This window comes from Dendrobates tinctorius, unplaced genomic scaffold (genome assembly GCF_039654945.1).
Source record: "Dendrobates tinctorius isolate UK_male_01 unplaced genomic scaffold, ASM3965494v1 ptg000059l, whole genome shotgun sequence".
Taxonomy (NCBI): domain Eukaryota; kingdom Metazoa; phylum Chordata; class Amphibia; order Anura; family Dendrobatidae; genus Dendrobates; species Dendrobates tinctorius.
In genome coordinates this window covers 21,331,457-21,619,814 of record NW_027361727.1, presented here as the reverse complement: position 1 = coordinate 21,619,814, position 288,358 = coordinate 21,331,457, and the positions used below count along the sequence as shown (strand labels likewise).

The following is a 288,358-nucleotide window of genomic DNA, read 5'->3' as shown; positions in this document are numbered from 1 at the left end:
TTTTACTTCAAAGACGTCATCCGTGCCAATTGGTGAAGGAGAGGCAGTGGAAGCTGGTTGGAACCGATTCAGAACCACAGGTTTCAGGAGCGAGACATGGAAGGCGTTAGGAACCCGGAGTAAAGCAGTCAACCTCAGTTTATAAGCCACTTGATTAATGCGTCTAATCACTTCAAAAGGCCCGATGTATCGGGGACTTAACTTGCAAGAAGGGACTTTCAGGCGGATATGTTTGGTTGAAAGCCAGACTTTGTCACCAGGATGGTACGGAGGATCATCCTTCCGTCTCTTGTCCGCATGTTTCTTAATTTGGGCACTAGCATTCTCGAGCGCCTCCCTGGTTTCCTTCCAAATTTGCGAAAATCCCTTGGCAAGAGTATCTGCTGCAGGAACTCCTGATGACGTGGAAAAGGGCAGCGGAATACCAGGATTCTGACCTGTTACCACAAAAAATGGTGATTTGGCGGTTGATTCGCTGGGATGGTTATTATGCGAAAATTCAGCCCAGGGTAGGAGAGAGACCCAATTGTCTTGATGGGCGTTGGAAAAGTGACGTAAGAAGGTAGTCAGTACTTGATTAATTCGCTCCACTTGCCTGTTGGTCTGAGGATGATATGCAGAGGAAAAATCGAGAGATGTACCCATAAGTCGACAGCCCTCCAGAATTGAGAGGTAAACTGGACCCCTCGATCCGACACGATCCGCTGAGGAAGACCATGCAGCCTGAAGATCTGGTGGATGAAGATCTCGGCCAACCTCAGGGCTGACGGCAGTCCGGGTAAGGGAATGAAATGGGCCATCTTAGAGAAGAGATCTGCTACGACTAAGATGGTGGTACATCCAGCTGAGCGGGGGAGATCAGTCACAAAATCCATAGCAATTTGCTACCAAGGAGTTTCTGGAACTGGTAATGGGTGAAGAAGTCCGGAGGGCAGAATCCTTGCAACCTTGTTCTGGGCACAGGTTGTGCACGAGGCTACATAGTCCATAACATCCTGGCGAAGGGCGGGCCACCAGTAATAGCGGGAAAGCAGCAAGAAGGTCTTCTTAGTCCCGACGTGCCCAGCAACTTTGGAGGAATGCCCCAGCGCAGCACCTCCGGACGTTTGTCTTGAGGAACGAAGGTTTTGCCTGATGGAGGAGTAGAGAAATTCACAGGAGCCACGGTGATAACTTTAGCAGGCTCGATAATATACGCCCTCGCCCTCTATGGCGACTGCAAAGACCTGGAAACTGCATCCGCTTTGATGTTCTTATTGCCAGGTCGGAAGTGAAGTTTAAAATCAAAATGGGAAAAATACAGAGCCCATCTGGCTTGCTGGGAATTGAGTCTTTGGGCGGACTGCAGGTAGGCCAAATTCTTGTGGTCCGTGAAGATGGTGAAAGGGTGAACTGCCGCTTCGAGTAAATATCGCCACTCCGCCAAGGCCATCTTAATGGCTAGCAATTCCCGGTCTCCAATGGAGTAATTGCACTCCGCAGGCGAAAAGGTTTTTGAAAAAAACCCGCAAGGCACCAGACGTCCAGATGAGGCCTGCTGGGACAGAACCGCTCCAGCTCCGGTGGAAGAGGCATCCACCTCTAAGACGAAGGGCCTGCTGGCTACCGGACGATGTAAGATTGGTGCTGATGCAAAAGAACGTTTCAGAGCAAGGAAGGCGTCTTCAGCTTCGGGAGACCAGCTGTTTGACTTTGTCCCTTTACGGGTCAGGGCCGTGATGGGTTTGGTAACTGTAGAAAAATGAGGCACAAATTGTCGGTAATAGTTAGCAAATCCGAGGAAAGGCTGGATGGCTTTTACACCGACGGGACGAGGCCACTTGAGTACTGCAGAGAGTTTCTCTGGATCCATCTTCAGGCCGGAATCTGTGACGATATATCCCAAGAAGGGTAAGTATGTTTGCTCAAAGAGGCATTTTTCAATTTTGGCGTAGAGTTGATTCTCTCGAAGACGATGCAGGACCATGCGCACGCTCCTCCGATGAGAGGGCAGATCGGGCGAGAAGACGAGAATATCATCTAAGTACACCACCACGCAGGAGTAGAGTAGATCCCGGAACACCTCGTTAACGAATTCCTGAAACACAGCTGGAGCATTGCAGAGACCAAATGGCATGACTAGATACTCATAATGCCTATCACGGGTATTGAAGGCCGTCTTCCACTCATCCCCTGCGCGGATCCGGATCAGATTGTAGGCTCCCCGCAGATCCAACTTTGTGAAGATCCGAGCCCCTCTCAAGCGGTCGAAGAGTTCTGGAATCAGTGGGAGCGGATATCGATTCTTAACGGTGATGTTGTTCAGGCCCCGGTAATCAAATGCATGGTCTCAGTGATCCATCCTTTTTCCGGACAAAGAAAAAACCCGCACCCGCAGGGGATGAGGATTTCCGAATAAACCCCTTGGCCAGGTTTTCTTGTATGTATACCGTCATAGCCGTGGTCTCTGCTGGGGAGAGAGGATACGTTCTTCCTCTGGGAGGAACAGCTCCGGGAATCAGGTCGATAGGGCAGTCATAGGACCGATGTGGTGGCAGAGCCTCTGCTTCCTTCTTGCTGAAAACATCGGCGTATGCGTGATATGGTGCAGGAAGGCCCGGGAGATCGACTGGCCTAGGCAGAGAATGAGGACGAACTAGGGCCCGCAGACAGCGTTCATGACAGGAGTGCCCCCAACGCAAGATCTCTCCAGAGCGCCAGTCGATAACTGGCTCATCCAGCCTGAGCCAGGGTAAACCTAGGAGAACAGCATGGAACAACTGAGGCAGGACGTAAAAGGCTATTCTCTCGAGGTGGAGTGCACCAATTTGCAGGTCAATTTCGTCGGTAACCGTGGTGATGAGTTCGGGTAGAGGTTTGCCATCAACGGAGGTGATTGCACGAGGATTTCTTAGGAAGACCACCGGAATCTGGAGTTTGTCAATCTCTTCTTGGCGAATGAAATTACCTGCCGCGCCCAAGTCCACATACGCCTCCACAGATCCACGCCCCCGACCTGTAATAATCAGAGCTGAAAGGGTAAGTGGTAGAGAGGAGTTATGATCACCTAGGAGGTCCTCTCTTACCTGGCCTAGGTGGAGGCGTTTCCCGGCTTCTCAGGACAGGTGCGTACGAAGTGGTTGGCTCCACCGCAGTACAAACAGAGTCCATTTGTCATCCTCTCCCTGCGCCATTGCTCGGAGAGCTTGATACGATCTATCTGCATGAGCTCGGGAGCGGAGCTAATAGGAGGTGCGGAAGAACGCGGAATAGAAGCTTGATACAACCTAAAGGGCCTTTTCTCTCTGGCCGACTCTCTGGCGCGTTCTTAAAAACGCAGATCAATACGAGTAGCCAGAGAAATGAGATCTTCCAGGGTGGTGGGAGTGTCTCGCCCGGCAAGCTCGTCCTTGATTTCACTAGAAAGGCCTCTCCAGAAGGCACCCACGAGCTTCATTATTCCACCCCAGCTCCGAAGACAGGGTCCGAAAGCGGATGGCGTATTGCCCTACCGTAAGGGATCCCTGGCAAAGGTTAAAAAGGGCCTCCGTAGTGGAAGCTAGGCGCCCGGGTTCATCAAACACCTTGCGGAATGTCTCCAAAAAAATTCTGGATACAGAAAACCACGGGATCATCCCTCTCCCATAAAGGATTCACCCAAGCCAGCGCCTCTCCCTCGAGATGGGACACTATAAACTCCACTTTGGCGCGATCTGTGGGGTATTGTTGGGGCAGAAGCTCAAAGTGCAGTCTGCAGTGGTTTAAAAAGCCCCTACATAACTTAGGGTCCCCGCTATACCTGGGAGGCTTTCCCAGGCGGGGGGGTGGAGATGAAACAGCGTCCCAGGCTTGGGTAGAAGCGGCCGCAGAGGACTGCAAAGCAAGCAGTCGATCGTCAACGGACGCCATATAACTCAAAATGTGAGATTGGGCATCGCTCTGCTGCGCGAGCTCCTGCTGGAGGCTGGCTAAGAGGGGAGCATGCCCTGGGTCAGTGGTTTGCAGGGCGGAGAGCCGGGTGTCCATGGATTTCATAAAGGACATTATCCGGGTCTGATTCTCTCGTAAGAAAAGCAGCTCCTTCTGTGTAGCAGCCGCGGCACCGGCAGGGTCCATGGCCTGGTGATACTGTGACGATTAGGAGCAGGTTACGTCTGAGAGTGGACTCTCTGGATCGCGGATCTGGAGCCCCTGGGGCGAGCACGCCAGGTGAAGACCGACCCCTATACAGGGATCGTTTGGGGCAGAACCACAGGGGACAGAAGCGCGACAGCCGGAACCAAGAGGGACGTTTCGAAGGACAGCAAGGCTATGGGAGACAGACGGAACTTAAGGAACTAGAGCAGGAGTTCCTGGGTGGGGAAGGAGGAGCAATAGTAACAGCAGGGAAAGGTACAGAGAGACTGGAGGAGAGGCACATACACAGCCAACAGACAGGGAAGACACTGGGGGAACACACGGACAGAGCAGGGCAAAGGCAGGCAAGGAGGACGGCACAGGAACAGGGACAGAGGCGGAACAAATGGGTGACAAGAAATGCACGTGAAGCGAGAACTACAGTTCAACTGTAGCGGCCAGAAAGGTGCAGGGGTACCACACGATCACCAGGCGCCCTCCTCATAGGGAGGATGCCTGAAATATCCTAGAGCCAGGAAGTACGTCCTCCAGCCCCGCCCCTCAGCGACGCCCCCCACCAGAGGAAGAGAGCGGGAGGACGCGCGCCCGCGACCTAAGGCCGGCGCGTGTGCCCGCAGCAGACCCATCATTGCCTCCAAGCCTGGCATTACCCTCCCCTGGAGGAAGGCAAAGCCACTGTGGTGACCATACCCCTGGGGGCGCCACATGTGCACACACCCTTAGTGATCCATTAGTGATCTGTGACTTCGGCGGCCGTGACCGCTGATGCCCCTTCAGCGGGCAGAGGGGGCGTGCAGGTGGACGGGGGCATGCAGGTGAGGAGACGCTGCAGCGGTCGCCGCCGCTGAAGGGGCATCGGCGGTCACGGCCGCCGATCTCACAGATCACTAATGGATCACTAAGGGTGTGTGCACATGTGGCGCCCCCAGGGGTATGGTCACCACAGTGGCTTTGCCTTCCTCCAGGGGAGGGTAATACCAGGCTTGGAGGCACTGATTGACTGCGAGAGAGACCCATCTATGCATGCAACACAGTTCCACTCCAGGCCAGCAGGTGGAACTCTGAACCGGGATTAAGGGGAGGAGTGCTCTCTGAGGGCCAAGAGGAAGGGGTGGTGAGTGAGTCTGCGGGGGGTGAAGTGTGCAGACGTGTGGAAGGAGCGCTGAGATAGAGCTGAGAGGAAGAGCTCATCTCTGGAGAAAGCGCATGAACTGGAGCCTGGTTTCCACAGTTGTACGGATACTAACGGTCCTGCAACAGACACCAGAGGAGTAGGAGGCTGTAAATGCCCTACTCCCATCTAAGACTTGAGGGCACAACAGCAACTTGGATAGTGAGCCGGGACTCCGGAGAGAGGAGTCCCCGAGATAGGCTACAGCTGTCTGCCGTGCAAGTGAGGTTCTTGAGAACATCTGAGAGGAGGAACTTCAGTGTAACTCGGTACTGGAGATCCCGCAAATAAGCGCTAGTAAGGAGACTGCACAACCCATCTGCTGAGAGAGAATCCCTGAATTGCTTCCAGGCTAGCCTGCTCCAATACCATCTGTAATCAGGACCCTGGACTGCAGTTATCAAGTAAAGGTACAGAAATTGCACCCTGCTGTGTCTTGTCTGCTTCCTACCTTTCCGGCACCATTACATCCCCGTGCCAACCACATCTACACTGCCCTGGGACTATAGCTTCACCTGTGGGGAGCTTTTACATCTTTGCTGCACCATACCATCAGTCCCAGCGGATCTGCATGCAGTGTCGGCTTAACACCTCCCTTGCCGAGCACCGCAGGTGGCGTCATGAACTATTCATCTAACTACATTCCACCATTCACATCTTCCTATTACTTGGGTGCCCAGGGCCACGGTCCGGGTCACCGTTGCTGTGACACATCCCACTGATACCGGCCCGGTACAGAGTACCCCACAGCCCTGGGAGGGAGACCCACACACGTTGCGGTTTTTGCTGCGGATCCACAGCGGATTTGGTCCTGCGGATCCACAGCAGTTTCCATGCGGTTTACAGTACCATGTAAACCTATGGAAAACCAAATCCGCTGTGCACATGCTGCGGAAAATTCCGCACAGATTTGCTGCGGTTTATTTTCCGCAGCATGTTACTTCTTTTTTGAGGAACCGCAGCTGCAGTGTACGTTCTGGGACATACAAATCAATCAATCTCTCTCATCCGCACTGCCAAACCTCACTAGAACCTGCATCAAATCCGCTGTACACATGCTAGTAATCCGCAGGAAAAATGCATGTGTTTTACCCTGCGGTTTCTGCCAAGAGATATGGATTCTCTGCAGAAAAAGCCGCAGACTAATCCGCAACGTGTGCACACACCCTAGAAGATCACCATACAGTATCATGTTATCAGCAGCACATCTACAGTTTACACCCCATAGTCCTCCATATAATATAATCTGCCCCATAGTCATCCATATAGTATAATACACTCCTCGGTCCTCCATATAATATAATACACTCCTCATAGCCCTCCATATAATAAAATACACTGCTAAGTCCTACATATAGTATAATACACTCCTCATAGTTATCCATATAGTATAATGCACCGCCATAGTCACCCATGTAGTACAATTCACTTCCCATAGCATAATGCACCCCATAGTTCTTCATATAATGTATTCCCCATAGTCCTCGATACAGTATAATGCAGCCCACATATAGTATAATGCAGCCACCCCACAGAGTATAATGCAGCCCTGCCATACAATATAATGTAACCCCCATAGAATATAATGCAGCCACCCCTTAGAGAATAATGCAGCTACCCCAGAGTATAATGCAGCCACTCCACAGAATATAATGTAACCCTCCATATATAGCAGCCCCACCCCCCATATAGTATAATGTAGCCCCTCCATAGAATATATGGCAACCCCTTCATAGGATATAATGCAGCCCCTTATATAGTATAATGTAGCCACTCATAGAATACAATGTAGCCCTCCTCATATAGTATAATGCAGCCCCCATCGAATATAATAAATATAATACAGCCCCAAATAGAATATAATACAGCCCACCTCCCCATAGAATATAATGTAGCCCCCATATTATATAACACAGCCTCCACCTATAGAATATAATTTAAAATGTACCCCCCATGGTATATAACACAGCCGCATAGTATATATAATAATAAATAATAAATTTTATTTCTATAGCGCCGACATATTCCGCAGCACTTTACATTTCAGAGGGGATTTGTACAGACAATAGACATTACAGCATAACAATAATCACATAGATTATAACAAATGCCAAGAGGAGTGAGGGCCCTGCTCGCAAGCTTACAGTCTATGAGGAAAGAGGTAGACACGAAAGGTGGGTGGTAACAGTTGCCCTGATTGTATGAACCAGCCATAATGTTAAGTGTGTGACAGTACAGACACAGAGGGCTAATGGATGCATAACGCATGTGGGAACATGATGCGGGGAATCTGGTTATGGTAAAACTTTTGGCTGTGCCACACAGGGATAGATTAGGTTAATGTGTTGAGGTGATAGGCCAGTCTGAATAAATGCGTTTTCAGGGCATGCTTAAAATTGTGGGGATTGAGGACTAATCGTATTGACCTGGGAAGTGCATTCCAAAGAATTGGCGCAGCACGTGTAAAAGCTTGTAGACGGGAGTGGGAGGTTCTGATTATTGAGGATGCTAACCTCAGGTCATCAGCAGAACAGAGAGCGCGGGTAGGGTGGTATACTGAAACAAGGGAGGAGATGTAAGGTGGTGCTGAACCATGGAGGGCTTTGTGGGTGAGGGTAATAAGTTTATACTGAATTCTGGAGTGGATGGGTAGCCAGTGTAATGACTGGCACAAGGTAGAGGCATCGGTGTAACGATTGGCGAGGAATATGATCCTGGCTGCAGCATTCAAGACAGATTGGAGAGGGGAGAGTTTGGTAAGAGGGAGACCGATTAGAAGAGAGTTACAATAGTCGAGACGAGAATGAATAAGAGAAACAGTCAGAGTTTTTGCAGAGTCAAAAGTAAGAAAAGGTCGAATTCTAGAAATGTTTTTGAGGTGCAGATGACAAGAGCGAGCCAGTGATCGAATGTGGGGGACAAAGGAAAGCTCGGAGTCAAGTATGACCCCAAGACAGCGGGCATGTTGCTGGGGAGTAATAGTGGAACCACACACAGAAATGGCAATGTCGGGTGTAGGTACATTAGTAGAGGGAGGAAACACAAGGAGTTCAGTCTTTGACAGGTTCAGTTTCAGATATAGTGAGGATATGATGTTAGACACAGTGTTTAGACAATCGCCGGTGTTTTGTAGAAAGGCTGGCGTGATGTCAAGAGGAGAAGCGTATAATTGGGTGTCATCAGCATAGAGATGGTACTGGAAACCAAATCTACTGATTGTTTGACCAATAGGGTCAGTGTACAAGGAGAAGAGGAGGGGGCCTAGGACTGATCCTTGAGGAACCCCAACAGTAAGAGGAAGATGAGAGGAGGAGGAACCGGCAAAAGATACAGTAAAGGAGCGGTCAGAGAGACAGGAGGAGAACCAGGAGAGAACGGTGTCCTTGAGGCCAATGGAACGGAGCATAGTGAGGAGGAGCTGATGACCCACAGTGTCGAATGCTGCAGAGAGATCCAAGAGAATTAGCATGGAGTAGTGACCATTAGATTTAGCTGTTAGCAGATCATTAGAGACTTTAGTGAGGGCAGTTTCAGTAGAGTGTAAAGAGCGGAAGCCGGATTGGAGAGGGTCGAGAAGAGAGTTATCAGAGAGACAGTGGATAAGACGGGAGTGGACCAGGCGTTCCAGGAGTTTAGAGATGAAGGGAAGATTAGAGACAGGTCTATAGTTAGCGGCACAGTTTTGGTCGAGGGATGGTTTTTTAAGTAGTGGATGTATGATGGCATGCTTAAATGAGGAGGGAAAGATACCAGAAGAGAGAGAGAGGTTAAATATTTTAGTTAGATGAGTGGTGACAGCAGGGGAAAGGGACAGGAGGAGATGTGACGGAAATGGGTCACTGGTGCAAATGGTTGGGCGAGAAGATGCAAGGAGCCTGCTTACTTCTTCTTCTGTGACTGGTTCAAAATCAGAGAGTGAGCTAGATGCAGTGGGGGAGGGAGGACAGTGCATGGTATGAGGTGAAATATATTGAAATATATTGGAATTATATTATCCAAATATCAATTTCATACTACCATTGCTTTTGTCTATAAGACATATCCATACATTGTGTTCTGTCTATGCTGGCATTATTATGCTGTTTTCACATGCCGCGTTATTTTTTTTTTGTTTGTTTTGTTTTTTTCACAGGCAAAAAGTTTAGAGGCCCAAAAAAAAAAAAGCATGATTTAACTTCTTTAAGGTTTTTGCACCAAAACCACAGAAAATACTGATATCTGCGCTTTTTGCACTTCCTCATTGTTTCCTATGGGTGAAAAATGCTGCAAATACTCTGAAAGAATGGATATGCTGCAGTCAGCAAAAGCGCAGCAATTTTCCAAATCAGTCAGGAAAATAAAACCAATGTGTGTGCATGAGATTTCTGAAATCTCATAGCCTTTGTTGGTACTGTAAAGAGCAGGTTAAAATTTGTATAAACAAAAAGGAGCTAAAAAACACTGCAAAAAACGCAACGTGTGAACATAACCTTAGACTGCATAGATTCAAAGGAAATCATAATAGGCCAGTGTAAAAAAAACATCTCTGTTATCCCTCCAAAAATGAGTTGTACTATATTTTTTTTATATTATCAGTGCTTGGACTGTATCTGACAGTCTTGGAATACACCACATTAATAAAATAAAAATATGTAATATCAGGGGTCTAATAATTAGCAAAATTCCAGGAAGGATAACAGAGGAATACAATCATATTAATAGTCTCTCTCCCCTCTTTCCACTACATATTTGCATTATCCATAAATCACAATTCCGAAGCTGTGTTCTAAGGAACTGTCATTCCTCTATTATTCCACCAGGAATAAATTGAGTATTGGGTGTTACCATTCTCTTTTGTTAATAAACTGTGTCCCTACAATGTCAGACACCGGCCTACCAGAGTTTACAGTGTCAGACTGTCCAGGAACACAAAATCTCCAGATGTCCATTCATGCATTTTCAGGAGGGATAACAGCAGGTTACAGAATTATATAAGGTCCCTTTTAAATGGGCATATCGATGTAAGTTGAAGCTTTCCTCACTTGTCCATAAAGGGGTATTCCTATCTCCAGGATCCTATCCCAACATGTAGTAGGTGTAATAATATTAGCAAATACCTCCAATTAGAAATTTAGTATAGTTCTTCTGATTCGCTATGTCACTTACCCCATATGCAGGGTATTGCAGTAGCTTAGGTATCCATGGTTATGACCACTCATAGGGACAACTATAGATTGAGTGGTCATAACCATGGATACCTTAGTTACTGCAATGCCCTGAACATGGGGTAAGTGACATAGAAATTTAGTATAGTTCTTCTGATTCACTATGTTACTTACCCCATGTTCAGGGCATTGCAGTAACTAAGGTATCCATGGTTATGACCACTCAATCTATGGTTGTCCCTATGAGTGGTCATAACCATGGATACCTAAGCTACTGCAATACCCTGCATATGGGGTAAGTGACATAGCAAATCAGAAGAACTATACTAAATTGCTAATTGCAGGTATTTGCTTGTTTATTATTATTACACCTACTACATATGTATTGGGATAGGATCTTGGAGATGGCAATACTCCTTTAAAGAGTTTGTCCACTACTTTAATATTGATGATGACCTATACTTAGCATAGGTCATCAATAGCTGATCGTGGGGGTGCGACTTATCTGTACATATCTGAAAAAAAAAATGTCTTTGGGACCTTCTATTAAAGGGTTTCTCCACTTCGAAAAAATGTACTTTTTGTTAAAATCTTCCCCAATAGTAAACGGATTACAGATGCTTCCTCTGATGAGGGAACCCCCCCCCCCATGACCAACTGTAAACTATGGGGGAACTCTGTAGCTACTAATTTCCCTGCAGCACCCCCGCAGGGGAAATGAGGCACTGCACTACTTCCATTAAAGTAAATGGGCTCTCTGCGTAATGTAGGTATATGCCTCAGATAAGGAAAAGCTCTGTGTGGCTGATGTCCACTTTGGTTAATAGATGAGGGTCTTGAATAGGAGACCCTCAGAATTCAGTAATGGCGTAGCTGAAAAAAAAAAAAAACAGTTTCCACACCAGATAAACCCTTTTAAGCTTTGCGCAAAAAAAAAAATCATAAGCAATTTAAGAACAAGAACATTTTTCTGTTTTTCTGTAAAATAAGGGTCACAAATAAGATTTGCTGACCCCCCCCCATACATGTGATCCTTAATACCCCTCTTTGAAATCTAATCTGGGCAGAGACAAAGCAAAGCATAGAGGAGCAGAGTACAAGATCAATGACACAGACTCATTTCATGCAGGGACAGGGGACAATTTCATGGAGTCTGCAGTTCATTAATGCAGTCGGATACGGCGGCGTGGTAATACGGTGAAATGGAGAGATGATTTACAGCCGAAAATACTGTGACATTGCCCCTGATACCAGGAGAGACCCCGGGTCACATTAGTCCGTTCAACCATTTTACTTTATCTTTATCTAACATCACCCATCTTTCCATTAAATCCTGAACGGCGTAATGTCCCCTCCCCCGATAATATTGGAAAAATTCCAATTATGGGACTCGTTCATTAAAACTGTAAATGTTGTCCAGCTCGGCCAATGAGAGCTCAGCTACCATTTTTACAGGGAAGTTTTAGAAATGAAAGCTGATCCCCATCCTTTTTTTTTCTCATAAAAGAGGCCAAAAGTCTTTTTTTATCCCTTTCCTGCCAGAACCAATTTTTTTATTATTATTTATTTTTACTTTTTTTTTTTTTTTTTTCTTTTCCATCCATTTAGTTGCAGTTTTGAATGACACCTTTCACTTTACCATATAATGTACTGAAAAAAAAAAAAAATCCAAGTGAGCTGAAAAGATAAAGAAAAAAAAAACATTTCCGCCATTGTTATTTCTGGTTTAATTTTTTTTCTGCAAAAATTGAACAGTAAAAATGATGTGATAGGAGGATTCTCCAGAGCGTTTATGGCAATACAAAACTTGTATGATTTGGGGTTTTTTAGGTAGTAAAAAAATCCACAGAACTTTGATGAAACTCTCTGACGACTTTCTTTTGTGTGCGGAGCTGTAGTTTTTGTTGGTATCATTTTGGGGTACATACAACATTTTTATTTAATTTTCGGGGAAGGTGCAGTGACTCCAATGACTGTTGTGTGGTTTTGCTTTGTTTCGCTTTGTTTCAATTATTATATATCTTGATACATTGAATTTATGCAGAAGCAACAATGCCAAGATAAAACTTTATTTTTTTTTTAACCCATTAAAAACTTTTTTTTTTTAAGGCAATTAGACAGGAGAGTCATGCTGGCTGAGCCAGGTACCGGCTGCTTCATTGCAGCCTCGTGTGTTTTGCTCCGTAATTCTGTAGCATTTCAGAGAAAACATATTTTGAGAAACTGGCCGAGGACGGTGCGTCTCTGATCATTTGAAGATCCCTTGGCTACTTCTCTCTGATCTCCATGATTGACAGGTCTGTCCCTAATGTATATAGGTAGAGACCTGTGAGCCTAGGGAAGTGGAATGGCAAGAAGTCCCCAAGGACCTGGCTTGCACACATCATCAGGTACCTAGTCCTTGTCCTACTTTTGCAGATCTTCAGAGTATAACATGCATAGCTGCAAGGTTCAGTGAAACATGAATCAATTCAGAGGTTCCCTTTAGGTTAACATTGGGTATATAAACCTATAATCGTTTCGCTGCATTACAATAGGTGGTCAGTGGGTGCTTGAATTAATGCACCCCCCGGATTGTGCCACTTAATTGCTGTTGCCTGGGATTGAAGCAGGGGGTGGTTGTATAACCCTGTTTGGAGCAAACTCTGCTCTTGTTCACCCGATATCTACCATGTACATAGGGAAATAATTAAGGGGGTGTCAGCAATTGGTAATCTTTGTCTGATACAGCCCCTCAATTCCGTAATCGTGGTTGTCACCCATTTGCCCACAAAAAGATGTGGATTGATGATTTGACAAATGAGATATGGGAGGACAGCCTCAACAAAGTAACAATGGCAGCCATAATGGTAGTCACCTAGCTTTCCCAGACATCAATATGTCCACCTCAGCAGACCTATAAGAGCGGTCCTTTAGGTTGTCATCCAGCAAAAGTTAATCACAATCAATGCAAATCTATTTGAGACTTTGCACCCCCACTATGAATTCTACTGGCACAAGGCCCTGGATGTAACTGCTACCTCGGCACCCCCTGTAGAGGGGGCTACTTACCCCTTCTAGGACTACTCCTGGACTTCTCCTGGTACAAGGTCTTGGATGTAACTGGTACCTCAGCTTCCTCTGTAGAACAGACTTCGGACCCCCCCCCGGCACAAGATCCTTGATGTAACTGCTACTTAATCTCCCCCTGTAGAGCGGACTTCGGACCCCCTCATGGACTTCCCCTGGCACATTGTGCTGGATGTAACTGGTACCTCAGCTTCCTCTGTAGAGCAGACTTCAGACCCCGTCACAAGATCCTTGATGTAACTGCTACTTAATCTCCCCCTGTAGAGCGGACTTCGGACCCCCTCATGGACTTCCCCTGGCACATTGTGCTGGATGTAACTGCTACCTCAGCTTCCTCTGTAGAGCAGACTTCAGACCCCCGTCACAAGATCCTTGATGTAACTGCTACTTAATCTCCCCCTGTAGAGCGGACTTCGGACCCCCTCATGGACTTCCCCTGGCACATTGTGCTGGATGTAACTGCTACCTCAGCTTCCTCTGTAGAGCAGACTTCAGACCCCCCCGGCACAAGATCCTTGATGTAACTGCTACTTAATCTCCCCCTGTAGAGCGGACTTCGGACCCCCTCATGGACTTCCCCTGGCACATTGTGCTGGATGTAACTGCTACCTCAGCTTCCTCTGTAGAGCAGACTTCAGACCCCTGTCACAAGATCTTTGATGTAACTGCAACTTCAGCTCCCCCTGTAGAGTGGACTTCGGACCCCCTCTTAAACTTCTACTGGCACAAGGTCCTTGGTGTAACTGCTACCTCAGCTCCCCTGTAGAGCAGACTTGGGACCCCTCTATGTCCCTTTTATGTACCTAGGCTGTGACAATAGCTGCTCCCATTGCACCTCCTGCAATGAAGGCCACATTGGTTGCCAGCTTTCCCAGACACAGATCTAACTAAATAACAGCTAAAACTAAATTTTAAAGGAGGAAATGCCCTTTTTTTTTCATCTTTTTCCTGATCCTATCAGGATTTTAAAGGGGAATTACAAACTAATAATACGCACTTCTTCAGAAGTCATCCAGGAATATCCTATGAGATTAATGGCAGCGGGGACGCTCACATATCCATCGGCCCTTATGGAGGTTAAACAAGTAAAGATGATTTTTTTTTTTTTTTCTATGTAACATAAATGGGTTTTTTGGAGACGAGTCCCCTCTACAGACACCATCCTGTGCTCTTTCTGCACTCTCTCCCAGCAGGGAAACCTGATATTCTCCATTTGGATCTGTTTTATGCGAAATGCTCCAAGCTGTTTTTGTTCAACAATTTCTGAATTTTAGGTGAAGGCCCCAAGAAGGCAGCGCAGGTCAGAGCTCTGTGACGAAGAAACTTGGCCACTTGTTCTTCTTGGGAAGGTAGGCTGACGCATCCCGCTCTTGGGTATGTTGGGTGGGGGGGGGGGGGAAGGGGGCAATCCTGCTGGCAAGAGAAATAAGAATCTGACTTCTGGAGCACAGATATATTTCATCACATGTCTGAAAGGAATGAGGTTTTTTTTTTTCCCGATGCATAAGGTTATATCTCACTCTATCTCATATCTATCTATTACCTATCTATCCATCTCAGATAATGGATAGATAAATAGATACATATATCTATCATCTATCCTATTTCATATCTATCTCAGATAATAATAGATGGACAGATCTATCCATCTCTAGTTGTCTATTTAAATGTTTGTCTATTTATCTCTCATACATATGTGTCTCTAACTCTAATCCTTCTCATATCTCATCAATCTATTTATCTATCTATGGTATCTTAGGTGACGGTCACATGGATGTGAAATTGTTTTATTGAAAATACACAAAAAATAATAAAGTGTTTTAGTTATTCATTTTATCCATTATTAAAGGCACTATTTCATAAAATTCTCCTGCTTTCCTTTTTCTACTTTTTAAGATGTCATTGTATTATTTTCAGCATGCATCAATCTATTTACAGTCCCTCTTACCTATCTACAACTGTCTGTCTATGATTAGGAACTTTGAATTTTTTTTTCTTTTTCTTTTAAATCTGCCCAAATAACTTTTAAGTTTAGAATCTTCATTCTTCTTCTTGCCGTATCATATTGCCATTTCATTACGCTGAAAACGCGGTACAATTTTTGCTTACTTTTTTCATTTCTTAGTGCTCCTTTTATTTTATTTTTTTTTTCTCCTAATCATTCTACCATTGTGAAAAAGAAAAAGCGTTCACCTTGTGTTGCGTTACTCTTTAATTTCACATTTAAACAAAACCAGTAAATATTTAACTAGAAACAAATAAAAATGCAAAACTAAATATAAAATTCCAGTCAATTTGGAAAACTAATTTTTTTTTTTTTTAACGTGATCAAAACAATAAATATAAAAGTTAACGTACAACTAACTGATTTTTATGACCTAGTGCCTTTTAGTCCTCTTCAAAGCGAAACATACACAAAAAAAACTTTAATTGTTTTTCCCATGAAACATTTATTTCATCTATGTGATCATTTGCACTTTCCTAATTAGTAGCAGTAATAATAATAATCTTTATTTTAGTAGTAGTACTAATTAGTAGGATATCGTCAATACATCTTGGTGTGCAAAAGAAAACTGTCCACTTTGTTCAAGTTTATTTGGATAATTATTTTTTTTTACAGTTTTTTTTAACCCCTTCACTACCAAGGGTGGTTTGCACGTTAACTACCGGGCCAATTTTTACAATTCTGACCACTGTACCTTTATGAGGTCATAACTCTGGAACGCTTTCATGGATCCCGGTGATTCTGACATTGTTTTCTCGTGACATATTGTACTTCATGTTAGTGGTAAAATTGCATTCAAATAACTTGCGTTTATTTGTGAAAAAAACGGAAATTTGGCGAAAATTTTGAAAATTTCGCAATTTTCCAACTTTGAATTTTTATGCCCTTAAATCACAGCGATACGGCACACAAAAAACTTAATACATAACATTTCCCACATGTTTACTTTACATCAGCACAGTTTTGGAACCAAAATTTTTTTTTGTCAGGAAGTTATAAGGGTTAAAAATTGACCAGCGATGTCTCATTTTTGCAACACCATTTTATTTTTAGGGACCACTTCACATTTGAAGCCACTTTGAGGGGTCTATATGATAGAAAATACCCAAAAGTGACATCATTCTAAAAACTGCACCCCTTAAGGTGCTTAAAACCACATTCAAGAAGTTTATTAACCCTTTAGGTGCGTCACAGGAATTTTTTGAATATTAAAAAAAAAATGAACATTTAACTTTTTTTCACAAAAAAAATACTTCAGGTTCAATTTTCTTTATTTTACCAAGGGTAACAGGAGAAATTGGACTGCAAGACTTATTGTGCAATTTGTCCTGAGTACGCTGATACCTGATATGTGGGGGGGAACCACTGTTTCGGCGCATGGCAGAGCTCAGAATGGAAGGAGCGCCGTTTGACTTTTTCAATGCAAAATTGGCTGGAATTCAGATCGGACGCCATGTCACGTTTGGCGAGCCCCTGATGTACCTAAACAGTGGAAACCCCCCCAAGTGACCCCATTTTGGAAACTAGACCCCCCAAGGAACTTATCTAGATATGTGGTGAGAACTTTGAACCCACAAGGGCTCCACAGAAGTTTATAACGTACAGCGGTACAATTAAAAAATCATATTTTTTCCACAAAAATGATCTTTTCACCCCCAATTTTTATTTTTCCAAGGGTAACAGGACCCTAAAAGTTATTGTGCAATTTGTCCTGAGTACGCTGATACCCCATATGTGTGTGTAAATGACTATTTGGGCGCATAGCAGAACTCGGAAGGGAAGCAGCGCCATTTGACGTTTTTGGCTAGAATTGAGATCGGACACCATGTCGCGATTGGAAAACCCCTGATGTACCAAAACAGTGGAAACCCCCCACAAATGACACCATTTTGGAATCTAGACCCCCCAAGGAACTTATCTAGATGTGTGGTGAGAACTTTGAACCCCCAAGGGCTTCACAGAAGTTTATAACGTACAGCAGTACAATTAAAAAATCATATTTTTTCCACAAAAATGATCTTTTCACCCTCAATTCTTATTTTTCCAAAAGTAACAGGACCCTAAAAGATATTGTGCAATTTATCCTGAGTACGCTGATACCCCACATGTGGGGGTAAACCACTATTTGGGCGTATGGCAGAGCTCGGAAGGGAAGCAGCGCCATTTGACGTTTTTGGCTGGAATTGAGATCGGACACCATGTCGCGTTAGGAAAGCCCCTGATGTACCAAAACAGTAGAAACCCCCCACAAATGACACCATTTTGGAAACTAGACCCCCCAAGGAACTTATCTAGATGTGTGGTGAGCACTTTGAACCCCCCAGTGCTTCACTGAAGTTTATAACGTCCGGGCGTGAAAATAAAAAAATCGTATTTTTTCCACAAACATGATCTTTTAGTCCCCATTTTTTTATTTTCCCAAGGGTAACAGGAGAAATTGGACCCCAAAAGTTGTTGTCCAATTTGTCCTGAGTACGCTGATACCTCATATGTGGGAGAAAACTACTGTATGGGCACACGTCGGGGCTCGGAAGGGAAGTAGTGACGTTTTGGAATGCAGACTTTGATGGAATGGTCTGCGGGTGTCATGTTGCGTTTGGAGAGCCCCTGATGTACCTAAACAGTGGAATCCCCCCACAAGTGACCCCATTTTGGAAACTAGACCCCCTAATGAACTTATTTAGATGTGTGGTGAGCACTTTGAACCCCCCAGTGCTTCACAGAAGTTTATAACGACCGGGCGTGAAAATAAAAATATCGTATTTTTTCAACAAACATCATCTTTTAGTCCCCATTTTTTTTATTTTCCCAAGGGTAACAGGAGAAATTGGACAACAAAAGTTGTTGTCCAATTTGTCCTGAGTACGCTGATACCTCATATGTGGGAGAAAACTACTGTATGGGCACACGTCGGGGCTCGGAAGGGAAGTAGTGACGTTTTGGAATGCAGACTTTGATGGATTGGTATGCGGGTGTCATATGCGTTTGGAGAGCCCCTGATGTACCTAAACTATTGAAACTCCCCACAAGTGACCCCATTTTGGAAACTAGACCCCCCACGGAGCTTATCTAGATGTGTGGAGAGCACTTTGAACCCCCAAGTGCTTCACAGAAATTTATAACGCCTGGACGTGAAAATAAAAAAAACATTTTTTTCCGCAAAATTATATTTTTGCCCCCAATTTTTTATTTTCCTAAGGGTAACAGGAGAAATTGGACCCCAAAAGTTGTTTTGTAATTTGTCCTGAGTAGGCTGATACCCTACATGTGGGGGTAAAACACTGTTTGGGCACATGGCAGAGCTTGGAAGGGAAGGAGCACCATTTGACTTTTTCAACGCAGAATTGGCTGGAATTGAGATCAGACGCCATGTTGCCTTTGGAGAGCACCTGATGTGCCCAAACAGTGGAAACCCCCAATTATAACTCCAACCCGAACCTCAACACACCCCTAACCCTAATCTGAGCCCTAGCCCTAACCCTAGCCCTAACCCTAGCCCTAACCCTAGCCCTAGCCCTAACCCTAGCCCTAACCCTAACCCTAGCCCTAACCCTACCCTAACCATAACCCTAGCGGGAAAATGGAAATAAATACATTTTCTTTTAGTTTTATTATTTTTCCCTAACTAAGGGGGTGATAACGGGGGGTTTGATTTACGATTTATGGCGGTTTTTATGTTTGGCGGCTGTCGCACGCTAAAAGACGCTTTTTATTGTAAAAATAGTTTTTGCATCACCACATATTGAGAGCTATAATTTTTCCGTATTTTGACCCACCGAGTCATGTGAGGTCTTATTTTTTGCGGGACGAGTTGACATTTTTATTGGTACCATTTTCGGGCACGTGACATTTTTTGATCGCTTTTTATTCCGATTTTTGGGACGCAGAATGAACAAAAACCAGCGTTTCATGAATTTCTTTTGGGGGGTGCGTTTACACCGTTCCGCGTGCGGTAAAATTGATAACGCGTTTTTATTCTTCGGGTCAGTACGGTTACAGCGATACCTCATTTAGGTCGTTTTTTTATGTTTTGTCGGTTTTTTGCAATGAAAACTATTTTATATAAAAAATAATTATTTTTGTATCGCTTTATTCTGCGAGCTATAACTTTTTTATTTTTTTGCGGATGATGCTGTATGGTGGATCGTTTTTTGCGGGACAAGATGACGTTTTCAGCGGTACCATGCATATTTATATGCGTCTTTTTGATCGCGCGTTATTGCACTTTTTGTTCGGTGGTATGATAATAAATCATTATTTTTTGCTTCGTTTTTTATTTTTATTTTTTAAGGGGTTCGCTAAAGGGGTTAACTAATGGGACAGTTTTATAGGGCAGGTCATTACGGACGCGGCGATACCAAATATGTGTACTTTTATTGTTTTTGTTTTTTTTTATTTTGAAAAAATGGATTTATTGGGGAATATTTTTTTTTTTTTTTACTGATTTATTTAGCGATTTTTTTTTAATTATTTTTAACACTTTTTTTTTTTTTTTTTTACTTTATTACCTTGTCCCAGGTGGGACATCACTGTCCTGTGACAGATCGCTGATCTGTCACATCACAGATCACTGTGACAGATCAGCGATCTGTCACAGGCACTGCTGCAGACTTCCTCATGCCTGCGCTTTGCAGGCAGTGAGGAAGTCAGCTCCCTGCAGGCCCCCGTCGCCATCTTGGATCCGGGGGCCTGTAGGGAAAGAGCCCCCCGCAGCAGCGCTGCACATTGCGCTGCCGTGGGGGGCTCAGGGAAGCACGGAGGGAGCCCCCTCCCTGCCGATGCTTCCCTTTAACCCCCGGTACACCGCGATCGCGTTTGATCGCGGTGTGCAAGGGGTTAACGTGTCGGGGGCGGTCCGTGACCGCCCCTGACACATTGTGCCGGGTGTCAGCTATGATAATTAGCTGACACTCGGCCGCGATCAGCGGCGCTCACCACGTGGGCGCCGCTGATCGCGATTACGTAATATTCCGTCCATGGTAATTAGGTCCATGGTCACATGGACGGAATATTACGTCAATTGTAGGTAAGGGGTTAATTCCTGGGAAAATTGTTTATATTTAAAAAAATAATAATAATAATAATAATAATAATAATAAACAATAATAGGTGGTCAGTGCATAACAATCAACAACATTTTATGTTATAAAAGTTTTACCAAAGTGAGACATTTTAATTATTTAAAAAAAACAATAATTATACATTTTATTTTTATCTTCTTATAGTTAGAGATGAGAGAACTGAATGTAAACGTGAGAGAGAGAGAATTTTTTAGCTTCAAAGTTCAAGTCCCCATTGTGGTCAATCGGGTTGGTGTTCGGGTTAACTTCTGGTACTAGAACTTAACTTTGGACTAAAGTTCAGGTCGGGTGCCAGAATTCAAACTTCCATGGGTCCGCTTATATCTAATTATAGTTTATTTTGTTCACTGTAATGTAAAAACTCACAAAGTTTAAAGTCAATAATGATTACATTTGATATAGATGAATAGATACAAGGACACAAGCAAAGATGGATAAATGGATCCCTTTATTCAAGGGATTTATTTATAGGTATTGATGGTTCTCCGATGAAAGTAGATAGTAAGTCTCTTTCAGGAATGAAGCTCCTCTACATTAACACAATTTCCTCTGTAGTTATTGGGGGGTCTTCTACTGATATTGGAGGTCCTCTGCATTCATTTAAAGCTATTTACAGACATAGGAGATTCTCTACAAGTAAAGACAATCCTATACCAGCATGAATGGTGGTCATAAGCCATGACAGGTTCTCTACATGGGGAAACCTCAATAGTCAGCAGACATTAGACATGGCGCGTTTTCTACATTAATGCAAGATTTGCTGCAGGTGAAGCTGCACTGGTGATCTACTACAGGCGTAAAAGGTCTCCTGCATTCGTTACCTGTGTATAGAAGATCTGCTACCCTTCTGTAGCATGCTGGGCGGTATAGGCGCATGCCTTATCAGCAGTGCTATTAATAGAGTCCGATGGGCCCTGATGCAAGACTTGGACCTGACTCAGCACCGCTGCATGCTGACTAGCTGCATGGACCCTTGTAGGGTTCTAAATTTACGTAAGGACATACAAGTTCAACCTCCTCCCCCCATTATGTAGTAATGTCTCCAATCTTGGGCTACTTCCTGGTATATATATCCCCCATCCGGATATGCATGTCCCTTATCCTTGGCCTGATCTTGGTATATATACACGTGGTCAAAATTGTTGGTACCCCTCAGACACTGCTTTTCAGCCATGCTTCCACAGAAATGTCTGACTTTCATTTGTTCATTTTCATAGATTTTTGATTTATTATTACTTTTGTCAGATTCAAGTTATTTCTGTGACCATTGAGGGGTTTTCTGTCATTAAAGAGGGGTACCAACAATTTTGACCACGTGTATATTTCCCTTATTCTGGTATATATGTATGTCCTCCCATCCTGGTGAATATATATATATCGCCTATCCTGGTATATGTCCCCCATTCTGCCACTGTTATTAAAGGCATCGAAAAAAATTAACGATTATTCTCTTCTTCCCTCTGCTCCCCCACCGCCTGCCGTCCTTTTCTGAAGCCGGGAGCTGACTTCAGAGTGCAAGCGGTGGGCAGCGCCTGACGTCACTGCCATGTGTCCCCAGTCACGTGCACGCTTACGTCAGATGCTGGCCACTGATTGGCCAGCAGCGTGTATTGCAATGCTGCGACGCAATACACTTCAACTGCATGCGCATCTGAGAATGCGCATCCAGTTGAAATTTGCGCTTGCATTCGGCAGATCCCTCACCTGCATTTACCCAGTCACAACCTCTGCGACCATTATCGTTACGCCCCCTAACAGTTCTTTGAAAAATTCCAAATTTTCAGCCCTTAGAGCAGTCTTTGGTGGGCAGGTGGAATATGACTTGTGATTCAGTCTTCAGTTCTTGTCATTAGATCAGACCCCATTGAACCCTGAGAGGGGAAGATAATTTTATTTTTTACCATCCCTTTTCCCTACAGGACAACTTTGGTGGTAGAAGAAGTTATCCTTACCGGCCAAACCTGCAAGATTCTGGCAAATCAAAGGTTTATTCCAACTGTAAAAGATCTAGTAGAAATTATAATCAGCTATTTTCCTTTCATCCTGCGTACTTTTGATAATTATTACACAACATATACCCAGCGACAAAAAGCTCCTACGTGTGTAACTGCATGTAGAATGCGTAATCTACTAAATTGTTCTATACAATTAAAAAAGAAGCCATACTGACTGTTTACCAGCCCAGTGAGGGGCAAAAAGCCATTTTTTGTTTAGCCTCCATTAAATGAAAGAGAGCCTATAACTATAACTGAAACGTATGCCAGGAGTTTTTCCAAGGCATGCACAAAACCGTAGGAAGATATAGGCCCTCCTGCTGTTGGTGGATCATTTTTCTGCTGGAAGAGAATATGTATATTATTACACTGATGACTATGGAGGTGTCTCATTTATAGCGACCTGCCGCTAATATCCAAAAGGCACCAGTAAGAGTGTGTGATGTACAGTGGGTACGGAAAGTATTCAGACCCCTTTACATTTTTCACTCTTTGTTTCGTTGCAGCCATTTGATAAATTCAAAAAGTTCTTTTTTTTCTCATTAATGTACACTCTGCACCCCATCTTGACTGATAAAAAAAAAACAGAAATGTAGAAATTTTTGCAAATTTATTAAAAAAGAAAAAACTGAAATATCACATGGTCATAAGTATTCAGACCCTTTGCTCAGTCAGTATGGAGGAGAAGCACCTTTTGAGCTAGTACAGCCATGAGTCTTCTTGGGATCGATGCAACAAGTTTTTGACACCTTGATTTGGGGATCCTCTCCAGTTCCATCAGATTGGATGGTGAACACTGGTGGACAGGCATTTTCAGGTCTGTGTATGTACTGTATGTGTGTGTATGTATGTGCTACAGCTGTGGCTGCACGGTCCCTGACTGTGTGTGCTGCGGTCGCCCGGTCCCCTGCTGCGAGTGCAGTGTCCATGCGGTCCCCCGCTACTCACCCTCTTCTGTTGTGAATTCTCTTTCTGGGCTCCCTCTAGTGGTTACTGAAGGTAGTGGAGCTGGTCAGATTGACAGAGGTGTTGCGAGTTTTCTTTCTGGGCTCCATCTGGTTACTGGAGGTAGTGGAGCTGGTCAAATTGACAGAGGCTTGCCACCTGATAATGATGATGACAATTGGAGATCTGGGGTTTCTGACTGGTGTATTTAAGACAGCTGGCTTCCTTCAATCCCTGCTGGTGATTTTCCTCCTGTGCCTTCTGAGGTCTGATGTCTCCTGCTCTGTTCCTGCATGGTTCAGCTAAGTGGCTCATTTGCTAATCTTTTTGCATCAGACGTGTTGGATTTTTCAGGGTTTTTGCATGATTGCAGACAGTGTCTTTCCTTTCCTATCTAGTGAGTTTGGGCCCCATCATTTGCTCGGTCTAATTTTTCTGCCTGCGTTTGTGTTTTCATCTTGTCTCACCGACAATATATGTTTGGGGGCTGTCTATTCCTTTGGGGTCTGCTCCGGGGCAGTTTAGATTTCACCTTTCTTGCTTTAGGCTGAGTTAGTTTTCCGGCTGTGCCGAAGCATCTAGGGCATCGTAGGTACGCTACATGGCTACTGCTAGTTGTGTGGATAGGATCAGGGGTCTGCAATCCGCTTAGTTACCAACCTCGCTGATTTTCTGGTGGCTTAGCCTGGTCCTGCTAGCCTCCTCGGTGACCCATTCATAACACTCTCCTGTTCGAGTCACGGCATGTTGCTCGTCGAAGCTTGCGGCGCGTCCTCTCTGCGCTGTCAGCTTCGTGCACGGCTGTGGGACTTCCTACCTCATGCATGCACCTTAGGTCCCGGCCACACACACCCTCGGTACCTTTTGCAGCTGCAGTGTCCTGACCCGGAAGCACCGCCGTGCCAATGGACCACATGCACCAGGTGTATCAGGCCACCCTCCCTTAGTGGAGGCACCTGAATATTGTGCATTTCCTTGTACCAGTACTTATGCTATCTTTTTTGTTCTCTTCCATGCCTTTGTCTAACTTGTGGTCATTAGTGTTGCTTCCCTTGTGTCTCCTACAGCCTCAGTCTCCTCCGTCCATTCCTGGTGGTTTCCTTTACCTGCTCTGTTCCTATCTTCCTCAGATCCCGTTCCTAGCATCAGCCTCTCTCCTGTCCTAGTTCCTCTGTTCCCCATTTGTGTCCCTTACCATTATCTCAGTTCCTTCCGTCCATAGTATTATTGGTTCTTGATTACTTTATTCCTTCGAGCCGCCCTCTGTTACGGCATTCATGGTATTTGAATCTCCTGGGCCTGCCCCCAACGATCCCTGTATAGGGGTTGGTTCCACCTGGTTAGCTCGCCCAGGGGTGGTTTCGGTACCATGATCCAGTGGGTCCACTCTTGGAAGCTCGCCTCTCCTTGGCGTTCCAGAAAGTATGAAAACCCAAAAGTCATTATCTCAGTAAATCAGAATACTTTATAACACCAGCCTGATAAATTATTTAAAAATCCGAAATGTTACAGAAATGTATGTTCAGTAAATGCATTCAATACTTTGTCGGGGCTTCTTTTGCATCAATTACTGCATCAATGCGGCGAGGCTTGGAGGCGATCAGCCTGTGGCACTGCTGAGGGGTTATGGAAGCCCAGGTTGCTTTGATAGCGGCCTTCAGCTCCTCTGCATTGTTGGTCAGGTGAGTTTGCTGCCAATCAAGCACAGCAATACTGTTGTTTGTAAACCAGGTATTGGTACTTTTGGCAGTGTGGACAGGGGCCAAGTCCTGCTGGAGAATGACATTTCCATCTCCAATAAGCTTGTCAGCAGAGGGAAGCATGAAATGCTCTAAAATGTCCTTGTAGATAACTGCGATGACTTTGGTCTTGATAAAACACAGTGGACCTACACCAGCAGATGACATGGCTCCCCAAACCATCACTGATTGTGGAGACTTCACACTAGACCTCCAGCAGCTTGGATTGTGGCCTCTCCACTCTTCCTCCAGACTCTGGGCCCGCGATTTCCAAATGAAATGCAAAATTTACTTTCATCTGAGAACAACACCTTGGACCACTGACAACAGTCCAGCTCTTTTTCTCCTTGGCCCTGGTAAGACGCTTCTGGGGTTTCTATTGGTCATGAGTGGGTGACACAAGGAATGTGACACTTGTAGCCCATGTCCTGGATACATCTTTGTGTGGTGGCTCTTGAAGCAATGACTCAGCAGCAGTTCACTCCTTGTGAACCTCACCCAAATTTTTGAATGGCCTTTTCTTAACAATCCTTTCAAAGCTGCGGTTATCCCTGTTGCTTGTGCACCTTTTTCTACTACACATTTTCCTTCCACTCAACTTTCCATTAATATTCTTGGATCCAGCACACTGTGAACAGTCGGCTTCTTTAGCAATGACCTTTTGTGGCTTCGCCTCCTTGTAGAGTGTGTCAGTGACTGCCTTCTGGACATCTGTCCGGTCAGCAGTCTTCCCCATGATTGTGGAGCTACTGAAAGAGTAAAAGACTTTTGTAAATGCCTAGGAAGCCTTTGCAGGTGATTTTTGTTAATTATTCTAATTTACTGAGATAATGACTTTTGGGTTTTCATTGTCTGTGTAGGGGAAGTGGACTGACCTATGGACCTGTCTGCAGTGGGAGGGTTATTGTGCAATGTGCTGGACATGGACTGCTGGATATGAAGGTGGGAGACAGATAGACAGAGGAGAAGGATGTTGTAGTACAGAGTTTTTGCCATTAGGGGGAAACCAAGGACAGCAGAAATGGAGGAAAGTGTAGTACTGCAGTTTGGCCACAAGATGGGAGCAGGGAGAGCAGGGCTTAACATCAGCTTATGGCTACGAAACTGCAAAGTCATGGGGGGGCGGGGTTACAGGAACTCTAGAGGGGAATTCCCAGGGAGGAGATATATAAGAAGGAGTAGAGAGTTCCAGAAGGTCAGTCCGGGGAGAGGAGCTCAGGAGAAGAGAAGACCAAAGGGAGAAGTGGACAGAGAAGGAGCTCCGGAAGGGACTGACAACAGAGACAATCAGGGGGTGGCCCTGACGGGAGAAGCCCCAGACGGAGAGAGCCTGGGGTACCACAAGACAGACAGACTCAGGCAGTCAAAGGGCTGTGGTGGTAGGCCTAGGGCAGCCACAGTGAAAGAGCCGTGAGGGATGTCAATCAGGAGAAGGAAGGAAGTGAAGGTACCCGAGCCTGTGTGCAGAGTCGAGCAGCTGCTGTGTGGTGCTGCGTGTCGTCGAGAGGACTGCCAATAAAAAGAACCTGTTGGACGCACTTCAGTCTTTGTCTCTGTCTGTTCGCAGCGGTAAGAGGACCCAGTCGGCTCACGTACCTACAGCTGTAAGCCATAATCATCAACATTAGCAGAAATAAACACGTGAAATAGATCACTGTTATGACTATATTATATAGGAGTTTCACTTTTTGTATTGAAGAACTGTAATAAATTAACTTTTTGATATTTAATTTTGTGAAAAGCCCCTGTGTGTGTGTCTGTGTGAGATATATATAATGTTTCACAATGAGCGTGTGCACTATTTATGGCTGGGTCATCTAGTTTTTCCAGGTTCCATGTTTCCATATCAGACCCATTACGCAGGATTTGTATTAACTTGTGGCACTTTGCATTTAGGAGCAAATGCTATTTAACATCAACAAACGTTTTGAACCTCAACTCTTGTTCTAAAAAACCTGCAAGCCACTCGACTTCTTCCTGAAGCCCATAAATTCATAGAGACCTAATCCATAGCAGCGGCATGTCACACCTCTTAGCCATCAGAAGGAGAGGTTAATTAGGAGGGTTAAGGAAGCCATTGCCCTGATTTATGGGCCTGCTGGGGACTCCTTCTATAGTTATTACTACTTAGTAAGACCTCTCCCTGTAGACTTTGGCTTTGATGATGGATCGGCCAGATCTGCTGCATCAAAAGAGGGTGAAAGTAGACCAAAGGAGATGGTGACATTGGAGAGAGCAGCAGATCAAGCACCAAAATCCAACAGGTTTATTAAAGATTTTCTCGAACAGTTTTTTGGCCTTGTTATCTGTAATTCATGAACCCTTCTCAGCCACTTGAGAAAAGCGAGGTGTCACTGATGAGAAGGCTGGACGCTCGGTCTTAGAGAGTCATTTGCTTGTGTGCTTTCCAAGGGGTTCCCAAATCTTTGTAGACAACTCTTAGGAAACTAGTTGCTTTCATACATTTGTTGCCCCCTTTCAGACAATTTTGTTCCCCAGGCTCCGTTTGCTATAGAAAAACAAACAGACTATTCTTTAGTCACCATTCCCAGGTCTAATGCTGAGTGCTGTTCCTGGTACCTGTTATTGGCTGCAGCACTGACGGCACAGCAGCCAATCACCTCTGAGAAAGGAGATCCATCCACACGGGCAAAGCCACTGCGCTCACTGTCTGTAAAGTGACATCAGCACTGTGGCCATTACCAGATACCAGGAGCAGCATCAGACACTTAGTGTTGGTGAAGTAGGGACCATTTTGGCCCAGTAATGCACAGATTACAAGAAATTCTTAATATTAATAGAATACATTTTATGTAATGAACATGGTCCTAGTGTTCCTCCATACTTCTTAGTAGTATATAATTATAGCAGATGCTCAACATCAAGGCACCATACAGTGCCTACATAATAGAGCCTGGCTGTCATCACATAGGAGAACCATACAGTGCCCACATAATAGAACCTGGCTGTCATCACACAGGAGAACCATACAGTGCCTACATAATAGAACCTGGCTGTCATCACATAGGAGAACCATACAGTGCCTACATAATAGAACCTGGCTGTCATCACATAGGAGAACCATACAGTGCCCACATAATAGAACCTGGCTGTCATCACATAGGAGAACCATACAGTGCCCACATAATAGAACCTGGCTGTCATCACACAGGAGAACCATACAGTGCCTACATAATAGAGCCTGGCTGTCATCACACAGGAGAACCATACAGTGCCTACATAATAGAACCTGGCTGTCATCACACAGGAGAACCATACAGCACCTACATAATAGAACCTGGCTGTCATCACACAGGAGAACCATACAGTGCCTACATAATAGAACCTGGCTGTCATCACATAGGAGAACCATACAGTGCCCACATAATAGAACCTGGCTGTCATCACATAGGAGAACCATACAGTGCCCACATAATAGAACCTGGCTGTCATCACACAGGAGAACCATACAGTGCCTACATAATAGAGCCTGGCTGTCATCACACCGGAGAACCATACAGTGCCCACATAATAGAGCCTGGCTGTCATCACACAGGAGAACCATACAGTGCCTACATAATAGAGCCTGGCTGTCTTCACACAGGAGAACCATACAGTGCCTACATAATAGAGCCTGGCTGTCATCACACAGGAGAACCATACAGTGCCTACATAATAGAGCCTGGCTGTCTTCACACAGGAGAACCATACAGTGCCTACATAATAGAGCCTGGCTGTCATCACACCGGAGAACCATACAGTGCCTACATAATAGAGCCTGGCTGTCTTCACACAGGAGAACCATACAGTGCCTACATAATAGAGCCTGGCTGTCATCACACAGGAGAACCATACAGCACTTATATAATAGAACCTGGCTGTCATCACATAGGAGAACCATACAGTGCCTACATAATAGAGCCTGGCTGTCATCACACAGGAGAACCATACAGCACCTATATAATAGAACCTGGCTGTCATCACATAGGAGAACCATACAGCACCTATATAATAGGACCTGGCTGTCATCACATAGGAGAACCATACAGTGCCTACATAATAGAACCTGGCTGTCATCACACAGGAGAACCATACAGTGCCTACATAATAGAGCCTGGCTGTCATCACACCGGAGAACCGTACAGTGCCTATGGGTCGCCCCGTCTCAGGCTTCACCCAGGGCTGTGGGGGGTACTCGGTACCGGGCTGGTGTCAGGGGGAGATGTGTCACAGCAGCGGTGACCCGGTCCGTGGCCCTGGGCGCCCAATATCAATGGCGGATGATGTTTGTAATGTAGTTTATATGGAAAGTTTGTGACGCCACCCGTGGTGTTTGGCAAGTAAGATGTTAAGCCAATGCTGCTTGCAGATCCACTGGGACTGATGGTATGATGCAGCAAAGATGGTGTAGCTCCCCACAGGTGGAGCTGTAGTCCCAGGGCAGTATAGGTGCAATGGATGAGGAGAGGCGCAGAAGGGTATAGATGCTGGTACCCAGATGTAGCGGTGCTGAAGGTGTTAGTGACGAATGAATGGAGGACACCAGAGCTTGCAGTTTCAAAGCTTTACTCACAGTTCGTGGTGCACACTGGTGCCTGCCTCCGTGCCGTGTCCTCCGGGGTAGAGACTCAATCAACCTCCCGGGCAAGTCAGGGCTCTCCTCTCCAACACTCCGCCAACATGTGTCTTTCCTGAATGACTCCTCTATTGCACCTTTTAGTGTGAAGAACTTCAGTACCGTAGTTCTCTGGAATTCCTCCTGTCAGATGTTCCTAACAACTCTACATGTATGACAGACAGCTGTAGCCTGCTCGGGGATGCTCTTAGATCCCGGCTCTCTATCAGTTTGCCATTGTGTCCCAAGTCTTGGATGGGAGTAGTGCAGTTACAGCCAACTACTCCACCGGTGTCTGCTGCAGAGCCATAAGTGTCCATACAACCTCGGGGACTGGGCCCCGGCCTTGCGCCGAGAACCTATAGGCAGGGTTCCTATCCAACTCACTCCTCCTCTCTGTTCTCCTACTCCTTCGTTCCGCGCTGTTCCTTCTCTCTCTTATGGAAGCTTAGGTTGCAGTCCTACATCTCTCCACCTTTCTTACTTTCCCGTGCCAGCTGGCTCAGGTCACTGAGGCAGCTGCAGCACTCCTTCCTCCATCCCTTCTTCCAGGGATCCCCACTCCTCACTGAGTGGCTTCCTACTCCGCCGACCTTCTGTCAGACTAAACTGTAATTCTAAACTTTCCCACTCTTTTATATGAATCTCAACTCCACCCACCTCCCAGCACATCTCGTGTTACGAAGCAAGGAATCACCAGAGGTGCTCTGCTACACTCTAAGCATGAGCCGTAATGTGATCAGTGCTGAACTATCCTGTGTGTGGGAGCAGGTGTTGGAGTGAGGAAAGAAGCTCCCAACTTACCAGGATGGTGGGGGACTACACCTTAGGAGAAGGTGCAGTGCCTCTGTGGCGACTGAGCCTCAGGGGCGCCACACCTACATAATAGAGCCTGCCTGTCATCACACCGGAGAACCATACATTGCCTACCTAACAGAGCCTGGCTGTCATTACACAGGAGAACCATACAGTCAGGGCCGTATTTAGAGTTGTGCTGCCCTAGGCACTTTTAGTGCTGCCTCCCCCCATTGGTGAGTATGACTAATGCAGACACTATGGTCAGTGACTTAGGCTACTGTCAAATCAACGATTTTTGCCATTCGCGGCAGATCCGGTAGTTTTCCGCATCCTATGGGACTTGCGAACGTGTGCGGCACTTGCGGTTTTGCCGACATCTGGCAAATGCTGTACTTGCAGCAACAGAAAAAAACGCTGATAGTGTTTTTTTGTTTCACTGCAAGTGCAAAACCGCAAGTGCACCACATGTTCGCAAGTCCCAAAGGGAAAGAATGAGATTGAACGATGTGTTGCTGTAAGTGATCCGTTATGTGGCAGATGCGGAAAAACTGCCGGATCGCTGCAACACCCAACGGACCGGACCGCCACAGGTGAGTATAATAAAACTCGTTTTTCTTATCTTTCAGGTTACATCGGGGGCTTATCTACAGCATTATAGAATACTGTAGATAAGCCCCTGATGGTGGTGGCCGCATCTTATAGCAGCACAACGAGGTGACAGGTTCCTTTTAATAGCGTAATATCAATGAATAAATATTATTCTTAATGTTATGTCACAATGCCAGTATCTGAGGATCTTCTGTTTCGAGGTCACGAGCTCTCTGATGCGATGTTGCTGCCTGTCTCGCTGTCTTCCTCTTTTGACACTGCAGTGTGGTGGACAAGAGCGCATTAACTGGTTAACAGCAAGAAGTCTGGTGTCTGTACTAACTGAACTATAAACTCTCCCAATACTATGTCCAGCAGACATTGTAGGATTACAATATGGATTTTATTATTCTATTACTGCCCAGTTTCTGAATAAGGCCTTATTCATACGTCCGGGTTTAAACACATACTTGAAAAAATGGTGTCTGTGCCATCGGTGTATGGTCAGTGTGGCTGATTTTACAATAAGGGTATGTGCATAGGTTGCGGAATTGCCTGTGGAATTTTCTGCACGGATTCTGCATCTCTTGACAGAAAACGCATGAGAAAATATACAGTACATGGATTTGTATGCATTTTTGTAACCTAAATAAAGATCTATTAGATATTTAACAAAACAATAATTGTGATGTCATTTCTTTGTCCAACCTCTTATTTTACATACTCCAGTGAAGAATGTTTACACAGACAGACAGATAATAGATAGATCTATAGAGAGAAAGGAAGAACAGAGAGAGAGAGGAAAGAAAGAACAGTGAGAAAGAAAGAGGGGAAGAAAGAAAGAACAGAGAGAGAGAGAAAAAGAAAGAAAGAAAGAAAGAAAGAAAGAGAAAGAAAGAGGGGAAAGAAAGAACAGAGAGAGAGAAAGAAGAACAGAGAGAGAGAAAGAAGAACAGAGAGCGAGAGAAAGAACAGTGAGAGAGAGAAAGAACAGAGAGAGAGAAAGAACAGAGAGAGAGAAAGAACAGAGAGAGAAAGAAAGATTAAAGAGGGAAAGAGAGATTAAAGAGGGAAAGAAAGAAACAGAAATAAAGATACTATAGCAGACCAGCTCCCATTGTAGTGCCCACCTGAGCCTCCAGTGCAGGACATATCATGATTCGCTCACATGGCCAACATCCCCAATTCAAAGGCGATCCCACTGTCCGTGCTGTCGGAGGACACGGTGATGGATCTGAAGCATTCCCTGAAGTGCCTCCATGGTTCCGTCACAATCTCCTCCCGAAATCACCTAATTTCCGGTCAGCTTACAGCACGTCACTTCCGATGGAACGTCACAGGTAAATTTTAAAGTGCACCTCTGGGCTCTGCCGTGTACTCCTGTGTCTGCAGGAAAAGTGAGCTCCCAGACGGGACAGCGGAGCAGGCTCTCAAAATCGGGACTGTCCCGCTGGATCCAGGACTGTTGGGAGGTATGAATGCTCCCCACCATACACCGCCGACTTTGTACATGCACGGCTCCGCACACCTCATACACACAGGGCTCCGCTTTGTATGCCTCGCACACACATGGCTCCGCTCCATTCACATCACACACACACGGTTCCACTCCATAAACCTCGTACACATGTGGCTCTGCTCCGTACACCTTCTACACACGCGGCCACGATACATACACCTCGTACACAGCCCTGGACCTAGGTCCTATGTAATGAAGGGTCCAGCAAAACATGGCCTTTGATATCACAAGAGTTAATGCCGCTTTCCCGGGGTTTTCTGCAGGGGTGCGGAGTCTGTAGCCTCATTTGGACTTTTGCCATCTACAAAAAAGGCAGAGACTGCGGGGCTTAGACCTGAGTTATTACTTGAGAGGGAAATTTATTGCACAGCCAACCTGTTTTGCCTGAAATCTCCTAATGCAGCCAGTGGGGAGGTGTGTGTTTTTTATTAAAATGTGGCAGTCAATAAATCTGGGGCCAGCGGTGAGGGACAGGTGATCGTAATCACAGGATGACAGGGTTGTCATTTTCCAGAACCTCGGAAGCTCGTCCCCAAATCAGTATTAGCACGGCCAAATTATAATGAGCTTCTATAATCAACACCTTGCAGAGCCGGGCTCACTCACAGCTCTGCAGCCAACGGGCTAAGGCCGGGAGTCGCTGCTCAGCCCTACAAAAGTCCTTGGGCTTTCCTCGCTTCATACTGGGACTGGAATGTGCATAGGGGCCGATATGCAGCATATAATACAGATTTTGTTTTTGTGCTTATTTGTCCTTCTTTGTAGCTTTATAATTACATATTTATATTAGGGTTTCTATACAGTAAGTGTCACAGGATTTTGTATCAGTGCCAGTCATACCACCCTTGATGTCTTTATAACACTGCCAATCACAAAGCCTTTAGTCTAGAGTTACTAAAGCATTGCCGTAGTGTTAGTATCCGTGCCATCTATATTACCCTGATAACACTGCCAGACATTCTGCTCCTATCCCAGAATTAATTATAACAGTTTTATTAAATGGCCCCGGTAAAAGACAGGGGTAAATGATGCACACTGAATGACCAGTAATAGGCCGTTCAGTGCCATTGTTCTCGGCAGCACGAGTCCTGTTTAAAAAGGCTGATGTGCTGTCAAAAACGATAATTTTTAAGCCTGCTTAAAAATTATCCTACCACGTTTCACTCGTTCATTTTGTGATCGGCAGACTCTTTTACACTGAAAGACTATTGAGCATTCCTAGGAATCTTTTAGTGTAAATGCATCTTAACAATGCCGCAGTATTGAGCAGCAGCGCTAACCACATTATCTTCATAAGCTGCAAAATCTCCATAACGGTGTCAGCCACAATGTCTCCAAAAACAGTGCCTTAAATGGATTGTGAAGTACTGGACAACTCCTTATTAATTAAAAAAAAAAAAATTCTATGCTTTCCTCCTGCACCGACACCACTCCTTTGCTCCAAGCCTATGCTTTCCTCCTGCACCGACACCACTCCTCTGCTCCAAGCCTATGCTTTCCTCCTGCACCGACACCACTCCTCTGCTCCAAGCCTATGCTTTCCTCCTGCACCGACACCACTCCTCTGCTCCAAGCCCATGCTTTCCTCCTGCACAGACACCACTCCTCTGCTCCAAGCCCATGCTTTCCTCCTGCACCGACACCACTCCTCTGCTCCAAGCCTATGCTTTCCTCCTGCACTGACACCACTCCTCTGCTCCAAGCCCATGCTTTCCTCCTGCACCGACACCACTCCTCTGCTCCAAGCCTATGCTTTCCTCCTGCACTGACACCACTCCTCTGCTCCAAGCCCTGTGTCCCCGGCCGGTGAACTAGAATGAACAATATGACCTGACCGCTGCTGATTGACTGAAGTGGTCACACGACGAGTGGCACAGATATGGTAGGCAAGCGTAAATTTTTTTTAATTTATGCCACACTGGGGTCATTAATAAGAGGTTGTCCAGTAGTGGACAAGCCCTTTCTTTAATGCTTCCTAGTACTGCAGAATTACGTTTTATTGCTCCGCCGGCCATAGCCATATATGATGGTGATTGCTTCAAGAATGGTCACCCTGACAATAGCGCTGATACATTATCTAATCACAACCTTAGAGCCCAAAGGAAGAACAAAAACCCTCAAAAGATATTATAAACTAATCCTACTGGACTTGGGGTCATTACAGGTCCATATGTTCTGTGATTGTGGAGCAATTACCCAACTTTAGCCTATATAAGAACTTTATGACCCATATAAAGGAGAAAAGTGATAATTTACAACTTATTTGGCTCTTATACATTTAGCTTGGGTTCTTTAGAAACATGATCTGTAGAAGGTTTCTTATAGGACGGCAGAACTGAGGTGAAGGCCAGAAAATCTGAAGGACAAGGCGGATTTCCAAGTGCCATAGGCAAAAGAGAAAAGAAACCCAAACACATACTGTTCTGTCAGACGGTGTTTTCTTACCAGGGGGCTACACTATTGACGCTGATGTGGCAGCGAGCAGATGACAGGCAGCCAACATCCATGACCTGTGAGATTCCATCGAGGATGCAGGAGGTAAGATCCTGCGCCCAGTTGAAGACATTTCACTTTTCGTCAATGAGCAGAAAGACTTTGTGTCCCGGCTTTGCCTGATTAACAGCAACATTAACACAACTGTTCTTCATGGAGAGGGTTGTGACCCAAAAATATGTCGCAAGCAGCATAGGGTGGGTAATCACAGCTTTCCTTCAAAGAAGGACACCTTCAGGCAACTTTGTCGACTAGCAATTAACTATTCATTTGCTGTTAATTCTATTCAGCCAGTTTTTGAAAAGGTTGAGACAAAGCAATATGGTGGATGTTCCTACACATCCATAAATACAGCCATGATTTTGATGCATTTCTACACTGTTAGGTACTTTTGGAGACTGGAAAAGATAGCTCACAACCTTAAAGCAGAGACGCGTCATGGGCACAAGTTGTTACTTTTTTTTGCTTTTTTTTTTTAAACTGGAAATGGACACGACAAGGGCACATTTCTTTTCTGTGTTGTCTTCTCTTTATGGCAGCTGAAAAAAATTGAGCTTTAAAGAACAGATATGTGTTTACAGGTTAAAACAGTGTAACAAAGAAAATAATAGAGTGAAGCTCCTTATCCAGAGATGAGTGAGTTACGGGGGTGCTGCATACCAACTGTGTGCATAGTGCTTAAAGGTAATTTCCCACATTACTGCCCCCTGTAGTATTTTCATCTGCTATTATATCTCATCTACTATAATTAGAAGATGAGTCTGCTGAAGCTGCCCTAGCCTACACATCCAAGCTGAGAAATGAAATGCAAATATGTTGTGAGTTCATTTTCCCCTTCACCATTGAGGTCTGATGAACTCCCTCTTCTGGTGAAGGAAGGTAGTGAGGCTGATTACCAAGCACCTGGGCAGGATGATGATGACTGGGTGACGGGAATTACTGACTGGATATAAGGCAGCCGACGCCCTTCTGTCTTGCTGGTGATCTCTCTGAGGGATTCTAGGAGACCAGTCTGATTCCTGCTCCTCAAAAGCTAAGTTTTCTGCTCCACTTTTTGCATTTGTGTTTTGGTTTTGTTTTGCATTGTTTTCCTTGATTTCTGCCATTCCCTGCTGGGGTGAGCTGAATTCCTTTTTGCTCTGTCTTCAGAAAATACCTGAGTACTGATATAGTCTTTTTGAAGCCTAGCGTCTTCAGGGCTTTTTTCCCTATCAGCTGTTGGCTCTTGTTTTGATAGGGTTTTGGCGGATTACAGACAGCAGCTTTTCTATCCTGTCCTATCTAGTTAGCTTGGGCCCCATCATTTGCTCAGCCTATCTGTGTAAGTGTTTTCATCTCGCTTCACCGTCATTATATGTGGGGGGCTGCCTATTGCTTTGGGGTCTGCTCTGGGGCAGTTTAGATTTCCCTTTCTGTCTTTAGGCTATGTAGTTCTCCGGCTGTGATCGAGGGGTCTAGGGCACCGTAGGAACCCCCCACGGCTACTGCTAGTTGTTGTTGATAGGTTCAGGGGTCTGCAATCCGATAGCTGCCAACTTCTCTGGTTTTCTGGACTTAGCTAGTATTTCTGTTTTTGCCTCCTACGGTGACTCATTCATAACACAAATATTAACATCAATTGTGACCATGACATTGTAAAAACTCTGGGGAATAGTTCATGGGGTCACCATTTTGTGATCTAGACGTTTAGGACACTAGCTGAAACCAACTTTATTATCGTCACATACCAGGAAACCGCGTCCTTGTTGCCCAAGACTAGACACGAGCAAACCCTTACCTTAAAAGTTCGGTGTTCGTACCGGACAGTTAATGTCCAGCACTAAATGCCAAACAGGGACTTCTCACAAAAGTCGTTTGTAAAGTTCGGAGTTACGGGGGGGGGGGCGTTTGAGTCCGTGAGAGAGAGACAGATTTTTTTTTTTCCCAGATCCAAAGTTCAGGTCTCATCTGGTACCTGAACTAACTTTGGACTAATGTTTGGATTGCGTACCAGAGATCAGACTTTCATGGGTTCCTTACACAAGACCGTAAAACGTCACAGTCCACACTGCCAACTAGGCTGACGGTGCCAGCTCATTAGACAGGGAGCCGTGTTATGAGTAATGCTCACCTTTTTAATAGACCTTCCTTGCCTGTTTCTAAGCAAGGCTCAACAGACAAACTGGGAGCAGAATGGTTTTCATTCTTTTTCATAAATTAAGGCCGGTTTCTCAAACTTGCAAATCACGGCACAAGTACGGACGGCAGACTATGGACCGGCCATGGGTCTCCTCGTCCAAACTCAGTATCTTGATATACATTATGTCTATAGGGCCGTCGGATTCAGGTCAGGAGACCCACGTCCGGACCATATACTCGATCCCATGATTTGCAAAGGTTTGGGACCTTTCTTACAGGAACGGACCAATTTCTCATTTCTTGTACACAGCTATGTTGTTGTCTTGTGTATCTGATCTTGCTAAATGCAAAACAAAAATGTAAAAGCCGAAAAGGAAGAAATTAACATTTGCAGTAAACGGACTGAGTCAAGGCTCACGGTGGATGGCATTAGCTGAGGGTCTGATACCAGAACAGGCTGGTATAACATAGGCATAAAAGGGAAATAACAAGGAGCTCAGTGCCCCAGGGGAAAATCCTGGAGCTGTGCGCAACCAAAGGGATGGACACATACAGTGAGGTGCATATACCTGTACATGGTATCCCAGAACCTATGTAACAATGACATACCACGCTGTCCGCCATATTGCCCTTTAACAAAGCATCTAGCGCCCCATTGCTTCATAGCAGGGCTGCTCATAGTTACCATTGACAGTCTTTGTGCCTGAGGTTGCTACTACAGAGTCAGCCTGGCACAACAGGCATCCTGAGACTTCTGCTGTTGGCACAGAAGTGTGGTACATCAGAATGCCAAGCATGCCCCAGCTCTCCTGATTCTATGAATGGAGACTCTTGGTCATGTGTAGCAGCAGCAGTGTGAACAATGCTATGCGCATACCCCAGGTGGGGAAATATCTATTGCACTTTTTATAAGGGGGTGACTTCCCTTTGCCCGGGCACCCACCTGTAGAGATGGCCTCCGTTAACATAAGAGCGATAAATGTTGCAGAGATCACAGCACTGCAATAAAGAAACTTATTATCCAGGGCTGTGAGTTGCATTAAAGGGCCGCTCTTCCGAGTCGCTGTGGCTGTCAGGCTTTACGAGGCAACAGTCTCCTCTGTCTCACTGGTAATAAGGTGGGAAGACTGGGAAATATCATGGTGTTGCATCTCCATGTGTGGACGACATGACCTGGATGTAAACCTCCCACCCTTTATATCCAGCACTGTAGAGGTTAAAAAAAAAAAAAGTTGCAAACTTTTCATTTTTGTGCACACAAAAAAAGTGCAGATATTTGCTTTTTTTACGATGCTCGCGTCACCTTGAAAAAGTTGGTGTAGAAAGAAACACTGTTAGCTACAAATCAGAATTATGAATTGCGTCTTTTTATAAAAAAAAAAAAACGCAAAAAGGCAAAATTCTAATTCAGTAGAGAAAGAGGAGTAAAAAGTGGAGAAACAGTTGTAGGTGGAAGTTTTATTTGTAAAGATGTGTCAAATGAATTAAACATTTCTGCAACAGTTTGATCAATTTTGGTGCAAATAACAACAAGGCAGCCAGAAGGAAAAGTGACTTATTAGGCGGCGCTCACATATAGTGGTCATGCACGTCGTTTAACCGTAGCAGCCCCGTGCCACTTCAGTCTTTTTACAGAGCTGCTGTGGTTAAGTAATTCGTGAATGCAACATGTGAACACAGCCTAAAAGTCTCCTCAAAATAACTTTCACTCAACAATTTAGCCCAGATGATCAGTACTGCAGACTCCAACATCTGCAAACATACTCCAAAGATACATACTTAAGTATCAAGCACAAGTGTGCTAAGTATACCCACAAAAGTAAACGCAATATAGACTCATTGACATGGAGGAAAGAGGAGGAAAACGGAGAAAAAAAAATGCTGCAAAAAGACATATCATGGGACAAGACGACTTTCATAAAATACAGTAGTCACATAGTGTACACAAGATGATGGAAAAATAATGACTATTGTCTGGAGAAAAAACGACCAGTAAAACCCTGTTGGAAAATTTGCTGGGTAAAAAGGTCTAGGGCTGGTCAGACTAAAGAAGGTTAGCGACATAAATCCTCAGTGGGAATCATTCACATGTATCGGGGAGTAACCTCCCTGCTCAAAGACATATCCACCACCATAAAAGAGCAACCAAGCCGAGCACATATAATGTTTAGCTGTTGCCCCAAAAAGGGGCATGTAAAATGGAGTACAAGAAACCCGTATTAGGAAAATTCCTTTATAAAGGAGAGGCTTAGCCACACCACCAAGGAGAAAATAACAAAAAATGGCATTAACAAGATAATAAATTACCCATTGTAGTAGCTGCGCGGGTGCACCGGCCACCCCGACGTACGTTTCACACAGGTGATATTGGCTTCCTCAGGGGGCGTGGCTAATGGGTTCAAAGAGGTCTCTTAAATATCAAGGGCCTGTGGTCACCTGACCTGAGCCGCCCTGTCAGCGAAAGGCACGGCGGCTCCTGCACAAAGTGCCCCAGGCAATGCGTCATGCCAACCAAGGTAATTGCGCAGACTCACGCGACCAAGTCGTAGGTAACGCGTACCTGTCAACCGCTCACCCACGTGACTGGCTGGCACCTGGCCGTCATCGCGGATCGCCCACATGGGGAGGGGGAGAGACAAGGAAGGAACCCAGGTGGACATTACAAAGTGCAGGCGCAGACATAGCTAACTAATAACGGAAGGTACACCAATAAAAAGAAGTACCCTGCACAGAACCAATTCAAAGAATGTTAAAGTGACCGGGTAGAACAACCGTAAAGGTGTCCTACCAGGAGGAACCCCCCCACCCCCATACAGGGAAAACCGCAATATAATGGCATGCAGTTAAGAAGTATTGCTAATAATTGCATGTTTATTCACATCCAACAATTGGATGCCATCAGACAACCCTCCCAGACACAAATAAATACACAGATTCCAACATGTCTAATCCACAGTGATATAATATTAACATCAGCATGCATGTATTGCTGCACTAAGAGATGTATATCGATCTTGTCCCATGATATGTCCTTTTGTAATCAATAAAGTTATGTTTTTTGTAGCATTTTTTGACTCAGTTTTCCTCTTCTTTTCTCAGACTCCTACATCTGTATGACCAATATTTGCCCACCTGATAAATTCTCAGAATTATAGTTTGGCCGCAATTCATTATTGCCCTGTTTTTTCTCTTGTTCTTGACGGTTTGAGCCAATTTTTTTTTTTTAATTGTGCCAAATTCTTTTCAATGTACAGTATTCCTTTTTCAAGACTCCTTTTATACGTGGTCTCCTCTTTTTGCGTTTTTCTTTTCCTATGGTCGCCATTTTTTTGGAGCGTTCTTTGTTTTCCAGATGTTTCGCAGCACATTCAAGAAATGAAACTTTCTAAAAAGTTTCAAAAAAGTTTCGTGCAAATCTACTCCCAGTCGTGTGAAGCAATTTAAAGGAAAATAAAACTTTTGCTATGAAAAGCACAAAATGAGTTAAAGGCAAAAAAAAATCTTTTTTTTTTTATTTTGCTGAAAATTCAAACTGTGTGCACCACTTTGAACAATTTGGAATGAAAACATAAGTGATGGCACAAGACAAGAAAAAATGAAAGTTGACTTAAAAAAATGTAAATGATTTCAGAACCTTTACTTGCGTTGAATAAATATATAGATCCTTGTTTGCATCCAGGGGCTGGACCGCTGCGGATTATGTCATTCACAGCTGCAGAGCTTGTTACAATGTATCAGAGCTTTCTCATGCAATGAGCCCTGTGTCTGTAGGACGGGACAAACCTTCCTCAGTTCTGATCTACAGAATGATTGTCCTAACTCAACACCAGGTCTGTAGTGCTGCTGGAGACTAGATAGGCAGGTAACACCACTGACTATAGCAGAGGAGAGAATCTGTCCACACACATTCTGCATGATTTTGATTATGAGCAGCAATGTGAGGATGGTATAGACCTTACAATAAAAAAAAAAAAATTAAAATGGGGATTTATTTTAATCCAGACAACCAATGAGGCTATGGAGGAGATCTGGAGCTTTGAATCAGAAAATAGGAATACCCATTTAAGTCTATCTCCAAGATCCTTTCCCAATATGTACTAGGTGTCATAATAATAATATTAGCAAATACCTCCAATTATAAATGTAGTATAGTTCTTCTGATCAGCTATGTCACTAACCACATGTGCGGGGCATTGTAATGACTGTTAGTTAGTTAGGTGTTAGTGGTCATCAACATGAAAATCTAAGCTACTGCAATGCCCTGCACATGGGACATGGGGTAAGAGACAGAGCTAATCAGAAGAACTATACTACATTTCTAACTGGAGGAGAATATATATATATATATTATATTATAATCTGTTTGCTCATTTTAAGGTGAAAATGCTGCACAATGAGGAGTTGATTTTTTGTCACCCGGCATTTTACAATTCCGAAAAGCTAATGGGACCAGAATTCCAAGAAGTTCATGGCACCAAAGAGTAATCCTTCTATAAAATTTCACTTTTATCCTATAGTGTTATAAAAAAAAAAATATAAGGAAGGCAAGGCAACGTTTCAGCCATATCTGGCCTTTTTGAAGCCTATAAAATATATATCAGCTGTGTTTTCTAGGCTTGGGAAAAAGGACAGATATGGCCGAAACGCTGCCTTGGCTTCCTATTGTTGTTATATTTTTTAATACTATGGAATAAAAGTCAAGCTTTATTCTATAATTACTTTTTGGTGCCTCGGACTTCTTGTAATTCTATTGCTCTTTGGATCTAGTGTTAGGTCAAACCAAGCGACTATGAAATCTATCAATGGTGCACGAGATCTGTCTACTGAACGAAGACAAAGGGACCAGTGATGCATCCACCTTCTCTGTATCACTATAGATCTAGCCAAGATTTGCATTCTGCAGCCGGAGAAAAACTCAGTTATGATGAAATGCAATTGCATCTACAGTGGGGGAAATAAGTATTGGATCCCTTGCTGATTTTGTAAGTTTGCCCACTGACATGAACCGTCTATAATTTTAAGGGGAGGTTAATTTTAACATTGAGAGATAGAATATCAAAAAATAAAATCCAGAAAATCACATTGTATAAATGATATACATTTATTTGCATTTTGCAGTGAGAAATAAGTATTTGATCCCTCTGGCAAACAAGACTTAATACTTGGTGGTAAAACCCTTGTTGGCAAGCCCAGCAGTCAGACGTTTCTTGTAGCTGATGATGAGGTTTGCGCACATGTCAGGAGGAATTTTGCTCCACTCCTCTTTGCAGATCATCTCTAAGGCTATGTGCACAAGTATGCAGAAAATTTCTGCTTCAAAACCGGACTTCTTCCCAGAAAACGCGCGTTTTATTTCCACGCATTTTCTGCGCATTTTTTATGCGTTTTTTTCCACGCATCCGACTCATAGGAAATAGCTAAAAACGCGGACTTTTCCACAAAATTAATGAGCATGCTGCGTTTTTTACCGCTAAGCGTTTTTGCACTGAAAAAAAAACGCATTAATGTGCACAAAAAGTGCGGAATTCATTTCAAATGAATGGGATGCCTCTTTTATGCATTTTTGAAGCGTTTTGGCTGGGACAAACGCTTACGTGGGCACACAGCCTAAATCATTAAGATTTTGAGGCTGTCGCTTGGCAACTCAGAGCTTCAACTCCCTCCATAAGTTTTCTATGGGATTAATGTCTGGAGACTGGCTAGGCCACTCCATGACCTTAATGTGCTGCTTTTTTAGCCACTCCTTTGTTGCCTTGGCTGTATGTTTTGGGTCATTGTCTTGCTGGAAGACCCAGCCATGACCCATTTTTAATGTCGTGGTAGAGGGAAGGAGGTTGTCACTCAGGATTTTACGGTACATGGCTCCATCCATTCTCCCAATGATGCAGTGAAATAGTCCTATGCCCTTAGCAGAGAAACACCCCCAAAACATAATGTGTGCACCTCCATGCTTGACAGTGGGGAGGGTGTTCTTTGGGTCACAGGCAGCATTTCTCTTCCTTCAAACACGGCGAGTTGAGGTAATGCCACAGCCCTTTTCCAATCACTCACAGAATCATCCAGGTGTTCATTGGCTAACTTCAGACGGGCTTGCACATGTGCCTTCTTGAGCAGGGGAACCTTGCGGGCAATGGTTTTCTTGGTGACTGTGGTTTCACCTGCTTTGAGATCATTAACAAGTTCCCTCCGTGTAGTTTTAGGCTGATCTCTCACCTTTCTCATGATCAAGGATACCCCACAACGTGAGATTTTGCATGGCGCCCCAGATCAATGTCGATTGACAGTCATTTTGTATTTTTTTTCCATTTTCTTACTATTGCACCAGCAGTTGTCTCCTCACCCAGCGTCTTACTTATGGTTTTGTAGCCCATTCCAGCTTTGTGCAGGTCTATGATCTTGTCCCGGACATGCTTAGAAAGCTCTTTGGTCTTGCCCATGTTGTAGAGGTTAGAGTCTGACTCATTAATTGAGTCTGTGGACAGGAGTCTTTTATAAAGGTGACTATGTAAGACAGCTGTCTATAATGCAGGTAACAAGTTGATTAGGAGCGTCTAGCTGGTCTGTAGGAGCCAGAACTCTTAATGGTTGGTAGGGGGATCAAATACTTATTTCTCACTGCAAAATGCAAATAAATTTATATCATTTATACAATGTGATTTTTCTGGATTTTATTTCTGATATTCTCTCAATGTTAAAATTAACCTACCCTTAAAATTATAGACTGTTCATGCCTTTGTCGGTGGGCAAACTTACAAAATCAGCAAGGGATCAAATACTGATTTCGCCCACTGTATGTTACCCAAAATAATCAAGTTGACCAAATATTTGACTGGGATATTAAGGAAGGTCTCACTGCAGCCATATTGTTTTACTCTCTACTTTGCAAGATGCAAATATCAGTTTAACCTCTAAATGAATAAAAATTGAGCCGATATAATTTTGAACACTAATTGAAAATCAATCCGACATCATAAAATAAATTTAGAGAATGCCACAGGAGGATCATGCTGAATATAAGTCTTAAGAGACCCTAAATGACAGAGATTCTCCTCTTGTAAATGACACTAAATGGCGGTAACCCAAGCCCCTCTTACATCCATCTGCTTATTCTGACTTTTCCGCAGATGGAATTCCATGTGAAATTACAGCCATAAGCTGCTATATGTTTTGGCAGTGGATAAAACCCAACTCATTTTCTCTCAACCTTATAGGAAAACACCAGGCACTTAAGATGCCCTCTAAGTACCAGGTGTTAAGAAAATAGAACTTGCTGCTTGGATTAAACTGTTTAGCGGTGGCCTCTGCTATCGTACCACAAGGCTATTAGACATATTCTGCAAATAAATAAGGCAAAATGTAGCATCACAAGTTTTATCGTGGGAAAATGAAATAATAAACAAGGTAAAAAACATAAAACAAATTATATAATAAATATAATTTAAAAGTGCTAAAAACTAAAATAATAAAATAACTGTATAGTATATAGTACTTATATACTTTAGAAAAGATAAAAAATGGCATACCGCTGGATATCTTATGATAGATTTGATTTCAATCTGAGACTGCATTTTATCATTTCATTTTATCATTTTTAAGATTATATGTTGCATATTGTTTTTTGAGTGGTCTAAAGTAACAGTACCGGTGGTCCCCTGTGTGCAGCGGAGAAGTAACATCCCATTCTCCATTATAGTCTATGAGAGATATGGAAACAGCCAAGTGAGCTTCAATATTCTTAGGCTTGGTGGGGAGCACAGTTGTTCCCACTGCTGTTCCTACATATTATAAAGCACCTGGTACAATTATTACTACTTGTAAAGGATTGAACACTAATGTTCCCACATTTTCTAAAGTGCTTCAGCGGGCATTGTAATTACTTTTTTATATAAGACAGTACAGTAATTTACCCTTTTACTTTTCTAATTCAATGAACTTGGCTCTATCCCATCTTAATGTATAGGACTGTACACTAATGTTCCCATGGCCACTCCTACATGTTATAAAGCACTGAACCTGGTACAGTCATCACTACTTATATAGGATCCAATACTAATATGCCTACATTTTCCAAAGTGCTGGACCTGGTAATGTCTCTTCATTTTATAAAATAATTTCCTTACTGTAGCCATACCTTATAATTCCATGGACCTTGCACTATCTGTTCCACATATTTCAGGCTGTACACCTATGTTCCCATTACTCATGTTATAAAACACTGAACTGGGAACTGTCTTTCCACCACTGAAAGGTTGGACACTTATGTTCCCACTGTTGGCCCAGTGCGGTCTACACATCTTATACAGGATGGTACACTACTGAGCCCATTGCGAACCCATGGACTGGTCACTGTCCTTGCTCTTTTTGTTACTTTTACATCTTCTAAAGGCCTAGACCTGATACTGCTTACTGCTATCTCTGCACATAGTGGTCTAAGAATAAATGCTCCCATCTTCTAAGGCCACAGACCTGATACTATTGTCTTGACATACACAGGACAGTACATTAATGTTCACATTGCTGCTTACAAATCTTATAAAGCCTTTGACCTGGTGCTGTCATTAATTCATATAGAGGACTGGACACTAATGTTTTCCATTATAAAGACTCCTGGATGTAGTATCATCTATTCTCCTTATAATAAGGCAAACATACACCTACAGAGATAAACACCTCCTGTCAATGACTGTACATCCCACCCTATAAAAACTGGACCTGAACACACAATGAATTTGGCCCCAGGCATGGATAATGCGGTCTACGTCACCATGTAGCATTAGTTCTGCATTCTCTACACTAGAACATTGGTTATGTATATTTATAAAGCTTTTCTGGGTGTGTATACCTTATAAGTAGCCCTGCTTTTGCGTCTTTTACCATGTTGCACTGTTTGGACAATGGTACACTGGTTTATAATATTTACTGGTTGTGTAGTAGATGGCGCTGGTTTTATATGATATTTACAATGTTGCACTAGTTGTTTCTACCACATGTTTTTTTGGGTTTTTTTAGATGTAGACGATGACCACTTTGTCACATTATAATAGTGCGTAAAACTGTGCCATAATGAATTCCACACACTGAGAACAGATTTGTGTGCCCAGTTAGACTAGGTTTATACATATAAAACTTTACAGCTCTTCTAATTGTACTTCAGATCTTGGCACTAAGATACATGAGAGGGCAGACACATTGTGGAGTGTGAGTGCCCCTCCTGCCACTGCAGGCATTGAGTGTATGGTGAATGATTTATTACAATGTTATATTGTCTGTGCGTCCCTATTATTGATACATTGTCGCTGTTTTATATATGTGTTCACAGAGCTCTGCAAAGGAATACGTGGATTTCGTCCGCACTGCCCAAATGATGAAATTCCAGAAGGTTGTTAAAGTTTGACAGTGGTTTATTCTACGCGTTTCAAGGTTTTTTGCAACCTCTTCTTCAGGAAATAACTGGTAATACTTTGGTATTTCCTGAATAAGAGGTTGCAAAAAAAAACCTTGAAACGCGTAGAATAAACCACTGTCAAACTTTATCAACCTTCTGGAATTTCATCATTTGGGCAGCGCGGACGAAATCCACGTATTCCTTTGCAGAGCTCTGTTTCAGATAGTCGGTGACCGACTTGTGGATCTGCAGCAGCCCTTATCTATACATGCTTTGAATACCTACTACCAGGTGAGCAGTTTTTTGTCAAACCGCTTACTTTTTTTGTGGGATAAGACCCTATATTGCGCTTGTGTCTCCCTCTTTCCTCACAATAGTAATATATGTGTTCACGTCATGGGACAAAATAAAGGATCAATGTCAAATATCAAGGGTCACTCAAAATAGAGGGGGGGGGAGACAGAAAAATACAAGTGTATGATTGAATGTCACAATGTGTCCAAGTGGTTGACAAGCAAATATTCTCAGATGGCAAACAAGTCAGTGTGTGTACAGTATTATATGTGTAGTGTTTGTGTGACACTGTGTTAAGAAACAACAATTGTTGGAATTTATACACATCAGGAAGATTCCACCAAAAAATATTTGATCATATATATAAGTATAGCCACATTCTGAATGTTCTAGGTCTCATTTTTTTTAATAAACATGGCTTTATTAGGTTCTATGATTGATTGATAGAAGCAGTTCTGGCATATTGGAGATTCAAACTCCAAATCAAACATCAACGAGGTCTACAATAGATAAAGTCCCCAAAAACAGAAGCACTACTCCACTAAGTGGGAAAAAATATATATATATAAAGTGCCTCTATTAGTGCATATCCAATAGCAGCATTCAGTCTCTCTAGGAATCTTTCTCAAACCTTGAGGTTCCAGGGGGAGCTGAAATGTTTCTGTTAGATATGCACTAATAAAGGCTATATATATATATATATAGATATATATAGATATAGATATTTGTATATATACACACACACACACACTGCTCAAAAAATAAAGGGAACACTTAAACAATGCAATGTACTAGGATGTGTTCCCTTTATTTTTTTGAGCAATATATATATATATATATATATATATATATATATATATATATTCACTTTGTGGAGAAGTGCTGCTGTTTTTTGTTTGGGGGGGACTTTAGACGGATTTTATATAGCACTAAAATTAAGTCCACATAAGTGTACTTTTCTAGGGTGAAAAATAGGTGAAATACAAGTGCAATGACAAAAGAAATAAGGTCATAGGATTGATGTAGCTGCACAATGGAGGTGTCACCATCTAGCAGTCCAGATTCTGTGCAAATATCATCTTGAACACAAAGATAGTTCGATAGATGAAAAAAAAAAAAAAGAAAGAAATACAGATGAAATTGTGGCTAATAATAGGTTAATAATTGACTTTAGACAGAAAGGTTATAGATAGATAGATAATAGATAGATAATAGATAATAGATAGATAATAAATAGATAGATAATAGATAATAGATAGATAATAAATACTATATAGATAGATGATAGATAGATAGATAATAGATACTATATAGATAGATGATAGATAATAGTATAGATCCCCTATAAATGCAGCATTCCACTTTATTTAAAATATTACATCACATGTGCAAAAGATGGGATCATTATTCAATGAAGGATCGACTTTCCTCCTCTCTCATCTGCAGTAATAAATCTTTTCTATCTGGTCAGCGTCTCATCTTTGCAGGAGAGACAGAACATAGAAATAATAGCGACATTGTGCTCCCGAGACGCAGTTTGCGCCATAGTTCGTCACTAATTTAATGCATAAATCTAATTATTGCGCCCAGGACGCTTCTGTATCTTCCCTCCAGCCCTGAGCTGGGAATCACCTCTCTATGTAAAGCCCGAGTCTTCCTTCAGTTCTCTCCAGTGACTGTCTGGCGCTCTCTGCCACTTTGCGCCATTTCCATCCTCCTGCCTCAATAGTGAAGCCAGAAAGCAGTGCAGGGATTGCACTAAATACTGACGCAAATGAGAAAAATGGTGCAATGAATGCACCTGGAACAGAAAAGAAGCATTCCGAAGGCGAATTCAAAGGTTCTGCTAGGATCAGTGGCTGGAATCAGTGCACTGGAGGAGTAAGCAGTCTGGTTGCTGGAGTACTTCAGAATCAGAGCCTGATGGAGGTTGTAGTTATGGGGAAAAAATCCACTGGTGAAAGTCAATAAATTCTGACACTGAGCTACCAACATGGAGAAATACAGATAGATTGCAAGCTCTGCAGTCCAGTATATAGATGGCACTGATCTATGCATATTACAGGTATAGGAGATAAGAAATAGAGGAGTGAGACTGACACCCCCTAGGTTTCTGGAGTTTTGGGGGGCTTGTTGATCGCAGCAATACTCACCCCAGAGAAGGAGATACAGGGCTGCCAGTTCTGGGTGCACCGTCTCCTTTCTTCTCTCCCTTTCACAGCAGCCTGGGAACAAGGAAACCCCATCTGATTTGGTTTTTAGGAAAACTTTGGGAGAAATGAGGATTGAATTAAGCAGCCAGTAAAGAGAATAAGACATGCAGCTCGCTGAAAAGCTGCTTTCTTTGGCTGAGCTCCTGGTCAAGGCTCTGGGACATCCCCATAAATGAAGTGTCAGCTCTTGAGGACATGGCTGACTATTTATTAGATTGGGCTCTGGTCAGTTAATAAAGTAACCAAAATTATTATTTTTTTTTTAAATTAGAACACTTCAATCATTTGTTAGGAAGAATCAGTAACTTTTAGGAAAGCTCATCTATTTATTACCTTGGAAACGAATGCTATTAATGATCTGTGGGAAAGAAAGGGTTAATGCGACTTTTTTTTTTTTTTTTTTTTTTTTTTTTTAAAAGAGGTTCTTCTGATATACTGCAGCTAGAGGGCGCTGGGGTTCCTGAAGAACTACAAGTATCAGCGCTGCTTCTGTTACTTAACAAAACTTTAAGTTACAAAAGTTAATTATAAGTTACTAAAAAGTAAATTAAAAGTCCAATAAAGTGAGTGAACAAAACGTTAAAGTAACAAAACTTTTTTTTAGATGGAGATGGAAGAAGGAGCTGCTTGGAAGTGTTCATGGATGGAGGATTATTGGCATTTATATGCTGTTATTTTTGGGGGGGGCAACCTTGTGGATCTGTCCTAAAATGTGTCTAGTGATGGGGGAAAAATTTGCTTTTAGGTTTTGATTGAAAAGAGATAATTTTACTAAGCAGATGGAAAAGTAGTAATTGTATAAAAACAACAGTATTAATAATTATTATCCTGACAGATACAAAAACAAATACTACAAGGTATAAGAAACCATGTCAAATCTATTTCCTCTGTCTTTCCATTCGATGGATGGATGCATACTATAGCTAGAAAGAGAGGTAAATGGACAAATGGATGGCTGGACATAGAGATAGTAAAGACTGATGGCACAGCAGCAGCTGCACCAATCTCTGCTACAGTGTATCACTATGAGCCTTTTTTAGATTATTTGTGGATAAATATTTGGTAGGAATATGGGTATGAAATAGATTCGGTTAATTACATCGATCATTACTGGGGGAAACTATTTATTTTAAACCTACCTGTGTAATGGGCTTTATATCTAAAACCTCCAAGATCCTAAAGTCAGGAAACTCCAATTGTAGGTATATTTTAGCATCTATAGTACATGCTAGAATTTGAAGTGAAACTATTCTAAAATATGTATACACAGTATACATATATATCCAGCTCAGGATGACAAGCCTATACAGCAGGGGTCCTGTGCTTTTTATCTAGAGTTAACCAATCCACTTCCCATAATTAGGTAGTTTAATAACTAAATCTTTATATTGTTCTACTACTTTTATTCGTATTGGATTTATACTTTTTTTGCTTTGAGGTGCTGAAAAATCTGTAAAAGATACATAAAGGTCATATGTGTGTATGTATATGCTATAGCTTATGGTAAAAAGGATATGGGAGGAGGATCATTCATTTAAAGAGACATTACCATGTCTATGGGCTGAGATATACACACCTCCTTCTGAGCAGAGGGAATCCATGGCAAATGAAGTGTGTCCAGACCCTAAACCCTTGTGCTGCTCACACAATTTCACATTCACCTCCTAATTACATTAATGTCATGTGTCCCTTCCTTTATTTTTATCTAAAAGGCTTTTTTTATGGAGAAAGTTTAATGGACCATGTACCCCCCACCTCCCCCCTGTGTCACCACCCTCTTATTAACTTGACTGAGGAGGATTGTTGGGTTTGGGGGAGAGACAGTGAGGAGCATCCTGGATCTGGACAAGGAGAAAGGTACCAAGTGCAGATCTCCAGAGAAAGGAGGAGAGAGACAAGGGGAAGAGGAAGAGCATAGGGAGTGAGGAAGAGGCAGAGGAGAAGACAACACAGAGAAGGGTGGAAGAAAGAGAGCAAGACCCAGGAGAAGGGTGGAAGAAAGAGAGCAAGACCCAGGAGAAGGGTGGAAGAAAGAGAGCAAGACCCAGGAGAAGGGGGAGAAGAAAGAGAGCAAGACCCAGGAGAAGGGGGGAAGAAAGAGAGCAAGACCCAGGAGAAGGGGGGAAGAAAGAGAGCAAGACCCAGGAGAAGGGGGGAAGAAAGAGAGCAAGACCCAGGAGAAGGGTGGAAGAAAGAGAGCAAGACCCAGGAGAAGGAAGGAGATTTACTCAAAGCAGAAGAACTTGTGAGAGAGGAAACCAGAGACCAGAGGAGAGGTAGAGGGGGAGGGAGCTAGAGGAGAAACTCCTAGTGAGCTGGTGCCCCTCCAAAAATTAAGGACACATCGGGCCTTTTATTTTAGGAATGAATGCTGATCCATGTTTGTCTTATTGTGAAGCCACTGCCATGGATTGTTACTACAGCCCGGCCACGCAAGGCAGAGAGCTCCAGAGTTCTCCTTTTAGGGCATTCCAGCCCAGTGATAAGTTTAGTCCTGCTTTCCTGGCCAGCAAAGGACAAGGCTTTGGAGACAAGTCGAGGGGCTCCTTCCAGCAGGAGTGCCAGTCTTTGGATGGCAACACCAGCGAGCAGCAGCAACAGCAGCAACAGGGCTCCTTCACCAAGTACCAGTCTCACCACAGCCAGCCCCAACAGCAGCCTCACATCTACATGCAGAACAGCTCCTGCAAGTCTCCCACAGACAGCCTGAAACTGCAGGACAGTCCTGGAGACCCCCTCATACCCTGCTACGGTAAGAGACCTCCATATCCTGGCTCAAGGGTTAGATAGAGGATGAATGGATAGGAGAGATGGATCAGTAGATGGATAGAGATAGATAGATAGATAGATAGATAGATAGATAGATAGATATGAGGGCTGGATATGTAGACAGGCAGCTACTGTAGACAGAAAAATAGCTTGGTATATATTCGAAAAATAGATAATAGACACAATACATAGATCTCCTGTAGGCAGATAAAGGCACTGGATGACAGATGGATAGAATGCATTTTATATAGTGATGTAAGGCAAGACTGTAGGGTTATGCTTTGTTAATGCAAAGAATAGAATTTTCTGTGTGAGAGCTGAATATACATTATATAAATATATATACTGCTCAAAGAAATAAAGGGAACACTATTCCATTTGCAACAGGCTGTTTGTGTTCCCTTTATTTCTTTGTGCAGTGTATATACATATAATATATTATACAAATGTGTGTGTGTATATATATATATATATATAATGGATATGTGTGTGTGTGTGTGTATATATATATAATGGATATGTATGTGTGTGTGTATGTGGATATACAGTATATATATATATATATTTTAGTGACTTTATTATTCACCTGAAATTCAGCTATAAAGCCCCACAATTCTACATCCACCAGGAGTCATTGAGGAATCATGTGAGCTAGCACGACCAAAGTGAAATAGTTGCACTTTGTTAGGGGCAGAGTTTGCTTTATTGCATTAATGAGGTTTATTATATCCATCAATGTCCGACTCCATAGAGATCTACAGCTGCCGCATTATAACCCGGTCATAAACCCCAGTGGTGACGATCGCTCTTTATTTTTAGGTATTTTTTATTCAGTCTAATAACACTACTACTCTTAATCCCCTGTGAACTTTTAATTTGTCCAAGTTACTCCGGGTACTAATTTTACACCAGCTTTCATTTTACTGCCCCTTTTATCTTGGATTAGACACATTTACAGAGTCTCTTATTGTGTCCTTAAAATTAATGAGGATTAAATGTAATTCAAGGAGCAGAGATCCCTGTAGGGTGTTTGCACTGGATGAGGCTTGTGTCTTATTGACAGAGGTCACTGGGCTGCAGAGGGGTCTATGGGGAAAGTGACTGGTGGGCATCCTGCTGCCATATGGGATTCGTTCCCCCATTCATCAGCATGATGAGGTTTCTCATGAATATATGTATCTACATCATATATCTAATATATATATATATATATTTCTGCACAATGGATCATCTACATGTCATCACTTTTTAGGATGTTGGGAAACTGCAATTTGTTGTCTACTCACTACTCCATCAGCCACTCCAAATAATGTGCACTGGGGTTTATGGATCAGTCCTCTGTAACTTGTTGCAGAACTACAGCTCTCAGCATGCCTAGGTCGGTTATAATGTCGCAACAACTGGAGAGCCAAAACTATGTAGATGACTGAATGAACAAATATAAAATACATGTGTAAAAGTTTCTATCTAGATGTTCTTCCATAGCTCCCTGCTCTGCTCACATAGGGGGGTATATAAACCTATTCCCCCCCCCTGTCCTTGGGGTCAGTAACTACTTTAGAAACCATAAACTTAAAAGCAGCCATATAATTTAGTGAGCAGTTGTGGAATTTGTGGACCCTGAATTATGGGTTAATTTTAGAGAACCGTGTTCTGTGCGAACACAGCGCAAGAAATGAAATGGCTTTATGCGCAAATATCCAGAAAAAAAAAAATATCTTCTTCTTTGCAAATCTAATATATCTATTTAATATAAGTCAATACTGCAACAAATAAGGGCCTGAATAGGATTTTCAATAAATTGCACAGAAAACCAAGGTAGTTACAGTGAATGCACATTAAACTTTCCATTAAGGCTCATTCACACGTCAGTATTTGGTCAGTATTTGGTCAGTATTTGGTCAGTATTTGGCATCAGTGTTTGTATGCCAAAGCCAGGAATGGAACTTACCAAGAAAAAAACATAATTGAAAGACTGACTCCTGTTCTTTGTTTTGGAGACATTCCTGGATTTGGCATACAAATACTGATGAAATACTGATCAAAAATACTGATGTGTGAAAGAGGCCTTAGGAGAAGGGGGCAGTAATTTGCCCAATTTTATGGCAAAATTTAGATTTGGCGCTAAGTATATGATAGGCGTCTTTACATTCATATCAAGGGGGGGAGCAAAATCGATAAAAGACCCTGAGGATGAATTCACCATAGCTCAAAAATAAGGAATAAAAAAAAAAAAGTTTTCAGACAGGTGGAAGGTGCAGACAATTTAATTGGAATATCCCAGAATCGAGTAGTGTGTCTGGTAGTAAATAAATCGCCATGAGATTATTTATTACCGAATCATATGGATATAATTACGTTTATTTTATTCCAGCATTTCTTATCCATGAAGATATTGCAAATAATTATCTGGTCTCCTATGTGTTTAGTGCCCTCCCAGCCTCATTAATGGGTCAGTGACTGACTCAGCCATAAAATAATCTCACATCATCCAAAAAAAAAAAAAGGGATGAAGCCTTAAATCTGTCCTTCAAACACTCAGATTATTTATTGGGGGCAAGAAAACTGCTTCCGATTTAACAAAGGAAAAAAAAAATATATATATATATATCCCTCTGGATTTGGATCAGACAGTTTTTATATTGCTAAAATGTGCTCCAGTCCATGCAGAAAGCCTACTACAGATTACAAAGGGTCCTAGAAGACATTGACAGGTTCACTGGGAGAAGTCTGCAGCAGTCCAGACTCAAAATGTAACAAGCATCTAGGTTTATTTCTATTTTATTCTCTTAGTGTAAAAAGTGTTTTATTAAAATTTTATTTTTCGATTTTTCTGGATAATATCCTGATAGCCAGCTTGTCATTGTTACATAAATTACTGCAGACAGGCTCAATTTAATAATAATAATATTATTATTATTTATTAAATATTTTACCCCTATGCAGTGAATATTGATTTAAAAAAAATTAATGCAAATTTTTTAAAATTATTTTACACTATATAAAAAGAAAATAATAGTCATAAACATATAATTGTTATTAATATTTAATGTCCAAAATTAGTTTTTAATGGAAAAAAAAAAAGTTGGTTGCTAACTGTTGTTAAATAAACTAAATTGTGTGAGAAATGGAATCGATAAAAATGTAAATAAGATTTGCATTTTGATCAGATGGTCAATCAAGTGATGCTCCTGTCACACCTGGTGTATTTTTTTTTTTTTCAAATTTTATTATTATTATTTATTATATTTTTATTTTATTATTTTCATTTGCCTGATCAGTTAAGAGGGGGGGGGGAGGAGATAAATACAAATAAAATTGGAAAAAAAATGTTTAAAGTAATTTCACCTATTGTCAGGTCTCCTTCATACACACATGTAAGTTTGGATTTCCATTGATCCACAGGATGAGGATCCTTTATTCTGTGCCTCAAATACTCACAACTGATGTTAAAAATGCATCGGGTCGAAAAAAAAAAACAAAAACAAAAAAAACACCACATTTTCTGATCCGGCTCCTTGAAGGGTCTAGTGCAACAACTGATCCCATAGTTTTCTTTGGAAGAACGCATCAGTTTTTAAAAGACGCTGGAGTGACAAAAAAAAAAACCCCTAAACAGTTGAATAGTACTCTTCTTGGCCTAAAAACTCTTTAAATTTCAAGTGTTAATTTAAGCAATATTTATGTTTTTTTTTCTTAAATCCTATAGAAAAGCCTTGAGAAGTTAAAAACACCATACACACTCCATGCAAGGCGCAAGCTGCGTTGTGGGAAAAAAAAGGGGGTTGCAAACCTCAAAAATGCCATAAAAATAGCAAATAACATAAAACTTTGTATATGTAGGCAATCATTTGCTTTGGGCTTGAAGTAATATCTCAGGGCAGTGATTTGTCACTATTTTCAATGGGGTCAAAAAGCTACTGAAAATGCTGCAAAACGCTGTGTGAATTCAACCTGGACGTATAAAACGCATGCATCAATCTTCTATAAAATACATCAGCTGTTTACTATCCGGGTGACATTGTATCATAATCGCAGGTCTCCCCATGTACATTTTTAGGCTGTGTGCACACGCTGCAGATTCTGCTGTGGTGTACAGTACCACAATATCCTATGGAAAAAAAAAAAACGCAGTGCAGACGGTGTGGAATTTTCCGCTCGGATTTGCTGCGGTTTCAAAACCGCAGAAAGAATTGACATGTCATTCTTTCTCCGGATTCCGCTGCGGTTTGCCATCTCCTCCATTGTGGAGATGATAAACCGTCCGCAGGGCAAAACCGCAGGTAAAACCGCAGGTCTTTTAACCTGCAGATTTACCTGCGGATTTTACAAAATCCGCGCGGCCAAATCCGCAGAGCATTCCGCAGCGTGTGCACATTCCTTTAGAACCGCTCTTTGCATAACTATACGATATTCTCACCAAAACCTATTTACCAGCATTTTTTGCTGGTATTTTCAGGCTTTCCCTCTTGATATCAGACATTGAGATGCTTAAAATCCTCCTAGACCTTTAGTGAGCTTTACTATTAGCGCCATTTCTTTTAAAAATTCCATTTCCTGACTCGATAGGTTAGAGACTTTGCTTCTATTGTATCATTTTTAATATTTCTGACTTCATTATAGAAGAGAGAGTCTTACTTCATATCAGATAAGCCCTTGATACTGATTGTTATATCACCCCCCCCCCCTTTAGCAAGGGCAAGAGGGGTCTTTTCTTATTGTTTTCTTGTTTGTTTGTTTTTCTAACAATCCCTTTTTTTTTTATTCTTTAAAAACCAAACCGATTGAAAAACCGATGTTTATCATAGAACTGAATAGAATGTTTGTTTGTTTGTTTTTTTAAATCTCAAAATTCTTTTTTTATTTTGAGTAAACTGTTTTTGGGTCTTCATCTTTACTTATATAAGTTGATTTATCAGAGACATTCCTTATTACATCCCCTTCTTCAGTCTGATCAGACTTCAAAGAACCTCTAAATTTTGATTTTTCTTTTTCTTCTTTACTTGGGTGAAACCTTCCATGATTCACAATACTTTTCATCCTGTAACAAAGTTTTCCTAATCTTATTTTCTAAGAAAAACGACAACATGCCATTTACATTAATACAAAATGATGTAGTAGTTACTTAAATATCCCCCCCCCCCCAGAAATGGAAACAAAAAAGAAAATCTTCATTAGAATAACAGTGAATCTAAACAACAGATTTTTGGAAAATGTTTTTTTTTTGCGAAATGCGTTAGTTGAAGACCCAACGTCAATCCTATAGGACAACAGCTGCCAAAGCGAATCAGTTTGCAGTCATCAAAAGACATCCTGCCGAAAGCAACACTAGCGATGTTGTGCCCTAATAAAACCCTTTTTTATATATTTAAAAAAATTGGATGAAAAATAAAATGTTTTGTCAACCCATAAAAGGTAAAAATCAATCAAAATGTTAAAAAAATAAGGACAAAAGAATCAACCTACTTTAGTTCACCGAGACTTAAAATTTATAGACCCATATTCATGTCAATTATCATAAATTATTTTTATGATCTGTCACATTACATGAAATACTGTTACATCTTTGAGTTGTAACTTGACAGCCGAAAGTGTGATGTATTAGGCTGGGTTTCCTTTAATGTCTGTCTGTAGCTTTTTCTTTTTTTTTTTTTCTTTTTTTTCAATCAAGGCTTTATTTACCTAATTTGTAATTTTTTTTTTAGACATTTTCTTACTTTTTTTTTACAGCCAATTACTTAAACATTGACACATTCTATTCATATCTATTAATGTATATAAATATTAGGAATTATGAGGAAATACAAATAAAACACAAAAATGGACTGAGACCTGCTACATATTTTCACAAATTTTCTTTTTTTTTTTTTATGTGGACCTGATGATAGGACAGAAAATGACAGCATGATCCATATACATACTGCTGTTTGTAATTGAAGATGTTGGGCAGTAGATCTAGTCCTATAGAAGTAGTAGACCTGGTCAGAAGTCTTTGTTTACAGAAAATAGCTAAATATTGCAATAAAAATCTCCAATGCTAATGCTGTTTGATTTTACAGGATCCTATAAAAAAAGAAAAGTTAATTATCATGTAAATGAAAACGTAACTTTTAAACTCCAAATTTAATGTTTTTGTATAATTTATTTTAGTTTATATATATTTTTACTTTTTTTCTGTTTTAAAGCTATGATTAAAATATTAAAAGAGAAATTCCGAAAGTAAAAACTCAAACTTTTGTTAATAGTTTTTGCATAATAAAATAAAATAAAATTAGGACCCGTGACTTTCTTCTTGAATTTGTTTTAAATTATTAAAATGTAGAGTAATGGTCTCCAACTTGTGGGGAACTATAAGCGCCTGTGGCAGTCAGGTCATGCTGAGAGTTGTAGTTTTGCAACATCTGGAGAGCCACTATTTTCTGTAATCTATTACAATTCTTTTCTTCTCATTCATTCTGGTAACTGATTCTATTATTATTATTGTTATTATTAATAATAATAATTATAATTATTATTATTATTATTGCATATCAATTAATGGAACCATGTATCATACTGATGGTGTCATAATTAGAAGTGTCAAAGAAAATTAGTTATTAAACTGATGACTTATTTCTTTAATTCAGTCATGTCTCAGAACACGTTCATTTTCTATATTTATTATATATTATTTACCATTTTCATCTATATAATTTTTGGGTCATTTTTTCTTTTAAATAATCATTATCTCCAACAAGTGTATCAGGATTTAAAGATTCATGGAAATCTTTCTAAGGCTTTATTCACACACAGCTGTTTTTTTTTTTTTTATCAGTATTTGTAAGCCAAAATCAGGAGTGTCCCCAAAGCACAGATCAGTTGTCAATCCTTCAATTCTAGTTTTACTCTGTAAGGTCCACTCCTGGTCTTGGTATATAAACACTGATGCCAAATACCGATGTGTGAATAAGCCCTAAATGTGCGTCATCTTGTAAATGTCTTCTATGAAAATGATAGTACTTGTCAGAAAGAGAAAACATTATTTGTGCTTACAAAGATGTGCAAGCAAATTATCATGAATTAAAAAGCCCCAAATAATAATAATAATCTTTGTTTTTATATAGCGCTAAGGGAGTGTGCACACGCTGCGGATTCTGCTGTGGATTTTGCAAAATCCGCAGGTAAATCCACAGGTCAAAAGACCTGCGGTTTATCACCTCTACAATGGAGATTGTAAACCGCAGCGGAATCCGCAGAAAGAATTGACATGTCAATTCTTTCTGCGGATTGAAAACCGCAGATAATCCGCGCGGAAAATTCCGCACCGTCTGCACTGCGGTTTTTGATTCCCATAGGGAATCATGGTACTGTACACCGCAGCAAAATCCGCAGCGTGTGCACACAGCCTAAGACTACTTTCACACATCAGGTTTTTTTCCGACAGGCAGGATCCGGCTATTTGATAAAAAAAAAACGGATCTAGCGTAAATTTTGTAGAACTGAAGAAATGGATCCGTTTTTCCGCCGGATCCGTCTAACAGGTTTATATGTTTCCTGGGGGCTGGCCAATTGGATCTGAGCATGCGCAGACTTTAAAAAACGGATCCGGTGGCCGGATCCGTCTTTTTCCGGATCCGGTGCATTCCGGCGCCCGTAGGCTTCCACTATAGCAAAAAAAACAGAAGCGCCGGATCCAGTGCTGTCCAGTTTTTCGCCGCAGACAAAAAAACGTTATTAGAGACGTTTTTTCCAGACGCCGGAATTAAACATTAAAACCGGAAGGCCATGCGGCACGGTCTGGTGCTAATACAATTCAATGAGAGAAAACCGGATCTGGGCAGCAGCTTTCACTGGATCCATTTTTTTTAAACAAATAGCCGGATCCTGCCTGTCGGAAAAAACCTGATGTGTGAAAGTAGCCTAATAGCGAGATTGGCACAGCTGCTGTTGCACCAGTCTTTATCTATACATCAATCTCTCCATCCATCTCTCTTTATCTAATCTATTACAAAAATTACACTAATATTAATTAATAATAAAGTACTCCAATCTAAAACCTTTGAAAGGCGCGGTCAGAAAGTTAATACCTTCAGACAAATGTTAAGATTGATCGTAACAGGTATCATAATTTAACCAATAATTAAAACTTTTTTTTTTCATATTTAAATATTATTACAAATAACATACCCTAATTATCTCTATCTAAGCAAAAAAAAAAAAAACAACGATCAGCACCTCCTAATGTGAACACGTGCAAGCTACGAAAACTGCATAATATAGACAAAAAAGAACACAGCAGCACCTGTGCGTGAATCTAGGCCATGTGAAAACACAGAAAAACATTAAAAACATTCAATTTAGATTAAACTTCTCAAAATTTTCCAAAAAATTTTAATTTTTTTTTTTTTTTTACTTAGAGTAATAGATGAAAAATAAAGGTTCTCTACAGTATAAGGCACTTAGGTGCCGTTATCAGCTCTACCTGCCCATAAATTGTAGGCTGAGCCCGGTAGTGACACATTTGTCCAAAATTGTAGGCTTTTGGCCCGGAAGTGGCTTGTAGTGTAGAGCAGGGAGGTCGCCTTGCCGTGGTTGATGGGCTTACATGAATTGGTCAATTTGTGCACTAAGAACCTTAATTTTTCATCTATTATTGTAAGAAAAACAAATTTGGGGTAAAATTTGAGAAGTTGAACCTAAATTGAATGTTTTTAATGTTTTTCGGTGTTTTCACATGGCCTAGAGTCATGCACAGTATCACATTACCTAAATGCGGACGTTCCTTGCCGAAGAGATTTCACTTATTTTTTTTCAGACTTGCAAGTTCTTTATTATTTTGCCGTCTCTTTCTCAGCCTGACTATAGTTCCTGCGTCTTATCATTGAGTAGTAACCGTTGTAATAAATAAGTGCACCCTTCCAGGGCGGATCATTGGAGCCTTTACTGCATCACTGTAATTGTAATTGTTTGCATCAAACAGAAGGATTTGAAGATCATAAACGTTAATCTTGCAACTTTTTTGCATTACAAACCACCTGTGCTCATTCACTAGCCAAAAAAAAACAAAAAACCCCCTGCGTACATCTGTATGCAACTTCCAGCCGGAGATATGTATTCCATATGCGCTCACACAAGGTATACATAAAGAGGACGTTAGGACTATGTCGGTTCATGGACAATTCAACTCAACCATACTGTATGGGCCATAATTAAAAAATGTTTTGCGTCGGACCATTTTTGCACCCCCTGAGGTCTTGGAGCATATTGAACTCAGCGGGGTAAACAATTATCATATCAGAAAGAACCAAGTCAACAGAAAAAAGGCAAACGTTTCATGAGGATACATAGAACCTGGAACGTAACAACTAAACCAAATACCAGGGGGGAAAAAAAACTAAAATATTAAAAATATGAATTTTAGAAAAATGATTTCTACATTTTTTGAGGATGAACCTTTCTCTATTTGCGTTAGGCAAGTTTTTTTGCAAAAAGAAAAAAAAATATTGAAAAATCAAAAGTAAGACATTGACGGGCTGTAAAAAGGAGATTAATAGTTTTCTGGCCTATTCCCTCTGACTAAAAATTAAAATAAGCAACATTAATTTTTCCTGAATATGTTCTCCTGCTTACAAAAGGTAAATACATTGGAGAATAGTATTATATTTTTTTTTTAATGCCAAATACTGGTGTTAAAAAGTTATAAATTATGGTGCAACTTTTTTACCTTCCTGCGGCATTTGTCTTAAGTGGGAGGAGCCTATTGGAAGGGGCGTGGTTAAACAAGGCTCGTCAAATTTACTATAATTTGTGGCTGAAATTATAGTGTAAATTTCCACCAGCTCATGGCTGCCGTAGCTTTTTCTTTCCGGCACACGCCATGCAATGCGGCTGATTTATTGAGAGGTGTTCGCTGGTCTTGTGTAGTGAGACTGTGAACATTCCGTGGGTCTTAATATCACATCATACTTGTAATAAATCCCGGTACATTGTATCCTGTGTACATTCTATACACAAAGTAGGTTTCTCTTTAGAAATGTAACTATGAGGATACATTGAAACAAGCGTATGTTTTTTACAGAAATATTTAGCTACATTATAAATTGTACATTAAATATACAGAAGACACACGACAGCCGGAATTTTCCGTTGACAGTTCTGTAAATAATATTTGGATAAACTTCACATTCCGATGTCAGAACCTGAAGAATATGTAGAAATGAGTGACAGAATATAGGCGCTGCCCAGCTCTTCTCCTCTGCCGGACTCTGATTATTATTTCCCTGTCTCTTTAAAATCCAGTGTGTTTAATAATGTTCTGCAGCAGCTGGGTCAGAACTGCAAAATAAATATTCCTCATCTGCTGCAAAACATCTCTAAATGCACCAAAGCTGCTGCAGAACATCCTAATATGCAACTCTGTAGGTGTACACCATTTGAATATTGCTCTAATTTGATATAAAACCTCATCATGCACACCTCAGCTGCTGCAGAACCTCATCATGCACACCTCAGCTGCTGCAGAACCTCATCATGCACACCTCAGCTGCTGCAGAACCTCATCATGCACACCTCAGCTGCTGCAGAACCTCATCATGCACACCTCAGCTGCTGCAGAACTCCATAACATGCAACATATTGAAATTATACATATCACCTGCTACAGAGGATCATTAATAAACACCTTAAGTGCTGTAGAAAGTTATAGCCATCTCAGCTATTGCAAAACCTGATAATACACCTCAGCTGCTGCAGAACATCATAAAACGCATCATGGCTGCTGAAAAACATCATAGTACACACCTCAGCTGTTGTAGAAAACTATTAGGGTGAGTGCACGCAGTGCGGAATCATCTGCGGATTTTTCCGCGCGGATTTGCAGGTTAAACCACAGGTAAAGTGACCTGCGGTTTTCCTGCGGATTTGCCAGCGGTTTTCCCCTGCGGTTTGACACATGGACAATGGAACAGGTGGAAAACCGTTGCGAAATCTGCAGAAAGAATTGACATGCCGCCGATTTAAAACCGTGGAAAAATCCGCAGCATGTGCACGGCGGTTTTGAAATCCCATTGATTTGCATTGTACTGTACACTGTCTGCAGAACTGCTGTGGCCAAAACCGCAGCGGATCCACAGCAAAAACCGCAGCGTGTGCACATAGCCATAGTACACACCTCAGCTGCTGTAGAAACTATTATACACAACTCAGCTGCTGCAGAACATCATAAAACACATCATGGCTGCTGAAAAACATCATAATACACATTAGCTGCTGTAGAAAACTATTATACACACCTCAGCTGCTGCAGAACATCATAGTACACACCTCAGCTGTTGTAGAAATTATTATACACACCTCAGCTGCTGCAGAACATCATAGTACACACCTCAGCTGCTGCAGAACATCATAGTTCACACCTCAGCTGCTGCAGAACATCATAGTTCACACCTCAGCTGCTGCAGAACATCATAGTACACACCTCAGCTGCTGCAGAACATGATAGTACACACCTCAGCTGTTGTAGAAATTATTATACACACCTCAGCTGCTGCAGAACATCATAGTACACACCTCAGCTGCTGCAGAACATCATAGTACACACCTCAGCTGCTGCAGAACATCATAGTACACACCTCAGCTGTTGTAGAAATTATTATACACACCTCAGCTGCTGCAGAACATCATAGTTCACACCTCAGCTGCTGCAGAACATCATAGTTCACACCTCAGCTACTGTAGATTATAACACACACCTCAGCTGCTGCAAATCATCATAAAACGCATCATGGCTGCTGAAAAACATCATAATACACCTCAGCTGCTGTAGAAAACTATTATACACACCTCAGCTGCTGCAGAACATCACAATTCAGCTTCATTTCAATTTTTATGCTTTTGAAACTATTGTTCTTCTGCTGACTTAATACTTTCTGATATCATAATTGTTCACCCTTCTAGTCAGCTGCTGCAGAACCTCATAATACAACCCACAGCTACAGCAGAAGCTTATAACGCACCTCATGTAGCCGCTGCTGTAAATTAAGGTAAGAACATGGTCGTGCAAGACTGCACTGGGCATAAAACTTTTACAGCTGAGTTTCTCAGTTTGTTACATAGGACTGCAGTTTTGATTGCTCCAAATATACTATAAGGTCTAATTCAGTTGTCACTAATATTTCATGTATATGTAAAAATACAGAAACGCGTCCTTGATCCATCAGTGTTTTTCACAATGGTTTCATCAGTTTTTGGTTGATGTCAGTTTTTATCATCCGTTTTATGAGCGATTTTCATGCATGAAAAAATAAATCCTATAAATTGACAAAGCTTCTCCTGCCTGTTTCTGGGATCCTGCGCTGACGCCATTCGTGTGCAGTCCATGATTTTCACCAGCCCATAGACTTATATGGACTCATTTTAAATCCGTGACTCCGATCAAAAACGGACATGTGAACAGAGCCATAGATTTATAATGTGCTATGTCCGGGAAAACAGACGTCTGAACGGGGCTTTAGGCTAAGGTGCTACAAAAAGTATTTGGTGCATTTCAGATTTTCTGCACCAATTGGAATTTGGGTTACTTGTGTCTTTTCATTTAGTTTTTTTGGTTTTTTTTTCCTTGCATTTTTATCGCTTTTTTTTTTCAGTTGATTTGTTTTGTCTCTTTTTTGTCTTTTAAATAACGATGAGACCAAAAAACAGAAAATGTGTTTATATAGTCTACGCCTCTAAAAACTGCTCCGCGTTACTTCTCTAGACAGATAAGCAAAACTGTGTAAATGTGCAAACATTCAAAATGATATTTTTGGGCACGCAGTCTTTAGACATTGACGCACTGCAATCTTTTTTTCCCCCTCCGGCACCACTGAAAAATGTGAATGCTTCAGCTATTGCTCTCTGTTATCAGCCAAACTCGTATTCTATAGACACATATATAAGCGTACTATTCCATGACGTTCCCCTGTCCTGCTTTCTCTCCCTCTTTTTGGATTCGGTGAAGTCATCTGTGGATTACGTGCGTTTCCTATCAGTGAATTTTCCTGTTGTCTACATAGAGAACCTTGACGTAATGCAGCGCCATGGTGACCATAGGCGCCGTATATACCCCACGCTACAAAATCATTCATGGATCATCTCGTCATCTTGAGCATCACATTTCATGAGAAATATTTCTCTCTGCGCAACCTTCTTGAAGTTTGGCACCGGGCTGGGAGCCTGCATCTTAAAGGTGATATCTGATTTAGACAACTCCTTTCGTGTTCTCTTTTAGAGCATATGGATCTAATATAGAGGGGGAGAAGCAATGGAGACCCCTCTGTAGATGTCCTGCAGCAAGGACACTGTTCCATCTGAAGGACCTGGCGCCTTAGTGCAGGATGCATTGTCCTTTACTATCCCATATGATGACATCTCCGCTAAGGATGTAGGACCCTTTTTCAGGCTATAATATTCTTATTGTTGCAATTGTATCACTTGAGAAAGGCTCCATCAATCTGAGCTGAAATGTCATCACATGCAGCGCCAAACTGGAGCACCTCGGGGCCCACTATGCAGCTACATGGAAACAAATACAAGGCCACCAATTGTGTTGTAAAACGCGGTAATATCAGGGTATAATATAAGGTAGTACACATCTTAATTATGTAGCAGGTGTTGGGGTAGCCCCCTTATAGAATATAATGCAGCCCCCCTCCATAGGGTATAATGAAGCACCCCAAAAAATATAATGCAACCCCCCCATAGAGAATAATGTAGCACCCTCATATGGTAAATGCAACCCCCTCATATAGTATAATGCAGCCCCTCCACAGAATATAATGCAACCCCCTCATAGAATATACTGTAGCCCCTTCATAGGGCATAATTCAGCCCCACTCATATAGTATGAGGTAGCGCCCCAGAATATAATGCAGCCCCCACACAGAATATAATGTTGCTCCCTCATTTTGTATAATGCAGCCCCCGTCCACCTCCATTATTGTTCTTCCCCTCCACCCCCATCATTGTCCTCATTACCATCTCCATCATTGCCCATTCCACCACCTCCATAATTGCCTCCTCTCCACCACCACCTTCATTGTCCTTTCCACCACAACCATCATTGCCTTCTCCCCCACTACCCCATCATTGCCCATTCCACCACCTCTATCATTGCTTCCTCCCCCACCACCCCATCGTCCTTTCCACCACCAATAACACTGCCTTCTCCCCCACCACCCCATCACTGCTCTCTCCATCACTCACATCATTACCAATCTCCAATACACACACAGCACCACTCTCTCTCACACACATGCATGCAGGCAGACACACACACACACAGCACCACTTACCTCTCTGCACGTTCCCCGCAGCCGCAGCACATCTCAGCAGCTTTCTCTCTGAAACAGCCATGCTGAATGATGTCATCCAGCCGCGCTGTGTCAGACAGGAAGTGCCGGGCAGGCGGGCAGCACAGCATCGGAGCCTTGCAGCTCCGCTTCCAAGCTTCAGGGATCACTCCCATCTATTGCCTTCTGGGTTATCCACCCATCAGGGGCTCACCTCCGGGGCCCCGATGCAGCCGCACCGGCTTTACGTGCGGTCAGTGTTAGCCTCAGCCTGCAGCTAATACTGCCCGCTAGTAAAGTGAAATGGTATTCACTCCTCTTCGCGCGGGGAAGCGTTAATATTCATTTCCCTTTAGCAGTGGGGACAGGCTCCTGTCTCCAGCTGCTGCTCAGCTGGCACCGGGAGGGCCCCCTGACTTTAGGGCCCCATAGCAGCTGGGTGTGCCGCTATTAGCGACACGCCACTGGCTGGGGGCCCCTGGAGCAGTGGGGGCCCTAGGCCGCTGCTGGCCAGTATGCCAAGCAGGTGTCAGTGCCTGGGCCCACCGGAGAATACTCCGTTTCTCCGGTGGGACAGTCTGACCCTGATCACATGGGATAGTTAGGCTCTGTTCACACATTGGGTTTTTGCAGTATTTTTTAATGCAAATTTTAAGCTGCACTTTACAGTACCAGCAAAGTCTGTAAGATATCAGAAATTTCATGCACACATGTTTTTTGTTTTGTTTTTTTACTGACTTGGAAAACTGCTGCATTGCTGCAGACTGCAACATGTCACTTCTTTCAGCGTTTTTCCTGCGTATTTGCAGCATTTTTTTCAGCCATAGGAAACAATGGGTAAGTGGAAAAATGCAGCAAAAAAACAAAAACACAAGTATCCTGTTATGGTGCAAAAACCTTAAGGAAGTTGCATTGTGATTTTCTTGTGGGAGGGGGAACTAAACTTTCTCAACATGCAGAAGAGACAATGAAAACAAAGCAAAAAAAAAGTGCAACAAAACCTTTTTTTTTTGTAGCAGCTTCGAGCAGGTTTTCCCTGCAGAAGAAAAAAGCAGCAAAAACACAACATGTGAACATAGCCTTAGGATCTGCACCTTTTTCATTTCATCCTGGTTGACTCCTTTATATATGCAATTCTTGGGAATATTGTGGCTTTACTTTCTTTATGATAGATAGATAATAGATAATTGATTGATAAATAATAGAAAGATAGAGAGAGGATGGATAGATAATCGATGGATAGATAGATAATAGACAGATAGATAAGTAGATGTGATGTGATTATGGGTTGCTGATGAGTTGTAATGACAGACGGAGGCCTGTAGAAGACCCCCATAGTGTCATAACGAGGGTCCTCGGAAACCTTTCCTGTGGTCGATCTTCAAAGGAGATCGCGCTTTTTACTATACGCAGTGATCCTGAGACATCGCTGCCTATAGAACAATCGATCAGACGATCAGTCACGTCTTTCCCAAAAATGGCACTAATAAAAACAACTTGTCGCCCCGCAAAAAATAAGCTCTCACACAGCTCCATTAGCCAACAAATAAGTGTTACGGGGCTCGCAAAATGGCTACACAACACCCCAATTTTTTATTTTTTTTTTGCACATTTGTATTTGGATGGACATGTTTGGTATCGCCGTAATCACATCGATGACGAGAATCGTAACCGTAAAACCAGTTCCCAAAAAAAACAATGTCAGAATTGTGTGCTTTTTTTGTTTTGTTTTTTTTTTTTTCACTTGGAATTTTCTTTGCATCTTCCAGTACACTATGTGGTAAAATGAATGGCGTCATTCTAAAGGTCAACTCGTCCCATTAAAAAAAACAAGCCATAGTACAGCTTTTTGGACAGAAAAATGGGAAAAGATATGGCTCCAGGAAAAAGGGGAGCAAAAAAACGGAAATGCAGAAACGGAAATTGTCTGCAGCATAAAGGGGTCAAGCAGAACATTGCTATACGTTTGTGCATTCCGTATAAGTCGCTGCACTATGAGTTCTGCTCCGCACCTGCTTCCCAGTCTGCTATCTGGAAATTATTTCAAAAACTTGGTGACTTTTTTTTTCTTGCTTTGTGAGAATGTAAATCCCTTGTAGCGAGCGGCCGCAGTGTTGTGGCCTCTTTCGGGCTGTGCTTAGCGGGAAGCTGCGTGTGTGAATATATATATATTTTATTACCAGTGCCCGCTGTAATTTCTCTTACCCCTTCTGGTTTGGCGTGAAGCCTGGTTACCCGCAATCTGTTTTTATTAAGGGGTGATCTGGTTTGGATATAGAGTTTCTCTGGCCTCCCTGCTCTCCATGATCCCTGGGACGGCCTTGTGTTTTAGGATTTTTACAAAAAAAAACTGGGAACCGGCTGTTCTTTCCTAGTAAGAAGGTTAAAAAAAAGATTAAAAAAAATATTTTCTTAAATTTTAATAACAAGAATTTCCTGCTTGTATAACAAGTCTAATTTATATATAATATTACAGTGATGTGAGTTACTATCAATACTCTGACTTCTGAGCCCTAGGGGGAAAAAAAAAAAAAAAAATAGAAATTTAATCTAAATTATTCTTAAATAAATTGCAAATCATGTGTTTAGATGTATTGATGGGAAACAATCAATAACTAATAGTTGTAAAATAAATGTAAAATCATAACAAGTGAAGGATATTACATTTAATCCAAGTAGTAATTAATGTAATGAAAATGTTTAATAAATGATTATACAATAAAAAGAGTAGTTAGAAAATACAAATGACCTGGGGATAAAAATGTCATGCGAAAACTAATGATATTAAATGAGATACCTATTTAAAAAATCTAATTTGCCAGAATAAATATAAAGAATGCATCTTTTATCCTGTTTATATTTGATATAATATTATTATAGCAAATAGTAATAATAAAATATGCTTTATAATATTATTATTAATAACATTTTTTACTGTTTATATTTGATATAATAATACTAATCAATATAATATGATATTATTGATTTATTTATGATAATTATGACACCTAACATCCTCATCATTGTCTAAAGGAATACATAATATAATGTAGCAATGATATCTTAATAAATCTTTATACTATTGGAGTAAGGCTCTAGTCACATTACATTTAAACATTATATTGATCGTTTGTGCTGATAAATTTCCTGATAATCATCGATTTTAAGATCCCATAGACCATACATTGATCCTTTTGGATACATTGTGTCAGCACGTGTGTGTGTGTGTGTGTGTGTGTGTATATATATATATACAGTTGTGGCCAAAAGTATTGACACCCCTGCAATTCTGTCAGATAATACTCAGTTTCTTCCTGAAAATGATTGCAAACACAAATTCTTTGGTATTATTATCTTCATTTAATTTGTCTTAAATGAAAAAAAAAACACAAAAGAGAATGAAGCAAAAAGCAAAACATTGATCATTTCACACAAAACTCCAAAAATGGGCCAGACAAAAGTATTGGCACCCTCAGCCTAATACTTGGTTGCACAACCTTTAGCCAAAATAACTGCGACCAACCGCTTCCGGTAACCATCAATGAGTTTCTTACAATGCTCTGCTGGAATTTTAGACCATTCTTCTTTGGCAAACTGCTCCAGGTCCCTGATATTAGAAGGGTGCCTTCTCCAAACTGCCATTTTTAGATCTCTCCACAGGTGTTCTATGGGATTCAGGTCTGGACTCATTGCTGGCCACCTTAGAAGTCTCCAGTGCTTTCTCTCAAACCATTTTCTAGTGCTTCTTGAAGTGTGTTTTGGGTCATTGTCCTGCTGGAAGACCCATGACCTCTGAGGGAGACCCAGCTTTCTCACACTGGGCCCTACATTATGCTGCAAAATTTGTTGGTAGTCTTCTGACTTCATAATGCCATGCACACGGTCAAGCAGTCCAGTGCCAGAGGCAGCCCCAAAACATCAGGGAACCTCCGCCATGTTTGACTGTAGGGACCGTGTTTTTTTCTTTGAATGTCTCTTTTTTTCTCCTGTAAACTCTATGTTGATGCCTTTGCCCAAACAGCTCTACTTTTGTCTCATCTGACCAGAGAACATTCTTCCAAAACGTTTTAGGCTTTTTCAGGTAAGTTTTGGCAAACTCCAGCCTGGCTTTTTTATGTCTCGGGGTAAGAAGTGGGGTCTTCCTGTGTCTCCTACCATACAGTCCCTTTTCATTCAGACGCCGACGGATAGTACGGGTTGACACCGTTGTACCCTCGGACCGCAGGGCAGCTTGAACTTGTTTGGATGTTAGTCGAGGTTCTTTATCCAACATCCGCACAATCTTGCGTTGAAATCTCTTGTCAATTGTTCTTTTCCGTCCACATCTAGGGAGGTTAGCCACAGTGCCATGGGCTTTAAACTTCATGATGACACTGCGCACGGTAGACACAGGAACATTCAGGTCTTTGGAGATGGACTTGTAGCCTTGAGATTGCTCATGCTTCCTCACAATTTGGTTTCTCAAGTCCTCAGACAGTTCTTTGGTCTTCTTTCTTTTCTCCATGCTCAATGTGGTACACACAAGGACACAGGACAGAGGTTGAGTCAACTTTAATCCATGTCAACTGGCTGCAAGTGTGATTTAGTTATTGCCAACACCTGTTAGGTGCCACAGGTAAGTTACAGGTGCTGTTAATTACACAAATTAGAGAAGCATCACATGATTTTTCAAACAGTGCCAATACTTTTGTCCACCCTCTTTTTTATGTTTGGTGTGGAATTATATCCAATTTGGCTTTAGGACAATTCTTTTTGTGTTTTTTCATTTAAGACAAATTAAGTGAAGATAATAATAACAAAGAATTTGTGTTTGCAATCATTTTCAGGAAGAAACGGAGTATTATCTGACAGAATTGCAGGGGTGTCAATACTTTTGGCCACAACTGTGTATATATATATGTATATATATTTCCTTTTTTGACAATTGTAGCCTATGTGAGATATGTATTTCTGATGGAGGAAAGATACAAGCTTAAATACAGCAGTAATGTGGCCCCCATAGAAATCTTTGCCACCCAGCTGTATATGTGAATGCTCTCAGTACCCTATAAGCAGCGCATGCGCAGGCACCGCGCGATGCGTCTACAGAAACATTAAGATACATAATATTGTATATTTTTATGCCTGAGGACAATATTGCAAAAGATAATGTCTCCACCGGTTGAAATGTCTGTAAATGTTGTAACGTTCTACCTGGGGTGACCTCTAGACAAGGAGGCGAGCGTCTCATGCAGTCTCTGTTTAGGCTTCGTTCTCATGATGAGCATTTGGTGAGTTTTTGATGTTGCAGAATTTCTGCACATGTTAAGCAGTCTTGGTCGCTTGTATTTTTTGATTGCATTTTTAGCACATTTTTTTTTTTTAGTGATGCAGAGAAAATACGCAACGTCAAAAATTCATTGTGGGCGCAGAGCCTCCCTGAAAGAACTCCTCGCACGGCGCCGTATTCCTACCGGTAACATCTCGCTGCCAGAGATCGTCGCGGTGTGAGTGTAGTTTGAAAATCGTAATTGATGGAGAACTGATATCAGGAGTGCGCTCATTCCATTTTTACCTTTTTCTTTAATTAAAAATGTGCACATTTATTATTATTATTATTACACATTTATTCCATGGCGCTTTACATGTGAATAGGGGAAATATAGACAGGTACAGTAAACGTGCAAGACAAGGGACGCACAAGAACAGAAGGAGAGAGGACCCTGCCCGCCAGGGCTCACAATCTGTAGATGATTTTATTCACACGCCTTTATTTATGTACTTACCAGGTTTTTCCGCAGTTTCAGACCCCAGAATATTCCAGTAGATCCTGATAAGTTCTATGTTCAGCCAGTGGATTCAATTTAATAACCTATAGATGGAATAGTTCACATGGGGCTTATTTGTGGTCACTTTTTCTCATATGTATTTCAGCAAAATGTATCTTTCTACAGTGTCTCTTTATCTACTGTCTATCAATCTATCTATTTTCTCTATCTATTATCTATGTATTGCTATTTATTTATCTATATCTATTTATCTATTATCTATCAATCTATCTATTAATCTGTCTATTATCTCTCTATTATCTATTATCTATGTATTTCTATTTATCTATTATCTATCAATCTATGTATTATCTATTATCTCTCTATTATCTATGTATTTCTATTTATCTATCTATTTATCTATATCTATTTATCTATTATCTATCAATCTATGTATTATCTATTATCTCTCTATTATCTATGTATTTCTATTTATTTATCTATTATCTATATCTATTTATCTATTATCTATCAATCTATGTATTATCTATTATCTCTCTATTATCTATGTATTTCTATTTATCTATTTATCTATTATCTATATCTATTTATCTATTATCTATCAATCTATGTATTATCTATTATCTCTCTTATCTATGTATTTATCTATTTATTTATCTATTATCTATATCTATTTATCTATTATCTCTCTATCTATGTATCTAAAAAAGCAAAAAAAAAAAACAATCAGCACCTCCTAGTGTGAACACGTGCAAGCTGCAAAAACTGCACAATATAGAAAAAAGAATACAGCAGCACCTGTGCATGAATCTAGGCCATGTGAAAACACAGAAAAACATTAAAACCATTCAATTTGGATAATAATCCTAAAAAATATTTTTTTTTTTCAAAAAAGTTTTTTTTTTTTTTAACTTACAGTAATAGATGAAAATGAAGGTTCTTAGTGCACAAATTAGCCAATTCATGTAAGCCCATCAACCACGGCAAGGTGACCTCCCTGCTCTACACTACAAGCCACTTCCGGGCCACCAGCCTACAATTTTATCTATATCTATTTATCTATTATCGATCTATCTGTATACAGTATCTATCATTATCTGTCTAGTATTAGGGCTTGTTCACACGCTGCATTTTTACCGCAGAAAAAAAATGCAGTATTTTAATGCATCAACAAAGTGAATGAGACTCTTGAACTTCATGCACACGCTGCTTCTTTTTAATTTGCAGATTGGAACCATCAAAAAGTTTTTTATGTGGTTTTTTTTTTTTTTCTCCAAATCTGTAGAACGTCAGTTCTTTTGGCTTTTTTTTTTGCAGTGTTTATCATCCATGGGGGGAAAAAAAACAATGCAAACCTGCAGCAAAAAAAAAAAATTACCTTATTTTAAGTAGCGTTTTTCCTGCCAAAAAAAACCATTATTTTTTGGTGCTGGAAATATTCACCGTGTTCACCAAACGCCCTTAGGTTTCCATTTCAGCTGTTGTGATACTACAAGTCCCAGCAGCGGATCCTGGCAGTACTCTTCTATGAGAGGCGCACGCTGCTTTTGCTTGTGTTACCTCCGCGGCCGTCGTTCTATCTTCACGGTATAAAGTTCCAGATCTATCTGAGCAGAACCTTTATACACAGGAAATAATCCCTGCAGGGCGCTCGCGCTCACACAGACTTTACTCAAAAGCCATTATACTCGGTTTACAACATCGTATCCGCCGATACCACTCACTTATTTATACAGATGGAAAGGCTGTTATTACCGCAAATGGGGCTGAACATTTACATTGCCTGGTGAGTGGCTTTTTTTTTTTTCTAAATCCCTTTAAAGGAAATGTATCATCAGAGGAGGACCTATTATTCAAATCAGATTTTTGTCTTCACATGTACTTTTTGAACAATTTTTTTTTTTGCAATATTTTTTTTCCATTTCCGCTTCATAGAAGATTTTTAAGACTTTAAATTGCTGCTTCATCAGTAAACAACGCATGAACATTAGCTGCGAAGAAGAAACTCTGCGCTGATCTTGTACTGAAGCATCTAATGAGCAAGTGCAAAAGTGATTGTGAAGGGAAAAAGCAGAGGTGTTATCAGTCATTGTACAGGAGGAGGAGGTGAACTGTGTCATCACCTAGTGTGAATGGTGGATCCTATGTTATCTACTGTATATAGCGGTGTTATCAGTCATTGTACAGGAGGAGGAGGTGAGCTGTGATATCTCCTATTGTGAATGGTGGATCCTGTGTTATCTACTGTATATAGAGGTGTTTTCAGTCATTGTACAGGAGGAGGAGGTGAGCTGTGTCATCACCTATTGTGAATGGTGGATCCTATGTTATCTACTGTATATAGCAGTGTTATCAGTCATTGTTCAGGAGGAGGAGGTGAGCTGTGATATCTCCTATTGTGAATGGTGGATCCTGTGTTATCTGCTGTATATAGAGGTGTTATCAGTCATTGTGCAGCAGGAGAAGGTGAGCTGTGTCATCACCTATTGTGCATAGTGGATTCTGTGTTATTTACTGGATATAGAGGTGATATCTGTCTGTTAGCACCACTCACGATGCCTGCTCTGCCAGGCAGGGTCTCCGGCGTGTCACTTCACTCACCCGTGCTGCAGTCAGTTCTTCCCTTCCCCATGCTCTGCATGCTTCCAGCTATTCCTCTAGTCATATCCTTAGGGCATGCGCGCGTGCGCTCCCGCCCTTTTAACGGGTCAACTTGTGCACTTGCTATTTCCTCCTTAGCCAATGGCTGTGGGACATTATGTATATATTGCTTCCTCCTCACTGGGAAGGTGCCTGAGCAACCTTCCTGTTTGCAGTCTATGTTGTGTAAGGTTGCATACCTGTCCTTGCTGCACTCTGGTGCAGATCCTGCTTAGGCCTGTTTCACACTTCCGTTTTTGTGTCCGCCAAACGGATCCGTTTCCGTTTTTTTGACGGAAACTGATGCAGACGGATCCGGTTTTAAAAAAACGGATCCGTTTTTTTGACGGATCCGCGGTAACCACTAATGTAAGTCTATGGGACAAAAAAAACGGATCCTGCAAAAAAATGGCGGATCCGTTTTTTTACGGAAACCAACGGATTTTGACGGATTTGAAAAAACGGAAGTGTGAAACAGGCCTTACTGTACTGTGACACAAACTCTGCTGCACTCTGATGCAGACCCTGCCTGCTGCACTCTGATTCGAACTCTTCCTTCAGCATTCTGATACAAGCTCTGCCTGCTGCTCCATCCAGTCTGTCCTTCCGGGTCCAGCTGCTGTGTGGTCTGACCTGGAGTGGCACCTGGTGTTCATCAGGAGCCAAGTCTAACCTCACCATCAGGGGCTCTAGTCAACAGTCCGGTGTTTGCTTAGTTACGCCCCCCTCCAACAGGTTCCACAAACCACATCCGTGACACTGTCATTGTACAGGAGGTGTAGGTCAGCTGTGACATCAACTATCGTGAATGGTCTATTCTGTATTATCTACTGTATATAGGGTTTTTTTCGGTCATTTGTACTGGAGGGGGAGGAGGTGAGCTGTGACATCAACTATTCTAATTGGTAAATCCTGTATTATTAGCTGTGTATAGTTGTCATTGTGTTCCTGCTGTAAACTCCTCCTCAAAGAGTAGAAAATATGAGTCTAGAATAGCCCTAGTGGCCAGTGTGAAACTACATGTACCAGAAAAGGCAACTTTTAAAATAAGTAATTTTCTGATTATACATTCCCTTTAATCTGGCATCAATTGCTGGATTATCAGACTTACCTACGTGTTGTACCCCTCAGTTGCTTGCTGTTACATTTAGTGCTATTTCTTCTGATCATCACCTATTGCAGAAAGGGTAGAGGGGAAGGGAAGCGCTCAGGTGGCGGACAGTTGCCTTGCACCAAGACCCAGGTTTGTGATATGAAGGACAAACATTGATCCATTGTAACACGCTGGATAGGAGATGGCGACATTATATACTGCTGCCTTGTATCAGATCAGTGTTTCTATTTGACGACAGCAAGAACGAGCTTTGAACACGGTGATAAATTGAAATTTAAAGAATTAGAAAGTTGCTGAACTTCTGCATATAATTGACCTTCAATTGTGAAAACCTTTTCAGATTATATTCATGTATTTAATGCTTATGGACACAGGAGGGGGAGAAGACGGGACGTTGTCTCTCTGACGAATTCCTTTTTATGGATGAGATCCCAATCTGAAAGACCTTAGTGTTTTTTCCTTGTTTTTACTATAGAACTCCTTGTACACAGACATTTGGCATAAACAAACGGACATTTATTGCTTTGGATCTAAAGAGGCAGCGCTGCATTACTGTTACTCCTCATTAGTGCAGAGCCTTATTATATCTTAAAAGGCTGGATCACCAGCATTCTGTAATCCTAAGAAAAGGTGAACAGTGCTATGATGACTCATGTAGAAAGATGATTATTCTTGTGTCTTGCACTCACAACCTATTACTGAGTTACATCCTGTATTATCCTCCAGAGCTGCACTCACTATTCTGCTGGTGCAGTCACTGTGTGCATACATTACATTACTGATCCTGAGTAACATCCTGTATTATACACCAGAGCTGCACTCACTATTCTGCTGGTGCAGTCACTGTGTACACACATTACTGATCCTGAGTTACATCCTGTATTATACCCCTGAGCTGCACTCACTATTCTGCTGGTGCAGTCACTGTGTGCATACATTACATTACTGATCCTGAGTTACGTCCTGTATTATACCCAGAGCAGCACTCACTATTCTGCTGGTGCAGTCACTATGTACATACATTACATTACTGATCCTGACTTACATCCTGTATTATACCCCAGAGCTGCACTCACTATTCTGCTGGTGGAGTCACTGTGTACTTACATTACATTACTGATCCTGGGTTACATCCTGTATTATACCCCAGAGCTGCACTCACTATTCTGCTGGTGCAGTCACTGTGTACATACATTACATTACTGATCCTGAGTTACATCCTGTATTATACTCCAGAGCTGCACTCACTATTCTGCTGGTGCAGTCACTGTGTACATACATTACATTACTGATCCTGAGTTACATCCTGTATTATACCCCAGAGCTGCACTCACTATTCTGCCGCCACCACGGCACGCACAGGACGCCTGAGCCTCTTTCTGTTTGACGCTGCCCTGTACCAGCATCAGAAAACAGTGTGCTCTCCTCATCAACCCCAGCATCCACTCCGATTCCTCAGCACCTCCGGCGCAGGCTGAACAGGACCCACCTCATCTCTTCATCCTCCCCACCCCATCTCAGGGACCTGGGTGAGTACCAAGATGAAAACTTTTTTTCATGTATATACAGCAGTTGCAATTTCATCTGTATAATAAATATAGACTGCTGTATACAATCACTCTATCACCTATATAATGTATATACATCAGTCTATATACATTATATAGGTGATACTGTGCACATACATTACATTACTTATCCTGTAACGTAATGTATGTACACAGTGACTGCACCAGCAGAATAGTGAGTGCAGCTCTGGGGTATAATACAGGAGGTAACTCAGGATCAGTAATGTAATGTATGTACACAGTGACTGCACCAGCAGAATAGTGAGTGCAGCTCTGGAGTATAATACAGGAGGTAACTCAGGATCAGTAATGTAATGTATGTACACAGTGACTGCACCAGCAGAATAGTGAGTGCAGCTCTGGAGTATAATACAGGATGTAACTCAGGATCAGTAATGTATGTACACAGTGACTGCACCAGCAGAATAGTGAGTGCAGCTCTGGGGTATAATACAGGATGTAACTCAGGATCTGTAATGTAATGTATGTACACAGTGACTGCACCAGCAGAATAGTGAGTGCAGCTCTGGAGTATAATACAGGATGTAACTCAGGATCAGTAATGTAATGTATGCACACAGTGACTGCACCAGCAGAATAGTGAGTGCAGCTCTGGAGTATAATACAGGATGTAACTCAGGATCAGTAATGTAATGTATGTACACAGTGACTGCACCTGCAGAATAGTGAGTGCAGCTCTGGGGTATAATACAGGAGGTAACTCAGGATCAGTAATGTAATGTATGTACACAGTGACTGCACCAGCAGAATAGTGAGTGCAGCTCTGGAGTATAATACAGGAGGTAACTCAGGATCAGTAATGTAATGTATGTACACAGTGACTGCACCAGCAGAATAGTGAGTGCAGCTCTGGAGTATAAAACAGGATGTAACTCAGGGTCAGTAATGTAATGTATGCACACAGTGACTGCACCAGCAGAATAGTGAGTGCAGCTCTGGGGTATAATACAGGATGTAACTCAGGATCTGTAATGTAATGTATGTACACAGTGACTGCACCAGCAGAATAGTGAGTGCAGCTCTGGAGTATAATACAGGATGTAACTCAGGATCAGTAATGTAATATATATACACAGTGACTGCACCAGCAGAATAGTGAGCGCAGCTATGGGGTATAATACAGGATGTAACTCAGGATCAGTAATGTAATATATGTACACAGTGACTGCACCAGCAGAATAGTGAGCGCAGCTCTGGGGTATAATACAGGATGTAACTCAGGATCAGTAATGTAATGTATGTACACAGTGACTGCACCAGCGAATAGTGAGTGCAGCTCTGGGGTATAATACAGGATGTAACTCAGGATCAGTAATGTAATGTATGTACACAGTGACTGCACCAGCAGAATAGTGAGTGCAGCTCTGGGGTATAATACAGGAGGTAACTCAGGATCAGTAATGTAATGTATGTACACAGTGACTGCACCAGCAGAATAGTGAGTGCAGCTCTGGGGTATAATACAGGAGGTAACTCAGGACCTGTACAGGAGGAGCTGAGCATTATATAGATACTGATGCATCCACGTTGCACTTGCCAGCCTAGTTTTTACAGGAATAAAAATGAATTTCGGTGTAACAGAGCTCTGGATAATGACTGATTAGATATTGTGGAAATGTGTTTTTTTTTCTCTGCCTTATCTTGCATTATGTCAGGTTTCTTCAGTATATTCTTACTGATAGCTTTCGTTTAAATCTCTATTTAGTGCCCAATCCCCGTGCTCTCTGCGATGCCTGAGATACAGAATTTCCTGCAGTAGTTTTGCAGGTGCCGCAGTTTAGGGTACAAGTCTGCTTTACTGGGCAGTCACCTGGACGCAGAACTCCTATTTGCTAGGGACCCCTTGAGCCCCCTTTGAATAGTCTTAGTTCACCATTGACCCCTTCATTGCCATATAACCGCATGAACCCATCACTGTTTTAAGCCAGTGATGAGAAATAGGTGGGCTCAGAACCCCCATTCTAGTCCGCAATGTGAACCCCAGCATTTATAGAAAGTCTTTTGTGGAATGGCCCCTTTAAGAGCATCCATGGGGTGGAATAATAATGTAACAAGAGGAGAAGAAATCAATTTTTTTTATTTTTTTTTTCATTGATTAGTTTCAGAGACTGTCAGGTCCGTACTGGAAATGTTCTGATAGATTTTCTCCTAATATCCCGTGACATATGACACATGGTTACAATTTGGAGCTGATGTTTTCTGAAGTCGTTCGTGTCTTTACAGCCTCAGCCGGCGGAGGTTTATGACATTTAGATGTTGTCCCTGTGATGTCACCAATTTCACTGATAAAACAGCCACTTCCACCCTGTAACACGTGTCCGAAAGCAGCCAGATACATCACCAAATGTGTTACTGCTGGCCGGGCGGACGATCTGGGACACATTCATCTTTCTTCACATCTCTGCTCAATTAAACTGAGGAGTCTTAGGAGAAAGCAATGATGTCCATTGTTTCATATCATATCATTGTTAGGTTCAATTTTTAGTGCTGTATAGTCTTTCAAGTGGCTCAATCTCTATTTTCTTGATACAGAACTCTGCAAAAAAACATAAATATAAATCTAGTTACAGGCAGTTGCCACTAGAGGGAGCTTAGGAGTTCAAGCTATAACCAGTATGCAGTAAGCTCTTGAGCTCCCTCTAGTGGTGGCTGCAGGCAGGAGAATAGCATCATTTCACTGTGCCAAAATTCCATCAGCGCAGAACTTTGGATGCATGAGCGGCCGAGCGGTGAGTGAATAGATGAGTAATGTTTATTATTATGTTAACACATTTTCCCATTTTAGCCTGTTCTTTTTTTAAAAGTTCTGGAGATCCCCTTTAAGGGCATATTTGTGGACAAGCGCCATAAGGCACTGGTCAGATGTTAGTATGTAGGAGCATTTACCGCTTTGGCGCTCTTTGTCATTTTTTGCCATTCTCTAGGATGGTAAATCGAGGACGGCATCGTTGGATCCACAGACTAAACACTGATATCAGCATCCAAAAGACTCGTCCAGAGCTGATACTTTGTTACAATTGTATCAGCATCAGTAGCACTAAGCTCCCTCCTGCCCTGATGGTTTGTTACAGTCTGGAGACAGGGATACAATGGTTAAGAATCAGGTCTGTGCAGGTTTTCTGCAGCTGGAGGAAAATAAGTATATTTCTGTTCATTGACAACAAGCGGATGTTTTGAATTTTTCTTGGTAGTTTCAAATGAAAGCTAAAGGGGTTGGTCCGGAAATCCTAAAGCCCCTTTGTGGATGGAGCAGTGATCATGTGCGACCAACGCTGCTATGAATGGAGTAATGCCCACTATCAGTGCATTCACACAAGGGAGCATCGCTGTGCAATACTACATTTCCCCTGTAGTGGCCGCTGTGTCATTGCTGCCTTAGTGCCTGTACACACGTTGTGTTTTTTGGCAGCGCAGATTTGTGACAAAACCTGAAGTTTTTCCTGATGGCAGCAAAGTGAATGAGATTCCTGAAGGCTGATGCACACATTGCTTATTTTTGACTTGTAAATTTGGTGGAGCACCAGTGATCAAGTGATCCTCGCCAAAGATCCCATATAACAAGTGGGTGGGGGACAATCGCTGCTACTAAACCATTAACAGCCGGTACTTATGGGCAGTGGCGAATATACCCGCACCTGTGTGTAGACTGCAATGTATGCCGCATGTAACGTCAAAGGCACAAGCCTGACATCAGGAGTCTGCAGTGAGCCGGAAATCAGCGCCGCGATCATGTGGGCCAAGATGTCGGCCCTTATTGTATTCCTTTATAGAATATCCGAAAGTTCAGCTCTGGAGCCAGGGACTCGCGATTGCCCTCCATTTGCTTCACATGTGTGATTGACTTTAAAGGAAAAACATTTCCCTGCCACATCTGGATCTCTAAAGGAGAGAGGGATCGGGTGGAGGTGGGGGGTGCGGAGCAGAAATCGGAACCTTTTAACATGTGGTTTCCAGTCCTCTGTATCAGTCAGCCTGAACTCTGTCCAAGACTTCAAAACAAGGAGAGACGTATAGGAGTGTGCGTATGGGTATATATCGTGTGTGTGTATAATACACTTTATATATTAGTGTGTTATATATTGTGAGTATATAGTGTGTGTGTGTGTGTAATATACACACTATATATACATACACACTAATATGCTTTATTTATTAGTGTGTGTATGTATATATATTGTGTGTGTTATATATTGTGAGTATATAGTGTGTGTGTGCACGAGTGTATATACATATATATTATGTGGCCTGAGGAGAGCGCTCTGGAGCGCGGATCAGGGGCTTTGGGCTTTTACAAATATTCAAAGTCCATTTTTGTGGTTCCCAGATTGTATAAATAAGACGCTGTGTGCGTGGGACGATGGGGCGCTGATTACAGACACAAACAAACACGATCTCCTGCTCGTCTTTCATGTTCTGTCACATCTGTACGGCTCCGCACTTTGCTGTGTACTTGAATACAATCTATTGTTTTCTGTTAGCAGCCACTGGGGAGAGGCTGACTGTAATGTTCAATGGGATGAGTGACAGGAAATCCCGAATAATGGCTGCCCCCTATGATCAGTACTGTCCCTTCTCTCCAGTGCATGGCCCCTATGATCAGTACTGTCCCTTCTCTCCACTGCTTGGCCCCTATGATCAGTACTGTCCCTTCTCTCCAGTGCATGGCCCCTATGATCAGTACTGTCCCTTCTCTCCAGTGCTTGGCCCCTATGATCAGTACTGTCCCTTCTCTCCAGTGCATGGCCCCTATGATCAGTACTGTCCCTTCTCTCCAGTGCATAGCCCCTATGATCAGTACTGTCCCTTCTCTCCAGTGCTTGGCCCCTATGATCAGTACTGTCCCTTCTCTCCAGTGCTTGGCCCCTATGATCAGTACTGTCCCTTCTTTCCAGTGCTTGACCGCTATGATCAGTACTGTCCCTTCTCTCCAGTGCTTGGCCCCTATGATCAGTACTGTCCCTTCTCTCCAGTGCATGGCCCCTATGATCAGTACTGTCCCTTCTCTCCAGTGCTTAGCCCCTGTGATCAGTACTTTCCCTTCTCCAGTGCTTGGCCCCTATGATCAGTACTGTCCCTTCTCTCCAGTGCTTGGCCCCTATGATCAGTACTGTCCCTTCTCTCCAGTGCTTGGCCCCTATGATCAGTACTGTCCCTTCTCTCCAGTGCATGTCCCCTATGATCAGTACTGTCCCTTCTCTCCAGTGCATAGCCCCTGTGATCAGTACTTTCCCTTCTCTCCAGTGCTTGGCCCCTATGATCAGTACTGTCCCTTCTCTCCAGTGCTTGGCCCCTATGATCAGTACTGTCCCTTCTTTCCAGTGCTTGACCGCTATGATCAGTACTGTCCCTTCTCTCCAGTGCTTGGCCCCTATGATCAGTACTGTCCCTTCTCTCCAGTGCTTCGCCCCTATGATCAGTACTGTCCCTTCTCTCCAGTGCTTCGCCCCTATGATCAGTACTGTCCCTTCTCTCCAGTGCTTCGCCCCTATGATCAGTACTGTCCCTTCTCTCCAGTGCTTAGCCCCTGTGATCAGTAATGTCCCTTCTCTCCAGTGCTTAGCCCCTGTGATCAGTACTGTCCCTTCTCTCCAGTGCTTAGCCCCTGTGATCAGTACTGTCCCTTCTCTCCAGTGCTTAGCCCCTATGATCAGTACTGTCCCTTCTCTCCAGTGCTTAGCCCCTGTGATCAGTACTGTCCCTTCTCTCCAGTGCTTAGCCCCTGTGATCAGTACTGTCCCTTCTCTCCAGTGCTTAGCCCCTGTGATCAGTACTGTCCCTTCTCTCCAGTGCTTAGCCCCTGTGATCAGTACTGTCCCTTCTCTCCAGTGCTTGGCTCTCCCTCTTCCATTATAAGCTGCTGTCTATTAGAAGCTTTTATATGATGCAGTTAGTAATGGCTACTGATGATGGAAGGGGGACTCCATAATTTGACTGTCGCCCTGTTCCAAGTTTTACTAGCGGGCCTATTGCTACCACGGGTGTGTGGGTTATGTGGTTTGACACAGCTGTGTGCATTATCCTTGTTCAAACATCACTGTGTATATTATCTGTGTACTGTGACATCACTGTGTGCATTACCCCTGTAGAGTGACCTGACTACTTGAATTATCTCTCAACTGTGAAATCGCTATATGCATTATTCCAGTACTGTGACATCACTGTGTGCATTATCCTTGTTCTATTACATTACTATGTTAATCATCAGAATACTGTGATATCACTGTGTGCATTGTCTCTGAACTGGGATCGCTAGATGCATTAGGGTACCGTCACACTTAGCGATGCACCAGCGATATCGACCAGCGATATGACGCGGTCAGGATCGCTGGTGCATCGCTAAGTGGTCGCTAGTGAGCTGCCACACAGGCAGATCTCACCAGCGACATCGCAGGGGTCAGGGGTCGCTACTTACCTGTCAGACGAGGCGATCCTGACGTCCTCCCGCCCGGCTCCACGCGTCGCTCGTCGGCGCCACAGGAAGCCCAGCAGGAAGCTAACGACGAGAAACGGTCCAGGACGATCAACGATAACCAGCGGGGGAGCGGTCGGAGGTAAGTATCAGACACAGCGATATCGCTGCTACGTCACAAAACCAGTGACTTTACAGCGATATTGCTAGTGATCTTGCTGTGTGTAACGGGGGCTTAACCCTTGTAGAGTGACATCACTGTGAATTCTCTCTGTACTCAGAATGCACACAGTGATAACAATCAGTACTGTGACATCACTGTATGCATTTTACTTGTGCTGAGACATCATTGTGTGTACAACATTGTACTGATATATCACTGTGTGCATTATACCTGTACTGTAACACTGTTTGTTATTCCTGTTATGTGTTATCACAATGCATATTATCTAAGTACTTTGACATCACTGTGCTCATTATCTCTGTACTGTGACATCACTGTGCTCATTATCTCTGTACTGTGACGTCACTGTGCTCATTATCTCTGTACTGTGACATCACTGTGCTCATTATCTCTGTACTGTGACGTCACTGTGCTCGTTATTTCTGTTCTGTGATGTCACTGTGTGCATTGTATTTGTGACATGACTGTGCTCACTATCTCTGTACTGTGATGTCACTGTGTGCATTGTTACTTCTCTACTGTGATGTCACACATGTAATGCACACAGTGACATCACTTTGTATTTGGGAAACCAAAATAATCTAGAGATTTTCATGTTGTGAACTTGCCTCATACGGTGGTCATGGTGGAGTGAGGCCAATTAAAAGTTTTGTTACGGGGGCCACGGTTTCTTATTATGCCGTGTGTCCAGTGATGAGCTGCTACACAGAACCTGTTTATATACTTTAGTAATTCCACTTTCCTGTGTGGACAGATAAACCAGTTGTGATTGTATGATCTGTCATTGTGTAATATAACAAAATTCCTTTTTTCTGCATACAGGTCCTATACAGGTCAATGTGTCTCCATGGTTACCCACTCTAAACGAATCCTTTGTAGTCTGATCCTGCAGACGTGTTACTCCACGACTTTTGTGTCTTCTTTCTAATATCTTACACACCGGAGACGAGGGAAAAATGGAAGGGAGTAAGACGTGACTGCAGCATCTGACTACACAGGACGTGTTTGTAGTCTGTAACCATGGAGACATATAGAACTGCATATGGGCTGAATACACACAGCTCAAGTTGTTTTTTTCTATAGAGATAATCAATAGATCGTTCAGTTAAATTTTACAGGGAGGCCAGATGCAATGTTACAAGATGGAAAAATAGATATGAGAAAGATAGTTATTAGAGAAATATTAGACACTGTAGATAGATAATAGATGGCAGCACAGTGGCTCAGTGGTTGGCACTGTACGGTGGCTCAGTGGTTGGCACTGTACGGTGGCTCAGTGGTTGGCACTGTACGGTGGCTCAGTGGTTGGCACTGTAAGGTGGCTCAGTGGTTGGCACTGTACGGTGGCTCAGTGGTTGGCACTGTACGGTGGCTCAGTGGTTGGCACTGTACGGTGGCTCAGTGGTTGGCACTGTACGGTGGCTCAGTGGTTGGCACTGTACGGTGGCTCTGTGGTTGGCACTGTAAGGTGGCTCAGTGGTTGGCACTGTACGGTGGCTCAGTGGTTGGCACTGTACGGTGGCTCAGTGGTTGGCACTGTAAGGTGGCTCAGTGGTTGGCACTGTAAGGTGGCTCAGTGGTTGGCACTGTACGGTGGCTCAGTGGTTGGCACTGTACGGTGGCTCAGTGGTTGGCACTGTACGGTGGCTCAGTGGTTGGCACTGTACGGTGGCTCAGTGAATACCACTGTACGGTGGCTCAGTGGTTGGCACTGTACGGTGGCTCAGTGGTTGGCACTGTACGGTGGCTCAGTGGTTGGCACTGTACGGTGGCTCAGTGGTTGGCACTGTACGGTGGCTCAGTGGTTAGCACTGCAGCCTTGCAGCGCTGGGGTCCTGGGTTCAAATCCCACCAAGGACAACATCTGCAAGGAGTTTGTATGTTCCCCCCGTGTTGGCGTGGGTTTCCTCTGGGTACTCCGGTTTCCTCCCTCGTTCCAAAGACATACTGATGGGGAATTTAAATTGTGAGCCCCATCGGGGACAGTGATGAAAATGTGTGTAATGTGCTGTGGAATTAATAAATACAGACTGTGAGCCCTCGCGGGCAGGGTCCTCTCTCCTCCTGTACCAGTTGTGACGTCTATCATTTAAGAATACTGTACTTGTGTGTATTATGTACACCCCTCCTTACATGTAAAGCGCCATGGAATAAATGATAGATAATATATAGATAATAGGTAAATAGATAAAATATAGATGGATGATACTGTAGATACATATTGTAGCTAGATGCATATTGTAGATACATAAAATAGACACATAATTTAGATACTGTAGATATATTGATTGATCGATAGATACTACAGGTAGATGCATATTAAAGATGCATACATATTGTAGATAGTATAGATACTGTAGATAGAAACATACTATAGATGTACCCCAGAGACCGACAGATCCTGAGCCGATATAGACTCAGTGCCCACAGTTTGGCCATCGAGGTCGGCTGACACAGGCAGAGCTACAAGCCCAGGGAGGAAAGACTGTGCCAACACTGTGACCAGGAGGCCCTGGAGGATGAGACCCACTTCCTGCTACACTGCCCCAAATACTCAGCAGTGAGGGACACTCACTTCAGGAGACTCTCACATCTCTTCCCGGATTTCATCACCATGAAGGAGGAAGAGAAAACATACATCCTGCTGGGGGAAGAAGAGAGAGCAGTGGAGATAGCAGCGCAATATGTGAGCGAATGTCATAGACTGCGAGAACGACAGCCATGATATGCCATGGACTTCTATGGCCCCCACCCTGTACCCCATCCATCGTTCCTTCAGTCCCCACCCATTATCCCCCACAGTCCATATTCCCTACTGGACACATACTTTGGCAAAACTAATGTTTATTTGGTCCTGCCAATAAAGCTTCTTTTAATTAATATTGCAGATACATATCATAGATACATAATGTAGATCTATTGATTGATAATATATAGATACTATAGGTAGATACTGTAGATACATAATATTGATATATACTGTAGATATATACTGTAGATGGATACTATAGATATATACTGTAGATTTATACTGTGGATGTATTGTTCTATACTGTAGATACATAATATTGATATATACTGTAGATGGATACTATAGATATTGTAGATGTATTGATATACACTATAGGTAGATACTGTAGATGTATTCTATACTGTAGATGGATACTATAGGTACTGTATATACTGTAGATGTATTGTTCTATACTGTAGATATATACTGTAGATGGATACTATAGGTAGATACTGTAGACAGATTGATCCAAGGTTCTTGAATTCCTTATTCTTATCTCTGGGCTAAGTCTTGCTTTGCTGGAGATCTTTTTCCTGGAGAAATGTTGTGGTCTCCATATGTCGGGGCCGTTATACAAACAGTTTGTTTTCTACATATTTTAGCTTGATTAGACTTCATTTCCAATATCTGTCACCGGAGCAGGAAGAGAATCGCCCTCCATATAGATTACATTGCTGATCCTTAACCCTATAGATGCTGGCAATTTCTCAGTTCTAGTTAATGATCATTCCGCAGTTGCTGTACTGCAGCTATTCTGAAAAAAAAGTGAAGCTGCAGGGTAAAGCATGGCAGAGGAAAGCAATCTGTCTGCACATATTACAGTGCTGAGCTATGATCAAATCCGAACAGTGCAGGACATAAAAAGACACGAGGCTGCAAAACTGGTTTTGGTGGTTTCCTTCTTCAGTAATCACCATTACTGGTTTCCAACTGGAGCTCCATAGTTAGCAAAAGTCAAATCCGGGATGGGGGTAATTCGTCCTCATGATTATTTTTGTTGCTTTCGTTTAATTTTCATTTTGTTTATGAAATAAAAAATATGTTTTGCATGAAAATTGTCAGCAAGTAGCTGATGATGGCTCTCTAATTCATACGATGTGTTTTTGATTGGCACTGTCTCATTAAAATATGATAAATTGGAGTATCCGGGATTGGAAAACCATGGCTATGACTAGCTGGATACCTAATTGCTGACAGTTTCCATGTAGTATTCCTGCTAGCCAGTTGTTAGAGATTGGTGGATCCCAGCTGTAAACTGTCAGCGGATTTGCTTGCGCAGAGGCGTGACCCGTCCCTTTAAATAAATCCCGCCATCCATATATCTTTATATCATCTGAATGTTTTCTGGACGGAGATTCGCGCTTCCATAAATGTTTGCGGACCATAAAATGCTTCCATACCATTCTAAGCTACTTCTGTTTTGCTCTGATACAAGGAATCACGTCTATTATTCCTGGGTCCCAGCCATGCACCACATCTGCACCGACGCTCTCACGTGACTGATGGTCTACTTTAACCACTTGTTTGCCTGAAATTCCCTGGCACCCCAATAGTTAACGTGTCACTTTGCATGGGGCAATTTAAAGGTGCAGTGATCTCAGTTTTCCAGTCTTATCTATGTTGGCGAAATCCAAATGTAAGACCCTGGGGAAGTGTTGGGATCGGCCAAAGAACGTCCAAGTATCAACTTTGCCAACATTTTCACTGTTTTTTTTTATTGATTCCAGAAATCTTGATAAAAGGGAGAAGGAATGAGAAAAAAAGAGAGAGCCCCATTTTATGTTTTGCAATTGCTTTAAAGGGATAGTCTGGTTTTAGACAAACTATTTTCAAAGTGGAGAGTGACTACAAAGAGCTTCTGACCATCTGCAGGACCCGACAAGTCCACTTATTACAAGTAAATAAGAACTGTGCAGTACTTCACCAGTCCTCTGGGGGCACTGCAGAAAAATTCTATACTTGCTACCAAGTTTATCTACAGAGTCCTCCAGATCGCTGGGACTTCCCGCGATCAACTTATTGTCGAGGAACGATTGCAACAGAATTGATCCAATCCCCATAATTTATGTTCCTAATATTCAAGTTTGGAGTTTACCTGGCAACTGTCTGAAAGATGCTGCACCAATAGTGTAGAGCAGCAGTTATGGAGAAAGCGTGATTTGCAATTCTTCAGAGTTCAGCAGATAACTGTTTACATTAAAGAGATTTCTTAGACTTAATGAGACTGATGTACTTTCTATGAAAATCCATGCCAGAATTGTTCAGTCCCTACTGAAAACTCAGGATCAGTACAGGATCAGTAATGTATGTACACAGTGACTGAACCAGCAGAATAGTGAGTGCAGCTCTGGAGTATAATACAGGATGTAACTCGGGATCAGTAATGTAATGTATGTACACAGTGACTGAACCAGCAGAATAGTGAGTGCAGCTCTGGAGTATAATACAGAATGTAACTCAGGATCAGTAATGTAATGTATGTACACAGTGACTGCACCAGCAGAATAGTGAGTGCAGCTCTGGGGTGTAATACAGGATGTAACTCAGGGTCAGTAATGTAATGTATGTACACAGTGACTGCACCAGCAGAATAGTGAGTGCAGCTCTGGGGTATAATACAAGATGTAACTCAGGATCAGTAATGTATGTACACAGTGACTGCACCAGCAGAATAGTGAGTGCAGCTCTGGGGTATAATACAGAATGTAACTCAGGATCAGTAATGTAATGTATGTACACAGTGACGGGACCAGCAGAATAGTGAGTGCAGCTCTGGAGTATAATACAGAATGTAACTCAGGATCAGTAATGTAATGTATGTACACAGTGACTGCACCAGCAGAATAGTGAGTGCAGCTCTGGGGTGTAATACAGGATGTAACTCAGGGTCAGTAATGTAATGTATGTACACAGTGACTGCACCAGCAGAATAGTGAGTGCAGCTCTGGGGTATAATACAGGATGTAACTCAGGATCAGTAATGTAATGTATGTACACAGTGACTGCACCAGCAGAATAGTGAGTGCAGCTCTGGAGTATAATACAGGATGTAACTCCGGATCAGTAATGTAATGTATGTACACAGTGACTGCACCAGCAGAATAGTGAGTGCAGCTCTGGGGTGTAATACAGGATGTAACTCAGGATCAGTAATGTAATGTATGTGCACAGTGACTGTACCAGCAGAATAGTGAGTGCAGCTCTGGAGTATAATACAGGATGTAACTCCGGATCAGTAATGTAATGTATGTACACAGTGACTGCACCAGCAGAATAGTGAGTGCAGCTCTGTGGAGTATAATACAGGATGTAACTTAGGATCAGTAATGTAATGTATGTACACAGTGACTGCATCAGCAGAATAGTGAGTGCAGCTCTGGAGTATAATACAGGATGTAATTTAGGATCAGTAATGTAATGTATGTATTAGTGATCTTGTAACGGGCATATAGAGAAGAATTACAATATTTGCAGATGATCCTAAACTCTGCAGGGTAATTGATACAGAGGAAGGTAATTTAATATTACAGAGGGATTGCTGTAAGCTGGAGGCTTGAGCTGAGAAATGGCAATTGAAATGTAATGTAGATAAATGTAACTGCACTTCGGCAGAGGAAATAAAATGTATAATTATGTAATAATTTGTTAAGCGCTGGGTAAAACTGTCACTATAGAAGACCTGGGTGTATGGGTGGGCGACAAACTCCACATTAACGGCCAGAGTCAGTCAGCTGCTGACAAGCAAAATAAAATGATGGCATGGATTAAAAGAAGAATGGACGCTCTTGGCGAGAACGTAGTTTTCCTCCATAGAGGTCACCAGTGCGGCCACACTTAGAATAATGTCTGCGATTTTCATCTCCGGTGTATAAGAAGGACAATACCGAACTAGGGAGGGTGCGGAGAAAAGCGAACAAGGTTATTAAGGGAATGGGGGGTCTGCAATACAAAGAAAGGTTACTGAACTTGGGTTGTTCAGTTTGGAAAAATGATGGCTTAGGGGTGATCGTATAACCATGTACAAATATATGAGGGGAGCGCACAGAGATCTGTATAATGATATTTTTACACTTAGGCCTGCGACAGGGACAAGGGGGCCATCGTCTACATCTTGAGGAAAGAAGGTTTAATCATAAACACAGGTGCAGTTTCTTTACTGTAAGAGCAGTGAGACTATGGATTCTTTACTGTAAGAGCAGTGAGACGATGGATTCTTTACTGTAAGAGCAGTGAGACTGTGGATTCTTTACTGTAAGAGCAGTGAGACTATGGATTCTTTACTGTAAGAGCAGTGAGACTGTGGATTCTTTACTGTAAGAGCAGAGATACAATGGTTTCTTTAATATAAGAATAGTGAGACTGTGGATTCTTTACTGTAAAAGCAGTGAGACAATGGTTTCTTTGAGTAGTGAGACTGCGGATTCTTTACTGAGACAATGTAACTCTCTGCCATATGATGTTGTAATGGTTGATTCACTGGTAAAATTCAAGAAGGGTCTGGCTGCCTTTCTTAATAATTATAATATTACAGGTTATTATGAGCATTAGAGTCTGTGATGGGGCGCTGATCCAGGATGTCTGGGCCATTGGGCTTTTGCCTTTCTGTGGATCAAGATGTCAGGCTATAGGTTGATCTTGTTGGAATAAGTCTACTTTCCTACCCTCAACCTTAAAACTATGAAACGATGAAACATTCCACGGAGATCTCGCCGATCGCGAGAGCAGCAGACTGAGTTTTGCCGGGAATCCATAGGACAGCAGAGATGCAGGTCTGGAACATCTTGAGGAATTAATATAAAAACAAAGGAAGGGGGCTTCACTGGCTTCCACAAAAACTGACACGTCACTTGTGCTGCTGCAAGCTGCCACCTGTCAGTAAATTTATTAACAGTAAGTAAAGAAAAATAATCCATATATCCTCCCATGAGCGAGAAGTCAGGACCTGTGCAGCGCTGCAATAATACTGAAGGCTGCTTATAGGTCTGTCTGCGCTGATAGAAGACTGACACTGAGCTTTATGTCTGGTCGGTACAATAAGGTTCTGGGAAAAAAATGATATAATTTTGGATCCAATGTTCTAGAAAATTTAAAGAGCAATCAATATCCAGTGCCTGGTGTCCATACATTTATTATATGGCCTAAAAGTCTCCTTACGCTTCCCCTATATACTTTTCATAGGCAGGCTCCCTGGGGAGCAGCTCAGAAACAGGGTGTTTAGACAGAAACTTTTGCAGATGGAAATGGTTTTCTGGAAGCCAAAAATGCATAAATGGAGAGGAGACCCATATACTCTTACCTTTCCAAAACTCAATTCATGATGTTATATTACGTGGCACAAAAATGGCAATTTAGGTCAGAAAAAATTGAATTTGCTGCAAAATTTTGTTGCAACGTTTTCAATAGAAAAGAGTAGAAGAAATAAAATCAAAAGAAAAGCTGTACTTTGTGTTCTAGATCGGCAGCGTTCCTTCATACCGGAGAAGCTCGGCTAGAAGGTGCTTTGTCATTAGGAACTTTTATTTATATACTTAGATGAAAAACAATAAAACTAAATAAACTTAATTGGCATTGTGAAATCCTAGGATGCAAAATATGACTCCGAGTGAGTTGGGTGCATAAAAAATTTAGTTTATTGCAAAGTAATTGTCTGGTGTCTGAGGAAATGATGGATATGGCAGAGATTGCCCCAGAAAGGACCATGATGCTACAGAGCCTTTCGCTCTTAGGCTGTGTTCACATGTTCCAGCCGTGTTGCAGTTTTTTTGCTGCAATTGAAGAAAAACTGCAATGTTTTTGCCACAATTTGTCTGGAAAGTTGCAGCAGGATGGGTTGCGGGAAAACAAAACAAACATTGCAGCCGCAACAAATGAACACATCCTAAAACAGAGCTGTCAATCAGGATCCCTGAGCTACTGGGCCGCCCGAGGTGAGCTGCTCAGTGTCTGCTAAGCTTTGTATCTAAGCCTATAATGTGTGATACTGTTGCTGAGCCTGTGTATCTAAGCTTATACACTGGGTACGGAAAGTATTCAGACCCCTTTAATTTTCATTCTTTGTTTCTTTGCAGCCATTTGTAAATTCAAAAAAGTTCATTTTTTTCTCATTAATGTACACTCCACACCCCATCTAGACTGATAAAAGACAGAAATGTAGACATTTTTGCAAATTTATTAAAAAAGAAAAACTGAAATATCACATGGTCATAATATTCAGACACTCATATTTAAGTCACATGCTGTTCATTTCCTTGTGATCCTCCTTGAGATGGTTCTACTCCTTCATTGGAGTCCAGCTGTGTGTAATTAAACTGATAGGACTTGATTTGTAAAGGCGCACACCTGTCTATATAAGACCTCACAGTGCATGTCAGACCAAATGAGAATCATGAGGTCAAAGGAACTGGCCAAGGAGCTCAGAGACAGAATTGTGGCAAGGCACAGATCTGGCCAAGGTTACAGAAGAATTTCTGCAGTACTCAAGGTTCTTAAGAGCACAGTGGCCTCCATAATCCTTAAATGGAAGAAGTTTGGGACCAACAGAAGTCTCCCTAGACCTGGCCGTCCAGCCAAACTGAGCAATCGTGGGAGAGGAGCCTTGGTGAGAGAGATAAAGAGCCCCAAGATCACTGTGGCTGAGCTCCACAGATGCAGTAGGGAGATGGGAGAAAGTTCTCCAAAGTCAACGATCACTGCAGCCCTCCACCAGTCAGGCCTTTATGTCAGAGTGGCCTGACGGAAGCCTCTCCTCAGTGCCAGACCTGTGAAAGCCTGCATAGAGTTTGTTAAAAAAAAACCAAAAAACATGAAGGACTCCCAGACTATGAGAATTAAGATTCTCTGGAATGATGAGACGAAAATAGAACTTTTTGGTGATCATTTTAAGCGGTTTGTGTGAAGAAAACCAGGCACTGCTCATCACCTGCCCAATACAATCCCAACAGTGAAACATGGTGGTGGCAGCATCATGCTATGGGGGTGTTTTTCAGCTGCAGGAAAAGGATGACTGGTTGCAATTGAAGGAAACATGAATGTGGCCAAGTTCAGAGATATCCTTGGTGAAAACCTCTTCCAGAGTGCTCTGGACTTCAGACTTGGCGAAAGTTCACCTTCCAACAAGAAAATGACCCTAAGCACACAGCTAAAATAACAAAGGAGTGGCTTCAGAACAACTCTGTGACCATTCCTGACTGGCCCAGCCAGAGCCCTGACCTAAACCCAATTGAGCATCTCTGGAGAGACCTGAAATTGGCTCTCCACCAACGTTCACCATCCAACCTGATGGAACTGGAGAGGATCTGCAAGGAGGAATGGCAGAGGATCCCCAAATCCAGGGGTGAAAAACTTGTGGCATCATTCCCAAGAAGACTCATGGCTGTACTAGCTCAAAAGGTGCGTCTACTCAATACTGAGCAAAGGGACTGAATACTTATGACCATGTGAGATTTCAGTTTTTCTTTTTTTTAATAAATTTGCAAAAATTTCTACATTTCTGTTTTTTTCAGTCTAGATGGGGTGCAGAGTGTACATTAGGGTGACCGCAAAAAAATCGATGTCGGAATTTTGTCCGTCTGGACCCCACAAAACGATTCCCCTTTCCAGATATTGAGAGAGCCAAAATTTGAGCTCGATCAAACGACGTTAACCCGTGCCGCTCGTCGCTCAAAGTTTGAAAAAATCCAAATTGAGGTATTTTAAGATTTAGGTATTTTGCATAGTCTGTTAGACTATAAAGAATGTGACAACAACATTGCAGAAATAGCCCTGACCACATTTTCGAACCATTTGTGGTATTTGAATGCAGAGTTGGTGGGATTATCGTTTTTTGATCCCACCATTACAGACAATGAAAAGTTGTTAATGGCTAATAAATTGGTCAGTAGCACAGATGAACCATCAGAGCACGCTAGGGTTGTAAATCCAAAAGTTAGGAAAGAAAAATTAAAAGAGGTAGGAAGTAACCGACTTTAACGACCTTCTGACAAAAGATGAGGAACAAAAGCAATATGTCCTGCAAGTTGTAAGCAAATGCCGAGCATTATATTCTGACGTTTCAAAAACTACTTTAACAAAAGCTCTAGAATAGATTAGATAACTATGTAAAATTATCAACTCATGTAGGTTAGCGTGCTCTGATGGTTCATCTGTGCTACTGAGCAATTTATTAGCCATTAACAACTTTTCATTGTCTGTAATGGTGGGATCAAAAAACGATAATCCCACCATCTCTGCATTCAAATACCACAAATGGTTCGAAAATGTGGTCAGGGCTATTTCTGCAATGTTGTTGTCACATTCTTTATAGTCTAACAGACTATGCAAAATACCTGAATCTTAAAATACCTCAATTTGGATTTTTTCAAACTTTGAGCGACGAGCGGCACGGGTTAACGTCGTTTGATCGAGCTCAAATTTTGGCTCTCTCAATATCTGGAAAGGGGAATCGTTTTGTGGGGTCCAGACGAACAAGATTCTGACATTTTTTCCCCCCCATATGAGATCCGGTCACCCTAGTGTACATTAATGAGAAAAAAATTAACTTTCTTGAATTTACCAAATGGCTGCAATGAAACAAAGAGTGAAAAATTTAAAGGGGTCTGAATACTTTCCGTACCCACTGTAATGTGTGATACTGTTGCTGACAGTTGCTTTGTATCTAGGCATATCATATGTGATGCTGTTATTTATCCCGTATGTTTATTTTCACTCATGAAAAGAGGCTTTGCGATTATTGGCTTATCCTTAAAGGTGTTGTCTAGCCTTGGGATACAAGTCTGCTGTCACTGCAGACTTTTGAATCCGCACATCGCCTGCACCACACGCTGTCAGAATTCTCCTGTGTCGGCGACGAGACCTGGCAATAATGTGTCCTTCAGTATGCGATTCGTCACATTCCCACTTGACATGTGCAGGCTCACTTACTGCAAGTGAATTGAGCAAGGCCGTGCACGTCTAGTTGGAGTGTGGCCGGAAGTATGCAAGTCCTCATACTTGAAGTCACTTGCATAGAGTGACTGCTGCCTGTCATCTCAAACCTGGACAACCCCTCTAAGGCAGGTAAGCAATCACGTTTGATCAGTAGGTTTTTGATCATCGGGAACTTGCTGATCTGCACATTTGAGGCGCTCCGGCATTCCCATAGAGAGTAAATGGAGCTGCAGTGTACATCCTCTGCCTGATAGTGCCCTGTTGTCTGGATCAGTGGTGGTCACAGTCCTTAGACCCCCAGTTATCAACTTTCCCATGGATGAACCCGTTAAGTTACAGTGCATTCTGGGCCCTTTGGTACGCCTGCAGCTGCTTTACCCATGAATTATATTTCTCCCATGCGTTGGTGCTTGTCCTGCCGGGGTTGGAGTGGTGCATTTTGCATCTTTTGCCCTTGGACTTGAAATCAGTAACATGAAGCCCACGTTTGGCATGGCGGGGGCATGGCGGTAGGGCTTGGCGGGGGGGCACGGCTGCTGGCACGCACAGAAACTTTCATAGACGCCTACAAGCCGAGCGAGGCGAGTGCTGATAAAACTGAAGTGCGGCTTTATAAACCCCGACTGCTGCGTTACCCCAAACCGCCAGGCGCTGCCAAAGAAAATAGCATGAATTTTTATTTTGCCAGAGATAAAAGGGATTTTGCTGTCACTTCTAATAGACCCGGAGCTGGATTCCTGCAGCCCACACGCTGCACACACAGGAGTCACATCATCACCTCCTCGTACTAGGAAATGGCTGCGATAATAACACTAATTTGACAAATCGGCCACTTTATAAGACTGTAATTCCCTCCACTCCTGGCTGCAAGGTGAATGTCGGCGGCTCCTGCACCGAGGACACCATTTCTTATCATTTCCAGAAAATCCATCGTGTTGGGTGCTGTATCTAAGCCAATTATTCATGATAGTCTGCTGAGCTGTGTATGCAATCCTCTGAGTGATGTACTGTCACTGAATCTGTGTATCTAAGCATGTGATACTATTGCTGAGCCTGTGTATCCAAGCGTGCGATACTATCACTGAACCTGTGTATCTAAGCTTATTGTGTGTTATACCGTCACTGAGCCTGTGTATCTAAGCCGATCATATATGATATTGTCACTGTCCAGGCAGTGCTCCCATAAGGCACTGTGTTCACACAAGCATATGCAAAATAATCCGCTCTATGTCCAGAGCACACCGACAGTTTGTCACCACACTGTCATCTTTACGCCTCCGACTGCCATCAGTGTATCCGCGTCTTTTGTCCGTGTCTGGCCATACCTGCGTGCTGTCCTCCGTTTGGCCTCAACCTTGTTACATTATTATTTGTCATATTAGTCAATGATAAATATTTTCCTTTCTCTATAATTGTACAGTTGTGCTCAAAAGTTTACCTAACCCGGCATAATTTTTGCTTTGTTGGCCTTTTTTCAGAGAATATGAATGATGGCACCAAAACTTTTTCTCCCCTCATGGTTAGTGGTTGGGTGAAGCCATTTATTGTCAAACTACTGTTTTCTCTTTTTAAATCATTATGACAACCCAAAACATCCAAATGACCCTGATCAAAAGTTTACATACCCCATTTCTTAATACTGTGTATTCCCCCCCTAACATCAATGACAGCTTGAAGTCTTTTGTGGTAGTTGTGGATGAGGTTCTTTATTTTCTCAGATGGTAAAGCTGCCCACTCTTCTTGGCAAAAAGCCTCCAGTTCCTGTAAATTCCTGGGCTGTCTATCATGAGCTGCGTGCTTGAGATCTCCCCAGAGTGGCTAAATGATATTTTGAGGTCAGGAGACTGAGATGGCCACTCCAGAACCTTCACTTGGTTCTGCTGTAGCCAATGACAGGTCGACTTGGCCTTGTGTTTTGGATCGTTGTCATGTTGGAACGTCCAAGTACGTCCAATGTGCAGCTTCTGGGCTGATGATTGCAAATTTGCCTCCAGTATTTGCTAATAACGTGCTGCATTCATCTTTTCTTCAACTTTGACCAAGTTTCCTGTGCCTTTGCAGCTCACACATCCCCCAAACATCAGCGATCCACCTCCGTGCTTTACAGTAGGAATGGTGTTCCTTTCACCATAGGCTTTGTTGACCTCTCTCCAAATGTAATGTTTATGGTTTTGGAAAAAAAAAAGTTAAATTTTGGTCTCATCACTCCAAATTACCTTGTTCCAGAAGTTTTGAGGCTTGACTCTGTGCTGTTTTGTGTATTGTAGGTGAGATACTTTGTGGCATTTGCGCAGTAATGTCTTTCTTCTGGCGACTCGACCATGCAGACCATTTTTATTCAAGGGCCTCCTTATTGTGCATCTTGAAACAGCCACACCGCTAGTTTTCAGAGAGTCCAGTATTTCAGCTGATGTTTGTGGGTTTTTCTTCGCATCCCGAAAAATTTTCCTGGCAGTTGTGGATGAAATTTTTGTTGATCTACCTGACCGTGGTTTTGTTTTTACAGAGCCCCTGATTTTCCATTTGTTAATCACAGTTTGAACGCTGCTGACTGGCATTATCAATTCCTTGGATATCTTTTTGTATTCCTTCCCTGTTTTATACAGTTCAACTACCTTTTTCCATAGATCCATTGAAAACTCTTTTGCTTTCCCCATGACTCACAATCCAGAAATGTCAGTGGCTGGATGAAAGATGCAAGAGTCTGTCTGGATCCCAGAAACTCATTCAGCGCTTATGCACACACGCTTGATTACAAGCAAACAGGTCACAGGTGAGGATGTTACCTTTAGTAGCCATTCACATCCATTTGTGTCAACTTCTGTGCATGTTATCAGGCCAAAATCACCAGGGTAAGTGAACTCTTGATCAGGGTCATTTGGATGTTTTGGGTTGTCATTATGATTTAAAATGAGAAAACACAGTAGTTTGACAATAAATGGCTTCACCCAACCACTAACCATGAGGGGAGAAAAAGTTTTGGTGTTATCATTCACATTCTCTGAAAAAAGGCCAAGAAAGGAAAAATTCTGCCGGGGGTATGTAAACTTTTGAGCACAACTGTATCTGTGCGCTCCTGGATGGGATCTTTTTTTTTTTTTTTAAATCGTCCTTTGACTTATAATGGACCCAGAATACGGACCTCAGTGTCGCACGCTGTGAATCTTACAGCCCATCGGTCCGGGTGTAAGCACCTTCATTGTCTGTGTGCTGTCTACATACTAACAATCCTGCACACAGACGTATCATGCGCTCGTATGGATGCGCCCTCACTCTTGATATTCGGCGTCTTTATACTTTTTGTAGCCATTTTCTTGTTTGTGCAGGCAGCGATCTCTTCCGTTAGCTTTCTGGTCCAATCTCATGACCTAATGAAACCTCAGTGAACAAACCTTCTTCCTCCAGCCAGTCCGGGTATTTGATGGGTTTTATCTCGTTTTATCGTGCTCACCTGGTAGAACCGATCAAGTCATTCATTAGTTACATCAGGTGCAAAATGCAAATCTGTTTTCTTATCAAGATTTTGTTCAGGGGGAGAATTATTCAGAGACTGCAGGTGTCAGAACACGGACATTTATGGGGAATGTGGAGAAGCCACTTGTTATATTAGTTGTTGTGTCAGCACTTTACATTGCAATAAACCAGTGAAACAACAACAAACAGCAGAAAGTTTCTACATTTTGCTAATAAACAGAATTTGCAAAGACATAATAATATACTACATGATACTATGCTGTATAATACTAGGCTGTGTTATACTAGGCTGTGTTATGCCAGGCTGTGTTATACTAGGCTGTGTTATGCCAGGCTGTGTTATACTGGGATGTGTTATACTAGGCTGTGTTATGCCAGGCTGTGTTATACTAGGCTGTGTTATGCCAGGCTGTGTTATACTGGGATGTGTTATACTAGGCTGTGTTATGCCAGGCTGTGTTATGCCAGGCTGTGTTATACTAGGCTGTGTTATACTAGGCTGTGTTATACTGGGATGTGTTATACTAGGCTGTGTTATGCCAGGCTGTGTTATACCAGGCTGTGTTATACTAGGCTGTGTTATACTAGGCTGTGTTATACTAGGCTGTGTTATACTAGGCTGTGTTATACTAGGCTGTGTTATACTGGGATGTGTTATACTAGGCTGTGCTGTGTTGCGCTAGGCTGTGTTATGCCAGGCTGTGTTATACTAGGCTGTGTTATGCCAGGCTATGTTATACTAGGCTATGTTATGCCAGGCTGTGTTGTGTTATGCCAGGCTGTGTTGTTATACCAGGCTGTGTTGTTATACCAGGCTGTGTTGTTATACCAGGCTGTGCTGTGTTATGCCAAGCTGTGTTATGCCAGGCTGTGTTATGCCAGGCTGTGTTATGCCAGGCTGTGTTATGCCAGGCTGTGCTGTTATACTAGGCTGTGTTATGCCAGGCTGTGCTGTGTTATGCCAGGCTGTGCTGTGTTGTACCAGGCTGTGTTGTACCAGGCTGTGTTATGCCAGGCTGTGCTATGCCAGTCTGTGCTGTTATGCCAGGCTGTGTTATACTATGCTGTTATGCCAGGCTGTGTTATGCCAGGCTGTGTTATGCTAGGCTGTGTTATACTAGGCTGTGTTATGCCAGGCTGTGCTATGCCAGGCTGTGCTATGCCAGGCTGTGCTGTTATACTAGGCTGTGTTATGCCAGGCTGTGCTGTGTTATACTAGGCTGTGTTATGCCAGGCTGTGCTGTGTTATACTAGGCTGTGTTATGCCAGGCTGTTATACTAGGCTGTGTTATGCCAGGCTGTGTTATGCCAGGCTGTGTTATACTAGGCTGTTATGCCAGGCTGTGTTATACTAGGCTGTGTTATGCCAGGCTGTGCTGTGTTATGCCAGGCTGTGTTATGCCAGGCTGTGTTATACTAGGCTGTGTTATGCCAGGCTGTGTTATAATAGGCTGTGTTATGCCAGGCTGTGTTATACTAGGCTGTGTTATGCCAGGCTGTGTTATGCCAGGCTGTGTTATGCCAGGCTGTGTTATGCCAGGCTGTGTTACACTAGGCTGTGTTATGCCAGGCTGTTATACTAGGCTGTGTTATGCCAGGCTGTGTTACACTATGCTGTGTTATGCCAGGCTGTGTTATACTAGGCTGTGTTATGCCAGGCTGTTATACTAGGCTGTGTTATGCCAGGCTGTGTTATGCCAGGCTGTGTTATACTAGGCTGTTATGCCAGGCTGTGTTATACTAGGCTGTGTTATGCCAGGCTGTGCTGTGTTATGCCAGGCTGTGTTATGCCAGGCTGTGTTATACTAGGCTGTGTTATGCCAGGCTGTGTTATAATAGGCTGTGTTATGCCAGGCTGTGTTATACTAGGCTGTGTTATGCCAGACTGTGTTATGCCAGGCTGTGTTACACTAGGCTGTGTTATGCCAGGCTGTTATACTAGGCTGTGTTATGCCAGGCTGTGTTACACTATGCTGTGTTATGCCAGGCTGTGTTATACTAGGCTGTGTTATGCCAGGCTGTGTTATACTAGGCTGTGTTATGCCAGGCTGTTATACTAGGCTGTGTTATGCCAGGCTGTGTTATACTAGGCTGTGTTATGCCAGGCTCTGTTATACTAGGCTGTGTTATGCCAGGCTGTGTTATGCTAGGCTGTGTTATGCCAGGCTGTGTTATGCCAGGCTGTGTTATGCCAGGCTGTTATGCCAGGCTGTGTTATGCCAGGCTGTGTTATGCCAGGCTGTGCTGTGTTATGCCAGGCTGTGCTGTGTTATGCCAGGCTGTGTTATACTAGGCTGTGTTATGCCAGGCTGTGTTACACTATGCTGTGTGTACTGTTGCTCTGATATACTGTAACAGATGTTATCATAATACACCACACTATACTTTATACTGTGCATTACTATACTGTATTACAAGATCTTACAGAGCTTACTGATATACTGATCATAAGAGCTTACACTCTACAGGAGAGAGAGACTTACCCAGTCATTCTGGAGATGGAAAAAGACTATGCCATACAAACTGCAGGGGATTATAGTGAAGCCCACGGGGCAACGCAAAATGACATTAGCCGCTATCTGATGTTTCTGCAGTATGGTGGGAGATGGTGATGGGGAAGTTTTTCTTTTTGGAAACTGTGAATCTCAAAATGTTTGCATTCATGTGAAACCACAAATATCAGGAAAATTGATTCAAACTTGATCCTCCGTGGATGGATCCGTCCATCTCTAATAATCTATATGATTCTATACATTATCATGATTCGTGATAGATACTATAGGCAATTTACTGTGCTGTATCTTCTAACTGATACACTCCCACAAGCTTCTGTCTTCCTCTATGCATCAGACCTTACAGACGGAGAGACCCCATGCGTCCTCACACTGCCATTACTGATTACATGAAGCCCACTATTGCAGTATACGTAAAATACGTCAGATACTCAGACCCTCCATTTATTCATTTACATCCCCATGTGCCAACCTGGCCTCTAGTAATGGAAGAGAGATGGGATTCTGCTGAGCTCTAACTAGAACCTGATTTTGTAATGTAATTTATATTCTGATTATATTATGTTTTTTTAGACCTTACAGAATAAATTTCCCATATGTGCAATATCAACCTTGAAAATGACCATAATTGCGAGTGTAGACGGAGAGTGAATACTCGGAACTAGTGATGAGCGAACTTAGGGATGAGTAGGAATTTGGGGGTGTCGGGGGCTGGAACTCTACCGTGGATTCTGCATTGGGGTACAGGATCTTCAGTTTTGTCATCGGTGCAAGAAATCCACATCTGGATCGAGCCCCCCCCAATGATACTAAGTCATCCCATGGTGCAATTTAGCAAAGACACAGATTTACCCCCGTCCTGATATTTCGGGTCTTGCACCTTTTTACATTTCTGCCTTTTCCTGCAGTCACAAGGTGCAGATCTGTCACCACCTGGGTCTTATCTGCCTTGGGATCCCTCCTTCACTGAGCTGCTTTATTGCTGGGGAGAGGGGCCTGGTGCCCCCCATTTCTGCACAGCCGCCTGTCTGTCTCTGGGTAAAATTCAAAGTCTCTGCTATCGGTCAGGAAGGGCCTCAAAGAGCAGAGTTATGGCCTAGTTGGCGGGTTATCACAGGCCGGGGCCCCTGCTTCAGCTCAATACTGTCATTTTGGCCTTTGAGGTTAATGCACTCTTATTTACAGCTGTTCTGAAGGGATCTACAGCCGATCCTTAAAGGGGTTCTTTACCTATAGAAATAAGATCTCACACTCCAGTTATCATAGCCGGAGACCTCTCCATATGTGACCCCGACACATGCTGCGCAATGGGCACTTTTCCCTATCTATAGGGTGTAAATCTTAAAAAGAAAGCTCCACGTTTTCACCCACATCTGCAGCAATAAAAGATTTAACCCAAAATGTTCCCTGATGGGGACGCTCGCTACAAAGAAGCAAAGCAATCAAGTATGGCTGTATCTAAGTCAATCTAACCCCTTCCTGACCTGGCGACTTTTTATTCTTGCGCTTTCCCTCCAGAAAAAAAAATAACTTTTTTTTTTTTTTTTATTATTTTTTTTTGCAGGGCCAGTTATAGTTCTGAATGACACCCATTCGGGTTTTCCATATCATCTACTGAAAAATGAATGAAATGGTAAAAAATAAAATGCAATTCTGTAGTCGTTTTTTTTTTTTTTTTTTTTCCTGGCGTTGATCGTGCAGCAAACATGGCTGCAGCCCGTCATTCTCCAGGTCGGTCTCCTTATGGCGACACCAAGACTTTAACATTTCTGAACAATTCTGAACTTTGTATCAAAAAGTTGGTTTGTGTCGCCATTTTCGGAGACTTGTAACTTTTTTTTTTTATTCTCGGTTCATGGATATTGGTGAGGGGATTGTCTTTTGATTTTTTCTTTTTTTTTCTTTTTCATGCTGAGCTGTAGTTTTTACGTTGCTAAAACTCAGACAAGTCGTGCTACCCAGAATATTTGTGCCACTTTTTGACTTCGCCATTTTTTTTTTTTTACAAAATTGCTGCCATAAATTGGTCGCGTAGAAGAGATTGGTCGCATGTAGCTTGCCTTGAAGTGAGTTGTGTGTGACTTGTGACCAGCGACAGAAAATCCAGTCCATCTGCGATCACAAGTGGCGGAACGACCCCGTAGGAAATCATTAGATGCAATTCCGCAATACTAGTGCTGCGTGATACGTGTCGCCTTGTAAGCCCTAGATTCATTGATTCCATTTTGTGGCACATACGACTGTTTTATCGCTTTCTATTACGTTTTTGGAGGCAGTGCAACAACTGAAAAATTGCAATTCTGGTGTTTTTCAATATTTTCCTTTTGGTATTTAACCAACAAATTAAGTAATTTTATATTTTGATGGATCGGACTTGATGATACTAAATGTGTTTTAAATTTTACAATTCTTTACATTTTTTAAATTGAGAAAATAGATGTGATTTAAAAATTATATACCGTATTTTTTGCTTTGTAAGACGCACTTTTTTTCCCCCCCAAATTTGGGGGGAAAAATAGGGGTGCGTCTTACAATGCGGATATACCTTATTTGTGCTGCCGCTGCAGGTGTCCGGTGCTTGCCGCCGCCGCGCTCTGTCCCCCAGTGCTGCCACCGCCGTGTCCTGCGCAAGCATCAGGGGATAGAGCGGGCGGCAGCACCAGGTACAGAGCGCAGCGGCAGCATCGGGGGACAGAGCGGGCGGCATCAGGGGACAGAGCGGGCAGCAGCACCAGGTACAGAGCGCGGTGGCAGCATCGGGGGACAGAGCGGGCGGCAGCATCGGGGGACAGAGTGCGCGGCAGCACCAGGTACAGAGCGCGGCGGCAGCATCGGGGGACAGAGCAGGCGGCAGCACCAGGTACAGGGCACGGCAGCAGCACCAGGTGCAGAGTGCGGCGGAAGCATCGGGGGACAGAGCGGGCGGCAGCACCAGGTACAGAGCGCGGCGGCAGCACCAGGTACAGAGCGTGGCGGCAGCACCAGGTACAGAGTGCGGCGGCAGCATCGGGGGACAGAGCGGGCGGCAGCACCAGGTACAGAGCGCGGCGGCAGCATCGGGGGACAGAGCGGGCGGCAGCACCAGGTACAGAGCGCGGCGGCAGCATCGGGGGACAGAGTGCGCGGCAGCACCAGGTACAGAGCGCGGCGGCAGCATCGGGGGACAGAGCGGGCGGCAGCACCAGGTACAGGGCACGGCAGCAGCACCAGGTGCAGAGCGCAGTGACAACAACACCCGGCAACACTGGCGACATACCACAGCGACCGCATCGGACACCCACACATCAAAACACCCCCTCAACATAGCAGCAGCAGCAGCAACCCTGGGACCCCACTTCCCTCCACCCCCAGTAGCAATAAGACGCCTGGATTATAAGAAGCACCACCATTTTATTAAAAAAAAAAAATTTTTTTCCTATTTTTCTCCTCAAAATTTGGGGTGCATCCTATAATCCGGAGCGTCTTATAAAGCGAAAAATACGGTATATAATTTTTATTAATTTCGACTTTATTTCTAGTCCAACTCCAACAACACACTATGCAGCTGCGCCATTTAAATGGTTAAACAGCGGTGATCTAAACTGGCTCCAGTCTCTGTTAGCAGCAGGTGCAACCTGTGTGACACAGCCGGCACCTGCCCAATATGAAGCCGGCTCACCTCCTGAGCCTGCTCCTATATCATCCTCTGCTAACCTACAGACAGTAGAAGAGAAGGAAGAGTCAGTAATGTGACGTATGACTGCAGGACCAGACACATAGCTCTGCATAGGAGCTGTATGCACAAACCTGTAGGAGATTCTTATTCAAGCCTCTAGGCAGAGTTGACTTGTTAGTTTTTTGTTAGTTTTTCTTTTATACCAGATACATTGATGCAAATATACAATGTAGTGACTAGAAGTAGCAATCAGTGAACAGGAACTAAATAAGAGCTAAAAGCAAATAATATTTATATAGATGAGAAAAATATTTATAAACTAAAACATAAATAGACACATAAAGAGAACGGTTGCACATTTAGATCTCAGGACTGGCAGAAAAGCTCCTAAGGTGGGTGCAGAAATTTCGGTATAATTTCTGCATCTCTTGGCAGCAAAAACGCTGCGTAAAAAAGTGCATTATTAATGCAGTTATTTCTTTTTCACATGCATAGTTGGTGCAGATTTTTCCTCGCTCATTAGCATTGGTGAAATCTGCAGAAAAAGCGCTGAGAGAATTGACATGACGCAGACTTAATTGTTATGCTTATTTGTTTTTATTCTTACATTTTTTTCTGTCTTGTGCATGCTGATCAAGTTTAGTGACCCCCAAAAAATCATGATGCAACTTCTTTAGGTTTTTGCAGAAAAACCCCTAAAATAAATGACGACACGCTGCAGTTTTTCAAATCTGGGGGGGGGAAAAAAAAGCGATGTGTGTGCATGTGACTTCTGAAATCTCATAGACTTTGCTGGTACTGTAAAATGCAGCTTAAAATTTCCATAAAAAATGCTGCGAAAATGCAACGTGTGAACATAACCTAAATCTGCAAGGAAAAAAGCAGTGTGTGCATGAGACTTCAGGGTTCTCATCCGCTTTGCTGGCATCAGGAAACCCTTCTGGTTTTGTGACTAATCTGCACAGACAAAAAAAAAACGCATGAAAAATGCTTTGCACTGATGAGGGGTAAAAACCCTGAATCACATATTTGCAAACAAAGGATCTGGTTTGGCCGTTTTATGCTAGGTCACGTGGTAAGGCACTTTTAATGGGTCATTATTGACTTCGAGGATCGCTCCTTCCCACTGGAGGACACAGACGGAAGATGCCCCTGTGCACTAACAGTATACGGGCCCTATGCAGCCTAATAACTCATTATAATGCACAATTCCATCTCCTTTGCTCTTGGGCCCCTGTGCGGTTGCACCAATTTTATGTCCACCACTGCTCCTTCCAATAGGTGGTGCTATAGTTCCTGTCCTCTCTGAAGGGGCTATTATTAATGCCCCTGTATCCCCTCTCTGAGCCTGGAGCATTCTGCCACTGTCTTGGGCATTGTGCCGGGGGGGGGGGGGGGGGGGGTATAACAAGGAGCGACTGCACCTTCCGCACGCTCCATATCTGACCCCTTTCTATGGAGCCTGAATCTGCGCTCAGACCTCACCTTCAGCAAATGACATCATAAAGTCAGAAAGATGAGTGACGGCCGATCCCCCAGCACTAAGGGGATTACAGAAATCCTCGCAGGCTCTGCACAGCCATACATCTCACTGCATTGTGGTCCATGTGGCGGTAATGAATCAGTACCACCATAGGAGCTGACGATCTAATGTGCGGCTCTTGCTGGAGGAAGATGAAATGACTTTCAGGGGTCACATAAAGTTGAGTGGTAAAATCTCCCTTCTAAATCCCAGAGCTGGGGGAGCATTTTCAATCCTCTGAACTTTGGCCTCCGGCTCATCCAACAGAAAGGATAGTGATTCAGTGACAGGACAGGAGCAGACATTGCTCCAAGGATCCTGGCGGAGGAATTTCCCTGATCACAGATTCTAGGCCTCTGAAGAATCAAATAAAAGAAGTTGTGCAATCAGATCTAAGAACAAGAATTATAACCTGCAGAAAAGCCAAAACATTATTTCATGCACTTCCCCTTTAAGAAGCATTTACCCCTTTTACATTTAGGAAACAAAAAAGTAGCTTAAAACTGAATTATAGGTGGGAAGGCTGAAAAGTGTAAACGGACGACATAACCTACCTAGCTTTCCCAGGAGCGGATAGAACGTGCGTAAAGTGAGGCAGCATTGTGTTATGGTCACGTCCAGTGGCCGGGGGATGGTGGGAGTTGTAATGCTACATATATATATATATATGGATTATATCCCTTGGTCACATTGGGAGTTGTAGTCTATGTATAGAGCTTAAAAGAATTATATTATGTTTATGTCCAGTGGTTCGGTAATGTTGGGGGCTGTAGTGTTCCATATATAGAGAATAGAATAGTGCTGTGGGCATGCTGGGAGTTGTAGTGTTCTGTGTATAGCATATAATAGAATAGTGCTGTGGGCATGCTGGGAGTTGCAGTGCTCTATGTATAGCATAGACCTTATGTTCGGGTCACGCTGGGTGCTCTGTATGGTATTATTATTTATATTGGCTTTGTGATTCCTCGGCTGCAGTTTTAGTGTCTGGGAATATGTGCAGTAGAATATAATTAACCGCACAGCAGAGCCGGCCGCTGTCGCCACAAAACCATGAAGCCCGGATTACAGTCCTCACTACCACACACCGCACGGTGCCAATGTAGAAAGAAAGACGCCATCATCCCAGAACTCATAATTTGCAATGAAGGAAAGGACAGGGTTAACCTGATGGGAAGCCGAATCTAGAAGGTGCCTCTATTAATGGATGTAACACCGGAGCCCCGGCGATGATGTCGGCGTCACATTAATTCCAGCAGGTACCATGTAGCCCTTCATTACACTCATAGGGACTCCTCATTGGGAAACCCACAACCTGATCTACCGCCACCTCTACGGACTGACGTTAGTAGTCTTAGTCACCAGTCTATTATCTGTTTCTTAAAGGAACCTAAAAACCTGTGACCGGGATTGTGAATCGTTAAAATGATACATTTAGGCTAAAGAACTGCGTTTAGAACTCTGCTAACTTCAGAGCTGAAATCTCTCATCAGCTTCACATTCAGTTTCTGTGTAGATTTTTTTCTTGCTATTTCTATTAATTAATTAATTTATTATTATTATGCTTGCAGAGCGCCATCATATTCCGTAGCACTGTACAGACATTACCATTGCTGTCCCCATCGGGGCTCCCAATCTACATTCCCTATCAGTAGGTCTTTGGAATGTGGGAGGAAACTGGAGAACCCGGAGGAAACCCACGCAAACACGGGGAGAACATACAAACTCCTTGCAGATGTTGTCTTTGGTGGAATTTGAACCAAGGACCGCAGCACTGCAGAGCAACAGTGCTGCCCACTGAACAGTGCTAACCACTGAGCCACCGTGCTGCCCACTGAGCCACCGTGCTGCCCACTGTACAGTGCTAACCACTGAGCCACCATGCTGCCTGTTGTACAGTGCTAACCACTGAGCCACCGTGCTGCCTATGGTAGTGTTAACCACTGAGCCACCGTGCTACTCATTAACAGAAGCATCATCTTGTCTCCAGGTTTTGCACTGTAATTGTAAAGTTATTTGCCCATCCTGCATTATAGACAATTAGATAAACTGTTCGGGATGTTGCAGATGACAAACTTGCTGACTGTTTCCCACTGAATTCTCACTGTAGTTTATCTCAATATTTGACCTTTTTATAATCAACTATTGAAATTATTTTATTCTCATTTTACAGGTAAAGAGACTTCTCTAACGCCAAACAGTGAACCCCCAGGAATGGACAGTGGCTACCTGAATAAGGAAGGGTCAGGGAAGGGCTCCCAGGACCGAGGCAGCGGTGACTTGCCTATGGATAAAGCCGAGTCTGAGAGCAACAAAGGAAAAAAGAGGAGGAACAGGACCACGTTTACGAGTTACCAGCTGGAGGAGCTGGAGAAAGTCTTTCAGAAGACGCACTATCCAGATGTTTACGCCCGGGAGCAGCTGGCCATGAGGACGGACCTAACGGAGGCCCGAGTGCAGGTACAGTGATTGTGCATCTGGGCAGGACGAAGCCTGTGCCGGTGTGTGCCCACGGCCTAAGACCACTGCCTGTTCCATTAAGGTCAACCTTGTTATTGGAATGTGCACGTTATAGATTCAGACTGAAGGCAGCGAAACCACGAAGGAAGGAAAGAAACCCGTGTGACACAAACCAGAGTAAATGTTACGCCTTACACTCCTCAGTGTCTCTCTTTTAGGGATCTTCCAGACACCCGTGATCATCGGCTTGATCTGGGATTGTAGTGGACGGACTGGCCGCGCGTCTCGGTCACGCTCTGGTCAGGAGTCATGCGGCCGGTCTGTGCATTGCTCTCGGAGATCGGACCGATGATCACGGGCGTCTGATAGAGGCCTTACTCCGATGTCGGCTTCCACCCCGTCGTCATTCTCTCTCCATCAGCTTCATCAGTTCGTCACATATAATGGCCTCTAATGAACCGGTCGCTCGTCCAGAGTTCACGGGTGGAATCGGAGAGTGTTTGCGCCTATCAGCCATGCTTTCCAGAGCCGGCGTTGGTGCTGCGCTCAGCCCTACTCTATAACTGTTCTAAGCCGAAATATGTCAAGACCCATCAGCCAAGTAATGCGAAACAACCATCTATCATTAGTGTAAAGTTCCACTTCAGCAATTTGCTTTTTTATCCCTTTATCAGGAATCCCGAATATGTCAATGTTATGTGTGTAGCTACACACTCCCCGGTAGCCGTCTTTACCCGTTTTCAGCCTCGCACTTGCACCTGGTTGTGAACTGCCGAATCTCACAACGGCTACTGGGGGAAGCTGAAGTCGCTTCTTAAGTTCCATAGCCTCATTCTAAATCCCATAGAACTGTATTTCGAAAAGTGACTTCTGGAACACATTGAGTTGGAAAAGTCATGACGTGGTGCCAGAGTGAGAAGAGGGCTGGAAACAGGTGAAGATGCCGACTGTTGAGTACGTAACTCCATGCATTACGCTTACATACGTGGTCACTAACAAAGGGATCGAAAAAAAAAAAACACATTGGAGTGATCCTTTAAGACTTGAAGTTTAGTTGATCTGGAAGATTGCTAGAACCTTCAAGGTATCCTCAAGTGTAGTCATGAAAACTATTAATCACTATAATGAAACTGGCTGTCATGAGGAAAAGGAGACCAAGAATGACGTGTGCTGCAGAGGATAAGTTCATGAGTCCTCACCAGTACAAACCACATATTGACAGCACCTGAGATAACACCTCCTATAAATCTCGGCGATGTGACCAAGAAGGAGAGGGATGAAGGCTGCTTCAGTTACATGGCTTCCGCAATCACTCAACCCCCAACCCAATGGTGACTGTTTGGGTTGAATTGCTCTGCAGAATGAAGGCAAAGCAGCCAACAAGTGCTCAGTCTGCCTGAGAACCCCTTTGTGACTATTGGAAGCCATTCCAGGTGACGACCTGATGAAGCTACTGGAGAGAGCATGACAAGGGAAGTAAAGAAGTCATCCATGTAAAAGGTGGCACTGTGAGTTGTAACACATACTCTGGAGTTTCGCACAGTTTTTTCCTTGTTTCCATATGTGCAACCTCTTGATTTTGCTTGCTTTGGTCTGAATCGACAATGTGCACATTCCAACAAGAACATGGAAAAGTGCTGCATGAACAAGGGTATTCAAACTTTTATCTGGTACTGTGTGTTAGTGGTAAAACATGATTCTTTCTCCATTTATGAGTGACTTCTTCCCTTCCCATGCCTCCTGAAATTTCATTCACTCTGGGGAAAAAAAAAACAGCTAAAACTTGTCCTGCTCGATCACTGAGGAATCAGATTACAACTGTTTATTAGGCCTTCGGTACGTGTGGTGACAGTTTTCACACGTACTGGAGACACGTACACATGTCAGTGTGTTTCCACGGACCGTGTGTCCATATGCAAAACACAATATGTCTGTTTTGTACTGTCAGTATGGGCCGCAAAACGTCCCGCACACGTGCACTTGGAGAACACGCATGGATGTCATCCGTGTGACACGTACCAGCATCTGAGAAGCAGCGGTACAGTAAGCGCTGTTCCCCGGCGCCGGGTGCTGAACACGGCTCATTCATCATTCTCCTCTGCTCTGCGGGTGATCGGTGTGAGCAGGGGAGAATGATGAGAGTTGTACTCAAGTCAGACAGTAGGTGGGGGCTTTTGGGACTATTACTCCCATCAGCCTACACCTGCTGCCGCTAATAACAGTGACAGCAAGAGCGGATAATAGGAGTATTCATCACCCGAAGCCTGCGCTATAAATAAATAAAACATCCAGCGTGGGTTCCCCTGTATTCTCTATAACCAGCCAGGTAAAACGGACAGCTGGAGGCTGCAACCCTCAGCTGCCAGCTTCAGCAAGGCCGGTTTATCAAAAATAGAGGGGTCCTCACACTGTTTTTTTAATTATTTAAATAATTGATATTGACCCCCCCCCAGCCTAAAAATAGCAGCCCACAGCTGCCCATAAAAGGCACTTTGCCCGGCTCTTCTTACTTGCCCCGTAGCGGTGGCAAATGGGGTTCATATTTGTGGGTTTGATGTCACCTTTGTAATATCAGGTGACATCAAGCCCACGGCTTAGTAATGGAGAAGCATCTATAAGACCCTTATCCATTACTAATCCTATAGTTGTATGGTAAATAAAGACAGAGCCAGAATAAAGTCCTTTATTAGAAATAAAACTATACACAGTGTTATTTTTTTAATTAAAAAAGTAAAAAACAGTTATACTCACCTAACGCCTAATTCCACTGAAGCCCTCGATCTCCTGTATTAAAACAAAAATAAAAAACAACAATATCCCTCACCTGTCAGTCGTTCTGTCCCACATCGTAATCCATGTCTGGGGGGATTAATAGTTTTCAATCTGGATGGTGCCAAGATGCGATCGTCCAGGCGGAGAACCACTGGTGAATGAGCTGCTGCGAGCGCAGCGTCAGTGACTGGCGGTGACGTCATCGAGGTTACCTCCGGTCACTGAGGTTCTGTTCCCAGCCGGCATAAACTGCGGTGACCTCAGCACTGTGGGATAAAGCCAGTAATGAGCTCACCACAGTTCATGCTCAGTGTCTTTACAGCAGATCACCGCGAGAATTCTTTTTGTGAAACCGGCCTTAAGGTACATGGAATGACCAGTCCTGCTGCTTTCTAGAGTGTATTTTATCTCACCTCAGAGCTGGACTCGCATCCGCACAGCTCAATACTCCTGAATCACGTCTTCCATGCTGCTGCTTCTGAACATTTGCTATATAAAGAGAGGAGAGCAGGAATCCCTCATGTCAGTGTGTGCTGTGTATGGGAGACTTCATACTATCTAGTCTTCACCAGCTCAGAGACAACTTAAAACTAGAGCTAGAGTCTGCAGAGGGGAAACCTGATGGGAAAAAAAAGAGTTCAAGTCACACAATGGCCAGAAATGGTGTTATCGCTCATGTACAAACACAAGTCTATTCTGAAAAGTCACCAGAAACTCAATAGTCACTCAGTGTGCACTTCTCACAGCTGAAGGTCTGTTACAATTGTATTAGTACAATCCTCTGTGAGTTAGTCACTCAGCAGCACAGGTCTCCCTTCCATCCTGTTCTTTTGTAACAATGTATCAGTGCAGGTACACCTGCTCAGATCTCAGACCAACTGCAACTGTAGCAAAATCTCAGCTGTGAGCAGCAATATTAGTGCCTCTATGGGTTTTCAGTTTTGGATATGAACCAGAATGTTCCTATTCATTGCAAGAAGAAGATCTTGAAAAAAATATCATAAGAACTTCAAAAGATATCACTGTGCATATAAGTAAATGCAGAAACTACTACCATGTGTTTACTTCCAAAAGATGTTCTGCAGCAGCTTGGACAATGCATCCTACATATCTAAATTGCTGCAGAAATCGGAGCGACAATTCAGTTTCAAAAAAGGAGGTTCTGCAGCAGGTTTGTATAATTAGATCTAGTCTTCTATAGAGGGGTGTGCAGGCCTGCTGTGACTTGTAGTCCCCACTCCTGGTTTTCTCCTTATGAAGCGTAGATTCATAATTCTGCATCTGTAATTCTCTGCCTGTTGATTGTGATCTATCCCTTCCCCCAGTTATCCATGGGGGGTGGTGTTAGGGGAAAAAAAACGACAGGCTACAGGAAATTAAAGACGTAATGAAAACAAGCAGAAGTTATCTGAGCCTCTCATCCCAAGCTGTTTTCCCAGGACACAATGCTGACAGTGTGCTCTGAGATGGAGGGGGCACCGGGGTGTCATCTGTAATATCACCATCTAATAGGAATCCTAATATTCCGGCCTGATGTTCACCCCACGTCTGACCGAACGCCGATCCCCCCCCAGCCTGTTCATTAGATGACCCCCGGGGACCACCATACTGTTATGATGAGATCCCTGATTCATGCCCTAGTAGGATGTTTAATACTCACAACAGCAATAAAAGTCTCCTGTAAGGGAAGGAACCATAAATCTGTCCTAATTACTCAGAAGTATGCGCTCGTCCCATAAGACGTACCGCAGCATCACCCCATAGAGTCACGGCGCTGCACCGCACCCTTTGTCCTGACAGGAGTGGGGGCGACAGAGTCAGAGCAAAGCTCCCCCCCCCTACTCTGGGGCAAAGATAGGAAATGATTTAAAGGGGGTTTTCATATTCTGTATAAATAAAGCTTAATCCTCTTATAATAAGATCTCTGCTTGCTGTCGGTAAATAAAAACCTTGTTTTCATCATTTTTCTACAACTGTATCCAGTCGGGACAGTGCGCTCAACAGCCTGATACATTGTAGCAAATTATCAGCACAACACTGACCTTACTGTTGCTGATTTCTTTATCTCACAGAGGATTGTGTACATTATTATTATTTATTCCATGGTGCTGTACATGTGAGTACATTAATCTATTCTATTATTTCTAAACACTGTTTTTCGGTGATTGCTTTGTATCCTCGTTCATAATGCACCCACACACACAAATGATACACCATTTGAAAGGTAAACTTGCCCCCTTCAGCAAGAAAATAGCCAAACAAACCACACATCCACGATTTGATCACAAAATACAGTTTAAACATTAATTTTCATAAACCTGCAGTAAGGAAAAATGACCTGCAGGTGGCACCACAGTACCCAAAAGCACACTACCACAAAGCTGCTTACAGACATCACAAACAAATCCAAACATTTGCCTTGGAGGCTTTACAGCTTGCCGAACTGCTTGCCTAGCCTATTTTAGCCAAACTGGAGGATTGCACACTTCACTGCAGGTGAGTCACTATGCAAACACATCTGTAAACATGCACTGCCTATTGAATTGCACACTTGCTCCGTTCATACTCCACCCACACAAACAAATGATACAACATTTGAAAGGTCAAATTACCTGCAGGTGGTAGCACACTACCCCAAAGCACACTACCACAAAGCTGCTTACAGACATCACAAACAAATCCAGACATTTGCCTTGGGATCTTTCCAGCTTGCTCAAGTGCTCGCCCAGCCTATTTCAGGCACACTGGAGGATTGCACACTTCACTGCAGGTGAGTCACATATGCAAACACATTTGAATACATGCACTGCTTTTTCGTTGATTACTTCGCCCCCACACACAAATGGTGAGTCACATATGCAAACATATTTGAATACATGCACTGCTTTTTCGACCCATACACACATGATACACCATTTGAAAGGTAAACTTGCTCCCTTTAGCAAGAAAACAGCCAGACAAACCACACATCCACGATTTTATCACTACATACAGCTTAAACATTAATCTTCATAAACCTGCAGAAATATATAATGACCTGCAGGTGGCACCTCAACCGTTAAACATTTTTTGGCCTCTACTTATCAAAACAGTTTAATATATTCCCAATCTACATATATAAACACCTGTCTGTGTTCATCAGCTCATGAAATACATTTACATTTGACCAGCTTCCTTTTTCTGAGATTGTCTGTCTGTGCCCCTGACGACCAATGTGTGAAAATTTCGCACGGGCCAAGCTATTATATTGTATTCACAGAATGGAGTGAAGCGCTGCTATATGGATTGTGAAGCTCTGGGTGTTAACAATTCACTGACAGCAAGCAGAAGGAATAAGAAATTCCTACACAGATTATATTTATTCCCCTTCTACTGCTAATATTGGTGAGGAGGAACCTCAGCGCTCATTGTGTGGGAGGACCGTTCTTGAGCAATGTGGACAGGTAGCGTTGGTGCTGCAGGGATAAGGTGAAGTGGGGTGCAGGATGTAACAGGCGATGCCAAACCAGTGTAGGAGAGCTGGGACAGCGATGTAGCAGAGTGGGATGACCACTAGAATAGCAGAATTGTAGCAACAGAGATGAACTGATGCAGCAGGAATGACACCTACCTGAATACTCTGGTGACATCCCGCCACCTGAGCCGGATTTAAATGACCTGGAAGGATTATGTACTGCATTAACCCTACACACAGGAAAGGAGGTATATAACTTGAAAATCCCTTTAACATTCTAGAAAGTTACAACAATAACTCTTAAAGGGGTTTTCTCATGTTCAGTGATCAGATTGACAGGTCGTAGTGCTGATGGAAAGTGCGCCCTCTCCAATGCACCATCGGAGGAGCGCGGGGGAACAGAAGCTGGCAAGATCCACTCTATAGCAAAGAGCTTGTAAGCGCTGCACTCCTTGACTAGGAGATCGGCCACTTCGGACAGTCTGCAGAGGTGGCCAACAGGAGAATTTTACCATTTAACAAGCTGGACCCAACCTCCTCCATCAGGGCATTTATGTACAGCATGGTAAATTATTACCAGAAAAGGGATGTCAAGGGGCAGCACACTATTTAAAGGGGGCAGCGCACGATTTAAAAAGATTGTACACAGAAACAGAAAAACATCATCGCTTTAAAACTGTAGGAATTTTTTTCATTAGTAAAGGGGACCCCAAGCCCCCCATATTGCCCACACATGGACTCCTCAGATGCCTGTCATGGATCTGACACCACTGGTCTCTAGTAATCACTATTCATCCATCATGTCAAATGGGAAGCAGAGGCCGGGAAGGACCCTCCTGGTACCTGACACCATGAGCTACCCTTAAACCTAGTCTCTGATTGATGACTACCCCCCCATCATGCGCTGAACGGTCTCCACAGACCAAACTCGTGCAGCGCAATGTAGGAACGTGATACTATGCTGGAGTCTGCCATGAATGATGAACAGACAATTAGGAGAATGAGCGGGGTGTCATTACTTTTGCATAAAGGTAAGGTCTACACTTATACTATGAACTTGAACATGTACAAAGGGTTAAACCTCGGCGCTGGCTGCAAATACTGATTATATCTCAGTGTTATATCTGTTTCTGGGTGATCACAATATCTGACATCGCAGCTCAGCTCCATTGAAGTGAATGGTGTAGTGGTGTAATACCACACACAACCTGAAGTCACGGGGGGGCGCTATTTCTGAAAAAAAGGCAGTTATGTTTTTCTAATCCTCTTGTCGCCTAGTTTACCCAGGAATGTTAAATAGTCTTTTTTTTTTTTTTTGCACTGAGCTCTGATGCTGTAGAGGCTCGCAGCATGGAGCCGAGCTGTTATCGCTCCACCATATGTGAAACGCTGATACATTTATCACTGAGCTCTGAACATTGTAACATTCATCACCCGAAAAATGCTGACATTACATTACATGTCAAGTACGTGATCGAGAAGAGGAGGATGGTGCCGCACGCTGACATCAAAGGGGAAAAGTCGAGAAGAAAATCTGCAACTGGGGAAAAAGGCGAAACCTTCGGCTGTAATGGCGACACATCAGCTGCGTCCAGAGATATCGGCGCCATTCATTTATGTCAATAAACTTTAATGTTAAAGGAAAAGTTCTGAAACTTTCTAATGGACTTTGGGTTGGATTCATTATTTGCATTTTTTTAAAATTTTTCTTTCTTGGCCTTTTTGTATTCGGAGATAATTTTTTTGCGCCAAATTTTTCAAAAATGACGCACGCGGTTCATGAATTTTGCTCAAAATCCATAAATGATCTATATTTTTGTCATTAAATCTGTTTTTGCTGCTTTTCAGGCCAAGAAGTCGCATGCACTGCAAAAATGTCTCAAATTCTACGCTAAAAATATGCATAAAATCACAGCATGGAAGGGACAGGAGAATGTTTACACAAGAAGATTGGCACTTTGTAAAGAGTCGCAACTGATAAACTGATCTCAACCTCAAACAATAAGGAGAACGCATATAAAATAGACTTTCAACAAAGCGTAAATTAAAAGTGTTAAAAAGAAACTAAAACACCAAAAAGTAGAAAAAAAAAAAGAAACTGCTAATGCATTAATTAATCGGGCCCTTTTTGTGTCACTTCCTCGACATTTTCAAGATCTCTGCTTGCTGTTAGACAATTAGAAAATGCTTCTTTGTATTCGGAGGTGTAAATTGTCTCTTCAGGGAGGAAGAGGTCAAGAACACTAGCGCCAGTGATCCTAAAAGTCAATGTCAACTCTTTAACGAGCCTTGCTGTATGACTTAGGATAAAAACTAAACCAGAATCTCAATTTGCAGACAGACACTGTGTTCCTGGGTTTTTTCCCTCATCAGTGCAAAGTATGAGATCTGATTTAGCTAGGTGAGAGGCAATGCACTGAGGTCTAAGGGGTAACGTTTCTCTTTGTTGAGAGTGATAAGCCAAGCCTATCATGTCAGAGTGAGGAGACTTACAAGCCATGCATGCTCCTCTGGGAAATTAAACATGAAAATTTGCCTCTTCAGACAAGAGGAGGACTGGAACACTAGCGCCACCTATTGGAAGCAGTGATGTTAAAAGTCAAGGTTGACTCTTTAACAAGCCTTGCAGTATGACTTAGAGTTGAGCAAAACAGGTTGGCCAGATTCATAAGTCGCGGACTTATGCAAAAGTCGGGTTTCGCGAAGCGAAACCCAACCACAGCGTGAAGTCGGCCATGCGGTCGTCGACCCAAGCGCCAAAGTCGGTTTTCCCAGAATGCCTGCACGTGACTTTTTTTCAGCCAATGAGCAAGGATGTACACTGTGGGCAACAAGATGACATGTGCAGCGTCCGGACAGAGAAAGAGAGAGATTTCGCCGCCTCTAGGGTTAAAATTCATGCCAGCGAAAATCTTTAAAAAAGCGGTCCGGCATGTAGGTGTGTTTCCTGTCCTCCACTCCCTGCCGACTTTGCTTCCCCATTGACTTGCATTGGGTTTCGTGTTTCAGTCGGACCCTGACTTTTCACGATAGTCGGCCGATTTCGTTCGACTCGACTTTTGAGAAAGTCGAGTTTCAAGAAACCCGACTCGACCCAAAAAAAGGCAAAGTCGCTCATCCCTACTTAGGATATAAGCTAAACCAGAATCTCAATTTGCAGACACTGTGTTTCTGGGTTTTTTTCCCTCATCAGTGCAAAGTATGAGATCTGATTTAGCTAGGTGAGAGGCAATGCACTGAGGTCTAAGGCTACTTTCACACATCAGGTTTTCGGCGTCAGGCGCGATCCGGCGTCGTGCCGGAACGCCGGATCCGGCAAATGTTTAGTAAAACCGGATGTGACGGATCCGGTTTTCTGCCGGATCCGTCTTTTTCTTGACAGACAAAACCGGATCCGTCTCATCCGGTTCATCCGTTTTTCTATCCGTTTTTCGACGGATTACGCCGGATCCGGTTTTTAAAATTGACCCTTGTGGCCTTCCGAACGGGATTGGCTACTGGAAAACTATATATAGCGTGCTCCTACAGCCCTTCTTTGACAGGTTGGAGAGGAGAAAGTGCAGGTTGGAGAGAAGAGCAAGTTACTGGCGAAGATGGATGTTGTCATTGGAAATATTTTGAAGAATTTGGCGGATTTTATAGCGGAGGAGAATCGTTTGAGGGTGATTGTTCTGGAGAAGGAGAGAGCGAGACAGCAGCGCATCAGGCATCGTAGACAACGTTTGTGGATCCACCCCATCACAGCCAAGAGAATGACGCGTGGGGTCTATTCTACACTCTGCATGGACCTTCGACGAAACCCGGAGAAATTTTTTGGATATGTTAGGATGAAAATGGAGAATTTTGATTACTTGGTGGAGCGCATTGCACACCTCATAAGAAAAGCGGACACCTATTGCCGCTTCTCCGTTTCACCCGCAGAGCGTCTGATGGTGACTTTAAGGTAAGCCACATTTATTGGATGTGATCGCATCAGAGCACACTTTCACTGCAATCTTGTTGGTGGTAGTTTGTATCTCCAAGTGTTATAGCTCAGTTTTGGTATGTAATGCTGTGATTTAAAACTAATTTATTGTTTGTTAATTCCCCACAGATTTCTTGCAACTGGAGAATCCCTTTCGTCACAGCATTTCCAGTACAGACTCGGGATTTCCACCATATCTGGAATAGTGAAGTACACATGCCGTGCACTGTGGGACTCCTTAGCTGAAGAGTTTTTACCAGAGCCCACAACAGAGAGGTGGATTGAAATTGCTGACAAGTTTCAACAGATATGTCAGTTTCCGAACTGCTTGGGCGCTGTGGACGGGAAACATATCCGCATTGTAAAGCCAGCTGGATCGGGATCGGAATATTTCAATTACAAGAAATATTTTTCAATTGTCCTCATGGCCATCGCTGACGCGGAATACAAATTTATTGCGGTTGATATTGGGGCCTATGGCCGCTCCAATGACTCTCAAGTTTTCAAACTGTCTGCCATGGGACGTAAACTGTATGGAAACACCTTCCAGTTCCCACCCCCTAGACCGCTGCCGCAAACATCTGGTCCACCTATGCCATTTGTCTGTGTAGGGGATGAAGCCTTCCAGCTGTCAGAACACCTTTTGAAACCGTACTCTAGCAGAGGATTGACAAGACCAAAACGCATTTTTAATTACCGCCTCACAAGAGCAAGAAGAATGGTTGAATGTACCTTTGGTATTCTGACAGCCAAATGGCGGGTCCTATTGACTGCGATCAACCTCAAGACAGAAACTGTGGACGAGGTGATCAAAGCGTGCGTGGTACTCCACAATTTTGTTATCTGCAAGGAACCCATTTCCATTGAGGACACCTCTGAAGAAACCACCTTGCAAGATTACCATGACATTACCACTAGAAGTTCTGTGATGGTTTCAGTAATGAGGGACAATTTTGCACTATACTTTATGTCACCTCAAGGCAGAGTACACTGGCAGGATGACAGAGTGTGAAAGATTTGTGCCCTAACCAAACTTGTGTACCTTCTGTACCAACAGTATATACCTTTGCCAACCAAAGTTGGCTATCTTGTCATGGTCTCTATTTTTACCTTTAGGCCACAGGTGTGTACCTGGTTGTGTTTTATGCAAAGTATTTCACCTTTTAACAAAAGTTGTGTACATTGTTATGAAATCACCAACAATAAACACAACTTTTTAGGTGAAATACTTTGCTTCAAACACAACCAGGAACACAACTGTGGCAAAAAGCTAAAATTTACCCACAATTATATACCTGGTTTTGAATACCATTTCACCTTTTAAATACCCTGTATTTAACCTTTTTCGCCACAGAAAGAAATGACAGACAACCAGTGTAAAATAATTTAACTTTTATTGAAAAATGTTTTTTTTAGTAAATTTTTTTAAAATTTTAATAAACATGTTTAATAAAAATTTGAAACTATAAAACTGAAACCATAAAACTGGTCATTTTTATTTAAATACACACATTATAATTCTGTGTAGTGTGTGGTGGAAATACTGCTGTAGGGGCTGCGGGACACTTCGACACTGGGAGTGTGGAGAGAGGACTGGGATCGTGGTGGGGAAGGAACAGTTAGAGGTGAAGGTGTGGAAAAAACTACAGAATGGGTGGACATGTGGGAAGCATAAGAGGTGGTGGGTGGTGGAGTGGGGGGTTGGGCAGGGACTGTAGGAGCAGATGATGTTGATGGCAAGTTGTATGGGGAAGGAGTTTGGTACGGGGCAGGTTGCTGGAAGTGGGGAGATGTCTGGTACGGGGCAGGTTGCTGGAAGTGGGGAGATGTCTGGTACGAGGCAGGTTGCTGGAAGTGGGGAGATGTCTGGTACGGGGCAGGTTGCTGGAAGTGGGGAGATGTCTGGTACGGGGCAGGTTGCTGGAAGTGGGGAGATGTCTGGTACGGGGCAGGTTGCTGGAAGTGGGGAGATGTCTGGTACGGGGCAGGTTGCTGGAAGTGGGGAGATGTCTGGTACTGGGGAGGTTGCTGGTACTGGGGAGTTTGCAGGTACTGTGGAGGTTGCTGGTACTGGTGAGGTTGCTGGTGCTGGGGAGGTTGCTGGTGCTGGGGAGGTTGCTGGTGCTGGGGAGGTGGCTGGTGCTGGGGAGGTGGCTGGTGCTGGGGAGGTGGATGGTGCTGGGGAGGTGGATGGTGCTGGGGAGGTGGATGGTGCTGGGGAGGTGGATGGTGCTGGGGAGGTGGATGGTATGTAATAGGAGGGGGAGGATGGAAAGTGGCTGGAGGTGGATGGTATGTAATAGGAGGGGGAGGATGGAAAGTGGCTGGAGGGGGTGTAGATGTAATAGAAGGGGGAGGATGGAAAGTGGCTGGAGGGGGTGTAGATGTAATAGGAGGGGGAGGATGGAAAGTGGCAGGAGGGGGTGCAGGTGGAGGAACTACTGTGGTGGGAGGAGGAGGAGGAGGTTGGGAGGTAACCTGCTGTAGAGCACCGTGGCACGAATGCTGGGTAGGAGATAGTGTTGCCATGCGCTCCACAACAGACCTGAAAAAGGTGTGGTTTGGCGAAGATCTTGCTTCTGAATGCATGGTTTGCAGAAGTGTCTTCACCTCCAGAATGCTGGAGTTGATCTGCTGATAGCCTGCGGAGATTTGCTCTGACAAGACTTTTAGACAGTTCTGGAAAGATGCATTCAGATGCAAGAACTCTGGCGCATAAGTCTTTTCCTGACCCCTCTGCCGCTGCCGCCCAGTACCCGCAGGTGTACTAGAGGCGGCATGGGCAGAAGGGTGGGGTAAAGGGAAAGCGATCTTCTCACCAGCAGCTTCATGTAATGTAGGCGGCCACGATGCTCCTGTGCTGGTGGATGGGACAGATGGGTCGAATGTGTGGGAAGGCTGTGAAGGTGCAGATGTACCGGGGCGGTCGAAGTGTCCCTCGGTGCCGGTCTCCTCAGGGATCGCCTCAGAAGGGTCCAATCGTGCCGGCTCCCGAGTGCTGCTCACCGTGCTGTGGAATAAAGAGAAAAAAAAACAATTAAAATACTGACATGGCATGGCCCTGGCTGAAAAAAAAATTTACATCTAACATTTTTTTTCACATGTGGTGTGTAATATTTACCTTCTAGTGACCATTGTCTCCCGGAGGAACGACAGGGCTTCTGCGTACTTGTACTTGCTCCTGCGTCCTCCAGATCCACTCGGGGCCCGCATCTCTTTATTGAACTCCTTCTTGAAACGATCCCTCACAGACCGCCACCGATTCACAATTCTGTTCCCTGAAACGAGAAAGGAGTGGTTAGTATACAACATCAGTGTTTCCCAAACTCCAGTCCTCATGGTCCCCAGGGGTCATGTTTTCAGGATTTCCATAGTAAATAGAAATCCTGAACACATGATCCGTGGGGACCACGAGGACTGGAGTTCGGGAAACACTGGTTTAAATCAAGCAACCGGTACTGTATATACTTACGCTCTTTAATCTGGGCCCGAGCATCGAGGTCCTCCCAGCGGCCCACAAGGAGCGAACAGATTTCCTCCCAGAGTCGTCGGGTAACGATCAGGTCAGCGTGGCGGCGGTCAGCCATATTCCAGAGATCGATGAGGTGGTCCACATCAATCCCTCCATCCTCACCGTCAGAGTCGGGAGCACGCTGTGTAGGCTGTTAAAGAAAAAGACAAAAATAACATAATTAGCCTCCACAAAAGAAATGAAATAAAAAGTGCAAAAAAACAAAGCAAAAATATTTATACTTACACGCTGGTGACCGCCGCGTTGCTGTCGCCGACGACCCTGGGAGGCACTGCGAGCACCTCTTGGCCAAGCACCAGATTGGGAAGACTAGAGAAGAAAACAAAAAATGTTATGTTTTGGATGTAGGCATTTGTTTGCTGTGTGTGGTCTGCAGAACATTGTTTTCTATGTGTTGTGTGTAGTGTGATGTTGTGTTTCTGCGTTTGATGCAAAAAACTTACCAATTGTGAGCCCACTCCAGGTGTCTGTCCACCCCTTCCTTCTTCTTCTGGGAGCTCCTCTTCAGCTTGTGATTCCTGTTTTGAAATAAAAGGCAATGAATACACATATATTACAGAGAAGATGGATTTTGGAAATAAAAACTTACCGTCAAACGCTGACGATGCGAGGAAGGGCTCCCAGAAGAAGATGTGCTGTCTTCCTGGTGGCCACACTCCATGCCTGTGGGTGGTGTTCCAGCTGCTGCCATTGCTGCTGCTGCATCTATTGGGCGGCTGTTGAATAAAGAGAAACAAAGGGCCAATGAATATCTTGATATTCCATAGCCCTAGTTTGGAGGAATGGGTGATTTGATAATTACCGTCTCTCATCTGCTGCTGGACTCCCCTCCCGTTGTTCAGCATGCTGCTCCAATTGGGGTGGTGCTGATGGTGCTGCTGCAGATGTCTCCTGCCTTCTCCTGCACCTGGTTGCTGTCTTGGGTGGCATGTTGGGTGTGGCTGTGGGTCCCACTGTCTTGCTTTTATATATGTCTTGTGGGCAGAGCTACTGAGCATGCTCAGACCAAAAAACCGGATCCGGCCGCCGGATCCGGCGCATTGCGGCGCTCATAGGCTTTCATTGTGTGAAAAAGCCGGACGCGCCGGATCCGGCGTGTCCGGCTTTTTCGCCGGAGACAAAAAACGTTACAGTAGACGTTTTTTCCAGACGCCGGATCGCGACACATTGCCGGATCCGGCGAAAACCGGATGAAACGCATGGCCATCCGGCGCGATCCGGCGCAAATGCAAGTCAATGGGGGGGAAACCGGATCCGGCATTGCATTTCGCCGGATCCGGTTTCTGTCAAAAGCGCCGGATCGCGCCTGACGGCGAAAACCTGATGTGTGAAAGAGGCCTAAGGGGTAACGTTTCTCTATGTTGAGAGTGACAAGCCAAGCCTATCATGTCAGAGTGAGGAGACTTACAAGCTGAGAAATTAAACATGAAAATTTGCCTCTTCAGACAAGAAGAGGACTAGAACACTAGCGCCACCTATTGGAAGCAGTGATGTTAAAAGTCAAGGTCGCCTCTTTAACGAGCCTTGCAGTATGAGTTAGGATAAAAGCCAAACCAGAATCTCAATATGCAGACAGTGTTTCAGGGTTTTTCCCCTCATCAGTGCAAAGTATGAGATCTGATTTGGCTAGGTGAGATGCTCTGGAGTGGAGTCTAAGGGGTAACGTTTACCCTTGTGGAGAGTGACCTGACAAGTCTGGCATGTCAGAGTGAGGAGACTTTTAAGCTATGCATGCTCCTTTGTATTCAGAGGCTAATACTTATTACAGCTGAGGGGTTGCACTTGCTACAATTAAATCTTGTCTGAACAATCTTCTATGAGCCCTGAAGTTTGTGCTCCAAGCAGATACATTTTACTGCCACTGATACAATGTAGCAATATTCTTTTCATTTACTGAGTTCCCTTTTATTATAAAGCGCCAACATGTTCTGCAGCGCAGTACACAGACGCAAGGTTGGTGGGATATGAAGTTATTTAGGAGATGGGTCTGGATTACATTCGGGGTCTGATCTTGGGTCTGAAATAATTTGCAGATCTGTTCCGAAATATGAATTTTCGGGTTTGGTCTGAGGTCTAAATGAATTTTGGAATTTTGTGGCTGAGTTTAGGTTCAGGATTAATTCTTAGCCCAGACCAGACCCCTAAATTAATGCTTGGGTCTTCTCGGGGGGGCTGGTCTAGGGTTTGAATGAATTTTGGGGTCTCCTCTGAGGTTCTGACGAATTTTCTAGGTTTTTGGGTTAGGGCGGAAGCTCATCAGCCCTCAGCTGTACCGCTGGTTATGATCCTGTATTCTTGGTGCCTTGATGGCGGCTTACTGACCTTTTTTGTAATCATTTTCTAGGTGTGGTTCCAGAACCGAAGGGCGAAGTGGAGAAAAAGGGAGAGGTTTGGACAAATGCAGCAAGTACGAACTCACTTCTCCTCAGCCTATGAGCTGCCACTACTGACACGAGCTGAGAACTATGCCCAGGTAAGCTGCATGACACTTCACTTACCCACTGAGCCACTAAGCCAGAAACATTGAATATTAGAATATATATCACTGAGGGGGATGCAAAGAACATCTATATTCTGAGCCCGAAAAAGAAGCTACTTAAAATCAACATTTGCTTGTAGATTGCAGAAAATAAACACTTTCTGACTAAGCCAGATATATTCGGCGTACATTTACTTTCCCACTGAGCCAGATATAGAGACCTACTGGAATCAAAATCAAAGAATGTCATATATCAAGATATAAAGAGAACATATACATATATATATATATATACATACATATATATATATATATATATATATATATATATATTACCTCCTTACAGAGACACACATATTGACAGTATGAAATTAACTTTCTCACTGAGCCAGCTACATAGGTACCAAAAAATGCACAAGACTAATATACCCAACATCTACATACTGAGCCAGGTACACATATATAATATTTTTGTATCTAATTTCTGAGTCAGTGCCCAAGCGATATGTGACAAACACAGATAGGAGCATGTCCAGAGCGTATGAGATAAACAGTGTGAAAACTGAAATCCACTATTGCTCACTGAGCCAGTCATATACACTTTATGAAATAAACACCTGCGAGTGCATGTTTTGATAGTTATAGGGGTGACATATTAGTGTATTGGCATGTGTGTATTTATAAAAAAAAAAGTATTTATTTTTATTTTTTGTAAGTAATCTGACATCACTATGTGCTTACTAAGCCAGTCAAACATCACAATTAGCACCTTCCCAGAGACCCATTTACAGATACATCAACTCAATACTAGAAACTAACATATTAACAGTGTCACATATACATTTACTGCATAAAACCAACACTTGATCACTGAGCCAGGTAAAGAAAAAAAAGGAAAATACACTCACTGAGCCAGTTTGGAGGCATCATACAATAAATGGCTATTTCACAGATGCCATCAAATACTCCTGTGCCTACTGAGCTGCATACTCAGACAGCACACCGTGCATAGTTGAAGTGGTTGTTTTCTCACTGAGCCTCTAAAATGCCACACAGAAAGACACCAGTAATATAAGTAACACATGGTAGGTGGAAGACCTCTTATAGATTGAGGATTGAGAGTCATGTGACATCTCGGTACATTTGCTCACTGAGCCAGGTACTGCATAACATTGATGTGGAGTGGCTTTGCATTGGAGCACTGTGCAGCAGGCACGTAGAGGGTCTGGAGGGTGTGCGGAGACTGATGGGGCAGGATGACATCTTCCTGACACTTCTGACGTCCTGGCCATTGTACATTTCATCAGCGAGCAGAGACGATTGGGGCAGATGGAGGGATGAGCAGCAGGCGGAGAGGTCAAATGCTTGATGAGCAGGAGACCTGCAGGGAGACTGCTGGAATCTGGGCTCTCCCAGCCACATCTGGAGGCTTCTCTTCTGCATTCCTTCCCACATTACTCCCCTGCCCTGACTCCTTGGGGATGACTTGAGGGGGGTGTTGAAATATGAACCATCGTTCCAGTAGACATAGGGGGCATCTGAGTGACAGAAGAAATCCCGCTGATAACCAATGATGGGAACAGTGAGCATCTCTGTACTGCACTCTGGAATATGTTGGTGCTATATAAGCAATGGGAAATAAATGATCTATTTATATAATATCAGTCACCTTGATAAACAATGGAGTTACATGGTATCAGCGCTGGTGAGGATACGTTCTATGGCTCTGATAACAATACGTAGAATATTCTAAAGGCCGTGATATGTTACATGCACCCGGTGTGTCGTGGCTGCCGGCCCAGAGCGTTGGGAACCATCCCTGATATCTCTCCTGATTAGTAGGCCTGGTGACACATCATCATTACGTTGTGCTGAACCTACAAATTGGGAGAGGCTCCAGGATGTTGCGGGACGTTCATGGTGGTCTGGACGGGCAGCCATTGGGCCACACTCCACTCCAGTTACATACAGGTGCTTCTCACTAAATTAGAACATCCTCAAAAATTTCATTTCTTCATTACAAATAATGAACCTCCTCTATTCTATAGAGTCATTACAGTGTGATCTATTCCACGTGTTTATTTCTGGTAATGTTGATGATTATGGCTTACAGCCAATGAAAACCCAAAAGTCATTATGTCAGTAAATTAGAATTAACAATAAACACCTGCAAAGGCTTCCTAAGTGTTTATAAAGGTTCCTTAGTCTGTCTCAGAAGGCTCCACAATCATGGGGAAGACTGCTGACCTGACAGATGTCCAGAAGGCAGTCACTGACACACTCCACAAGGAGAGGAAGCCACAAAAGGCCATTGGTAAAGAAGCCGGCTGTTCACAGGGTGCTGTATCCAAGCATAATAATGGAAAGTGGAGTGGAAGGAAAACGTGTGGTAGAAAAAGGTGCACAAGCAACAGGGATAACCGCAGCCTGGAAAGGATTGTTAAGAAAAGGCCATTCAGTAATGTGGGGGAGATTCACAAGGAGTGGGCTGCTGCTGGAGTCATTGCTTCACACCACACACAGACGTATCCAGGACATGGGCTACAAGTGTCACATTCCTTGTGTCAGCCGCTCATGACCAATAGACAACGCCAGAAGCGTCTTACCTGGGCCAAGGAGAAAAAGAACCGGACTGTTGTCAGTGGTCCAAGGTGTTGTTTTCAGATGAAAGTAAATTTTGCATTCCATTTGGAAATCGCGGTCCCGGAGTCTGGAGGAAGAGTGGAGAGGCCACAATCCAAGCTGCTGGAGGTCTAGTGTGAAGTGTCCACAATCAGTGATGGTTTGGGGAGCCATGTCATCTGCTGGTGTAGGTCCACTGTGTTTTATCAAGACCAAAGTCAGCGCAGCCGTCTACCAGGAAATATTAGAGCACTTCATGCTTTCCTCTGCCGACAAGGTTTTTGGAGAAGGTACTTTTGGCAGTGTGGACAGGTGCCAAGACCTGCTGGAGAATGACATTTCCAATATCTGGTGTACACACAGCAGTATCACTGTGCTTGATTGGCAGCAAACTCGCCTGACTTTAACCCCATAGAGAATCTATGGAGTATTGTCAAGAGGAAGATGAGAGACACCAGACCCAACAATGCAGACGAGATGAAGGCTGCTATCAAAGCAACCTGGGCTTCCATAACCCCTCAGCAGTGCCACAGGCTGATCGCCTCCATGCCACGCCGCATTGATGCAGTAATTGATGCAAAATGAGCCCCGACCAAGTATTGACGGCATTTACTGAACATACATTTCGGTAGGACAACATTTCAGATTTTACAATCATTTTTCAAGCTGGTGTTATAAAGTATTCTAATTTACTGAGATAATGACTTTTGGGTTTTCATTGGCTGTAAGCGATAATCATCAACACTAACAGAAATAAACACGTGGAATAGATCACTCTGTGTGTAATGACTCTATAGAATAGAGGAGAGTCACTTTTTGTATTGAAGAACTGAAATAAATTCACTTTTTGATGATATTCTAATTTTGTGAGAAGCACCTGTAGTATCAATGTTTGTAATATAACACAATGTTACAGTGCAGCTGAAGAGCCCGGCGCTGCCCGGGCATAGTAACTAACTATGATTAGTTATAACAAATTATAATGATTATATATATATATATATATATATATATATATATATATATATATATATATATAAAGCGGAGTGTAGAGCCCCACCCACTCCACATGGCCACATTCACGATAATATCCCACATCATCCCGTCAGCCTGGGGTCAGAACCAGAGCGCTGAGTGGATCTGCCCTGACTTGCATTCCGATGATCCCTTTAATAGAACCCTGGGTTCAGAATCGGAGCGCTGAGGGATTTACCCTCACTTTCATACAGGAGATCCCTTTAAGAGAGGCCTGAGGTCAGCACCAGAGCATTTGAAGGCAATTGCCCTGACTTCCATACTGGGATCCCTTTAAAAGAGGCCTGGGGTCAGAACCAGAGCGCTGAGTGGGAAAACTGTTGGTCATAGCAACCAATCACAGCTCAGCTTCTTTTGAACAGCTCCGGTGAAATGAAAGATGCTTCATGATTGGTTGGTGACACACACATTCATTTTTATATAGAGAGATTGTATTAGTGTTGATGATGATACATCACATGGTTTCTGTGTATAGTGACAATGTGACACTTGGTGTCAATGTTGATGATACAATATATATTGTATCTGTGTTGATGACATGTCACATTGTGTGCAACTTGCTGATATATTGCATGGTATCAGTGTTGGTGATGTATCACTTAGTATTAAGTTGCTACAGAAATTGTTTTATTCAGTTATATAGCATAATTTATTCCACAGCGCTTTACAGACATTATCATCACTGTCCCCACTGAGGCTTACAATCTATATTCCCTATCAGTATGTGTTTGGAAATTGGGAAGAAACCTATACAAACTTCTTACAGATGTTGTCCATAGTGGGATTTGGACCCAGGACCCCAGTGCTGCAAAGCAACAGTGCTAACCACTGAGCCACCGTACAATGCTAACCACTGAGCCACCATACAGTGCTAACCACTGAGCCACCGTACAATGCTAACCACTGAGCCACCATACAGTGCTAACCACTGAGCCACCGTACAATGCTAACCACTGAGCCACCGTACAATGCTAACCACTGAGCCACCATACAGTGCTAACCACTGAGCCACCGTACAGTGCTAACCACTGAGCCACCATGCAGTGCTAACCACTGAGCCACCGTACAATGCTAACCACTGAGCCACCATACAGTGCTAACCACTGAGCCACCGTACAATGCTAACCACTGAGCCACCATACAGTGCTAACCACTGAGCCACCGTACAATGCTAACGACTGAGCCACCGTACAGTGCTAACCACTGAGCCACCGTACAATGCTAACCACTGAGCCACCATACAGTGCTAACCACTGAGCCACCGTACAATGCTAACCACTGAGCCACCGTACAGTGCTAACCACTGAGCCACCGTACAATGCTAACCACTGAGCCACCATACATTGCTAACCACTGAGCCACCGTACAATGCTAACGACTGAGCCACCGTACAATGCTAACCACTGAGCCACCATACAGTGCTAACCACTGAGCCACCATTCTGCCCATTACATTACAGATTTGCTGCGGAAAGTTTACTGAGCAAAACTGTAGAAAGCTAATAAAGAACGCCCAGGAGAACATGCAGACATTGGTGCAGACAAATTTATGGATTTGCTATTGTGGGTCAGCTGAAGTAACGAGTCTCGTCCTACTTTGCTCTTTTCGAATTCTGCAGCAAATTCCGAGTGCATATGTGTTGTGGATATCACCTTGTACATTGCGAAGGGGAAAATCCACAATGAAAATCTGCAGAATAAATTGACATTCTGCAAAGTTTAAATTATGATCTGCAGATTAATCCCTGTGCTGATTCTTTTTTTTTCTGCAGCATCTGAATGAGAATTTGCAAAAGTTCCTCCATTTTGCTGCTACTTTAATAAGCTTTATCCAATAGAGGAAACCCACGCGAAACACGCGTTGGGGCTGCACGTTCTGACTATTTACTGGGACCGATTTGGTACTTTAATAAGCTGCAGATTTGTCTCCTGTGTGAACAGGCATTTATGTACATCTTATTTTGATGGTTTTGTATAGTCCTATCGTGCTGCTGTTTGGATGCATTTTGTCAGCACTGTCTGGCGTTATTTTGTAGAATATTTGGCATTATTACATATATATACAGTATGCGCGAATGAATATAGTTTCTCCTCGGCACGGTTATGCAGGGAGGCCATTATGTAGGTTCTGTTTGGCAGTATTATGGCACTATTATGCAGGATCTGTGCGGTACTATTATGTAGGATATGTCCTATACTATTACGCAAGTTCTCCCGGTGACTATTATGCACCTCTGCTATCAGGCAGGTTATGGCACTATTATTTCAGGTTTATGTGGGCATATTTTGTAGCGTCTGTATGGTTAGTTACTTTCTGAAAAGTCAGTCCTGTACACTTATAGCACTCTTATGTGGGCGCTGTATGGCGGTATTATGCAGGGCCTTCCTGGCACCATTGTGTAGGGAATATTATCAGGTAACTGCTGCTGCGATTAGACATATATATTAAGGAGTTGTGTGTGTCTTTCAATAATCCAAAACTATAACTTCCATCATGTCCCGAGCTCTGTAACCTCAGCATTAACGGCATTATTCCATCACAGTATTATACATTGGATTGATGCTATAGCCTCTCTTATGTGAATTTGTCGCCCAGCGCATTAAGTGTTAAGCGCAGCAGAGGTGCCTTCAGGTCAGACGGGGTTTTATTTTAATCGCGCGGTCTTTCGGGTGGGGGGTGGGGGGGGCTGGGAGCGGGGTTTCCAGTTTCAATTCTTAATGCATTCTACCATCAAAAGGAACCGAAAATCGTCTATTGGCTCTTAGATATTTTGTGGCAGCGCCTAAAGCCGGAGATAAAGATGAATTTGGCCCCAGTCACTTCCAGCAGACGCTGAACTACCATCGCCCATAAATTTACAGGATAAACCTGCGGCCGGAGGTCTCCTCCATTCACTCCACAGTTTTTATAGGGTTTTTGGGGTTCACGGGGCAATGAAACTGATTTACCGTTTGGGACGATCCATTCCAATGGGAAAAGTTCTGCAACTTTCCAGAAAAGTAAAAATGTACAAAGGATCGATAAACTATCTCTGCTTGCTGTCAGTGAAGGGATACATTCATATTTACATTAGGGGGTGGCCAAAATCATGTACAGACCTAGAGCTAATCACAGCTGAGGGTTTGTCACATTGGAATACAGTCTAGACAATCTTCTGTGCTGGTCCATTGTAACAAACTTTCAGAATAACTGAAAGAGGTGCATGCATGACTCCTCTACCTAAGAAAGAAACGCTTTGTCATAGATATAGAAATATAGATATAATTTTTTGATTAAAAAATTGTGCTGAAACCTTGCGCCATTTAGCTTTTAAAGGCTCTTTGTTTCCCTCCACCTTGATGTGGTCTGTGGTAATAAATCAGCAGAGAGGAGCTCAGAAAGAGTCATCACCTTGCTCGCTGATGGATTCTCAGTTAACTCATTCTGCAGCCAGTAATAGACAATATTAACACAGAGGCAAATGGTGTAACTTTTTTTTAATGAAAATCAATTACAAATAATGACACTGTAGCCAAAAATAAATGCAATGAAGCGAGAACAAGATGTCCTTTGACCTAAATGCATCTCTTTCCTAAGTCCGATCCTTTGTTATATTTACCTGCACTGATACATTGTTTCAGTGTAAAGCCCAGGCTGGCTAGTTCACAGAGAATTGTACAGACTGGATACGATTGTAACGAACGCTCAGCTGTGGACAGTATTAGCGCAATACATCTATTCTTTTCTGAAAATGTTTTCGTTCACTGACAGCAAAGTGGGTAAAGACATTTCTTGTTGAAGAGAAGGCTTTTTACCAGTGTCATTCCATCATTACAACTTGCAGATCAGTGAGGGTCTAACTGCTGGGACCACCATAAGGCTCTATTGGGGGGCTCTGACTTGGCGCACAGTATAGATATATTGTACTAATCACTGCTCCATCTGTCGCTTTTTTCTAGATCCAGAACCCATCGTGGATTGGGAATAACAATAGTGGCTCTCCCGTCCCGGCCTGCGTGGTCCCGTGTGACACGGTCTCGTCCTGCATGTCCCCCCACACTCATCCGCACTCCGCCGGGGGAGTCTCGGAGTTCCTCAGCGTTCCCGGTCCCGGCTCTCATGTAGGTCAAGCGCACATGAGCGGCCTCTTCGGCAGCGCGGGCATGGGACCCGGAATAAACGGTTACGACTTGAACGCTGAACCCGACCGTAAGAGTTCCAGCATCGCGGCACTCAGGATGAAAGCCAAAGAACACAGCGCGGCCATGTCGTGGGCCACATGACAGCACTACCCGCGGACACTGACACTCCAGCCGCCCCGTGGCCAAAACCCACGCCTGCAAATTCTCTTCCCCAGGAGCTTACATCCAGGAGGCGCCTGCATCAGAGGAAAGGAGGGGATTCTCTTCCTACAATTCAGGGATTTTTTTTACCATCATGACTCCAGCAACGCATTGAGGCTTCTGATGCCAAGACTGCGCCCATTTATAGCTTTCTCCAAAATCCCATCGCCCTACATTGTGGACTCTTATAAAAGCAGAAGTAACCAACATAGCAGGGGAACTTGGACTCTGCCTGGACCGCCATCATGTTCAGACAGAGCTGTCTGGTGCCTCAATTTGATATAATGTCCTGAAGAGCCTAACGGAAAGGTTTAGGTGCAGCTTTACAGATGCTTAGAACATTTGGATATTGGATAGCTTTGCTTGAGTTTTTCTTTTACTTTTAGCTCCTTTTTGTATTTCTTAGCCATAGGCCTAACATGCAATATGGCAGCCAGCTGCATACACACAGAGTCCAAAGCAAAAGTGGTCCAGATCATACAGGACGGCCCAGTAGCATCTAATAGAAGAGGGAAAAGGTCAACCTGTACTGGGAACCTTACTTTAGGTCGAGCTTTGCTCTCACCATGTCCCATCACAGGTGGGGTGGCCCTTTATCTTGGGTACCAGTGCGAATGGCATTGATATTCACAATAGTAGAGGCAACAGAGCTGGGGCCCTTTATCTTTGGCCCAAGGAACTGACACTTTATACCTATGTTATTGGCTCCACGTAAATGGTGAATAAGCCCGAGTCTAGTAAGGCCAGGATTAGGCAAGCCGGACTGTATGGAGGTGACGATGGAAGATAAAGGTGCTTAAAGTTCTAATAAAGTTGCCATGAATGTCTGAAGCAGTGCAGACCAGAGGGTTCTTTAATGTCGGGAGGCTCACAGGAGGGTCCTGTCTTCCTTATGCACCCACTAACAAAAAATGATCTAACATATTTTGATTATTGCACACACATGAGCATATTAAATTGCCAATGTTGCTTTATCCGTCGGCAGCTTTAAATGCAGATTCCTGCTCTCCGAGGGGCTCCCCGCTGCTCCCTTCAATAGAGGGACTAATAGGGCTGCCAAATCAGCCATTTGTAACTGGAACATATGAATTACACATGGCGGGCGCTCCATTTCCAGAGATCTGAGTCTAGGCCTGCACTGCAACCATTGGGGAGGACGTGTAGCTTCTATGTATCAGTTCTTTTAACTTTCAGCTATTTATTTGTAAATACTAATATAAGCGTTTGGTGGAAATATAAATGATATTGTGTAAAGCAGGGGGTCTCCAATCGGTTACTGAGTGGCAATTGTGTGACTACTTCCTTCAGCACACCCTGCCAGAGCACGCTGGGGGTTATAGTTCCACACCCGCTACGGATTGCTGACCACTGCAGTAATGCCTAACTGAATAGGATTTAGTTGCAAACTTTACCGAGAAACAGTGATCTGTCATCCATGGCTCGTGGCGCCCTCCAGTCGCTCGTGGCGCCCACCTACTGCTCCCCGGCTCGTGGCGCCCTCCAGTCGCTCCCCGGCTCGTGGCGCCCTCCAGTCGCTCCCCGGCTCGTGGCGCCCTCCAGTCGCTCCCCGGCTCGTGGCGCCCTCCAGTCGCTCCCCGGCTCGTGGCGCCCTCCAGTCGCTCCGCGGCTCGTGGCGCCCTCCAGTCGCTCCGCGTCTCGTGGCCCCCTCCAGTCGCTCCGCGTCTCGTGGCGCCCTCCAGTCGCTCCGCGTCTCGTGGCGCCCTCCAGTCGCTCCGCGTCTCGTGGCGCCCTCCAGTCGCTCCGCGTCTCGTGGCGCCCTCCAGTCGGCTCCGCGTCTCGTGGCGCCCTCCAGTCGGCTCCGCGTCTCGTGGCGCCCTCCAGTCGGCTCCGCGTCTCGTGGCGCCCTCCAGTCGGCTCCGCGTCTCGTGGCGCCCTCCAGTCGGCTCCGCGTCTCGTGGCGCCCTCCAGTCGCTCCGCGTCTCGTGGCGCCCTCCAGTCGCTCCGCGTCTCGTGGCGCCCTCCAGTCGCTCGTGGCACCCACCTACTGCTCCCCGGCTCGTGGCATCATCCTGTCGCTCCGCGGCTCGTGGCGCCCTCCTGTCCCTCCGCGGCTCGTGGTGCCCTCCTGTCGCTCCGCGGCTCGTGGTGCCCTCCTGTCGCTCCGCGTCTCGTGGCGCCCACCTACCGCTCCCCAGCTCGTGGCATCCTCCTGTCGCTCCGCGGCTCGTGGCGCCCTCCTGTCGCTCCGCGTCTCGTGGCGCCCTCCTGTCGCTCCGCGTCTCGTGGCGCCCTCCAGTCGCTCGTGGCGCCCACCTACTGCTCCCCGGCTCGTGGCGCCCTCCTGTCGCTCCGCGGCTCGTGGCGCCCTCCTGTCGCTCCGCGGCTCGTGGCGCCCTCCTGTCGCTCCGCGGCTCGTGGCGCCCTCCTGTCGCTCCGCGGCTCGTGGCGCCCTCCTGTCGCTCCGCGGCTCGTGGCGCCCTCCTGTCGCTGCGCGGCTCGTGGCGCCCTCCTGTCGCTCCGCGGCTCGTGGCGCCCTCCTGTCGCTCCGCGGCTCGTGGCGCCCACCTACCGCTCCCCGGCTCGTGGTGCCCTCCTGTCGCTCCGCGGCTCGTGGTGCCCTCCTGTCGCTCCGCAGCTCGTGACTCCCTCCTGGCGCCCTCCTATTGCTCCACTTTCCTTCATTACACCATGAAGATAGACAACACTCTGATTTGTATTTGATCATTAATAAACAAAATGATTGTGACTCTCCCAATCCCCTACCATCATCTGGGATGAGGGCCCCTTCGGCCTGGCAATGACTCTCAGATAACCCCTCACTTTCTTCCATAAGTCATTAAATTTATACTTTCAAATAACTTTTCAGAACTAACTTTTCCAGTCTATGTACACAAGAAATATTATATTGGGCTATTATATGACATATATTCTGCATTTTCACTCTGCAAATTTTATCTCTGCTTTGACTCTCAACAAAGCTTAAATCTAGGATGAGGTAAAAGACTTGTTAGAAAGATCACTACTATCTTCCTATGCGTCATTTCTCATTATGCTTCACACTTCCCCTTACCCATCGACTATAATAGAAGGTATAACCTGACACGTCACCGTGCTGGCAGTCCAATTTGTTTTGAGCAAGACAGTTGTCTTTGTCAGACTTTTTTGTGGAAGGTAAGTTTAGAAGCAAGAGAAGTGGCTCATAAAAGGAGAAATAAGCAGAATTCTCAGAGAAGATCTGTTACTAAGTTTCTGGTAATTATTTATAGCAGGGTTCCCCAACTCCAGTCCTCAAGGCCCACCAATAGGTAATGTTTTCATGATTTCCCTTGTATTGTACCGGTGATGCAATTATCACCTGTGCAATACTAAGGAAATCCTGAAAACATGACCTGTTGGTGGCCCTTGAGGACTGGAGTTGGGGAACCCTGGTTTATAGAATTAATCTGTGCCACAAATATGGAGAAGAGTTGTGGTGCCAGCCTGGCAGTTCTGATAGTCCTGGAGGGTTGGGAGTTTGCCATTAGTAGCCACACAAGAGCAACACTCACCAGATTTCACTGTACAAACTGCCTACATTATTGAATAGAACTCTTAGGCTATGTGCACACGTTGCAGAATTTCCGCGGGAAATCCATTCCGTGGGAAAAAAATAAATAAATCACGTTTTAAACTCCCGCGATTTTCCCACGGAAAAACTAGCAATTTGCAAGCGTAATTAGCTTGCAGAATGCTAGTGGTTTCCAAGCGATCTGGAGCATCGCTTGGAAAACTGATTGACAGGTTGGTCACACTCGTCATACATAGTGTTTGACTAGTGTGACCAAATTTTTACTATTGAGGCTGCCTATGTGGCATCAGTAGTAAAAGATAAAATGTAAAAAATAATAAAAAAAAACTAAAAATCGGGTTATATTCACCATCCGGCGCCCGCGCAGCGTTCCCGGGCCTCAGCGATGCTCCCATTCCCAGTAATGCCTTGCGAGACCTTTGATGATGTCGCGGTCTTGCGATGCTGTAGCGGTCTTGCGAGGAATAGGGACAGTAATCGCGAGACCGCAACATCATCAAAGGTCTTGCAAGGCATTACTGGGAATGGGAGCGTCGCTGAGGTAATGTTGGTAATGGGAAGGCTGTGCGGGACGCCGGAAGGTGAATATAACCCGATTTTTTTTTTTTTTATTATTTTTTACAGGGATATGGTACCCAGAGCCTGGAGGACAGTCTCCCCTCCTCCGGACCGTGGGTACCATCCGCAAATGTTCTGCTTACTTTTAGCAAGGTGGGCACAGCCACATGCGGAAAGTAAGCAGAACAATGCATTCCTATGTGGGTGGAATCCCCGCGATTCCGCAAAATTAATGAGCATGCTGCGTATTTTTCCGCCACGGGAAAAGCCACGGCATTAGCACAGCACTGCGGAATCCCATAGGAATGCATGGGATGCTTTGCGTTTTCGCGGCAAAAACGATCGTTAAAAACTGCCACGAAAAAACCCGCCACGTATGAACGCAGCCTTAGACCTGATGAGTTTGGTGTACTTACGTAGAAAATCCAAGTCCAAAGGACTGTAAAAACCTGATATTAAAGTTGAGCATTCTATAAGTCCAGCTCATTTCATTATCAGGCATGAAAACTTTACAAGATGATTATACAGCAATTCTGACATGGTTTTTCAAAGGAAGTACATTAGACACATCAGGTCTTTGAGATCTATTTAATAAAGAATGCAGTTTGTATTGAGAAATCTGTTGACAGGTCCAATTTAAGTATTCATATATTAAAAAAAAAAAAATTGTCCTGCAGTCCACCATAGTTCTTCCTGGCAGGAGGCAGGGTTACCATGAAAATTCTTCCCATCACCCCAAGTTTTGTAAAGGAGCCTAGTTCTTTTAGGAGCCGTAGTTTGTTTTTTTTTTAAACCTCCTTTGCAAACATATTTAAGGTCCATCTTTCTGATGACCCCGCAGATTTAGCGCAGTACTGGGGAGGGTCCCCCACATCCCCCGGATTAAGTGTTCACATCGGTTTCTGCATTAAAGGTTCTCTTGTGTTTCCAGCTATTTGGAAATCCTCCAGACAAACCATTTCTCCTCTCCTTGTCTCAGTGCAAAAAGACAGAACCGCGCTTGTAAATTTCCTCTCCGCGCGGCGCGGTGACACGCGTTGTCTCACGGGTCAGCTGAGGTTTTTTTTTTTTGAGACATTCCTACTTACGTTCTCAAAAACGGATCAGAAATAGGTGGTTACGTGGGATTTATTGCACTGGGCGCTTGCACAAAAAAGCTTTTTAGTTTAGTTTTTTTTTCTCAGAAAAGATGGAAGAATTGCTTGTTTTAGTGAAGGGATACAAAGCCGGGCACTTTATCCAGTAAACAACTCAACCAAAAAGTCAAACACAAGTTGCCTTTCTACAGTTCCTGTATGGCGCCAAAGTACGGTTAGAGATTTTTTTTTTTTTTTACCTGGCATTTAAAGGGAGTGCATTATTTTCCTCCTACAATACATTATATTATTAAGCTTTTCGTGATTAATATTACAAGGTCTCTGGCAGCTGCAGGGGATGTGTCATTTACAACTTCTCTTTCAAAAAAATCTGTTTTTTTTTTCCCCCCAACTACTTAAAGAGGTGGGGGCGCTATTGCATTGGTGTCTATGGTAGAAAATAGCAGCTAACACAGTGGTGAAAAAAGGTACTGCAAGAATAAATGAATTTGCCGCCAGGGGAGGGGGAAAGATCAATTTAATCAGCAAGACAAGTCCTGTAATGTTTAAAAAAAAAAAAAGATACAAAATTAATTTTTATACCAGATATGGCCTCTAAAGCTATTAACAGCAATAAAAGTTGTGTCTAACTTTTTTGCATATTTCCTTGTTCTGTTAGGATAGTGCGGCCCTGCAACAAATTTCCCCAATGTGATCCAGCATCAGACGAGCCCTTCTTAAAGGAACAACAGAGCAGATTACTTGCACTTTTTGGAAGTTTTCCACAAGCGGCCAATCTGTCTAGGACGGGCCCTACAAATCATTTACCCCAGGGGCCGCAGATCGAGATTATTTTGATACACGAACCCCCCCCCCCCCCCCTAAATATCGGAGAAGTGAGCGCCGTCCTATTAGTGACCGGCTGAGGTTTATAGAACTAGTATTCCCCTCATCCTGTCACTCGGAGGAGGAGTCCGATGGATCAGCTCCAGCGATAGGCAGACGTGAAAGCCGGAAACAGCAGAAATAAAACCAATCATTTCCAGAGGAGATATTACAGGGGGGGACATTAATTGTGGTAATTTGGGCTAAAAAAAAATTTTAAATTAAAATATTGAACCGTCTGCCTGCTGTAATCTGTTACCTTGTCTATTGCTGGTTACAGAATGAGTCAACTGAGAATCCTTCAGTCAGCTCGTTATGATAAGCCGGTGAAGAATTCGTCACGCATGTATCTGACTTTTTCTGAGCTCCTCTCAATCGATTTGTGGCCACTGACCACATCCAAGTCGAATGTGCAGGGAAACAAGAGAGTCTTTAATCCCTTTAAGATAAGCTATTAACATTATAACAGGCAAGTCATATCCGTAGGCACAGAGGTTAGGAAAAACAAAAGTGATGGGTTTACTCCAGAAACAGCGCCACACCTGACTATAGATTGAGTCTGGAATTGCAGCTCTATTAAATGTGTATATTGCCAATCTGCAATACCCCCAGACAACCTGTTGCTAGGTGTGGCGCTATTTCTGGAGAAAAATAAGAACGCACAAAGGGTTTTCTAATTCTGTACAAAAGAGCAATTCACTCCAATAACAAAAAAAAAAAAGCCGTTAGATAGGAGTCACAAGGGCACCAGCGCACCTAAAAAAAAAAAAAAAAAAAAAAAAAAGGAAGAAGGTGGGGGGGCAAATCAGTGTTTAGAAACGTTCTATATTTGAATCCTTCCTTCAGTCATGAAAAACGACAGACAGAGAAGCTGCTGCACGGGCTCGTAGATTTTTATCAAGGTCTGACAAGTACGAAACGGTTACTGACATTTTAGCATAATTTGTACGTCGGAACTCCAGATGGGCACCGCCCCTTTAAATACTACTGACTACTAAAAGAGCGGCTCCTCGGTGCAGGGTCAACATCTGCTGGATTGGGGGGGTGGCGAGGAGTTTAGTGTGAGCGAGGGGACGACCCCCCTCCGTTGTTGCTGTTCCTCGGTATAAAGTTTTATTTGCTTTTGTAACGATTTTGCTTTCGCCTAACCAGACTGGGATGGACACGATGTAACATGAAGATATTAATAAAAGTGAGTTGTATATAGGCTTTGTGGCCGTCTCTATGTAATATGCCGATGACTCATTAAAAATGGCGGTTCCTAAATAAATTCTCAACGTGTCATGTCCTCTAAGTCCGTGGTCTCCTATCTAATAATAAAAAGAAAAATTATCAGTCCATGCTGGAATCTGTAGTTTTGCCAACAGAGTCAGAGGTTGAAGACCACGTCTCTATGGGATGCAGCCATGAGTATACTCGGTATTGGCTGCTCTTCTCCGGTGGGCTCAGGACCCCTTTTCCTTAATATGTCATCTTGGATGTCACAAGCACTTGACCAATTCACCTTTCACTGTTAAAGGCACTCACCAAACAATAGATATACTGAATTCAGTTTAGTTCAGTTCCTCGGGGGCGGAGCATAAATCAAATTTTCTTTTTAGGACCGGCGCTAAGAATAATACAATGTATCAGAGTAAGTTTATGTCTCTGTATGAAATCAGAATCTTGCCCCTACTACTAACAAACTGAATGATTAAATTTGCTGATGACACAAAGCTAGGAGGGATAGCTAATACTAGAGAAGAGAGCGAGAGAGGATTCAAAAAGATATAAATAAACTGGAGCAGTGGGCAGCAACTAACAGAATGTTTAACAGGGAAAAATGCAAAGTACTACATCTGGGCAATAAAAATGAAAAAAGCATATACAGAATGGGAGGAATAGGGCTAAGCAACAGCACATGTGAAAAATAGATCACAGACTGAATATGAGTCAACAGTGTGATGCAGCAGCAAAAAAAGCAAATGCAATTCTAGGATGTATTAACAGAAGCATACAGTCTAGATCACGTGAAGTCATTATTTCCCTCTACTCCTCTTTGCTCAGACCTCATCTGGAATATTGTGTCCAGTTTTGGGCACCACATTTTAAAAAAGACATCAACAAACTGGAGCAAGTTCAGAAAAGAGCGACCAGAATGGTGACCGGTCTGCAAACCCTGTCTTATGAGGAAAGGTTGCAGGATTTGGGAATGTTTAGTTTGCAAAAGAGAAGACTGAGAGGAGACTTAATAGCTGTCTACAAATATCTAAAGGGCTGTCACATTGTAGAAGGATCAACTTTATTCTCATTTGCACAAGGAAAGACTAGAAGCAATGGGATGAAACTGAATGGGAGGAGACACAGATTAGATATTAGAAAAAACTTTTTGACAGAGTGATCAATGAGTGGAACAGGCTGCCACGAGAAGTGGTGAGTTCTCCTTCAATGGAAGTCTTCAAACAGAGGCTGGACAGACATCTGACTGGGATGATTTAGCGAATCCTGCTTTGAGCAGGGGGTTGGACCAGATGACCCAGGAGGTCCCTTCCAACTCTACTATTCTATGATTCTAAATGCCCCAACTGCTCCGATTCTCATGGGACTATCCCACACAGAGGTGGGGCCTATGTAAAAAAAAATAAAAAGAATTAAAAAAATGTCCTGATAATGTCCTCTGAATGGGGATTCAAGTGTTGGGAGGCAGGACTTGTGCTTATTTCATCCCGAGAGCCATATCAGGCAGGTTTCATTCAGAAGTATAGGAAAACAACACAGGGCAGAGGAAGGACAAATGTATTGATTAATGAACAATAGGTGATTGGGGTGGGGACAATGTGTATTGGACCCCCCCGATCATCAAGCAGCTGTTATCTGATCCTGCATGGGCTGGATGTAAGCAATGTATGGAGGCGCTTTGTACGGTTTAGTGGCCACTCCCGGTACTGCACATTTTCTCCCATTCAAGTGAATGCAACATAAAACCGCACATATGCGCTACCTATTGAAAACAGATGGTTCAGTGTATGCAAAATCCCGGCCTTAAAGGGAACCCATCATCAGCTCAGGCACACTACACCCAGTATATGATAGTATACGGATCCTGTATTCCGGCACAACTTGTCATTTCAGAATCTTGAAAACCCAGGGTGATGTGTGATGGCTGCAACTATGGTCATACTTGCCGCCATCCCAATTTCCTCAATACAAAACGGTGGCAAAGAAGGGACGATAACCTTTTTATTATGTATTTGATACAATTATTGGGGTCATCATTTTGATACAAATATTTCTGCAGTCCTATGTAAAACCACCGATAAGGTGTTACAAGCATGACAAACTCCGCTCTGCTACACAAGCACCTTGAATGAATTAGCAGCGACATGGGGCCAGTGGCTCCGAAGCGGAAGAGATAGAAGTAGCTGTAAAAGCCGCGCTAAGTAAACGGATTTTATGGTTGGGAAGGACACGTTTGGTTCTAGTTATGATTCCCAAGCTGTGAGTCCGGATGTGCGCGGCGCTGAGGTTTATGGACCTTTGATGAATTTCTCTTCGCAATCCGCAGGGCAGTAATCAGCCACACGGGGCTCCTCACCCGCCCCGGGCCCCTCACCCGCCAGGCCTGTGACAAACCTGTAATGGATGGAGCCAAAACCAAAAACCTCTTGGCAGAGATCTCCCAGAGTGTCCCTCCTCCGAGCCGCTGACAAGGCGCACAACAGAGAGCACAAGCAGCAGATTAAGAACAGGAGGCCGACAACCGAGGAAAGGTGGGAGCTGCCCAGAAGGTGAAGGCCCCAGAAACCATATATTCCCTTCTGGAAGGAGCGGGCGGAGGAATTTCAAAGGAAAGATGAAGGAAATCACACGCAGAACTCTCAGCGCTTCACATCTGACATCAGTTACAAGGTCTTTTTTTTTTTTTTTTTATAAGCGAAACCTCAAACATTGGACAATTACCAGACTAGCGCTTCCCAAAAATCATCCTATCATCACATTAGTGATTTTTTTTAAGCTCTTTCATACAAAATGGACCAACTAGTGAAGTTAGCAGAAATTTGGAAAATGAATTTCTGGTTTGTTTTTATCTTCCTCATATGCCCAAACTAATCACAGTCCTGATCGCTTGGTACAATTGTATCTAATTTAGCGACTGGTACATTGTAACAGTCCCTCCTCATTAATAGGGGTTTTTGTTTTCAGTCTCTGGCTGTAAAAGAATTAAAGGGGATGTCCATATCCCAGGTGTAATCCTCGACAATCGCTGCTGGTTACTGAATCCTAGCGATGTGCAATGCACCCACCGTCAGCTTTGCGACAATCGTCAAGCAACTGCGATGTGCAGACTTGCTCAGGACCCTTTTTCCCCTCATATGTCATCATGGATGACACAAGCTTTTGCCTATTTCCCCTTTCTCTTTTAAAAGAACTTCCCAAAACAATAAACAGAGTTCGGTTTAGTTCAGTTCCTCGGGGGCGGAGCTTAAATCAGATTTTTCTTTTCCTTTTAGGACTGAAACTAAGAATAACATAGTATTTTTACATTTCTGTAATGGAAAACATAATCTTGCCCCTTCTACTAGTGTCAAATAGACGCGGCTGAAATTTGGCGCACACTTGCAGTCACGGGATGACCACTGGAACCGGCAAGCAGGGCTGAATCGGAACAGTGAGCGCATTACACACCTCTAGGATTCGGTAAGCTGAAGCACTTACCGTAGATTTCAGCAGGAGTGGACAACCCCCTTTAAGATTCCATTCACTGACTTGTTTGCAGCTTTGGATGCAACTGGTGTATTAGAAAAAAAAATTGAAATTTCTTTAAAAAAAAAAAACAAAAAACAAACATCCATCACAGAAACGTCTGGTTTCACAGATGAGCATTATTGGCTGCAAACCATTTCTAGATCCTTAGAAAGTCTTCAATGCTGCAGCAAGGCATGCGTCCATTCAGGGAGGTAAATATGCCATTCAGGACCCTAGGACAGCCAAGTGATGAAGGGGAAACATCGGCCACACTGCATTATAGCTAAGTACAGGACACAATATTTAAAGTTAAAAAAAAAAAAAAAAAAAAAAAAAGAGAGACTCAAAAGGTAATAAAAGCAGGAGAGGATGCGGAGGGCATGTCATCAACAGAATGGCATTTTTAGAATTATAAACCGGATATATTATCACAGCTTCAGTCACATTTAATTGCAAAAAAAAAAAAAAAAACCCCTCTGAAAAAAGAAAAAACACAAATAAAAGGTAAAAAAAAAAAAGGTTAAAAATAAGTAAATGCTGCTGTAAACAAAAGAAATAAAAACAACAAAAAGTAACAGATGATATCCCTCATGTGGATGGAGAAGGCCACACAGTTTTTGGAGAAACGCAGCGCAGATACCAGCCATACGGTAAGGAAAGAGACTCCGATTCCACTGATGGGTCACTTACTGGGCTGCTTGCTGTAATTTTCATAAAAACCCTTGTTTTATCTGCTGCATCTCTGCTAGTCCTCACAATGATAAAATGGCAGCTTTCTGCCTATGCACAGTTTAGGCAGTTTATGTAGAAAACGGTCAATCAATGGTGGCGGGCTTATGAATATGGACAACTACACAGAAGGAGCTCAACACTGAAAGGACTAGCAGAGCTGCAGCAGATACAACTGTGTTATCAAAAGAACAGCAAGAAGCTCAGTAAATGACCCACGACTAGAATCAGTCTATGTCACTACTTTACAGCTCTGGCAAAAATTAAGAGACCACTTTTAAATGTTCAGTTTGTCTGATTTTTCTCCTTATAGGTATATTTTTGAGTAAAATGTAATTTGTTCTTTTTGTCTATAAACATCTGACAACATGTCTCCTGATTTCCAAGCAATAAATTGTTTTTGTTTTTTTACTGAAAAGGAAAGAAGGTCAAAAAACAAAACAAAAAAAAAACAGTGCTTTCAGACCTCAGATAATGCTAAGAAAACAAGTTCATAATCATTTAGAAACAACAATACTAATGTTTTAACTCAGGAAGAGTTCAGAATTCAATATTTTGTGGAATAACCATGATTGTTAATCCCAGCTTTCATGCGTCTTGGCTGCTTTCCACCAGTCTCGCACACTGCTTTTGGGTGACCTTATTGTCACTCCTGGTACAATAATGTAAGCAGTTTTTCATTGTTTGATGGCTTGTGACTATCCATCATCCTCTTGATTACATTCCAGAGGTTTTCAACGGCGTTCAGGTCTGGAGATTGGGCTGGCCATGACAGGGATTTGATGTGGTGGTCTCTTAATTTTTGCCAGAGCTGTACGCGTTTCTCAGATTGGAGCCACAAAATTCTGATGAAAGACGCTCTTGTGCTGTCCACTTCATTCCTTCTCCCACCAGCTCATATTTGTCAGGACAACACTGACCCCGAGTCGCATCTTACACATCAAGATAAACCCCCTAATGGATCTGTAAGAGAATATAACAGCGTATGATGGATTCTCACTTTTGGAAAACTCAGATTGAATTACATCCTGTATTATACTCCAGAGCTGCACTCACTATTCTGCTGGTGCAGTCACTGTGTACATACATTACAGTACTGATCCTGAGTTACATCCTGTATTATACAACAGAGCTGCACTCACTATTCTGCCGGTGCAGTCACTGTGTACATACATTACATTAGTGATCCTGAGTTACATCCTGTATTATACAACAGAGCTGCACTCACTATTCTGCTGGTGCAAACACTGTGTACATACATTACATTACTGATCCTGAGTTACCTCCTGTATTATACAACAGAGCTGCACTCACTATTCTGCTGGTGCAGTCACTGCATACATATAATATTGGGCATGATAAATAATGTAATGTCTATACAGAGTGACTGCACCAGCAGAATAGTGAGTGCAGCTCTGGGGTATAATACAGGATGTAACTCAGGATCAGTAATGTAATGTCTGTACACAGTGACTGCACCAGCAGAATAGTGAGTGCAGCTCTGGGGTATAATACAGGATGAAACTCAGGATCAGTAATGTAATGTATGTATACAGTGACTGCACCAGCAGAATAGTGAGAGCAGCTCTGGAGTATAATACAGGATGTAACTCAGGATTAGTAATGTAATGTATGCACACAGTGACTGCACCAGCAGAATAGTGAGTGCAGCTCTGGAGTATAATACAGGATGTAACTCAGGATCAGTAATGTATGTACACAGTGACTGCACCAGCAGAATAGTGAGTGCAGCTCTGGGGTATAATACAGGATGTAACTCAGGATCAGTAATGTAATGTATGTACACAGTGACTGCACCAGCAGAATAGTGAGTGCAGCTCTGGAGTATAATACAGGATGTAACTCAGGATCAGTAATGTAATGTATGTACACAGTGACTGCAACAGCAGAATAGTGAGTGCAGCTCTGGGGTATAATACAGGAGGTAACTCAGGATCAGTAATATAATGTATGTACACAGTGACTGCACCAGCAGAATAGTGAGTGCAGCTCTGGGGTATAATACAGGATGTAACTCAGGATCAGTAATGTAATGTATGTACACAGTGACTGCACCAGCAGAATAGTGAGTGCAGCTCTGGAGTATAATACAGGATGTAACTCAGGATCAGTAATGTAATGTATGTACACAGTGACTGCACCAGCAGAATAGTGAGTGCAGCTCTGGAGTATAATACAGGATGTAACTCAGGATCAGTAATGTAATGTATGTACACAGTGACTGCACCAGCAGAATAGTGAGTGCAGCTCTGGGGTATAATACAGGATGTAACGCAGGATCAGTAATGTAATGTATGTACACAGTGACTGCACTAGCAGAATAGTGAGTGCAGCTGTTGAATATAAACACGGGCTGTAATTTAGGATCAGTATACGCGTTTTAAAAAAGCGGACATCAATATTAAACTATATAGCCCTTTATCAGTCACTTGCAGATGGGCGACATCTGCAGATACCACAGAGCGACGTCAATTGCACAAGGATAAATTTTTAACACGCTCAACAATAAAATATATTTTACAAAAACAAAATGTCATCTGTAGTCGTGTGCAGCTGGTTAGTCAATTGTAAAACTTCTCATCACGTCTTCTCCAGTCACATCCAAACCTGCGTCCAAAATTCTGCTGGCGTCTGGCCGTCAGAGAGCAGTGCATTGTAGGAGCGGAGATGACAACTATATAGAGAGAACCTAGTCAGGTCACATCAGAAAGATGAGGGGAGATAAACCCCTTGTCTGCTCCAGGGGGTGGCCAGCAGAAATACGAAGGCAGCTTTGTCTGTAACTGTAGAAAAAAACAAACAAAATTAAATGAATATATTTTAGTAAGGAACATTTTCTGTTTCCCACGGAATTCAGTCACTGGTTAAGACAGCAATAGTTATAACAGCTGAAATGACGGGGTCCGGGGGCCGCGGTACGCGCTATCGGATTATATCCAATTTCTGTTGTTCGGTAATACGATCAGTCTGGATACCGATTGGCTCCCTGTTTCGATCATGGTCATCCACATGGTGAGATCCACTGATCGGCGGTCAGCGCCGGCGTTTTTCAGGTGCTGCGCCATAGTCGCACAGTCCGATTCACTGACCTTAAAGTTACGGTGCAGCATATATACACAATGTACTTTGTATTCCATCACTCCAATGTGAAACGCGTCGTAATGACGTCACAGCGGCCGGACATACACACTCTCCGCCTCGTTAAAGGCTGCCGATATTGGGGAAGCTTTTCAACTTTTCGGGGAAGTCGTCTTTGTAAAGTACGGGGTCAGCGCGATGTTCCACCACCTTGAGCGGCATTGTGCCAAATACAGTGGCAAATTTATTAATGCATTCGGACCTGTGGAAAGAGAGAAAAGAGGGTAATGCAATGCAAGCTACAGGAAAATGGAGATTCGGCCCCCCTGTGGTCTAATGCTTTCAGGGGGCAAGTTTACTGGACTGTCACATGTCATATGACGAGTTCAGGAAGGCGGCTTGTGATATTTAATGGCAGATGTCAAAAGTACAAGCACCAAACGCGTTTTTTTACCCTCCGACCCAATATCTCACCCCTGTAATCTACAGCTTTTGATTTCCCTTTTAAAGGCAACAACACAGAAAAATATTTGGGGCTGTGGTCAAGGGGTGGCGGACAAAGAAAAAAAGCGGGCACCTGTGGGATCTTAGGACAATGGTGTCATGTCCTTGAGATCGCAGGAATGCCATCACTGGAGCCTTGGGATTCGCAGCGATGCCACCATTGGAGCCGTGGGATTCGCAGCGATGCCCCCACTGGAGCCTTGGGATTTGCAGCGATGCCCCCACTGGAGCCTTGGGATTCGCAGCGATGCCACCATTGGAGCCGTGGGATTCGCAGCGATGCCACAATTGGAGCCTTTGAATTCACAGCGATTCCCCCACTGGAGCCTTGGGATTCGCAGCGATGCCACCACTGGAGCCTTGACATTCGCAGCGACGCCACCACTGGAGCCTTGGGATTCGCAGCGACGCCACCACTGGAGCCTTGGGATTCGCAGCGACGCCACCACTGGAGCCTTGGTATTCGCAGCGATGCCCCCACTGGAGCCGTGGGATTCGCAGCGATGCCACCATTGGAGCCGTGGGATTCGCAGCGATGCCACCATTGGAGCTTTTGAATTCACAGCGATTCCCCCACTGGAGCCTTGGGATTCACAGCGATGCCACCACTGGAGCCTTGAGATTCGCAGCGACGCCACCACTGGAGCCTTGAGATTCGCAGCGACGCCACCACTGGAGCCTTGAGATTCGCAGCGACGCCACCACTGGAGCCTTGAGATTCACAGCGATGCCACCACTGGAGACTTGGGATTCACAGCGATGCCACCACTGGAGACTTGGGATTCACAGCGATGCCACCACTGGAGCCTAGGGATTTGCAGCGATGCCCCCACTGGTACCTTGGGATCAAAGTGATACAACCACTGGAGCTTTGGGATCGAAGTGATGCCACAACTAGAGCCTTGGTATTCGCAGTGATGCAACCACTGGAGCCTTGGCATTCGAAGTGATGCCACCAATGGAGCCTTGACATCGAAGTGATGCCACCACTGGAGCCTTGACATCGAAGCGATGCCACCACTGGAGCCTTGGGATTTGAAGTGATGCCACCACTGGAGCCTTGGCATCGAAGTGATGCCACCACTGGAGCCTTGGCATCGAAGTGATGCCACCACTGGAGCCTTGGGATTCGCAGCGATGCCACCACTGGAGCCTTGGGATTCGCAGCGACGCCACCACTGGAGCCTTGGGATTCGCAGCGATGCCACCACTGGAGCCTTGGGATTCGCAGAGATGCCACTAGAGCCTAGGGATTTGCAGTGATGCCCCCACTGGTACCTTGGGATCAAAGTGATGCCCCCACTGGAGCCTTGGGATTCGCAGTGATACAACCACTGGAGCCTTGGGATCGAAGTGATGCCACAACTAGAGCCTTGGTATTCGCCGTGATGCAACCACTGGAGCCTTGGCATTCGAAGTGATGCCACCACTGGAGCCTTGACATCGAAGTGATGCCACCACTGGAGCCTTGACATCGAAGTGATGCCACCACTGGAGCCTTGACATCGAAGTGATGCCACCACTGAAGCCTTGGGATTCGAAGTGATGCCACCACTCTAGCCTTGGCATCGAAGTGATGCCACCACTGGAGCCTTGGCATCGAAGTGATGCCACCACTGGAGCCTTGGACTCGAAGTGATCTTAGATTTTTGTGCTCCATTCCTCAATGGCACCCTAGGCAACTGTCTACTTCACCTATCCTATCCTTGTGCTAGTGGTACTGTGACAACAGTAATGTGACTGATGGGGTCTTACAACCATGGAGCTGTATGGGTTGTGGCTTTAGGTCACCGGTCCTTCGGGGTAATGGCATGGTGACGTTGTTAAAGAGGCTGCAATAATAGGTTAATACAGGGGCGCGTTGTCTCCAGGTACAATGGTGGAGGTTGCTCCTGTAATAGTATGAGAAGAAGCTTTTACATCCTTGGTTGGTGATGTTGCATGGCTTCAGATCTTCCAACCGTTAGGGGTCTGACAACAATGGAGACTCCGCAGTTGTGAGAACATGTAGTGGCATGTTGCTGTGTATGACTGTAGACCTAAATGGCACCATCGGGCCTTAGGTCAGACTCTTTATAACCAAGACGTTCTGCATTACCCAAAAAAAGGCAGCCAGAGGCGGAGAACGCTTCCAAGAACGCAGTGCAGCAAGATCATTAATCAAGAGCCAAAACAGGCACCCTGGCAAGCATTCATGCATCCGGGCAACCCAACAAAGTTGCCGACAGAAAGATGCATACTATGAATGGATGCAGGGAGTTATATTACCGACAGCTGGAGAGCCACAATACGGAATATAAAAGGCCAGGGCATGCTGGGAGTTGTAGTATAACACTAGCTGCAATCTCAGTTTGCATGGCAATGACATCGAATATGAAGGCCTCGGACACATCCATAATATTAGCCACAGGACGCCTCAGAAACATGAGATATTGAGCCCGCTGCATTCTTCGTGGCATCCCCCTCCTCCATTCTGCTGAAGCTCTGGCTTCTCTGCTGGACGTTTATGTGTTCCTACCTGCGGGGGATCCATCTCGACTCACGTACGTGGAGCGTGAAAATCATCAGTCTACAGGTCCGACACAACTCCAGCCAACGCGCCAGTACCTATGATGACAGCAAGAATGTGCGAAACCCAAGCACCCAGCTGAGCCTGGCGGACAGCGCGCCATAAACCTACGGTGCATACAGCAGCCGCCTGGACTCTCACGCACACCGCTCCATGCAGTGAGCCACATGTCGGCCCTGTCCCATCGTTACTGAACCTTAATGAGGGTCTCCAGAAGTTACCACAGCCTGACAATGAGCATGGAGACCCCCACTGGTTCCCATTTAGCATATAGCCTAGACTCCGGGCGTTTTGGTTGCGGTCCCCATAGTCTGCAGTCTCCACCCTTGTGTGTTGTGGACGCTTTCCTAAGGCTGGATACTTTTTATTAGACCTGCTTGGTGAATATTATTAGATGGGGCATAATAAAGAACAAGAAAAATCTTAACAAGTAAAGTCACCAACTGTGCCATCTATTATAAAGGGAGCGCCAAGATGAGCCCTCGTCACTGCGGAGAAGTCTGATGTCATCCATCTTTTCCAGACATATACAGCGGACAGACTAACACCTTGATTTTTTTCCCTATACGTAAGGAATAGGTTGAGGCAGACAGCAAGAGTGCAGCATAGGGGATGCAAGCACCATCATCCCCTCCCCTGTGTCTTCCAATCCTCCCCAAATTCCTGCCATTCCTAAAGCTGTGTGCCTGACACAACATCAGGAGAGCGATCAGCCCTCCAGCCCGGCTCTAGATAAGGCCTGGACGGTGGAGGCTCAGACATATGGCCGGAGATCAGCGCCACCATAACTCACTCATTTCATCTCTTAACCCCCTCGGAGCGGGACATTTGGGGAGCACATGCTCGGCCGCAGATTCCTCAGAACGGGTGCGGGACGGAGAAAAGGTGGCAGAAAATGTATACATCTCAACATGGGGAAATGGCATACATACCAATTGCTTGATGGAGGAGGGATGAGCCCAACAATAAATCTGCAATGCTGTGGAGGTGGCATATTTCCAGTATATGACCCAGCCTGGGGGGGGGATTATATTTGGTGGGAGGGTGAAGGGGCTTTTTAAATTGCCTTCTGAGAAGAACAAAATGTCACAAACCTATTTAGGACCATTTACGCGATTGCATCCAATGGCGGCAAAATGAAAAATACATCGAGTACCTCATTTATTAGCTCAGCTTCTGAGCATAAATCAGAATGTGGCCCAGTACTATACCATTATGTTCATGAGAACGTGACACACGGGCGTCAGGGGGACACTTACCTTTCCACCATATGCGTCTGATCCAAGGACAGACCATCGATGGCGGTGCACTCTGGGCACTTAAACTTTTTGCGCGGTGTCACCTATAGGGGGGGAGAAGGAAAAGGAGAAGCAGTCAACTTGTGCAATATTGATCAGAGGGTAGCGGGACATGTTTGTTGTTCTCTGGTTTCAGGCAGCAGGGGTTGGGTAGTGCAATGCTAAGCCAAAGACCCAATGAAAACAGATCAATGGATTTGCATCCATCTCCCCCCCCCCCCTTCTGGAAAGACCTGGTGATGACAAGCCCTTTAATTCCCATTTAATGACTTCTCAAGGTCCCCGTGTAAACATCATCTTCTGTTGTGGCATTTTCCGGCTTTTCTGCGGCTTCTCTGTAACCTTCAGCTGACGAGGCAGATGAGCGGCGTTCCCCCTTTATTTCTCCCCAAACATCAGCAAGGGATAATCCCTGGGAGCGTTAGAGGGCCAGATCTGACAGGACCTCGGGGTTACCAACCTACAAGCGGAGGAGATGCCATCACAACACCTGATCCGGGCGCGGATGACACCACGGGAAATGTATGTGTGAAGGGCTCATGATCAAAGCGTGGCTGATATCAGAGAGATACCCCGGTAATACTGGGGATTGGAGAAGATGATTGCAAGATCATTTTTAAATTAACATTCGCGAGGGGTGAAATTTACAATTAACATTCCTCTCGTCAGCTGTCCCCGGGCCGACAGATGGTCTTCTATATGGGGTGCCCAGTGATCCCGCTCCGATACCAGACCGATGACACAGGCAGAAGGGTGAATATTATTAAAACTTGAGAGGGGTTAAAGCTTCTTTTTAGAAAGTGCGCCACTTTTGCCTGTGGGTAGTATGTGGTACTGCAGTATTGATTTGAGCTACAATATCAGTCACAGCCAAGAGTGGCGCTTTTTCTGGAGAAAGAATGCTTTTTTTTTTCCCTCAGACAACCCCTTTAATAAATCACAATGCAGACGGCGTCTGGTGACGAGTTCTTGACCGAGTTACCTTGATCGGAGCCTTCCCGGTTACGTTGGCGACCAAGAAGTTCATAGCGATGTCTTCACAATTCATATGAGCGTCCACCCAGTTCTTGATGTCTCCCGGCATCTTGTAGGTGTACAGGTAATTAAAATACTGCAAAAAGAGAAGATTCACGTCAGTCCGACGCCATCATAGAATTGTAGAATCATAGAATCGTAGAATCGTAGAATCATAGAATGGTAGAGTTGGAAGGGACCTCCTGGGCCATCTGGTCCAACCCCCTGCTCAAAGCAGGATTCGCTAAATCATCCCAGTCAGATGTCTGTCCAGCCTCTGTTTGAAGACTTCCATTGAAGGAGAACTCACCACTTCTCGTGGCAGCCTGTTCCACTCATTGATCACTCTAACTGTCAAAAAGTTTTTTCTAATATCTAATCTGTGTCTCCTCCCATTCAGTTTCATCCCATTGCTTCTAGTCTTTCCTTGTGCATGATTCCCGCCAGGACACCGAGCTTGGGTGTCTCTGGCCAGGATTTTGCTGCTGTAAGGTTGAGCTGCACATAAGAGATGGTGAATGTGACCACGGCAGCAGTGAGGTCTTGGAGAGCCCGTAACTGTAGGGTCAGAGTCATTACCTTATGATAGAATGCAGCTCCGGTCAGCACCATTGACACCTCGTTAGTCCATTCGGACTCATACTTCCACTTGCTCATTTCGTGGTCCCACAGGTGGAGTCGTCCTGGGTATCCAACCAGTCGGTCAGGAAATTCCCTCCATACCTGGCGGAGAGAAGGAGACATAGTATGGGGCTAATAAACGCAACAATTCAGCAGTAAAGGCTGCAGATATCAATCTTCCTCTCTTCATTCATTTGCTACCTGCTCCTAGTTTCTGACAGTAATACAAGCTGAATGTGCTGCCCTCGCTGGCACAGCTTCATTCCTGTATGGATTACTCCTGGTACAGTGACAGATCTCGTCTCCCATGGTGCGATTCTCCCTCATTCTGTAGATTCAGCCATGGGTGCTATCCACACCCGGTCTGGGATTCACCCACTCCACCTGTAGACCAGTGACTCTTCTTTTCCCAACCTATACGGTGACAGTATAATCTGTGTCATCCTCCCTCCTTGAAACCATGGTTGCTGTCCTCATCTCCTCACTTTAATCTGCTGAGGATAGCCTCCTGCTCCTCCATGCTGCTATTGCTAAAGCTGAAGGGAGGGAAAGCAGAGAAAGCCGACACAGCCAGGATCTATGAGTAGCAGCAGAACAGTCAGCTAAGTGATGGAGAGAGACAGACTCTACAGCAGCAAAAAGATAGGAGATGTCCAAAGAAGATAATTAGTCAGAATGCTACATTTCTGATCATCAGACTGGGGGATCCCATGACCCTTTAAAAAAGAGCGGTGGTCTCACATCTGCGCTTCTGCTCCATTCAAATTTTTGGGGGCCGACACAGATGGCCAAGAACGACGCTCAGCTTTCCCCATAATCGGCAGGAAGGACGGCCTTTCCATTTGAAGGAGATGCACAGAATCCTAATTCTGGCAACCTTTTAGGAAGCCCCACTAATCGAACAGATAACCCCTACCGTGTGGAGAGTTGGACATTTTGTTAGAACTGGATTTACCCCTTTAATTTAGCATTTAGGATGCAAATTAACAATAAATAATGTAGCACAAAAGGGCTCCGTATTCTTTAGGCATAAGGTTAGGCCAACAATGGTCGTCTAGTACCAATTATGGAGTAACCGGTGATGACGATCACATGCCGTCATGTGACTTGCGTGCAAATAAAGGAGCTGAGAAATGGCCAGAGAAGGTTTAACTTAAGGGACGAGGTCAGTGGTGGAAACGCTCCTTGTATGATTTTGGTTGCCCCTTAACAACTAATTGATAAGACACCTCGGCCATGATTCCTCGCTTAGGACCCCCCATCCCATAATCACGGCGTGCTCTCCGCCACGCGTTACACGGATGAAAAATGAGGGTCAAGCAGAAGACATTGCCCTGCTGGACATGGAGTAACCGGCAGATCCCTGGCTAATACCAAGGGAGTCGGAGAAGAAAAAAATACAAAATAGAGGGTTGGGGCATGAGGGGGTGTTGTGAAGAATTCGTAACGCTGCCGCAGACAGACGTGTCGCCCCCCGAGTCAGCAGCTGGATACAATCAGACCCTCCATCTCCGTCACTTCATCCATAACTTGACCGCTGACAAGGGGATCAAAACTACAGGAAAATGAGAACAGGCTGGGTGATCATTAGTAGCACCCCGAAATGTTATACATGCTACTGACCACATTAAATGGGGGCTGATTTAGTGGCCCGGCGAGGGGGGAAGAAAGGGTCAGACAATTCTCCAACATGAAGAATGAGAGAAGTGTCAGCGAAATTACAAATGTGCTCCTCAAATCAGGGCCGAGCCGGTAATGAGCCGCCGAGCGGGACAAGTTTACGACAGGTGACCCCCGGACTGCCGTCACCGCACCCCCCCCCTTAGATATGTATGCCACAGGGTCACGCTGCACTGAACGCTGCCTCCAGAAGCCACTTCTACCATTACAATTCTGGAATTGCACCACAAGCATTTGCCTAATGTGTTTCTATGGGAATTACACTGATGGGGGTTATACTTCTACATGCGATGCTTTTCCCCCGGATGCGCAGCCGTCAGCCTTTACTGTAGTGCTGATCTTCTGTATGTGAAACAGGAGGGTTAGGATGAACAAGGCCGCCATCACTAATGCAGAGGGTAGGAAAGGGCCGCTGGATTTTGTATTAAAGACCCAAGTGCTAATCACTGGGGGGGGAAGGAGTAACCCCCTTTAATCAAAGTTGTAGACGGAGGCTTGTCTGTCTGTTCCCTCCGGATATAAACCCCCCTGAGTCCATATTTGTTAAAAGTGCTAAAAATAAAAAGATCAGGGGAGTCGGCTCATCGACATCACCCGTCAGGAGGAATCAGGCCAGTAAACGGCAATATGAAGTCTCTGAAGAGCAATGAAAAGCAGCATGGAGCAATGTGAACGCGGCGCGGAGCAGATTTCCCACAGAACCCACCAGTCCCGCAGCTGGCACCAATAACGTTACTGCCGAATCCCCCCCCCCCCCCCCCCGAGACCGCGACCAACCTCAGATGACAAGGAAAGCTGTACCTGCCAATATTCTGGGACCAGATCCACAACAGAGCATCTTAAAGGGGAAGTCTATACACTTATGTAGGGTACAGAAGTCAGGGTTCCCTTTAAATGTGGCCCCATGGGTGACCCTCACTTCTCCGTTAGGGGCGCTCTTACCTCGTAACCAAACTGCAACTCGTCCGATGTTAACATGATGATGTCATCGTCGATGGCGAGCACGGCCTCCGTCTCGATCTCGTCATATGGGAAGAAGCGGTTACTGAGCTTATTCTCCGCCGTCCGCACCACTTTCAGGGGAACCCGGATCTTGGGCCAGAGACTTTCTGCGGAAAAAGAAAACGTGAACGGATAAAACTTATCTACAGAAATGCAGCATCACGTGTGGACCGTCGCCCCGCTAATAGTCACCCAGCTTTCCCAGACCCCAGAAAGGCGTATCAGGGAGGCAAGGCGGAGATTCGCCTCTTGTACAGCATAGCTGTGCACACAGGCAGTGCCTTCTCCTCAACACGTCGCCATCTGGAGGTCTAAAGCGTGTGAAAAACGGCAAAAACAAGTCCTTAAAGGGATATTCTCATCTCGTAATGTCGGGCATACGGCTAGAGTATAAAAAATTATTACAGAGGCTAGATTATCTCTTCAGATCTTACAAAAGGGGTCGTTTTGTCATTATACCAGACAGTCGGACCCCATGATCAGTAAGTGATGGAACATCTCATACATGATAGGAGGAACTGACCAGCAGGGCGGCCCCCCACACAGACGAATAGGAGCAAACGGATCTTGGAAATGGTGAGAAACTGAAATAAAGTTGATTATAAAGTTGCAGAACTTTTCGTTCCTACACCGATTAAGCTTTATTCACATGAAGTCAGAAAACCCCTTTAAAGATCTAGAAAGCATCATGGATTCCTCTATGTCCCCGATGGAGGGCGTCAGCCTGTACTGATCTCAACTCCCTTGTGAGAGTCAATTAAATCAGGTTACATTTTCCGAGCGTATCGAGGGGGGAAAAAAATAAAATAAGATAAAATAAAATAATCCTGGCGTTTCAAAGCATCAAAAGAAAGAAAATCAAGATGGATGCAGCGGGAGTACGGCTTCTCTGCAGCGGCGGATGGGTTCCCTGCAGCTTTCATGGTCTGACCGCACTATTTGTTTAAAAGTGATATGAAAGCCGAATGCAGAAGAGCCGGAGAGACCTGGAAGTCTCCGCTGACATCTCCAGCCAAACACAGGCTGCTTAATTATCGGCTACTGTACGGAGGCCCCCCCGGACTCACATGTGATAACTTCTTATTTACATACTATTAGTCGCCTCTACCCCCGGCTGCTGAGGACTCAGATCCATTTACACAGCGATGTGCAACAACGTGTTCCCTGCACTACATGTGCGCAAACTTATGTACAGCTCCAATTAACAATAAAAAAACAAAGAAACAAAAAAAAAAAAAAAAAAAAAAAAAAAAGGAAAAATTGTGTATACAGCTCCTATGCAGAGCTATGTCGGTACCATCTGATCCTGCAGTTGTGTACCACTTCTCTCCATCTACCCCTTCTGATTAAATTCCCTATAGACAGATGAAAAGGGAGATGGAAGAGAGTAGCACATAGCCGTAGGATGGAACTATACGCAGGCTTTGTGTCGTCTGGAACCCGTGGATACACATAGATCTGCATGGGAGCTGTATACACAGATATGGAAGGAGGCCTTTCTAAATGAAGAGGACGTAGGAAAGTTGTTTCATTCGTTTTAATTCAGTGAAAAGATGGGAAAATCCAATAGGATATGACTAATGACTAATATTTTACAACTTTTTTTTTCATTATTATTTTATTATGTGGATTCTCTTTATTTTTATTTACATTTCATTTACTTTTTCTTTTGTAGGGGCGAAGATGAGACGATGGAAAATATAGTTTATTCCTCCATTAGTTTCCCAAGTGCCACCGGATATAAGGAAGGGGTCGTCGGAGAGGGGGAGCTCAGCGGTGTAATAAGGAGGGTCTTATCTGCTGCTGTCAGTAGCATTATTCACTCCTTCCTCAGGATTAAATATTGGGAAACGTCCTGCTTTTAATCATTATTAAACGTCTGGGGGTCCATAGGGGTATCCCCCCCCCCCACACCACCATGCCGTTTTATATAAGATCATTGGGCTATGCCACCATCACATCCCCACCCTGCATTAGAGCAGAGAATGCCCTGCACAGACACTGAGCCTGCAGAAAGTTTGTACACCCTCAGAGCAACTTGCAGAATTCTGAATGCAGCTCTGGAGTAACTGGAGATTCAGCACCGGCGTTCGGCATCATCCATGTTGTTACCAGGCTTGTGTACCGCCATGATAACGCCATGGAAGTGTCTTTTTTTTGCCGATAACACGCCACAGTAGTGGCCTCTGTAGGCAGATTACCTTCAGGGGGGCTCTTATTCTGGTTATTCCAGACCACCAGGAGCTTGGAGAGACTGGGGACCTTGGACACCTCCGTGATGACTCTGAAGAGGCTCTCGACCCGATCGTAGGTCAGCACCACGGCGGTGAACCCCTGAGACTGCGGCGGGATTAACGGAAGAAACAGGGGGTTGCTCACGCTGCTCCATTTCTATAAAAGGACAAAAAAAATTAAGAATTACAGAAACATAAAAATATAAGTGAAAATGCAAAAAAAAAACAAAAAAAACAACAATAATAGAAAGTTTATGCCAAGTTTTCCCATGCCGTCCGAGGTTACATAATGGTCTTCCTCTGTAGCAATTCTGGAGTTTACTTCTTACAGCCAAGGTTACCGTCCACCTCTGCAGGTAATCGTAGGTGGCCGGTTTCCTAGGCAAGGCGCGCTCAGCTGAAAGCGCTTTTGTCCTGATCCTAAAATTTATATTCTTATTAATAAGAGTTTTCACCCAACTTATCTATAGACGTCCGTCTATTGGGGACCCACGCGGACACATCCCGAGAATGGAGATGTTGGGGGTCCCATAAAAGATGGAGTACTTCTTCTACCTTAAAAAAAAAAAAAATAAAAAGGGAAAAGCCTTCACGCTTGGCTTTAACCCCTTAAAACCTGCAACAGGTGCTTGGAAAACATCTACATGCATGACTGAGTGAAAGTCATCCGAGGGAGGGAATCTTTTAATTTGCACATATTAAAAAAAAAAAAAAAAAAAAAAAGACAAAAAAGATAAAAAAAATTATATTTATGTCTTTTTCTCCCCAAAAGAATAATCACAGGAATTGGCTAATATTATCGTCTGATGATAAGTATCACAACCCACCTTCTGCTCCCTGCAGCCGGTGCCAGCGCTGCGCTAATATAATGCGAGAGGGGGTTTGTTTTTGGAAGAGTTCTGGGGAAAGTACGGCTCATTACGGCTGGCGAGGGCATCCTTAGCGCAAAGTGCTTTCTTTTTTTTCCCTTTTTTTTTTTTTTTTAATCCCAGCCTGGCAGAGACTGGAAACCCCCCGATTATCTGAAGCCGAACCACTTTTTTTTTCCATGGGAAAGGAAATTGGACGCAGTGTAGCCGAGACGTCGCTCTGACACAAAGTGGGCAAAGAGGAGAATAAAAAAGGTAAATAAAAGCGGCGAAACAGATTAAATGACTCAAACAAAACGCTGGCTGTTCTTGGCCAAAAGGTGAAGGGGAAATGGCCAACGAGTGCATTAAACTTTTTTTTTTTGGAGAGGGGCACAATAACAAGAGTGCGTTTATAAGACTGAATTTTCAGAGATTCGATTTTTAATTGTGGCGACCGTAACTTTAATCCTTCGCTCCCATATCCTGCCAAGGAGAAAGGAACCCGGAGGGGTTGGCAAGAGAGGGCACCCAAAGTCTGGCCCTAATAAGCGTGTCAAGAGGGGGGTACCGTGATCACAGCAGGCACCGCAGGGCAGGGATCACTAACACATAGGTATGCTGACTTAAAGGGAATAAAAATAAAACGCACTATAATAAATTAACAATCCGACACAAGACGAAGAAGGAGCAACAACCGGGATTGAGGTAATTCAGCCCGGTGACAAAAATGCAGCATCGTTCTGCAATGCTGCTTACTGGACGGACAGCGCCACTTAGCGCCCACCGAATGCGCTCGCTCTGCGCCACCTTGTCAGTAAAACGATACGTAAAAAGGAAAAATAGAGGCTGTTTATTCCACAGGCTCCATTTCCGTTTTTTCCATAAAGGCTGATTAAAACCGGACTGAAGCCCTTTCTTTGCAAATCCACTACGGTGGGTCTGGGTCTATGCAGATTGTCGCCTAAGTTCTTATTTCCCTGATTCACCTATCCGGAATGTCACCAAGACCGAGATGGGTGAAGAAAAAAAGAATCCAAGAAACAAAAAAGAAAAAGTATTTGCACGGCCAAAGCAACACAGAATATTCCAGGCTTCCTGATACCTAGTTACATCCTGTATTATACCCCAGAGCTGAACTCACTATTCTGCTGGTGGAGTCACTGTGTACATACATTACTGATCCTGAGTTACCTCCTGTATTATACCCCAGAGCTGCACCTCACTATTCTGCTGGTGCAGTCACTGTGTACATACATTACTGATCCTGAGTTACCTCCTGTATTATAACCCAGAGCTGAACTCACTATTCTGCTGGTGGAGTCACTGTGTACATACATTACTGATCCTGAGTTACATCCTGTATTATACCCTAGAGCTGCACTCGCTATTCTGGTGGTGCACTCACTGTGTACATACATTCCATTACTGATCCTTAGTTACATCCTGTATTATACTCCAGAGCTGCACTCACTATTCTGCTGGTGCACTCACTGTGTACATACATTCCATTACTGATCCTGAGTTACATCCTGTATTATACTCCAGAGCTGCACTCACTATTCTGCTGGTGCACTCACTGTGTACATACATTCCATTACTGATCCTGAGTTACATCCTGTATTATACTCCAAAGCTGCACTCACTATTCTGCTGGTGCAGTCACTGTGTACATACATTACATTACTGATCCTGAGTTACATGCTGTATTATACTCCAGAGCTGCACTCTCTATTCTGCTGGTGCAGTCACTGTGTACATACATTACATTACTGATCTTGAGTTGCATCCTGTATTATACCCCAGAGCTGCACTCACTATTCTGCTGGTGCAGTCACTGTGTACATACATTACTGATCCCGAGTTACATCCTGTATTATACTCCAGAGCTGCACTCACTATTCTGCTGGTGCAGTCACTGTGTACACACATTACATTACTGATCCTGAGTTACATCCTGTATTATACTCCAGAGCTGCACTCACTATTCTGCTGGTGCAGTCACTGTGTACATACATTACTGATCCTGAGTTACATCCGGTATTATACTCCAGAGCTGCACTCGCTATTCTGCTGGTGCAGTCACTGTGCACATACATTACATTACTGATCCTGAGTTACATCCTGTATTATACCCCAGAGCTGCACTCAGTATTCTGCTGGTGCAGTCACTGTGTACATACATAACTGATCCTGAGTTACATCCTGTATTATACTCCAGAGCTGCACTCACTATTCTGCTGGTGCAGTCACTGTGTACACACATTACATTACTGATCCTGAGTTCCATCCTGTATTATACTCCAGAGCTGCACTCACTATTCTGCTGGTGCAGTCACTGTGTACATACATTACTGATCCTGAGTTACATCCTGTATTATACTCCAGAGCTGCACTCGCTATTCTGCTGGTGCAGTCACTGTGTACATACATTACATTACTGATCCTGAGTTACATCCTGTATTATACTCCAGAGCTGCACTCACTATTCTGCTGGTGCAGTCACTGTGTACATACATTCCATTACTGATCCTGAGTTCCATCCTGTATTATATACTCCAGAGCTGCACTCGCTATTCTGCTGGTGCAGTCACTGTGTATGACATTGGGGTACAGTATATGAATGATATCAGCTGACACTTGCGGCTTCTTAGGAAAGTGGTTGAACACAATCATACGATGCTAGAGGAAACCAGCAGACAGGTGAGCGCCTCCTTGCACTGAAGTCTGCGGCATCCCTATAGGGGGCTGACACCGGGGGCCTATACTCCGCCACGTTTTGTGCGGAGACCCTGACGCTGCCTCCATCTGATCTGATCGGCGTTTTACGTGAAGAAGGAGCACAGTCGAGGAGGTGCACATCCCCTGCAGCCCCTCCGTACACAAGGCCCCCATTGTGCAGTTTACTGACGACTCCCGCTGATGCATATTCACAAGCATGGCCGTGCATATGGAAACAGTCAGCGGGCCGCCGTGCCACTACCAATTATACTGTTGTGGAACACGGTATAAACAAGTCAAACTTCAGAGCACCTTGGAGCATGATGTGACCCAGGACTGCCGGTAACAATGGCGCTGCCTCCTCCCTCCATACTCGCTGGACTCGGGGCAGAATTTGCTTTCCCGGGGGGCCAAGCGGCCGCCGTTACCTGCAGAAAACACCCAAACTGCGCATTTGACGCAGAACCGTTCTCACGACGTCTACGCTCCCATTTGAGTGCACCGGCTACTGCTGCTGCTGTGGCGGCGGCACTGCCAGGAGGTCACACGCCGGGGACTATGTGGGCATCTCAAGGACTTCCTTTCGCAGGGATATTCGGAAGGACGGGGCAGCATTTGCTTCTTCGTTGCGGCAGCGTATTCTATGCCACCGTTCAGAATGACAGCTCCGCGCAGGGTGCAAATTAAGTCTGGGATATTTGGAGCTGTTAATTTGAATACCTGCTACCAAAAAATTTGGAACCGTGACCTCCGGAGGTGTCAGCGCGCTCCGAACACATATCCCCCACCCCCCCAGATCATAACTTGTGTCCCTGTAAGACGAGCCAGATCCCGGTAATTAGCAGGTGCTGCCCGAACGCCAGAGATAATATCCACAGGAACCCCGCAGCTGTCCGCCTCCTCCTGCTGCCCCCCGGAGGACAGCGAAGGACGCCGCGCCCTGGGGGGCAAGCACCAGGGCCTGTATAAGGAAAGGGGCATCACGAACCGCCGATACCCTTCTAGTTGAGCGCCCAGTCATAGCTGGACGGTGCCTAAAGGTCGGGCTCCCACGCTGCACGCTGACAGCTGCTGGGACGGGCCCCGCCATTAAAAATGTTCCCGCTAACAAGTGGCCCCTGGAAGGAAAACCACTTTCAAATGGGTCTTTAAGGCTAATTCTCGAGTGCGGACCCCCGGCCCAAGCGTCTGCTGTCTGAGACCTCTTGACCTCTGGACTTCAAAAGGAGAAATCAGGCAATGGCAAAGCTAATGATTCACCGAGGGCTGCGGAGTCCCGGGAGGAAATAGGCAGAGGCAGCCCCCCATACCATGACAGGGTGTGAAATAACGACTACTACTCCAATCATAGACACCCCCCGACACCGTATCTGGCCCCTGCTGGATACTAGCGGAGGTATACTTGGACCCAGAGAGGGCGACTACTTGCTGTCTTTATTATTTTAGGCACGTCAGAGTTTTGAGCCCATTTTCTTGAATGTGAGCAACCCCTTACCCAATTTGCATCATTTACCTTTTACCGGCACTTAGTTTCCTTACAGATTCAACTTTGATAAATCAGCAAGGGAAAAAGACAGAAGAGAGTTTTAAAAGCGCTCACTGATGGTTTCTCAGTTAACTCATTCTGCAGCCAGCACTAATCAGTAAATAATTCAAATTTTTAATGAACGCCAAAGCATACATTTATTTTTTAGCTCTAAATACATGCATCTAGTGCACCTGAACTAAAGGACGACCCCAAAAAGATGAACATGGGGCAAAGAAGAGCCCTGCACAGCGAATGCGGTGATCTACAGATGCAAAACATTCCCAGAGATCAGACAGCACTAATCATAAAGTGATGGCATATCCTAGCACGTCCTATTGGAGGTAGCTGACAAATGTCGAAAGTGATGAAAAGAAACAGGCGTCGCGATGGGGGAAAGACTGGTGATCAGCAGCAGCTAAAAGTATGACCTCTACGGAAAAAATCACCATTGATATAATGATGCAACCGAAGCCTCCAAAGTGCCAGGAATAATCATGGCTGACCGGCTCAACAGGAGTCCTGGCTCTGCCCATTGGCTGAAAGGACCTAGAATAGGAAAGGGCATAGGCCGCTAACTAATTAGCAGCCCTTTAATTAAGAGAGCATACACAGAGGTGCCATCCTTCCATCCTGTGCACTAATAGGCTATGTTCACACATTGCGTTTTTGCTGCGTTTTTTCCTGCAGGCAAAAACTTGCTCTTTTGGCAGTAAAGTTGCTTACAAAAATAAAGTTGTGCTGCGTTTTTTAGAATCCCAAAGTTCAGCTTTTATTCCACCATAGAAGCATGAACACAGGTCACCAATGCAAAAACATGTGCGACTTAAAAAAAAACATTATTGGAAAAAAGGGGCAATTTGATCAAATTATTTAGCAAAAAAAAAGATTTTTATGTCTGAAAAAAAGTGACTATTCTGAACAAGAAAGTCAACATGAGTTCATGAAAAATACATATTATAAATGTAAGAGGGGGGAGATGAATTGGTCGGGAATAGTTTACCTAACACATTGGATGAGCATTGAGTTTGTAGGACACTGTTTACTTTCACACTCTGGTCGGACACTGTTTACTTTACACACATCACTAATTTAATTAAACTGTACTTATCCTGACAGCCAAAACTGCAACCTGTGAACTGAGCCTTAGTCATCTACTCGCCCTAGCTGTCTACAGATTAGATGGCTGCTTGCAGTACTACAACTCCCCAGCAGTGGCCGCTGTTGAAGAAAGTTATACCCGATCACTTCGCTGGTTGGATCCGCAGCAATCAGCTGATCGCTGCAGGGGCGCTTATATTATCAAAGATGTCTGCAAGGGGAACATTGATTTATACATCAATAGGGCATGTAAAGAAAAAGAATGGGACCCTTACGAGCAGCAAAAATTAGTTCCTGGTGATATGGTGAGGAATACTTATGGACACCTTGGGTCACATGACATAACAATGACAGGAGTAATAGTCCAGTCATTTGCTAAAGTACAGGACGTAGATCTCCATCATCCAAAGATGCAGTCTGCTGATAAAAGCGCCGCGCTGCACCTTTCCTCATCCCTCGGCGCTGCCCTGTGACTGGACTGTCATGACGGATGGAGTACACAGCTCAGCTTCTCTTGGTATTTTCAAGTTTTTTTTTCTCTTCTTCTTAAATACCAAACCCTCAACCACGAATGTGGTTTCAATTATGAATTACCAGACCTTAGAAAAAGGAAAGTCTTGATTTATTCTATTTTTTTCTCCAATTATGCACAATGTATTTCCACAGCATACTCTGAGAAAGAATGTCAGTGTGATTCTCATCCTGGGCTGGTTAAAGGGCATGAGCGTCGCGACATTAACCCTCCACGGGCAAACTGCCGGAACGCCGAAGGTCCTGAGCCCAAATACGGATGAAGCCTTCTACAATACTTGGTTCACAGAGGGCAGTATCACTGTAGTTATATTCTTGTACATAGGGGGCAGTATTATAGTAGTTATATTCTTGTACATAGGGGGCAGTATTATAGTAGTTATATTCTTGTACATAGGGGCAGTATTATAGTAGTTATATTCTTCTACATAGGGGGCAGTATTATAGTAGTTATATTCTTGTACATAGGAGGCAGTATTACATTAGTTATATTCTTGTACATAGGGGCAGTATTATAGTAGTTATATTCTTGTGCATAGGGGGCAGTATTATAGTAGTTATATTCTTATACATAGGAGCAGTATTATAGTAGTTATATTCTTGTACATAGGAACAGTATTATAGTAGTTATATTCTTGTATATAGGAGGCAGTATTACATTAGTTATATTCTTGTACATAGGGGCAGTATTATAGTAGTTATATTCTTGTATATAGGAGGCAGTATTACATTAGTTATATTCTTGTACATAGGAGCAGTATTATAGTAGTTATATTCTTGTACATAGGGGGCAGTATTATAGTAGTTATATTCTTGTATATAGGAGGCAGTATTACATTAGTTATATTCTTGTACATATGGGCAGTATTATAGTATTTATATTCTTGTACATGGGGGGCAGTATTATAGTAGTTATATTCTTGTACATAGGGGCAGTATTATAGTAGTTATTTTCTTGTACATAGGAGGCAATATTACAGTAGTTATATTCTTGTATATAGGAGGCAGTATTACATTAGTTATATTCTTGTACATAGGGCCAGTATTATAGTAGTTATATTCTTGTATATAGGAGGCAGTATTACATTAGTTATATTCTTGTACATATGGGCAGTATTATAGTATTTATATTCTTGTACATGGGGGGCAGTATTATAGTAGTTATATTCTTGTACATAGAGGCAGTATTATAGTAGTTATATTCTTGTACATGGGGGGCAGTATTATAGTAGTTATATTCTTGTATATAGGAGGCAGTATTACATTAGTTATATTCTTGTACATAGGGGCAGTATTATAGTAGTTATATTCTTGTATATAGGAGGCAGTATTACATTAGTTATATTCTTGTACATAGGGGCAGTATTACAGTAGTTATATTCTTGTACATGGGGGGCAGTATTATAGTAGTTATATTCTTGTGCATAGGGGGCAGTATTATAGTAGTTATATTCTTATACATAGGAGCAGTATTATAGTAGTTATATTCTTGTACATAGGGGGCAGTATTATAGTAGTTATATTCTTGTATATAGGAGGCAGTATTACATTAGTTATATTCTTGTACATAGGGGCAGTATTATAGTAGTTATATTCTTGTATATAGGAGGCAGTATTACATTAGTTATATTCTTGTACATAGGGGCAGTATTATAGTAGTTATATTCTTGTACATGGGGGCCAGTATTATAGTAGTTATATTCTTGTGCATAGGGGGCAGTATTATAGTAGTTATATTCTTGTGCATAGGGGGCAGTATTATAGTAGTTATATTCTTGTGCATAGGGGGCAGTATTATAGTAGTTATATTCTTATACATAGGAGCAGTATTATAGTAGTTATATTCTTGTACATAGGGGGCAGTATTATAGTAGTTATATTCTTGTATATAGGAGGCAGTATTACATTAGTTATATTCTTGTACATAGGGGCAGTATTATAGTAGTTATATTCTTGTACATGGGGGGCAGTATTATAGTAGTTATATTCTTGTACATAGGGGCAGTATTATAGTAGTTATTTTCTTGTACATAGGAGGCAATATTATAGTAGTTATATTCTTGTATATAGGAGGCAGTATTACATTAGTTATATTCTTGTACATAGGGCCAGTATTATAGTAGTTATATTCTTGTATATAGGAGGCAGTATTACATTAGTTATATTCTTGTACATAGGGGCAGTATTATAGTAGTTATATTCTTGTACATAGAGGCAGTATTATAGTAGTTATATTCCTTAATATTTGAGCAGCATTATAGTAGTTATATTCTTGTACATGGGGGCCAGTATTATAGTAGTTATATTCTTGTACATAGGGGCAGTATTATAGCAGTTATATTCTTGTATATAGGAGCAGTATTATAGTAGTTATATTCTTGTACATAGAGGCAGTATTATAGTAGTTATATTCTTGTATATAGGAGGCAGTATTACATTAGTTATATTCTTGTACATAGGGGCAGAATTATAGTAGTTATATTCTTGTATATAGGAGGCAGTATTACATTAGTTATATTCTTGTACATAGGGGTAGTATTATAGTAGTTCTATTCTTGTACATATGGGCAGTATTATATTAGTTATATTCTTGTACATAGGAGCAGTATTATAGTAGTTATATTATTTAATATAGGAGCAGCATTATAGTAGTTATATTCTTGTACATAGGAGCAGTATTATAGTAGTTATATTCTTGTACATAGGGGACAGTATTATAGTAGTTATATTCTTGTACATAGGAGCAGTATTATCGTAGTTATATTCTTGTATATAGGAGTAGTATTATAATAGTTATATTCTTGTTTATAGTGGCAGTATTATAGTAGTTATATTCTTGTACAAGGGGCATTATTAAAGCAGATATATTCTTGTACATAGGAGCAGTATTATAGTAGTTATATTCTTGCACATAGGAGGCAGTATTATAGTAGTTATATTCTTGTACAGTTGTGGCCAAAAGTATTGACACCCCTGCAATTCGTTCAGATAATACTCAGTTTCTTCCTGAAAATGATTGCAAACACAAATTCTTTGAAAAAACACAAAGAATTGTCCTAAAGCCAAATTGGATATAATTCCACACCAAACATAAAAAAGAGGGTGGACAAAAGTATTGGCACTGTTCGAAAAATCATGTGATGCTTCTCTAATTTGTGTAATTAACAGCACCTGTAACTTACCTGTGGCACCTAACAGGTGTTGGCAATAATTAAATCACACTTGCAGCCAGTTGACATGGATTAAAGTTGACTCCACCTCTGTCCTGTGTCCTTGTGTGTACCACATTGAGCATGGAGAAAAGAAAGAAGACCAAAGAACTGTCTGAGGACTTGAGAAACCAAATTGTGAGGAAGCATGAGCAATCTCAAGGCTACAAGTCCATCTCCAAAGACCAGAATGTTCTTGTGTCTACCGTGCGGTGTCATGAAGAAGTTTAAAGCCCATGGCACTGTGGCTAACCTCCCTAGATGTGGACGGAAAAGAAAAATTGACAAGAGATTTCAACGCAAGATTGTGCGGATGTTGGATAAAGAACCTCGACTAACATCCAAACAAGTTCAAGCTGCCCTGCAGTCCGAGGGTACAACACTGTCAACCCGTACTATCCGTCGGCGTCTGAATGAAAAGGGACTGTATGGTAGGAGACCCAGGAAGACCCCACTTCTTACCCCGAGACATAAAAAAGCAAGGCTGGAGTTTGCCAAAACTTACCTGAAAAAGCATAAAACGTTTTGGAAGAATGTTCTCTGGTCAGATGAGACAAAAGTAGAGCTTTTTGGGCAAAGGCATCAACATAGAGTTTACAGGAGGAAAAAAAGAGGCATTCAAGAACACGGTCCCTACAGTCAAACATGGCGGAGGTTCCATGATGCTTTGGGGTTGCTTTGCTGCCTCTGGCACTGGACTGCTTGACCGTGTGCATGGCATTATGAAGTCTGAAGACTACCAACAAATTTTGCAGCATAATGTAGGGCCCAGTGTGAGAAATCTGGGTCTCCCTCAGCAGGACAATGACCCAAAACACACTTCAAAAAGCACTAGAAAATGGTTTGTGAGAAAGCACTGGAGACTTCTAAGGTGGCCAGCAATGAGTCCAGACCTGAATCCCATTGAACACCTGTGGAGAAATCTAAAAATGGCAGTTTGGAGAAGGCACCCTTCAAATATCAGGGACATGGAGCAGTTTGCCAAAGAAGAATGGTCTAAAATTCCAGCAGAGAATTGTAAGAAACTCATTGATGGTTACCGGAAGCGGTTGGTCGCAGTTATTTTGGCTAAAAGGTTGTGCAACCAAGTATTAGGCTGAGGGTGCAAATACTTTTGTCTGGCCCATTTTTGGAGTTTTGTGTGAAATGATCAATGTTTTGCTTTTTGCTTCATTCTCTTTTGTGTTTTTTTCATTTAAGACAAATTAAATGAAGATAATAATACCAAAGAATTTGTGTTTGCAATCATTTTCAGGAAGAAACTGAGTATTATCTGACAGAATTGCAGGGGTGTCAATACTTTTGGCCACAACTGTACATAGGGGACAGTATTATAGTAGCTATATTCTTGTACATAGGAGCAGTATTATAGTAGTTATATTCTTGTACATAGGGGCAGTAGTATAGTAGTTATTTTCTTGTACATAGGGGGCAGTATTATAGTAGTTATATTCCTGTACATAGGGGGCAGTATTATAGTAGTTATATTCTTGTACATAGGGGGCAGTATTAGAGTAGTTATATTCTTGTACATAGGGGCAGTATTATAGTAGTTATATTCTTGTACATAGGGGCAGTATTATAGTAGTTATATTATTGTACATAGGGGGCAGTATTATAGTAGTTATATTCTTGTACATAGGGGCAGTATTATAGTAGTTATATTCTTGTACATAGGGGGCAGTATTATAGAAGTTACATTCTTGTACATAGGGGCTGTATTATAGTAGTTATATTCTTGTACATAGGGGCAGTATTATAGTAGTTATATTCTTGTACAAAGGGGGCAGCAGTATAGTAGTTATATTCTTGTACATAGGAGCAGTATTATAGTAGTTATATTCTTGTACATAGGGGCAGTAGTATAGTAGTTATTTTCTTGTACATAGGGGGCAGTATTATAGTAGTTATATTCCTGTACATAGGGGGCAGTATTATAGTAGTTATATTCTTGTACATAGGGGGCAGTATTAGAGTAGTTATATTCTTGTACATAGGGGCAGTATTATAGTAGTTATATTCTTGTACATAGGGGCAGTATTATAGTAGTTATATTATTGTACATAGGGGGCAGTATTATAGTAGTTATATTCTTGTACATAGGGGCAGTATTATAGTAGTTATATTCTTGTACATAGGGGGCAGTATTATAGAAGTTACATTCTTGTACATAGGGGCTGTATTATAGTAGTTATATTCTTGTACATAGGGGCAGTATTATAGTAGTTATATTCTTGTACAAAGGGGGCAGCAGTATAGTAGTTATATTCCTGTACATAGGGGGCAGTATTATAGTAGTTATATTCTTGTACATAGGAGGCAGTATTATAGTAGTTATATTCTTGTACATAGGGGGCAGTATTATAGTAGTTATATTCTTGTACATAGGGGGCAGTATTATAGAAGTTACATTCTTGTACATAGGGGCTGTATTATAGTAGTTATATTCTTGTACATAGGGGCAGTATTATAGTAGTTATATTCTTGTACATAGGGGGCAGTATTATAGTAGTTATATTCTTGTACATAGGGGGCAGTATTATAGAAGTTATATTCTTGTACATAGGGGCTGTATTATAGTAGTTATATTCTTGTACATAGGGGGCAGTATTATAGTAGTTATATTCTTGTACATAGGAGCAGTATTATAGTAGTAATATTCTTGTACATAGGAGGCAGTATTATAGTAGTTATATTATTGTACATAGGAGCAGTATTATAGTAGTTATATTCTTGTACATAGGAGGCAGTATTATAGTAGTTATATTCTTGTACATAGGAGCAGTATTATAGTAGTAATATTCTTGTACATAGGAGGCAGTATTATAGTAGTTATATTCTTGTACATAGGAGCAGTATTATAGTAGTAATATTCTTGTACATAGGAGGCAGTATTATAGTAGTTATATTATTGTACATAGGAGCAGTATTATAGTAGTTATATTCTTGTACATAGGGGGCAGTATTATAGTAGTTATATTCTTGTACATAGGAGCAGTATTATAGTAGTTATATTCTTGTACATAGGGGGCAGTAGTATAGTAGCTATATTCTTGTACATAGGGGCAGTAGTATAGTAGTTATATTCTTGTACATAGGGGCAGTATTATAGCAGTTAAGATTCTGGCATATATTAATCTTGATCTACATAGTGTGGCTACAGATCTATGCAGGATAATGGACATGTTGCAGAGTTTAAAAGCATTTTTGCTGTACATTATCAAATTTACGACAGATTTGTCTGTGGAAAATCCATAGTGTGTGAAGAGACTTTGCACGATATGTGAATGTACACCATAAGCTGTGATGGTGCTGCCATTTTACAGTAAGGATGGCGGACATCTGTAGGTTATCATCATGTGATGTAACGCATCCATCACATGGCCGATACAGTAACAGCGCATGGCGGCTTCCTAACAGTGTGACCGGCAGAACATAACTCCTCCGACACAGCAGCGCGGAGAGAAGTTCCTTTGTGGGTCAGATAATAAGAATCAGATGATTAGTGCAGCGGTCCATACCCGGTGTGTGAGGCGCGGAGGGAGTCGGGTCATCATACAGAGGAGACCGTGGCAGGACGAGCGGGAAAATGAGCGCCACATAATGGGATCAGAAAAGGGGATCCTTACTATGGGACAATCCATGGATACACCGACCTCCATACGTCTCAGGCGGCCAAAAAGTAAACCTTCTGATCGGACCGATGTCTAAGGGGGCTGGCTGAAGGTACACTCACTGATGTCTCATGCCTTAAATCACCAGACCGCCCAGTTTTGCGACTGGCTGCAGCGTTTAGTTGGTGGTCAGATGCATATTTGCTGACATCACACGATCACTGCTGCAGCTAATCAAAAGCCCTCAGCGGTTAGGTGACATAATGGACCTCGCCCCTCGGTGGTTTCCGCCAACACAGTAAGTGATGCCGTCCCGTTCTTTGGTCACCTGACCGCTATGACTGACTGCAGCGGTGACTGGATTAGGGCACTACCGCTTGTGTATCACACGACATCCTGTTCCAGTCATCTGATTTCTCTGTGGAGACTACCAGAGCGGCCGATGCTGTCACAACTGGGGGTAGAGATGGTGGGTACAACTTCTTTTCTTAAGGCGAACAGCTCCTTTAAGACTGGACCCTATTGATAACTTGCAATGTTTGCTCAATAGTGCCCCCTACTGAAGGATGCAGAAAGCTAGATACTTAGCATGTATCCGTACGGCTGTGTGAAGGCAAAAAAAAGGAATTTTTATCTTTGCAGCTAAAAAACAGATCTCTGAGAAAGAGACGGAAAATCCCCCATTGTTAAAAGGGTCTTATAACAATTGGGTGACCATAACATTTTCCCAAGTAGGAACCCCCAGAGGTTACCTGTATTCTGCAGTTATAACCAGGCATTAAGTGTTCATCTTTCATATAGCGCCACCGTAGGGAAAACAAAGCATTACACAGGGCCCATCCACAACAATGGAATGTCAGTGTAATATCAGGTCCTCCAGAGTGATAGAGGCTCTTTGTAGCCCCTCTCCAGCGGAACCCGGGCCCAGTGCGGGCGGCGGGAGACCTGGGGTCAGAGCCGCGGGCGGGAGAGCCGGGGCCAGAGCCGCGGGCGGGAGAGCCGGGCCCAGTGCGGGCGGCGGGAGAGCCGGGCCCAGTGCGGGCGGCGGGAGAGCCGGGCCCAGTGCGGGCGGCGGGAGAGCCGGGCCCAGTGCGGGCGGCGGGAGAGCCGGGCCCAGTGCGGGCGGCGGGAGAGCCGGGCCCAGTGCGGGCGGCGGGAGAGCCGGGCCCAGTGCGGGCGGCGGGAGAGCCGGGCCCAGTGCGGGCGGCGGGAGAGCCGGGCCCAGTGCGGGCGGCGGGAGAGCCGGGCCCAGTGCGGGCGGCGGGAGAGCCGGGCCCAGTGCGGGCGGCGGGAGAGCCGGGCCCAGTGCGGGCGGCGGGAGAGCCGGGCCCAGTGCGGGCGGCGGGAGAGCCGGGCCCAGTGCGGGCGGCGGGAGAGCCGGGCCCAGTGCGGGCGGCGGGAGAGCCGGGCCCAGTGCGGGCGGCGGGAGAGCCGGGCCCAGTGCGGGCGGCGGGAGAGCCGGGCCCAGTGCGGGCGGCGGGAGAGCCGGGCCCAGTGCGGGCGGCGGGAGAGCCGGGCCCAGTGCGGGCGGCGGGAGAGCCGGGCACAGTGCGGGCGGCGGGAGAGCCGGGCACAGTGCGGGCGGCGGGAGAGCCGGGCACAGTGCGGGCGGCGGGAGAGCCGGGCCCAGTGCGGGCGGCGGGAGAGCCGGGCCCAGTGCGGGCGGCGGGAGAGCCGGGCCCAGTGCGGGCGGCGGGAGAGCCGGGCCCAGTGCGGGCAATGTAGTCTTTGTACAGACCATGAAATACGCCCGTTTGAACCCGATCTATAAGGCGGCCATATACATTGGACTGATCTGCTGATTTAGGAGGAACTGATCAAATATCTACAGTGTGGGACCGCAGAAGTGAAAGTAGGAAGGATGGCACATCCAGGATTTCAACAGGACCGATACTTTATTCTCGCAGACAATGAAACGCTGACAGAGGTGTGAAATTTGCAAGTAACGCATACAGATTCTATCTGAGGATTAGTGACCAAAGACACAGATTTTCTGTGAAGTGTGAACATCACCTAAGGATGGTCCTGGCTACTGGGAGACTCAGGAGGCCACTGGACAGCATTACGTAACGAACCTTTCCTTAGCTAGAAAATTACTATAAACAGGAACTTTAGCTGCGGTCCTCTGTGCGGATCTGAGCCAGGGTAATTCCTCTGCCAAATGTGAGTCAGAACCTGAGCAAACTTCTCCGGAGGATTTCCATTAATGCCGTCTCCCAGGAAAGTATGTATATTCATAGGGGAAACTTATCAGACAGATCCTTTACATCTGAGCATAAGATTACCTGGAAAATACTGAGGAGGTGGAGAAAGAGCTGCCTTAAATGGTCTGCAGGAAAAGACCGAGATATAAACTAATGCACAAAGCTGTGCTGCGCCCATCTCAGGGAACCGACCTCCTTTAATTGGAATTATAAGGGGAAAGTAAATTGGCCGCTTATCTCCTCTATAATATACCCAAATGCTGCCAATAGAATGGGAAATTTACTCATCTGTTTACTCAAAACACCACTCTACAGGTTATATTACTCTAAAATTACTGTGTATTATACTTCAGAGCTGAACTCCCAATACTACTAGCTGTTCTGTTCAATAGTCATTACAGCTCTGGAGTATAATACAGGATGTAACTCAGCATCAGTAATGTATGTACACAGTGACTGCACCAGCAGAATAGTGAGTGCAGCTCTGGGGTATAATACAGGATGTAACTCAGCATCAGTAATGTATGTACACAGTGACTGCACCAGCAGAATAGTGAGTGCAGCTCTGGAGTATAATACAGGATGTAACTCAGGATCAGTAATGTAATGTATGTACACAGTGACTGCACTAGCAGAATAGTGAGTGCAGCTCAGGAGTATAATACAGGATGTAATTCAGGATCAGTAATGTATGTACACAGTGACAGCACCAGCAGAATAGTGAGTGCAGCTCTGGAGTATAATACAGGATGTAACTCAGCATCAGTAATGTATGTACACAGTGACTGCAGCAGCAGAATAGTGAGTGCCGCTCTGGGGTATAATACAGGATGTAATTCAGGATCAGTAATGTATGTACACAGTGACTGCACCAGCAGAATAGTGAGTGCAGCTCTGGAGTATAATACAGGATGTAACTCAGGATCAGTAATGTAATGTATGTACACATTGACTGCACCGGCAGAATAGTGAGTGCAGCTCTGGGGTATAATACAGGATGTAAGGATCAATACAGGATAAGTAATGTGATGTATTAGCATACACCCATGGGCCTGTGTTCCCCAATGAGGTGGAGAAAGTGGAGTTTTATTCACCTATCTAGGCTGGCTTTAGGAAGGACTGCACAACTGACTGTAGTGCTATTTTTTTTCCTGCAAAATAACTAAAGTGTAAAAGATGTATGTAAGCACTCAGGCTAAATGGGTTGTCCTTTAGTTTTATGTTGGTGGCAACTATTCGAATGAATAAAGACAAATCTGTAGTACCCCGCTGCAGCCCCTATACTGATGACAGAGCTCCGCAAATCATAGGTGCTGGCGGTGGCCCCGTCTCTTGCCGGATTTCACACCCACATCTATCTGACATTGATAACTTATTGTAAAGGGAGGCTGTCGATATAGAGGATAGCCTCTATAATGCTGCAAACAGTGTAAACATTGCATAAAGAACACAAAATTATCACACTTTGTGATATTACCTTATTTCACACATTGTTAATAACGGAAACAGATGGCGATCTGAAACATTTAAAGAGTCAGGAATCTTACCACAGATGGAGGATCATTCCACTCCTCATAAGACCGCGCTGCATATGGGTAGATCCTGTCATTGATGATCTGTAGCGTCGTCAAAGCAATAGATTTCATAGATTTAAAATAGGCTTCCCAGAACCAACGAGCCTGGAAGTAAGATGAAAAAGAAAGTTATTTTACAGGAGGCAGTATTATAGTAGTTATATTCTTGTATATAGGGGGCAGTATTATAGTAGTTATATTCTTGTACATAGGAGGCAGTATTATAGTAGTTATATTCTTGTACATAGGGGGCAGTATTATAGTAGTTATATTCTTGTACATAGGGGGCAGTATTATAGTAGTTATATTCTTGTACATAGGGGCAGTATTATAGTAGTTATATTCTCGTACATAGGGGCCAGTATTATAGTAGTTATATTCTTGTACATAGGGGGCAGTATTATAGTAGTTATATTCTTGTACATAGGGGGCAGTATTATAGTAGTTATATTCTTGTACATAGGGGGCAGTATTATAGTAGTTATATTCTTGTACATAGGGGGCAGTATTATATACAAGGATATAACTACTAAAATACTGCCTCCTATGTACAAGAATATAACTACTATAATACTGCCCCTTATGTACAAGAATATAACTACTATAATACTGCCCCTTATGTACAAGAATATAACTACTATAATACTGCTCCTATGTACTCCTATAATACTGTAGGAGGCAGTATTATAGTAGTTATATTCTTGTACATAGGGGAAGTATTATAGTAGTTATATTCTTGTACATAGGGGACAGTATTATAGTAGTTATATTCGTGTACATAGGAGCAGTATTATAGTAGTTATATTCTTGTACATAGGGGGGAGTATTGTAGTAGTAATATTCTTGTATAAAGGGGCAGTGTTATAGTAGTTATATTCTTGTACATACAGTGCCTACAAGTAGTATTCAACCCCCTGCAGATTTAGCAGGTTTGATAAGATGCAAATAAGTTAGAGCCTTCAAACTTCACACAAGAGCAGGATTTATTAACAGATGCATAAATCTTACAAACCAAAAAGTTATGTTGCTCAGTTAAATTTTAATAAATTTTAAACATACAAGTGTGGGTCAATTATTATTCAACCCCTAGGTTTAATATTTTGTGGAATAACCCTTGTTTGCAATTACAGCTAATAATCGTCTTTTATAAGACCTGATCAGGCCGGCACAGGTCTCTGGAATTATCTTGGCCCACTCCTCCATGCAGATCTTCTCCAAGTTAGCTTGGTTCTTTGGGTGTCTCATGTGGACTTTAATCTTGAGCTCCTTCCACAAGTTTTCAATTGGGTTAAGGTCAGGAGACTGACTAGGCCACTCCAACACCTTGATTTTTTGCCTCTTGAACCAGGCCTTGGTTTTCTTGGCTGTGTGCTTTGGGTCGTTGTCTTGTTGGAAGATGAAATGACGACCCATCTTAAGATCCTTGATGGTGAGCGGAGGTTCTTGGCCAAAATCTCCAGGTAGGCCGTGCTATCCATCTTCCCATGGATGCGGACCAGATGGCCAGGCCCCTTGGCTGAGAAACAGCCCCACAGCATGATGCTGCCACCACCATGCTTGACTGTAGGGATGGTATTCTTGGGGTCGTATGCAGTGCCATCCAGTCTCCAAACGTCACGTGTGTGGTTGGCACGAAAGATCTAGATCTTGGTCTCATCAGACCAGAGAACCTTGAACCAGTCTGTCTCAGAGTCCTCCAAGTGATCATGAGCAAACTGTAGACGAGCCTTGACATGACGCTTTGAAAGTAAAGGTACCTTACGGGCTCGTCTGGAACGGAGACCATTGCGGTGGAGTACGTTACTTATGGTATTGACTGAAACCAATGTCCCCACTGCCATGAGATCTTCCCGGAGCTCCTTCCTTGTTGTCCTTGGGTTAGCCTTGACTCTTCGGACAAGCCTGGCCTCGGCACGGGAGGAAACTTTCAAAGGCTGTCCAGGCCGTGGAAGGCTAACAGTAGTTCCATAAGCCTTCCACTTCCGGATGATGCTCCCAACAGTGGAGACAGGTAGGCCCAACTCCTTGGAAAGGGTTTTGTACCCCTTGCCAGCCTTGTGACCCTCCACGATCTTGTCTCTGATGGCCTTGGAATGCTCCTTTGTCTTTCCCATGTTGACCATGTATGAGTGCTGTTCACAAGTTTGGGGAGGGTCTGAAATAGTCAGAAAAGGCTGGAAAAAGAGATAATTAATCCAAACATGTGAAGCTCATTGTTCTTTGTGCCTGAAATACTTCTTAATACTTTAGGGGAACCAAACAGAATTCTGGTGGTTTGAGGGGTTGAATAATAAATGACCCTCTGAATAAACTTTTCACAATTTAAAAAAAAATTAAACAAAGAAATAACATTCTTTTTTGCTGCAGTGCATTTCACACTTCCAGGCTGATCTACAGTCCAAATGTCACAATGCCAAGTTAATTCCGAATGTGTAAACCTGCTAAATCTGCAGGGGGTTGAATACTACTTGTAGGCACTGTAGGAGGCAGTATTATAGTAGTTATATTCTTGTACATAGGAGCAGTATTATAGTAGTTATATTCTTGTACATAGGAGCAGTATTATAGTAGTTATATTCTTGTACATAGGGAGCTGTATTATAGTAGTTATATTCTTGTACATAGGGGCAGTATTATAGTAGTTATATTCTTATACATAGGGGCAGTATTAGAGTAGTTATATTCTTGTACATAGGAGCAGTATTATAGTAGTTATATTCTTGTACATAGGGGGCAGTATTATAGTAGTTATATTCTTGTACATAGGGGGCAATATTATAGTAGTTATATTCTTGCACATAGGGGGCAATATTATAGTAGTTATATTCTTGCACATAGGGGCAGTATTATAGTAGTTATATTCTTGTATATAGGGGGCAGTATTATAGTTATATCCTTGTACATAGGAGCAGTATTATAGTAGTTATATTCTTGTACATAGGGGGCAGTATTATAGTAGTTATATTCTTGTACATAGGGGGCAGTATTATAGTAGTTATATTCTTGTACATAGGGGGCAGTATTATAGTAGTTATATTCTTGTACATAGGGGGCAGTATTATAGTAGTTATATTCTTGTACATAGGGGGCAGTATTATAGTAGTTATATTCTTGTACATAGGGGGCAGTATTATAGTAGTTATATTCTTGTACATAGGGGCAGTATTATAGTAGTTACATTCTTGTACATAGGAGGCAGTATTATAGTAGTTATATTCTTTTACATAGGAGCAGTATTATAGTAGTTATATTCTTGTACATAGGGGGCAATATTATAGTAGCTATATTCTTGTACATAGCGGCAGTATTATAGTAGTTATATTCTTGTATATAGGAGGCAGTATTATAGTAGTGATATTCTTGTACATAGGGGGCAGTATTATAGTATATTCTTGTACATAGCGGCAGTATTATAGTAGTTATATTCTTGTATATAGGAGGCAGTATTATAGTAGTGATATTTTTGTACATAGGAGCAGTATTATAGTAGTTATATTCTTGTACATAGCGGCAGTATTATAGTAGTTATATTCTTGTATATAGGAGGCAGTATTATAGTAGTGATATTCTTGTGCAGTATTATAGTATATTATTGTACCTCTTATAAGATGTTATTTCGCTTTAAACCTGGGGCAGTGACATTAAACTATGATGAGGTCCTATACAGAAGAGATGAAATGTATATGTCCTGTGTTTATTTTCCCATCGGTTAGATTGTTGCGCACTGGGCGATCATCACGTTGTGGATGTGTCAGTGGAGGTCGCGGGGCCAGGGAGACTGACACACTCGGAGACTGTACATGACATCATGTGCTGAAGTCGTTCCTATCTAACCGCTGTAACCGCAGAAAAGAAACTAAATCATGTTTTTCTTTAGGATCAGAGTGTTTGAACGTTACATTGTAACCAGAGTTCCAAAAGTAAAAAAAAAATTAAAAAATCATCCGTCCTTTCCCAGAATTCCGCCGGTGAAATCCCGGTTTGCCAAGCTTTCTACCTTCAGGGATGCTGACCTCATGCTGTAAGCCTCTTGAGTTACAAAGATTCAAGGAGAGAGGGGGGCCCCTGACGGGATGACTATCAAATAAAGTGGTTTTAATTTACAGCCTCCAGGGTTTACCAGTGGCCCCGTGGAAATTGCATGTGAAGGGGAGAGACAGCCTAGTCGGAGGGTGGGTTCCACGTTTCACTTGCAAAACTAAGCGCTACAAAAAAAAAAAAAAAGCAATAAAAAGTTTTTCTTTTTCAGAAAGTATAAGGGCATAGATTAAAAAAATAAATAAAAGGAAGGCAGCGCTTCAGCCGGTTTAGGTGCAAAAAGGTGAGGAGCCTATTGGCTCATGTGCAATGTATCAGCTCTTTCTTTAGACACAGCTTGGAAAAAGTGTCCATTATATAGCAAGTCATCAGACGTCATCAGGAGCGCATACAGGAACATGGGGGCCACAAGATGGTTCAATATTGGGGTAATTGTATCCGATTGGCACCTTATCACACACTCTGCATTATTGCATGGCATATAAAAAAAAAAAAAGTTTAAGGGTAAGTTCACACTAGGTGTTTTTTTTCTGCAGCAAGATCTGATTTTTTTGGCAGGAAAGAAGCTGCTGAAGAAAAAGTGTGTTTTCCTGGCTGCGATTTGTGCGTTTTTTTTGCATGCTGATAAAGCTAAGTGTTGAAAAAAAAAAAAAAAAAAGTCCTATTCTATAGAATCAGGATTTGGCACAAAAAAAAAAAAACGGAGCAAAAGCTGATACTGTTTTTGGTGTGTTGTTTTCACCACCCGTTCATTGCAATGGGTGAAAAAATGCTGAAAGAAGTGACGTGCTCCATTGTGCAAAAAGACATGCGAGTGTGCATAAGATTGCTGAAACCTCAGACTTTGCTGGTAAGTAAAACACAGCTGAAAATTTGCATAAAGAAACATAAAAAATGATGCAAAATGCCTAGTGTGAACATAGCCTTAAGTTCACTTTAAGTAATAAAACTTTATTTTTTTGGTGTCTGTTGAATCCACTGATATTAAAAGAACATCTCACCAATGATCAGTGCCGAACTGTGATCTATGGGGTCTCCAGTACTTAGCAATCATAAAGCAGAATAGTTATAAATCAGCCGAAAAATAGCCCCCAACATTACAAACTTCCTAAAACTGATACAATAAGGAAGAGGCCGTCGTGCTCATCGGGTCGGATCACTGGGTAAAGCACGGGAGAATCTCGTAAACCGTCCAACATTGAGTTGCAGACAAGACATGGTGGGATAGATCATAAAGATTAACAGCCCATTAAGGGCCCGTCCCTCCTGCTCCCAACAAGCTGGTGCCGGCTCCTGCCTTACAAGTTTCACAATAGCCGGTATTTACAAGACAGCGGGGTATATGGCACCACTGGTCAGGATATGGATACTCTCATATATTTCTAGGGATCAAAGAGGCGATGCTACAAGTTGGCCAGCAGACAGACTGGATGCAAGTGTTGCTTTTAGTAGAAAGCAATTTTTTTTTTATCTCACCACTTTGTGCACTTTATTTTTGCCCAAATTAATGAGTCCTAATTAGTGTTGAGCGATACCGTCCGATACTTAAAAGTATCGTATCGGATGGTATCGGCCGATCTAAAAAAAATATCGGGTATCGCCGATTCCGATACCGGAAGTCCCATTCAAGTCTATGGGACTTCCGGTATCGGAATAAGAAAAACCCTATTTTTGCCTTGTACAGCCTCTCTGGGGTCTGTACGGGCCTTTCGGGGGGCTGTGCCGGCCTGCCGGGGGGTCTGTGCCGGCCTGCCGGGGGGTCTGTGCCGGCCTGCCGGGGGGTCTGTGCCGGCCTGCCGGGGGGTCTGTGCCGGCCTGCCGGGGGGGCTGTGACGGCCTGCCGGGGGGCTGTGACGGCCTGCCGGTGGTCTGTGCAGGCTCCGGTGGTCTGTGCCGGCCTGCTGGGGGGCTGTGCCGGCCTGCCGGTGGTCTGTGCAGGCTCCGGTGGTCTGTGCAGGCATCGTCCGATGGGACTACAAGTCCCATCGGGCGATGCCTGCTACCATGACAGTGATTGACACATTAGCCAATGATGGGACAGTAGTAGTCCCATCATCCGGCTAATGTGTTGAATGTAAAAAAAAAAAAAAAAAAATTTACTTGCTACATACATGCTACATACATACAACATGCATACTACATATATACTACATGTAACATACATACTACATATATACTACATGCAACATGCATACTACATATATACTACATGTAACATACATACTACATGCATGCTACATACTACATACATACTACATGCATGCTACATACTACATACATACTACATACATAATACATATATACTACATGCATGCAACATACATACAACATATATACTACATGCATACTACATATATACTATATATACTACATGTAACATACATACTACATATATACTACATGCTACATACATGCAACATACACACTACATGCTACATACATGCAACATACATACTACATACATGCTACATACATACACACTACATGCTACATAGATGCAACATACATACTACATACATGCAACATACATACATACTACATACATGCTACATACATACCACATGCATGCAACATGCATACTACATATATACTGCATATATACTACATGCATGCAACATACATATATACTACATACAATAAATACATATAGACATACAGTACATATAACATAGAGTACATACTTACCGTCACTTGTCACTTTGATCCCCGAAGCCATTGTCCCCTTGAGGAATAAATATCAAAATAAAAAAACACCAATATACTTACCCCGATCCGCAGAAGTCCACGAGGGTCCCACGTCCATCTTGCGTGGAGAACAGCAGCATCAGCTGATGCTACCGTTCTCTACCAGCTCCAGGAATACAATGACGGAAGGTAGGTATCCTTCCGCACTGTATTCCTCCACCACTTTAAAAAAAAAAAAAAAAGTCCCTAGTCTCACTTTATGCCATTGCTGCGTGGGAAATTCCCACGCAGCAATGGCATAAAGTGAGACTAGGGACTTTTTTTTTTTTTACAGTGGTGGAGGAATACAGTGCGGAAGGATACCTACCTTCCGTCATTGTATTCCTGGAGCTGGTAGAGAACGGTAGCATCAGCTGATGCTGCTGTTCTCCACGCAAGATGGACGTGGGACCCTCGTGGACTTCTGCGGATCGGGGTAAGTATATTGGTGTTTTTTTATTTTGATATTTATCCCTCAGGTGACAATGGCTTCGGGGATCAAAGTGACAAGTGACGGTAAGTATGTACTCTATGTTATATGTACTGTATGTCTATATGTATGTATTGTATGTAGTATATATGTATGTTGCATGCATGTAGTATATATGCAGTATATATGTAGTATGCATGTTGCATGCATGTGGTATGTACAGTGGGGCAAAAAAGTATTTAGTCAGTCAGCAATAGTGCAAGTTCCACCACTTAAAAAGATGAGAGGCGTCTGTAATTTACATCATAGGTAGACCTCAACTATGGGAGACAAACTGAGAAAAAAAAATCCAGAAAATCACATTGTCTGTTTTTTTTTCATTTTATTTGCATATTATGGTGGAAAATAAGTATTTGGTCAGAAACAAGCAATCAAGATTTCTGGCTCTCACAGACCTGTAACTTCTTCTTTAAGAGTCTCCTCTTTCCTCCACTCATTACCTGTAGTAATGGCACCTGTTTAAACTTATTATCAGTATAAAAAGACACCTGTGCACACCCTCAAACAGTCTGACTCCAAACTCCACTATGGTGAAGACCAAAGAGCTGTCAAAGGACACCAGAAACAAAATTGTAGCCCTGCACCAGGCTGGGAAGACTGAATCTGCAATAGCCAACCAGCTTGGAGTGAAGAAATCAACTGTGGGAGCAATAATTAGAAAATGGAAGACATACAAGACCACTGATAATCTCCCTCGATCTGGTGCTCCACGCAAAATCCCACCCCGTGGGGTCAGAATGATCACAAGAACGGTGAGCAAAAATCCCAGAACCACGCGGGGGGACCTAGTGAATGAACTGCAGAGAGCTGGGACCAATGTAACAAGGCCTACCATAAGTAACACACTACGCCACCATGGACTCAGATCCTGCAGTGCCAGACGTGTCCCACTGCTTAAGCCTGTACATGTCCGGGCCCGTCTGAAGTTTGCTAGAGAGCATTTGGATGATCCAGAGGAGTTTTGGGAGAATGTCCTATGGTCTGATGAAACCAAACTGGAACTGTTTGGTAGAAACACAACTTGTCGTGTTTGGAGGAAAAAGAATACTGAGTTGCATCCATCAAACACCATACCTACTGTAAAGCATGGTGGTGGAAACATCATGCTTTGGGGCTGTTTCTCTGCAAAGGGGCCAGGACGACTGATCCGGGTACATGAAAGAATGAATGGGGCCATGTATCGTGAGATTTTGAGTGCAAACCTCCTTCCATCAGCAAGGGCATTGAAGATGAAACGTGGCTGGGTCTTTCAACATGACAATGATCCAAAGCTCACCGCCAGGGCAACGAAGGAGTGGCTTCGTAAGAAGCATTTCAAGGTCCTGGAGTGGCCTAGCCAGTCTCCAGATCTCAACCCTATAGAAAACCTTTGGAGGGAGTTGAAAGTCCGTGTTGCCAAGCGAAAAGCCAAAAACATCACTGCTCTAGAGGAAATCTGCATGGAGGAATGGGCCAACATACCAACAACAGTGTGTGGCAACCTTGTGAAGACTTACAGAAAACGTTTGACCTCTGTCATTGCCAACAAAGGATATATCACAAAGTATTGAGATGAAATTTTGTTTCTGACCAAATACTTATTTTCCACCATAACATGCAAATAAAATGAAAAAAAAACAGACAATGTGATTTTCTGGATTTTTTTTTCTCAGTTTGTCTCCCATAGTTGAGGTCTACCTATGATGTAAATTACAGACGCCTCTCATCTTTTTAAGTGGTGGAACTTGCACTATTGCTGACTGACTAAATACTTTTTTTCCCCCACTGTATGTAGCATGTATGTAGCATGTATGTAGCATGTATGTAGCATGTATGCAGCATGTATGTAGTATGTATGTTGCATGTATGTAGCATGTAGTGTGTATGTTGCATGTATGTAGCATGTAGTATATATGTAGTATGTATGTTACATGTAGTATATATAGTATATATGTAGTATGCATGTTGCATGCATGTAGTATATATGTTGTATGTATGTTGCATGCATGTAGTATATATGTATTATGTATGTAGTATGTATGTAGCATGTAGTATATGTGTTACATGTAGTATATATAGTATATATGTAGTATGCATGTAGTATTTATGTTGTATGTATGTTGCATGCATGTAGTATATATGTATTATGTATGTAGTATGTAGCATGCATGTAGTATGTAGCATGTATGTAGTATGTATGTTACATGTAGTATGCATGTTGCATGTAGTATATATGTAGTATGCATGTTGTATGTATGTAGCATGTAAATTTTTTTTCTTTTTACATTCAACACATTAGCCGGATGATGGGACTACTACTGTCCCGTCATTGGCTAATGTGTCAATCACTGTCATGGTAGCAGGCATCGCCCGATGGGACTTGTAGTCCCATCGGACGATGCCTGCACAGACCCCCGGAGCCTGCACAGACCACCGGCAGGCCGGCACAGCCCCCCGGCAGGCCGGCACAGCCCCCCGGCAGGCCGGCACAGCCCCCCGGCAGGCCGGCACAGACCCCCGGCAGGCCGGCACAGACCCCCGGCAGGCCGGCACAGACCACTGGCAGGCCGGCACAGACCACCGGCAGGCCGGCACAGCCCCCGGCGGGCCGGCACAGCCCCCCGGCAGGACGGCACAGCCCCCCGGAGCCTGCACAGACCACCGGCAGGCCGGTACAGACCCCCAGTCGGCACAGCCCCCCCCCGAAGGCCCGAACTGACGGCGAATCATGATGCGCACAGACAGCGCATCATGATGACGTCATTTCGGCAGCCAATCAGAGCCACAAAAGTGGCTCATTGCATTTTGGACTTCCGATTCCGGTATCGGATACGAAAAAAGTATCGGTACTCGGTATCGGAATTCCGATACGGCAAATATCGGCCGATACCCGATACTTGCGGTATCGGAAAGCTCAACACTAGTCCTAATTTTTTTTTTTTAGGGAAAATCGTAATCTTTTGAAGCTTTCAGCAGCCTGTAGATCCACTCTCCCTAAAGATTTGTAATATTTAGAAATATCTTCAGCAATCACCCAGCCTAAAAAAATAAAATGTATAGTAAAGAAAGGGGGACGAGGAGGGAGATGCAGCTGCAGTTTCTCGGTGCTTTGGAGACTGCAATGTTGTGAGGTTGCATGAGGAGACCATCGGAAAGCATAGCATTGAAATCACACTTTGGAAAGTCTGCCCAGTCCTGTTAACTTTAAGAGGGGAGGAGGGAGATGCAGCTGCAGTTTTTCCCTTTGCACTTGTGAGCCTGTAAGGTGGCAGGAGGAGAACATGTGGAGGAGACAAGTGAGAGCATAGCAATGGCATCACATTTGGGGAAGCCTCCCCGGTCTGGAAAATGTGAAGAGAGAGAGGAGGGAGATGCAGCTGCAGCTTCTCTCTGTGATTGGGAGACTGCATGTTGTAAGGAGACAGGAGGAGACTGTGGGGAGGAGACATGTGATGCCATTGCTGTGGTCTCACACTTGAGAAATCCTGCTTTTCCAGTAAATGTGAAGAGAGGGAGGAGGGAGATGCAGCTGCATTTCTCGGAGATTGTGAGAAGGGGAAAAAAAAAAACGTGAAGGAGACGTGATTGAGCATAGCACTAGTATTACACTAAGAAAACCCTGCACAATCCAACAGGTAAGAACAAAAAAATGATAATTTCTGTAATCAGAGGAATTTTCTTATTGGCTCTTTTAGATCACCATCCACCTTCTGGATTATCAGAAGCCGGATTAATAGACCTCTATTTGATATAAGCTATACTCTATGTCCTCACGATGACAGACAGGATGGTGCACACAAGGCGGATGTGTAAATCCTGGGGCTTACCCCCCCCCCCCCCCCCAACCTTGCGGTGTATAAAAGCCCCGGCCCCATCATTTATCAGCGCAGCCACTTGTCCGAACTTATTTTAATAAAACTAACAGTTTTCCAGCTATCCCTTTAAAAGTGGTGCGGTTTTGGGCGCAGGGCCAGCAGTCATCCATCACTCCCAGGACCTGCCTCGTTAGGCAGCTCCTAATTTGATATGGCCCGTTCCAAGCTTACAAGGTTTGGGTTTTAAATTAAGGGCTGCACACTTTAAATATTCAGTGGCAAATCATAGCTGACGTTCTACATACGACCCGACCATAACTCAGATGGATTATTTATGACGTCTGCACTTTTGGGGGTTTTTTTTCACAATGGCTGTGATTAACTCTTCTGCGGGAGAGGGGAGCGAGGTCCCCAGGAACGGCGCAGGGCACGCTTTTCTTCTGTTACCTAAGCCCTGTTTTCCTTCTTAATTCTCTTCGCAGGGTTCCCCCGCCATCAGTCACCCCCTTTCTCTTAGGGCTCAAAGGAGCGCGGGTCAAGGAGTTGTGCAGGCATATAATAAATACTGGAGGAAAGATCTGAAGGCAGGCAGAGGTTTCTTTCCTACTTATTAAACTCAATCCCCTGGTGAAAGTCTTGCTAATGACTGCGGCGACTCTGCGGTAATCAGCAGCACGTCACGTCCTGACGGTTCCTGCAGCTTCTCCATTGACAAAGCTCCATCCTTGGGAACCAGCGGCGACTCGTCTGCTCCCTGCTGGTCAGTGTTGTGCCACGTGGGGACATCTTCACTTCTGAGGTCCTATTCTGTTTGTATGTTGCCCAGGATGGAACCTTCATGGGATTTTCATCATAGCGGGCAAGAATGAAAATTTGCCTACCCAGCTCTCTGCATTCAAGTCTATTGGACATGTGGATAAGTCCCAGGAAAAAAACATTTATATTCCAAACTTTCCCCCGAAAAATGTAGCTTATAATGGAAAAAATTCATGGACTTAAGTGCGCTCCTGAACAAATATCGAATCCAGATTAGATAAAAGGATTAACCATTTATTTTTTCCAACGCGTTTCGAAGTAAATAATACTTCTTCCTCAGGGGATGACATATATATATCAGGGTATATATCTTCCCCTGAGGAAGAAGTATTATCTACTTCGAAACGCGTTGGGAAATTAATGGTTGATCCTTTAATCTGGATTCGATATTTGTTCAGCAGCGCACTTAGGTCCATGAATTTTTTCCATTATAAGCTTAATGTTATGGCGGTCACTGAGTGGACCTTTGGACGTGCAGCAAGCTGATAACTGATCTTATGTGTTTGAATCTCTCCTGGAAAGGGTGAGTGTATTTCTTTTATTTCTTTCAAACATCAACTCGGATAAGACCCTATTGCGCTCTTTTTATTCCTATAGTTTTTATATATACCCCGAAAAATGTAGTATTACGTAAATAAAGATTAACGGTTTCAAAATGAAAGAATTGCAATTTAACTTATTTTCAAGATCTCCGTTTACTGTCAGTGCTTAAGGGACATTGCTGCTTCCTTCCAGAGGCTGAAAACTCAAAGACCAAAGACTTGTTAGGCTGTGTGCACACGGTGCGGATTCTGCTGCGGATCCGCAGCGGTTTTGGCCCTGCGGGTCCGCAGCAGATTTAGGTGCGCTGTACAGTACCATTGTTTTCAATGGTAAACTGAAAAACACAGTGCACATGCTGCGGATTTTTCCGCTCGGATTGGCTGCGGGTTACAATCCGAAGCATGTCAATTCTTTGTGCGGTTTCCGCTGCGGTTTCACAACTTATCCATTATGAGGTGTCAAACCGCAGGGCAAAACCACAGGCTAATCCGCAGGTAAACCGCAGGACTTTTGTCCTGCGGATTTACCTGCGGATTTTTCAACAAAATCCGCACAACCTAAAAACTGTGTGTGCACTTACCCTTACAGATACACTGGAACGAACCCGTTTGTTAGGATAATGCTCTGTGAGCAGCACAAAAGTCTCTCCCGCCCCGTACCCTCTCCAGTCCCCTCCCCAATCACATCTCCCATCAATTCCCCTCCCCAATCCCCTCTCAAGTCCCGTCCCCTCTCAAGTCCCGTCCCCTGCCCTCTCCCGGGAGATATTGCTGTGAGCAGCACAAAAGTCTCTCCCACGCCCTCTCCCGTCCTTGTCCGCTCTCTCTCGTCCTCTCCTAATAACTTGTCACTACATGGATACACTGTAGGAAACTGCAGATGTTCAAGCAGGACTAGAGATGCCCATACACCCTGAAGAGAGATCAGGAGAGATCTAAGAGACTGACCCTTTCTCCCCGATACACATGCACGTTCGGGTAAACTGATCATGCATGTATTCTCAATAAAGTGGAGTAAACCACAAAAGGATGGGGCACCGCAAGTCAGCATGCCCAATCCTAAATCCCATACACACAAGATAATTGTCAAGTCCCACTGGTGAGTTTGGCCAACGTTGCCCTCCTGTGCATGGGCAACATAGGTCAGAAGGGATTAATAGACAGGTTTCCATTCACTGATTGCAGAGAGAAATGAGCCGCTGACGTATCCAGCTCACAGAGCAAAATCAACTCTGTAGAAAAAGTTTACCTTAAAGTTGCAATGTTATAAAGTTACTCATTCTAGAACAAAAGGTAGCTTGCTCTAATAGAACTTAATCAGAAGAGGACGGCTGTCCCATCCCAGAAAATACCATTAAAAAAAAGCCGCCATAACGATCAGCTGATCGATGGCAAAGTCTCCTCCTCCCAGCTAATAATCCTCTACAGTGGCCACTACAGGAGAAGCGCAGTATTACATGATTCAATTAATTACTTGTCCACGTCTGCAGAAGTTCTTTCAAGGGGTCACAAGAAGACGACTGGACAACCCCTTTAAAAATGTCATTGGCTAGTGTTAACGGCACCCTCTTGCACCACCCATCTCAGCCTGTTATGGACGCCGCAGGTTATACATTTCCTAGGACAAAAAAAAATATATAATTTTTTTTTCCAAGGTCCCTATTCATGGCACCCTGTGGAGAGGAAAGAATGAGATTCTGCTGCTGCAGGGACCCCGCTGTGTGAAGACATCCCCCCTAAAAAACACAATGAGGCCAGACAGGGGAGAGTTGAAAGGAGATCCGTCCTGTCAGTAACCGCACTTCAGAGTCTTGTGGGGTTAGAGGTTACTCAAGCAAAATCCACCAGCCGAATGAAAGCTTGTTTGCAGAAGCCGCAGTGCAGATAAATCACAGATCTGTTTCCACCTCTCCGCGCCCCTGACCCTGCACATGCTGCGCTGCTCCTCAGATACTATTTCACTTGTCAGAATCGCACTCCTGTCCTACCTGAAGTGGGGGTCCGGCCTCCTCCAGTGGAAACGCACATCAAGACCCATCAGCAGAAAATTCCTACATTTCAACCTATACGGTAACAAAATCTACACCGTGCCCTATAGAAGGTTCACTAGAGACGCAGCAATGCTGATCAGTCCCACGCATTTCAAACTTAAAGGGGCTGTCTACTACTTTATTACTGATGGCCTATTACTAGCATTGGTGATTAAAACCTGATCGGCGAGGGTGCAACACCCGGCACCCCAGCCAGCAGCATCAGAGAACGTCCAGCCGGACGGAGAGCAGGGTGTGGCACCCCCAGCGATCACATACTGATGGTCGATCCTATGGAAAGGCCATCAATAAAAAGTACTGACCAACCTTGAAGTTTGAGTTGAGCAGGACTGAGATGCCTTACTGCGTTTCTGGTGAGCTTTCTATAGGGAGTAGTGTTATGATTGGGTCACCGAGGAGGAAAACAAAACCAAGCTAAGTCACAGAAAGCCAGAGGTTGGTAACTACGAGGATTGCAGACCCCTGATCGTAACCACACAACTAACAGCAGCCGTGGAGCGTACCTACGATGATTCTAGACGCCTCGTCACAGCCGGAGGACTAAATAAGCCTAAAGCAAGAAAAGGGGAAATCTAAACTGCCCCAGAGCAGACTCCAAAGGAATAGACAGCCCCCACACATGTATTGACGGTGAAACGTGATGAAAGCACAAACACAGGTAGGAAAATAGGCTGAGCAAACGATGGGGCCCACACTAACTAGACAGGACAGGAAAGGAATGACACTGTCTGCAATCACGCCAAAAAACCCTGCAAAAAATGTCCAACACTTCTGATAGCAAAAAAAACCCTGAAGTCACTAGACTTCACCCACTATATCAGTACTCTGGCATATTCTGAGAACAGAGCAAAAAGAGGCCAATCTAATAAGGGACAAAAAGCAAACTGGCACATACAGTGACATAAGAGTGGAAATTCAGCACAGCCCCAGCCAGGGCTGGCTAACCACACAAGAACTGAATAGACAAAACCAAATCAAATGTGAACATTAGCAGAGAAAAAACTTAGCTTGAGAAGACAGGAACTGAGCTGGAAACCAAGACCTCAGGAGGCAGGAAAAAAAATCACCAGCATGGGAATAGGGAGTCGCCTGTCTTAAATCCAGTCTGAGACTCCAGATGTCCAATCGTCGTCCTCATTATCAGGTGGCAGGTCTCTGTTAATTAGATCAGCTTCATTACCTCCTGCCACCACCAGAGGGAGCCCGGAAAGAGAACTCACGACTCCTCTGTCAGCACAAACAGTTCCCTCACCAGAAACCAGAGGCAGACCAGAAAATGAGTTCACAACAGAGTAGTATACATTTTGTTACCGTAGAGGATGAAACATAGGAGCGTTCGTGTGTCTTCAGAGGGGACAAAAGAAAGTTGCAGCCTGACAACAGCTATCTACCCCCCCGAAAATAAAAGGATCGGGCATCTTTACAAACTGCCTGATCGTTCTCCAACAACATTTGTTGGGGGGAGAGATGGGAGTCCCCAATACACATTAGATGGTCGGCCAGTCCCGACGTGTGGACAACTTTCATCTAATGTGCAGCGTGGATCAGAGACGAGTCTGATGCTGGCATTTTCTGTTCTTAGATGCTGCAATTAATATCAAACAGCATCAAAGGGGGTTAGATAAGCGAGTCAACCTGAATCCCCACCACAAAATCAGGTTGTCATACAGCCTATATACACTAATTTCTACAAGTCCCCTACAAATTTAACCCCCCGTGGAACACCTGAAGAGCTGCAGCTTTCCACCTCACTGCTGCACACCACCTTACTCCAACGCTCCACCTTACTGCTGTATGCCACCTTACTGCTGCACGTCACCTTACTCCAACGCTCCACCTTACTGCTGCACACCACCTTACTCCAACGCTCCACCTTACTGCTGCACACCACCTTACTCCAACGCTCCACCTTACTGCTGCATGCCACCTTACAACTACGCTCCACCTTACTGCTGCATGCCACCTTACAACTACGCTCCACCTTACTGCTGCATGCCACCTCACTGCTGCACACCACCTTACTGCTGCATGCCACCTCACTGCTGCACACCACCTTATGCCAACGCTTCACCTTACTGTTGCATGCCACCTTACTACAAAGTTCCACCTCACTGCTGCACGTCACATTACAACGCTCCACCTTACTGCTGCACACCACCTTACTACAATGCTCCACCTTACTGCTGCACGCCACCTAACTGCAACGCTCCACCTTACTGCTGCACACCTTACTCCAATGCATGGCACCTCACTGCTGCGTGCCACCTTACTACAAAGCTCCACCTTACCGCTGCATGCCACCTCACTGATGCGTGCCACCTTACTACAACGCTCCACCTCATGGCTGCATGCCCTTCATTGTTTACTAGGCATGGACCTGTAATCTCAGGAGTGCCTGTGCTCAGCCTAAATTCACCGAAACGTGACTTGATCTGCTCTGAGCTTGCAACACAGGACACGGCCCGTACTAAATGCTGGACACTGAGCCTGCTAAAAAAAATTTTTTTTTTAAAAATGACGCTCCATGGATCGTAGCCGACTCATGGAGGGGTAGACCGGAAATTCTGTAGTCCCTAAAAGTTGATGAAAAGTTTTGCAACTTTCAAGTTTATGGTTTCCAATCTCCAACATCTGCGCTTGCTGGCAGTGACTGGATTAAGTCCTTTTTTACATTAAGGTTCAAATCTTCTCTATGAACCGCTAGTGCAATAAAAAAGGTATGGTGCAACGAAACCATCCTCTGTGCGTCTCATGACAGATTCCCACCCGCTAATCTGCAGCACCAAAGCCTGAGGGACACAAGTGCAATACCAGCCACAGTGCACAGGCTGCACCAACAAGCGAGACGGCGCACTTCTGAAGAAACTTTTGTATGGATTGCTAAAGAGACGCATATATCAAGGAGTAAATAGGAGCTGTTGACAGTCAGACATTAGGATGACGTTCGCAAATGTGACAGTAATCCAGAGAAATCTTGGATCGTAACAACTCAAGTAACATCCAAGGGCCATGTACTATTAATTAATGCCGCCATTTGTGCTAATTCTGCAGTTTTCAGCATGAGAGCGGTGTAGAAATGCTGATTACGGGTTGGCACTGGGCCGTGTAAACTGCTGACGGAGTCAATCGGGAAATCCTTGAGTGACATCTACAGGCAGGAAGGTGAACTGCAGCGTTACCATGAGTTTCGAACACTATTTTGACCACATGTGGGTTATTTTGCAGAATCATCTGACGTTTTCCCATATACCGCAACAAGAACAGGACTACAATCATTACATTATTATTTTACATAAGATTGTGCATTTACAACAACAGCAGTCACTGCAAAGCAACAGACCCCAGAAAGCAGGTGGCCACCATCCCCAAGCCGAGTGATGTGGGGGTTAAAATGTCACTGACAATACTCCAGCCATGTCTATACATTTAGTACAGCCTCCCCGTATCCCCTGCAAGTGACAGGCAGAAAGCGCAGCCTCCTTGTTTCTCCCAATATATATGATTAGAGGTGAGCGAATATCTTCAGTTCCCCGCGTCGCAGCTTGCCGAATAACCTACAGCGAGAACCCGGCTTCCTGGATCTCGCCGGCTTATCAGCGGATCGCTGCCGCAGCTGCATGTGTCGCAGCTATGTCACTGTCACAGCACATGCATGGAAAGCCCAACAAACAGTCTCACCATGCATGTGCTGTGACAGTGACACAGCCGCGACAACATGCAGCTGCGGCAGCGATCCGCTGATCAGCCGGCGAGATCCAAGAAGCCGGGTTCCCACTGTAGCTTATTCAGCAAGCGCCATAGCTTGCCAAATAAGCGGGGAACTGAAGATATTCACTCAACTCTATATATGACGCAGGTACAGACAGCACTGCCTCCTTGTTTCTAACTTTATACAATGCAAGTACAGATAGCACTACCTCCTTGTTTCTCCCTGTATATGGCGCAGGTACAGATAGCACTACCTCCTTGTTTCTCCCTGTATATGGCGCAGGTACAGATAGCACTGCCTCCTTGTTTCTCCCTGTATATGGCGCAGGTACAGATAGCACTTCCTCCTTGTTTCTCCCTGTATATGACGCAGGTACAGACAGCACTGCCCCCTTGTTTCTCCCTGTATATGATGCAGGTACAGATAGCACTTCCTCCTTGTTTCTCCCTGTATATGATTCAGGTACAGATAGCACTGCCTCCTTGTTTGTCCCTGTATATGACGCAAGTACAGATAGCACTGCCTCCTTGTTTCTCCCTGTATATGACGCAGGTACAGACAGCACTGCCTCCTTGTTTCTCCCTGTATATGATACGGATACAGATAGCACTGCCCCCTTGTTGCGGCCTAGATATGACGCAAGTACAGATAGCACTGCCTCCTTGTTTCTCCCTGTATATGACGCAGGTACAGACAGCACTGCCTCCTTGTTTCTCCCTGTATATGATACGGATACAGATAGCACTGCCACCTTGTTGCGGCCTAGATATGACGCAGGTACAGACTGCACTGCCTCCTTGTTTCTCCCTGTATATGACGCAGGTACAGATAGCACTGCCTCCTTGTTTCTCCCTGTATATGACGCAGGTACAGACAGCACTGCCTCCTTGTTTCTCCCTGTATATGATACGGATACAGATAGAACTGCCCCCTTGTTGCACCCTAGATATGACGCAGGTACAGACAGCACTGCCTCCTTGTTTCTCCCTGTATATGATACGGATACAGATAGAACTGCCCCCTTGTTGCGCCCTAGATATGACGCAGGTACAGATAGCACTGCCTCCTTGTTTCTCCCTGTATATGACGCAGGTACAGACAGCACTGCCTCCTTGTTTCTCCCTGTATATGACGCAGGTACAGACAGCACTGCCTCGTTTCTCCCTGTATATGATACGGATACAGATAGCACTGCCCCCTTGTTGCGGCCTAGATATGACGCAAGTACAGATAGCACTGCCTCCTTGTTTCTCCCTGTATATGACGCAGGTACAGACAGCACTGCCTCCTTGTTTCTCCCTGTATATGATACGGATACAGATAGCACTGCCCCCTTGTTGCGGCCTAGATATGACGCAGGTACAGATAGCACTGCCTCCTTGTTTCTCCCTGTATATGACGCAGGTACAGATAGCACTGCCTCCTTGTTTCTCCCTGTATATGACGCAGGTACAGACAGCACTGCCTCCTTGTTTCTCCCTGTATATGATACGGATACAGATAGAACTGCCCCCTTGTTGCGCCCTAGATATGACGCAGGTACAGACAGCACTGCCTCCTTGTTTCTCCCTGTATATGATACGGATACAGATAGAACTGCCCCCTTGTTGCGCCCTAGATATGACGCAGGTACAGATAGCACTGCCTCCTTGTTTCTCCCTGTATATGACGCAGGTACAGATAGCACTGCCTCCTTGTTTCTCCCTGTATATGACGCAGGTACAGACAGCACTGCCTCCTTGTTGGGTCCTGGATATGATGCAGGTACAGATAGCACTGCCACCTTGTTTCTCCCTGTATATGACGCAGGTACAGATAGCACTGCCTCCTTGTTTCTCCCTGTATATGATTTGGGTACAGATTGCACTGCCTCCTTGTTTCTCCCTGTATATGACGCAGGTACAGACAGCACTGCCTCCTTGTTGGGTCCTGTATATGACGCAGGTATAGACAGCACTGCCTCCTTGTTGGGTCCTGGATATGATGCAGGTACAGATAGCACTGCCTCCTTGTTTCTCCCTGTATATGATTTGGGTACAGATAGCACTGCCTCCTTGTTTCTCCCTGTATATGATTTGGGTACAGACAGCACTGCCTCCTTGTTTCTCCCTGTATATGATTCGGGTACAGATTGCACTGCCTCCTTGTTTCTCCCTGTATATGATTCGGGTACAGATTGCACTGCCTCCTTGTTGCGCCCTGGATATGATGCAGATACAGATAGCACTGCCTCCTTGTTTCTCCCTGTATATGATTTGGGTACAGACAGCACTGCCTCCTTGTTTCTCCCTGTATATGATTCGGGTACAGATTGCACTGCCTCCTTGTTTCTCCCTGTATATGATTCGGGTACAGATAGCACTGCCTCCTTGTTGCGCCCTGGATATGATGCAGATACAGATAGCACTGCCTCCTTGTTGGGTCCTGGATATGATGCAGGTACAGACAGCACTGCCTCCTTGTTTCTCCCTGTATGATACGGATACAGATAGCACTGCCCCCTTGTTGTGCCCTAGATATGACGCAGGTACAGATAGCACTGCCTCCTTGTTACTCCCTGTATATGACGCAGGTACAGACAGCACTGCCTCCTTGTTGGGTCCTGGATATGATGCAGGTACAGATAGCACTGCCTCCTTGTTTCTCCCTGTATATGACGCAGGTACAGATAGCACTGCCTCCTTGTTTCTCCCTGTATATGATTTGGGTACAGATTGCACTGCCTCCTTGTTTCTCCCTGTATATGATTCGGGTACAGATTGCACTGCCTCCTTGTTTCTCCCTGTATATGATTCGGGTACAGATTGCACTGCCTCCTTGTTGCGCCCTGGATATGATGCAGATACAGATAGCACTGCCTCCTTGTTGGGTCCTGGATATGATGCAGGTACAGATAGCACTGCCTCCTTGTTTCTCCCTGTATATGATTCGGGTACAGATTGCACTGCCTCCTTGTTTGTCCCTGTATATGATTCGGGTACAGATAGCACTGCCTCCTTGTTTCTCCCTGTATATGACGCAGGTACAGACAGCACTGCCTCCTTGTTTCTCCCTGTATATGATACGGGTACAGATTGCACTGCCTCCTTGTTTCTCCCTGTATATGATACGGGTACAGATTGCACTGCCTCCTTGTTTGTCCCTGTATATGATTCGGGTACAGATAGCACTGCCTCCTTGTTTCTCCCTGTATATGACGCAGGTACAGACAGCACTGCCTCCTTGTTTCTCCCTGTATATGATACGGGTACAGATTGCACTGCCTCCTTGTTTCTCCCTGTATATGATACGGGTACAGATTGCACTGCCTCCTTGTTTCTCCCTGTATATGATACGGGTACAGATTGCACTGCCTCCTTGTTTCTCCCTGTATATGATTCGGGTACAGATTGCACTGCCTCCTTGTTTCTCCCTGTATATGATACGGGTACAGATTGCACTGCCTCCTTGTTTGTCCCTGTATATGATTCGGGTACAGATAGCACTGCCTCCTTGTTTCTCCCTGTATATGACGCAGGTACAGACAGCACTGCCTCCTTGTTTCTCCCTGTATATGATACGGGTACAGATTGCACTGCCTCCTTGTTTCTCCCTGTATATGATACGGGTACAGATTGCACTGCCTCCTTGTTTCTCCCTGTATATGATACGGGTACAGATTGCACTGCCTCCTTGTTTCTCCCTGTATATGATTCGGGTACAGATTGCAGTGCCTCCTTGTTTCTCCCTGTATATGATACGGGTACAGATTGCACTGCCTCCTTGTTTCTCCCTGTATATGATTCGGGTACAGATTGCACTGCCTCCTTGTTTCTCCCTGTATATGACGCAGGTACAGACAGCACTGCCTCCTTGTTTCTCCCTGTATATGATACGGGTACAGATTGCACTGCCTCCTTGTTTCTCCCTGTATATGATACGGGTACAGATTGCACTGCCTCCTTGTTTCTCCCTGTATATGATTCGGGTACAGATAGCACTGCCTCCTTGTTTCTCCCTGTATATGACGCAGGTACAGACTGCACTGCCTCCTTGTTTCTCCCTGTATATGATACGGGTACAGATTGCACTGCCTCCTTGTTTCTCCCTGTATATGATACGGGTACAGATTGCACTGCCTCCTTGTTTCTCCCTGTATATGATACGGGTACAGATTGCACTGCCTCCTTGTTTCTCCCTGTATATGATACGGGTACAGATTGCACTGCCTCCTTGTTTCTCCCTGTATATGATTCGGGTACAGACTGCACTGCCTCCTTGTTTCTCCCTGTATATGATACGGGTACAGATTGCACTGCCTCCTTGTTTCTCCCTGTATGATTCGGGTACAGACTGCACTGCCTCCTTGTTTCTCCCTGTATATGATTCGGGTACAGATTGCACTGCCTCCTTGTTTCTCCCTGTATATGATTCGGGTACAGACTGCACTGCCTCCTTGTTTCTCCCTGTATATGATTCGGGTACAGATTGCACTGCCTCCTTGTTTCTCCCTGTATATGATTCGGGTACAGACTGCACTGCCTCCTTGTTTCTCCCTGTATATGATACGGGTACAGATTGCACTGCCTCCTTGTTTCTCCCTGTATATGATTCGGGTACAGACTGCACTGCCTCCTTGTTTCTCCCTGTATATGATTCGGGTACAGACTGCACTGCCTCCTTGTTTCTCCCTGTATATGATTCGGGTACAGACAGCACTGCCTCCTTGTTGCTCCCTGGATATGATGCAGATACAGATAGCACTGACTCCTCCTCTCAATTGCTGTATCCACTCTCATTCTTCCAAAAGCACTAAACAATGAATAACGGGACTTATTTGGTAACCCGGTGTGTGGCTCACCTGTCTCTGCATCTCTTCCACTTGTCGCGGTGGCAGGTTCTGCAGGACACTGTACATCTCCAGAATCTTCTCCTCTGGAATCACCACGGAGGCTCTAAAAACCATAAATGAAATAAAATCATATCAGACAATGAAATATTGGTGGATATTCCCTGCACAGCAGCATCTCTGAGAGCGGACATATCCACCGAAGGATTATTACCTCTTCCAATCCAACACCTCAGAAAAAGGCAATATATAGGAATCGGCGACAAGGACTGGAACACAGCCGGCCTGCAAGATGTCACTGAGAACGGCCTGTCCCAGGCGGGCGCCGCGAAGCATCAGGCAGAACGAGGCTTCCTGCAAAACAACTAGCATTCAGGATCGTCTGCTACAGTCAGGCTACAAGCGGTGTTTAGGTTTACCCTCATTGTTATACAGTACCATTACTATGTAAGAGGTTTATAAATGCCCTCACAGACACTTGTCTCAGCCTGTGACGTGCAGAAATGACTGAACATTACCGCAGCGGGAGCAAAGGATGCTCAGAATATTCCACGCTGGACGGAACAATCGTGATGACTTTCTGCACTGTGCGACACTTTTATACAACGGCGCCCTCTGCCTGCACAGACTTGTAATTACCTGCAGGACCTGCGGATAGTCGTAGACGTTGCTCTTGTGGCATCGCTTGCTGTGCGGCGGGGAATCGTCGGATAGATTGCTACATTTGTCGAGGATCAAGACGGATTCTCCATTCTCAGCGCGAATCGTCTCCAGATCGGCGCGGAACTCAGGGTGCACAGCCGTCTGGGACGAGACCAGGAAGAAAGTGCGAGGGCTGTAGGGTAGGAAGAGGCGATTCATGAGGGTCATCATTAAAGGGGGTGTCTTCCTTTCGCTTTCTTATATGCATATATTTTTGTAATTGGGTTTTATAAAAAACTAGCTGAAGAGCCCGGCGCTGCCCGGGTATAGTCATCAACTACAGTTAGTTATAACAAATTATATATATATATATATATATATATATATATATATATATATATATATATAGATAAGTGAATGTATGTATGTATGTATGTATGTATGTGTATCACCAACCAATCACGAAGCATCTTTCATTTCACCAGAGCTCTTTAAAAGAAGCTGAGCTGTGATTGGTTGCTATGAGCAACAGTTTTCTCACTCCACGACAACACCTCAGCAGACACTGCCATGGTAGGAGAAATCTAGCATCCCCGGGAACATAAGCTCCCAGACATTGTCTGCCCCCCAGAAAGGAGCAGAGAGCACATGACAGAAATGAATCCCCCCGTCCCTGCCCGAATATCCCCATCACACATCCTCCATCCCATAGGCGCATCTTTCCTCTTAAAGGGATCATTGTTATGGAAGTCAGAGCAAATCCATCCAGCACTTTGGTTTTTACCCCAGGCCTCTCTTAAAGGGAGCCCCGGTATGAAAGTTAGGATGTGGGATATTAGGGGTAGTTGTCCGGTGGCTCTGGCTGACGGGATGATGTGGGATATTAGTGGTAGTAGTCCGGTGGCTCTGGCTGACGGGATGATGTGGGATATTAGGGGTAGTAGTCCAGTGGCTCTGGCTGACGGGATGATGTGGGATATTAGGGGTAGTAGTCCGGCGGCTCTGGCTGACGGGATGATGTGGGATATCAGGGGTAGTAGTCCGGTGGCTCTGGCTGACGGGATGATGTGGGATATCAGGGGTAGTAGTCCGGTGGCTCTGGCTGACGGGATGATGTGGGATATCAGGGGTAGTAGTCCGGTGGCTCTGGCTGACGGGATGATGTGGGATATTAGGGGTAGTAGTCCGGTGGCTCTGGCTGACGGGATGATGTGGGATATTAGGGGTAGTAGTCCGGTGGCTCTGGCTGACGGGATGATGTGGGATATTAGGGGTAGTAGTCCAGTGGCTCTGGCTGACGGGATGATGTGGGATATTAGGGGTAGTAGTCCGGTGGCTCTGGCTGACGGGATGATGTGGGATATTAGGGGTAGTAGTCCAGTGGCTCTGGCTGACGGGATGATGTGGGATATTAGGGGTAGTAGTCCGGTGGCTCTGGCTGACGGGATGATGTGGGATATCAGGGGTAGTAGTCCGGTGGCTCTGGCTGACGGGATGATGTGGGATATCAGGGGTAGTAGTCCGGTGGCTCTGGCTGACGGGATGATGTGGGATATTAGGGGTAGTAGTCCGGTGGCTCTGGCTGACGGGATGATGTGGGATATTAGGGGGAGTAGTCCCATTCCCATTTCTCTACTGTGACTAGGCCGCACTTCTAAATGCTGCAGAACCTCTTCATCCCCTTCCCGACTGTCCATCGACTATTGACCGCCAGTGATGCGTGCCTACAGTCTGCAACATAAATGGAGCGTGTTATCGCTCTGGCAGTCACACGCAGTATGGAACCTTGAGAAGATAACTGGACGGTCCTTCCCCATTTTTGGCTTCGGTTTCGCTGGCTATATAGCACTCAGCCATTGCATCAGGTCTTCAGGAATCCATAGCACCAAAATAACCCAAAGAACTAATTCTGTGTGAAGCGCAAAAAAAAAAATGATAGAAATTACACAGTGTGGCCCTTAAACAGAGTGGAAAACTAATACAATTTCTACTGCATAATAGCACGACCGAGTCAGGGGAAAAGTGAAAAAGAAAAAAGTTACCAAATATACTCGTGTATAAGCCGACCCCTCCTAATTTTGCCACAAAAAACTGGGAAAACTTATTGACTGGCGTATAAGCCTAGGGTGGAAAATGCAGCAGCTACTGGTAAACTTCAAAAATTAAAATAGATGCCAATAAAAGTAAAATTAATTGAGACATCAGTAGGTTAAATGTTTTTGAATATCCATATTGAATCAGGAGCCCCATATAATGATCCATACAGTTCATGATGGCCCCATAAGATGCTCCATACAAAATACACCCCATATAATGCTGCACAAATGTTAATAATGGCCCCATAAGATGCTCCATAGAATAATATGCCCCATATAATGCTCCATAAAGGTTATGGCCCCATAAGATGCTCCATAGATTATGCCCCCATATGCTGCTGCAAATAATAATACAAAAAAAATTACATACTCACCTCTCAGGCACTGAGGGCCCGGTGCCGGTGTCACCGCTGGCTCAGGACCCCGACACTGGCGATATTCACCTGTCCCCGGTCCATCGCTTTGCGACGCTGTCTTCCGGGTCCCTCTGTCAGTGACTGTTCAGGCAGAGGGCGCGGCGCGCACTAACTACGTCACCGCGATCTCTGACCTGAACGTCACAGACAAAGGACGGGGAGGACAGAGCAGTCGCAGCGATGGAATGGGAACAGGTGAATATCGCATATACTTACCCCCTCCTGGCACGGTCTCTGCAGCCCCGCTTATCCCGGTATCAGGCTCCTTCCTTCAGCGTTCGCATGGTACCGCTCATTAAAGTCATGAATATGCACATATTCATGACTTTAGTGAGCAGTACCACGTGACCGCTGAAGGAAATAGCCTAAGACCCTGGGAGAAGCGAGGGGGCTTAAGAACCGCTCCATGGGGGAGAGGGGTCAGTATGATCTGACACCCCCGCTCCCCCCTCCGACCCCCTGGTGCATGACTCGCGTATAAGCCGAGGGGGACTTTCAGCGAAAAAAAATGGGCTGAAAATCTCGGCTTATACGCGAGTATATACGGTATGACCGCCGAAATGTGAACCATAAAATAATTTTAAAAAAAAAAAGCTGTTTGTAAGGGGCAAATAACACCTGGTCATTGAAGGGCTAAAAGTGCAGCTGAATAAAGCCCATAAGGGGTTATATTATAGACAAGAACTGAAATTGTCAGAGCTGGTGGTGAGGGGGAGTCACACACTGTGGCTGGCATTTTGCTCAAAAGGACACCTGGTTGGAGCTCTGTGAAGAATCCTCTTTCAGCCAATCATTCCTCTACTGCTTTTCCCACATGTCCTTTCCAGTTGGATGCCAAGCACAACATAAAGCCCACCGCCTCTGGTTCTGGCTAGGTGCTCTCAAGGCCTACAGGTTTAATCAGTGATGGGCATCTTGAGGCCATAAATAAAAGACACAGATGGATCACCTGCTTGGCATTATCACGTACCCGGGTGCCCGCTCAGGTAGGTTCATTTCGGACAGTGGACTGTATACTGGAATACTGACGTCATAACCCTGGCGGTACGTCCATGTTGAGAACCCTCCACCAGCCAGCACCGCTCTGCAAAGAAGATAAAACTTTCATCTCAGAATCGACAGTTGGCTCCTTATATGCCACTACACCTGCCGTCCGGGGAGACTCGGGTCACCCCCATAGGTGGTCGGCCAGAAGGTTTACTGGAGAAGGGCTGCACATAACGCAAAGATGCCCCATAACGAATATTGGAGTCGGTCCATGGAGAACGTCCTCACTAACTGAACGTCCTCACTAACTGATACGATACTGACGACCATACGCAGCTCTTTCATGTTTGGGGGTCATAACACTTGGACCCCCATCAGTAATTTCCCTATGCCATAGGTTTCCAATAGTTGGAATGACTTTCAGGTTAATGGACAGATCCAGGCTGTGTGCGGACGACAGACTGCAGATCAGGACAGGACGTGATAGCATCTCCTACGTGACCACACAACCTGTCATCGGCTGCTGCCGACCTAATAGAGATGATGAGAGGACAAGGGAAAACCAGGCAAGATCAAAGCTGGAGAAGCCACGTACAGTCCTGTCTGGGGTCAGTCTCCTGGCAGACACGGTGTCACTATACACTACACTCATTCGGGGAATTTATCTGCTATTTTAAGAGGACAGAGAAAACCAAACTGCGAAAAATCTACAGGCAAAGAGTCATCCCAAAATGAGACATCAGGTAAATCGAGTTTACGTTAAAAGCAGTTCTCATTTTTTCCCATATCATTATCTATAGTGTAAGATTTTGGAATCTTACAGTTTTTACAGTTAGGCTCATAATGGGTTGAAATGTCCTGTTCTGTGGAGACCGCTTCTCAGTAATCTCATTATCAGCACAGACAGGAAAGCAATGAAAGATGAGGACTCTATACACAGCAAGAAACAAGAACATTCTCCTCTTCCCTACTGAAAACGTGAATATTGCTGCAAGACACTTCTGTCTCCCTTTGGGCGCAATCCGTACCCTATAACCCACCCTCCCAGAGGCTCAATTTATGCTCTATGACCCCCCTCTATGGGCGCCATCCGTGCCCTGGAACCTTCTCCTCCTGTATGGACGCCATCCGTGCCCTACGCCCCCCCTCCCCAACAGACGCCATCTGTGCCCTATGCCCCCCACCTCTACAGGCAATATCCGTGCCCTACGAAACCCCCCCCCCCCCCATCTACAGACGCCACGTGTGTCCTACGACCACCCTCCTCTACGGGTGCCATTCGTGCTCTGCGACCCCTTCCTCTAAGGATACCATGCGTGCCCTATGACCGCCCTCCTCTATGGATGCCATGCGTGCCCTATTACAGCTCCCCTCTAAAGACGTCATACATGCCCACGACCACACCCTCTATGGGCGCCATCTGTGCCCTATGCCCCCCTCTACAGACGCCATCCGTGCACTACAACCCCCCCCCATATCCACCATTTGTGCACTATGACCCTCCCCTCCATGCCCTATGTCCCCATTCCAACTGCCTGATCCTTTTTATCTCCAACTTTGGCCAATTAGTAAATGCATTATTGTTCCCTGCCTCTCACCTGTCCCGGGGCACATCCAGAGCAGTGTTATAATCCGGGGGGCCTCCGGGAAGCATATTAAATAACAGGTGGTTTGTACCTCGGTCCCATCTACAAAAGAATAAAAGTACAGAAGTTCAATTACATGAAAATATAGACATTATGCCTTCTTCAACATTGGGGCAACCGCAGAAAAATACATAAGTTCTGTTATGTAGGATTTTTTTCCTTTAGATACTGTGGTCAATGGTTGCAGATCTGAAAAGATCATTTTATTTCTGGTGACTGATAACCCGACTCCGGAAGCCGCTCTTATCTCAGATCAAAAATCATTGTGACTTCGACACGTTTTGCAATCTTTATAACATAGCGATATGGCTGATTACAGAGAACAACAGCTTGCAGAATGTGAATGCTTATGAAGCCAATAAAAAGGTCCTGCTATAGACAGGATATAGAGATTTGCCTCTATAGGTCAAAACATTTAAAGGGGTGCTCCAAATTTGCAAATTTAATTCCTATTTGCATGTCCCACCTTAGTGGAGATGGGGGTCCCCTGTGTCTAGAAGTTTGTATGTAACCACAGGTATTTGTAGACACTAATCTATCATTTTGCCATGCGAGAGGCGCTCGGGTAGAGGTTGAGGGCCTTCTGAAAAGGGCGCAAGAAAAACCCATAGTGACCCCAAGTTTAATGGGACCATTCATTAACGCCTATCCTCACCCTATTAGGGGCAATTCTCTAAAGAGGGGGTGTCTAACATCTCGGGGTAACCACCCAGTCCATCACACCCTTTATTACCTGGGCAGCTTGGCCAGGGCCTGCGCAGTCTCCTTGATCCGCAGGTTATTCTGGCTGAGCACATCGATAGACGGCAGGAAGAGACAGGCTCTGCCGACATCGTCGGTGTAGAAGTCGCTCTCAGACACGGCGGTCAGCAGCTCGTTGTACTCCCGGGAGATGGTGTCCCCCACTGCGCGCCCGTACTCATCCGTGTATTTCTTTAAGGGGTAGATGTAAACTTTGACTTTGTTTTTAGGGTTGAAGCCGCAGCGGTACACATCGAAGCAAGTGTGCATCCGGCAGCTGAGGTCCCCTCTATCCGGCATTGGGCTGCTGTACAAGAGCTTGACGGCCGGCACGTCGTGCACGCTGCGCTTCTCGGCGATCCAGTCGCCGGACGGTTCGATGCTGTGAGGCCAAAACTGAAACATGCCGGTGGCGATGAGACCCAAGAGCACCACCGAGAACAGGGCAATGTAGTAGACGCGGTGCTTGGACTTCATTCTGGGGATCAGGACAGGACCCCGGGTGTTGTACTTGACCGAGGCGCACATAATGGACCCTCCTGCCCCGATCCTGCGCTGCTGCCGGGACCAAAACACACAATCAGATGATGGCGGTACAATCAGATCTACATCACAGACTGGAAAACCCAATTCTCAATGCCGAGTGCGTCATTATTGTTTCCTTAGAGGGGAATTACAGTTTAAAGGGATTTTCCAGGACAACATTATGCTAACAGTGAATTATTTTAACCTTCTGGCAGTGGCTAAAATTCAAACTAAGGCTATGTTCACACAGTGGCTTTTTTTTCTGCAGCAAAAACATTCCCTTTTCCCAGCAATAACGTTGATTACAAAATGCCCATTTTGCAGCATCTTTTATGCGCTGTTTGTGGCCTTTTTTGGGTGCAGATTACACGTGTGCCTTGTAAACAGCACTCGTTTTATTAATCGAAAATGCATTAAAAAAAACACTGCGGAAACTTTTTTACAGCATTCTTTCCGCTTTCTATGGAGCTGGGCGGCCATGTTGGCGGAGACACGGCATCAGGTGGCCGCAGCGCTGGACGGTGACGCTAGCGTATAATATATGGATAATACAGAAGAATATTCCTTCTACAGAGGTAAAAACGGCAGCTACATACTAAGTACACGTCTTGTGGACCTCCCTGCGGTAATAGAGGCAGATACAACACAGGACACACCGTGCGGTTGAGGCCTCGGCCTCCCCGTTCCTCACCTCGGCCCCCAGTAGCAGCGGCTCCCGGCCCCGGGCCGCCCCTGACACCGATCACGGCTCCAGCCTCATCCCTCGTCCGGAGACACCAGCACTGTGCGGAAATGACGTCACCGCCGGGACTGTGTATGAGAAACAGGCGCCGCTAGAGGGCAAATACTGTATTACATCTATTACCACATCTGTCTGCAGTCTGCGGCGGCGGCGGCCGCCATTTTGTCGAAGATCGACTGCTTCATCGACAGGGTAGAAAATGGAGATTAAATAGTTAATTGACCCCTTCTAGATGCAACTAATGACAACAACGCCGTCAATCTTCACATTAGTTTGTTAGGAAAGTGCATAAATTGCAATTGCTTCGTGTCATGTCTCTTCTTTTGATTAGTCGTCATGGTTATTACCACAACTTGACAAAAATGTGACGTCTAATAAAAAACAAGACCCAGGAGGCGACACTCAGAGCACTGTCCTAGAGTCGCAGATTAATGTCGTGGCCGATGGACCGGGTCATGCGAATCGAGGTGCTCACAACAGAGGCCATAAATGTGTCCCCAGAACGGCGACGGCCCCCCGTATTATAGGGGTCGCCATATTACGGGGGTATCAGGGGCTCTGCAGAGACTCCGACCCCTCTTTCTACTTAACTCTCCTGATGAATCATTATTGGAGGAAAGGCGTCAAAGCTGATAGAGCACCGGGGCCTCATCCTGGGCCACAGAGGCTAAGCACTGGACCCAGTCACATTGTGGGAACCTGTCGGATGGGATTAACCATCTGGAAACCACAAAACATGGCGAGAGCGTTCTGATTTGTGATGTTTAGGTAACTCACCAGTAGGCAGGGGGAGGCTTTTTCTGTCATGTACATTGGGTCAAAAACGAGGGGTTGCAAGCACTGACACACGCCAAGGGAAGCAACATTTAACTACCCAGGTGACTCCATACAAGAGCATGATCACTTAGTGTCTGCACTGCTTTTAGCACTTTAGCCCAATAGGGTTTACTTCAAGTTGCTTTCAAAAACTCTGTCATGATCCATGCTGGATCAGGACAGATATAAAGCACAGGTAACCTTTTTTTTCTGTGCTTAGGTTTGGTTTTTGCCCTTGGTGGCCATTAGGATTATTGCACTGTGGTGTCGTTAGTTCTAAGTTTGCCCCCGGTGGTGGTGAGCGTCATTGCACTCTGGTTTCTTTAGTTTAGTGCACATGATTATAATACAGGTGTGATTGCTGGCTCTTACCTATAAAAGAGTCACAGGTGTTGCAATCAGTGTTGGTGATAGTGTTCATTTCAACCATCCTTGGTGGAGGAAGGAGCTGGAGAGCGTTCCTTGCAGCACTGTCTTAGCCCTGGTGTGGAAGGAGTCAGAGGGGATTTCCTTGTCGCACTGACAGAGCTTGGTGGCAGCTATTCGGGAGGAGAGCTGCATTCTGGTTGTGGACTCCGTTGCCAGGAGCAAGTGCAACAGAGTAAAGCTAAGTGGTGTTCCCCTGTTTGTATTTTTCCCTGGTGTGTATTAGCGGTGGGGCCAGTGCCTGCACCACCCAGCTCCCTAGTAAGGGATAGGTGTAGGGTGTGCTAGAGCGACAGGTTCCTGAGCGGCGCCCGGTGCGGAACCGGCATAGGGAACGTTAGGAGCGTTAGGGACACTGACTCAGGGGAGTGCAGGTGGTCTCCACGTCCCCTTTCCCTATCGCAGGGCCCACCGTTGTAACTGTTTCCCCTTTCCCCGTGTCTTGTTGTTTTAGTTACCGGCCTGCATGCCGCATCACACAGGACGGGCATCGTGACAAACTCATTTTAAAGGTATAGGATAAAGGTAAATTGTTATATCACTGCGCCGAACGCAACGTTTTGCATTTTGGTGCGGTTGCCGCACCGTCAAAACCTGAGCTGTCTCCCACTGATCCCTGGCAGATGTACTTTGCGCTTCCTGGTGAGTGGTTGCCTGATTTTGCCATCCTGAGTTCTGATATTCTGCTGCCTGACCCTTGGATCGTGTTCTCACTATCCCTTTGTCTTATCCTCTTTGCTCTGATTTGCTAACTCCTGGTATATTGACCTTTGACCATGATCTGACTTATGACTTTGTCTTTTCCCTTCCTTATCTATGAGCTCTCTTGGTTTTGACCCCAGAACGTCTGACTTCTCTGCCTCACGGCCTGTCCGTGAGAAGTGACGAGCTGAGTCACATTATACACATGGTTATTTGCTTTGTGTGTATTGGAACAACACAAAAAAGACAAAAATATATATTAGACATAATTCCACACTAAACCCCAATAATGGGCTGGTCAAAATTGTTGGCACCCTCAACTTAATATTTGGTTGCACACCCTTTGGAATAAACTGCAATCAATAGCTTCCTATAACCATCCACAAGCTTCTTGCACCTCTCGGCTGGAATTTTGGACAACTCTCCATTTGTAAACTGCTCCAGGTCTCATATATTTGAAGGCGCCTTCTCCCAAAATCAATTTTAAGATCTCTCCACAGATGATCAATGGAATTTAGATCCTGACTCATTGCTGCCACTTCAGAACTCTACAGCACTTTCTTCTTGAAGTATGTTTGGGGTCATTCATTGTCCTGCTTGAAGACCCATGACCCAGCTTTCTGACCCTGGGCATTACATTGCGTCTCCTGCCATGGAGTTCCATTTAATTCAAATGTCGATAGTTCATGCTGACGCTGAAGCACCGTGAGCCCGCAGGACTGCTTATATTTCTTTGTAACTTAATTGGGGCTGCATATCCACCATCCAGACTATCCTGCGTTGCAACCTTTCATCAAATTTTTCTCTGCTGTCTACGTCCAGGGAGATTGTCCACAGTGCCATGGGTTGTAAACTTATGGTGTGCACCGTGGACAACGTAACATCAAGATCTCTGGACATGGACTTGTATCCTTGAGATTGTTAATATTTTTCTACAATTTTGACTCTCAGTCTCAGACCATTCTCTTCTCCTCTTTCTGTTCTCCATACTTACAGTGTGGCACACAATGCACAGATTGAGTCAGCTTTTGCTCTTTTTATCTGATTTTAGGTGTGATTTTCATATTGACCACATCTGTTACTTGCCACAGGTGAGTCTGAATGAGCATCACAGGCTTGAAACAGTTGTTTACCCACAATTTTGGAAAGAAGCCAACAACTATGTCCAGCTAATATTTGGGGTTTTGTCTAAGGGGTAAGGTTTCTCCTTGTGGAGAGTCACATACTAGCTTGGGCTTGTCAAGCTAAAGGAGGCTTATTCGCCGTGCAATGCTCCTCTGGCGGAAATTTAATATGCAAATTGCCTCTTCAGTGAGAACTCTATAGCGCCACCTGTTGGTAGTAGCGGGGTTTTGTCAGCATTGATGTCCAATTTGCCTTTTTTTTCACTGGTGAGACTCCAAACTGAATGCTGACAGCATCGGTAAGAAGAAAGAAAGTGAATCTGAAAAGATACCATCATGAGAATTCATGGGTACCCGCATTATGGCCAGCGGCTGCTGATCAGGGTTCTTTCCTCCTGCAATTTGCTCTATTTTTATGATCAAAATGAACAGGACACTGACGAGGAATTCCTTCCTGGCCAAGAAGTCTGCCATCGTTACCCAGGACATGAGCTTCTACAGGTCAGTTTGTGTAAAGAGCAGATCATCCACAAAGACTTGGGTATGAAGAGACCATCCTACATATTAGGTGGCACAGACTCCAGCTCCACTATTACAAAGTTGATATATTCCTGCTGATCTAAAAGGTGCACAAGATGCATACAAGAGGTTGCTAAAAAAAGACCTGGGGACGCCTAAAGAAGTACCAACTTCCATGGTCAGTCAACCTCGGACATTCCCACCCACCAAAAGAACTGCGGCAGAAAACACTTCTGTTTCTGAAAAAGTTGATTCCTTAACCAATCTGCAGAGCACAAGGAGGGGAGTCATGCTGGACAATGTCCTCATCAACATGGCCCAGCGGTCCCTCTACAGGTAATTTAAGGATTTTGACGGTTTGCAGTCAACCGTCGCTCTTCTAGTGCCAAAGTACTACATGATAAAGAAGTCTGTACAAATCGATTATGATCACATCATCTCCCAAACCTTGGGTGAGAAGAGGTCGACCTACGTACTAGGTGGCATGGACTCCATATCCACCACTCCACTACAGAATGTGGAGATATTCCTGCTGATCTGAAAGGTGCACAAGATGCATACAAGGGGCTGCAACAAAAAAGCCTTCTCTAAATAGAAAAGCACCAACCTCGGAGGACAGTCAGCCAGGGACATTTCCACCGGCCAAAAAAACTGCGGCACAAAACACTTTTGTTCTCGAGAAAGACAATTTCCAGAAAAAATAGAATTAAAGGCATTTAACATCAAAGGGATTAGATGATTAGAAAATTATTTATAAAATTTGGGTGTGAGACCGTCTGGACCTGGGCTTTTATTTCCAGACAGGTCTTGGATTGTGGCCCAAAGTTCTTTGGGGGAATGAGAAGGCGTTCAAGTTCATTGTTTCTACATTTAGTTTTTTGTTTTTTTTTAGACGGGAGGGCATGTAGAGGGCGTATCTGTCACTGTGAATGAGTGAAATGTATCTGCAGTCTCAGGGGTGGTGTGGAGCAATTTGTTGAGTGAGTTTTTAATGCAGTGGATACGAGTCTGAGCTCTTTTTACAGTTCAGGGCTCTCTCGAACATCCTTCTAGGATTGTTTCCGGTAACTCATAAAACTTGCTACAACCTAGGTGTAGTTTATGAGCGTCACCTAGCAAATGTTAAGCTTTTAATAAACTTCCAAAGCGTGTTAGTGGATCAGTTCAGCTTGTGATTTGTTTCAGAGCTGCATTAATGGCTTGAGCTTATTTTTTACTTCTTGAATAATGTTTGATGAACACTCCTAAGCACACATAAGGGCTGCCCAATTGATCATAGGGGCTGTATCATCTGAAATGCGATCTGTAATTAAATTAATAGGATCTTGGATATCAGGAACACATAATGTGTCTAGCAGCAGAGATTCATTTAGCCGCCAGGACCCGACCGTTTTGGTGAGTAGATAGCTTGAGAAAGCAGAATACTGGTGCAAGATGGGACCAGTCAATGTTTCCAAAACTGGAATGAGAGAGTCAAAGTAAGGCACTGCCTTGTTCTCACAGTGAAGGAAGAGAAAAGAACCGTAAAGAGAAGATGCATAGGAGATGGGGAGTAATAGACCAAAACAGGAAGACAGACTTTGTTAGAAAAGCTATAGGGTTACAATCTTATTTAGGAAGTGTGCGTGTCCACGAGAGGTACAACAAAGGCATCCAACCGATTTGGCGGAAGGAAAAAGTAGACATGTTAGAGATCAGCTCCTGTGAAATTAAGATATAACAACATCGGCATCCTAATACTGAAATAAAGCTTCTTGGATGACGGCTATAGTGAGAAGTAACAAAGGGTAACATCCTACCCCCAACCTCCTTCGAGGTCGTCATGCGATAGATGAAAACTAGAATAGATGTAGATTCCATGAATATCAGCTACAAGCTGGTTTTCACAGAAGTACTGTATACTGTAGTGACAGACACAGGGATCTTCAGAAGAACCCTGGCCATCATGGGAACCCATCACGATTATGTCAGAGGTAGCCATCATATGCTGGCAAAAATGTGGGATCGGCTTGCGAACCAGCATCGAAGTCAAGAAGCGGGCATATGATGTACCAGCACGAGATATGTCAATAAGGGGTTAAACAAAAAGGTGGTGAGTGTCATACCTAACAGTATATAATAATGCATAAATTCTTACATGGTGAGAAGTACATTTCCTATAACAGCAAAACTTAAAATAGTGTATTACATAAACACAATAGAACCCCACAAAAATCCCTCCCATCTTACCCCCCACCCTCACCCAACAACAAAAAAAAAAAAAAAAAACAAACTCTTCTCTCTGGATGCATTTGGTCTCTCACAGCCAGAGTTTTCCAGTTATATCCTCCTCAACGCTCTCAGCAATGTTAATCTAGAAGGAGCCAACCCGGGTGTGTCCAACCAAGGCGCCCATATATCCTCCCATTTCTTAATTGTTCTTCTCTTTTGGTACACATATTTTTCCATATCTATATTATTATTAACTGCATCAGTAACTTCCATGATTGCGGGTACAGAAGATCCCTTCCAGTGAGCCGCCACTCTCTTACGAGCTTGATATAATATTCGTGAGACTGCCAGCTGGTGTCCCTGCGAGAGCGGCAAATTCTCCACCCGACCCAGGAGAGCAATTTTGGGGTCTAGTACCATTTGACATTGATAGACCGTATTAAGTAAATCAGTCACATCCCCCCAAAACCTACGTAGCCGCGGACAGTGCCAGGTCATGTGTATCAGATCCGCATTGGGCGTTCCACACTTCCAACAATCAGCCTCTGTAGCATTGCCCATTTTCAACAGCCGTACAGGAGTTCGATAAACTCGAAGCAAAAAACAGGATTTTTAAGTTGCTTACCGTAAAATCTGTTTCTCGGAGCCTTCATTGGGGGACACAGAGACCATGGGTGTATGCTGCTGCCACTAGGAGGCTGACACTATGCACAAAAAAGGTTAGCTCCTCCTCCGCAGTGTACACCCCACCGACCGGCAGGGAATTCCTCAGTTAGTGAGAAAGCAGTAGGAGAAGCAACAGAATAGATTGAAAAACAGAACAGACAACTCAACTGTAAATAACCAACAAACATAAGGACAGGAGTTGTAGAACTTGGGAGGGTGCTGTGTCCCCCAATGAAGGCTCCGAGAAACAGATTTTACGGTAAGCAACTTAAAAATCCTGTTTTCTCGTTCGCCTTATTGGGGGACACAGAGACCATGGGACGTCCCAAAGCAGTCCCTGGGGTGGGAAACAAACTTCCATCAGGCCAGCGGACTCACCACCGCCGCCTGCAGAATCCTTCTACCTAGGCTGGCGTCCGCCGAAGCGTAGGTGTGGACTCTGCAGCATTTCACAAACGTGTGAACCGATGAGCAGGATGCAGCTTTGCAAAGCTGCAGCACAGAAGCTCTGTGGCGTACCGCCCAGGAGGCACCCACTGCCCGAGTAGAGTGGACCCTGATCCCGGAGGGGCTCCGCGACGCTTAACTCGGTAGGCTTCCAAAATTGCCGATTTGATCCAGCGAGCAACAGTGGCCTTTGACGCCGGGAGACCTTTCCGCGCCCCGTCTGGAATAATGAAAAGCGACTGTCTTTCGGAAGGGAGTCGTCCTAGACAGATAGACCCTTATCGCCCTAACCAGATCCAGCTTGTTGAAGGACCGCTCTCGGGAATGAGCGGGACTCGGACAGAAGGACGGCAGAACGATCTCCTCCTTGAGGTGAAACGAAGACACCACCTTCGGATGGAAAGAGGGCGGAGGCTGTAGAACCACCTTATCATGGTGAAGTACCAGGAAGGGAGATTGGCAAGAAAGAGCTGCCAATTCCGACACGCGCCGGACGGAAGTGATGGCCACCAGAAAGGCTACCTTCCAAGAAAGGAGAGAAAGGGAAATATCTCTGATAGGTTCAAAGGGAGGACCTTGCAGAACCCCTAGAACCAGATTAAGGTCTCATGGATCCACGGGCGCCCGGTACGGCGGAACCGTGTGAGCCACGCCCTGAAGAAAGGTCTTGACCTGAGGACAGGAAGCCAACATCTTTTGAAACAAAATGGACAGTGCCGAAACCTGACCTTTCAAGGAACTGAGGGCAAGCCCCGCATCCAGTCCTGCCTGAAGAAACGCTAGGATTGAAGGGAGCGAAAAAGACATGGGCGCGAAGCCATAGGACTCACACCAAGTGAAATAGGCCTTCCAAGTACGGTAGTAGATCTTGGAAGAAGATGGCTTTCTGGCTCGGATCATGGCCTGAATTACTTGGTTGGAAAATCCTGCTTGTTTCAAAACCTCGGTCTCAACAGCAACGCCGTTAAAATGAGCGGCCGAGAATTGGGGTGGCAAATCGGACCTTGAGACAGCAGATCTGTTCTGTCTGGAAGCTTCCAGGGGGCGTCCGCGAGAAGGTTGACAATGTCCGCGAACCAAGACCTTCTGGGCCAATTCGGGGCAAGGAGAATGACTGGAATTCCTTCTGCCTTGATCTTCTTCAACAGCTTGGGCAGAAGAGGCAGGGGAGGGAACAGGTAGGGGAGTTTGAACTGCGACCAAGGAACGGCCAGAGTGTCGGCGCCCACTGCCAGAGTGTCTCGAGACCTGGAAACAAACTGTGGGACTTTCCTGTTGAGGCGAGACGCCAGGAGGTCTACGTCCGGGGTGCCCCACCGACGGAAGAGCAGAAGAAACACCTCCGGATGTAGGGACCACTCCCCCGCCGCGAGGCCCTCCCGGCTGAGAAAATCGGCGGCCCAGTTGTCTACGCCGGGAATGTGTACCGCGGAGATTGTCGGAATGGAGATCTCCGCCCAAAGAAGAATCTTGGACACCTCCGCCAGAGCTGAGACACTCTGTGTCCCCCCTTGGCGGTTGACATACGCCACCGCTGTGGCATTGTCTGTCTGAATCCGGACAGGCAGTCACTTGAGGAGTTTCTCCCAGTGAACGAGAGCCAGATGGATCGCTCGAATCTCTAGGACGTTGATCGGCAGAGCTGAATCCCGATCCGACCATCGGCCCTGAACCGTGTGGTTGCGGAACACTGCCCCCCAGCCGAGGAGACTGGCATCTGCTGTTACTATCTGCCAGTGAATGGGAAGAAAGGAACGACCCGATAGAATGAGAGGCGACGTCAACCACCAGTAGAGGGACCGCTTGATCCGGTATGAAAGATGAACCGGGCAATCCAGGGACAGAGGCGATCTGTTCCACCTCGACAGAATGGCCTGCAGGAGAGGTCTGGCGTGAAATTGGACAAAGGGAACTGCCTCTATCGCCGCCACCATCTTTCCCAGGACCCTCATGGCTTTACGGAGGGACGGGAGTCGTGTGATCTGCAGCGATCGTACTTCCTGCTGCAGGGAGAGAATCTTCTCTTGTGGGAGAAAGACCCTTGACCGACGAGTGTCGAACCGTAGGCCGCCTAGAAAGACCAGAGGTTGGGTAGGAATCAGAGAGGACTTTTTCCTGTTGATGATCCACCCGAAATTGGAAAGAGTGTCCAGGACGATTGACAAACTTTGGTGAGCCTGTTGAAATGAGGGAGCTTTGATCAGAATATCGTCGAGGTATGGGAAAAGAACGAGACCTCTGACCTTCAATGAAGCCAACAATGCAGCCATGATCTTAGTGAAGACTCTGGGAGCGGTGGCAAGACCGAAGGGCAGTGCGACGAACTGGTAGTGGTGCTGCCGAATCGCGAGACGCAGTAACTTCTGATGTCCGGAGAAAATTGGAACATGTAAATAGGCATCTTGGATGTCTATTGAGCACATGAATTCCTGCTCCTCCATGGAAGCGATGACCGAGCGAAGCGACTCCATGCGGAAGTGGCGAAGGCGGACCCTCTTGTTGAGCGGCTTGAGAACCAAGATGGGTCGAGCTGCGCCGTTTTTTTTTTTTTTTTGGCACTACAAACAGGTTCGAATAGAACCTTGTGAAGCGCTCCGATTCGGGAAAGGGCACAATCACCCCGGAACTGAGGAGAGAGGCGATAGCCGTAGAGAACCCCGAGATCAAGGCTGGATCTTTTGGAGGCTGGGATTCGAAGAAACGATCCCGTGGAAGAGACAAACTCTATCTTGTATCCTGAGGATACGACCTCCCTGACCCAAGCTTCCTCTACGGAGGCCAGCTAAACGTCCCTGAAGGAAGCCGATCTCCCAATTGGAAGGACCCCTCGAGTGCCCGACGATAGTCATGCTGAAGTAGACCGTCCAGATCTAGATCTGGACGGTCTGCCCTGGGAAGAGTGGGATCACCAGGAAGGAGTGGGTCTGAAGGAAACTTTCTATCCTGGCGAGCCTGCGGTCTCTGTTGGCTGGAGTTGTCTGCCGTATTGAAACGGCGGAAAGCCCGAAAGGGTTGAAACTGACGCCTTAGTGGAGGACTGCGAGGCTTGGACTGAGGGAGGAGTGAACTCGTGCCTCCGGAGGCGTCCTTAATAATCTGGTCCGATTGGGACCCAAAGAGGCGCACCCCCTGAAAAGGCAGGTTAGTGAGGAACTTTTTAGAAGACAAGTCCGCTTGCCAGGCCTTTAGCCAAATTGTACGTCGAATTGCAACTACGTTGCTTGACGCCTGAACTGTGCAGGATGCGGCATCCAAGGAAGCGGAAAGAAGATAGACCCCCGCATGGAAGATCTGATTGGCGAGATCGGCCAAACGCTCCGGTTGCGCTTTATCCAAGATGCCCTGACGAAGGTAGTCTGCCCACGTGGCTATGGCCTTTGCTGCCCAGGAAGAAGCCAAGCTTGGACATACCGCCGCTGAAGCCGCTTCGAAGGCAGACTTCGCCAGGGATTCTATAATCCTGTCATTAGAATCCTTTAGGGACGCCACACCTGAAAGCGGGAGAACCGTATTATTGGAAAGCCTGGACACGGGCGGATCCTCCGAGGGAGAAGCAGACCAGTTGTCCGTGAGCTCCTTAGCGAATGGATAGAGTACGCCGAGACGCTTTCCTCTTTGAAAGCGTCTGGTCGGATCCTCTCTTTCCCTGGTAAAAATCTTTCCAAACTCGGAATGGAAAGGAAATACCCTGGAGGGAGTTTCTGCCCGTCTGAACGAAACCTCCTGATCTGAGGATTTCGCAGGGGAGTCAGCAATATCGAAGGTATGATGGATCGCTGCAATGAGGTTCTGCACTGTGAACTTCATGTTTGCATCCTGGTCTGAATCCAGCTCTAAAATCCCCTCAGATGACCTGTCCGAGAGCGCTTCACCTGACTCGGGAGAGGAGGCCCGAGTGGGAGGCTGCTGAGAAGGGCTATGCGGTGAGATGGGGCGAGGAGAGGATTCCGGCTGGGTCTTTTGCGACTAACGCTGGCTGACTCAGATGGAATAACTTGGGACCTGCTTGGCCCTGCCGAAGAGTCCAGGGGCAACGTATCCAGAACGGTCACCAGGGACTGAGACACCTTGGTGAGGTCTGCCACTGATTGAGATAGAGAGGAGGCCCAGCCAGGCGTGGGGGGGTTCACCCTCACCTGGGGCAGTAGATGGCCCCTGGACGGCGTCAGGCTGAAGTTAGACATAGTGAAAAGCTGAGGTAGTGCCGGAAGGTTGGGAGACAGAGGGCGGAGAAGGGTCAGTCTGCAGTGCAGAGCTACTCTCGGTCCGGTGTCCCCAGAAGCGATGCTCTGCGACCTGTCAGTGGATGCGGGTCAGAGCGAAATCCGGCCGACAGACCACCTGAGCGAAAAACCAGCTGGCAGATGGTGATATCCGGTGACGAGCTGGTGTCCGGCTGACAGGCTGGGAAAATGGCGCCTGCCTGAGAAAGAGCGCGCGTCCAGGAGAGGAGGGAGGGCGGAGCACACCACAGGGTTAAAACTCTCTGCCCTCTGGCCAATAGCAGGCTGGGCAGGTGAAGGACAGGCGGTGGGAGGGCCTGGGAAGAGCGGGAGAGAAGCCCGCTTAGAAGAAAGGGGCGGGGGGCGTGGCCGCGACGCTGCGGTAGGCCCGAACTAAAGCCGGGGCCTAAATTAGTTGCGGCAGCCGCCTGTCAGCAGGGGGTCGGCGCGGAGGTCGGAAAAAGGACGCCGCCGCCGCCGGAAGCCGCGTCCAAGGGAAGGAGAGGAAGAGGCCCTGTACTCCCTGTCCCCAGAAAGGGGGGAGGGAAGGGGGGAACGCGCGGGCCAGCAATATGGAGCATGGTGTGCCTATGGGCGTAGGGCGACTGCGAGCGACCGCAGCGCCCGCTCCCTGTGCCATTGAAGAGGCGGACTCCCTGTCCATCGGGAATGGGCAGCCAGGTAAATAAAAATAAAAAATCCATACTCACCCATCCCCGATCCGTTACCTGGGACTGAAGAACTCCTGCGTCTCATCCAACCGACAGGCTCTGGTAGGCGAGTGGGAGGGAGACTGGCGACAAGGACCCCTGGAGTCGCTGGCACGTCTTGGTGTCGGCGTCCGTCTGGCTTGTCCTGCCGCGGAGAACTGCAAGGATACGGGGTGGCAGTACACGCCGTACTCGCAGACTCCATGTGGGAGTACAGATGTGACTTTTCACTCTGTATCCCTCCGTAGAACCTGTAAAGGAACGACGCACGACGAGGTAGATATGGGTCTAATGAAAGACCCGTGTCCACCTCCTACTGACACTAAGCTAAACTGAGGAATTCCCTGCCGGTCGGTGGGGTGTACACTGCGGAGGAGGAGCTAACCTTTTTTGTGCATAGTGTCAGCCTCCTAGTGGCAGCAGCATACACCCATGGTCTCTGTGTCCCCCAATAAGGCGAACGAGAAAAAGATGTGACACTCTCTGCGCCTCGCTAACCGAGACTTTCGTGACTTCTTGCAATGCATCCTCCCATTCATCATCTGTTAAATCACCTACATCAACTTGCCACTTATTCTTCAATGCTTCCAAACTTGCCACTTTCTTTTCCAACATTGTTGCATATATCATGGATATAATACCTCTTCATCCTCCTCCCCCCACTACTCTATCCAACAGCGGAGTTTTGGCTGGGTTACCTAGTGGAGCGAGTCGCTGTTGTGTTTCACAAGCATGTCTTAGCTGGAGATATTGAAAAAAATCTTTTATTAGGGATAGAAAACGACTGTTTAAGATCCTCAAAAGATCGAAACTCCCCTTCCGAATAAAGCTGTGATATTAGTTTAATCCCTCTCCTCTCCCATAGCTCAAAACCCTCCAATTTATTTAGCTCTGTACATGTCAAGTTTCTCCAAATCAGGGAATGCGCCGTGACTCCCTGTATACCCAATATTTCTTTGGCCATGTTCCATACCTTGTCCATGCACTTCATTGTCGGACTATTGATAGCTCGACCCTGACGGAACCGCCCCGAGTCTAGCGCCCGTACCCCTAAGTCCTTTCCCACTACACATGTAAGCATACACCCCAAGGAACTTCGCTTGAAGGAATCCTCCTCCCCCCATCCTCTAAAATGCTGCAAGATAATACAGAAACGGGTCAGGAACCTCTAATCCCCCCAGTTCTTTAGATCTACGCAAAATCTCCAACCGAATTCTAGGACCACTCCACTTCCAGATAAGCTCTCTAAATATTCTATTTATCTGATAAAAGACTTGACCAGGAATCCAAATGGGCGCATTGTGGAGGGCATACAAAGCTTGTGGCATGAGAACCATTTTTACTAGGTTTGCCCGTCCCACCATACTCAGTGGTAGCCTGCACCAGTCCTTTACTTTTTGCTGAAATTTAGCAAGTAGCAGGGTAATGTTTAAATGCTCAAAATCTTGTATATTATGCCCAATATGGATTCCCAAGTATTTAAACTCTTTGACTACATTTAAGCGTCCGGCCGATCCCAAGGAGTTCTCGGGGGCCTCTCCCACCGGCATAATTGAAGATTTCTCCCAGTTAATACGTAGACCAGAGATCACTGCGAAGGATCCAAAGACTTCTATTGCCACCCTCAAAGAAGACGGCCAATCTCCCAAAAACAAAAGCATGTCATCAGCATACGCTATTTTTTTTTTCTTGCAAAGCCTCATATTCAAACCCTTTAATTTCAGGTGTCGCCCGAACTACTACTGCCAAGGGCTCAATTGCCAGAGCAAACAGTAGGGGAGACGGGGGCACCCCTGTCCGGTCCCTCTGTGTAAATTAATTGTATTTGAGATCTCCCCATTTACTCTAATTTTGGCCTCTGGACTCGAATACAGCAGCTGTATCCAGGCAATAAAATTTTTACGGAAACCCATCTTGGCTAACATAGCCCACAGATATGGCCATTCAACGCTGTCAAGTGCTTTGGCAGCGTCCAAAGATGCAACTGCTCTAGGTTCCTTTCCCTTTGATGGGATCTGTAAATTTAGATACAACCGCCGGATATAAAGTGCAGTTGATTTCTCTGGCATAGAACCAGTTTGATCTGGATGAATAATACTAGATATTACTCTAGACAGAATCTTTGCCAAAATCTTGACATCAACATTTAAAAGGGAGATAGGTCCGTATGACTCTGGAAGACAAGGATCCTTATCAGCCTTGGGGATCACCACTATGATTGCTTCATTCAAGGACCGAGGCAAGTGCCCATCTTCCCTAGCCGCCTCAAACACCTTCAGCAGCTGTGAAAGCATTATATTTGAGTACTGTTTATATATCTCCACAGGCAGCCCATCAGACCCTGGTGTGGGCCTTTTTATTTAGTGCTAATTCGTTTGATCTTCACTAAGGGGGGCGGCGTGGCTCATAGGATCCTCGGGGACGTGTCTCTAGGCTGCTCTGCATTATTATACTGAGGGCATTATAAGATTATAAAAATTAGTAAATAAAAAAGGCCCATATCTCTGGAACCGTACAGCGGATAAAAAAAGAATAAAATCAAAATATGGATTTCTGGAGTAAGCTAAAAGCAAAAAAAAACTTTCACTTTTGACTTGGTGAGTGAGAAACCCCCTTTAATAAATATGACGCAGAACTGAAACGCAAAGTCGATTTACACACTAACTGACTTTATTTACATAGGACCCCTTTCGCTCTTCTGCCGACGGCCTTCAAAATAGACGCATCGCGACCAGACAAAGCACCGTCACGAGGATATGCTTTTCAGTGGATTCTTAATACTGAAGCAGATAAAAGTAATGTCACAGAAGAAAAAAAAACAAAAACAAAGGGTTACGGTGTATGAGAAGATTGTATCTGACACTCAAATGTAAAGAAACATAACTGTAGGACACAAGGAAGGTAGGAAACATCTGACAGTCAAGCTTCCTCACGCATGAATGATGTATGTAGAAGTCACAGATGGGGGGGAAAAAAAAAAAAAGTACCACATTCTGCAAAGCAGACAGAATTTTTTTCTTTGCCCATTAGGATTATTCCCTTTCAGTAAACTGACTTTAACCCCTTAATGACAGGTCTGTTTTGAGCCTTATTGAGCAAGATTTTTATTTTTACATCATCAAAAAACAGGTGAAAGTGGACAACCTCTTTAAAGAGTCCCACATCCTACAGCGTGCGTTATCCCAAGCTCAGATCTCTTTTATTTTCTCCAGCCGGTTTGCATTCGGTGCTACTGTAGACAGTAATGCACTCATCTATGATGTTCATAGCACTGGAATACATGGGAGGAGGAAAAAAAAAAAAAAGTAAAAATGTAATTGACTTGAATCCTCAAGTATCCAGAAGAAAATTTTCTACAAATTAAATCAATAATTCAATTGTCTTTCTTATCTTCCATACACTTACATCTACAGGGTGGGCCATGTATATGGATAAACCTGGGTGGGCCATGTATATGGATAAACCTAAATAAAATGGGAATGGTTGGTGATATCAACTTCCTGTTTGTGGAACATTAGTATATGGGAGGGGGAAAACTTTTCAAGATGGGTGGTGACCATGACGGCCATTTTGGATCCAACTTTATAAATGGCCCACCAAGGTGTATCCATATAAATGGCCCACCCTGTATTTTCGCTGCTTTTATTAATCTTCCTTTCCAGTCTGGTATATACTTTCCCAAAATTGGGTGACCCGTGATGAATTATCACCAAACCTTTATAAAGAAATGGAGCGATCCATTAACCTTTGGCATTTTAACCCATGATACTATTGTGCCGTCTTTATAAGCAGCAGATTGACGCTGAGTGACGTAATTATGTCTGTGATCGATATGTATGTCGTGCGCTTCTCGGAGTAAATCTTCCCTCCAATCGAGCTTTAAGGTGACTTATTCAGATACAAAGAAAAGTAAAGAACATATAAATCACATTATTATTCTATCATGGCTCCGTAACTATTTCCTGCACTGAAAAAAACCCAAAACCAGACTGAATACAGGAGAATATAGCACGAGCCGGGGTCATAGCGAAAGTTACAGAAAAATGTGTAAAATACACAGTACATTAAGTGCTACTGATTCTTTTTGGTTACAATTCCAGTTATTTGGTCCCAATGATAAAAGAAGAGTCCCCAGAAACCGTGCAGGACCATTGTACTGCCCATCCGCTATGTTGGTGCTTTACGTCTTCCATAGTACGGCCGCCACATTTATATAGCCACATATGGGAGCAGCAACTGGAACCCAGCGACGCCTAACTGGTTTCCAATTGAGACCAATCCAATATACCCCATATAAGATGGAAGCATCAAAATAGACTTTGTGCTCAGGCCTCAGACAGTAGGAGATGACCACCGTGACCCCCATTTTCCTCATTGCTTTCCCACATATTTGCTGTATACTTGGAAAACCTCCGGGTGTTGTTGCGCAAAGTTTTCGGCAGTGTTTTGCTGCAGCCAGTCGGACGAACGCATCTGATCCTGGAGCTGAACGATGAGATTGCTCAGGTTGGAGCTGGAAGGTTCGTGGTGGCTGGACACATAGATGACCTCGTCCGTGCTGTCAGCTTTGCCGTCTTCCTCGACGGGGCTCTGCTTTTCCATCTGAAGCTCTTTCTCCCTCCTTTCTAGCACCTTGCGGATCCGCTGCATTCCTAAGAGGAGGAAATAATGAATGGTGGATAGTCAGATGGAAACGGTACACAGAAAATATAGGATGCCATAACCCAAACTTAGAACGGACCCTGCTATGGTTTTATTGTGGTCCAAACACAACTTAAGCAGCATAGCAAATCAGAAGAACTATACTACATTTATAATTGGAGATATTTGGTAATATTGTTATTACTACACCTACTAAAGATTAGGAAAGTATTTGGGAGATGGGACTACCCCTTTAGATGTGCAGGGAAACAAAGAGCCTGTAGAAGTCAAACGGTACAAAATTTGAAACTCAAATGCAAAAATTATTTTTTTTTTAACCCCCAAATACATGCGATTAATAAAAAAAAAAAGAAAAAAAAAAAAAAAAAAAACACTACGGATATGATTGACAACACATTTCTTATATTTAAAAACACTTTCCCTGATTTATTCGACATGAGGGTGTGGTATAGCAAAAAAGGTATGGCTTGCTTTTAAAAAAATAAATAAATAAAATTGGAGCAAAATACCGGCACAAAGTAAGCCAAGCATCCGCGAGCACTTACCCAGCTGCAGTCGGTGGGTCTTGTCTGAGAATATCACTCTGAACCAGCCGGGCTCCGAGCATTCAAAGGCTTTACCACAAGACAAAAGAACCTTGTTGTCCAGAAAGTCCCTCCAAAGGGAAACTTCTTCCTCAAAGGTCGGAGCCCTCAGATACTGCAGAAAACATCAGAAGTGACCACAAAATAGTTACTTACCTTGTTCATTCTCACGTTCCAACAACCACCTTTTAATTTTCTTTTTTGAGTTGAAATTCTAAAGAGCAACTTTTTGGGGTAGATCTAACTGATTCCTACTACTGCATTATTTTTCACAAAGTGCAGTAAACTCGTAGCTGAGCTGTGTTTGATCCTGCTGCTGACAAATCTATGACACAAGACAGCAAATTTCAATCTGTCGATGCATATGGCAGAGGATTATCTTCTACTATATGCATCATACAAAGAACAAAAGAGAAAAGCAATATATCTACATATGGGAACTCCACAAAATGTACAAAAAGTGGGAACTACCCCTTTGAGTGACATAGTTAAATAATGAAGTTGGTTTACAATGGCGCCTAGCCCTGCCATCAATATTTGCCTATTAGGCTTATCTAGAGGTGTAACACTGACATGCAATAATGCTTGGTATACCGTGTGTTCCAAAGCATTGTAATGATGCATATAGTAGCAATAATATATGGACGGAGGGCACAGCCAAATTAGTCAAAAGTGGGTTCACAAAGATATATTCAAAAATACATTATACAAAGAACAAAAGAGAAAAGCAATAACAGGATTTTTTGGGTTGCTTACCGTAAAATCTGTTTCTCGGAGCCTTCATTGGGGGACACAGAGACCATGGGTGTATGCTGCTGCCACTAGGAGGCTGACACTATGCACAAAAAAAGGTTAGCTCCTCCTCCGCAGTGTACACCCCACCGACCGGCAGGAAGTTCCTCAGTTAGTGAGAAAGCAGTAGGAGAAGTAACAGAATAGATTGAAAGTAGAACAAACAACTCAACTGTAACAAACCGACAAACGAACAGGAGTTGTAGAACATGGGAGGGTGCTGTGTCCCCCAATGAAGGCTCCGAGAAACAGATTTTACGGTAAGCAACCCAAAAAAATCCTGTTTTCTCGTTCGCCTTATTGGGGGACACAGAAACCATGGGACGTCCCAAAGCAGTCCCTGGGGTGGGAAACAAACTTCCATCAGGCCAGTGGACTCGCCACCGCAGCCTGCAGAATCCTTCTACATAGGCTGGCGTCCGCCGAAGCGTAGGTGTGGACCCTGTAGAATTTCACAAAGGTGTGAACCGATGACCACGTTGCAGCATTGCAAAGCTGCAGCGCGGAAGCTCTGTGGCGCACCGCCCAGGAGGCACCCACCGCCCGGGTAGAGTGCGCTCTGATCCCTGGAGGGGCCACTCGATGCTTGACCCGGTATGCCTCCAAAATTGCCGATCTGATCCAGCGCGCAATAGTGGCCTTTGAGGCTGGGTGATGAACAGAGAGTCTGACTTCCACAAGGAAGTCGTCCGGGCTAGATAGACTCTCAATGCCCTGACTAGGTCCAGCTTGTCCAAAGACCGCTCCCGAGGGTGAGCTGGGCTCGGGCAGAAGGACGGCAGAACAATGTCCTCATTGAGGTGAAACGAAGATACCACCTTCGGAAGAAAAGAGGGCGGAGGCCGCAGAACTACCTTGTCCTGATGAAGGACCAAAAAAGGAGAGCGGCAAGAAAGTACCGCTAATTCCGACACGCGCCGGATGGAGGTAATGGCCACCAGAAAGGCCACTTTCCAAGAAAGGAGGGAAAGGGAAACGTCCCTGAGAGGTTCAAAAGGAGGACCCTGCAGAACCTGAAGAACCAAATTAAGATCCCAAGGATCCACGGGAGCTCGGTACGGAGGAACCGTGTGAGCCACACCCTGGAGGAAGGTTTTGACCTGGGGCCGGGAGGCCAGCGTTTTCTGAAATAAAATGGACAGTGCCGAAACTTGACCCTTCAAGGAACTGAGAGCAAGCCCCGCATCCAGCCCTGCCTGAAGAAATGCTAGAATAGAAGGGAGCGAAAAAACCAAGGGCGCGATGTCATTGGCCTCACACCAGGAGAAATAGGCTTTCCAAGTACGGTAATAGATCTTCGAAGAAGAAGGCTTTCTGGCGCGGATCATGGTATGAATTACCCGATCAGAGATTCCTGCCCGTCTCAAAACCTCGGTCTCAACAGCCACGCCGTTAAATTGAGCGACCGAGAATTGGGGTGGCAAATCGGGCCTTGAGACAGCAGATCTGCCCGTCGGGAAGCTTCCAGGGGGCGTCCGCGAGAAGGTTGACAATGTCTGCGAATCAAGACCTTCTGGGCCAATTCGGGGCGATGAGGATGACTGGAATCCCCTCTGCTTTGATTTTCTTCAACAACTTGGGAAGAAGAGGCAGAGGAGGGAACAGGTAGGGGAGCACGAACTGTGACCAAGGGACGGCCAGAGCATCGGCGCCCACTGCCAGAGGGTCCCGAGACCTGGACACAAATTGTGGTACTTTCCTGTTGAGGCGAGATGCCATGAGGTCTACATCCGGGGTTCCCCACCGACGGCAGAGCAGATGAAACACCTCCGGATGTAGGGACCATTACCCTGCCGCGAGACTCTCGCGGCTGAGGAAATCGGCGGCCCAGTTGTCCACGCCGGGAATGTGAACCGCGGAAATCGTTAGAACAAAGGTCTCTGCCCATTGAAGAATTCTGGACACTTCCGCCAGGGCTGAGACACTCCGTGTCCCCCTTGGCGGTTGATATACGCCACCGCTGTGGCATTGTCTGTCTGAATCCTGACAGGCAGGCCCTTGAGGCGCCTTTCCCAGTGGACGAGAGCTAGATGGATCGCCCGTATCTCTAGGACATTGATCTGCAGAGCTGATTCCTGAGTCGACCATCGACCCTGAACAGTGTGATTGCGGAACACTGCACCCCAGCCGATGAGGCTGGCGTCCGTAGTGACAATCTGCCAGTGAACGGGAAAAGACCGCCCCAAGAGAATGAGGGGAGACGTCAACCACCAGTTGAGAGACCGCCTGATGCGGCAGGAAAGGCGAACCGGACGATCCAGAGACAGAGCCGACCTGTTCCACCTGGACAAAATGGCCTGCTGGAGTGGCCTGGTGTGAAATTGGGCAAAGGGAACTGCCTCTATCGCCGCCACCATCTTCCCCAGGACCCTCATGGCTGACCTGAGGGATGGAAATCGTGTGATCTGTAATGATCGCACGCCCTGCTGCAGGGAAAGAATCTTGTCTTGTGGGAGAAATACCCTTGACCGACGAGTGTCGAACAGAAGGCCCAGAAACACTAGGCGTTGAGTAGGGACCAGACAGGACTTTTCCCGGTTGACGATCCACCCAAAACTGGACAGGGTGTCTAGAACGATCGCCACACTTAGGCGGGCCTGTTGAAAGGAGGGGGCCTTGATCAGGATATCGTCGAGGTACGGAAAAAGAACGAGACCTCTGATCCTCAACAAGGCCATCAACGCTGCCATAATCTTCGTGAAGACTCTGGGAGCGGTGGCGAGCCCGAAAGGAAGCGCGACGAACTGGTAATGTTCGTGAAGAATCGCAAACCGCAGGAACTTCTGATGTCCGGGAAATATGGGCACATGTAGATAGGCATCTTGGATGTCTATGGAACCCATGAATTCCTGCTCCTCCATGGAAGCAGTTACCGGGCGAACTGACTCCATCCGGAAGTGGCGAAGGCGAACTCTCTTGTTGAGTAACTTGAGATCCAAGATGGGTCGAACTGTCCCATCCTTTTTCGGCACCACAAACAGGTTTGAATAAAACCCTGTGAAGCGTTCCGATTTGGGAACGGGCACAATCACCCCGGAACTGAGAAGAGAGGCGATGGCCGAACCCCGGGACCAAGGCCGGATCCCTCGGCGGACGGGATTGTAAGAAACGATCCCGTGGAAGAGAAATGAACTCTATTTTGTATCCTGTTGATACAACCTCTCTGACCCAAGCGTCCTCTACTGAGGCGAGCCAGACGTCGCTGAAGAAGAGAAGTCGACCTCCCAATTGGAAGGGACCCACGGGAGACCGATGGTAGTCATGCGGACGTAGACCGTCCAGATCTAGATCTGGACGGTCTTCCCTGGGAAGAGTGGGACCGCCAGGACGGAGTGGGCCTGAAGGAAACCTTCTTTCTTTCCTGACGTGCCTGTGGCCTTTGCTGGTTGGAAGGGTTTTCCGCCGTATTGTAACGGCGGAAATTCCGACAGGGACGAAACTGACGCCTTGGAGGAGGTCTGCGAGGCTTGGAGGGGAGAAGAGAACTCGTACCTCCAGTAGCGTCCTTAATAATCTGATCCAATTGTGATCCGAAGAGACGCACTCCCTGAAAAGGCAGATTGGTCAGAGACTTTTTAGAGGACAAGTCCGCCTGCCAGGCCTTGAGCCAAATTGTACGTCGGATTGCCACGATGTTACTTGACGCCTGAACTGCGCAAGATGCGGCATCCAAGGAGGCAGAAAGCAGATAATCCCCCGCATGGGAAATCTGATTGGCGAGATCGGCCAAATGCTCTGGTCGTGCCTTATCCAGAATGCCCTGCCGAAGGTCATCTGCCCAAGTGGATATGGTCTTTGCTGCCCAAGAAGAAACAAAGACTGGACATACCGCTGCTGATGCCGCTTCGAAGGCAGATTTTGCTAGAGATTCTATCATTAGAATCTTTTAGCGACGCCACACCTGACAGCGGAAGGACCGTATTATTAGAAAGTCTGGACACGGGAGGGTCCACCGAGGGAGAAGCGGCCCAGTTGTCCGTGAGCTCTTTAGCAAACGGGTACAGCACGCCGAGACGCTTTCCTCTTTGAAAGCGTCTGGTCGGATCTTCTCTCTCCTTTGTAAAAATCTTTCCAAACTCAGAATGGAAGGGAAACACCCCGGATGGTGTTTCCGCCCGTCTGGACGAAACCTCCTGATCTGAGGATTTCGCAGGGGCGTCAGCGATGTCAAAGGTATGGTGAATCGCGGCAATGAGGTTTTGCACCGTAACCTTCATGTTCGCATCCTGGTCCGAATCCAGCTCTAAGACCCCTTCCGATTCCAAAAGCGCTTCGCCTGACTCGGGGGAGGAGGCCCGAGAGGGAGACTGCTGGGGACTATGGGGAGAGTTAGGACGAGGGGAGGACTCCGCCTGGAGGTCCTGCCTGGGCCTCTTGCGACTGCCGCTGGCTGGCTCAGATGGGACGTCCTGAGACGTGCTGGGTCCCGCCGCAGCTCCCAAGGGCAACTTGTCCAGAACGGCTACTAGGGACTGAGACACCTTGATGAGGTCTGCCACTGACTGTGATTGAGAGGAGGCCCAACCCGGCATGGGGGGCTCACTCGCCCCTGGGGCTATGGATGGCTCCTGAGCGGCGTCGGGCTGGACGCAGAGCGGGTACGATCAGACTTAGCGTTGGACATAGTGAAAAGAGAGGCAGTGCCGGCCGGTTGGGGGACAGAAGGCAGAGAAGGGTGTCAGTCTGCAGGTGCAGAGCTACTCACGGTCCGGTGTCCCCAAGGGCGACGCTCTCTGATCTGGCTGCAGGATGAGGCCAAACCAATCCGGCTGAAAAAAGGCCCAGCGACCGAAATCCGGCAGGGAATGAGGTCCGGCTGGCAGGCTGAGAAGATGGCGACCACCAGGGAAAGGGCGCGCTGCCAGAGGGAGAAGGGCGGAGCTCGCCGCAGAGATCCCCTTAGCACCGCCCGCTGTCCAATAGCAGGCTGGTGTGAGGCAAGGGGGCTGGGAAGGCCTAGGACGGGCGGGAGAGAAGCCCGCTTAGAAGAAAGGGGCAGGGGGCGTGGCCGCGACGCAGCGGTAGGCCCGAGATGAAGCCGGGGCCTAAATTAATAGCGCCGGCCGCCTGTCAGCAGGGGGTCGGCACGGAAGATGCGCCGCAACACCGGGCCGTAACCCCGGGCCGCGTCCCTGCTTCCCACAGCCCGACCCCTGTATACCCCTGCCGGGATGAAGAAGAAACGGGGGGGGGGGGGGGGGGGGCGCAGAACAAGGCCCGAAAGAAAAGTTGCCTTCATGGATGCGGCGACCGTGGGGAGAAGCGGGCGCGCAGGCCCTACCGTGGTCCCCTGGCGACCGCCTTAGGATGAAAATGCCGGGGGACCGCTAGACCGCATACTCACCCAGGCCGGGGACCACAATAAAGGTACCTGAGAATCACACGCTGTCTGTCGTCTTTATGGAATCCACGCCTCATCCAACCGTCAGGCTCTGGTAGGCGAGATGGTGGGAGGCGGGGGGCAAGGACCGTCCGTATAGCTGGCACGCACCTGTGCGAGGCTCCTGGTCCTGCCGCGGAGACCTATGAGGATACGGGGTGGCAGTACACGCCGTACTCATAGTCTCTTTGTGGGAGTACGGATGTGACTGTTCACTCCGTATCCCTCCGAAACCTGTAAAGGAACGACGCATGACGAGGTAGATAGGGGTCTAATAAAAGACCCGTGTCCACCTCCTACTGACACTAAGCTAAACTGAGGAACTGAGGAACTTCCTGCCGGTCGGTGGGGTGTACACTGCGGAGGAGGAGCTAACCTTTTTTTGTGCATAGTGTCAGCCTCCTAGTGGCAGCAGCATACACCCATGGTCTCTGTGTCCCCCAATAAGGCGAACGAGAAATATCTACATATGGGAACTCCACAAAATGTACAAAAGGTAAATTTTATTTATACATCAATACCTGACACATACACAAAACAGCAAAAACATTAAAAATAGATGAAAAGATGCAAAAAATTGCAATCATCTCAAATCATGAAATAATGATATGATGATACTCCCACAGCAGAAAAACCCCACATAGCAATAGTGACATTGGGTAAATATAAAACAAGCCACCTCAACATATTGGATATCACAAACAATGTATGTAAAATAGTATAGTCATACATAGACCGAAAGTTCTGTGTATGTGAGGTGTAAAAAGCCGCTATTCACAGCACCATATGAGCCAAAAAAGAGTTAACAGGGCAAAAAGAAAGCCCACACAATTGTTCAATACCTGACCCAAAAAAGGAAAGCGCTTTATCCTCCCCCGAAGAAGCCACACAGCGTGTGGCGATACGTGTGGGGCCTTGCTCCCCCCACTCCCTTACCCCACCAGCTGCTTCCAGCATTTTCTGGCATTATATATCTTTATGCTGAATATCGTCTGGTCCCTATGCATCTACAGGGTCTATAAGCTTTCCTTTATTGGGTCGGGTATTGAACAATTGAGTGGGCTTTTTTCTTTTTTTTTTTTTTTTTTTTGCCCTGTTAATTCTTTTTTGGCTCATATGGTGCTGTGAATAGCGGCTTTTTACACCTCACATACACAGACCTTTCGGTCTGTGTATGACTACACCATTTTACATACATTGATGTGATATCCAATATGTTGAGGTGGCTTGTTTGATATTTACCCAATGTCACTATTGCTATGTGGGGTTTTTCTGCTGTGGGAGTATCATCATATCATTATTTCATGATTTGAGATTATTGCAATTTTTTGCATCTTTTCATCTGTTTTTAATGTTTTTTGCTGTTTTGTGTATGTGTCAGGTATTGATTTATAAATAAAAATTACCTTATGTACATTTTATGGAGTTCCCATATGTAGATATATTGCTTTTCTTTTGTTCTTTGCATAATGTATTTTTTAATATATCTTTGGTGAACCCACTTTTGACTAATTTGGCTGTGCCCTCCGTCCATATATTATTGCTACTATATGCATCATTACAATGCTTTGGAACACACGGTATACCAAGCATCATTACATGTCAGTGTTACCCCTCTAGATAAGCCTAATAGGCAAATATTGATGGCAGGGCTAGACGCCATTGTAAACCAACTTCATTATTTAACTATGTCACTCAAAGGGGTAGTTCCCACTTTCTTTCAAACAGCTTAGACATTACGGTCATCAGCATTTAACGAAGGGTGAAAACTCCCAGGATCGGTGATCTTAAATTCCTGCAGTTGCATAAGGAGTGAGGATGTGTAATACAGAAAAAAGTATGTCCAGAACATGTGTAGAGTTCGAAACGCGTCAGTGGATAGCTGTACCGTGCAAAAAATGGCTTTAAATTGCATTTAAATAAGTGATTTGTAGCCTTGGATTGAGCTGGGCAATATCTATATCTACCCTTCTTCCAAAAGTCGGTGTCTCCTTCCTAATGTACATGTGAAATTCAACACCCACAAGATTAACATGGAGGAAATGAAATGGTTGGGAGCAGGTTATGGGCTCCCCAAATATATCTAGGAATCAGTATGATAACAACGTACCCGGCCTTCATATTGGAAAGTTACCACTCACCTTACGGAAGTCAATCCAGGTGAAGAATCCTGCGCCACGGTTGAGAAAGGGAACGCCGATGGAGCGGAGCTCATCTGCCACAAACGCCTGAGCCGCCCGTAAGCGAGAATGATTCACTCGTAAGTAAACCTGGTTAATCCAATCTAGATCGTGCATGGGAACAAGTCTGATGAGTACCAGAGACCATGGTCAGAGCGTTACAAGGGGCAACTAAGAGGGCTTGCTTATGGCCACCTTAAAGCAGGTGCCTACTTGGGGAAATGGTAGGTCGGGTGGAGGACACAACTCGTTAAAGGGGGCTCTGCAAACAGTAGGGGTCTAGGTCATGCATGGATGTAAAAGGTCCCCCAGAGCAAAGGCTTCTGTTTGCAGCAGCCATGTGCCCAGTGATTTGGGGTCTACCTTTAGGATCTCACCTCGGTCACGCATTAGTTGGGCTACTTTGTATTGTATGGGGCCACAGACCCCATGGAAGTAACATAGAGAGGCCACACCATTGCAGACATCCTGATTCTGAGAGTAAAGTGTTCCAAACCGAACTCCTGAGACCGCAAAGTCCTGTAAGGTGAGAAATAGATGGAGGATAAAAACGTTAACACTCCTGATCAGCGTTATGCAAAGCAAAGTGACGGAATAAAAAGTTCAGCTATACAAGAGGCTAGCTATACAAGAGGCTGTCACCCAGCTTACCTGGGCTCCTGAATGGCAAAGCTGCCTAGTTATATAGTGATCCTAGGGAAGGGGACGTAGCACTAGTATCTGCTCTCGGTCTCCCAGACAAAAGCTTCTGCGGCACGCCAAACGCTAAATGTTCTTAAAGGGTTTATGTCAACAATGCTGCAAGATGGGTGCTCCGACGGCGCTTGTTAACCTGTTACATACTGCTGCCTGACAGCGGCATTGCACACGGGCCGGCCTGCATCTGCGTCATTCTCTCCACCCATCGGCGCACCTGTGATGTGATTGCAGATCACCGTTGGGTTGTTATGAAAGCCGGGGGGGGTCTTCTGAAGACCCCCGTTGTTGTCATTACAGAGCTCCTTTGAAACCTTGCCTGCGGCCGTGATTTAAAGGAGACAGTAATCTTTACTAAACACAGCGATGCTGTAATACCTTTGCACATAGAACAAGCGATGGGACGATCTTCAAATCCCCTAAGGAGCCTAATATTAACAATGAAATGTAAAAAAAGAAATGTTTTAAAAAAATCTGAAAAAAAAAACAAAACTAAAAGTTCAAACCACCCTTTGTCCCCCATTGAAAATAAAGTTATTAAAGAAACGAAAAAATACACATGGTATCGCCGCATTCAGAAAAGTCCGATCTATCAAAACATAAAATAATTAACTTGATAGATAAACAAAAACATTTTTTAAAGAACACCAAAGTAATTTTTTTTTTTGATTGCCGCAATTCCACAAAAAAAGCGTAACAAGTGATCAAAAAGTCACATCTATCCCAAACCTGGTATCAATAACAAAAATATCTCGCCCCGCAGCATAAGCTCTCACACAGCTTCATCAGCCGAAAAATAAAAATGTTACGGGTCTCAGAAAATAGTGACACAGCCCAAAAAATTACTTTGCAAACTTCTGATTTTTTTTTTCCACCACTAAAATAATTTAAAAAAAAAACCTGGACGTTTGGTATCGCTGTCAATCGTATTGATGAGAAGAATTCTATTGCATGGTACTTTTTTCCACAAAATGTATACCGTAAAACCAGTTCCCAGAAAACAATGTCAAAATTGTAGTTTTTTTTTTTTTTCTTCATAATTTCACCGCACTTGGAATTTTCTTCCTGTTTTCACACGATGTGGTAAAATGAATGGTGTCATTCAAAAGTACAACTCGTCCCGGAAAAAAAAAAAAACAAGCCCTCAGATGTCTATGTGGACAGGGAAATAAAAGAGGGGAAGAAGGGGAGAAAAAAAAAAAATGGAAACTCTTCTATGGGGTGAAGGAATGACAAGAATCGATCAACCTTACTCACCTTGCTGATTCCCCACATAACATGAGTCCTCTGAGGATCGGGAAGCCTAAAACATACAGAACAGGATCATTATAAACGTTGTGACTCCAAAGCTGGCCATACACATTAGACAGCGGTCTTTCTGCCGACATCTACTTTTCAGCTCCTCCATAGGTGGAGATTACAGAACGCCATCGCAATGTGGTATTATTGCCGCGATTTTCTAAAAAATGTGGCCGTATTATAGCCGCTGCAAAAATTGGATCTTGTGAACAGGACCAAAGACGAGAACACTCGGCCGTTCACACCTCCCTCATAATGTAACATCCCAGATCCTTCTCCATCTGTCAGGAGGTCCACGACTGTCGGTCGATCCCACAGAATTTGGCGGATTTGGACAACTTTTAGCTAATGTGTATGAGGGCCTTAAGAGCGCTGCCCAGGAGCATCCGCTAAGGATACAGCTGGCCGTGGCTGAAAGGATCACAATAGGACGGCGGAGTTGTGCTCCTGAGCAGAGAACATTTGTCTGCTTCTCACTTGTCCAGGCTCAGCACACTGTGGAACGTCGCAGACTCGTCAAACACCGACAGCATGTAAATCTCATCCACTATGACGTGTAAAGAGTTCCTGCAAGACAAAGGGGAACCCATCAGGTCACATCGCCCGTCTAGGACTGTTTGTTGCTTTAATGCATAGTAGAGTTAACAATTGTTAATCCCCAAAGTTTTACATTAGTATATTCCAGAGCTACACTCATAATTCTGCAAGCTGGAGTAAAAAAATTATTCCAGAATGGCAAAACCCATACAACAAACAAGAAGGAAATGTTTAGAGAGTTTAGTTCTGTAACGCAGGCTGAATAAAATAAGCAATGTAGTGACTCCACCAGCAGAACAGTGAGTGCAGCTCTGGAGTATAATACAGGAGGTAACTCAGGATCAGTAATGTAATGTATGTACACAGTGACTGCACCAGCAGAATAGTAAGTGCAGCTCTGGGGTATAATACAGGATGTGACTCAGGATCAGTAATGTAATGTATGTACACAGTGACTGCACCAGCAGATTAGTGAGTGCAGCTCTGGAGTATAATACAGGAGGTAACTCAGGATCAGTAATGTACACAGTGACTGCACCAGCAGAATAGTGAGTGCAGCTCTGGAGTATAATACAGGAGGTAACTCAGGATCAGTAATGTAATGTATGTACACAATGACTGCACCAGCAGAATAGTGAGTGCAGCTCTGGAGTATAATACAGGATGTAACTCAGGATTAGTAATGTAATCTGTGTACACAGTGACTGCACCAGCAGAATAGTGAGTGCAGCTCTGGAGTATAATACAGGAGGTAACTCAGGATCAGTAATGTAATGTATGTACACAGTGACTGCACCAGCAGAATAGTGAGTGCAGCTCTGGAGTATAATACAGGAGGTAACTCAGGATCAGTAATGTAATGTATGTACACAATGACTGCACCAGCAGAATAGTGAGTGCAGCTCTGGAGTATAATACAGGATGTAACTCAGGATTAGTAATGTAATCTGTGTACACAGTGACTGCACCAGCAGAATAGTGAGTGCAGCTCTGGAGTATAATACAGGAGGTAACTCAGGATCAGTAATGTAATGTATGTACACAGTGACTGCACCAGCAGAATAGTGAGTGCAGCTCTGGAGTATAATACAGGATGTAACTCAGGATCAGTAATGTAATGTATGTACACAGTGACTGCACCAGCAGAATAGTGAGTGCAGCTCTGGAGTATAATACAGGATGTAACTCAGGATCAGTAATGTAATCTGTGTACACAGTGTCTGCACCAGCAGAATAGTGAGTGCAGCTCTGGAGTATAATACAGGATGTAACTCAGGATCAGTAATGTATGTGCACAGCGACTGCACCAGCAGAATAGTGAGTGCGGCTCTGGAGTATAATACAGGTTGTAACTCAGGATATGTAATGTTTGTACACAGCGACTGCACCAGCAGAATAGTGAGTGCAGCACTGGAGTATAATACAGGATGTAACTCAGGATCAGTAATGTAATGTATGTACACAGTGACTGCACCAGCAGAATAGTGAGTGCAGCTCTGGGGTATAATACAGGATGTAACTCAGGATCAGTAATGCAATGTATGTACTGTGAGAATCATGTGGGAATAGTGGATGAGGGCAGGTATATCTCACCCAGATTCCTTTCCTATTTGGCCTAGTCTGGTCAGTATCGCACCTGCTTACTAATGAATACTGGGAGGTGGATATAAAAGGATGCCAGGTGGTTGTGTGAGTGTCTCAGCCTGGGAAGACAGAGAGTCTGTCTGTGTGAGAGACACACGTGAGTGAAAGCAGTGCCCACTGCAACTGTGGTTTGGCTGGACGGGAGAAGCCCGCCAGTTGGTAGTTAGGTAGTACTTTGTTTAGTTAGTGCCGGACAGGCAAGGATTTGTTTTATGTTTTTTTTCTTTATGCATTGCTTTCACCATTAATAAACCTGACCCAGTGTCAGTTATACCCGAATCCCAGCTCTGCGCCTGAGTTTCATGCTGAACGCACGTGACCTTTGACCCCAGCAAAGGCGATCCCGGAGTGTTTTATCACAGTACACAGTGACTGCACCAGCAGAATAGTGAGTGTAGCTCTGGAGTATAATACAGGATGTAACTCAGGATCAGTAATGCAATGTATGTACACAGTGACTGCACCAGCAGAATAGTGAGTGCAGCTCTGGAGTATAATACAGGATGTAACTCAGGATCAGTAATGTATGTACACAATGACTGCACCAGCAGAATAGAGAGTGCAGCTCTGGAGTATAATACAGGATGTAACTCAGGATCAGTAATGCAATGTATGTACACAGTGACTGCACCAGCAGAAAAGAGAGTGCAGCTCTGGAGTATAATACAGGATGTAATTCAGGATCAGTAATGTATGTACACAGTGACTGCACCAGCAGGTGAGTGCAGCTCTGGGGTATAATACAGGATGGAACTCAGGATCAGTAATGTATGTACACAGTGACTGCACCAGCAGAACAGTGAGTGCAGCTCTGGGGTATAATACAGGCTGTAACTAAATAATAACCTATGTAATGTATGCATATAATGAAATAGACAAGGATACACATTACCTTTTGGCAAATTCTAAGAATTCCATCATTTCAGTAGCAGAGTAAATGTCACCCAGGGGGTTGTGAGGATTTATCAGGATCAAAGCCTTTATGATCGTGCCCTAGAAGAAAGTAATAGGCAATAGTGTATTTTCAGCATAAATTGCAAAGCTGCAATATTTAAATTGTTTTCTGGTTTCATGAAATAAAAGGTCAATTCTTACTTAGAAGGGTCCAGTGACAATAAGCTGATCAGAACATGCCCCTCACCCCTGTGCTGTGACTCCCAGTAATTAGCTGCAATTTGTGTGAAAACCAAAAAGTGTGTAATTTCCCTACAGCGCCTCCACATGGGAAATGAAACATTACACAGTCACATTCAAATTAATGGGCTGTCTGTCTAATAAAAGGACAGGACGATTCCTCCCGAGCAAGATGCACTTTTTGTAACAACCTAGTAAAGTATTTGAAAATCAGTCCTTCTAATTAACTTATCAGGAAAACTTCTGCAACTTTTGAATAAACTTTGAGTTTCGATTTCTCACCATGTTCAGGATCTCTGCTTGCTGTCAATGAACCATATAGCAATGACCTCACATAGGCCTTATTCAGTCTGTTTTTGTGTACGAACGTTATCTGCGTTTTTTCACGGACAGCACTCGTATCTCTGATAGTGATTGGGAGACATGTCCGATTTTGATCAGAGTGTTGGATCATAATCGACAATGCAAGTCTAGGGGTCCATGAAAAAAATCAGACGCCACTGGGATGGCATCTGAGTGTGGTCCGATTTTCACGGACTGTTGCATAGGAGAAAATGGACACTGATGAAAGTTAGTCCATTTTTCTTGTATGTGAAAAAACTGACATGTGAATGAGGCCTTACACACACCATCCTTTTTCCCATTCTGAAGTCACATTAACCTTTGTGGAAGCCTCACCTCCTCCTTGGCCGTCTGTAGGGTTGATTCCAGTTTCGACACGGTCAGCTGGAACGGACGGGTTCCTGGGGAGGTGATCTGAGAAATAAGAGGACGATAAATGACTAAATGTAAGGGATGACGGCCCTAATAGACGGCCACAGCAAGTGGGCTTGGTCATGTCCAAGACGGTCCCAATCTGGTGCCATTTTTAACCTATAGACCCCCGCATGACTAGGACGCTTAGGACTTAGGTCCCCGTGTCGTCTGATCCCGCACCCTTCTCACCTTGCTCTCTAAGTGCACATACATCAATTTAATGCCACTGTACAGGAAGATGCTCTGCGTGATTCCTCCATAGAAAGGGGTGGCGATAAGAATCGCGTCTGCAAAATAATAATCACATCACTGGAAATTCATCTGCCAGTCAGCTTCTTACCTGCACTCGGCCCATAAAGCCAAGCTCTGCCTTTACACTACAAAAGTGTAATTCTGCATCTTTTTAATAAGTCCCCATCACTTTTTTTTTTTTTTTTTTTTTGCTATTCACAAAAAAAGAAAATTTGTCATGGAGCATTTACGGGCAGCATTACATTTTCGGCATGATTTTAAGGGGTTAATTTATTTTTATAGAATAGCTTTTGGCCATTAAGGAAAAACGTATAGTTTTAATGTCTCCAAAATGATAAAAACTATTGATGAGCGAATGTGCTCAGATAAGGTGTTATCTGAGCATGCTCAGGTGGTAACCAAGTGTTTTCGTCTCGCTCGAAAAATATGTCCGAGGACTCACGGCTGAATGTCTCATGGCTGCTCGACAATCGCAACACATGCAGGGATTGTCTGTTTGTTAGACAATCCCTGCATGTGTGACACCCCAGAGTCCGGCTGTCACAGTGACATTGCCTTCCTCTAAGGGGTAAAGGTCATGCCTGGAGGCAGAAGGGGGGGCCCCCATGCCAGGTAACATAGATTATATGACAATTCCTGCTTCAGGTCAGCAAGGGGAGCTGCCTTATAAATTCTGGCCAGCAGATGGGGTTAGTGAGTCAGCAAGCAGTCAGCTGTGAGAGAAAACAGGGGAGTTGTCATGGAAACAAGAGCAGCTGAGCTCAGGACAAGACAGTTAAGCCTGAGGTGAAGGATCTTTCTGGAAGATCCAGTCAGTTGGTGAGGGAGAGTCGATCTGTGAAGAAGGAAAAGGACAAGAGCAGAGACAAGAGGCTCCGGGAAAATTAAAAACTGCGTATAGCAGACCCCAGAGCAAAGCGCTAATAGAGAGAAAGGGACGCCAGAGTCCTGGGTGGGCAGGAGCTGTATGTCCTGCCGCCGAATCTGGAAGTACAGGGGACTGCAAGTTCCTGAGCGATATTGAACACCTGAAGGCATGGCAGCAGATCAAGAGCCCGGGGCTGACGGTGAAAAGGACAGTACCCGTGGAATAGGCTCATGCTGACAGCCGTACAGTTTAGAGAAACCATCACGTAATAGAGGGTCGCAGCATAGTTATATACAGCGGAGACCCACACACAAAGCGCAGAAGGAAGGTCCTAAACCCCCACCTGGCAAGGTGGATCCCCTGAATGCCTCCAGGCGAGCCGGACTCATTCCATCACCTGTCTGTGGTACTCCGGATTGCAACCAATTACCAGTAAAAGGTAAAGAAACTGCACCTCTCTGTGTCCTTCTCTTATTTCTCTGCACCCCAACGTTCACCGCCATCTGAACTATTAATCAAATATATTTGCCCTGGGGCCCCCGCTCCACCCGTGGGGAGCTGAACCATCTTGGCTGCGTCACCATCAGCCCCAGGAGACCAAAAACCGCAGCGGCCATTAATTGCCGAACACCACGGGTGGCGCGTCACACTTAAACATCACACAACTTTCCTCTATTTTATTACTGGACGCCCAGGGCCACGGACCGGGTCACCTCCACCGTGACATCCCCCACTGAAGTTAACAGGCCCGGTACCAAGTAACCTAAGGACCTGTGGGGCGCTCCACATGTGTTGAGGCTGTTGAACAGCCATGGGACATGCAGCCGCAGGTATTTGAACGTATTTTTTGAGCACACCAAAGTCACTCGGTGAGCACCCGAGCATGCTCAGATAACACCTTATCCGAGTACGTTCATTCATCACTAATAAAGACATAACCAAATATCAAGAGGAATTACTCTATCCTATCATATCTGTTATGTGACTCCACACACCCAAAAACCAATGTGTGGAAGATGCTTATATGTGACACAGAGTAGTGAATATACCTATTCCTTTATGGCTTATGATTACAATTTCTGGTTTAACAAAGAAAAAAAAACCTCTCTCTTTGCGCCCATGTTTATTATAATTCTGGCATCTGTCGCTACTTAGTACTCTGAGTTCACAGGGATGTAATGTTTTTTGTATTTGGAATTTTAATTGTTGCCCAGTTGAAAAAAAAAGGAGATTTTTGTGTACTCACCGTAAAATCTCTTTCTCTTAGCCTTTAATTGGGGGACACAGAACCGTGGGTGTTATGCTGCTGTCCACTAGGAGGCGACACTATGCATAATCTGAAAAAGATTAACTTCGGCTCCTCCTCTGCAGTATACACCCCTGGACGGCGTCAGCCTTCTCCAGTTTTGTGCAAAAGCATTAGGAGGAATATACCAGAAACATAACCATGCCTGTAAGAAGGCTACCATAAATGAGCTCAAATAATATGAGAACCCATCTCAAACAATGAGAACCCAAACGTAACAACGGCCCGCAAGGGCAACAGGGTGGGAGCTGTGTCCCCCAATTAAAGGCTAAGAGAAAGAGATTTTACGGTGAGTACACAAAAATCTCCTTTACTCTGTCGCCTTATTGGGGGACACAGAACCGTGGGACGTCCCAAAGCAGTCCCTGGGTGGGAAGCAGTGGACGAATATTGTACTGACGGTTCCCTAAATTTGGGGTACTGCCGCCTGCAGGACCCGTCTACCCAGGCTCGCATACGCTGAGGACTGGGTATGCACTCTGTAGTGTTTTGTAAATGTGTGCAGGCTAGTCCAAGTGGCTGCCTTACACACTTGATGTGCCGAGGCTTGATGCTGAATGGCCCAAGAGGCCCCTACCGCCCGCGTAGAGAGCCGTGATACCGGCCGGAAGAGCAGAATTGTTAAGGCGGTAAGCTTCTTGAATGGTGGACTTGATCCACCTAGCAAGGGTGGCGTTGAAAGCCGGTAGGCCCTTGCGAACGCCTTCTGGAAGAAGGAAAAGTGAGACTTCCGAAAGGGAGCAGTCCTAGACACGTAAATACGCAATGCCCTGACAAAGTCTAGCGTATGCAGAGCCTTCTCCACCCTATGAACGGGAACCGGGCAAAGAGATGGTAATGAGATTTTCTCATTGAGGTGGAAGGTGGACACAACCTTCGGAAGGAAGGATGGCACTGTACGGAGAACCACCTTGTCCTGATGAAAAACCAGGAAGGGTTGTCTGCAGGAAAGAGCTGAAAGTTCAGACACCCTGCGTAGCAAGGTGATTGCCACCAGGAAAAACCACTTCCTGTGATAGAAAGCGGAGTGAGACCTCCTTTAGGGGTTCAAAAGGAGGTGACTGTAGTGCTGTCAAGACCAGGTTGAGGTCCCACGTCTCCGACGGATGTTTGTAGGAGGGAACCAATCGAGAAACCCCTTGGAGAAAAGTCTTCACTTGCGGCTTGTTAGCAAAATGCCTCTGAAAGAGCACTGAAAGCGCTGACACCTGGCTCTTAAGCGAACCCAGGGATAGCCCGGCGTCCAGGCCTGACTGAAGGAAACCGAGGACCTTTGGAAGAGAATAGGGGAGTGGGATGTGCCCACGAAATTCGCACCATGTGAAGAAAGCCTTCCAGGTACGATAGTAAGTTTTGGCTGAAGTTGGCTTTCGAGCCCTGATCATGGTTTTAACAACGTCCGATGAAAAAACCTGCTTGGGTCAAAAACCAGGTCTCAATGGCCACGCCATCAAATTGAGAGCCCCTGATTTCTGGTGGAAGAACAGGCCTTGTGACAGAAGTTCGGGACGTGTGGGGAGACGCCAGGGAGCGTCTGCTGTGAGTTGCACTACGTCGGCGTACCATGTACGCCTGGGCCAGTCTGGAGCGAATAGGATGGTGGGGAACACCCTCTTGTTTGATCTTCCTCAGGACTCTGGAAATCAGGGGAAGGGGTGGAAAAATGTACAGAAGCTGGAACTGGGTCCAGTCCTGAACCAGGGCATCTGCTCCGAGCGACTGCGGATCGCGCGTCCTGGCCATGAAATTGGGAACTTTGGCATTGAGATGGGATGCCATCAGAACCACGTCCGGGGTCCCCCAACGATGGCAGATCTGATGGAAAACTTCGGGATGGAGAGACCACTCCCCCGAGTCCATTCCTTGACGGCTGAGATAGTCGGCTTCCCAGTTGTCCACACCCGGAATGTGGACCGCAGAGAGTACCGACCTCGCATCCTCCGCCCAGTGTAGGATACGTGTTACTTCGTTCATCGCCTGGATGCTGCGGGTGCCGCCTTGATGGTTCACGTATGCCACCGCCGTGGCATTGTCCGACTGCACTCTGATATGAGAGTCTGCTAGCAAGTGATGGAAGGCTTTCAATGCCAGGAAGATGGCCCGAATTTCCAGGATGTTGATGGGCATGGTCACTTCCATTGGTGACCACTTGCCTTGCGCTCTGTGATGTAGGTGTACCGCGCTCCAACCCGTAAGGCTTGCGCCGGTGGTCAAAACCTTTCAGTGACCGGAGAGAAAAGGATTTTCCCATTGCAAGCGAGGTTGGCTGGAGCCACCAGTGCAGGAACCTCCTGGTTTTCGCTGATAACCGGAACTCTCTCTTGAGGGAGAACAGATTCCTGTCCCAGGACTTGAGGATGGGGTCTGAGGTGAATCTGGGCAAATGGTACCGCCTCCATTGCTGCTGCCATCCTGCCCAGTCCGCTCATGGCATACCGGAGAGATCGGGGGAAACCGCGGAGGAGAGTGTGAACTCCCAAACGGAGGGCCAGTGCCTTGTCCCTGGGGAGGATCACCAGACCCCTGGAGATGTCAAATAGCATCCCCAGGAAGGTCAGAGACTGACTTGGGGTAGTCGAGGACTTCTGTAAATTGACTAACCATCCAAGGCGACTCAGAGTGTCGATCGTGATTGAGACTTTGACCTCGCAGTCCTTGAAGGTGGGGGCCTTGATGAGGAGGTTGTCCAGGTATGGAACGACTACTATGCCTCTGGAGTGCAGAACGTCCATGGTAGCTGCCATGTCCTTTGTAAATGTTCTGGGAGCCGTGGCGAGACCAAACGGGAGGGCCACAAACTGGTAATGGTCTTGGTTGATTGCGAGTTTGAGAAATCTCTGATGGGCGAAGCAATCGGTATATGCAGGTATGTGTCCTGTATGTCTATGGAGGCGAGATATTCTCCTTCCTCCATGGACACAACGATTAACCGGAGGGATTCCATGCGAAGGTGACGAACTCGAACATACTTATTCAGTTGCTTGAGGTCTAGTATGGGTCGGACGCTGCCTCCCTTTTTGGGCACCACGAACAGGTTGGAGTAGAACCCTCGTAAGCGCTCGTCTGCTGGAACCGGTATTATGACTCCTGCTTGCAGGAGGGATGAAACCGCTTGATGTAAGGCTCGAGCTTTGAGTGGAGGTTTTGGAGGGACAGAGAGAAAAAACCTGTGCGGTGGGCTGGTAGTAAACTCGATTTTGTATCCTGAAGACACTATTTCCTTGACCCACCTGTCTTCTGTAATAGGCAGCCAGACCTGCTGAAAGAGTAGCAGTCGTCCGCCTACAAGTGGGGTGTTTTCCGGAGGGGATGAGTAATGATGAATGAAAAGTCTGAGCTTTCCCTCCCTTGGATTTTGCCTGGCTTTCCTATTAAGTCTTTTAAACGTGCGTTTTGGTTTCAGCTGAGGGAGGGAAGTACTTTTACCCCCGGTAGCATTGGATATCATTGTATCCAGCTTTTCACCGAAAGGACGGCCCCTGAAGTACGGGAGATTTGTTAGGGACTTTTTTTTTTTTTTTTTTTAAGGCCGCATCCGCCTTCTATTGTCTTAGCCAGAGAATATGCCGGATTGTGATGGCATTTGATGCTATTTCCGCTACCCCTCTTGCAGAATCCAACGCTGCATGGACCATGTAATCTGTCACTACTGCAATTTGCACCGCCTGGTCCGCCAGCTGAGGATTTGAAGCTTGGAGGCCCTGTTGTAATAGATCAGCCCAGGCCATAATGGCCTTGGCTGCCCAAACTGAAGCAAATGCAGGAGCTAAAGAGGCACCTGCCGCCTCGAAGATAGACAGGTAGAACGCATGGCTCGTTCAGTCTGCTGCGTCCTTGAGGGTTGAGCTGTCAGGCAGCGAGAGAAGCGTTTGTGCTGTCAGCCTAGAGACTGGAGGATCCACTTTAGGCGGATCTGTCCAATCCTTAGTGTCCTTCTGTGGGAAGGGGTACTTTGCTTTCACGTATTTGCGATTGGCGTTTTCTCAGGCTGCGAAAAATGCTTAGAAAGTATTTTTTTTTTTTTTTTTTGAAATTCCGGGTGATCAAGAAAGACCTCAGATGGTTTCTGAACACTTTCAAAGGAAATCTTGTGTTCTGGTACATCAGGGGTTGGATCAGAAAAGTCTAGCACCCGAAGGATGGAAGAGATTATATCCTCAACTAGCGCAGCATTGCTAGAGGGACAAGGGAGCAGAGCGTTCCTTGTTTCGTTATCTGAGTTGGAGTCACATATGCCCTCTGAGTCTTGTGTGGTCTGGGATCGTTGTGGAGATCCACATTGTCTCTCTCTATCAGGGGACGGTCTCGGTGACCTGTAGCCACTGTCTCTCCCTGGAGGGGGACGACCTAGTGCTATGTGAGGACGCAGATGAACGCGACCTGTGGGTCCGCTTACGTCTCGAACTGTCGTAAGCGGCCTGTTCCTGATACCGGACGTCCCTTTCCTGGGTAACGTTCATAGTCGAGACATGAGCCTGCAGTAGTGAGGAGGTCAGGTTATCTATAGACTGCGACATCTGAGTCGCCCATTCTGGCGCAGTAGCGGCCGCAGAAGCATTGCTGTTCTTTGGGTACAGTCCCAGCAGTGCGGGTACGTGCTGCCGCTGGGGAGAGTGGCCTTGCAGGCTGTGCAGACTGCATAAAAGCAGTCTTGCCTGGTCCTTTTTTTGAGCCCGACATAGTAACTATTCGCAGAGGCCCTACAGGTGTATCTACGCAGAGGAAAGGAGGAGTAGGGGAGCGTTATAGGTTACAGGAACTCACAGCTGAGTACAAAGAACCCAGCTGTGATCTTACCCCACCGGTGCTCCCCCTAGGTCCAGCGCTGATAAATCCTCTTGTGCCCCCCAGAGACTGCTGTGCTGCCTTCAGTTTCTTCAGGTGCAGCAAGATGGCCACCGGATTCTGAGGTGGAGGGGGAAGGGGGCGGAGAGCTGAAAAGGGCGCGCGGAGCTATGTAAAAGCGCGCCCTTCTTGTCTCGATCCGCCCCTTCTATGACACTGTAGTGTCATTTTTCGTCATCCGGGGGCGGGCCGGGGGGCGGGCATAAGGCGGTGACTTCGGCTAGGCCGAAGCCGCGGCCTAAATTTGATAGCTCATGCCCAGAAGGGCTCCAGGACGGCGCAGTTGTCCGGGGGAGGGTCGGATTCCAACCAGACCCCCCCGGATTGAACGGTAGGCTAGCGGTGGGGACATGAGCGCCACCTGGACCCTGTGGGGGGTCCCTTTGAGGCGCTATGCAGCTGGTGCTGCCGCAGAGACAGGGGTGCCGGGAGCCCTGTCTCTGACAAGTGCCATGCCTGCCTGCACCTCCCCCGATCCAAACAGGAGCCCGCAGCTGGGCTGGGGTCCCTGGACATGTAAGTGGCCGAATGGTGCATGGTACAGGCCCTACCTGCGGTGTCTCGACCTAATGCCCCCAGAGGGGGATTAGGGAGGGTGCTGCTGTCACCGTCAGGGGGCTTCGTCCTACCCTCGACCTCAACCCAGAGCCCAAGGAAACTGGGGAAGGAGGGGGGGTTCTCGACTTCGAACCAGTACCCGAGGGACTGGGGAAGGAGCGACATGGGGAAGAGCCATCTCGACCTCAACCGGGTACCCCTTAATAGGGGACCGAGGAGGGAGCCATGCCGGGGGTCTCACTGGAGACCCGCTTTTCTTCATCTGTAATCCGTTGAAAAAAATTAAGGAAAAAAAACGGAAGAGAAAAAAATCTTAGGTGTGCCTCCTTGCGACACTAAGCAAAAACTGGAGAAGGCTGACGCCGTCCAGGGGTGTATACTGCAGAGGAGGAGCCGAAGTTAATCTTTTTCAGATTATGCATAGTGTCGCCTCCTAGTGGACAGCAGCATAACACCCACGGTTCTGTGTCCCCCAATAAGGCGACAGAGTAAATCTCTTTGGATATATTCTTAAAAATGAAAAATAATAATAATAATAAAAGAATAGACAGCATGTCATCTGTGAAGGGGGCTGACTGGCTCGCTTCAATATCCCAGCACCCTTTTTGTTACAGACTGAGGAGGGATTGGCTTGGCTTAGGGAGGCTGACAGTCAGGGATAACTGTCTAGTGGAAGTCTGCAGGGAATTTAAGATTCTTTATACCAGGCACTCAAATTCAGGGACTGACACATCATTGGTGCAACCTGTACAGCGGCACAGGGGCCTTAGTGGTAAAGGGGCCACTACCACCTACAAAGTGCATTATGAGAAGCTATTGGACATCAAAGGGCCCATATATTGTTCTTGCACAATTTCTCAAAACAAGTTGCATACATTATTAAATAAATCTCGTAGACCTGACGAGACTGATGTGTTTACTTTGTAAATTCACATCAGAATATATGTACCATCCTGATATATAAAGGACCTATAGAATTAAATGGTATGTATGTATGTATGTATGAGTCCAAGTGTATAAAACCAACACTGAGGAGCCATGAAAGACTGGACTGATTGTCTGAGATTCTGTGCTCAGAAGGGTTGTCAAGCAGCAAGTCCATAGAAATCAGTGTAGAATATCTAGAATCTCAATAAACAGGTGCAAGAAGACTTGATAGTACATCATATATGTAGGAGGAGACCCTTTTAATGCAGTAAACTTACCTCCGGGATCACATAGAACGGCAGCCAAGGCTGAGAACAGGGAGCCACATCCATTCAAGATAACCACCTACGGGACAAGGGACATAGCCGGCGTGTCAGCAGCCAGAAACAAGCGGAGGTCAGTAAGATAATACCAATACTACTTACATTTTCAGGGTTTAAAGGACTCGGAGCTTTACAGTAATATGTCAAAAAACGCGCCACCTCCTCCCGTAAACTAAGAGGAATGGAAAAGTCGTCTTAGAAACTGTGACGGAAGAGTAAAAGCATACACAAGGAATACAGGGTTCTTCTTTATTTTGGAAACGTGCCATACTTTCTTAAGGGGGCGGGGGGGGGTTATTCCCCAATCATTTTCCAGGTACCTTCTTGTAATACTCACAAGGTATGACCCTTCCAGTCCGGATACTGCAGCAGTGGCGGCTCGATCACATTCATGTCGCTCTCCGTCAGCTGCAGGAGAGTAACCACAGGAAAATCAACATCAGCCATATACGAGACATAATTATTTACAGAAAAAGGGGAAAAAAAAAAAAAAAAAAAAAAGTACAGTAAGGCTTTAAAGGGCCCTTTCATGCACTGACGAAGTGGACACATTGCCATTGATCTCTACATCACTGCAGCCACAAGCCTCCGCCTGATTCATCCACTAACGGAAAGTTAAAGTAGTAGTTGTCCTCTACTTGGACAACTTCTTCTCATACCTCACGTTTGGTCCCGATAAAATAATAAAGCCTACACTCACCTCCAGTGCCGGCGCCGTTCCCGCGGTGTCGGCACTCGCTGTTATTACAGCCGGTGCCCTTTATGTGGCCACCTGATGCCAGACCTGATCCGATCTAGATCATGATTTCTGCTACACATAGCAGAGCTGATACGGTTATATGTAGCACAAGTGATCGGATGATCGCAGCTTCACGTCTCCTAAGGAGATTATTGAACACAGTAAAAAAGTAAAGAAAAATTTTTTAAAAAAGACAAATAAAAAAAAAAAAATTTTTAAAGTTTTTTTTCTTACAAATGTTGGAATTTGTTTTCACCACTAAAATAAAAACAAACAAAAAACTATACACGATCGTTATCTGCGTACTTGTACTGACCTGGGGAATCATATTGCCAGTTAGTTTTAACATATAGCGAACATGGTAAACAAAAAAACAATTATGGAATTGCACATTTTTTTGCAATTTCACTGCACTTGGAATTTTCTTCCCACTTTTCAATATGCTATAAGGTAAAATCAATGGTGTGATTCAAGAGTACAACTCGTCCCGCAAAAAATAAGCCCTTAGGGTAGTTTCACATTAGCCTTTACGGCCGCCGCTAAGCCCCACCCCCTGCCGCGCCTTCGCCGGTAGCTCCGCCTACCGGCGCATGACGCTACATGCGTCCCCTATCTTTAGCACTGGGGACGCAGGCCGAGCGCAGGTATGCGTTTGGCAGCGCATGCGTCCTTTTGACACTGCGCCAACCACACCAAATTGCTACAGGTTGCGTTTGGCGCTGGTCGGCGCAGCGTCAAAAGGACACATGCGCCGCCAAACGCATACCTGCGCTCGGCCTGCGTCCCCAGTGCTAAAGATAGGGGACGCAGGACGCATGCAGCGTCATGCGCCGTAGGCGGAGCTACCGGCGGCGGGGCTTAGCGGCGGCCGTGCGCAGCCCGACGCTGCGGCCGTAAACGCTAATGTGAAACTACCCTTATACGGCTATATTGATGGAAAAATTGAAGAAAAAAAAAAAAAAAAAAAGTTATGGTTCATGGAAGAAGGGGAGCAAAAAACAAAAAACAAATGTGCAAAAATGGAAAAAATTGCAAGGTCATTGAGGGGTTAATGGGACTGATGGTGATGTCCGAGCGCTGAACTCAGCTGGTTGTGGTCAACCACTGCTCCATTCACACAGGTCCTTCAGCGTCCACATATAAGGGTATGTGCACACGTTGCGGATTCTGCTGCGAATGTTTCCGCGTGGATTTTGCCAAATCCGCAGGTAAAATGACCTGCGTTTTACCTGCAGATTTTCTGTAGTTTTTGTGCAGATTTCCCCTGCATTTTTACACCTGCAGATTCCTATAATGGAAGAGGTGTAAAAACGCTGCGGAATCTGCACATAACATGCTGCAAATTCAAAACCGAAGCAAATCTGCGCGGAAAAATCTGCAGCATCTGCACAGCAGAATCCGCAAAGTGTGCACAGACCCTTATTGTGATCAGTTGGGGTCTCAGCGGTCGGAACCCCCCCCCCCACACACATTGGGGAAGTTGTCCCCCATTCACATGGATAGAGAATAACTTCCAAGCTTGAGTCCGATCCCTTAAAGCCATTGTTCATCCCACGTTAGAACTTACCCTCTTAGACATCAGATCAAAGCAAAGTTTATTCTCGCTTGTGCCGAAATTGATGATTCCCTAAAAAAAGAACAGGAAACAAACAGTGCACGTTACCAATTTTGGGGGCTTTTCTGCATTTTCAGCTTATCATTCCAGAAGTAAGTATTTCCAGCAGAAGCAGCACTGCTTATACAGCTGATGGATTTGTTTTGAAGAGTAAGAAGTCCATCTCCTGCCCTGACCTCCATGATGAAAACTACACTGGTACATTGTAACAAACTTTCAGCTGTCAAAGTCGATTCAAACTATTTTGGTCTAGAAAATATACAACGTTGTCCTTGTGTAAGTCGCACGTCTGAGATATTTTAATTTGCTTCCAAGAAATGAAAATGGTGAACCAGAAAAAAACAAAACCCCCAGAAGATACAAGATGGCATTACACTGTAACAATATGGCGCCCCGCGTCCTCACCCCATGAATACAGATACCGATAGCTTTGGTGACTCACGTTGGGGTTCTTGTCTTCATCGTACTTGTCTTCGTGGTACGCTCTGTACCCCTCCTCGGAGGAGCCCCGGAAGCCGCTCAGGATGTTCCCCCGGGTGGAGAGATAGGGGCTGCAGTACTGGTTACAGTTGTAGACGTCTCCTTGCGGGGGCTCCTGCGCTTTGCCCGTTACGCCCTTACCAGCAATGTCGCCCTCTTGAGAAAAATTGGCAACTGTGTTTGGCATGACTTCTCCACCTCCGCCCTGGCGGATCATGCCCAACATCTGGGCAAAAAGGGTGAACATTCGCAACTCGTGTTGGCGGTCCAGCTGCAGCCTCCGCTCTTCGAGACGCAGCCTCCGTTCCTCGGCCTCTTGCTCCTGCTCCATCCTCCGCTCTTCCATCTGGAGGAAGCGTTCTTCCGATGCTCGTTGCGCCATCAGCATCTGTGAGATCAGATCATTTAGTGGTTCGCGGTCTTTTCTTTTTCTCCAGAACCTTGGGTGGCCGCTCTGTCCCGATGACCCGGCCATGTTGGATTCACTAAAGCCTGCAAGGCACAAACACATGAACAAGCTGGGGGGCAGTGGGGCTTTCAATATGGCTGGCATTAAATCTCCCTCCCAGCTTTCCTGGGATCCTGATGTCCCTGCATAACGAGACAGATCTGACCTTCAGGAGCCTGGGAAGTCTAAAAACCTTTAAGTGCAATCTCTAGGCGCCGCCGTCGTGCACTTACCTGTCCGATCAGCTCTAAAATAAATCATGTGCTAACGCATTTTAGGACTACGATTCCCCATGTCATTCCCCTCTAAGTGGGTGCGGACGTCCCCCTAAATGATAGCTCTGTCCTCCACTGGAATCTCAGGACGTGTTTATCCAGAAGACAACAGCGCTCTGTGTGCCGGCCGGCTGTGCGTCCGATCCGCCGAGCACGCTGTGAGCGTCTCAGGACCGGAGTAAGACGGCTGCACCTCGCACAGTCGTGCAATTATTCGCTGCTGCCAATGCAATTTAACCCCCTATCGTCTGCACCGGTGGAGATAGCAAAAAGCCATAATGGAAGAAGTCATTGGATGGTTGCATTTCAGCATGCTTTATCTCTGGACAGTGCCAGCCATATCCACAACACATATATATATATATATATATATATATATATATATATATATATATATATATATGCAAAAAAATAAGAGAGAGCATGAATTGCACCTCCAAAAATCACACATTGATGTAATGCCGCTAGGCAAACATTTATATAACTGAGCATGAGGTTCTAAGTTTAACATTCTGATCAGCCTGTATGAAGCCCACTGTCACGTCACACCTCGTAAGCGGTCCTAGCGCCCCAACGGAGAGGAGCTATGCAAAAGCAACGCAGACGGCCCGGTGTCGCCAGCACAAAACCACAGCAACAATGGCCGCCACACAGCACCAACACCAAAAGAAAGGAGTCCCTGTAGCCCCAATGAAGCGGAGCCACACGCCGACCACCGCCATAGCGGCAATGCACCAGCAGGGCAGACGGCCCGGTGTCCCACAGCGCCCCTGCTGCAAGACCAAGAGGCATTATATCATTGTATGATTTTTTGAGACGCTCTCCACTCTTTTTTCAGCATATTGCATGATCTGTCCTTTTTTTTTTTTCTTTGGATGTGCACTCCTCCCATTTGGCACAGGTGATTTTAATTCGCTGGATACTGCAAAGTAAGGGGTGTAGCCCATTTCTGCTCTGGTTGAAGAGCCTGATGGACGGGGTTTTTGTTGCTCCTCAGACTTGGTGCTGTGTGGCGGCCATCGTTGCTGTGGTTTGGTGACACCGGGCCAGCTGCCCTGCTGGTGCATGGCCGCTGCGGCGGTGGTTGGCGCACGGCTCCGTTAGGGCGGTAGGACCCCCTACTAGGTTTGGCCTGACGTGGCAGTGGGCTTCATACCGTCTGATCAGAATGTAAGAACCTCATGTTCAGTTATGTATAGTTTTACCGAGAGGCATCAGAACAGTGTATGATTTTTGGAGGTGCTGTCCTCTCTCTCTTTTTTTCAGCATAAGTATATATTTATTTCTATTTAAAAAAGTATATAAAAGTTTTATATGGCGCCATTTAGAATGTATGAAAAACTTTTTTTTTTAACAGGGTTCACACTGCAGATATAGTATGTACAGAGGATCGAGTCATTATGGTGCAGCAAAACTCGTTTTTTTTTCAATTTTTTTTCAATTTTACCCATCATAAATGAATCTTTGTTTTTTTGTTGTTTTTTTTTGGGGGGGGGGGGGGGGGGGGTTTATAGCCCCTCTCGGGGATTTGAGCATTTGGGCCTCCAGTCTCCTGACCCTGCAGCCAGTCACTGGTGGTCACTGCGGTGGTCTTCGGTTAATAGGATAACAGTGTGTATGGAATGGACCTCTGGGCCCACCGTGAAGCCTTACCTGAGGGGGACGCACTGACATCTGCCGTCACTTCCACTCTCGATATTGGGGAGTCCGGGGCCCCCCTGTCCATCATGCTCTGCTCCTCGTCCTCCTGCTCGGCCCCGGAGTCCTGTATATAGGTCATGGAGGGCGGCTCGGGGGTCAGACATTGCTCGTCAGACTGCACCTCCTCACATTTGATCTCCATCAGCTCGGGGTGTTGGGTGTGACTGTATTGGGGAAAGTGACCGTGGAAGCCCTCGGAGAGCGGACTCTGCAGGAGCGGGGGCCCCAGCACCCCACCAGGGGCCATGGCCCCGTAGGAGATGGTTGGGCGGTGGGTCAGCACCCTGTCCATGACTTCATAGAACTTCCAAGCTCGGCCACCCCGCAGGGTCTTGCTGTTGTCCTTCAGCCGGCGGTACTCCAGCTTCATCTTCTTGATCTTCTCCCGGCACTGGTCGCCCGTCCGGTGGATCCCCTTCTCCCTCAGGACATCTGCGATCCGGTTGAAGACGTGTTGGTTCCTTAGACAACTCTCCAGCTCCATCTGCACCGACTCATTGCCCCAAAGCTGCAGCAGCTCCACCACCTCCGGGTCCGACCAGTTACTGCCGCGCTCGTACTTCTTCCCACGGAAATCCATGTTCTAGGGAGATGTGGAAAGAAAGTGAACCCCGGACTCCTAAACTACATGATCCCCTGCATGGAAATGCTCTACACCCGACCAAAGCTGCTGCAAGGGACAGATGCTATACACCTCGATGCTATAATTACCGGGTCTGCATGTAATAATTCTAGGATACGGCTACGGGGTCGGATATGATAATTCGGGGGTCAGATATAATTATTTAGTCGGATATTATAATTCCGGGGTCCGGCTATGGGGTCGGCTGTGGTAATTCGGGGGTCGGTCGGCTGTGGTAATTCGGGGTCGGCTGTGGTAATTTGGGGGGGTGGTCGGCTGTGGTAATTCGGGGTCGGCTGTGGTAATTTGGGGGGGTGGTCGGCTGTGGCTATTCTCAGCGCTGTAGGGTTATGATGGCTGTGCGGACAGTATCTCTGGCCTTCCTCCCTGTGGCCGGGGCTGCTGGCTGCCCTCCTCCTCCTCTCAGTCACCGGGCCGCCATTCCCGGGATACACCGGAGCTGAGGATTATGCCGGCGGCCACAGCTTTATCTCGGGTCAGCCATGGTCCGGGCCGTCCTCTGCGGGTCACTCGGGTGGGGGAGGGGTGCTCCTGGCTTTCCTGGCTCGGCACGGTCCGGCTTGGCACAGCTCGGACCGGTAGAGATGCGGGCGGCGGCTCCGGGATCACATCCGGGTCCGTGCACATGCGTGCTGCCATTATTCCGGGATAACTTTGGTCCGTGTCAGTCATCGTGTGGCCGGGAGGGACTGAGCCAACCCTCCCCCTCCCGGCAGCGGAGCGCCCTCGTGTGCTCAGCGAGTGCTACTGCAGCCGCGCCACCACACAGGCTCTAGGACTGACAGAGCACGCTGGGGGTTGTAGTTCTGCCACAGGCAGAAAGGCTCCGCGTGCAGAAGGGAAAGCAAGCTCTGGTGAGGCAGCATCCCTACTACACAGAGCGGCCTCCTACTGCGTCCCCCGCAGATCCCCCATAACAGGGCGTCCCCCGCAGATCCCCCATAACAGGGCGTCCCCCGCAGATCCCCCATAACAGGGCGTCCCCCGCAGATCCCCCATAACAGGGCGTCCCCCGCAGATCCCCCATAACAGGGCGTCCCCCGCAGATCCCCCATAACAGGGCGTCCCCCGCAGATCCCCCATAACAAGGCGTCCCCCGCAGGTCCCCCCCCCATAACAGGGCGTCCCCTGCAGATCCCCCCCCATAACAGGGCGTCCCCTGCAGATCCCCCCCCCATAACAGGGCGTCCCCCGCAGATCCCCCCCCATAACAGGGCGTCCCCCGCAGATCCCCCCCCATAACAGGGCGTCCCCCGCAGATCCCCCCCCATAACAGGGCGTCCCCCGCAGATCCCCCCCCATAACAGGGCGTCCCCCGCAGATCCCCCCCCATAACAGGGCGTCCCCCGCAGATCCCCCCCCATAACAGGGCGTCCCCCGCAGATCCCCCCCCATAACAGGGCGTCCCCCGCAGATCCCCCCCCATAACAGGGCGTCCCCCGCAGATCCCCCCCCATAACAGGGCGTCCCCCGCAGATCCCCCCCATAACAGGGCGTCATCCTCAGTGAATGTTCAATAAAATACACTATAGGAACAAAGAAGCGCAGTAGGGTCTTATCTGATGATGATGGTGTAAAGATATATAAAATCCACTCACCCGCTAAAGGAGAGATCAGGCGTATGGAAAACGTCAGCTGCTGCACGTCCAAGTGGTCAGACAAGTGACCGCCAGTATATCGCTTCTTAATGCACAATCCAGTTATTTTAAAAGATCAATCATTTAAATGGGAATAAATGATTGATCTTTTAATATAACTGGATTGTGCATTATGTCAAGCAGCGCATGAAAGTCCGAAAAATAAGTTCCTTAAGAAGCGATATACCTCAGTGAATGTTGAAAGTTGTATTAAACTGATAATGGTAAGACCAGGCAGCGGCTGATGGGGCTACTACTCCCATCAGCCTACACCTCCCGCTGCTAATAGCAGAGGCAGATGATGGGAGCATTCATCAATCAGCGCCTGCAGCGTAGATTCCTCTGTATTTTCTATAGCCAGCCAGGCAAAACTGACAGCTGCAGGGCTGCAACCCCCAGCTGTCAGAAATAGCAAGGCTGGTTATCAAGAATAGAGGGGACCCATGCTGTATTTTTTTATTATTTAAATAATTTTAAAACACGGTGTGGGGTCCCACCCATTTTTGACAACCAGGCAAGCTAAAGCAGACAGCTGTGGGCTTGTATTCTCAGGCTGGTAAGGGGCCGTGGATGGAAATGGTGCCATTCCTCAGCGACGTGTGTCACCTACAGCAGCCGTGTCCTCCCCTTTCTGGTGGTAATCAGGAGCCTTATTTTGACTCACCCACCCCAGATACATAATGTGGATATTAGTAATCAGTCTGGATTGAGAATTTCCCCACGATCTAGCACTCCTATCTCACTGGACATATCACCATCTAGTGGCAGAAACTGGAAACTCGGTACAGAACAGACTAGCTGCATCAATTACAATAATCACGTTTACAACAATTCCATATCAATCTTTGTAAAAGAGACAATGCAGATTTAAACCCATACTGAATATTACCTGTAACTACTATTACCCATATAATAATCTTTATATAGCGCCAACGTATTCCGCAGCGCTTTACATTTCAACCCTTCATATACAGTGCCTTGCGAAAGTATTCGGCCCCCTAGAACTTTTCAACCTTTTCCCTCATATCATGCTTCAAACATAAAGATACCAGATGTAAATTTTTGGTGAAGAATCAACAACAAGTGGGACACAATTGTGAAGCTGAACGAAATTTATTGGTTATTTTAAATTTTTGTAGAAATTCAAAAACTGAAAAGCGGGGCGTGCAATATTATTCGGCCCCTGTAACTTAATACTTTGTTGTGCCACCTTTTGCTGCGATTACAGCTGCAGTCGCTTGGGGTATGTCTCTATCAGTTTTGTACATCGAGAGACTGAAATTCTTGCCCATTCTTCCTTGGCAAACAGCTCGAGCTCAGTGAGGTTGGATGGAGATCGTTGTGAACTGCAGTTTTCAGCTCTTTCCACAGATTCTCGATTGGATTCAGGTCTGGACTGTGACTTGGCCATTCTAACACCTGGATATGTTCATTTGTGAACCATTCCATTGTAGATTTTGCTTTATGTTTGGGATCATTGTCTTGTTGGAAGACAAATCTCCGTCCCAGTCTCAGGTCTTTTGCAGATTCCAACAGGTTTTCTTCAAGAATGGTCCTGTATTTGGCTCCATCCATCTTCCCATCAATTTTAACCATCTTCCCTGTCCCTGCTGAAGAAAAGCAGGCCCAAACCATGATGCTGCCACCACCATGTTTGACAGTGGGGATGGTGTGTTCAGGGTGATGAGCTGTGTTGCCTTTACGCTAAACAAATCGTTTGGCATTGTTGCCAAAAAGTTCGATTTTGGATTCATGTGACCAGAGCACCTTCTTCCACATGTTTGGTTTGTCTCCCAGGTGGCTTGTTGCAAACTTTAAATGACACTTTTTATGGATATCTTTGAGAAATGGCTTTCTTCTTGCCATTCTTCCATAAAGGCCAGATTTGTGCAGTGTACGACAGATTGTGACTGTCCCACCTCAGCTGTAGATCTCTGCAGTTCATCCAGAGTGATCATCGGCCTCTTGGCTGCATCTCTGATCAGTCTTCTTGTTTGAGATGAAAGTTTAGAGGGACGGTCGGGTCTTGGTAGATCTGCAGTGGTATGATACCCCTTCCATTTCAATATGATCGCTTGCACAGTGCTCCCTGGGATGTTTAAAGTTTTGGAAATCATTTTGTATCCAAATCTGGCTTTAAGCTTCTCCACAACTGTATCACGGACCTGCCTGTGGTGTTCCTTGGTCTTCATGATGCTCTCTGTGCATCAAACGGAACCCTGAGACTATCACAGAGCAGGTGCATTTATACGGAGACTTGATTACACACAGGTGGATTATATTTATCATCATTAGTCATTTAGAACAACATTGGATCAGAGATCCACAATGATCTTCTGGAGTGAGTTTGTTGTACTGAAAGTAAAGGGGCTGAGGCGTGGCTTGGATCTCACACAGGGAGGACGTGCCTTACAGCAGCTCCCGCTTCCAGCCACAAAATTAGCCTATTTTGACACGGACGAAAGTGGCAAAATCGATTTTAGAGCGTCCCGGGCTTGGAGAAGAAGGTGAGGGGCGGTGGAGAGAAGAGAGAGGCTGTTGCTCTCTGCCGGGACACTGGAGCACAGAGCGGCCTCGTGGGGAGTGCTGTGGCGCCGGAGAGAGACGGGCGCCATCTTTACATCCCCCTGCGGATAAGGCCTGGACACCGGACCACAGGAGGTCCTCGACAGAGGTGTGAGATCGCGAAATAAGGAGCGGTCTCGCCCGTTGGAGCAGAAGGCGGTGAGGGGCGGCCGTGGTGCGGGGACCCCCCGGTGAGCTGTTTTGTGGGGACTGCTACTCTGTGTCCGAAGGGCCGGTTTTTGTTGACGGCCCCCTGTCTCGCTGAGACTGGGTCGCTCTTGGACCGGGGGATATCACTATCACTCTCCCCTCATAGGAGTGCTGCTATCTGCAGATCTGTGAGCCACCGGTGAGGAGGACATTGTGACATTCCTGAAGCGCCGCGGGGGGGAGTTGGCGTTACCCTGTCCCTACCCCTACCAGCTCCAGCAGATATTCACGGATGTTTCCATATATTAGCCCCCCACCCTCCAAGCTACATGGGGCTATTTACATATAGAATAACGCACTACTAGACTTTTTCTTGATGCACGAATGGTGAATTAAGGGCACGCTTCAATCAAGCAAAATGGTCAAAACTAACAAAGAACGTGCAAAACCGTTGGCTGCAGAGGCGTATCGAAGCAAACAGGGTGACATGGATACATTTTTGAAAAATAAATCTGCATCGACTAGGCCTAATGCTAAAAGGCTACCTACAGAGGTTGTGGAAGAGGAGCATGTCGAGGACACAGACTCCAGTGATGATGCTTCAGGCAGCGATGTTACTCAATCAGACTCTGGGAAACTTTCTGGATCGGTTTTTAAAAAATTATTAGCACAAGCTATAAAACCATTAGTAAATGAGATATCTGGTATGAGAGCGGACTTGCTACATATTGGTAATAGAGTGGAGTCCTTGGAGTCATCCCAGTCCTCTATCATTAGCCACTCCAATGCCATGAGAGAGCATCTGGACTATCACAGAACACAGCTTAACAATTCTTTTCTGGCCCTGGAGGACCAGGAAAATCGGAGCCGCAGGAGGAATATACGGATAAAAGGTTTGCCTGAAAGTGTTTCTACAGAAATATTAGAAAAATCTACAAAAGAGATCTTCGCCCTCTTAATTCCACAAGAAAAATGTGATCGAATTGTAATTGAAAGGGTGCATAGATCACTTAGACCAAAGCCAACGGAACCCCCGAGGGATGTGATTTGCGGCTTATTGAGCTATTTGGATACCAATGCTATTTTGTCTGCCTCCAGAGACATTAAGAATCTTTCTTACGAGGGATCTGTTATTCATCTTTATCAGGACGTTGCGCCGTCGACCCTTGCAAAAAGAAGAGTCCTAAGGCCCCTCCTGGAGGTGTTACGCTCACGAAAAATTTTATATAAATGGCTGTTTCCGTTTGGTATATCTATACATGGAGACGGCAGGCAAATAATGGTTCGGACCCCTGAAGATTTAGCCAAAATATGGGACACTTTTGACATTGCCCCTATCGATATTCCTTCCTGGCTACCTCTGGACATGGATCATCGCACACCTCCCCCTGTCCATGCTTGTGCAGGAGGGCAGGGTGACTGGGTCTCAGGAAAGAGACGTTAGACTCCTAAAAGAGGGAAATCTGGAGTGGAGAAGGAGATACCACCCTGAGCTTTCTTGTGTTTCTTTCGGTTACATTTTACCACTACTGGAGCCGGACCCCTCGGTCCACTCGGACATGTTCTAACTCACTTTAGCCTGCCAAGTTTGATGCTTGCTTGTATGTTGCTGATATAATCTAATTGCCGTATAAGTTAACATGTGCCACTCGTGTGTCGGAAATGTTATTTCCTGCTCTGTTATGGGAGGTATGTTTGACCCCCTACCTCTGCTACAGGCAGGTAGTTGGTTCTTGTTATATTTCTCTTGTTTTATCTTAGTAATTTTTAGGTTTTTTTATTTATTTTTTTTCGTTTCTTCGTATTTTTCTAATTTCGGTGGTTTGATGACAGAGGAATTCTTATTATTACTTCCCTTACTAAACTATGGGTGATAAGGGGAACTTCGCCACTATGACAGTGGCCTCGTATAATGTAAAGGGCTTACGCTCCCCGAGTAAGAGAAGCCAAGTAATGAATCTTTTGCATTCAAAGAAGTCTAGTATAGTTTTCCTGCAGGAGACACATTTTAAAACAGGGAGAGTTCCAGATATGTCTAGATCTCGCTACCCAACCTGGTATCACAGTGCGGGCGGTTCAGCGTCGGGTGGAGTGAGCATTGCTATAAAAAAAAAAGTTCCCTTTATTTTGAGTGATTGTTTATCAGATTCAGAAGGCAGGTACATTATAATCAAGGGTTTTTTGGCCAACACTAAGATTACCCTGTGTAACTTATATGCCCCAAATAGGAATCAGGTTAGCTGTGTAAAACATTGAACACTCTAGAACTTTTTACTGAGGGTCTGTTGCTGGTGGGAGGGGATTTTAATGTATCTTTGAACCCAGCTTTAGATACTTCGTCGGGCAGGTCGGCTCTCTCTCAAAGGGCACTGAGAAAGTTACACCTTTCATTACAAAAATTGCACCTGATAGACCCTTGGAGAATGTTTTTTCCTTCGGGCAGAGATTATACTTTTTATTCCCATCCGAATAATAGCTACCACAGAATTGATTACCTATTGATACAAACAGCTAATCTCCCATTAGTTAAAAAGACAAATATAGATATCATCTCTTTCAGACCACGCTCCCATTTTTCTGGACATAGAGATAAAAACTTTACCACTGCCGGCTGGGTCATGGTCCCTGAATGAGACATTGCTGGACTCTTGACTCCCACATTGCAAAACTGACAAACACTCTTGACTTCTTTTTTCAAACTAATTTACACTCCGGCCCGCCCTTGCCTGTGGTATGGGAGTCACATAAAGCAGTAATGAGAGGGGAATTTATAGCTCTAGGCTCCTATTTGAAAAAAGAAAGAATGAAAAAGGTTGTGTCCATTCTACATCAAATTAGTTCCTTTGAAAGACTACATAAGAGATCTCAAGTAAATAAAATATTATCTGAACTGACAGATTTAAGAACCTCACTAAAAAACCTTTTAAATATTCAATCAGCGAAAATCTACATGAGAAGTAAGCAGAAGTTCTATCTTCATGGCAATAAAAGTAGTAAGCTCATGACATCCTTACTTAAGAAACAAAAGGAAAAGACGTTTATTAGACAACTTAGAGCTTTAGATGGCTCTTCAATTTTCGAGACTGCAGATATTGCCAGAGAATTTAGAACCTTTTATGAAAATTTATATAATTTAAATATACCGGATAGTATGCAGGAGCCAATCACAGCCTTAGCAAAAATAAAAGAATTCCTGACCCCACTAAATCTCCCTAAATTAACTCTTGAGGGCCAGTCCTTGTTGACTGCCCCAGTTACCCCCAAAGAAATTTTGGATAGTCTTTCTACTATTCCGAACGGAAAGGCACCGGGTCCAGATGGTCTCCCCATTATTTATTATAAAAAGTTTGTAAAACCATTGTTACCTCACTTAGTGGCTTTGTTCAATTCCTATTTAGAAGGCCAGCCCCTCCCTAGACAATCCTTAGAGGCATACATCACAGTCCTCCCGAAGGAGGGTAAAGATCCTAATTTGTGCGCTAGCTATAGACCAATATCACTACTTAATGCAGACGTTAAAATGTGGGCAAAAATATTGGCAGGTAGATTAAGCAATTTCTTACCTAAACTAATTCATTTGGATCAAGCAGGCTTTGTGAGAGGCAGGGAAGGGAAGGATAACTCTACTAAAGTCATTCAATCTATAATGTTTGCTAGGACTCGGGATGTTCCCTGATGCTCTTGTCGACGGATGCCGAGAAGGCTTTTGACAGAGTGAGCTGGAGGTTCATGGAACAAGTAATGATCAGGTTTGGCTTTCCCCCTCAATATATAACAGCAGTCCTCTCGCTTTATTCTCAACCGACGGCCAGGGTCAGAGTCAACGGCACCCTGTCAAATAGTTTTGGGATTAATAACGGGACCAGACAGGGTTGTCCCTTGTCGCCATCTTTGTTCATTTTAGTTATAGAAACTTTGATACAAAGCATCAGACAAGACCAACGCATAGAGGGGTTGTCGGTGGGTCGGAGGTCATTTAAAACTCTAGCTTTCGCAGATGATCTGCTTTTCCTTATCTCTAACCCATCCCAAGCATTCCCAATTATCCTTCAGGCATTTCATCAATTTGGTATCCTTTCTAATTTTAAAATCAATTTAACAAAATCTGAAGTGTTAAGCGTTGGTCTCCCCCACTCTCAGACCTCCACTATTCGTACGCAGATTCCATTCTCTTGGGCTACTAATTCTATTAGATATTTGGGAATAACGATAACCAGAGATCCCGCCAACCTATTTCAAAATAACTACACACCTTTGGTCCAGAGGGTCAGGGGCCTGATGCAAAAATATAGCTTACCCACTTTATCCTGGATGGGTCGTATTAATGTGTTTAAGGCATATATAATGCCTATTATAATGTACACCATGAACATGGTTCCGATTCGGATTCCCCTGACCTTCTTTGGAACGTTAAAATCCCTTATTGGAAAATTTATTTGGAAATCAAAAAGGGCTAGGTTGCCATATAAGTTTCTTTCTCGCCCTATTTCTTCTGGAGGTTTGGGGGTTCCAGACCCTCTTTTATACTATAAGGCTATTCATCTCAGTAGATGGTTAAAGTTGGTGTCCTGTGCTGGAAGGGAGGAGGGGGATAGTGTTGACTTGGCTCTATTAGGCCTGAGGGGTTTACCGTATCTTTGGACCAAAGCTAAACCGCCAGCCTCTCTTAGGCTAGATGAAGTAACTACAACTACGTTGCGTATTAAAAGATTGGTTATGGGAGAGCTCCCGGAGGACACCTTCCCCTCGACATTGACACCGATCGGTTTAATACCCTATCTGTTGGAATTAGACTTTCAAGACCCATACAATCTATGGTCCAACCTTCCTAGAGAAACGTTGAATAGTTTTTAATAGTAATAGAATCTTGCGGGAGGGGTTTTGGCCACCGGATGCATTGACTCAACCAACAAATTTTCTACAAAAACAACATATCAGACGTACACTTTTACAGTTTGGACGGAGATTCCCGTCTAAATCTAATTGGTCCTGGTTAGATATTATGATAAAACTTCCACCCCCACGGCTAAAAATTCTGTCCCGCATTTACTCACATCTCATCTCTCCGAATATACATTTTAAACCTTCGTTTGTATACTCTTGGGAAATGGAACTCAACACCACGTTTACAGAGGACCAAATATCTAAAATGCTGTCAAATGCTCGGGGTTTTTCCAGATGTGTACTCCTGCAAGAGAATTCTTATAAAATATTAACCAGATGGCATTTAACTCCGGCTAAATTATTCCAGTTGGGCCTCGCGGATAATGATGATTGTTGGCGATGCCTTAATTCTAGAGGACACCATTCACATATATTCTGGGACTGCCCTAGACTGAGGGTTTTTTGGGATGGAGTTGAACTAGTTCTCAAAAAATTAAGACTAATAAAGGTTAATCTTAAAGCCACGGAGGCTCTCTTTTCATGTCCGTCGAAGGACTTTCTACCAAAAAAACATGGTCTTCTCCCACTGATGTTAAGTGCGGCGAGACAGTCAATAGTTGCTCATTGGAAAGATTTAGCTCCTCCCACTTTGGGAGAATGGTATGCTAAAATAAATCAGATTTCTCGCTTAGAGGAGCTGTCTAGCTGGGAAATTTATAATCATAGATCTTATGTGTTGACTTGGGCCCCGTGGAATAGGTATTTAGAAGACAACCCTCTTTAAGGGCATTTTAGAGTCTCATGGGTTTACCTGGATTTGACGGCTTCTGCACTGGGGTTCCTGGTCTCTCTGATCAAATGTGATAGCCCTAATGTAATGTGCTATGTTATTTTCTGAAGTACACCCATTCAGTGTTTGTACTCATGTCGTCAACCACATTATGTTAATGTTGTTGATATTGTTTATGATTATGTACCCTTTTTCCCCTTCCCTTTCTTTTTCCCTTTTCTCCCCTACCTGCCTTCCCCTTATTTTTTCCCGCCTCTTCGCCCTAAACCAACCCTTAAGTAATATTTCGCCAAATGCATCTGGGAACTGGTGTTGTGTTTAATGGTGATGTTTAAAATTCAAAAATAAAGAATTTACAAAAAAGAAAGTAAAGGGGCTGAATAATATTGCACGCCCCACTTTTCAGTTTTTGACTTTCCACGAAAATTTAAAATAACCAATAAATTTCATTCGACTTCACAATTGTGTCCCACTTGTTGTTGATTCTTCACCCAAAATTTGTAGCATGACATGTGGGAAAAGGTTGAAAAGTTTCAGGGGCCGAATACTTTCGCAAGGCACTGTTCAAGTCATAAGTAGCAAAGCTAAAGGTGATATAATAAAGCAAAAGTAATGACGACCCTGCTCCTAAGTGCTTACAATCTACAATGAGGTGGGGGAGACAAAGTACAATGATTGTCCAGCCAGCTTGAGGACATGGGGGGGGGGTAGATAAAGGCTGCATGAGTTGGTCACCAGCCCATATTTGTGGTGCTTTTGGATGTGGTGGTGTTGAATGGAGAGTTATGTTTCGATAAATAGTGAATGGACTTTATATTAAAGAACTTTGATTAGGGAACGTGATGGGTCGCTCTAGACACATGTGTTTTTAGGGAGCGCCTAAAGATGTGTAAGTTGTGGTTTGTCCTAAGTTCTCAAGGTAGCGCATTCCAGAGAATTGGTGCAACTCGGGAGAAGTCTTGGAGACGGGGAGTGGGAGATATGGATTATGTGGATATTAGTCGAAAGTCACTTGCGAAGCACAGAGAACAGGTAGGCTGATGAACAGAAAAGATGGAGCAGTTGTAGGGAGCCGCACTGTAGCGAGGATGGGTAGGGTGATATATGGGGGAGGAGATATATGGGGGGCCTCACTGTGGAGAGGATGAGTAGGGTGATGGATGAGGGAGGAGATATGAGGGGGGGCGCACCTTGGAGAGGATGGGTAGGGGGATAGATGAGGGAGGAGATATATGGGGGAGCCGCACTGTGGAGAGGATGGGTAGGGGGATAGATGAGGGAGGAGATATATGGGGGGGCTGCACTGTGGAGAGGATGGGTAGGGTGATATATGGGTGGGCTGCACTGTGGAGAGTATGGGTAGGGTGATATATGGGGGGGCCGCACTGTGGAGAGGATGGGTAGGGGGATAGATGAGGGAGGAGATATATGGGGGGGCCGCACTGTGGAGAGGATGGGTAGGGGGATAGATGAGGGAGGAAATATATGGGGGGGACCGCACAGTGGAGAGGATAGGTAGGGGGATAGAGGAGGGAGGAGATATATGAGGGGGCCGCACTATGGAGAGGATGGGTAGGGTGATGGATGAGGGAGGAGATATATGGTGGGGCGGCACTGTGGAGAGGATGGGTAGGGTGATAGATGAGGGAGGAGATATATGAGGGGACCGCACTGTGGAGAGGATGGGTAGGGTGATAGATGAGGGAGGAGATATATGGGGGGCCGCACAGTGGAGAGGATGGGTAGGGTGATGGATGAGGGAGGAGATATATGGGGGGGCTGCACAGTGGAGAGGATGGGTAGGGTGAGGGAGGAGATATATGGGGGGGCTGCACAGTGGAGAGGATGGGTAGGGTGATGGATGAGGGAGGAGATATATGGGGGGGCGCACTGTGGAGTGGATGGGTAGGGTGATAGATGAGGGAGGAGATATATGGGGGGGCGCACTGTGGAGAGGATGGGTAGGGTGATGGATGAGGGAGGAGATATATGGGGGGGCCGCACTGTGGAGAGGATGGGTAGGGGGATAAACAGTCACAGGGCCGTATTGGCCATCTGGCATTTCTGGCAAATGCCAGAAGGGCCGATACTTGTAATGGCAGCTCGATATATCGCCCCCTCCACATTGTCGGCGGGTGTTCCAAAGTTCAGTTCAACAGCGATCACACCAGGCATTAGCTTGCCTTGCGCACATGATTGCGCCGCACTAGACAGGAGAAAGTCGTCCGTCTGATGTCCTGATCTCTAGCTGCAGTGAGGTAACATCGAAGTAGGATGGGGGGGCTGCGCTGTGCTGTTCTGTGCTGCACCGGACATTCCTCCCACTGCAGCATGTGATCAGGACATCAGACCGCTCACTTCCTCCTGTCTAGTGTGATGGCGGGGCATGAAAGTATTTACAAAGCACAGTGCACAGGTTGGGTGGCCGCCTGCCCCCAGTGTACGGGTTGGGTGGCCGCCTGCCCCCAGTGTACGGGTTGGGTGGCCGCCTGCCCCCAGTGTACGGGTTGGGTGGCCGCCTGCCCCCAGTGTACGGGTTGGGTGGCCGCCTGCCCCCAGTGCACGGGTTGGGTGGCCGCCTGCCCCCAGTGCACGGGTTGGGTGGCCGCCTGCCCCCAGTGCACGGGTTGGGTGGCCGCCTGCCCCCAGTGCACGGGTTGGGTGTCCGCCTGCCCACAGTGCACGGGTTGGGTGTCCGCCTGCACACAGTACACGGGTTGGGTGGGGGGTGCACACTGCACACATTTTTCTATACACTGATAATTTTTTGGGTGGCGCTGGGTTCAGCCATTCAAAAAGGGGGCGTGGCATGCAGGAGAAGACTGGCCAATGAGCATCAGAGTGATGAAGAGCTGATTGGCCAGTGCTCCTGTCCTCATGCACTGCCCGCCTCTGAGGGAGAGAGCCAGCAGACCAAGCTGTGAGGTCAGCCATGTCTGCCTGTGTGCGCTCCCAGGGACAGATAGAGAAGCCACTCAATTCCCCACCCTCACATCTTCTCCTGCTCAGCTCCACAGCCCCAGCAGAGAAGGGGAGAGCAGGGGGGAGGTGCTGGGAAAGTGCTGCTGTGAGCAGGAGGAGCTGCACAGCATATCAGCCTCTCCTGCAGCACTGAGGAGTGTGTTACTTGTGTGTGAGGTGTCTGTAGTGTGTGTCTGCAGGCCGTCTGTATTGAACTGATGTCTATTCCCCCCCCTATGGTCACTGCAGCTGACATTTGTAATGTGGTTGTTTAGCACATTTGATTGGCTTAACAAGTAAAGCAAAAGTCGGCACAACCTGTCATTATTCTATGATTTTATTCTACGACACTCGTATGTGGGCTGGTTAATTTTTACTTGTGCCAGGGCTGCTTTTTGGTCCCGGTGCGGCCCTGGACAGAGGTGCGCGAGGAGATGTAGGGGGGGGGCCGCACTGTAGAGAGGACCGGTAGGGTGATAGATGAGGGAGATGTAGGTGGACCGCATTGTGGAGAGGACTGGTAGGGTGATAGATGAGGGAGGAGATGTAGGGGGCCGCACTATGGAGAGGACCGGTAGGGTGATAGATGAGGGAGGAGATGTAGGGGGGGCCGCACTATGGAGAGGACGGGTAGGGTAATGGATGAGGGAGGAGATATAGGGGGCCGCACTATGGAGAGGACGGGTAGGGTGATAGATGAGGGAGGAGATATAGGGGGCCGCACTATGGAGAGGACTGGTAGGGTGATAGATGAGGGAGGAGATGTAGGGGGCTGCACTATGGAGAGGACCAGTAGGGTGATAGAGATGAGGGAGAAGATGTAGGGGGCCGCACTATGGAGAGGACCAGTAGGGTGATAGAGATGAGGGAGGAGATATAGGGGGCTGCACTATGGAGAGGACCAGTAGGGTGATAGAGATGAGGGAGAAGATGTAGGGGGCTGCACTATGGAGAGGACGGGTAGGGTGATAGATGAGGGAGGAGATATAGGGGGCCGCACTATGGAGAGGACTGGTAGGGTGATAGATGAGGGAGGAGATATAGGGGGCCGCACTATGGAGAGGACTGGTAGGGTGATAGATGAGGGAGGAGATGTAGGGGGCTGCACTATGGAGAGGACCAGTAGGGTGATAGAGATGAGGGAGAAGATGTAGGGGGCTGCACTATGGAGAGGACCAGTAGGGTGATAGAGATGAGGGAGGAGATATAGGGGGCTGCACTATGGAGAGGACCAGTAGGGTGATAGAGATGAGGGAGAAGATGTAGGGGGCCGCACTATGGAGAGGATTGTTAGGGTGATAGATGAGAGAGGAGATGTAGGGGGCTGCACTATGGAGAGGACCGGTAGGGTGATAGAGATGAGGGAGGAGATGTAGATGGCCGCACTATGGAGAGGCCCAGTAGGGTGATAGAGATGAGGGAGGAGATGTAGGGGGCCGCACTATGGAGAGGACTGGTAGGGTGATAGAGATGAGGGAGGAGATGTAGGGGGCCGCACTATGGAGAGGACCAGTAGGGTGATAGAGATGAGGGAGGAGATGTAGGGGGCTGCACTATGGAGAGGACCAGTAGGGTGATAGAGATGAGGGAGGAGATGTAGGGGGCCGCACTATGGAGAGGACGGGTAGGGTAATAGATGAGGGAGGAGATATAGGGGGCCGCACTATGGAGAGGACGGGTAGGGTAATAGATGAGGGAGGAGATATAGGGGGCCGCACTATGGAGAGGACCAGTAGGGTGATAGAGATGAGGGAGGAGATGTAGGGGGCTGCACTATGGAGAGGACCAGTAGGGTGATAGAGATGAGGGAGGAGATGTAGGGGGCCGCACTATGGAGAGGACTGGTAGGGTGATAGATGAGGGAGGAGATGTAGGGGGCTGCACTATGGAGAGGACCAGTAGGGTGATAGAGATGAGGGAGGAGATGTAGGGGGCCGCACTATGGAGAGGACGGGTAGGGTAATAGATGAGGGAGGAGATATAGGGGGCCGCACTATGGAGAGGACTGGTAGGGTGATAGATGAGGGAGGAGATGTAGGGGGCTGCACTACGGAGAGGACCAGTAGGGTGATAGAGATGAGGGAGGAGATATAGGGGGCTGCACTATGGAGAGGACCAGTAGGGTGATAGAGATGAGGGAGAAGATGTAGGGGGCCGCACTATGGAGAGGATTGTTAGGGTGATAGATGAGAGAGGAGATGTAGGGGGCTGCACTATGGAGAGGACCGGTAGGGTGATAGAGATGAGGGAGGAGATGTAGATGGCCGCACTATGGAGAGGCCCAGTAGGGTGATAGAGATGAGGGAGGAGATGTAGGGGGCCGCACTATGGAGAGGACTGGTAGGGTGATAGTGCGGCCACCTACATCTCCTCCCTCATCTCTATGGAGCGGACCAGTAGGGTGATAGAGATGAGGGAGGAGATGTAGGGGGCTGCACTATGGAGCGGACCAGTAGGGTGATAGAGATGAGGGAGGAGATGTAGGGGGCCGCACTATGGAGAGGACCGGTAGGGTGATAGAGATGAGGGAGGAGATGTAGGGGGCCGCACTATGGAGAGGACCGGTAGGGTGATAGAGATGAGGGAGGAGATGTAGGGGGCCGCACTATGGAGAGGACTGGTAGGGTGATAGATGAGGGAGGAGATGTAGGGGGCCGCAGTATGGAGAGGACCGGTAGGGTGATAGACAGATGAGGGAGGAATGAATTTAGGACCAGTACATTTTGACAGAGGACCCAAAATTTTATCTAGGAGGATTCCATTGTAAATGTATATGGAATCACTTTCTGAAACTATTGGTTGCACAGGAGGGTCTATTAATGACTTATGAATTTTTGGAACAATAAATATTACAGAAGTAACCAGATTTTCAAAAAAATAGAAATTTAAATAATCATCGATAATTCCATTATATGTAGCCTCTTCCAAAATAACTTTGATCTCCTTTTGAATATCAAACTGTGGGTCACTCATAAGTTCACTATATACCTCACGATCCTACAATTGTCTCTTAATCTCGAAAACATATTTACCTGTGTCCATGACAACGACAGCACCACCAAGCTTGTCAGCAGGCTTAATGTCGCTGTCATGGACCAAGGATTGCATAGCTATCACGGGTTTACCGTGGCAGAGGAGAGCCAGAAGACAGCAGTGTCTGATTTCCCCTACTCCTGCACTGAATAGAAGCAAACTTTATATTAAAACGGTGTAAATTTATTTTGGCGGTGCAGGGGTTAATCTGCTCTGAGAGCTCCTGAAGCAGAGACTCTCAACTGTGCACTGTTAGCCACTCCCATCTCCTATATAATCTAGGCCCCTACTAGCACTCATTGTCAGAGATATCTTATGCTGCATGGCTGGTGGTTGTTGTTGTTGGTTATTATTGGAGAAGGTGTTTTGTGGATTTATCTGCTACTGTTGCTAGGTTTTGAGTGTGTGATAATTCCTTTTCATCTCCTACTTTGGTTTAACCACACCTTCCACTCCCAGATGTTTACCTCTGTTGTTTGTGTGTTTATTTATATGATTGCTATTTTCCTTTATCCCTGTTCATATTACCTAGTTAGTCTGGTTGGTGTATTACAGTACACTACTGCTCCCCTCTTCCCTGGGTGGGGGAAGGGCACAGACTGAGGACAGATTCAGGAGCTAAGGCAAGGTACGTGCCCCCGGCGTCTTCACCATCAGTAGTAATCTAGGGACAGGGAAGGAGTCCCTGGTCCTAGGACACCTGACAACAGACTCATAATAGCTTTATATTCCTCCCAACTCAAATTGGGGTGTCTGAACTCATTTTTATATTCTTAAGTTTAAACACCTCATTTTTCACAGCTGACATAAAAGTTTTAATAACAGGTATATTCATATTAGGCAAAAAAAAATGTTTCTTAAAGACAATGATTACTCGTGTAGACTCAATTCAGAGATGCCCGATTTCTTTAAGAGCGGATTTTAAGAAAACCAATATTTTAACCTTATGAAGCTATAGAATTTTTGCATTGAAATCTCCCAGTTCAAACCAGTTGACATGGGATGTAGGACTAAATGACAAGCGTTTACTTAGGACTTTCATTTCAACATCAGATAAACATCCCTTTGATAAGTTTATCACGAGGTTGGTTCCCGTCATCTTGTCGCCATTTGTTTCGTCTGTACTCTGACTCTTTTTCTGTTTTCGGTAATGCCATTTCCCGCCTCTCCGTTTCCGCTCGTGCTGCGCAGTGGATGAGCTAAAAGACCATCTAAAAAGATGTTGTCATTAGAAGATGTCACATAACTGTTATTTTTCTTTGGTGTGTAATTGCCATCCCGCATCTGTGGCTTAAAATTCGGACCATCCTTTTGGCAGTTGTAAATAAAAACCATTTTGGTAATCGTCAGCATCACGATTCCATTTTATTTTTCGTTTAATATCCCCCAATTCACCATGTATTTTCAATAAACCGTTGCTTACAGATTCTTTAACTTTTTTTAGGCTTCTCTTATACTTGATGTGTGTTTGCAGGCCGTTTTTGAGGCCCCAATAGATTTCTATGGGGCCGAAAAACGGCCCGCAAAAATTCATCATATGGCCATGAAAAAAATATAGAGCTTGCTCGATATTTCTCACGGCTTACCGACATGGCCGCAATAGATTTCAATGGTGCCGCAAAAACAATGGTAGCTTGTTTTTGCGGTCCACCGTATTTGCGGAATGCCGTATTTTTTTTCCCACCAATTTGTCAAAACAGGGAAAAACGGCGATCCGAGAAGGGTTTTTGCGGCCCGTTTTTGCGGGAGACCGTGAATATCACGGCAATACAGCCCGCAAAAACGGGCCGCAAAAAAACACGGAACGTGTAAAAGAACCCTTACAATCATCGGATTTCGATCCACGAGTCTGGACTCTGTCTCTGAGACACTCTGTATCTCCTGATGTACATAGTCCATATTTAATAGCAGCAGGTCCATTGCATATTTTAAATGGATTAGGTCTAATGCTGGAACGTAACCTCTAGGCATCCTTTACATTTTGTAATATTCTTTCAGGGAGGTTGGATGCAATTGCAGTGTAATTAAACATTTCTTATTTAATCCATACTTTTTAGGTCTGATGTTCAGGGTGTAAACAGAAATCCAGCATCACGTTCAATGGCTCCCAGAATCATCTCCTCATCATCATCCACCATATAGGTAAAAACTTAATTTGTCTCTTTAGAATAGATAGGGTTAGACATTTTGAAACTTTGAATCCACACAAAAACAGTAATAAATAACATTTCCCTCATGTCTGCTTTACATCAACACCTAACATTTTAGAAGGTTTAAAAATGTAGCAGTATTTTTTTTTTTTTGTTGGTTTGTTTTTTTTAAGGAAATTTACAAAGCTTGTTTTTTTTGTTTTTTTTTTTTGTTTTTGGTTTTTTTTTAGGGACCAATACCGTTATGAAGTGACTTTGGGAGTCCTATATATTGGAATCCCCCAAATCCATTTTAAAAACAGCACCCCTCAATGTATTCAAAATTGCTTCCAAGTCGTTTATTTAACCTTTCAGGTGCTTTTCAGGAATTAATGCAAAGTGACATGACCGGAATGCAAAATTGTATTTTTTTTTTTTTTTTAGCACCTAAGTGTTGGAAGACTTAAAGATCGTTATTTGGCCATGAATTGCCATCGCAAACATTAGGACCACACGGTCCAGATATCAAAGTGCCGATGGGGATAAAGAGAAAGCCCCTCACACTCTGTTAACCATCTAGATGCTGTAATCACTTATTGACAGCAGCATCTAAGGGGTTAAACGGCCATGGTCAAGGCCAACACTGATCGTGGCTGATGCAACAAGTTAAAAAACAGTAAGGCTGCATCATAATTTACCAAGAATGATTACTGTAGAACATTGAAACTGCATTGCTGCCATAGAAAATGGGGAAAAAAGTGGAAAAAGCGCTATATAATGTACCGTATATATGGAAGATGCATTTTTTTTTTTGCCCAGGAGAGGTGACCTATCAGGATAGGCTTAGTAATGAAACACCGTTGGCACAACTCTGGTATAGGTGGTGCACAAGTAGGGGCCCAATCCGTGGTAAGTGTAATATAAACTTGGCACACACACGTGGATTTCAAATGCGAAGTGGTATTTAATAGAATGCAGTACATACAGTCAGTGACGTTTCGGTCTTATGACCTTCATCAATGTACTGAAAATAAATTAATGCAATTATTTAACATCAAATGAAATAAAGTATTTACATGTACAAAGAATTGGCTGGGTACAGGATAAGGAATACATGAACAATATAGGCCAAGAATCATCAGACATCAGATAGCAGACGGGCATAAAAAACCTATATTGCTGAGGATAACAATACAAAAGAACAGGTAATAGAGGATGCACATACCCCTGTACTGTGCTGAAAGCTTTGGTGTGTGGGCAGAAGAGCCTGTGAGACCAAGAGGTGAGGTCAGGCTATTTATGTATACCGCCATATAGTGCCAATATGTGCAGATGTGAACCGCTTACATAACGATGATGGTTCAGTAGAATGCTTGTGGCCGTTTTTCTAAAATGTAGAAAGACCATGCCGCAATTATTATTAAGTCCCCCGTTATAGAGAAGGCAAAAAGAAGAAGTACCAATGGTGTCTTACCGGTCCGTTAGTGCACAGTGTACGCGTCAGCAATGGACGCGGCATCCGCCGCTTGTCCCGGGTGCTGGACTGAGCGTGGCCGGCAGTGTTTATATATGAAAGAAGAAGCATGGCGGCAGGGCGGAAGTGTGAGATCGGAAGTAGCCCGGGCGTGCGGGTCACCGCCACCATGTTGCGTTCCACCAGCCGTGGAGCATTATGGGAGGGGGACCGGCCAGCGCCGTGTGTGTAAACAGTGTGACGCCGCAGTGGGTGTGAATATACCTGCCTCAGGACGTGCCATCTTATTCAGTGGTGGTAGATGAGAACTTAGGTGCTTCTCTAAAGGAATCAGGCGGTGCTGTACAGAGGAGAGGTGACATCTTGTGCTCAAGTGATGGAAATTTCATAATATTCATGGTTGTGTATTCTGTAATAAAGAATACATAGGATTAATATCATGTTTATATAAATCATACATCAGTAGAGCTCAACCTAAAGGGGTAAAGAGTGGGTTAGTTCATCATAAAAGATTGAATGTCATAGTCCTTATTTAACCCCTTAGGTGCCAGAGTATTGAGCTCATGTATCCAGCATGCCTCTCTCTTTTTGTGGAGGTGGATACGGTTGCCCCCCCTGCGGGGAAGATGAGCCTGTTCTATGATTTGGAATTTTAGCTGGGCAATAGTGTGTCCTGCGTTAACAAAATGAAATGGAATGGGAAGCAATAGGTTTTTACACCCAATGGTGGATTTATGCTTCGAAATTCGATTGCGTATTGGTTGTGTGGTCTCCCCTACATAAAGTAATCCACATGGGCATTTAATAATAATCTCCGTATTGAGCTTATACCTTAATGTGGATTACTTTATGTAGGGGAGACCACACAACCAATACGCGATCGAATTTCGAAGCATAAATCCACCATTAGGTGTAACAACCTATTGCTTCCCATCCCCTTTCATTTTGTTAACGCAGGACACACTATTGCCCACGTCCTGAGGCAGGCATATTCATGCCCACTGCGGCGTCACACTGTTTACACACACGGCGCTGGCCGGTTCCCCTCCCATAATGCTCCACGGCTGGTGGAACGCAACATGGTGGCGGTGACCCGCACGCCCGGGCTACTTCCGGTCTCACACTTCCGCCCTGCCGCCATGCTTCTTCTTTCATATATAAACACTGCCGGCCACGCTCAGTCCAGCACCCGGGACAAGCGGCGGATGCCGCGTTCATTGCTGACGCGTACACTGTGCACTAACGGACCGGTAAGACACCATTGGTACTTCTTCTTTTTGCCTTCTCTATAACGGGGGACTTAATAATAATTGCGGCATGGTCTTTCCACATTTTAGAAAAACGGCCACAAGCATTCTACTGAACCATCATCGTTATGTAAGCGGTTCACATCTGCACATATTGGCACTATATGGCGGTATACATAAATAGCCTGACCTCACCTCTTGGTCTCACAGGCTCTTCTGCCCACACACCAAAGCTTTCAGCACAGTACAGGGGTATGTGCATCCTCTATTACCTGTTCTTTTGTATTGTTATCCTCAGCAATATAGGTTTTTTATGCCCGTCTGCTATCTGATGTCTGATGATTCTTGGCCTATATTGTTCATGTATTCATTATCCTGTACCCAGCCAATTCTTTGTACATGTAAATACTTTATTTCATTTGATGTTAAATAATTGCATTAATTTATTTTCAGTACATTGATGAAGGCCATAAGACCGAAACGTCACTGACTGTATGTACTGCATTCTATTAAATACCACTTCGCATTTGAAATCCACGTGTGTGTGCCAAGTTTATATTATATATATCAGGATAGGGACCCAATTTTCGAAGGACGTCTTGACGTTGCAATTGGGCTCACATAAATTGGCCAATTTTTGCGCGAAGTACCTTCCTTTTTTTTTTTTTATAGCAATTTTTACAGATGCATATTTCATATATACATTATAAAGCGCTTTTTCCATTATTTTTTTTCCCATTTTCTATGGCAGCAATGCAGTTTCAGTGTTCTAGAGTAATCATTCTTGGTAAATTATGATGCAACCTTACTGTTTTTTAACTTGCTGCATCCGCCACGAACAGTGTTGGCCCCGACCATGGCCGTTTAACCCCTTAGATGCTGCTGTCAATAGTGACTACAGCATCTAGATGGTTAACAAAGTGTGGGGGCTTCCACTTTATCCCCATCGGCACTTTAATATTGCATTTTATGGTGAGGACGCAGGAGAGGTTTTTTCTGATCACTCTTGGTATGGCTTACTATGATATCTATGGTGGAGCTGGGCAGTCACATGTACTAGACACTGGTGAGAGGGGAGCAGCCAGGGCCGGGGGATGGTATATACTGACCCTGCTGTGTGCTGATTATCCCCCTTCCTATTTAGGGAGTCTGGTGGCCTGTATGTGACCTCATCTCTGCCACATACTGATCATGCTGTGGATACAGATCCAGTGTACCCAGGTTATCACTCCTCAATATACAGTAATGCATGTATGTAATGTACTGTATGTACACAGTGACTGCACCAGCAGAATAGTGAGTGCAGCTCTGGAGAATAATACAGGATGTAACTCAGGATCAGTAATGTAATGTATGTACACAGTGACTGCACCAGCAGAATAGTGAGTGCAGCTCTGGAGTATAATACAGGATGTATCTCAGGATCAGTACAGGATCAGTAATGTAATGTATGTACACAGTGACTGCACCAGCAGAACAGTGAGTGCAGCTCTGGAGTATAATACAGTAACAGGGAGGAAATGGTTGAGGAGGTAAAAGTGGCTGGGACCCTAGGAGGTAGCGACCATGCTAGTTTAGAATTTTGGATAACTAGAGGCGGAAGACCTGTGAAGACTCAGACGTCAAGGTTAGATTTCAGAAAGGCAGATTTTAAGGGATTCAGAAAGAGAATTGGAGGGATCCAATGGCTGGATATCCTTAAAGACAAAAATGTCCAGGAAGGATGGGAAATCTTGAAAAATGAAATTCTCAAAGCACAGTTGTTAACAATTCCGAAAAGAGGGAAGAATAGGAAGCAGTTAAGGAAACCAGGATGGATGAACACAGAACTTAAGCACATGCTAAAAAGGAAGAAAAAAATGTTTATAAAATGGAAAGAGGGAGGCATATCTAAAGAAGAATATAATGCTGTCTGCAGAACCTGCAGGGCACAAATCAGATTATCTAAAGCTGAAAATGAATTGAGGCTTGCAAGAGATGTCAAAAGCAATAATAAAGGATTTTGGGGATATGTCAAAAGTAAAAGAAAAGTCAAAGATGCTATAGGATTTTTACAGGATGAAAATGATGAAATGGTAAGACAGGATGTTGAGAAGGCTGAACTTTTAAATTCCTAATTTGCATCTGTTTTCTCTCAGAAAGGAAATGTAACATCAACTGTTATTCACTGTCCTATTAAGGGAATAGAAGAATCCAGGATATCTATAAACAGAAAGATAGTGAGGAAACACTTAGCTAGCCTAAATGAATTCAAGTCTCCAGGTCCAGATGAATTACACCCCAGAGTACTGAAGGAGATAGCAGAAGAAATTTTTGAACCCCTCTCTATAATCTTTGAAAATTCTTGGAGAACAGGAGAAGTGCCAGAAGACTGGAGAAGAGCAAATGTTGTTCCTATCTTCAAAAAGGGGAAGAAGGTGGACCCAGGTAACTATAGGCCGGTGAGTCTGACTTCTATACCAGGAAAGATCTTTGAACAAATTATTAAACAACATGTATGTCAATACCTGGATAAGAATGAAGTGATTAAACAGAGTCAGCATGGGTTTGTAACTAATAAGTCATGTCAGACTAACTTAATTTCCTTCTATGACGGTATCACTGATTGGGTGGATCAAGGAAATGCTGTAGATATAGTATATCTTGACTTCAGCAAAGCATTTGACAAAGTCTCTCATACAATCCTTATTGAAAAAATGATGAAATATGGAATGGACAAGGCAACTGTTGGGTGGATTCATAACTGGCTTAGTGATCGGACCCAAAGAGTGGTCGTAAATGGCTGCACATCCAGTTGGAAGAATTTCTCAAGTGGGGTACCACAGGGCTCTGTCCTGGGCCCTGTATTGTTCAACATCTTTATCAATGATTTAGATGAAGGAATTGAGGGTAAACTGATTAAATTTGCTGATGACACAAAGCTAGGAGGGATAGCTAATACTAGAGAAGAGAGAGAGAGGATTCAAAAAGATTTAAATAAACTGGAGAAGTGGGCAGCAACTAACAGAATGGTTTTTAACAGGGAGAAATGCAAAGTACTACATCTGGGCAATAAAAATGGAAAAAGCATATATAGAATGGGAGGAATAGGGCTAAGTGACAGCACATGTGAAAAAGACTTGGGTATACTAATAGATCACAGACTGAATATGAGTCAACAGTGTGATGACCACAGATGACCACAGGGCTCCACAGCACTTTTAGGGTATGTGCACACGTTGCTTTTTTTTTTTTAGCGTTTCCGCCGCGTTTTTTCACCATGCGCAAAGTGAGCGTTTCATGTGCGGATGACACCCAGGGTCCGGAGGAGAGGAGACTGTCCTCCATGCCCTGGGTACCATATCCCTGTAAAAATAAAATTAAAATAAAAAATAGGGATATACTTACCCTCTGTCGGCCCCCGGAGTTCTCCCGGTCCTCACTGGCTCTGGGGGCAAGTTCTGTTCCCAGGGATGCCTTGCGACCATGATCTCTGATGACGTAGCGGTCTTGCGCAAGGCATCCCTGGGAACAGAACTTGCCCCCAGAGCCAGTGAGGACCGGGAGAACTCCGGGGGCCGACAGAGGGTAAGTATATCCCTATTTTTTATTTTTATTTTATTATTTTTAACATTCTATCTTTTATTATTGATGCTGCATAGGCGGCATTAATAGTAAAAAGTTGGCCACACTTGTCAAGCACTATGCTTGTGTGTGACCAACCTGTCAATCACTTTTCCAAGCGATGCTTCAAATGCCTTGGAAAAGCGCACGCTAAAAACGTTCGCAAAACGCTTGTGTTTTGCGGTAAAATGCATGCGAATTCCCCAGCATTTCTGCAACGTGGGCACAAAGCCTTACTGCTGCCACCACCTGCAACCTTGTGCGTCCTGAACGAGCCCGGTCACCATGTCTCGCTGCTGCAGGTTTTCCTGCCATGTCTGCCGCTCCAGAGAGTCAGCTCTGCCCGTGTGGAGGAGTCCGCTGCACACCTGTGGTCAGTAATGCCATCTCCTTCACTTTCTGGGCACCAGGCAGGCACTGCTTACTGACAAAAAATTCCTTTGGGGAATTACTGGACCTTGGGGAGCTTTCCCGCCCAGGGTGGCCCCTCGCCGGGCTTGCTCCAGACATGAGGAGAACTGCTGAGACACGACCTCACAGCTAGTATTGGACAAGGCAACTGTTAGGTGGATTCATAACTGGCTTAGTGATCGGACCCAAAGAGTGGTCGTAAATGGCTGCACATCCAGTTGGAAGAATGTCTCAAGTGGGGTACCACAGGGCTCTGTCCTGGGCCCTGTATTGTTCAACATCTTTATCAACGATTTAGATGAAGGAATTGAGGGTAAACTGATTAAATTTGCTGATGACACAAAGCTAGGAGGGATAGCTAATACTAGAGAAGAGAGAGAGAGGATTCAAAAAGATTTAAATAAACTGGAGAAGTGGGCAGCAACTAACAGAATGGTTTTTAACAGGGAGAAATGCAAAGTACTACATCTGGGCAATAAAAATGGAAAAAGCATATATAGAATGGGAGGAATAGGGCTAAGTGACAGCACATGTGAAAAAGACTTGGGTATACTAATAGATCACAGACTGAATATGAGTCAACAGTGTGATGCAGCAGCAAAAAAGGCAAATGCAATTCTAGGATGTATTAACAGAAGCATACAGTCTAGATCACGTGAAGTCATTATTGCCCTCTACTCCTCTTTGGTCAGACCTCATCTGGAATATTGTGTCCAGTTTTGGGCACCACATTTTAAAAAAGACATCAACAAACTGGAGCAAGTTCAGAAAAGAGCGACCAGAATGGTGACCGGTCTGCAAACCCTGTCTTATGAGGAAAGGTTGCAGGATTTGGGAATGTTTAGTTTGCAAAAGAGAAGACTGAGAGGAGACTTAATAGCTGTCTACAAATATCTAAAGGGCTGTCACATTGTAGAAGGATCAACTTTATTCTCATTTGCACAAGGAAAGACTAGAAGCAATGGGATGAAACTGAATGGGAGGAGACACAGATTAGATATTAGAAAAAACTTTTTGACAGTTAGAGTGATCAATGAGTGGAACAAGCTGCCACGAGAAGTGGTGAGTTCTCCTTCAATGGAAGTCTTCAAACAGAGGCTGGACAGACATCTGACTGGGATGATTTAGCGAATCCTGCTTTGAGCAGGGGGTTGGACCAGATGGCCCAGGAGGTCCCTTCCAACTCTACGATTCTATGATTCTATGATTCTATGTGACTCAGAATCAGTACAGGATCAGCAATAAGGTCACATTAGGAGTCCTTCCACTTCTGGGCATTATATTTTATAGTTTTGGTCTAAATATTCACCCTTGGTCATCACTTCTTTAACATTTTCTTTGGTGACGTAAACCACTTTGGAAAAGTAGAGAGGGAAAAACAGGAAAAAATTAATTAAGATTAATATGTTGCAAACCCTAATGATCCTCGTCCGAGCCAAGGTGAGACAAGATGGGCATTGTGCGCGGCCGTGGGCTCGTCTCCTGACAACAATACAGGTTCTGTCCCACCTCGGCACTCACGTCAGCAGCTCAGATCTCCGGTCCGGGGGGAGAGAGGCCATCAACACTAACAGGTGTCAACTGAGTCCAGAACCTCCTCTGGCTATTGGCAGCCCGATAACATGGGAACCACAGCCAAAAAATGGCAGCTGTATTTATTTGATGTCATCAGATACTTAATTAGTCTTAATCAGCTGAACTTTTAATTACTTCTCATTTCTCAATATGATCTTCTCGATGGTAATTACACTGGTGTCGGCCTGGATTTACTGATCTTCCAGGTGAATGTTTGCATTGATGGACTGTCATCACAGCACAGACAGCTTCTTATCATTATGCCAAAAATATGAATTTCACCTTTAGGCAGAAAAAAGACCAAATCTAAAGTCTCTGCCAGGGGCCCCATTCTCGCCAGGATACAGTCTATGTCCCTGTAGGTCTCTACCAGGGGCCCCATCCTCTCCAGAATACAGTCTGTCCCTGTAGGTCTCTGTCAGGGGTCCCATCCTCCCCAGGATACAGTCTATGTCCCTGTAGGTCTCGGCCAGGGGTCCCATCCTCCCCAGGATACAGTCTATGTCCCTGTAAGTCTCTACCAGGGGCCCCATCCTCCCCAGGATACAGTCTGTCCCTGTAGGTCTCTGCCAGGGGCCCCATCCTCCCCAGGATACAGTCTATGTCCCTGTAGGTCTCTGCCAGGGGACCCATCCTCCCCAGGATACAGTCTATGTCCCTGTAGGTCTCTGCCAGGGGTCCCATCCTCCCCAGGATACAGTCTATGTCCCTGTAGGTCTCTGCCAGGGGCCCCATCCTCCCCAGGATACAGTCTATGTCCCTGTAAGTCTTTGCCAGTGGTCCCATCCTTCCCAGGATACAGTCTATGTCCCTGTAGGTCTCTGCCAGGGGTCCCATCCTCCCCAGGATACAGTCTATGTCCCTGTAGGTCTCTGCCAGGGGCCCCATCCTCCCCAGGATACAGTCTATGTCCCTGTAAGTCTCAGCCAGGGGCCCCATCCTCCCCAGGATACAGTCTATGTCCCTGTAGGTCTCGGCCAGGGGCCCCATCCTCCCCAGGATACAGTCTATGTCCCTGTAGGTCTCGGCCAGGGGTCCCATCCTCCCCAGGATACAGTCTATGTCCCTGTAGGTCTCGGCCAGTGGCCCCATTCTCCCCAGGATACAGTCTATGTCCCTGTAGGTCTCGGCCAGGGGCCCCATCCTCCCCAGGATACAGTCTATGTCCCTGTAGGTCTCGGCCAGGGGCCCCATCCTCCCCAGGATACAGTCTATGTCCCTGTAGGTCTGGGCCAGGGGCCCCATCCTCCCCAGGATACAGTCTATGTCCCTGTAGGTCTCGGCCAGGGGCCCCATCCTCCCCAGGATACAGTCTATGTCCCTGTAGGTCTGGGCCAGAGGCCCCATCCTCCCCAGGATACAGTCTATGTCCCTGTAGGTCTCGGCCAGGGGCCCCATCCTCCCCAGGATACAGTCTATGTCCCTGTAGGTCTGGGCAAGGGGCCCCATCCTCCCCAGGATACAGTCTATGTCCCTGTAGGTCTGGGCCAGGGGCCCCATCCTCCCCAGGATACAGTCTATGTCCCTGTAGGTCTGGGCCAGGGGCCCCATCCTCCCCAGGATACAGTCTATGTCCCTGTAGGTCTCGGCCAGGGGCCCCATCCTCTCCAGGGCACACTCTATGTCACTGACCACATTGGCCAGCTCCACACCCAGTGAGTAAAGTCTCTGGTCACACACAGCTTTCCTGTCAGGATGAGCGGCCTTTAGTTTATATATCCCATCAGTCTCCATTTTCATCATTTGTTTGTGCTGCTGTAACTCCCTCATCTTCTTCACCAGGGCCGGTATCTCCTCCGCCAGCTGCAGCTCTGGTGCACGCGCCGTCTCCCTCTCAGGTTTTGGCTTCGTCAATGACCCTGGGTGTTTCAATGCCGGAGTCTCCTTTGGTTTTACCACAGATGACCACAGGGCTCCACAGCACTTTTAGGGTATGTGCACACGTTGCTTTTTTTTTTTAGCGTTTCCGCCGCGTTTTTTCACCATGCGCAAAGTGAGCGTTTCATGTGCGGATGACACCCAGGGTCCGGAGGAGAGGAGACTGTCCTCCATGCCCTGGGTACCATATCCCTGTAAAAATAAAATTAAAATAAAAAATAGGGATATACTTACCCTCTGTCGGCCCCCGGAGTTCTCCCGGTCCTCACTGGCTCTGGGGGCAAGTTCTGTTCCCAGGTATGCCTTGCGACCATGATCTCTGATGACGTAGCGGTCTTGCGCAAGGCATCCCTGGGAACAGAACTTGCCCCCAGAGCCAGTGAGGACCGGGAGAACTCCGGGGGCCGACAGAGGGTAAGTATATCCCTATTTTTTATTTTTATTTTATTATTTTTAACATTCTTTTATTATTGATGCTGCATAGGTGGCATTAATAGTAAAAAGTTGGCCACACTTGTCAAGCACTATGCTTGTGTGTGACCAACCTGTCAATCACTTTTCCAAGCGATGCTTCAAATGCCTTGGAAAAGCGCACGCTAAAAACGTTCGCAAAACGCTTGTGTTTTGCGGTAAAATGCATGCGAATTCCCCAGCATTTCTGCAACGTGGGCACAAAGCCTTACTGCTGCCACCACCTGCAACCTTGTGCGTCCTGAACGAGCCCGGTCACCATGTCTCGCTGCTGCAGGTTTTCCTGCCATGTCTGCCGCTCCAGAGAGTCAGCTCTGTCCGTGTGGAGGAGTCCGCTGCACACCTGTGGTCAGTAATGCCATCTCCTTCACTTTCTGGGCACCAGGCAGGCACTGCTTACTGACAGAAAATTCCTTTGGGGAATTACTGGACCTTGGGGAGCTTTCCCGCCCAGGGTGGCCCCTCGCCGGGCTTGCTCCAGACATGAGGAGAACTGCTGAGACACGACCTCACAGCTAGTATTATAGTAGTTATATTCTTGTACATAGGAGCAGTATTATAGTAGTTATATTCTTGTACATAGGGGCAGTATTATAGTAGTTATATTCTTGCATATAGGGGGCAGTATTATAGTAGTTATATTCTTGTACATAGGGGCAGTATTATAGTAGTTATATTCTTGTACATAGGGGCAGTATTATAGTAGTTATATTCTTGCATATAGGGGGCAGTATTATAGTAGTTATATTCTTGTACATAGGGGCAGTATTATAGTAGTTATATTCTTGTACATAGGGGCAGTATTATAGTAGTTATATTCTTGTACATAGGAGCAGTATTATAGCAGTTATATTCTTGTACATAGGAGCAGTATTATAGTAGTTATATTCTTGTACATAGGGGCAGTATTATAGTAGTTATATTCATGTACATAGGGGCAGTATTATAGTAGTTATATTCTTGTACATAGGGGCAGTATTATAGTAGTTATATTCTTGTACATGGGAGCAGTATTATAGTAGTTATATTCTTGTACATAGGAGCAGTATTATAGTAGTTATATTCTTGTACATAGGAGCAGTATTATAGTAGTTATATTCTTGTACATAGGGGCAGTATTATAGTAGTTATATTCTTGTACATAGGAGCAGTATTATAGTAGTTATATTCTTGTACATAGGGGGCAGTATTATAGTAGTTATATTCTTGTACATGGGAGCAGTATTATAGTAGTTATATTCTTGTACATAGGAGCAGTATTATAGTAGTTATATTCTTGTACATAGGGGGCAGTATTATAGTAGTTATATTCTTGTACATAGGGGCAGTATTATAGTAGTTATATTCTTGTACATGGGGGCAGTATTATAGTAGTTATATTCTTGTACATAGGAGCAGTATTATAGTAGTTATATTCTTGTACATAGGAGCAGTATTATAGTAGTTATATTCTTGCATATAGGGGGCAGTATTATAGTAGTTATATTCTTGTACATAGGAGCAGTATTATAGTAGTTATATTCTTGTACATAGGGGGCAGTATTATAGTAGTTATATTCTTGTACATGGGAGCAGTATTATAGTAGTTATATTCTTGTACATAGGAGCAGTATTATAGTAGTTATATTCTTGTACATAGGGGGCAGTATTATAGTAGTTATATTCTTGTACATAGGGGCAGTATTATAGTAGTTATATTCTTGTACATGGGGGCAGTATTATAGTAGTTATATTCTTGTACATAGGAGCAGTATTATAGTAGTTATATTCTTGTACATAGGAGCAGTATTATAGTAGTTATATTCTTGCATATAGGGGGCAGTATTATAGTAGTTATATTCTTGTACATAGGAGCAGTATTATAGTAGTTATATTCTTGTACATGGGAGCAGTATTATAGTAGTTATATTCTTGTACATAGGAGCAGTATTATAGCAGTTATATTCTTGTACATAGGAGCAGTATTATAGTAGTTATATTCTTGTACATAGGGGCAGTATTATAGTAGTTATATTCTTGTACATGGGAGCAGTATTATAGTAGTTATATTCTTGTACATAGGGGCAGTATTATAGTAGTTATATTCTTGTACATAGGGGCAGTATTATAGCAGTTATATTCTTGTACATAGGAGCAGTATTATAGTAGTTATATTCATGTACATAGGGGAAGTATTATAGTAGTTATATTCTTGTACATGGGAGCAGTATTATAGTAGTTATATTCTTGTACATAGGGGCAGTATTATAGTAGTTATATTCTTGTACATAGGGGCAGTATTATAGTAGTTATATTCTTGTACATGGGAGCAGTATTATAGTAGTTATATTCTTGTACATAGGAGCAGTATTATAGTAGTTATATTCTTGTACATAGGAGCAGTATTATAGTAGTTATATTCTTGTACATAGGGGCAGTATTATAGTAGTTATATTCTTGTACATAGGAGCAGTATTATAGTAGTTATATTCTTGTACATAGGGGGCAGTATTATAGTAGTTATATTCTTGTACATGGGAGCAGTATTATAGTAGTTATATTCTTGTACATAGGAGCAGTATTATAGTAGTTATATTCTTGTACATAGGGGGCAGTATTATAGTAGTTATATTCTTGTACATAGGGGCAGTATTATAGTAGTTATATTCTTGTACATGGGGGCAGTATTATAGTAGTTATATTCTTGTACATAGGAGCAGTATTATAGTAGTTATATTCTTGTACATAGGAGCAGTATTATAGTAGTTATATTCTTGTACATAGGGGCAGTATTATAGTAGTTATATTCATGTACATAGGGGCAGTATTATAGTAGTTATATTCTTGTACATAGGGGCAGTATTATAGTAGTTATATTCTTGTACATGGGGGCAGTATTATAGTAGTTATATTCTTGTACATGGGGGCAGTATTATAGTAGTTATATTCATGTACATAGGGGCAGTATTATAGTAGTTATATTCTTGTACATAGGAGCAGTATTGTAGTTATATTCTTGTACATGGGGGCAGTATTATAGTAGTTATATTCTTGTACATAGGAGCAGTATTATAGTAGTTATATTCTTGTACATAGGGGCAGTATTGTAGTTATATTCTTGTACATGGGGGCAGTATTATAGTAGTTATATTCTTGTACATAGGAGCAGTATTATAGTAGTTATATTCTTGTACTTAGGAGCAGTATTATAGTAGTTATATTCTTGTACATAGGGGGCAGTATTATAGTAGTTATATTCTTGTACTTAGGAGCAGTATTATAGTAGTTATATTCTTGTACATAGGGGCAGTATTATAGTAGTTACTGCCCCTATGTACAAGAATATAACTACTATAATACTTCCCCTATGTACAAGAATATATTATAGTAGTTATATTCTTGTACAATAAACTTATTGATGTAGCAATACCACATATGTATTTTTCTAATGTATTTTTTAACGGCGAGGAAAGGGGAGTTGAATCAAATTTTCTATATACCTTTTTTAAATATGTGTTAACCAAGTATTGGTACTTTTGGCAGTGTGGACAGGGGCCAAGTCCTACTGGAGAATGACATTTCCATCTCCAAAAAGCTTGTCGGCAGAGGGAAGCATGAAGTGCTCTAAAATGTCCTTGAAGACGGCTGCACTGACTTTGGTCTTGATAAAGCACAGTGGACCTTCACCAGCAGATGACATGGCTCCCCAAACCATCACTGATTGTGGACACTTCACACTAGACCTCCAGCAGCTTGGGTTGTGGCCTCTCCACTCTTCCTCCAGACTCCGGGACCGCGATTTCCAAATGAAATGCAAAATTTATTTTCATCTGAAAACAACACCTTGGACCACTGACAACAGTCCGGTTCTTTTTCTCCTTGGCCCAGGTAAGACGCTTCTGGTGTTGTCTATTGGTCATGAGCGGCTGACACAAGAAATGTGACACTTGTAGCCCATGTCCTGGATACGTCTGTGTGTGGTGTGAAGCAATGACTCCAGCAGCAGTCCACTCCTTGTGAATCTCCCCCAAATATTTGACTGGCCTTTTCTTAACAATCCTTTCCAGGCTGCGGTTATCCCGGTTGCTTGTGCAACTTTTTCTACCACACTTTTTCCTTCCACTCCACTTCCCATTTATATTCTTGGATACAGCACTCTGTGAACAGCCGGCTTCTTTAGCGTTTTGTGGCTTCCCCCTCCTTGTGGAGTGTGTCAGTGACTGCCACCTGGACATCTGTCAGGTCAGCAGTCTTCCCCATGATTGTGGAGCTACTGAAACAGACTGAGGGACCTTTAAAAACACTTATGAAGCCTTTGCAGGTTTTTATTGCTAATTATTCTAATTTACTGAGAGAATGACTTTTGGGTTTTCATTGGCTGTAAGCCATAATCATCAACATTCACAGAAATAAACACATGAAATAGATCACACTGTAATGACTCTATAGAATATCTGAGTTTCACTTTTTGTATTGAAGAACTGAAATTAACTTTTTGATGATATTCTAATTTTGAGAAGCATCTGTATATACCAGTATGGGGGGACATATATATCAGGAAAGGGTCCAGGATGGGGGGCAACATGTAGTCTCATAGGATTTGGAGCGCTACGTGGGCCCATACTTCTGACCAACATGTGGCGGGGGGGGCACCTCCAGGTTCAAACTTGGCCCCAAAGCCCATTGGACTTACCGGCCTACAGATATGGCCGCTGGACCATATATGAGAAGGATAGAGAGTTTTTGGGAGGGAAATAATGAGCGATCATCGTTTATTCAAGTTATTTTCTAGTAACATTTATACTTGCTTAGGAGCTTTTTTGCAGCCAAGTGTGTTACGGCACAATCCCTTAAAGCCACAGTGAGTGATAATAAATTAATTCCTTACTTATGTGTTTGGATAATCAGAGCAGAATTACAGCGAGACATTAAGTGACTGCAGCCTAAACGGGGTCCACCGTTACTCTATCACCAGAGGCCACATAACATAGGACTGGTGACTGCTGTGGCACTGAGACTGGAAGAAAGAAATCAAGTTTTTTCCAATCTTGTCAAACTCCTTCAAGTCACAGCTGGCGACGTCCTGATGAAAGAAAGAGTTTAATAACTTTTACAAACTTCCAAAGTTCACTGATTGACGTTGGAGACTTTCTCCAGCAGAGGACGCTGTGGCACCCGCCTGAACTTCTCCTGAAGTCTCTCCCCATTAGTTCTTCCCTTTGCTCTGACGTCTGTGTATATGCAGGAGTCTAAACAACAGGACGGGTGACGTCAGGAGATGATACAATCGGAGCGGAACGTCTTGTGCCCATTTAGTGCGTCATCAAAGAAATTGAAGTGTCTCTCCCTCTGCACCTGGCAGCACACGGATGCCGCGGAGAAGAGATATATTAGCAATTAACCAATATTTGCAAAGGACATACACGTATGGAAGCTCAGGATGTACCCGGCACATCAGTCTCTGCCCTCGGCGAGGATTACACACGCACGTTCCCATTTACTGGGCTTATGAAGACGTGCGCTCTGGCACAGCGGAACGTGAATGCTGTTCTGGCTGCAGAATGGTGACACGAACTTGATCTGCCCGGAAAAAGTTGAGCTCAGCACTCAGCAGCCAAAAGGAAATTAATGGAGCCGTGGTCACTAGACAATCCCTTTAATACAAAGTGGTAGTCTGCTCTGCACCACTACCAGTTTTTGTTTTTTTTTAAATAAACTGGTCACAGGACTTCTCAATACCGGGACCCTCAGTGATCGTCTATGGGAAAATCTATCAGCACGTGTTCAGTTCCCCTGCAGCTCCCGGAGCGGACTGTCCGTAAAGGAGAATATTCGGAATAAACACTTTTTACATTCTCAATAG

At 44.8% G+C, this 288,358-nt stretch overlaps 3 protein-coding genes, 1 long non-coding RNA gene and 1 pseudogene across 9 annotated transcripts; 2 read left to right on the top strand and 3 right to left on the bottom strand.

Annotated features, from left to right (window-relative positions):
• The first annotated feature begins 51,107 nt into the window (after positions 1 to 51,107).
• ALX4 (ALX homeobox 4) lies at positions 51,108 to 135,449 on the top strand. The gene is made up of 4 exons (XM_073578570.1): positions 51,108 to 52,039; positions 109,117 to 109,403; positions 125,470 to 125,598; positions 133,200 to 135,449. Exons 1-4 carry the CDS (start codon positions 51,652 to 51,654, stop codon positions 133,521 to 133,523), a joined length of 1,128 nt encoding a protein of 375 aa, XP_073434671.1. The 5' UTR covers positions 51,108 to 51,651; the 3' UTR covers positions 133,524 to 135,449.
• Positions 79,948 to 102,534, bottom strand: LOC141092246 (uncharacterized; annotated as a pseudogene).
• Positions 135,450 to 147,507: 12,058 nt separating the features above from the next.
• On the bottom strand, positions 147,508 to 207,327 carry EXT2 (exostosin glycosyltransferase 2). Of its 3 annotated transcripts, none has more exons than XM_073578567.1 (14): positions 207,170 to 207,327; positions 205,946 to 206,511; positions 205,165 to 205,254; positions 203,529 to 203,663; positions 200,065 to 200,260; positions 199,640 to 199,779; positions 199,438 to 199,531; positions 176,407 to 176,538; positions 159,074 to 159,263; positions 156,813 to 156,979; positions 154,149 to 154,292; positions 153,538 to 153,666; positions 152,517 to 152,599; positions 147,508 to 148,446 (listed from the first exon to the last, which is right to left on the bottom strand). In XM_073578567.1, the coding sequence occupies exons 2-14, from the start codon at positions 206,479 to 206,481 to the stop codon at positions 148,308 to 148,310; spliced, it is 2,175 nt and encodes a 724-aa protein (XP_073434668.1). In that variant the 5' UTR covers positions 206,482 to 206,511; positions 207,170 to 207,327; the 3' UTR covers positions 147,508 to 148,307. The 3 variants fall into 3 exon arrangements, with proteins under 3 accessions (XP_073434668.1, XP_073434670.1, XP_073434669.1); XM_073578569.1 differs by having other exon boundaries at positions 203,550 to 203,663; positions 207,170 to 207,326; XM_073578568.1 differs by having other exon boundaries at positions 205,946 to 206,508; positions 207,170 to 207,322.
• Positions 207,328 to 222,143: 14,816 nt separating this feature from the next.
• Positions 222,144 to 254,436, bottom strand: ACCS (1-aminocyclopropane-1-carboxylate synthase homolog (inactive)). Of its 3 annotated transcripts, none has more exons than XM_073578553.1 (15): positions 253,018 to 254,436; positions 250,604 to 251,133; positions 250,114 to 250,173; positions 248,145 to 248,215; positions 247,910 to 247,979; positions 247,763 to 247,829; positions 238,918 to 239,015; positions 238,651 to 238,728; positions 237,731 to 237,831; positions 235,135 to 235,224; positions 234,616 to 234,661; positions 233,040 to 233,181; positions 232,624 to 232,766; positions 224,272 to 224,425; positions 222,144 to 223,716 (listed from the first exon to the last, which is right to left on the bottom strand). In XM_073578553.1, exons 1-15 carry the CDS (start codon positions 253,643 to 253,645, stop codon positions 223,436 to 223,438), a joined length of 2,559 nt encoding a protein of 852 aa, XP_073434654.1. In that variant the 5' UTR covers positions 253,646 to 254,436; the 3' UTR covers positions 222,144 to 223,435. The 3 variants fall into 3 exon arrangements, with proteins under 3 accessions (XP_073434654.1, XP_073434656.1, XP_073434655.1); XM_073578555.1 differs by lacking the exon at positions 253,018 to 254,436 and adding an exon at positions 251,914 to 252,138; XM_073578554.1 differs by lacking the exon at positions 253,018 to 254,436 and adding an exon at positions 251,323 to 251,568.
• Positions 252,384 to 286,927, top strand: LOC141092421 (uncharacterized). 2 transcript variants are annotated; one of them, XR_012232790.1, is made up of 4 exons: positions 252,384 to 252,534; positions 271,786 to 271,870; positions 281,950 to 282,098; positions 286,039 to 286,927. It is a non-coding gene; the product is annotated as an uncharacterized lncRNA (long non-coding RNA). The 2 variants fall into 2 exon arrangements; XR_012232791.1 differs by lacking the exon at positions 281,950 to 282,098.
• Positions 286,928 to 288,358: the final 1,431 nt, after the last annotated feature.

Coding starts and splice junctions, on each gene's coding strand:
- ALX4 (XM_073578570.1), top strand. CDS start 51,652: ATGAATGCTGATCCATGTTTGTCTTATTGTGAAGCCACTGCCATGGAT. Junction 109,404..125,469: donor TAACGGAGGCCCGAGTGCAG/GTACAGTGATTG, acceptor ATCATTTTCTAG/GTGTGGTTCCAGAACCGAAG. Junction 125,599..133,199: donor GAGCTGAGAACTATGCCCAG/GTAAGCTGCATG, acceptor GCTTTTTTCTAG/ATCCAGAACCCATCGTGGAT.
- EXT2 (XM_073578567.1), bottom strand. CDS start 206,481: ATGTGCGCCTCGGTCAAGTACAACACCCGGGGTCCTGTCCTGATCCCC. Junction 154,293..156,812: donor AGTTGCAGTTTGGTTACGAG/GTAAGAGCGCCC, acceptor TCTCTCCGCCAG/GTATGGAGGGAATTTCCTGA. Junction 152,600..153,537: donor CCGGGAAGGCTCCGATCAAG/GTAACTCGGTCA, acceptor CCCCCCCTATAG/GTGACACCGCGCAAAAAGTT.
- ACCS (XM_073578553.1), bottom strand. CDS start 253,645: ATGGATTTCCGTGGGAAGAAGTACGAGCGCGGCAGTAACTGGTCGGAC. Junction 248,216..250,113: donor TTGATCTGATGTCTAAGAGG/GTAAGTTCTAAC, acceptor ACTCTCCTGCAG/CTGACGGAGAGCGACATGAA. Junction 233,182..234,615: donor TTATGTGGGGAATCAGCAAG/GTGAGTAAGGTT, acceptor CTCACCTTACAG/GACTTTGCGGTCTCAGGAGT.